General features: G+C 40.0%; 2 protein-coding genes across 7 annotated transcripts in view; one reads left to right on the top strand and one right to left on the bottom strand.

The window, feature by feature from the left end:
* The first annotated feature begins 45,610 nt into the window (after positions 1–45,610).
* fstl4 (follistatin-like 4) lies at positions 45,611–188,285 on the top strand. Of its 3 annotated transcripts, none has more exons than XM_026328733.1 (15): positions 45,611–45,760; positions 55,456–55,483; positions 98,129–98,371; positions 136,847–137,037; positions 140,794–140,914; positions 161,383–161,549; positions 165,282–165,402; positions 167,628–167,789; positions 171,164–171,298; positions 172,721–172,747; positions 173,970–174,088; positions 175,397–175,546; positions 180,384–180,491; positions 187,203–187,312; positions 187,515–188,285. In XM_026328733.1, the coding sequence occupies exons 1-15, from the start codon at positions 45,611–45,613 to the stop codon at positions 188,215–188,217; spliced, it is 2,535 nt and encodes an 844-aa protein (XP_026184518.1). In that variant the 3' UTR covers positions 188,218–188,285. The 3 variants fall into 3 exon arrangements, with proteins under 3 accessions (XP_026184518.1, XP_026184517.1, XP_026184516.1); XM_026328732.1 differs by having other exon boundaries at positions 55,453–55,483; XM_026328731.1 differs by having other exon boundaries at positions 55,450–55,483.
* Positions 188,286–267,314: 79,029 nt separating this feature from the next.
* rapgef6 (Rap guanine nucleotide exchange factor (GEF) 6) overlaps positions 267,315–288,358 on the bottom strand; it is a 117,338-nt gene continuing 96,294 nt past the window's right edge. For 3 of the 4 annotated variants that reach the window (XM_026328026.2, XM_026328027.2, XM_026328024.2), the window contains 14 exons: positions 285,769–286,009; positions 282,668–282,835; positions 282,318–282,533; positions 280,842–281,053; positions 280,040–280,163; positions 279,063–279,086; positions 277,513–277,733; positions 276,707–276,880; positions 276,406–276,552; positions 275,965–276,084; positions 274,414–274,675; positions 272,374–272,918; positions 270,892–271,242; positions 267,315–270,642 (listed from right to left, as the gene is read on the bottom strand). In XM_026328026.2, the coding sequence (XP_026183811.1) occupies positions 270,620–270,642; positions 270,892–271,242; positions 272,374–272,918; positions 274,414–274,675; positions 275,965–276,084; positions 276,406–276,552; positions 276,707–276,880; positions 277,513–277,733; positions 279,063–279,086; positions 280,040–280,163; positions 280,842–281,053; positions 282,318–282,533; positions 282,668–282,835; positions 285,769–286,009 (2,828 nt within the window). In that variant the 3' untranslated portion in view covers positions 267,315–270,619. The remainder of the gene's footprint in view (positions 270,643–270,891; positions 271,243–272,373; positions 272,919–274,413; positions 274,676–275,964; positions 276,085–276,405; positions 276,553–276,706; positions 276,881–277,512; positions 277,734–279,062; positions 279,087–280,039; positions 280,164–280,841; positions 281,054–282,317; positions 282,534–282,667; positions 282,836–285,768; positions 286,010–288,358) is intronic. The other variant, XM_026328025.2, reaches the window with a different exon arrangement.

Below are 288,358 nucleotides of genomic sequence, written 5' to 3'. Positions count from 1 at the left end.
AGGTTGGCTGATACCCCGCATTGAGCAGAGTCAGTTCAAGGGGGTGCAGAATCATGTAAAGGGTCCTAACTAACTCAGCTACTCAGGCCTGACCAACTGAGAGGAGACCTCCTAATTAAAAATTCAGCTGTGCTCGGTACCACCATGACCCTGATCCATGTACTGTCACTAGCAAGAAGAATTGATAGATGAGTGGATGAATTTATGCTCAGTAAAGTTTATACTAGGGTATTATTATTTAGAAGCATCTAGGAGCATTTAACATTTTCCACCACCAACCTCTAAAATTCCTTTGGAATTTGAATCTCTGTGAAGTTGTTCCAAAGACACATCGTTTTTATTTTTGAGTAAAACAGGTGCATTGCAATATCATTAAAAACCCAAATGTCTGCAGGGCTTTTATTTTGAAGAAGCTGCTTTCTGCTATGTATCTGAAACATTTACTCTGAATTTCATTGTATCATCCCGCTCCCTTCTAAGCACATAAGGCCAGATGCAACTATTTCATTGTTATATTACAATATGTTATTTCATTATATTTTCAAAACCACATGATGTAATAATATGTCGTAGGGCTTCTTATTTCATGCTGCCTATTGTGTGTGTGTGTGTGTGTGTGTGTGTGTGTGTGTGTGTGTGTGTGTGTGTGTATGTGGGGGGGCAGAGATTTGAGAAGCAGATGCAATACTGGTTTAAGGTTTAATAAAGTACACCATCCTCTTTAATGCCACTATCTCTGTATTCACATTAGTGGGGGATATTGCTCCTATATGACTTGGGAACTGAGTTTTGAATGTCATATGTGAAAATACTTTAACTGTTGAGTCACTGTCATTTATTATCGACCTGATCAGCCTCCACTTTTTACACTGGTCTTCTGTGGATCTTGGAGTATGAATTATGACACTTTAGCTGAGTTTAGCAGCTCCTAACGCCACACTGAGAAAGTAAAGTTAACGTTGACGTTACACAATGAATATGAAGGACACCAATGCGTTTTGAAGAAACTCACTCATAAAATTCAATGTATCTTACAACAATTTATTGAAAAAGCATGTAAAACCATCTGTACTCCAATTTAATTTTAAATGCCAGACTAGAAATGTATTAAAGATCCACTCTCTCCACTCTAATAAATTCCCATTTACTCCAGTGATGCTACCAACACAAACAGTAAACACATAGTGCACATATGCAAAATACATGGAAAAATAATAAGTGTAGTGTGACAGTGCAGCTTTGAAGGTTAAATAACAGTCCTGTTTCTGGCCGTCATCAAAAGGCTTTGCTTTAAGAAGAGTTTGGGACTACGCATGTTAGGATGCGCAGTTGCATCACCTCTGTAATAAAACATAAATTACTTGCAGCAGTGAATGTTATTGGTGCAACATGGCAGAAAATTGAAAGAAAACATGATTTTCTCATATGAAACTGTGGAGAAAACAACATTAGCCTGTACAGAGGGTCATGTTAACTATTAATTCAGTAAGTCAGCATTCACAGCCACAGCTGGCCTGTTTAATGCAGATGTTAAAAATGCAACATGTCAGAGGATGTGTAAATATATATCGGAGCAAACATGAAATACAAATACTTGTGGTTGAGCTGACATTTTGCTTTTTTTATTATCATTCATCATTTCTCTGTTGCAGTTACTGTCACCCCGGAAAAGCTTTCCCTTTGGTTATGGACTGCATTAAAATGTTCATTAAATCATAGGAGAAATTATTCAAGGACTTGAACAGAAATCCATTAAACAGTTTATTTAAGCTATATTTACTGAAAACAACGCAGCAAGTTGGTGTTATATAAAAGTTTGACGGGCTATATTAAAACTAAAGATTTGTCTTCAGCTTTCTTTAGCGTGCTCCAAAAACATGTACGGTCTCAAAATACATCTATTGTTTGTTTGATTCTCTGAAGGTTCATGGGTGAGAGGGAAAAAAAAGCCTGAGTTTTTTCTGAAACTTCTTCACAGAAAAGCCTGCAGGAGGTTGCACAGCCAGTGTCTCTGGCTGAGATCAGAGTCTCAGTGGCTGCAGCTGATCAATCCCACGGCAGCTGTGGTTGTTTTGAATAACATCTCCTCTTCAGACTGACCCTCTCTGTTTATAATATAAGCTAAATGCTGCTGCTCTCTATCCCTTGTTTTGTGGAAAATGCTATTAAGACTCCATCAAATAACTCCCATTTGCATTTTAGATATTCATGTTTGTGGAATAATTTTATGCCTATTAACTTGAGTGAAATGAGATGTTTCTGTTGTGTAGAGGTTTTTAGCCTAGCTTAGCATAGAGACTGGAAGCAGGAGGTAACAGCTATCTTGCCCTGGTGCAAAGGTCATAAGTACACCTGCAGACATCTCTAAAGTTATCAAATGTACCCAGTGTTTCTTATTTTAATATGTATATAAACATACAAACATAAAAATACAAACAAAAAAACAACAGATGACATATTTAGGGGAAGTTATGCAAACAAGTGCTTCTCTGCAGCTTGTCTGACTAAAATGAAGGTTGGTGCTGGTGCTTGTTTTCCAGGAAATAGTTCCTCTCTTCTAAGAAACAGAATTGTAGGTTTTTTTTACATTTATATTAATGTCCACATTAAAAATAAAAAACAATATGGTAATTAGTGAATGTTAGAGGTCTTGGTAGATTCCAGTCTTTGTGCTGTGCCAGACTAACCATAAACTGACCCCAGCTCCATACATAACATTTGGAAAGAACAGTAAAATAATGGGTGAAGCCTGTAGACAGGCTGCATTACAATATTTAATTAATATTTATCTTTCTCTATTACAAGCTGTGCTTACATTGGCAACAGCTCTAATAATGCAAGTTATGCATTGCCTGCTTATTTGCTAACTTCTTTAATAAACTGAAGATTTTTTTTGAAATAATGAACTTTGAGAATGAAAATGATTAGCAGCATTTTAACTTGGCAACAAAAATGTAAATGAGCCTTTTTAATGACCATGTATTATTCAGAGTATTGTTTATGTTAAAACATAAAGTGTCACTAGATTATTTAGCAAAATGTTGTAAATACATCCTGTTTTTAATAAACCCACAGTGGGGAATATGCTGGTGAAATACAACAAGAATCTCTCATGCTGCATGTTAACTTCTTCAGGCGTGTGTGTGCATTTGTTTGTATGTTAATGAGGCCTTTCTTCTTAGCGTGAATTTGTATGGGTTTGTGAACATATTCTGTGTGTGTGTGAGTGTGGTCATGCAGGCCTTAGTCAGCTTGTCTATACACCTCTGATTGAATTTTGAGTTTGTCCTGCCTGGAGTGGAAACCTTATTTAAGAGTGTGTTTGGAGAGACACGCTAAGAAAGCTGAGAGAGAAAACAGAGACGTGATGGAGGACTGGGACAAAGAGAGTAGAGATACAGAGCAAAGCCGCCATCTCTAATGAGAGTGAGTTGTACTCAAAGTTGTTCGTGTACTAAAAGCACCGTGCAGCTGGGGGGCTGACTGTGGACAGACTGAATGTGTTGAGCAACAGGGGTCTGGAAATAATTAGCTGAGACTGGTGGCTGAATGAAACAACCTCCTCTGTGGCTCGCTAAGAAACAGGCACAAGGGAAGTTACTATAACACGTGTTTACCACTCTGACTCGAGGCTCCTGTGTATGAAGACTACACAGACGCCATCAGGACAACACTAATTGTCATTTGCTGACAATTACCGACATCAGAGAGAGTGGGTGGGGGGTTAAGTGGGAGGATGGAAAAAGTATTTTTTAGACATTTTTAATGGAGGTCTTTCAAAGTATCTGGCCAGATGCTAGATACCGTCTTGCCTCCTTCCCAACAAAAATCTAACCTGAGAAATGACAGAACAAACAAAATAATCCATATGTTAAACCTATTCAGAACTTCTTTCACGTGGTCTTCATCCAAACCTCTTTAAAAAAAGATCCCCAGGTCCTGTTAAACTTTTTTTATGAGAACAGCAGATTTTCTCCAGATGCAGTAAGGAAGTCATGTCATCTAGTTGCTGCTGAAATATATCAGCAGAGCATCTTCACTCTCTTTACCATGTGGCAGACGTTCTGGGTTTAGGGTTTAAAGTGGCTTCAGTAATTCCTACAACAAAAATCTGTATCAGTTTTGATCCAGGAGTTTTCATTTTCTGCTGTGGTCTCCTGTGAGGTGCCACAAAGCTCCATCCCAAGCCCTACTTTATTTTCGCTCTATATGCATCTGCTGGAGCCTCTCGTTAGGAAATTGAGTATTCCCTTCCAGTGCAATGCAGATGAGATGCAGCTGTACTTTTCCTAAAAGTTTGGGTTCTGTGCCCTCAAATCTCCCACAAATCTCTGTCATCCTTGTCAAACAAGTAATTCCAGTCATTAACCGTAGCTTTTTCAATTTAAGCGCAACAGAAAAAATAAAACCTTTTCTTTCTTTTAGAGATCTGGGTATTTTGGGGGCAGTAATGTAATGATAATTCTTTTTTTATTAGGAAACACAGCCAGTTTTTGTCAAAACTAAAGGAAAAATTACATTTGCATGTATTTGCAAATGTGTGGAGAATGTCCTATTGATAGATAGACATGATATAGAGAGTTAAAGAGAATGACTGCGTTGGTCTTTTTCCTTTGTGTGCTGCATAACAAAGTGACAGTGATGTCAGGAGTGCTAGCTGTCTGAAGCATAATTATAACAGCGCAGCAAGGCACAAGAAACTGAGTGAGCTGATGCTGAGCCCAAATGAGCATTGAGGGTTTCAAGTGATATTCATATTGCTTTTGACTGTTATTCTGTAGATGAGAAATTCTGGTGAAGTCATATAGCTGTATCCAGAGGTATTTGTCTAGAAATGAATCACAGTTAAGCTTTTTGCCAACATCACTGTAGGTTTATGACTTTGAGTTGGTGTCCGCTGCAGAATATGTGTGATGATTTACTGAAATCTGCACAGTGGTGAAGTGGGACAAAAAGGAAAATGAAATAAAACAATGAAATGATTTTTTTTTTAAACCAATATGGATATGAATGGTAAAGATCATATTTCTTTCCTGCTGAATGTGCTATCACAGCTGGAGTAGATCTCTGAGCAATCGTCATCAAACTTTCTGGGCTGCAGTTATCCACGGAAGAATGCGACCTCCATTAAGGATAACGAATACTGATGCTTCATATCACCTTACTCCAAAATGTGATGAAAATGTTTGAAAGAATGAAAAGTCTGAGAAAACAATCAGTGGTTAAGTACAGGGTCAGTCAGAAACCACAGTAGAGCCACTGCAGCTGGTTAATGGCAAAAACTAAGAATAGAAATAACAGGACACTGCACAACTGAACAGAACAGTGAACAGTGTAAACAGTTGTTCCCAAAATATCTCTGGCAAATGAATCTGTCTTCTAAGAGCATTAAGCTTCACAGCCTGCAATGCTAAGAGGGTTTAACTAGAGGCAAGACAGGGCAAGTTTATTTATATAGCACAATTCATACACAGAGTAATTCAAAGTGCTTTACAGGACTAAAAGTCAAGTTAAAAGTACATAGGCAAAAATCAAAATAAGAAACAGCAAATAGTGGGAGATGAACTTGGAATAAAATTAAAGGAGACTGAGTGCAGAGCTGTTTTAACATAGAGGTGTAAAGTGTGTCAGTTCTACCAAGTGCATGGCTGCAGAGTTGGTATCTGCCTTGTGCCATTTATTGCTTGTTTAATACCCTGAATCTTGTCATTAAAAAATACTGCTGTTGTTGATGATTTCAGAAAAATACATTTCTCTCTTTGTATGTAGTGTTTCATTGAACACACACAACATCTGCTTATAAATGACATAATGAACCTGGAGCTTTGATTTACACTATTTTCGTTCGGCCTTCCAGCACTGCCTTTTCTGTGTCCTTACCGAGTCATCATTTCTCCACTGGTTTGCCTGTTCCTGATCAATTTGTCTTTAACAGGAGCAATCACATAGTCCTAGTTGCTAATAGCAGCATTGATGCTAGTCAGGGTCATTTTCCTGGGTGGCAAAAGGGGGTGGTGTTTGCTGAGGGGATGAATTCACTGGCGTTGATGATAATACCCGTGACCTTGCCAGGTTAGGAGTAAGAGGCTCCATTTTAATTCCTGATTTCACCAAGGTTTCTAAATGATTTGGAAATCCCATTGGTGAGGCTGGGGATGGGATGGACAATGATGAGTCTGCAGAGGATGTGGATGCAGCTGGGGGGGCCCAGGGCATTGGAAGGGGCACCAATGGAAGTGCTGTTGAGAGGGGATCCTTCGCTGATGAGGGGTCCGTTGCTGGTGAGGTATGAGTCTTTTCTTCACTCCTCTCTTCTCTCAGAGGAGCCTTTCAGACGACCATCCAGACCCAGTCTGGTGCCTCAGAGAGCGGAGGAGGTTATCCGTTAGCCGTCTCACTCCAGTCCTGCTCAGGTATGGGCCCTTTCCCTTGAACACATTGCCAAAACAGGTTGAAGTTATCAATGAAGTGCACTCCTCTTATCTCACAGGCCTTGGACAGCCATGTGTTCATTGCAAGCAGCCGACTGAATTTATGAATCCTCCAGTCGATGTTTGGGAGAGGTCCACTGACAAATGACTGGATTTTCAGTTTGTCAGGTTTCTCTAATAATTTAGAAAAGTCCTGTTTTAAAACCTCTGATTCTCCCTTTCTGGTCTCCACTGCACCCACATGCAGGATCAGCTGTTTGACTCCTTGGTGTTTTGAGATGACCTGGGGGAGGAGAGCTGCTCTATCATCATCTACCATGGCACTTGAGTAACTGCATGTAATAATTCTGCTGTTGTTTATGTCACTGATAGCAACGTCTCTAAGCAGCAGGATATCTCTGTCCTTCATATTTGTCACTGATTCTTTGTCTCTGTTTCTCTGATTAGCTCCATGGCTCCTGTTTTTAAAGTTATTGCTTTTTTGTGTCAGACATTTCTTGCTCAATAAAATTTTGTTCAGACGGTGGTTGAAACCTGTTACTGAGCTGTATGTTTGTTGATCCTACATATGCTCCTGGGGTGCCACCATTCTTCTTTCTAATTCCGTGACGCTTTGGCACCAGGTTTATTCCAGGTGGCTTCATTTTGATCAATTCCCACTTTTGAAAGTTTTGGGAAAGACACTGTATCGTCCAGGTTCAGAGTATCATTTTGGTCAACATAGCACTTATTATTGATAGTAGGTTTTGGCTTCTTACCACTGGGTCTGAACAGAAGCGTGTCGTTAAGTCCTTTATTCAGATTGCAGAGCAAGAATCTTCATTTGTAACACATTGATTTCCTGAAGATATATCCGGCAGTTTTGGCACAATGTGTTTTCTTTTCCAGACGTGTTGAAATATAAACAATCCATGGCTGTAGTCCCTCAATAGGTCAGATTAGTTGTTAAAAAGAAAAGTAAAATCCTCACTAAAATTCCAAGTCCAGTTAAAAAAGGGGTAAAATAATGTTAAAAAGTGTATCATAAAATCATTGGGTAAAAAAAAAAGAAAGGAAAAGGAATAGAAGCAAAGTAAAGCTGGCAGAAGCAGGAGCAAGCAGAAAAGTGTCTGCACTCCTCAGAAGCAGGAAGTAAACGAGTAGTCACACTGGTGTCAGGGAAAATGCTTAAACACACATACACATATCCATGCATGTCTGCATCACTGTATGTGAGTACTTGAATCCCTGCCAGGGAGTTTTACGCTGAGGGCTAAAAAATAGGATTTATCGTTGTGCATATCCTTAAAAACCCGACCCAGTTCTAAAGTACAGGGGTTACATGTAGTTCGCAAATTGTGGATAGTGAGTAATGAGACGGGTCGTTTAGAAATGGGTTTTCTGTTCAAGCCAAACTGGAAAGAACTGAGGGAAGTGCGTGTTTTGACCATTGCACAGTTTTAGGACTTTAGTGTCTTCACAAAAAGTTGGCTATATGTCACTTACAAACATGAATGTGAGCCATAAACACAAAAAGATCAAATCTGACATTAAACTGTGTAACATGAACAAAGCAAATTGTTTTAAACTTTTGACCAAGCCAGGCGGACTAGCTGTTTCACGTTTCTGCTCCATGCTAAACCACATTAATCGCCTCCATCAGTGATTTGTTGCCCTCTAAACATCTACAGCCTGGCCAGGATTTCAAAACACATTAAATGGATCAAAATGCACAATAATCCTTCTATGAATAAAATCTGTGTAGTTAATTCTTTTTTAAAAATTCATTAAAATTATACATATAGTGGATTTAAACCTACATTTTCCCTTCACATAAACCGACTGTTTTCTTCATCCTCACTGCCAGTTTAATATTCACTACAATCTTTTACTACACTTAAGGCTGCACAGGGAATCTTCTATCTTGCATACCACAGCAGGTAGTCATACTAGCTTGTCATCCCTGTACATTTGCTCTTCTCTTAAACAGCTGCAAGATAAAATGGACTTAGAGCTGATATACATCAGGGGACGGGACCTATGGTGACTTTACTAGAGACTGTGGGATCATTAGGCCCTTTAGACTTGATGGGATATTGTGTTTTTATGAGCTCTGTGCAGTAATCCATTAATAGGGCTGACACACCATTAGGCTTTATTGATGTCCAGTGCGTGGGCTCATATGAAAACACCATTATTTGTCATGATCAAAGTTTAAAGCTGACACACAGTGATTTAATAACACCACAGGCTGAGACCCCCATCTTAAACCGTCAAGGACATATAGGTCAATGAGATACACAAGTCGTACAGTTAAACTGACAAAACTCGAGGTTTTAGGGTTTTCTCTCTCAGCAATTTTCACTGATTATTCAACTTTTTTAGTTTTAGTGGGACACTAAAACACTTTTTCAATAACAAGACCTGTTTTTTCATAGCGAGTGGGTAAATGACACTTTTTTCCTACTGTAAATACTAAAAAACAGCACATTCGTACTCCTGCCTGAAGTACTGTTGCTGCCTTGAGTCTTTCTCAGGTTCCTCATTGCTGAAGACTCATTTATTAAAGGAGGGTACATCTCTTATTTGTTTAGCGTTTTCCTAATGCTGAGTTAATACATTTTTCACTGCACTATTTCTGCAGAATAACTTGCTTGTGCAGACTTTCTCTGTTGCCCTCTAGGGAAATTGAATATGTATTTGCCATTCTCTTAGGATTTTAAAAAGGTTTAGCAACATTAATAATTTCTAACAACATAAAAGTGGAAATGTGACTTTTTTATGTGTTGTAAGTACTTCTGCCAGATAAGCATTTGGATGAGTTTAGAAGTGGAAATGCTCACTAGAAAAGGTTGAAGAAAGGTAATTGGCTGGAGTGAAGACATCACGGCGGGTAACGGAGCCAAGCGTGTGATACTAGAGCGAGAGAGACAAGAGAAAATGACAGATATCCAAGTTATTTCTGATTATTAAAAATGAGAATCTCATTTACTGACCTTTAGCAGTGATACGCCCAAGATTTCTACTGGTCTTTCAGAAAGTACAAGGTTCTGATGCTCCTAAAAAACCTAAAAGTTTTTTCTTTGTAACACAGCTCAAATGACATGTCATTGACGACAAGGGCATGACTGGCAGGTCATATTTGATATATATCCCCTGCTCAGATTAATAGATCACTTGTGTTCTGGCAAATGTCTTTTTTATTTGGCTTTTTTCCTGTTATATTGCTCTAATCTATTTTGTCACCTGAAAAGATAATCACCGAGGAAACCTGGTATCAATCACTTGACTGCAGTCATGCCAGGTTGCTAAGGGCATCCAAATGACACTGAAGCATGCTGGGACTTGTATGCTGCTCTGTGTGGCTAAGCCCTGTTGGTCAGGGTTAACTTCCAGACACCCCGATGATGAATGGCAGTTATCTATTTTTGTGGCTTGATATAGCTCCATCAGCTTCCTCCTGAGAGTCCTCCTCAGCATCTCACTGCCCTTTTGAGGAAATTTTCCAGGTCACCAAGCCAAGGTGAAAAACAAAACAAATGCACGAGTGCTTACACATTACGGAGAAAACACACACTCACGGACGAACCTTGTCACACACTTCTCCCTCTTTTCTACTGGACATATGGAAATGTCAGCATCTCCCAAGAGATGTTTGCTAATGTCAGGACATGTGGCAGGCATGGACCTGGGCCACACGAACACTCTGTCCAGCTGTGTCGGGGACCATCGGCCAACCCTGTAGCCCCCCCACCCCGCCCACTCGTGTACCTCCCTCTGCCTCCACCCCCAGGAGGGAAACTAATTGTGAGCATTATTGATTGCAACGGCAGATCTGTGCTGTCCAGCGGGTAAATAAGATGGATGGAGTTGTCAGGTTGTCATCAGGCAAGGTTTTTTGACAGCATGCCTCAGGGCGAGCACAACCCAGTCCAGGTTAACTGAGGCATACAGAGCAGTGAGGCAGTGCGGTGCTACAGCTTTGACTTTGGACTGAAACACAGGGAATGAAAAACACACTACTTTAGGATACAACTTATGCACTAACAATTCAGAAATTGCAGATTCCATTAAGTGCAATTAGATCACAAAGCCAACACCTGAATCTGATGTCGACCCAATGTGACTTGAATTCTGAACCTCACAGAGATATCTCTTAATCGACCTTTTCCCCAGTTTATTAAACTTTTGTACTTCGTTTTTGTTTTTTGTTGAGTGTTATTAGGAAATGTGTCAGTAAATGAATTTAGGGTAAGTATTTTATATTTCTGTCTGCACACTTAGCGCTTAGAGGTTGAATTTATATTGAGCTTAAGCAGGTTTGACTCATTTCTTAACATTTTAACATAATTCAAATTGATATAGCTGCAACCCACAGGAGATATCATCACATTCAGGCCAATAGTTTTTCTCCAGTGAAAAGCTGTGCATGCATATGCACCCAAAAATGTTTATATGTGTTTTGTTGGGTTTTTTGTAACTATGAAAACTGAAGTACATCAGCCTCATCAAAACAAATGCCTGCTGTTACTTCTGTTGCTAAAAGAACACAAGACCATGAATTTCTGCAGTATCTCAGTATTACAGTGATGAAATAAAAGTATGCTAACCATGGCTCCCCATCTGTGATATTCATGTGCATCATATCTGCAGTTATACCGTAAATTATGCACTGTAGAGGGTCTATCCTCAACAGTTTGTTATATAGAGCTATTAACACCCTTTATTTACAGTTGTGTGGATCCAAACATACATTACCAGTCATGTTCCCACAGAAAATATATAGACCTGCTATATTAGGATTCATTATGCGCCTCCATAAGGCAGAAGAGAGAAGTGAATATGAAGCAGGCCCCTCAGTATTCCTGTGCCTCCTCTATGCTCACTAGACTTTCAGGATTGTGTGCAAAGTAAACACTGCTCTGAGCGAGGATTGCCTTCTAAATGCTGTTGAGGATTTGAGCGATTATAAAGGAAATTAATATAGAAGCACCAGAGATGCATTAGTTTACCCTCTCCTAATGCAAGTGTCCGCTCACCACAAAGCAGTTTTGCTGATGCGTTTAAATTATTCTAAGGATAATTTGCTTTTTCAGTAATGAGGTGAAGAGGGAACCAGTTATATAAACCATGATTGAGAGGCACAGCAATTAATGTCCAGCCTCACATGGACAGTCCCCTCTAAAGGTTTGGATTTTATGACTCCAACACTCATCACAGAGAGGAATTAGTGATAACTATCTGCCAAGTATTGTAGTTGATGCTCTATGTCTCTAATTTTCTATGACCAAATTTTTGCAATAACACAGCTTTATTTATTCAGTCTAGCAGCATTACACCGCTTCTCACTCATTCAATTACACTTCAGTTACAAATGCACCGGGCACGGGCACTATGGCTGCAGTTTGTTTTGTTTTTTTACTGCTGTTCACTAAGTGTCAGCTCAGTATGAGTATTGCCCAAGGACATCTCAGCTCACTGTTGTTTCACCATGAAGCACTAACAGAGAGACAAACCAGAGTATTTAACTAGAGCTTTCTGGCAGAGAAGTGTTTTAGCTGATAATTACTTGCAAAAGCAGAAGGCTTACAGAGCATTTGCTTCTATTTGGTTTTATTTTCTCAGATATGATCCCCAAATATTTGCAGATTATCAGTTGTCCATAAGGATGGACTGACTGCTTGCATGAGTGAAATTGTTTAATATCCAGTTTGGTTATAATAACTTTTCATCATTTTCATCATAATATTCTTAATGTCAATTCCTGTTGATTTCCCATCTTGTCTCATTTCACACCTGCCATTTCTTTTCTGTCCACCAGCTGTGCTCACTGGTTCCTGCCCTTATACCACTCACATGAGGCTCCACCTGCCTGCTCACCTGTTCCTGATTGCCCCATTAGTCCCAGAGTATATGACCTGCCCAGCAGCTTTATTATCTGAGAACCGTGTTAGTCCGATTCCTCCTTTGCACATTTAACTTGCTTATGTTTCCTAATTGGCTGCCTGTTGATACGAATATGATCTGAATTATGTGAAATCTGTCTCTGCAGAAAGCAGTAGGGGGCACAACCTGTAGCTGCATGATAGCAACAGCGTTAACAATTAACTCTTGCACTGACTTCAACCAGGCAGCATTATTCCATCTTTGCTGCTTATGTTATTTCAATGTGCATCTAAAAGGCAAAATATAAACAAACCTTTTTTTAGGAGAAAGAAACTCTGTTTTGCTATAAGAAGCCAATGATTTGAGCAAGATGCTTAATATTATTAGCACGTTGTTGGGATTGGGAACATCAGTGGTTCGCACATTTAGTTTTTCTAAACTTCACAATAATGTCATCAGAGGCAGCCTGTAATCTGGGGAACCCCCGGTATGCTGTGGAGCCGATTGCATACAAGATGTCTGCAAAGTGCTGCAGGTCCTGTCAGGTGGTTTTTAGACTTACAGCGACTCAGTGATCAACAGTAATGGAAAGCATGGAAGACAGTAGGCTTTTTTTTTTTTTCCAGGCTAGATGAGAAACAGCTGCAGACACTTGGGTGAGTCTGTCATCTAGAAAATGTTACGTAAAAAAAATAGTATTTACATGTTAAACTTGTCTTCCCCACCAGCTCCTATTTTCTTCAAGAGGTCCCACATTGCCTTGCTCCGCATGACAGCAGCTCATTTACAGCAGAATGCTTCATTCTGCCTCAGCTATCATTGGTGGTGTGACAAAAGAATTGAAAGTCAACAGATTATGTTTACTTCCAGAACAGAGCTTATCAAAGCATCATTAGGCCGCCGTGATGCTCCCTTTTATATTTGCAGCTAATGATCCGTGTAATATCTGTCCTTTCCCCCTGGATGTGCTGTTTTCCATCAAGGCAAGGCTATTTGGGATACTGTGTGTGGACTATGTGTGTGTGATTTATTTTTCAAATGATATGAATGACCCTTTCAACCAACTGTGCCATCTCGGGACAAAGGATACTACATCATTTTTTGCATTTTTGTAAAGCTTGAAACAGGGAAAACTTGCATATTTTCACTTTATCTGCATGTAGGGACAGAACATAGGCACAGGCTGTTGATAGATTAAGTTATTCACCCAAGTTTAAGTGAAAGGATCGAGTGAATAGATCATCTTTGTGTGGAAGGGAGAGATCAAGGCGAAAACTGTAACCGTGCCTTCACTGAATTTGTGTCTATAATGTGTGGGAGAGTTTTTAGCTTTAGCACAAAGGAGATGTTGAATGTGAAGTTAAACCGTTACATTTTCTTAAATTTTCTCAAGTCTGGGCATGTAAAACTGTTCTAAATGCATTTTGAGGTTTTATATTATCAAACCTGTGAGGCGTTTCTCAAACTTATTGTTTCTCTGCCCAGGTTTTATTATTTGATACTTGGCTACGTAGGAGAGCTACGACTTCACCATCCACACTCACCTAGATACTCTTCCCTGGTCTGTACCAACACAGACTGCTCCTCTGACAGGAGCAGCTGGGCCATGTGGGACGCAGCTTGGTGGGCTCATGCCCGTGTGGAGAGGTGGATTAACATGACGGCAGGCTGTACATATGGCAGAGATCAAACAATTAACCTGCTAGTGATTGGCCCTGCCATTAGGGTGCAGTAATTAGAGCTAAGTGGCCCCGAGACCAGAGTGGAGTAATAGGAAAAGCTTTCTGCAGCGTGGAGTCAGGCTCTCATCATCTGTGCGGGTCTGTGTGACCTCAGGCTTCTTAGACATCTTGACACTTTCTAACAGCGTTGTTTGGTGCTCACAATTTCATGTTTAATCATTGCTTTTGTACATTATCATTCCAGTTTATTACTCGACCTTTCTCTCTACTGCCATCATATTCTCTGCTCCACGCTGCTTGAATGCACATAGAAATGTTAAACATATTTCCATAGCTGCACAATTGCCTTCATATGATGTATGGTTTGCACTTTTGCACTCAATATGAGCATGTGCCCTCATCCTGGGTTTGTCCGTAAGTATTTATCTTATACGCTGTCAAAGTCTTCCTGCACTGATATTATGAAGAGAAATCCAACCCACTTTCCAGCACTCTGTGAATAAAGTGATCCTTCATCTGATTCAGTTATCGATCGTTTTTGCAGGAAGCTACAAGTGTAGCTGTTTTGTTTGAAATCCCAAATTAGAAAAGTCAGTGTGTTGTTTAATCTTATCTAACTGCTGGGCTTTTAAATGATGGAAGCCTGCTCTTAAAATTAACAGTGAATCAAACTAGTTCTGCACTGCCTGAAGGCTGCAAGCAATAAATCTTGTGAAATGTTAAGTAGACGAGATTCCTCCATCTGTAAATGCACATATTGATACATATTACCTGCCGAAAGTGTAAATGCTGTAGCTGCAAAGTCTATATGACTTTAAATATACTGTGAGGACTTCTATCAGTCTGTTTATGTCAAGACAAGTGTTTGTGCAGTTTATATGCTGTAATCTTTTAAATATTATTGTTCATAGGCCTCGTTGTAAATATTGTTTGGGTGCAATGATTTCCAGTGATGATTGTTTGTAGGTTTCAGTGGACCAGACACTGACACAGTGAAATCAACAGTATTTGCCACATAACTTTCATGTTTCCAGATTAATCTGGTAGTTTTTTTTCTGTAATATATTTCCATAATAGTGCACTGAAGTTTTTGCATGAATATTTTGTGAAGCCAGTTTCTTTTATTGTGCTGTTTACCTAATCTGTATTACATATGTGTGTTAGCAATGCCCTGGATTTACAGGGTCATATCTGGGACCACAGTGATACTGTGCTGTGAGCTCACACCAGAGCACCAAATATCCTGCAGCCGGGGGAGTTTCTTGTCATAGAAGCGTGAGTGCTTAAGGGCACCAGCTGAGCTTAGGTTCATGTAGAGGAAGTGATGCGATACCTCCCATCCCAAGGTCATCCCATGCTACAGTGATTCCCAGAAACAGCATCCAATACCCTTCTGCATGGAGACGTGAGGAGCTGGGTGATTTCACAGCCAGCAGGGGAAATCTCCGGCTATAATTTCATCATTTTGTGGTTGAGGTTAATGCAAATATGGTTGGATGGTAAATGGATATGTTAAAAATCCCTCATCACAATGTAGAATCACTGTCTACATAGATTACTTCCTACCTGAAGTCCGCATCTACAGTACATGCAGTGTACACTGAATTGCATCTCCACAGTACATGCTTTATTTGCCTCAGTCTCTCCTTAATCCTGCTCTCACCCTTTGGTTACAAACCTCCTTCATTTAGTCATTAAGAAACGGTCATTTTCATTTAATTCACCTGATGAGTTTAGAGCCTTAAAGCAGCAACTGTCCCTCTTGTACTCTCTACTAATGTAGATAGGGTCTCACTGTAGGCGAAAGTTGCTTTAATCTTGGTCTGCATGCACAAACACAGTGTCAGGCCAGAGGCACACAAAGTCCTTTCCCTGTACAGTGACTGTGTCTGTGTCCGTCCTGTGGGGTGTTTCATGTTCTGTAACCGCCCCTCCAACCTAAACACCCTGGACACAAAAACCCTTCACTGTCGTGGTTAAAATAATAAACATGTGGTGATACAACAGTGACCGTCAGCTTCAAGTAGACTCATCCATCCCAGCCTCCTCCCTAAGCCGACTGTATTTATAGTGTGTCCCCATCATAATTACAGCCAGCAGAGGTCGACTAACATTAAACTGTGGGCTGAAGAAACCTGCCTCTACTAAAGGCTCAGTTTTTAGCCCTCACTCCCTGTAAACCCGTTTTTTGTTATTTTTTTGCTATGAAATTTGGAAGACATTTATTGTCTGCAACAATTTTGTGGTTCTTCAAAGTTTCAGTTTGAGCAGAGCTGAAAAACTAAGGACTTTACCCTCAGCTCTGAGTAAATACAAGTCCTTAAATTTTAGTAACTTGAATCCTGACAGTCTTGCTGGAGTGAAAATGCTAATTATTGTTTACATGTGTTATTTTGTTCACATTGTGATTGTTTGCCTTGAAGTCCTTTATGTCCCCCAGGAGGGCCCTGCCCGAGTGTTTGATAAGGTGATTTATGAATTTGTTTATCAATTTCTCCGCAGCCAAATCTCGACCAAACTGGGTGCCACACTTTAGAGAATTAGAATTGAACGATCCATAAAATCACAGTGTAAATAGAGTGAAGCTTCATCAGTCATTATAAATTATACAGTCTCTGGAGGTGGTGACACAACAAAGATTGTGCAGTCCAATACCACAGCACATGGAGATGATGTGTTCACTATCATCTTTGTAGCTGCAGCAATACTCCAAACGCTCTCGTGTGCTGTCATTGTTTTGTCTCTGCTTCTTGTCTGTGTGGAGCTGAAGCTGACAATAGCCATGTGTACAGTATAGTCCACTAGTAGAAACTGCCTGAATGTCTTTGTCACCTTCTTAAATGTATTTACAGGTTTATGTTTCATTTATTTTCATTACACTGTTCAGAGTTTCACAAAAAACTGCTCTCATGGTTTTTAGCAGAAAGAGGAATTGCATTAGATATTTCACACAATCTCTATTTTAAGCTAAAATAAAATGTGAATAAATGAATTAATAATTGTTTTGTTGAGTTACACACCAGAGGTTGTCAAACTCAGAGGCGGGGTGTCACACTGAAGTAATTTAGGTAGCGTGCGCTTAAATCCCTTGGCACCCAATTACAGCAATTTGCTTCAGAATTTATTGTCTGTCTTTGAGTCCTAACTCAGACATGATGCACATATTTTTAAATTCAGTGGGACTTCTCAATATTATCATTATCTCTATAGAATCACAAATAAACTTCCACAAATCTGTTTATAAATTATAACACTATTTATAAATCCAGAATTGGCCTGAGACTCATCAGGTTTTAAGATCTGTTCAGTGTCAATGTCATGCAGTGATAAGGAGCTAGTGCTAGGAGCTAATTGGGTAATATTTTAAATCTGCCAGTTTCCCACCTATGTAAGCAAATACAAGTTAAAATAAATTCCTAAAGCAGGGGGGAGGCTGCCGTTGACTCATACAGTATTAATTGTTTTTCTTCCTCTTCCTCACTGTGACCTGGTCGCATCTCTCACAAATCTGTTTTCCTCCTTCTTTACCTTTTCGTTTTTGTCCTCTCCTTTATCCTTTAATGGATAATATAAATATCTTTCTTTGTGCCACGTCACCCTCTTTTTCTAACTTTTGTTGTCCTCCTCTCTTTTTCCCTACCCGAGGACATGAACAGCAGCTTTGTTACCTTCTCTCCTCTTATTCCCTGTGAGTCAGCTCAAAAACCAAGTCTCTGTGGATCTGTTGCTCACTGGTAATGCCTCACCTGTTGGACTTGTCACCGGTTCCCATTACCTCAAAGAGTGGCCACAGAGATTTATGTCAAGTCTGTAGCTGACACAAGTTTAGAATCATATCGAGAGAGCCAGCTGGCTGTTTTACTCTGCAAATAAACCCAACTACACTGGGGGGAATGAGTGTGAAAGGCAGGAGAGTTGGCACATGAACGCCTTTCACTGTGTTGTCATTTATCACAACTTAACAACTTTGGTTTTAATGTTATAGCCTTCTGGAGATGAGAGTTTCCTCTTCCACTCACATTATCCATCAGCAAAGTGACATTGATTGCTGTCATATAATTTTGTATAAAGCGATCATGATTCATGACCGTCTTAATGTGAGGTTCGTACAGTACGAGCGCTCGCATTTTCTTTCTTTCCACAAATAGTATTTAATCTGCAGTCAGAACAGTTCTCTGCCGTCCAGTCCAAACTCTGTATCACCGTACCAGTCTTTGTTTGGAATTAAGAAAACTGCAATTAATCCAATTCATTCACTGACAAAGCAGCAGGCAGCTGTTTCTGGTAAAAAGTTGGCGTAGATCCACTGTACAGTACACGCAAAGCAACGAGCAGAAGAGAGATTAAGAAGAAGTTGGATATGTCAGAATTATTTATCTCAGGAGTTGGTGAAAACAGAAGGGGGTCTTAAAGAAAGTTAACATTAGGTAAAGCAAAAAGTTAACTGGAGAGAAACATAAGCTCCAAATGAAAACGAATGTTTCTCCATGTCTGTGGAAGCTGGGAGACAAATTGAGGCTGCAGAGGTTAAATTAAAATAGTTTGAGTTGTCCAGCACTTAACCAGACCTTAACCAGACCTTAACCAGACCTTACCTATTGACTTTCCTTTGTGTAATAATTGCAGCTAACAGAGACTTTTACATACATGAGCAATAAAAATGGTATGTATGTTCCCAAATGACTCTTATTAGCAAATAAGAGGTATAGTTTCTTAATTCTGTCTTATTTTGGCGGTACATTTGGGACCTAGGTGTCTTTGTTTCCCTCATAGTTCAGTTTATTTTATTGGAAATATGATTTAATAAGCACATTATCTGTTTCTAAAAAATGTTCCTCCACTTTTTCTTTCCCTGTCTCTTTCAGGACAGTGTGAGAGTAATAACACACACATTCATCACTACCACAAAATGTGATAGAACTTCAGACCTCGTTGCAAAAGACCATTTCTCCTTGGCGCCGGCATTTTGTCACACTTTCAGACCTGTACCTTTTATGTGACACCTGCACCTTTTATATGATACTGCAGCACATGGTGTAACACAGTAGTGTCTGGAAAAACCCTCTCACACAGGCCTTTGTCCAATAAAGCCAACATAACTGGTGTTAGATTTAAAGAGCTGCCTTGTCTGTGTTGCCCTCTGCTTTTTCTTTACTCCCCAGATGTAAGAGAGAAGTGAGACATGTAGCTGAAATACAGGCGCTGCTGTGTGCGTTATAAAGCTGCAGCCCCTTAACCACCCCCCACATCCACCTCTTGATGGGATTGTACAATCTCAGTGATGGAGGGTGACACAACGCAATGGATGGCTTCTCATCTGTCTCTTTACTGTGAATACACTGCAGTTTGTTACCGCTTGGAGGGACAGCAGTGTGTGTTAGTGTGTGGGAGTGGGTGGAGTTGGGTGTCTGCAGGCACGCATGCTTGCAGATTTAAGGCAATTTCCACCCCATATATCTAAATTTCGAAAGAGAGGAGAATGATTTAAACTAACAAACAAGGTTTTTTTTTTTTGTTTTTTTTTCAGGCAATGACCACTCACTGCGATTGGATGAAATGGTTCATTTCACTGCACAGTGCAGCAACACCCTGGTGGCACACCTAATCCTTCCTTATAACAGTCTGACCGTTTCAATGTGAGTGAAAGTGCGGATCCTTTATTAAATTAACCTTTTTAATGAGCTTCATTAATGTAGGGATCCACATGAAGGCTTTTGCAAAAGACGCTGTGATTCGACATTTGCAGGAATTCTTCTGCATTTCACATTAAGTTAGAGGCTCAGAAGCTCAAGGACATGTTAGACAGGATGCCTGCTGCTGATGGACATGTAAGGTTAGATTTACTGATTGCTGCAGGGCCTGAAAGTGCCAACATAAAGTTAATGGGAGGGTCTCTTTAGCTTGCTTGAATCCTTGGGAAAGATTTCTAAAATGTCACACATAAAGTGAACCCTGGTCTTATTGCTTATCAGACATCAGTGTGAAATGATCATCATAAACAGTTTTCGAGGGTATGATGCTTCTTTGGCGGTTACTGAGAACGTATCATGGCGAGCAGTAAGAATGATAGAGGAGATGGGGCAGACATTGTGACATTATACCCAAACGTGACGACTGAAAGTGCTGGAGGCATTTTGAAAGCTCATGCATTCAAGGATAGCAGAGCTGAGACTAACACATAACCTTGTTCAAAAATTCAAGAGAAACACAAGTACATGTGCGAGTAGGGACGTAAAGGCATACATATGCAGAAACTCTCTGTCTCTCTCGCTTTCTCTTTCTATGTCACTTTCTCTTCTGCGTCTTTCATGGACGTCTGCCTTTGTTCCTGAAATAGCGACAGAGAACAGACAGAATGGTGAAACCAAAATCTGACAGAGATGATGACATCGAACTTGTTTACCTGTGCAAAATATTCCAGATAAAAGCAGATATCTGTTAAGGTGAAATTCAAAATGAGTTGTTTATATTCTTCTGGCTGCCCTAATCACAAACAGCATGAATGCATAACAAGATAATTCATTATTTACGATACTATCAGCAGTAAGCAGTGCGACATGTGTCACACACATATCTTAAATTTGCATATTTCATCTATGATGGATGTTTTGTGTAAGTTATGTAGATAGGATATTGTGTTTACATGCAGCTGTTAATGGTTATATTTGTTCGGCAGAGGAGAGAGTGGTGACAGTCAAGTAGACGCGGTGTGACAAACAAAAACAGTGTGTTACAGCTCTCGCAGTAGAAAGCCTTAAATTTAAAGCATAGTTTTCATTCATATATTTATATCAGGTTACTTGTGTAGTAGCTCAGGTGTAACTAATAGTGTGTTTCTCATTAAGCCAGGTCGGTAAGGCTAAATCCCAATTCACTTAATGACTTTAACATTTTAATAATTGCATTTTTCTTCCATGTAAGATACAAAGATAAGAAGCAATGATAAAAAGCAAACTGATTTCCACAAAGGATGCACTTGGTTATAGCAGCCTCCTCACTCCTCAGAGCAGAAATACCAGAACAACATCTGGGTCAACCAGGGAGCAAAGATCAATCAAATATAGAAACTGGGATGTACCCTGAGCCCCCGGCCTCCAAAAAAATGTTTCATTCAATTTATCCACAGGTGTCTGTTATGATGGAGGTAAATGACAGCCAACAGCTTCCAGCAGTAGAGTTCATAAAGACAGGCTGTCATTCATTCACTTTCTATAGGCTTGACTTGACCTGTAGGAAAATCTCAGAGGTTGTCCGTAACATTTATAATGACAGTGTGACACTGAGCCATTGAGCCAGGATCCTGGAACTGAAGCATCTCATTAAAGGTGAGGGTAAGGCAAGTTTATTTGTAAAGCATTTACACAGAGGCACCTCAAAGTGCTTCACATAAAGCAAGAAAGGAAACATCATAAGACAAACAGCATATTCTGTGCTTTTCCTACTGCGGCCTGTCAAAGTGTTGTCCATGAAAAAGGGCCACAAAACCAAGAGTGACTGGGACCCCTCTCTAATCCACACTTTATCAGCTGTGTTGTTTCCACAGACAGAAGAAAGTATCTGAAAAACACTCACTTTTTTGCATAAAAGGCTACTTGTTATATACTGCAGCTCACCATCTCAATCCCTGTTGAGTTACCTCGCCGCTTTTACACAGATTTCAATAAGTTTGACCTTATGAAACATCACTGCTGTCAAGTAGGCACCACCATTACTTTTGAACCGATAAAAGCAGTCACTTATGAGACTGTTATTTTGTTCACTTTGTACTTTTGAACTATCGTTTTAAAACCCTCTGCACAAAATAACAAATATCAGATCTATATTTTATGGCAGGTTAAATGGAACACACACACACACACACACACACACAGATATATAAAACAGCACTTCAGACCGAGTGTTTCCTTCCAGTGAAGAAATCAAATGTAATTTGGCTGATTTGATTGGCTTTTGCAAATGATATTGAAATGACAAGTGAACACAGAACAGTTGCCTTTCATTTTAGCATATTAATTACACTGAGGGAGTGACAACAACTAATGAGGATCATTGCAGAACCCAATCTCTCTGTGCCAAGCTGGCGCTCAGTCAACTATAATGACTTAGATTCACATCTACTGTATTGATCCGGCTCTGTGCTTTGGCGGGGCCACTAGTCATTTATAATCCCTCGCTGCTGCTGCAGCCCCTGACTTCTTGCTCCTCTGGGTTAAATTGTTTGGGTCTCTTCATGATCCGAGGGGGGAAAAATGAGATTATATACCAATAACTGTGATCAGAGTTAAAAGTATTGCATTTGCATATGATGGCTGTATTTGCAGCCAAATTACTGGTGTTTTGTTGAGAGTATATACAGTAAAGCCTCAGTGTCTGCAGGTGTGAAAACACAAACATCCACTTCCTTTTTATTCTTCTCTTAATATGTAGTTTACTGTGCAAAACAGAGTGTTGACCACATGACAGAAAGTACTGTTAGGAGCGAAATGTCCAGCATTAAGCAGCAGAGTGCTGTGGATAAACACCAGCCACAATTATTCTTTATTTACAATATTTATTTAGAATAAATGTAAAGTCTTGGGGTAAAAGCTCAGTGCTTTGGTTACAGTTTAGCTGTTCAACAGACGCAGATGATTTATTTAGATGATATAATTTATCTTTGTGTGTAAAGCAGCTGGAGCAAGAAATGTATATTTTTGCCTCTCAAAGCCTGAATTTGTTAAATATAATATTTAACAAAGCCCTTTCTCACAATATCTTGTATTTTTTGTTTGACAGGTCTGAAGTTATAGTCCATTAAAACACAGTTGGTGCCATCTGCTACTGTACATGCAGCAGTTCTGTCTTTATTTATAGCCTTTACAGTGAAAGTTAAAGTTTTCTTTCAGTCCCTAAAAGCCTTGATGCCAAGGTTGAAGCCTCCATGTGCTGCAGCTGGAGAACCTGGCTTTAAGCCTGATGTTGGCAGGAGTGCACTGGCTTTGAGCGGACCCTGGTGTCTGTTGCTGCAGTACAGTGAATACGATATATTAAGAACATTGAGAGGTTCGGATTTGATTTCATTCAAATAAACATCCTAAACACTGGACGTGTGTCAAAAAGAAGAGGCAGAACAATTTTAATCTGGACAAACTGGTTGGCTTTTGGTTTGAGAACTGATTTGAGCGATTTATTGACGTCTTTCAAGACTTTGTGTCGCTAGTTATCTGGCTGAACTTTTGATCCCTTATGAGCTTATGTTGACTCGTAGTCTTTATTAATTTCCATCCTGGTACTGTCAACTCTTTATTCTGTTTGTTGTAGCCTGTGGCAAACATTACTCATTTATTCTTCCCTGTTGTATTGATCATTAGCTCAATTTTATTTTCCCTACTGAGTGTTTTATTCTGAAAGGCACAAATTAGTTATCTGGAGGCTTAACAGCCTCCCAAGGCTTCACTCCTCCTCTTCCTTTCATGCTGCCATTATGAATGAAGCAGATTTGATAAGTGAAATAATTAAGAGATCACGGCTCACAGTTGGTTACATGGAAAAATTTGGTGTTTCGGGTGTTTTGTTTCTTCACACCAGTCAGCAGTGGGCTGTGTGTTCTGGTCAGAGCTCATTAGAGCTGATCTTGACCTGACACAAACCCAACAAAGTCACCGCTGGCAGACTGTGGGGCCACCAGGCACCGTCCGCTTTTCATCTGCTGCTCCAAAGAGCAAGAAGCTTGGTAGTTCACATGTCAAGGTGCTCAACTTTTTAACCCTTGCATGTATAGCGGTCACTGCAGTGCACAGCTATTCAAAAGACCTGATTTGGATGGACAACAGCGGTTCTTGAAAACGTCACAGTCAGCCATCTAGTGGCAGCTAAAAATTACAATCCTAGATGGCTGATTGAATATCTGCTCGGCCTTTCTATGAAAAGGATGCACCAGCATGTGCACATATGAAGCAAAGCCTGTTCGGGCAGCTCAGCTTGAGTCTGCACTGTAGTTAGTCCTGTTGATGTTTCCATGTGGGGAGCAAGGTCAAATCATTGTTACTATATATATTATTCATATTCATTTATATAATAATCTACTCTGTCTGACTGAAACATAGTATGTATGTGCATAGAGAGAGTGTGGGATAGTCTGGTATTTATTGTTTTTGATTTAGCTGACCTTTAAAATAGCTCCCAAACCTCATACGCTCATTTTTCCACACACTGACACTGTGGATTGGTTTCCCTTGTGCCTTGTCGCCTTGCCCTGTATATCTGTTATTTGTGTTTCACCCTCTGCCGCACTCTCCCCGTACTGTCTGGGATTACTTTCTAACTTTTTTTGTCATGTGCAAAATCCCTGCAGGCAGATTGTTCCTGTTGGGGAATTAATGCTGCTAAATGACAGGAGTGTCAGATGCCACTGGGACTCGTAAACCGAACAGTGACCCTGTTATGGCAGACGCCCATGAGGCCTGTGGTGCTTTTTCAAAATGTATTTTGCAGGGAAAACCATTTTATTAGTGAGGATGGGTGGTGATTTCTTAAAGCGACGTAATAGGTTTTACTACAGCACAATACATGTCGATTTTAGGTTTATTTGCTGTTGTTGCATAATGAGAATTTATTTTGTGGTGAGGGAATTGATACCATACGTAAAGGATAAAACCAATCTGTGGATCTAACGGATGAGGTAGAGGGCAGGTTGACTCCACCAATCTGCTGTCTGTGTCTCTACATTCATTTTAGTACCAGTCAGTACCAATATCAAGTCAAACCCATCAAATTCATACGTTTCTGTAGTTGTGAAATACTCCATCCATCTATCCATTATTTATCTGCCTTTTGTTTTGCCAGGATATTTTTTGCCTTTAATTGATGATATAAAGTTCAGAGGCAAACACGACTTGTGAGGAGATAAAGGGGACTATCACTGCAATAAGGCCATTCAAAACATGGATCCTGTGGTTATATGGTGTGTGTGACCTGTAGGCCTGCTGTACTTCCATTATATGGGTGGAAATTATCATTTAAAGTTTTTGTCAAAAACATGTTAATGCACGTTAGACAGTGCCGACTGTCTGATGACAGCAGAGGTGAAGTGCATTCGTGCTGCACTCACTAACATTGTTTTGAAAGATGGAACATTGCTGCCCTATTTTTTTTACATAATAAATCATATTTAATGCTGTTGAAAATGGGTTGTGTGTAGGTTAGTGAGGACATAATCTAGAAAGATTTGGTATTTAGCCATAGAAAGCAAATATATGCATTTAAGGCCTTTTTTCCAAGTGCAGGGAGCAGGCTAAGTTTGCAAACTGGACTAAACTATGGAAATTTGTAAAGAGAAAGAAATGCTTGGAAACAGAAGTGACACATGATGATTTATAGTGACAGAGAGAAGCAGAGAGATCATAACTCAATTTGTTTCTATTTGAGATTTGTTACTGCAAAGTCGTCTCAGTGATCCATGAATGTGTTTGAGTTGCATACTGTATTATGGCGTGCAGGCTCACATCAGTCTGACAGCCAGTCAAATATCAGATATCTGAACAGTATCTGAGAGACCGCTTTAGGAAGTGTCAGAAAATGGGTGGGGATTGGAGGGCTGAACTTTACGTGGCATGTTTTTAAAAAGTAAAATATAATATCTAAATGTTTTGATGTTATACTCTTATTTAAAACCTAATATGCTAATGGAACCATCATTTTCACAGAACCACCAAATCACACCTTAAAACTGCCACATATATGTTATACTGTACAAAGTGCATTGTGGGCCATTTACTGGACATCTCATGAGCCTGTTTTCTGCACATTAATATGTGTAAAGTCTGACTCTGATATCTTATTTGTGTTTAGTCTCACTGCAGCCTTGACTGTGGGGGTGCAGCAGGTCCGTCGGCCTTTGACTGTGCACAGTGAAGTATCTGCAAGTTGCAGTGGTTATGTTTGACTGTGAATATTAACGAATCATGTGAAATGTCAGCAACAATGGTGTACCACTGAATGGATATAAGGGAAAAGCTGGCAGATTATTTGGGAGAATGATATCAGATATCTGGACAATGGCTGAGTTACATAATCAGGCACACTGAGGACTCAGAGCATCAGAGCAGACAGTTTCATCTAAGCTGCTGTGCAAAACACTGCACCATTAAAGTCAACAGCAAATTAGTCACATTCGCTGATTTTGGACAGATTTCCACTACTCAACAATGTGCAGGAGTAGAAAGTCCTGCAAATTAAGTGAGAAATTGGAACATTATTTGTAATTGGCCTCTTGGGCAACACGTAAGAGTTTTCTGATCAGCAGGACAGCATCAAGTGTCAGCGCCTTTCAGAAGCACCACAACTGAAAAAATAAAGTCATTGGCTAATCTGACACTTGTGTGCTTAAGATTTGATTTGTTTTGAGCGACATAAATTAATCACTGAATGGGGTGTTTTGCATCTATTTAAGTTAGAATTTCAAGAACATGAATTAATAAATGAACTGGAGTGGATAAGCGATATGTCAGTGTGAGCATGTGTGCACGCATGTTCATGTTTCTCTTTATGTGCCCCTGCCTCTCTTATACTAACAACTCCTCCAAGCAGCTCACTCCTGCAGGTGTCAGGGGGAGGCAGGGCAGCCGAGCCATCAGGGAGAAATATGGGCTGTAAGCCGGAGCTGTAGCACCATTACCGCCAGCGTCTTACTGCTGCTTTCATCTGTTAGCTCTATCTCAATGGTCATCTGGGGAACCTGGCGGCTGTGCTGCCATCAAATTGGAGCTGGGCAGGAGGAGGAAACAAAGACCATTATACAAGGTGTGTGTGTGTGTGGGTGTGTGTGTGTGGACCAGGAGTAAGAAATATACTTCTGTCCATGTGCCTGGGCCTGTTTCTCTGTATGTGTGTGCACCCATGCATTTCTGTCTTTGTGTGCAATTTGAGAGAGAGAGAAAGAGACTGCATAACAAATCAAAAGCCCTGGTTTGTCCATGAGAAGCATTGTGGCTGGAAGCTACAAAGAGAAGCTAGCAGAACACTCTGTCTGCACTGCCTCTCTCTCCAGTGGCAGGTTGTTTCAGTGAACAGCAGTGCTGCAGCTGATACAGTACAGGTTTCTCTGACAGTCCCATTCAGTGGAGTACAGAATGAAGCAACTGTTATTTATATCTTATGTGTGTGAATGTGTGCGAGAGTTTTTAATCAGAGAATTGTCTATGTGGGTATGGTTGTGTCACAGCTGGTGGCATCTGTACATGCACACGGGCCTTGGCAGGAGGAAGAGGTTTTGGCAGCTAAGATCTTAATGTGGAGAAGCGTAGAGGAAAATTATTTTGCACATCTCTGAGGCCCCAGACTTATGTAACTCCTGCGCTACAGAGAAAATTCGTAAGCATCATAAAAGTATTAGAGAGGTTACCCAAGGTGACAAAATTGTTGTTGTGATTGTTTATATTTCAAGCTTTGCATACTAAATCACACAAACAGTTTGCCCTTGAACATTTGTTGTGAAACCATGATAATGCAACAAGATGTTGCTCTCAAAGTTTTCACAAATTAATAGAACGATCATGAAAGCGAAACATCGCGGGTGAGAGACAGAGAAATATATGTTGATGCTTCAGTCCAGCACTAAACCTGGACGCTCATATGCAGCTGATGAAGAGTTTTCTTATGGTAATTAGGTACATTTAAACTCATATCATCACAGATACTATATCAATTTCATGTTACTTCATTTGTGATACACTTCTCTCTTTCTAGCTGAACAACAGTGTTCACTCAGGAGGAGCCTGCTGTTTTGGTATCTCCTCCTGAATAAACACACTGGAATAAATGAAGTCTTTTCTGTAGTGAATTACTTTTCTTGTTAGCCACACCGGGACTATATTATCTATTCAGTGCATTCAAAATGTAATATTTCCTTCATAGTATAATATAATATCATACACTTTGGTTAATGTGATGTGTTTGGAGACTGATTTTCTGTATTAAGAATCAGAATCAGTCTTTTTTTTTATTACATTAGAGTCTGATCTTGTGTTGGAACCTAAAAATTATATTTATATTATTTGTTGTTTTAAGTCAGATACTTTAACATTCAACATTTTCTGCACTCAGAGTTTGTAGCCTACAGCCTTGATGGTTGCAGGATTCAGTGGTGCTGACTGTGGGGTAGCAATATTACCGAAATGAGAAATACTTAAACGTGTAGAGGAAACTAAGAAGAGCTCAGCTTTACTGTTTTAATGGGTGTAACTTCTGTGTAAATGCTATTTCTGAAACAGAGAGGGGACTAGTCAGTGTTGATGTGTGTTTAACCTTTACTGCAGCACCGAGTCGGCTCCCACCTCACTTCACTGGATCCGATGGCCAGTAACTGGTCTACAAGCTGCTCTGGACTTGGACCAAATGTCCAGATTATCAGTCCCCCTCTACTTCTGCAGTAAGTGATGGAGACGTGTGTGTATGTGTGTGAATCACATCAATACTTGTGGTGGTGAACTGGAGGAACAGGACATAAAGGAGAGTTATGGCTCTATCTCCTGGTGTTCCTGTCTCTGAGGGAGAAGCTGCATGAGAGAGACCTTTTAGTGCTGACACATGCTTGAGTGCCTTTAACGCTGGGAGGAGACGATATTGTGTTTCTGACATATGACTGCTAGTACAAACACTCCTGAGCAAATGATGGCAGAGATAATGATGACTGCCGTATCTGCTCAGTCCCACGTGCTAGTCTGAAACTCAAGGTGTAGCTGTGGGTAAAATGCACATGGTGTTCCTCTTGCAGTGCACGGACTGTTGTCTGTATGAGCCTCCTGAGGGTCGATTCATATTTGCACCATTTAGGTGTGATTGATTTGCCACTCAGGGTATGCCTATAGCAGTCTGAGAAGTCTCTGCATTGCCCAGAGAGCTGTTGGTTTTATGAATAGATCTGATATGCATTTGTCAATAATATGGATTTGAACATTCCCAACACAGTGGCCTGGAGACGTTCTAAGGAATGTGTGTTTCTGTGCACCTAACGTGTGTGTGTGTGTGTGTTCTCAGGTTATCCTTGAGAAAAGTAAGAAGGTGTCGTTAGGAAAATCGTGCATTAAAGCAGAGATGTCAACTTCAGGGTGGAAAATACATTCAGGAAGCTTATTAATTCAAAAGTTGCAAATTGTACACAATATATTCCAGCACAGCAAAGCTAAATAAAGAACAATGCATCAGTTTCAAATATTGAGATTAGTCAGTAGCTTTGCTGCTTTAGTAAACTTGGCATTTTGGGAAAAGTGCACTGATGTGAGCTAAGTGTTTGTGCAGCCAGAATTACGCCACCACAAGAAAATATGAAAGCAAAAGTTGTACAGATGAAATTTTATACAGAGGAGTTTTGCTTCTGTTTCTTTTGTTTCTGTGTCTTTTTCAAATGTTTCAAACAATGAAAACTTTTCTGAAAAGTTGAGAGGATTACAAGTTGACACCCTCAGAGGAGGCCACACAGAAACGACCGAGTGCTGCCACAGACAGTGGTCGCACAAGCGTCTAAATTAATATTGACAGAATTTTTCCAAACATTTTTGATTAACCTTAGGGCAGATACGATAAGTGAGATCTACTCTGATGTAGTACATCATCAGAACGTGTTAAAAGGGTTTGGTTTTTGTCACAGCCGCAGTATGTTCATGTGTTTAAAGTGAGTTTTATTTCATAAAAATGGTCAAATTGTTGTTGTGCCTGTTTGGCAACACACTTCTAATTGTCTTGCATAGATAATTTCATGAATACACTTCCATACAAGTTGTTTGCACTCCTGTAGTGCAAAAACAGTGCCAGTACTGCATGCACAATAAATCCAAAATTGTTATGACTCTTGACAGTAATGAAATAAGTAGTTTTTGTGTTATTCCTCAAAGGTTTTTCCAATGTTTTTAAAACACAGAGAATAATGGGGACAAAAAAAAGCAAAAATAGTGGTCAAGCCAAACTGTTTTAACAATATTGTCCTTCAGATTTATGTTTCCTTAAATGTACAGTCACAAAAGCTCTAAGTTAAATGATCTTTTTAAATATTTTACACATAAGATAAGCAAAAATTCAAATTTGCACTTTCCTGCTGATGTTTTTGCACCAACAAATTCACACTTGCAGGTATGTCTCTGGATGAATATCCCCTCCAAGCCCCACTCCACTCTTTTAATAGATTTCTGTCTCTCTTGGGAATTTGTCCAATTTGTTATAGAAGTCCCATACAAACATTTAAAAACAGCTAGAATTATTCAATTTGTCAGTAGATAATAAAACTATGTTTATTAAAAGTAAATGTGAAAAGAATGTTTTTAACAGTATAACTAGATTCATATTTATTTAGAGAGGCTCATAGTAAATGTGATGCTTTGGCACTACAAGGTCATTTCCCATCATTTCAGAAATCACCTGTTTCTCCAAACTGTGTTGATGTTAGGCTGAAATTTATGTCCTGGTGTTCTTTGTCTTTTCCTCTCTCTCTCTCTCTCTCTCTCTCTCTCTCTCTCAGCCTAAAGCGCTGTAAGGAATCAAGTATTGCAGCTTCATGAGGAAAGTTCCTTTCTTTACTTTTGTCTTATTCCCTTTCATTCCCCGTCCCTGTTCATTTCTTTTTCTTTGCTTCTTATTTTTCCAACTGGGTTTTTTCATTGTCTTGATAAATGTTACATCAAGTATAAATGTTTTATTGCCGTATGCAATTTTGATGTGGGCACCACCATTTTTGTGTTTTTTTAGGATACAGTATGTAGGCCTAATTGTGCTGTGTGCTGGTATTCTTCTTGCTCTTTTAATAACCGGGTAAGAAGAAACAAAATATATCATGACCATTTCTAGAGTGTTGAGTTACAGTTTCTAGGTTATGTGTACTTCCTAAATGAGTCAGTGCAATAAAACTGTACTGATGTACCACATTTTAGCAACATAGATATAACCAGGAGGGAGCACGGTGGTTAGCACAGTTGCCTCACATCAAGAAGGTTCCTGGTTTGAAACCCATCAGGGGCCTTTCTGTGTGGAGTCTGCATGTTCTCCCTGTGCTTGTGTGGGTTTTCTCCAGGTACTCTGGTTTCCTCCCACAGTCCAAAAACATGTATGTCAGGTTGATTGGTGACTCTAAATTGCCCATAGGAGTGAGTGTGAGTGTGTGAGGTTGTTTGTCTCTATGTGGCCCTGTGATGGACTGGGGACCTGTCCAGGGTGGACCCCTGCCTTTCACCCAAAGAGAGCTGGGATAGGCTCCAGCAGATCCCTGGGACCCTGGTTAGGGACCCTAAATAGGAATAAGCAGGTATAGATGATGGATGGTTGGATATAACCAGGCAATTCTAACATCACCTGTCCACATGTTTAGAACATCTGTAAGCATCATTACTGCCTTGTTTATTAGCCAATTGATGCTCATAGTGTTTGTCATATAGCCGACAGTCACTGCATGAGACAGCCCTACAGGGTCTGAGTGAAAAACAATCTGTGAAAAACAAAATAAAATATGCATATGATACTTTCAACAACATTGTCTGTTAGATATTTTCACTGGATGAACCCAGAAAACTGCAGCGACCTAATAATCTGTCACCACAGTCTTGTCTCTGATTCTTCTGATGACCTTCACCTTAATCCTGGTTTATATAACGTAAAACGTTCGATGTTAACAAGCAGATGAAAAATATTTTATAGAACAAATTAAAACATATTTTCCGTTGATGACCTGTGAAAATTGGTTTTTACAACAAACTGAATCTCCAAGTGTCTCTAAGACATAAAGTTATTCAGGGATCATTGTGCTGAATGAAAAAAACATTTGAATCTGGTAACAACTGATTTGCATTTTAAATAAAATAACGCTTGACATTTTGTATTTTAAGTCTCATTGGACACTTGTATGCACACACACACACACACACACACACACACACACACACACACTCATCATAACTTTAACCTTACTCTTTCTCTATCTTGACATTTAGGAATAAATCAACTAAACTCCCTTTGTCCCTGTCACAGCATTTGATTCCCACCAGAGACGAAACACGCACACACATAAACATGCGCGGCTGCACACACAGGTGTCGCTTTCCAATGCGATGTATCTGCAGATGCAGCCTCACCGCATTTGGCGTGCAGCGGCTGACGTCAGGAGGGGAGCGGAGTGAGAGGAGTTGAAATAGGGCAGAGCAGGAGCGGAGCGCGGAGAGGAAACCAGCCGGAGAAGCCGGAGGATGGTAATCCGCTGCTGAGAGTTGGGACGCGCTACCCGCCGCTACTGACACAGCTGCTGCTGACACACCAGCCCATAATTAATCTGAACCCTTGAAACCCCGCCGAGCAGGAGGAGACGAGTGGAACTAAACGCGCGCAGTTTAGAGGCGTCGCTGCGAGCAAAGCTGTGGCACATTTGCTCGTGTTTCCTTTCTTTCTGTCCTCTTGCCTCAGAATACCACAGGTAAGGTGGAATTTGTATTTACTAATGCTGGATTACGGCTCATAGGGTGATTAAAGGTTTATTGGTTGTTTTCTTACAAGTTTGGTTGTTTTGGGTGCATGGCACTGTTTGTTCCGTCACTATTTGCTTTGGGAGAGTGAGTGAGAGGAAACTGTAACGAGGATGGCACTGGCGGCTTAGATTTAGTTTTGGAGTGGCTCTGGAGAAATGCGCCAAAAATAGACAGTGAGCTTCAGAATTTGCAGCCCAACAGATATGTGTGAGGTGCTGCCTTATAGCGCAGGGCGATGCCAATGACAATCTGTGACACTGTTTAACTACATTGCCTGCTATGTCGCTTATTGTCTGGCGCAACACGGGGTGCGATTAATCATTCAGTATGAGCAGATGCCAGCTTTGATAACCTCATGTAACTATGCAGCGGCTCTACCTGCTCGAAAACAACACGGCAGTGCCTGATAAATGGCTTCAGCAGGACTCGTCTGCCCGGATGCGCCAGGTTTGCTTAAGCAGCAGAGGGACTGAAATGATAACACAGTGAGACACGCACGTCCCTCACTGGGCTCTCTGGCATGGCTTCCTGGTCCCAGAGCCCCCACTTCCTCCCCCAGTCCTTTTACCGTAATCCAGTTTCTTTGGCAGGACGCAGGAGACGGTCAGTGTCTTATAAAACACGCACTCCTGGTCTACTCATCATGCAAAAACTCTAAAGAATGAGGGCGAAGAAATTCATAAACAAGATGAGATTTTCTTGTCTGATTGTGTTAAATGAGCTGCTTCAGCGCTCTCTCATGGGAAAATCCTATCAGTGTCACCAGAGAGCTGGCACAGCGGCAGCAAAGCCTCCGTCACGGCCAGCGGAGTGGGAAATGAGGATCGGTCGTGGCGCACGCCGCTGTGATACAGCCTGTACTGCGCCGGAGCTCTCCGAGGTGCTGAAAACGCTCCAGCATCTCGCCTCTCCACTCCCTGCCTTCCCCTCGTGATGCAGACTCTTCTGGGTTTGTTGGATATCCTCTCAAACTGGAACCAGATATGGAGCCAACATCCAGCAGCAGCAGCACTATGACCATTCATCATGTGCTATCTGTGAAAAACTGGTTGTAAATCTTCGCCCTTCGGCTTAAAGCGCGCCAGCAGCCAATTCAGTTCTCCAGTCTCACGCACAAACACGCACCTACATGCAGCAAACGCACATGCAAGTACATGCATGTACCTGGATCAATATCTTTCCATCTCCTAAATGAGATTGTTAATGTTAGCAGTTCCCAGCTGGACGTGTTTGCACTGTGATCTACTGCCTGATCTCATAATTCAAAATAACAGGCAACCTTTGTTGTCATTCTGTGCAGGGGAAAGAATGACAACAAGCCTGGTCACTCTTTGCAGACGAACACCAGCAAGCAAACATGGAACTGCACCACATGCCATATGATTTGTAGTTGTAAAAGTTAGAATTTGTATTCATGGACTGACTGGCCTTGGATTCAACAGTTGATTTATTCTATTTTTCATAGCTGAGTCAGTAAAGCAGTGAAAGAAAATCATTCTGTTTAAAAAGGCAGGTGAACAGGGGTGAAGCCACATTTAATCGCTGCTGAATTTACGTGACTACAATTTAAATATGGTTAAATAAATTACTATAGTATTATCACAACACAATACTGATATATAAATATAAACAAGGGCTCTGCAGTCACATGTGAAGTTCCTTTGCAGCCCTTTCTAATTGACTCCTGCAGGGTTTTTTTGATGGGGGGGGGGGGCTACATCATGTCCTGAACCATTCAGAGCAGTTTGTGCAGCCCACCCTGGGGTCACAGTCAATGGGTTGAGAAATAATGATGTAACCAGGAATAGTGACTCAGTTGGGCTTATTGCAGTGTGCAATCTGGTGTGTAACTTATTAGCTGTCTCACAGACAGCCATTACAGCACAGTGTCCAGCAGATTATGGCTGGTTGTTGTGCTTCAGAGACAGCCTAATAGTGGGATGACTCACACACTTACAGATTGACACTGAAGGCACACTAACCTACACACACACACACACACACACACGCCTATCTACACTCTACGTTTCAAGTCATTCGAGTTGAATTAGGCTTCTGGAGTGTTCTTTCCCATCTCAGCACTTATACCTTGTAAATGCCAGAGCCAGACTGTGCATAAACGCAAGTGTGTAGTATATGTCATATGTGTTTTTTAGAATCGAGGATGCTGATAAAGGTCTAATCTGCTGTTGTATAACCAGGCTAAGCAAAACCTTTCACATGTTTCCACAGGTCTTGCATGATGGGCTAGTCTTGGTCTGGCAGTCTATTTGACCACGTCTCCAGACAGGATTTAAATATATCAACATAAGCATGTAATTGACTTTGTAAGTGGCAGTGGCAAAAAAATGAAGCTGTAGCCAACTTTCCCTCTCCAATAGGCTGTTGTCAATGCTGTTCAAGTGATAATTGGATTTTGAGTTGGCAGTAGTTTTTATTAGTTGTGTGCAGTGTTGATACTTAATTCTGAACATTATGAAACAAAACTACAGAACGTAATGCATGCACATATAAAGTAACCTTACCTCCCAATTTGGTGTGAAATCAATTTGATAATACGTTTAATGGGGTGCTTTATTGATCCAAGCAGAGAAATTCTCTTTACGCTGCTGGTTGAAGGTCAGAGGTCACGCTGAGTGGCAGAACAGCAGGTTGGAGTTCAGTGTCTTGCTTCAGCGATATGAGGCACTGAACACAGGTCGTTTTGGTAACCACATTCTCTCAGTTTCCGCGTGATTTTGTTGCCGCGGACATTTTGTAATCCCTAAAAAGAGCAAAGTGCAGCATATAGAGTCATAAAAACATTCACTGCCTACTGCCCCTCTTCAATGCAAAACAAGAGCCGTGCAGCTCATATATATGTAGCTATCAACAATATCCTGCATGCTGCCGCTTTTGTTAGTGCACAGTAGTGTTGGCAGAAATGAAATTGAATATTTTAAAGTTATTTTGCATTTTGTGTGTCCTGTAGATGAAAGATTAAAGTTTCATTTTACAGCGTGTTGATGTAGCTCTGTTAGAGAGGAAATAGGCTGCAGGACAAAATATCATTTCGATCATTTCCAAGTGCTGTTTCTGTACAAGCACTTCATAGCAAGGGGTGGCTGAGAAAACAGTTTGTTGTACCAGTTTCAAGTGAATCTTGTGTTTTGCACACATGGGGCAGATGTCAAACAAAAAAATTGCTTGTTGGTGAAATTTTTTATGCAAGAATGAAAAGAATGTTTGTTTTAAACACCAAGAACAGACACGCTCTGTGATATGTATTTGAAATTTTACCCATACAAGGGCTCTTTTTTCCTATATACACACATTTTATAAATTCAACATAGGGATGAAACAGTCCACACACACAGACCCTTGGATGAAAATTCCATGACATTTAATTATAATAAATTATTTCATATCAGTAATGATTTCCCACTTGCACGCATCCCCTGAACCTCATGCAGACTTTGTCCAATTAGGAGCAGGATGTACTTCCACACAACAAAGCTGTCCCCCTGGGTAAACCAAACCCACTTTTTATTTTTCTACTCCCTAGTGACTTACATTTGTTTGGCTTCGCAAATCTTCCAAAGAATCATGAGGAGCCATATTCCAAACCAAAGGTAAAACTGTGAACTCTTTCTGTTTTGGCTCCTACTCAGAGAAAAATACACGTATCCTTGATTAACATTAGGCATACAGCAATTAGAAGTATTTAATATGAATGAACATGAAACCCAGGAGGACCAGTAAGGTGCTCCATTAAATTCTGTCCCTTTTTATTCCACAGACACATTATTTTACCTACTTTACCCTGCAGCTCTACTGTGCTACCTGTGGAGTGCAGGGGTGGCAAAATGTGGGCAACACGAATTACTTGAAATTCTGATCACTAATGTTGAACCTCTAGAAATGACCTTTAGTGGTGCATCCCATATGAACACAGACGCTGAGCCCGGAGCATCAGTCGCACAGCTCTGTGTAAATAGTGGCCACTGTCTCCTCTGCCTAAATGGAAGAACCTGACGAAAGAGTCAGCAGAGAGAGAGAGAGAGAGAAATGCATAGTGGGGTTACAGAAAGGTCACGTGGCTTATCTGTTTTTTGCAGTGGATTTAGTCAGCCTGTCCTTTTTATGACTCTGCTGACTAACACCACCAGTAGTTCATTTGCTTTAAGTTTTTTTTTATTTTTTTTATGTTTTTGCATTTGGAAAGGTGGCAAAATCCAAGGCTGTGTTGATATGTACTGCTCATTGGAAACATGTCAAGTGGAGACAGCCTGAGGTTACGCAACAGTCATTAGTAATTAGTTTCTTATTTATAATGGTGGTTTTGTGAAAAAGCAGAGCAACAGATTCCATGAGAGGCAGGATGATAATTTAGTTTTATCTGACTTAGCAGATATGGTGTGGACTGCAACAGTGGTAGTAAGAGGAGGCTGAATTGAGATTATCTTGTCAGACATGCTGCCCCCAGGGTCAAGGATGGATGTCAATGAACTGCTCAAATCTGTCCTGATTTTTAAAAGAATACTCTACCTGTCAAGGTCTGTGTTACTCATATATTTCACTCAGAGCCAAGAAAATCTAACACTGACCATATGATTCTTGCTCATCCTGATCAAAATGACCAGATGCGTAGGAATTATATCCACAGCAGTCTTTAAAAATAATTATAGCAGTGATTGCTGTGAGTGAGCGAAACCCCTGTTTTTACACAATATGATACACTGTCTTTTACAGTTCAGTTGTTGAATTATTACTGTGACAGTGTTGGTTTGGAGAGAAATCCAATGGCACAAAACAGAAAGCAAACCGAGAAAAAACAATTTCTTTCTCTCTTCTGAATTGAAAAGTTGAAGTCGTGGTGCAGTAGAACACCCTCGGCCATCACCAATAAAGCAAACACACCTCTCTGTGCACCTTAATAACTGAATAACTGGTTGCTTATCACCTAAATGCTTATGAGAGGAATGATTCTGCAAAGGTAATTAGATGGTGTGTTAGTGGAGTTTTCTTGAAGCCAACAAACCAGTGAGCGTTTAGGGAAATTGTGACAAATGAAACCATGAATTTGACCGTGGTGCATTGAGGTGCATGATATTACAGATGACTCATTGATGATGTGTTGGAGGTTAATCCTTTTCCTCTTCACATGCATTGATTTCTGGCTGCTGCAGCCACGAGCGAGGTTTCAAACAAACAAAACTCAAGTATTTACGTGTGCTAGTGCTTCTTTGGTCAGTGAAAGTGCCTCTGGAAGGCTGTTTATTCTTTAGGAGAGATTTCTTTCTTCATTACCAGTGCAGGCCATTTTCGTGTTGTGTGCTAGCAGTCTATGGCTGCTCTATAATTAGCAGACACAGTTCTGTAAACCAGGCGGACCACCCTGTCATGGCAGATCCTGACTTCCTTTTTTTTTACTCCTTTTACAGCTATCTCATACGAGCTGCGGGGGATTTCTTGATTTAACAAGTCACTTGCTGTTTGTGTGTTTTTCAGCCACACCTGACAAGCAGGATGTGGACTTTCACACCCAAGGGCTAACAATCTGGTCACAGAAAAACTTGTTAAAGAAAAAGCCAAAAGTCAGTATCAGCGTTGAGTAAGAAAGGTAACGAGGGGAAAGGAAGAGAATAGAGTATGACACGTAGAAGGAGCCTCCTTCATTTTATTTCTCTCTGCAGTCTTAAGGTGCAGCCTTATTACTACCTAACAGCCTGAAGCTCTGTCTCTACTAAAGAGACAAAAAGTGACAGAGAGAGTGTTAGGCAATAATTAATTTGGAGCTAACAGAGAGGAAACCAAGCTGATAAGGATATGTGGTCTTTCTAAACCACCACAACTGGCATTGTGTTCTTTCTGAGGCCTCGTTTTATTTATTTATTATTATTATTATTATTATTATTATTAATATTGTTGTTTTGCAGGCCCACTCATTAATTTTCTCTCTAAGGGTATGTTTCAACCCAATCTGAAAAGGCACATGTGCACTTGTTTCTCTGCGAAGTGAATACATTAACTTTTCTATCATTGCTGCCATATGTTTTTGTCACATTTTAATTGCTTTAATGACGCCCTTATTGTTGCTCACATTATTTGCTCTGCTGTTTGCTGTTTCCTAGTCTTTGTGCATGTCCATCTGGCTTATGCCTGGTGTTACAGTTTTATTATGTCTTTCTCTTTTACAAATTACTAGACCTTCATACTTGCTTTTTAATTTTCCCCTTTTTACCCAATTTTTCACCATGTAAGGCAAATGTAGACACTAAAGGCACTGATCACTGTTTTGATTTAGTCCAAATCTGAGCATTTGACTCATCAGTGTGTTTTAGATGTTTTTGTAGGTGCCATCCCCAAGCTGCTGTTGGTTTCCATTCATTTCAAGAAGGTACAATTAGCAGACTCTTGAGGATAACTGGTGATATTCCTTTTTTTTTTTTTTTTTTTTTACACGAGAACCAAATCCATCATTAATTCATTAACAAGCTTTGTGAATCCAAAGCCTGATGTACAGTAGCTTATTCCCCTGTGCCATAGAACTCCATGTTTGTCCAACAAAACTGTTAAAAACACCTTAGTGAGCCCAAACAAACACACCATTTCCTCCTGTTTGAGGTGCTAAAACCTACAGTTCTCATCTGTTTTTAGAAATGACTGAGCTTTTTTCAAACCTGAAATATCAAGTGAAATTCTGTGAGTAAACTCAGGCACCCAAACCCCAGTCCACTGCTGCTCATGACGTGCTCCTCACACCGCACCACATATCCAACACACATATTAATCATAACAGTCCACTTCAGCTGTCGGTGCTTTTCAAATTCATTTGCTTTATGCTCACCTGAAAGCTGTGCCAGAGCCGTCAGCCGTCACCCCAGCGTGTTGTCAGACCCCAGAAGCCAAAACTAATGTTCTGCATGTTCTACATATGCATAATAATTTGTTCCATGCAAACTGGCTGACTGACGTATATTCATGACAAATGTCAGGAAGTACTGCGACTGACTAATGATTTGTTGTTTCTGTTAGTTTTTTTTTTTTTAACATAACAAAATGAGCCTTATCTTTCAACTTGTGTCATCAGAAACATCGGGCCACTACACAGGGCAAGTTTATTCATTTTCATACTGGCAATGAATGGAAATTATGGCTGCATGAAAAATGAGAAATGTTCACATACGTTTCTTTATTGTTTGTTTTGAGGCAGCAGAACACAAAAAGCTATTTGCTAGCAAACACTTGGCTATTAGTTGTCATATGTATTTTGGCTGACGGTGGCTCTAAGATCAACTAGTTTAAGCTTTTCAGCTTTTCAGGTAGTGAACAGGAGCCCTGGTGAAATAAGTTACACCTTACCAGCTTAATAAAAGCTGAAATATCTATTCCCTGTTCCCTTTTTTTTGTTCCAACTGCTAACAGTCACCATTAATTAGATCTTTTCTTTCTTAATTAGTTCCAGCTTGTCTGTCAGAGTGAAATCTTTATAACTGTGAGCTGTGTGGATCCCGGGCTGATAAAGGCTGTCAGCTTTTAACTGGTGTGCTGTCAACTCCCCATCTCCTTTCCAAGGGGCACTGCTTATGAGCCTTTTACATTACAGTGAATGACAGTTCATAACCTTATCTTTCCACACTACTGTGCTGTATAAATCCTCTTTGGAAACACCACTCCAAAGCAGCCCAAGTTTTTTTTAAAATTTTTTTTTATTTTTTATCGCATTTCGTGTCATAAAGAAATAAATAAAACTGAAAAAACCCCCTGAAGGATGAGTATCCTGTTCACCTGGATTGTCTGGTAGATAACTAAGGTTAGAACTAGTGATCCTGATGCATGGCTGACAGACAGATTGACACTGCTGGTGTCTTCGGGATCTTCTCCAACCATACAGAAAAATGAATGAGGTTAAGACAAGTGAGTTGCTGCCACATCTAAGCACCATGAAAACATTTTGGGCAGAGTCGATCCCCTTGGTGGTTCCATTTCATGCTACGTAGACGTTTGTCTGAGGAGGGGCTGTTTGAAGCCTGAGGAGAGGAGCAGGATGACAGCAGAGATTTGACTGAACACGAGCCTCAGTTTGAGGCAGCGCTCAGAGAAACTACACGGTTAGAGAGAGGTTTGTTCCAAAATGGGGCATGTATGGGGGAAAATGATGGGCTTTTACAAAATGACTGACAGCAAATATTTTGTAGAAGATAAGGGTGTTCGTTCATTAATCTAAAATGTAAATACAAAGAGAATACAAATTAAAATTTGTTTGTGCCAAGGTAGCAAAAGTAGTTCAATACAATGCTTCATGTGCAACGTATTTCATCTCACGAGTGGTAAATTAGCAGCTGTAATTTTATTCCTGTCCCTCCCTGCTCCTTTTAATGTTTTTAAATACTCAGCAACTTGCAGGGAGGAAGCATGCTGAGTAGGGACTGATTGTTGTACTGGAACTGCAAGTGTCATTTGTAACTATGACAGCAAACCTACCTGGAGTGCAGAGCTGGGACAGGGAGAAGAAGCAAGGAGAGCTCAGTCTGATCACTTCAATGTGTGTCAGACTCCAGCTAGAGGCCTGTAGCTGCTATTATTACAAAGAGACACATCGAGGCTGCAGAGCTGCATGCAGTGTTCATTTACATGCAGTACATTCACCTTAAGTGTTGTGAAAGCCTAAACAACCATAACAAAGTTTAATAAATGGTATCTCTGAACATTTTACTGATAGAATCAATCTCATCATATTTGTGACTTTCAACAGTTCCTCATTACTGTAATAGAAAACTCTGAGCGCTTGTTTTTGTAGTTTCTAATACTGCAGGAAAAAAAATATGTTTTGTGTTGTGTGTTTAGAAGGATTCATTAATAATCACCCAGTCATGGTATTTTTATTTTGTACTGGAAGAGAAACTAACCTCTTCCTGACTCAAGATCATAATTGGTTCTAATTTCTTCAAATTGGTTCTTTGATATCTGTTTTGCATGTGAGTAACTGTCTTTTCTTCAGAAGTACTAATTAACCAAATTGTCTATTGATTCTCGAGTTAATAGAAGTAATTTTTCAATTTTGCTAAAAGCAGTTTTCTAATTTTTATTTTTCAGATTGAGAAAACTGCTGGTTGCAGAAGTTCTACAAGTTGTACAACTGTGACAAGTGTAGGCAGAGGGAAGCGCACTTGGAGATTATGAATTTGGTTAGAAACCTCTTTAAAAAATTTTAAGGAAGCTCAAACACTTCATGAGGCCAGACTTTGTTCTTTGCAGTGATCCTCTAATATGTCTGTGTGCTTATTCTGTGTGTCCATCCATGCATTATTAAGCAGTGGGGTGAAAATAAATATTTTATATCGACCTAGAAAATAGCTGCTCATGGATGAATGAAGCCGACGTGTCTCAAAGCCACGTGAGATTTTGCCTTCCTGCAAATACCTTATTCAAAAATGTGATGGCTAACATATGACAGGCATTTACTGTAGCTGCCTAGTTCCTCCAGTGTTATAGTAGCAACAGCAAGAAAGCATCACTTCCTGAACTGCCGCCACGACAAAATCAAGTCCCATAGTTACGTCTTTCATTAATTTAACATTTCTAACAGTTGAAAACATAGATTCATATGTCTTCAGGGCTTAATAAAATGTTGTTTTTTTCCCTAGACAAAATCTAATAGATATTTTTCACTTTTTGTATCTTTCTTTTTTAAACCCACTATTACTCTTCTTCAACTAATAATTGGTCCAGTTCACAAAAAAACTCAGAAATGTATATAAAGAAAGTGAGTTTGCAATTGAGAAATGAGACGAGCCGAGCTGCGGGTGCCTGTACAAGACACTGAGTTTGTTTATGTAATGCAACAAGTCTGCCAAATGAGGAGGGGGGGGGTTCAAGAGTTTGTGTCTTTAAGCTTTTTAATATGCTGGTCAAATAGTGACTTCCTCGTAGACCTTCTCCCTCCTGATGAATTTCAAAATGGTCCATTCATTCCATACCACCGGGGCCCTGTTTGTGTATGTGTGTGCTCGTGTGTGTTCATCTATAGATGTGTGTGTGGGCCAGTGCCAGGGGGCCAGGCAGCACATTAAGACAGTGACTGGCAGATCTCATTTCGTGTTTAATTTCACAAGGGTGAGCTTTCATCTACAAGGCTTCATTAGCCCTGGGCTAGCTGGTTGAATGATGCTGGGGATTCCTTGTTAAACGATGTTTACACGGTCATGACGTGTGTGTGCTCAGCAGTGATGGAAAGTCATCAAATATATTAATCAGTTGCTTGAAATTAACAGTATTTCAATCGTACGCTACTTTACTTTGTACTCTTCTACCTGATCTTCTTGTTAGTGGTTACTAAAACTGACAATGAGCATTTGGGCATGAAGTTCATACTTGAAAAACAGTAAATGAGACAAAATAATCTTATGGTCTTGCACCGTTTTTTAACAAACTGTGATCTGTGTTTTTTTAACAAAAAATGATCATCGGATCATTAGCATAACATATATAATGTGTTTAAATTTGCCTCCTTCCTGATTTTTTTTTTTTTTTTTACATATTTGTCACACTTAAATGATTCAGATCATCAAACTAATTCTGAATATTACACAAAGATAACTGAAGTAAATACAAAATCCAGTTTTAAAGGATGATTTCATTTATTAAGGAAAAGAAAATCTGTCTGAACCTACCCGGCCCTATGTGAAAAAGTAATTCCCCCCCTTGTTAAATCATGAATGAGCTGTAATTAACCATTACCCTCTGTTACAATAACGTGAAGTACATTTTGCTGATAACCTTGAATTTTACTTAACAATGCTAAGATACTAATCAAAAATTTCATTATATTAATGAGCGTATGTAATGTAGAAGGGGTCACTGGCCTCTGATGAATATCACCTAACCCTGTGGTTACAACAAATGCTATAGTGTTTTGGACCAGTGTGTTATTTTCTGTCACATAACTTTCATCAATTATTTTGGGATGCTGCAGGCAGCTGTTTTCAGTGTAAACGTTATTATAAGCACACTGCATGCTACTTGCTTTGCACCAAGCAGAAATTGGACATAGTGCAACATTTATCAGCTCATTATCTACTGGTAGTTATTTTACTTTGTAAAAAAAAAAAACAGATGTCAAATGAGCACAAATCTAAATGCTGCTGTTTTATTTAACTGTTCCTGCTATGCAAAGATTGAAAAAAAAATCACTAAATGAATTTAAACTAGAGCATTAACATTTTCATGTTAATATTTATTTCAGTTAAAAATTTAAAATGTTCCAAAATATTTGTTCATTTATTGGAACAAACAAAAATAGACATATAAAATGAAAAATGTAATTTCACACAGCAGCATCAGGGCACAATGGGTCAAGGTGAATCATGCTACTGTTGAAGAACTGCTGCAAACACTTACTACCATAAGCAACTGTGAGAGATGCTTCATGTGTTTTCATGCCCTTGTTTTAGTTCAATCGCAAACTTTATGGCCCCCTAAGGGAAATTTGTTTTCAGACTGGTCCTGCAGTAAAACACACAATAAAGTTACATAATAAAGTGTAGGACCACAGTAAAAACAATAAACATATTACCTGCAAGTAAAAAACCCCACAAAACAATCTGCCGTGTCACACAGTACAACCATAAAGACTCGCTTCAGCTGATGAGGCCAGACAAGCAGTGAGTGCTTTGATGAAGCCAATAAATATTTCTCATCAGTGTAAAATGCCAAGTTCTTCTGGAAGGTGTTAAACACCACCCACAGGGGTGGACACCATGACAGAAACACTGGTGCCATGCAAAATAAAATAGCATGTCTGTTTGGGTCTGTAGTTTGTGTTCTTAGTCACATTTAATGTAAAGGTTTCCTATTATTACAGCATTTCTCCCTGTGAATGTCATTTACTAATCTTATTCCCATTTAAATGAATAGTTCTCTGGTTCATCCGCTAACCAGAATCATTAAATCCACATTTTAAAGTTTAATTACTAAATATCTGCTTGGCATTTTTATATAGTTTACCATAAGAACTATAGTATGTGATTTTTTTTATTCTCTGCTGTTGCACACAACAGTCTGTTTTTGTGGGTGTATGTGAGTGTATGCATCACAGCAGTGACACTGATCTTCTGAACATATATCTTAAGCTCCCATGCCACACTCTCACCATTTACGACTTCAGAGGCTTGTCTCTTTGTTGACATCAAAAGATTTTTTTTTCCTGTGTCCTTTGTAATACAGATAATTATCCCCATCACTAGAGCTTTGATGTTTACATAGCTGTGTTATGATGGTAGTGGTGTGTGTGTGTGTGTGTGTGTGTGTGTGTGTGTGTCTGCGTGTGCGTGATGATTGTGTCGGTCTACAATATTTGTTTGATTGTGTGTGTTTGTGTGCATGCATTAAAATCATTTCTGGTAATTGTCCCTACATGATGTGAATATGCTCTTGGAATATAAATATCTATAAAGAGCACAGGGTTTGCTGAGAGTATTGAAAGATGACACGATATTGATTAAAGATGATATAACCAGAAATGTATTGCATGGTTTCATATTTTAGCTCAGACTGTCCATATTTGCTTTGTAGAACTAGATGTCTTTCTTGTCATGTTATGCCTGCAAATGACAACTGAAATAAGGCTCTCTGAGCACAATGATTTGGGAAAATTGGCTTTCTTCTGTCTCGCTCAGGAAGACATTTTTGCAACAAATTGTTTATACTGCAATTGTTGCAATGGATATATACTCAACAATCAAATAATGGATTTATATGAATGTGATTTCAGCTCCTTTGTCTTTATCTCCGTTATGGAGAACACTAGGCTTTTGATTATGATGTTCTGTTAGAACCACAATTGAATCGAAGTAAATAAAGGCATGAAATGCATTTGCATGCAGTTGGGATTATGACAGATTAAATTCACAACTAAAGTGTGAAAGTTTACAGTTAAGTTGCATAATAATAAACAACAAGGCAACTTTGACATGGTTTATTTAACTGTATTGATAACAGAATTCATAGTAGGATTGTAACTCAGTTTCACAGTGTTCTGGTACAGTGTAGATAAGCTGTTTCGTTCCAGTGAAACATAAACATAAAGAGAACTACTGAGCCGTCAATTATGTTGTATTTCTGGAAATTTAAGGAGTTTGTGTGCATTGTGTTTCCACTCAGGTAGACACTCATGGGCAACCTGGGTGTTTGGGCTGTGGCTGTGGCCACTCTGCTGGGAACCTCAGGATGCTGGCTTGCTGAAGGACACAAGGGCAGCAGGCGAGGCAGCGTGGATACAGCCAGCACATCACGTACCTCCTATCTGGAACCACACTCCAAGGTAAATATCCTGTGCAATGCCCCCCACACCACACTGATATACACTATAGAGGTACTTACAGTATTGTTTACCTCAGATTACCACCTTCACTCTCTGTCACACAAGAGAAACATGTTTGGGGATATAAATCAGCCATATCAACTTTGACTTCATATTTCCTGTGTGCACTAGTTTATTATGTGAATATATTAAATATTATTTAATCCAATACAACACAGAAATTGGGATAATCAGTTGTCTTTTAACAAATACAGTGCATCAGTCCATAATATGGACAATTAGGCTGAAAGACACCAAATTTCACAATAAAACCCAGCAATGACTCAAATTAGATTAAAATGAATGCTGTGCAGATGCGCTATTGTGATTGGCTGACTGAATTTAAACAACGTAACGTCAGTCAATGTTGGCTGAGAAAAGATGCTGATTGGCTAATTTTGTCCTGAGGCGTCGACGATGTTCTGTGATTCTAAACGCCATTGGTCGAATCGTTTGTCAGGTGTCGCTTCACCTGTGAATAACGTAAATGAAAATACCGACACGCAGCTGACGTTAGTTAACGTGGAGAGTCTTCAGTCGTTTGTTCCAGGTGTTTTTCTTTTGCAGAGAGTAAATGTGAGTTGGATATAATCCGTAGGGACAAATATGCGCTCTTCAGCGGACATCTTTCGACTAGCTAACGCTAGCTTGCAGGAAAACAAGCTAACGGGTAGGTTGTCCGTTTCTACGTCATAGATGCTACAGTAACGTCAGATAAACTTCTTAGCTAGTTAGCTAAATATAAGCGATGCATCACTGGGCCTAGTGTTTTTGTACGTGTTTATGACTACAGGCAGCTTGAAAGAAGCTAAATAAGGGACATAAGTTACCCAAGTCTGCGTGGGAAGCATTGACGTTAACTCAGCTGCCTAGCAACTCTAAAAGTAGCTGCCTAGCAACTCTAAAAGTCACATGACCGCTTTTACTTCTACCTGAGAGGTAAATAGTTAGATTCACCTCTTATTCTCTCGTAGTATTAACCCATGTTTGCGAAGTATAACGGAAATAAACACTTATATTTGGTCATATTAAGCTGCTCAGCAGAATGTGACATTTATGCAGGGTCTTATCCTCAGTGCTCTTTCTGCTCACTCCATCCTGATCTCTGTCTCTGTGCTGTCAACCAAATAGTAAGCTTAGTTAGTACCCAGTTACAAATCTGTGATCTAAAAAGAGGTATAAACTGATCCATGTTGGTTTACATGTTATTGTAATTGAGTATTGGGTTGTTATGGACCAGACACTCAAGTAATGTGATTTTGATCTTACTATCTCACCTGAACCCGTTTTCTTTGAGAAAAAATAAAAACATATATCCATCTATGGAAGTACAGATTTCTTACTTTCTTGTGTAGTTGAATAGCGAATATGTGTCATTTGATCATAAAAAGTATATGGGACTTTGTAATGTTTTGGTAATTTGCAACGTGGAGCAAAGTTACTGTTATGTTTTATGTGAACATAAAAATGAGACTTCTTTCAGGTGTTAATGAAGAATAATTGCAATGCTTTATAATACTTCATGCTATTGCTGTTTCATCTCCACTTACACTAAAATATTAAGGTGCATCATCATTACCTGGCAGCTGTGCAACTAATGTTGTTCGACCATGTTCACAGCATGGAACTGTAACCACACACTTTCTAAGTCGCAGTTTTAAGAGCAAATTACTCCTTATTTGTTCTCACTCACGCCAAAGATCCCTCAGATCATCCTCAGATAATTTATTAGCCGTCACATTGTCTCGTTTGAAATCTAAAGGTGATAGAGCCTTTTCTGTATTAGCTCCTAAAATGGCACAAACGTTATCCTGCCATTGCCTAGTTTCCAACTTCCTTAAGCAAAAGTACCTTTTCATGTTTAATTCTTCTATGATGCTTCACCATCAGATAGGTCCCATTAAATTCCTGTCAGTGAGCAAAATTAAGGTGATGTTTTTTTTTTAAAATGTAAAATATGTTAAAACTGAAACAATCTTTGTGAACAATATCAATGGTAATATAATATGTTATGAACACAAACCACCTTTATATAATTTTATGAAGCCATGTTTGTGTTTACAAATAAAAATAATGACGATTAACCTTAACATCTTTCCCAGAGGGGAAGTTCACCAATCGATAACTCATACAAAAGTGTTGGAGGTTTTCACAAATTTGGTCCTCCTTCAGATATTAGCTTCTAATTTTGAACAATTAGAGTAAATTCAATGCTCTCTGCTTTGACAGATTTTATTGTAACTTTGCCAGTGTTGTTTGCTGACTCCTGTATTGGCTGAGCTGTATATTAAGATGTGCTGAAGGACTTCTCCTTTATCTACAAGACAGTCAAATGAATAGGGGTTGCTTTTCATGTGATGCAGAAATCTTTATCTTTCACTCCCTGTTTTTCTCTCTTCTCACTTTTGAAGAGAATAGGAAACTGACAGGAAGAGAAATGGGCAGAGTGCAAGGACTGGAGGTTAGTGATAACTTAACCAGGACTATGAGAATCTTCACAGATAGATTACTCTGAAAATCACAAGGACATTGTTCGTTCATATTAGCTGAAAGACAGAATCTGTTAGTACGCTGAATTCTTAATCCATGCCCAGACCTTTACTGTGCTTTCAGATTTAGTTTCTTTACAGCAGACTGCTGTAGACTGTGTGTTTGTTGTAGCTCAAACCTATGGGAACAAAAGCGCATAACGTGACAAGTACTGCAAATGTTGTTAGTAGGCAAGATTGTAATAGACAGGGTTAGTTGGCAATGTTGGAAAAGAGGTTTAGCTGTTTAACTTTGGAGGTGATTTCTAACTTCTAACCTTAGTTATATAGTCAAAACAGAATGAAAAGGCTTATTGAAACTTTTCTTATTCAGTAATATGTTCTACTGTTATTTTTGAGCTAATGGTCAAGTTCACTCAACCCTGTTGTTATTTTAAAGGTAGAATATCTTTGTAGAGCATCAGTAGAGAAAAGTTAAACATAGCTGAGTGAAAACAAAGCCTTTATTAATCTGGTTTCTTAAGTTTAATTAAACCTCAGCCAACGCATTCACTTTTATTCATGTACTTGAAAAAGTAACACCTCAGTTTGTGCTAAAATTCTCTGCACTATGATTTTCCACTGACTAGAGAGCCACCACAGAGCCATGTAATTATGTCACTCTGTACATCCCAATCTAACAAGCTCCACAGCCTGTCTCTTCTAAGTTAAAATAGCAGCACAGCAATTTTGATAGAATAGTTCTAGTGTTCTGTTTCTCCAACGTGGTACATGTGGCCATGTGACACACAGCCTGAGCAGAAAACACAATGTTTAGGTAAATGAGGTAACAACAAACACAACACAACAAAATAGTGTCATAGCCATGTAGTCTGTTTTACCTGGCTGTGTTTTCACTTACTGCTATCCCACTCCCCTCCCTCCTCTTGTGTTCCTGCACAGCACACAGAACAGAAACACTCACCACGCTCACAGACCGGCTATTTAATGTCTTTTTTTCTTCCCGAAAACAAATACTTTTAACAATTTGGCTTTTGGGTCAAGGTAATCCTGCCCACAGCTCCTGACACAAGCAGTTCTTATTTCCAGACCAGCAGGATGTTGTCAAGTTAGTCCCAGTGTTCCTGTCAGCCAGTTCTCTGGCTGTTGAAACGCAAAGAACTGGTTGAAAATTAGGTGCTGACATCAAACCAGTGGCTGTGTAGTGTGACAAAGTGAGGGGTAAGATGTCGTGAGGAACACTCGCAGTTACTTTCTGACAGTAACTGCTCAGTGTAAGCATTGACAATGATGTGTGTCTGCAGTGGTAGTCATAGCTAACAAATACGAGTCACCAGTAATGAGCTCCGGGAGTCTATGCTTGAAAGGCAAGCTGACCAGTGTTGTGTGTGTGTGTGTGTGTGTGTGTGTGTGTGTGTGTGTGTGTGTGTGTGTGTGTGTGTGTGTGTGCGTGCGTGCGCGTGTGTGTGTGTGTGCGTGCGCGCGCGCGTGTGTGTGTGCGCGCGCGTGCGTGCGTGTGTGCGTGTGTGTAATGCCAGTGGCCAGCGTGTCGTTTAAACTGTGCTGTTAATGTTACTCTTAGTTACGCCTAGATGTATTTTGAAATGCAGGATGGATCACTTCCCAGCATGCCTATGTGTTGTTTATGGCAATAAAGAATTGAATCTGTTGTCCATGTCTGAGGTGTCTTTGTGTTGTTCGTGATAGCTTGTCAGCATTACCTGCTATTTGTTCTGAGCCAGGCTAAGCAGAGGTGTCCCAGGCATGGTTAAAGGCACTGCTGGGAATTTAACAATGTAAAAGCCACTGAGAAACTAACCACCAATTTTTAAGGCTTCAGGCTGTAACTCTGTGTGAAGTGCATAGTGATCATCAGACTCCGTTTGTCTGTTTGCACTCATGTGTTTTAGTACAACTGATTTTGCACATAGTCGTGGATAAAATTGCATTGTTGTGATGAGTAATAATTGGATGTTTACTACTCAAAAGATGTTCGATATAGAATAAGCATTGAGATCAATTAAAGCACAATGGTAAATGAATCGGTACAGGCACATGTCTGCAATGTATCTGACATAGCAGACATCTGCCAACAAAGAGGCAGCCTACTGTTTTTTTGTGTGCACTTCAGTTTTAACTGGGCTTTTGTTTGTTCATCCATTTACAACAGTTTTGAGATAATTGCTTAAACACTCCTGGGCAAGTTTCTGAATGAGCTTGCCTGGTTGCATCAATCATGCTGGCACACAAGAGATTCACGAGTTAAAGGGAGGAAAGAATGACAAGCCCTGTGTGCAGGCTGGTCCTTGCCAGAAAGAATGAGCTCTTTTAACAAATTTTATCTGCATAACAGAAATATAAAGCCCTAACAAGTTGTCAAAAAGACATACGCACAGACAGACGCACACACCATACAGCCCCATAGTCATCCTAATTCTTTGTGAAATGAAGCATGTACACCCCCTGGTCTGTTCTAAGTCAGACTCACTTTGGGCTTTGCCAAGTTGGCAGCCGGCTGTAGAATGTCATTTTGCCCTGGTGGTTCTGTCCTCTGAAATCCCCTTATGCAAAAAAACAAAAAAAAAAAAACCTCCCCCTCCCAAAAAAAAAACAAATTCCCAAGCATTCCCCCCGTCATCTATCTGGCCAGATTTGGAACCTAAAAAGCTGTCTGTTGGCGCCAGAATTTAAAGTCGACCCTGGGGTGAATCATGCAAATCCGTGAATACAGATGATTTTGCATTCTAAAAGCCTTTGGGAATTAGTGGATAGTGCCAGATTTTCCCTTTTTTTTTCTGTGACTAAACCCCCCTTAAACAATACAAAACATGCAAATGCAGGAACAATGGAGTCTCTCCGGGGCGTAACAGACTCGAAAAGGAAAAAAATGAGTGAGAAAAGTTCAGATCAAGCCTTTAGACTTCTTTCCTGGGGCTGTGCTGAATAGCACATACACTGTTTTACCATCCAACTGAGTGGTGGAGCAGGTGAAGATGGGAGGATGTACTGTGTCTTAGGCTTCAATCTTGGTCCTGGATTATGCGTTAGAAAAATGTACAAATGCTAGCCCTCCATGATGGCAGGTTCTCCTCTTGTGTTTTTAATTTTCAGTAGTGAGGCTGCCTCACTACATTTACATTTTGATTATGACTTGTGCCCATAAAGCTTTACTTGTTATTTCATTGCAGTTCCCAGAGGGTTAGTTCACAATTTTTCAGACTGCCGCTTGATAATTTGTGCTCAAAGCTGAAGAAAACCTTTCAGGCAGAGAGAACATATGCAATGGGCACCATTATATGAAGCAATAATACTCAACTGTAATTGTTGTTCTGTGGAATACTTTTTGTACTCAGCTCGCCCATCTAGAACATTTCAGTACCGGGTTTGCCCAATAACTGAATATCATAGCAAGGAGCATCCGGCAATTTTTATATCTGTCTGTTTGGTGCAAGACACTGTAATGTGGGTGTGTAGTGTGCACTGAGTGTATATTAGGGCCAAAGGTGTGCCAGTTCCAGTGAAATTAAAGTGGAGACAGAAAGTTGTTGCTAAATGAACTTTGCCTACTTGTAGTAGGTGAAGCAGTGCTTTGTGTTTGATCTTGAGCTGTCACAAAATTCAGATATGTAGAAATATACAGGATCGATAAATAAGAACCAAAAACGCAGGGTAGTAAAAGTAGGATGCAGGGTCGGTGTTCAATCTTGGATTATATTTTAGCTGTTGTTTTATGTACTCCAACTGGCATGGCAAAAAGTAACTACTAAAATGTGTTTTCACATAGTGAAGTCTGCAGAATTTTAATGTGATTATATAAAGAAAATGTAAGTACAAATGAACAGTTAAGAAAACAATCTGAGCAAATTGGCTTTGTTGGACCCTGTACAAAGTCTTGACATTAGTTTTGTTTTCTGCTCTGTGGGGGTCAGCATTGTTGCTCTCAACTAAAAGAGGTGACTAGCACATTACTCAACAGGTGTAATATCACGCAGCATATAAAAAATGTAAAATGTTGTGAAGCTATTGTTTATCACATTATCTTTAGAAGCAAAGAAGAAGTTATGTTAAATGAAATGTACAGACTGTGCTAGGATCACTGTAGCATGAAACCACATCAGTTAATGATGTAGGACAGGTGTGTCCAACCCATGTTCCTCGAGAGCCACTGTCCTGTTTTGTTTTCCATTTGCCAGTTAATTTTGTTTTCCTCCCCCTTCCACCCTTATGTGAGATGGTATCTTCCAGCTTCTGATTGGTTGAACACACCTAGTTCAGGTAATCAGCAATGGCTAAGGCAGGGATAGTTGGAAAACAAACAGCGCAGTGGCCCTTGAGGACTGAAGTTGGGCACCGCTGATGTAGGAGAACAATTTGTTAGCATATAAGGGTATACTTGCATATACTGCCAGCTTTTTTTTCTTCTTTTGGCTCCTTTTCATTTAGTTCATTAAATAGCTTTAAGGTGCAGTAATGAATTACTTTTAGAGAAGACAGGTCCATTCTTCCTAAGCAACAGACATCAGAGAGTAACTATTCGGTGAGAGAGAAATTGGGCACATATAACCATGTGGGTCCTTGAATGAAGAGTGCCTATATAGCAGTTTGTACAAAAGATTGGAGAAAAGGCATATTCAAGCAGACTTTGTAACAGACACAGCTTGGCTTAAATTGTCCTGCTGTTCAAATAGCATCCCCACAAAATGTCAGTCTCCGTTGCAGCAATGTCATTCTTTTTTTGTGTGGGTGTTTTTTCAAGATGGAAGCATGTAGCACTCAGAGATTTGTTTGGACTAGTTTGTTGAGAGGCTGAAACAGTCTTACTGAGTACATGCACATAAACTCTGTTGCTAGCAGAAAACTCAATAAAGCAGTCAGTAACTTTACAGTACTATGACATTTGGAGGGTATTGTTATTTTAATTCATTAGAGGCACTAATCCAGAGTTTACTACTCTGGATTAGCGCCATAGAAAATATTCAGTTCTTATTGGCTGGTGTTTATCAGTAAAGACTGTGTATCAACACACCTTTTATTTTCGTTCTGCTGTTCTAAATGAAACTTTATAGGTGTAACAGTAGGCAGCCATAGCAACAGCTGTCCTGCTTCATTACAAGATGGGGACGTACCTGTCCGTTGAAACAACTTCAGAAAACTTTAAAAAATAGATTATAAGTTTTGCACACCTTCCCTTACCTCCTCTGGTAAGTGACCATGGCGTGATGGTAGCAATATGCTGTCACATTATCTTATACAGCAACACATTGGCTGAATAACAGTTGTATGTAAAAACACACTCAATTAAGCCATTATTACAGTGAGGGCACATGGTAGTAAGAAACATCAGGTTTGTCATTCTGATGGTAGTTATTTACATTACTCCACCCACTGCAAATGGCAATGCAACGCTTAAGACAAAGCATACAAAGTACATAGTCAGCTGTGTTTGATTTGTCTAATCAAGTGACATCGCAGTTGTTGTCATTTCAGTTACTGCTAAAATATTATAAGGGAAGTGACAAAGTGAATCCAGGAGAATCATAGTGAGGAGAAGACAGGACTTTCAGAAAGAAGCACAAATCCTTTCACCTCTAGGCTTAATTTGGTTCTCAAATCAATTGATCAGACAGCAGCCCTTGAAATGATTGAAGGTGGTACTGATGAGCACACTCAATTTTACCCTGCCACCAAGCACATCTGCCGTTAAGATGGACAGATGACAGAAAGAAAGACGGATAGAGATGGAGAGAGAGAGGAGCAAGTTGATGACAAGAAGCACTAAAATGGCTGTTTCTTGTGTGGTTCTCAGTCTCCTGGGAAGCCGAGAGGGCCTCAGACATACACTGTTTTATCACTGAGACTCATTATTGGTGACTTCCACACTGAGGGACAAGAATGCAAGATGACACAACACTTCAATAGCTGCCACACATTTACTTCTTCAGAAGCAGTGTTGCATTGGAAGACCCGGCTATTTTTAAACGTGTCAATCCTTTGCCTTTGCCCTTGTACATTAAACTTTAGGTTCAGAAACATTTATCTGGACTGACATCACTGATGCTGTAGCAAGTACAAGGATCAGCCACTAACCAGCACACAAGATTCTTAAAGCCTGTGCACACTTATACATACACAGGACAGCTGTATTCCTGCCTGAGGTAAAAAAACAAACTACAACTTAATGCCCATTGAGTCGAAATGAATTTTGCAGTTGTTGGGTCCAAGCATCCAACGGCTTCAATAACCAAACATCTTCTTTTCCAATTATTAATTTATGCTTATTATGTATGTATTTTTTTAACCCCAGTCGCTGTTACTTTTAAAAAATTTACGTTTCTGTCCTTGCTTTTGTAGTCTGCCATTTTAATGTCTTTATCTCCTGTGATATTTTAGTATGCAGAATATGGTATCACTTTCTGTTACTGGCCCATGTCACTGCTCAGTGGTGCTGGAGGACAGTCTCTTCACTTGTGACAACCTCAGCACTTTCTGTACGTCAAAAGTAAAAAATACTGCTTGGCTTTTTCTTTTTTAGGAGTATATAATGTAAAACGCTGATAGGTGTCTGCAACAGACCTGATTACACACTAAATTTGTTTTTGTTTAGCTCTAATTGTTCATAGTTGTATACCACACAGCTTGACACAACTATCCTCCATTTCATCATACAATCATCAGTTAAGTGAAGTATTTGAATTAGTCAATTAGTCAACGTGACACAAATTTAGATGCATATCAATATCAGGCTTACAGATAGAACTGACAAATCAGTCTGTCCTGTCCATACCAGGGGTATCAAGGGTTTGTCATCCTGATATACGTTGCAGTGCAATATGGTGCAATCTTGCAGCTGGTTGGCATGTGTGTTTCCAATTAGGGTGATTGAATTGACTCTGGGATCCACCTTCGTAAAGGTCTTCTCGTTTCTCTGCTGTCATCTACTATATATTGTCTCTTGCTCTTGTTGTCTCTTTTTGTTTTGTTTTTTTTTTTAAATTATCTTTGCATATATTCACCTTTGTTTTCTGTCGTCATCTTTCTCATCCCAGAAAAGAGGAAAAGGCACAGTAACGAATGGTTCGCGAAAAGCCACAGAAAGGACTGTTTTTGTCTCATTCCTCCAAGCCTGTAATAACCTCTTTTGTGTGTGCTCTGTGTTTGCAGGAGAAGGGGAAAGCAGACGGGAACATCGATCAATGTGAGTACACTTTCCGTGTTTAAACCAAACAGCATTTTTCAAAATATGCTATACTGTGCTCCATGACAAAATCTTTTTTTTTTTTTTTTTCCTTCTGCTGTTATTCTGGCATACACTGTGGCTTTCTGATTGCTGGGAAGGGTTTTTGGGAAGTAATTCATTTCTAAGTGGCTTCCATTAAATGGTCCATGCAGCCTGTTATGGAGGAGACCTCAGATTATGATATAACTGTGACAATCTGAGAAATCTTACTTGTTACTGCATCACATCTATGGCTCTTGCCCACAAATGAAGTGTCAGATTTATATTTTGAAAGGAATTCAGTTATCGGTGGATGCCAAGAGATAATCTAACAACCAGCTGTGCCACTGGAAGCATTTATTTGCTTATTCAGCAGCACTGACATAGTCTGAGAGGTAATAGTAGCGTAGTTAAAAAAACAAAAAAGGAGGATTTTTTTTTTTTCTCAATGTAAAACTAACCATTTGAGGTGACAGCCTGTCTATAAGTTGAAAAATATATTAGTCATGTAGTAGTTCTTCAGCTGTCAACCATCTTCAGTCCCCTGTCAAAAATGAGTAAGTAGTTTTTATATGACATGATCTTTGTAGCCTGTTTTACACTTCACTGATTGCTCAGACAGTTGATGTCTTATAAATAAGATCATTCATATTCTTGACTGTACCCAAATATAACAGCATGCCTAGAGAAAGCAGTTCAGCTGCGGTTTTCAGTCTGTTTTACATGTCTAATGGAACATTGGCTTCTGTCTTAAACAATCTGTCTACACAGACCACCTAATGACTCAGGCTCTGCACTATATCCCCATAATCTCCACCAAGAGTGTATTTTTTTTTAATCCTTAAAATTTATTTTCCTGTGTTTTGTACATGTAACTACAGTGATACAGTGTGTAGTGGTCTCCCGCTGTGAAGTCTGTGTAGGCACAATGTAATGTTCTGCCTTGCAGAAGTAGCAGTTATAGTCAGATGCTCAGGGATATCTTTGTTTTCTCTCTGAGCAACCCTTGTTTAGTACCTTGCAGATGTTTTATCAAATATGCGTCTCTCCTGCAGTCCGCTGCCAAAGAGCTGTGTGCTTTCAGTTGTGTTTTTATATGTGCCAGTTGTATGTAAACACCGACTACAGGTGATAATGAAGCTGAATAGTCACATGTTGTTGCAGAGGAGGCGGTTTTAAGTGTTTCTGACAACCAGCACTGGTGTTTCGCTTCTGGCAGTTTTCCGTCTAGCAATTCAGTTTGTTTTATGTAAGTTTGAATGACTGGCTAAGTTGTTGTGAGAGTGTTGTCATGTAGCTGTATTGGCACCACTCACGATGGTGAAGTGTTTTTTGCGTATGTGTTGTGTGGCCTAGTCATTGACATATGTTTTTCATAGCCTCCTGTTTTGTGTATTTTGCGATACTCTAGTGCATGACAGTGAGATTGAGTGGTTTGGGTGTGAGTTATTGAAACAGCAGTATTTCCTGTGCTGACTGCTTCCTATTTGACAAGTGACTTCCTCTGTAGTATTAGGTCAATTATAATGCGTTTTCTTCATCTTCAGACTAAAGCTGTTTCTCTGCTCACAGTGTGAATTCTCTGTGCTTGCTTGTATTTGACCTACACACAACCTAAGGCCTTTTTTTCACCCAGTGCATAGTATTATGTATGTAGTTTCCTAAGTGATGCTTTTCTGGTTGAGTTCTCTTTATTCACCTGATTCTTTCAGCTTTTGCTACAGTAGCACACATTATTTTAGGAAACACACCGAGTCCTATTTCTGTGATACTTCCATTATGCTTTGGCAGTACTATTATACTCTACCTTTCTGCAGGTATAAAAGAGGAAACAGAAGTAGTAGCTTAGAAATTTTAAGTATGCAGTGCCAAGAAGCTGATGGGAACACCCAGAAAGCCATGGATGTAAGATAGTGTTAGCAGCTGTTTTTAAGAACTTAAAACCCAAATGACTTCTTGCCATTTTGTTCTTACTTTTTAAGACATAGCAATTACTGGATGCTCAAATAAAGTCGTTCTGTGCTTAGTTTTTAAGTTTAATGTGAAGGCTGGTCCACATGTGGACAAACATTCTTACTGATGACCACTGGACATCAGTAATCCTGGCCTCTGGAACTCTTCATGCAGTTTATTTCCAAAAAGCAGCACTTTGGGTATTCAAACCAGCAACTTCCCAGGTCTTTTCTTCTCTGTTAGGATTCTGTTTGCATCGTCATTTATCTGGTTCACTGGATCACGTCCTGCTCACTGATGTGAGTCACTTCTTGCAGTGAATCATTACAATGGACAGGGTGATAACAGGACATGTGGCTGACTTCTTTACATCAGCACTGTGTTAATGACGTGCATGGTGATTGTGTTAGAGGCATCAGAAGGAAACAACAGCCAGTGTTTTTCACTTGATTGTGAAGTATTCAGTAAATTATATTTGCGGTAATATTATGGTCCAAAACGGTTAGGTCGCAATAGCCTTTCTCACGGTTAGAAGTATTTATTTATATTTCCCATGACCACATCACCTGGACCAATCACACACAAGTATTACAGTTGTATTGCTTATGAGCATTTAGAGAAAGATTTAGATGGTTGACTGGTGATATTATTGCTGGATCTTTCTCATTCTTTGTTACAAAAACACAGATGATATTTAATTCTAATGTTTCACCCACAGCAGGGTTAATGTGTCATACAATTTTATACAGTATATGTCAGCATGCTGCCAGAATCTTTGCAGTCTGACTTGTTTTTGTGTCTAATTCTCGGTGGACTGCAGATTAATTTAATTAATAAATTTAGTTAATACAAGTTATTTTCAATCTTAATGTTCTTAAACATTGATTTTCTTGCACAAGATTGGTGCTTTTTTCTCTCTGCATATTTGTGTAGTTTAATGATTTTTGCCTTCCAGTGTAACTACAATAATCAGATAAAAGTCAGGAAATGCCAAAGCATGGGAACGGTAAAAACCTCCACCAGCCTAAAGTTAGGCCTGTAATATGTCTGCCCTGTCATTTGAGGACAGCTGCTTTTAATATTGTGAGCTTTTTTCCCCACTTAGTGTGTGCTGATTTTCCTCTTGAGACTAATTATCCACCGCCTGTTTATATGCTAAACTAGATCACTGTCAAAATCAGGCAAATGCATTTCATTTTCTTGTTTTGCTCCCCTTTTCTTTGGATGATGATCAGTGTAACTCTTGTCTCTTGAATGTTTCTCTTTTTTTCACCTCACTGGCTGGTTCGTCCTTCCACTTTCAGTGGTTCAGTACTTTAGTCTCCCTTCACTTACCATGCTTTTTAATTCTTCCTATGTAACATCTTTTGCTCTACTTGAAGCAACTCTCCTGACTTTTTCTATGTTTTTCCTTTACCAATCAGGCTCTCCTCCTTTGGCAAACCCTTTTTGTGGCTTCTGTGCTCCTCACATTGAGATGATGATAGTAATTAAATTGGCCCAGTTTTACCTCTGGAACACAGATGCTACTAGAGAAAATGGCTTTAGTGCAAACATTGCATGTGAAGCTTTTAAGCTAGCTCAGACAGGAATTCTATGTAAATTACATTTATTGGTTGGTGATGTGCAAACAACCCTTGATCTAAACTTCTCTGTCTGGAAAATGTGCTTGGTAGCATTGTTGGTGAGTGTTTTTCTTTCCACAGTTGTTATTGTTGTCAGTAGGATCCATGGATCCATATGCAAAAATTGAATATTGCCTATTTATCTTCCCAGGGAATAATGATTCATTTGGCCTTGACTGCTTAAACCTTCGGGGAGGCCTAATCGGAGTTTGTTACCATCACAAATTAAACAATGTGAAGAGGCAAAGCAAGTTAAGTAGTCCTGTGGTTCATTTAGATTGTAATTGGGTGAGAATTAGATAGGACAAGGTTGACAAAGAGACTCTTTTAATAAGTTGAAAATGACCGTGGAGCAAGAAAAGCAGAGGAGGAAGGAGACAAGAACCCAGAGCAGCAGGGATATGATAGGTGCAGGAGGAAAAAATGATTTCTTGAAAATCATTTTGAAGCTTAAGGGTTAATGAAATAAGCCGTTTCCATTACATATGCTTTGGCATGTTGTCATTTGTCCCCGGTCTGCTTTACTGTCAATGCAAAACAATAAGACCATATTTGTGGCTTTGTAATGGTAAATGAATTCAATAAATGGTCTTGGCATCTATGCTTTTTTGTTTCCTCAGTGTGTTTAGATTAGAAAAGGAGAGGTGAGAGGAAAAAGTAGTTAATCATGAAACAACATTGGAGGTAAAGGAAATAACTGTTTCAGGCCACAAATCTGTATTTTAATATTTGGAATATATATATATATATGTTCACCTATACACCTTGGCCAAGCTCAGTGAGATGCTTTAACTTTGTGGGTGCACTGACTGAGAGCATCCTGGCCAGAAATTGCTGATGCCTATAGAGTCTGTTTCACTTGTCACACAATAACCTAGAAGAAGAATAGGAGGGGGTGGCAGTGCTTAGCAGAAAGTGGCTAAGCACAAGAACTTTGTTGTTGTTCTCGCCAGGACATTTCATACTCCACGAGAAACTCAACTGCTGAACTCCTGGGAGGTCCCTCCCACTGCAGCTTACGTCACGTGCGCTAAGCATTGTGGGAATCTGACAGAAACTACAATACAGCAGATTAGATATCGGATATCACCATGTTTGACGACAGACGCGCTCCTCCGTACACAACGTATCCTCTATCCAGAGAGAGAACAAATTTCTGGCTTCTCGTGGAGTATGTACAGGTCTTTAGTGGTGCCAAAAAGGCTTGTTGTTAAAAGGCTTGTTGCTGCTTAAACTTTCCCCCTGCTACTGTACCACCCTACAGATATTTACCTGCCATTTTCCAAGTAAACTCAAACAGTAGAAGAACAAACCTGGTGTGAACATTAAAATTTAGTAGGAGCAAGTAATTAATGGCTTGACAAGTAAATAGTGAGGGAAATTCTCACTTGACAGGCATGATGAAGACAGCTTTGCTGTTGCACAGTTACAAATAAAGTAGAAAGATGTCTTCATCAGCAGGTAACTGTCGTATGACAGCTGTTGAACAAAGTGTGATTATGTTTAGCAGTGTCGAACTAATGGAACAGAGAGGTTGCATGTGTTACAGTCAGTCACTGTGAGACAGAATTATGAAAATCTGCAAGTTTATTTTCATAGCATCTTTTCACCAGAAACAAATTCAAATTTATGTGACACGTAAGACAAGATATAAAAAACAAAAGTTTGATACTATATTAAAATAAGGATAAAATGTAATAAGAGCTGGAGGAAGTGTCCAGGGGAAAGGAAGTCTGGGCGTCCCCGCTTAGGCTGCTGCCCCTGTGACCCGTCCCCAGATAAGCGGAAGAAGATGGATGTAATTATAAAACTCTATATATATATATCTATATATATAGATATATATAGATATTTTAAAGAGAAATCATTCTAAAACTGAAAAATTAACACAATTACAGATTTGCATGCAAAGATGGTTCATTTCAAGTGTAATTCAACAAGAACCTCATCAGGCACATGGATTGAGCAGTAAACCTCTAATGTGATCACAAACCTTTTGGGTTATGCAAATAAGTGCTGGAAATCTTCTTGCATTAGCATTATAGCTGCACTAATCTTTGAGAAAGTTCTTGCCAGGTTGGCAAGTGGCCCGATGGTCAAACATGTTGGATTTCTGTGATAGTTGAGCAGATGATACTGTGTCATGCATGGAGGAGGTGGAAAACCTCTGTGTATTTGAGATTGTGAATGATCATTAAATATTGGGGGAGAAACAAAACCCACCCGTGTTTATGTTTTCTCAATCATGGAACTCACAGAAGCAACATAAATTAAAAGGGCATGGCTGGAATGTAAAGTGAGATATTATACTCTAATGTAGGTCTAAATGTTAACTTTAATTTCTACATTTAAAATAGTTTTGCTCGCTAAGTTAATTAGCACAGGGCTACGTGCTTATGCATGTTCCTCACTGTATACTCACACTTTATACAAACAAGGTCTTGAATCACATCCACTTTAGGGAGCTTTGATATGTAGATTATTCTCCCAGAGACCTCCTGCATAATTAGAATAAAATTTCACTGCTGAAAGTTGTAAGTCACTATCTCAGTCACATCATAAATCTCTGTGAAATGTGATTTCATTAAACTCTAGAGCAATAAAGATTACCAAGCAAAAAGTTCAGTGAGTCATTGAGGGCTTAATCAAAACAGTGAAACGAAGCAGGCTTTTCTAAAATCAGACCCAACTTTATAGAGCATGGTTACAAAATTAGAATATCATTCTTGCCTAAAAGTCTGAAAGTCAAAGACAAAAGGGGATTGTAGCTGCAGTGTGAGCTCCATGTTGAGCGTGCCTACAGACATTGCTGAAGGGCTTAAGGAGGGCATACTGTCCCTCCAGGGACTGAGAGTGACACTCCAAATAACACTTTACTGTGACTTGGTAACACTGCACCAGTAGGCCTCCTTGGACACACACACATGCTGGAGTGAAGATACAGAAACTGAAAACAGGCAAATGTTGTGGAGAAAGACATAATGAGAATCAGCAGGCAAAGGTGGTGATTTATTTAGAGGTGGGAGAGCATCCTCACAGCTTCCTTTTGATCTTTTAATAAGCCTGAGATCTGTCATTGCATTGTAATGCTTTCCTGTTTGGCAAAGGAAAACAGCTAATGTGGCAGCTATTGTGAGATAATTTAATGTGAGATATTGTAATGTGAGAAAATGCTCCACAAGTTGATTTCTCTCACTTTTCTGACCAAGATTTTTTTTCTTTAACACTTTTCTATATTTAAAGTGTGATGATATATTTTTAGGTTTTCACTCAATTGGTGGTTAAAATTTATTGTCTCTAAAATGTTGAAAACTTGAGCGAAGTACAATTTATTTTGGTTTTTAAATCCAAAGGTGACAACTTCATTTTCTTGTTTTATGATTCATTTTCTGTTGAATAATTAATTAACTCATTGAGTACTGCTAATTGCACTTGTGTCTAAAATCAAGTCTAATTATTCAGTTAATTATTTTTGGTAAGCTAAAATTAAATTATTGTACTTATGATTTTGTGTAAGCTAATAATTGTGATTCTGCTTCGTGTGTCACTTACTGGAGGTCAACTCGTGGATGATACTAGCTACCACTGTGACTGCAAGAATCACTGCAAATCCATTCTGTACTTTCATCCCCCTGATTTTTATTGCCTTGCCCATCAGTGGCAGACGGCTTTATGAGCTGAGAACAAAAATGATTGCTTTTGAATTCAGATTATATGCTTCTGTGCTCAGCTCCTTCTTTTCCTGTCACCCTGTCTCTCTGCTCCAGCTCCTGCCCTCTTAAGGTCCTCAGCAGCACTTTGCAGAGGACAAGGTGTATTTGCATACCCCTGGGAAGTAGAAATACTAAGAAGCCACTGTTGGGCCACATTTCTGTAAACACATCAATTCTTAGATATTTTCCTATAATTCAGATGTCATCAGTTTTTTTTTTTAATCTGTTACGTGATAGTTATTTGTCAAACATGCTGTTGAGCTGGCAAAAATCCCTAACTTTGTTGCTGCAGACTAGTTGCTTTTTATGGAGCAGTAACAAATATGTTCAAGTTTCTCTCCTACATGATGAGGGCATGTATACTGGGGATTGTCTTTCACAATCCTGGCCAAAGTAGTTGATCAAATCTTTTTTTTTAAGGCGGTAGAACGAGTGAATGCTGTCATTACTTCAAGGCAGGGTCATTATTGCCGTCAACCTGGGCAAGTAGAAGAAACAGCCCTTTGTCCTAAAATCTGAGAAGGTTTATTAGTGTATCACAGTGCCCTTTATACCCCATCTATAAGCTAGAGTCCGTTAGTGAACTGTATTCTCATTGTCCTTTCCAGCACCTTGTAAGAGGTGAGATAACTGCTTCTGAAATGGATGATTTGTCACTTTGGAAGAAAGAACTTCAGAGACATAAATTGAATATGAGGTTGGGCAGCTTGGAGGCTTAGATGAAATACTGTAAATGAGACAACATTAAAAGCAGCAAATCAGTAAGTTACTGAGATGGTGATCACACCAGTGCGTTTTGCCAGCATAGGAGATGGAAATGAATCAAATGAGCTTGAATAGATTTTAAAAAAGGTTTTAATATGGCATTTGTATTTCCTACAGAATTTCCTAAATATGACAAGCAATTACCATTGTCTGGGTTTTGGCAGCCTGAGTGAGCAGGCACTGCCAGGATTCTTCCTTTGAGGGTGTGCTTTTAGAATTCAATATGCAATTTGAGATTTCTCTGGAGCTCTTTGTCCACATCCACTCCTTTTTTGTCAGTGACAAGATAGCACATAAAAGCACCACAGCTGCTGTGACAGACATTGTGATTTTACCTAAATACTGTATACCCATAACCACTGGAGCAGTGTCCAGAAATAACTTCATAAACTCACCGGATTGTCTGGTCTTTGCCATAGCATATATACAGGAATCTATTTTTAACATTTGTTATGATCCCTGAAGCCTTTTGAACTGAAGATTAATGAGAATCCTGTTGTGGGTGTAAATTAAAAACAACTCGGTGAGGGAATGGCACCTGTGGCTAGACAGGTGGGTTGCTTGTCCTCAGAAAATTTGTCACTTTCTTTGGAATTAATTTACAGAATAATTTATTATTCAGCAATTTCAGATGCAAAATAGCTTTGGCGGTAGAAACCAAAGGAAAGAGAGTACAGCAGCTGTAGAAAATATAACAGCCAGTATGTTTGTTTTTTTTGTTTGTTTTTTTTCCCCAGGTGTTTTTCTCATAGTGTCCAAAAATCTGGAATCATGCATATGTGATGTGATAAGGTCATTGACTCTGCTGGAGTATAGGTCAAATTTAGGTATATTGCCAGTTTTACTGGATTAATTATTATGTGAGATAGTTTAATCATCACATATCATCAGATTTTTTTTTTCTTCTCATAATTAAAATTCTCACCCCACTGGACTTGAGAGATCGGAATTCTTCCAAAATATCTGGCATGAGTCCTCCTGTTTGGCTGATAAGTGATGATTTGACCAAATACATTATTAAGCAGATGATTAACACACTCATAGCTCAGGTTCCTGGGCCTGACAGAGCTACGCTGTTTAAGCTTGACATTGGTGAAAATGTTTTTGGGCCTTCAGGTTGGGCTGGTTATTAATTTGAATTTAGAGTCATCCTTATTAACGGTCACATTCTGACAGTTTCTTTCAGCACACAGGCGTTTAGTTGCTGGTAAGGGCTTTTGTTTTATAATATATACTTATTTAAAAGTAATATACAGTAGCTTAAATCATGACCAACTAGTAAAATTAACCCCTTTTGAATATGAGTTCAATGAAGAAGCAAACTTGAATGTCGTCATGTTGAGACTTTAAATTATATTGTTATCAATTTATTTATAATTTTCATTTTGGATCTAATCAGAAAAGTGTTGCATTCCAAAGTCCACGATGGGATTTGAATAGGATGTTTTAGTTTTGCTCTTCTTGCCCTCCTTTACCTTTCACTGTGTACACTATCATATCTTGGTCTTACTATCATCAATCTGACAGTACCTGGCTGTAATCAATCCACCACTCTGTCAACCTTGAGGGATTATAAATCTTCTTGAATTTGCTTTATGTTTTGAGCAGTGATGTTGTGATGTAGTGCCGAGGCTTGTGATTAATAAAGTACTAGTGTAATTACTTTGAGTGTTGATTTGCCCGAACAACAGATTTTTGGATGACGTGTATTCCCCTTGTGTGTGACTGCACTTCAGACAAGATAGCATGCATGTTCAATATTAACGCATCTGCCTACAGGTAGGCAGGTGTAGATGTTATAGATCACGATGAAACAAATAGATGTTAAAAATTTAATCACAGTCTGTCAAATACAAACCACAGTAGCAGCTGTAAACAGTGAAAACATGTATGTACAGATGTATTTACAGTATCCAGCTATTTGTGTAATTCCAGTTAAAAACAACAGCAGCAGCAGCAAACACTACAGTGCAAACAGGCAAAAGAGACCCTTAACAACCCTTAACGCCCTAAGGCACTTTCCACGCAGTTTAGTGTGTACTGATGGTGCTTAAGCAAATGTAGAGAGCAAAGACCAGGACTGGAATATTACTGGGTAGACTCTATTGTAAGTCAGTTAACTAGTCCTAGGCTTTAACAGTCTCTATTTATTCTTGTTTTGTGTTATTAGGATTTTGTGAAGGTTTTTGAGAACTAAGATGTTTCCAGTATTGAGCTGATATAAATGATATACAATGGATAGCTAACATAATCCGACTTAATCGCCTCTAAATATATATGCTACTATTACACTTACTATTGCATATACATGTAAGTAAGCAAAATCTGATTTAAGAGCAGGCTCACCAATCTTGGCTTAAGTATTTGTTGAGTTGAAAATAAATACAGCAGTTGTAAATGTTAATTTGAGTGTTCTGTGTGCTTGTTCACAGTATTTAGGGATTATTTTGCCCTGTGACGTCACACGAGATCAATTGAAATCCACTTGACAATAACAATCTGGAATCAGCAGTTGCTGGGGTTTTGGTTTTCCATACACAGGAAATTCCTCAAACTTCCCTTACAGCTAATGACAAACTAGAGATGAAAAGGCAATCTCACTGAGGAATAAAATATCCCTCATATCTGAACTGTTCCCTCAGGGAATAAATACGGTCTCCAGTCATATTCAGGAAATGCATTTCATATTCAAACACAAATGGAGCAATTTGTGCAAATAGCATGTGTAATAGTGGAACAGACTCCCAGGTGTGTGAACGACAGCCGGGCCCTAGAAGAGAGGCTCTCCAACTTAAATGCATCAACGGGACCACAGGAAGAGGGCAGTGAATGAATTAGGATGCCACTGGTTAAGGACATCAGTGAGTAGAGAGGGAGACAGAGAGCTAGATTTGTAATGAAATTGCTCCTTGCCATACTAAACAGGAGCAGCAAGTGTGGTGTGAAATCAGATAGAGCTGGCTGTGGCTTGCATGGTTATTTTGACATGTCAGAAAGCTGTCTCTCAGTGAGCTAAGCGATAATTCAGCTGTCAGTCTGAGAAGGTGGGGATAACAAATTTGTTGATTGTTGAAACAGGGCAGGGATCAGAGTAATCATCACAACCTCGTTTCCTGATAAACCTAATTAAACACCAGGCATGTACGTGCAGGCTAGCTCCTTGCATGTTTTATTGTTCCTGAAAACATCTGGGTCTCCTTAAAATTCGGTTCATTAAACATTAAAATTATGTTTTTACAAGTGGAAGCTTTTTCTTTTTGACCATGAAGCTGTAACATGACCTGGCAGCTCTTCAGTCTTCAGTCCTTGGCATAAATTCTGAAACTGAATTATATTAAATGATTAATTCTATTCTTCCAAAAAAATACTCCTTCATTTGATGATTTAATGATGGTGGTGGAGAGTGCTGTCTAAAGTGTTGGGCCAAAGTCGCCCACAGGTGTTCATCTGGATCGAGATCTGATGACTGAAGGTCGTGGCATATGATTAACATTATTTTCACCACTGAATGATTATTGAGTGATTTTTTTTGTTTGTTTGTTTGTTTGTTTGTTTTGTTTTTTGTGTGTTTTGTTTATTTTTTTACATCTTTACTTTTGTTTGGTTTTTTTTTTTTTTTTCACTCAGTGTTTTTATCACCCTCAAGGACAGTGTACACACTGTTTTATTGAAATTTTCTGTGGAAATAACATTATATAAATATTCTAGGTTCTAATTTAACTATTGGCTGACGCCATTTTAAACAAATATAAATTAGTAGTACAGAGTATTTTTAAAAGAGGCCTTAGCAGTGGGACATTAGATGGATAAAAGTCCCCAGAAATCCATTTTCCATCCTTGCAGTGTGAGAAAGATGCAATGTGAGAGCCACATTTTTTTTTTTTTTTTTCTGTGCACAATCCAGCGAACAACCAAAATTATCATTAGGCATATATCAAATGCTCTAATTTTGTCATGTAGTCTATTTCTTCCTTTTCTCGTTTCTGATTTCCATTCTGTGAATGAGAGAGGCAAATCTATATACAGGGGCACAGTTAAGTCTGATGCCAATAAAGAGATTTTAGGTAGATATGAAATATTTATACTCCTGTCTCAATAGATCCAGTGTTGCTTCTAATCTTTTTATAGGAGGTGTAATTAACCATGCATAAAAATGTTATGTGCCTTTGTGTAGGTTCAGCACATGTATGCTGGAGGTTGAACCAATTAAAGGCAGAGGTATCGCCTATGCTCAACGCGGATATGCCGAACTGTGTCAAAAATAATAATGATAGATTAGGCTGGAAAGCTGTGGCCACGATATGTCTGTTACATAATTTGTCATCTCACAGTTTTTTTTCCCTTTTGTCCTTAATGTACTTGTGGCACAAATATCCACAATGGCTTGTTAAACCTTTTTTTCTGTTGCAGTATAATCATGTCATGCATATTCCTAGGCACGTGGAGTCACAAGCTCCACCGACATGTAGCTGTGTAGATGAACTAGTTACCTTCCAACATCATGAATGCTGTTTATGCAGCCCCTCATTGATATATGTGGGTGATGCAGAGATAATAAATGTTTTAAAAGAAGATATTTCAAAATTCACATAATTTTTGTTGATCAAGTTTTATTGGAAGAAGCATTTGCGAGGTTGTGTTTGATGCAGTTACACCTGACCTTGGTGTGAGCCTGCAGTGTGGACAAAACTCTTCCAAGTAAATCTATTGCACTCAGTGAATATTATAGTTCTTCAGTGTTATCACATAATGTAAGCCTATGTGATTTATGATTCCCATTTAATTAGGATGTTTGAAAATTGGATAGTTAGTTAGGTTTCACTGTACTGGTCATTGTGATTTAATTCTTCATTACAGTGGAAAGAAGAAGATTACTTTAATATCAATTTTAAGCAAGTGTTGTACATCGATAACCATTTCTCAGTGTAGAGCTATGTTTCAACACTTGATGATTACCAAGTACTGTTAATTTTGTTAGCTTTTTTTTTCTTTTAAGAGTCTTTCAGTCAGTCCTGAGATTGAAAGGTAAATGTTGGTCATTTTTATTTGTTGAGTAAAACCGAACATCTTAGTCATTGTTATGATTAGTTGTTAAACATATTGTAAACATTTTAGTCTAGTTTTAGTTTAGACCAAGCATGAATATTTCTATCAAATGTCTGAAAACTGCTTTCATTAAACATTTAATATAGTTGAAAGATTAAAAAGAGTCACATACTGAGACGCTGTATGATTAAGAATGTCTCTTTCCAGTGAGAGTGTGGGGTGTGATGTTATTTATTTAAAATGGAACTATGCCCTCTTTTTTTTTTTTTTTTTTTTTTTTTCTCCCAGCATATTTAAAACATGCAACAGAGGGGTGAGGGACCAATGACACATGGGGCATGCAGGGATAGGGACCAACAGTGTAGCATGGACAGAGTCAGAGCTAACCTGAGAAGCTACCGTCAGTGTGTGTTTGTGTTTTTGTGTGTGTGTGGGGGGGGGGGACAGTGTCAGTATGTAACCATAGCACTGCTGTTTATCACGGTTAACGTTGGTGTTCATCATCCGAAATATCTTGTTAGCCTCTGAATATAGTAGTTATTGGCAGGCCCATGTGCTGCTTTTACTGCCTCTGCTGAGGAATAAATCTAGGCCATATACAATGTTGACGTTTGCATCCTGTCAGTCTAGCCTTGCTAATGCTAACAGATCTTGGAGACTTGACTATTATATCACAATCAGGGAAGGGTGAAACAAAAACTAGCTTGAGCAGAAAAAGATGGTTTTGCACAAAGTATGAATTTTGTTGAAACAATGTCTGCATCAGCATTACATGCCAACAAAAGTCTATGTGACTGTGTACAGCGCAAATAAAAGAGAGAACTTTCTGTTTAAGCAGAACATTCAAACATGAAAGAGGCTACACCAACACCAATGAAGCCTGGAACAATGCAAAACTTTCTTTTCACTATATGTTGTATGAAAATGCATATAACAACTAGAAGTGTGGAAAAAATATGTCCATGTCTCCTGTTACTTTGTAAATCTTATCAACAAACCTTTAAAGATTTTGTTAGTTGTTAGTTTTGGCCTTTCTTCATGAGAAGAAAACTCGCTGACAAATATATTTCATTAACAGAATTAACACCTGCCCTTTTTACTTTCTGCAGGCATCTTTGTCACACCGTGACAGAGTTAAATGATTTATTTGCCTACAGTGGGAAGACACATCATATTCTGACCTATTATATCAGAGCTGAAATGCATTTGAAGTCATTTATTTGCACCTTTCTGAGCTTGCATCAACTTGAAGCAATAACATTACCTCTGCAAAATGGGAAAGTCTTTTTCTCATAGATGAGACTAATTAACGCCTGCTGTGTTTTCATCATTCTCTTCTATTCATTTGGCATAATAGGCAAAACGCTCTGATGCTGGATGTAATTACATTCATGTATCATTAATAGCATATCTCAGTGTTATTTAGATGGGGTGCTGAGAATTATGGACTTGTGCCCCACTGTTTCATCGATAGATACTCATGACTTACACACATAATCTTTCAATAAAGTTATAAATACTTTAAATATTTGCCCAGAGGAAGAAGATATGAATGTATTAAGCTGTGGAGGATGATGGAATAACATTTGTCATCCTCCATTATTTGCATTAAAAAAAGAAAACCTTTTCTTCCAGCAAAGCCATTCTTATCAAGGATTATAGGATATGTCTGCATTCAGATCTTTGCAGATTTTTTGCTTAGTATTCTTGTGGCTTTATGCCTGGTATCAGTTTTTCATAGATTTATAAATTACTACGCAAGCAGTAACCTGTGATTGTTAGTATAGAATAAAACATGTCTGCTGTCTCTGTTGTGACTTTTCATTTTTTATCTTTAGAATAACAATGTACTGAAGAAGGACCTTGTAAAATATTTCTGTTTGGCCTCAAACACATTTTTAAGATGGCACATAAAGCTAAACGTCTATTTATTGTCACACTGAACATGAACCATATTTGAAAACTTAATGCAGTGTAGCACTCGCTAGAAAAATGGCTGTTTCATTTGGTGAAGTGTTTCCTTGGTGTGCCAGCCTAGTTCAAGTTTTATGTCATCCACATAAAATAGCAACAGGCCTTCCTGGCAGGTTCAGTAGAACAGCACGTAACCTGAACTGACTAAGTAGATTTGATAGTACCTAAGATGGCAAAAGGTATTCAGCCGCCTGACAATCTGTTCCTGATCATCCCAAAGCTATTAAATAGTTATTTCCAACTATTCCTGTAACAACCCAAGTGGAAGCCCACTAATATCTAAAATATCATTTAATCTTTGGAAAATTAGACCCAAACCAAACATAAACATGAGGTAAAAGGCATGCTTCTTGGTACAGATTTTTCCCACGAATGTAAGAATGATGTAGGCTTTATTTTGCATTGCTTCAGTCTGAGCACCTGAAAAATCCCTGCTTAGTTTGGAGATGATTGTGCCACAGGTGAAAAAATAGGAACAGCTCATTGCTTGCTTCAGCTCTTTCGCCAGGCTGTATTGATCTCTATTGGATTTGGTCCACAACATGCTCTCACCTAACTCAGAGGTTAACCCCTAAAGGCACCTTAAAGACTCCGAAGTTTATTGTGACTCTGCCAGGCAAGGAGAATGAATGAGGCATGGCTCATTCAGTGCCCAAAGGTAACTTCAGCCTAGCTAAATCTAAACGCAGTACTTCGATAATACTGTCTCACATTTTCTATTTCTCTTCATGAGATGACTTCTGTGGAGGCTTTAAAGGTTATAAAAACCCATAAACCAGATATCGGGTTAAATGCAATGAAAATGTGAGAAAACAGCAATGAGAACACAGCAATAACATTCATGGCAGATCCTCTCAAGATCTGTCAGATTAGAAGCATCTGGGCACTTCCATCTTAAGGTTTCTCCACAGATGTTCTGTGGGGTTTAAGTCCAGGCTTTGGCTTGGCCACAGTCAGAGTCCTGTCCTGAAGCCACTCTGGCATTCTCTGGGGTCATTATCCTGGTGAAAGGCAAACCACTGCCCCAGTTTCAGGTCTCATGCACTTTGGAGCTGGTTTTATTCAAGGATCTCTCTGTATTTGGATGAATTCAGCCTTCTCTCATTTCTGTCTGTCTCTGCCACTGGAAAACCGCCCAATATCATAATGCTGCCACCACCATACTTCATTGTAGGGATGGTATTAGCCAAGTTATGAACAATGCCTTGTGTTCACCAGAAAAAGTGGTTGGAGTTCAACCCAAAGAGTTCTTCAGGTCATCTTTAGGTTTTAGGCACTAAGCAATCTTTCTAAAGTTGCAGTTTCTAAAATGCTCCTTCTGAAATGCAGTTTGCCACAGGTGGGCCTTAATGTAAATGTAGACTGTTTCTAGGATAATTAGGGCAAACAGGATGCACTGAAGCACAATTTGAAGTGCTTGAAAATTTAAAAATATATGAACAGAGTAAACTGCAGTGCACCACCAGCAGGACATAAAAGCAGTTCTATATATTTTATGCTACAAAGATGAGGTGGACAGTTACAGAAGGGGGGAGGTAGAACCATACATGGAGCTCAGTCCCCCACTGATGGCCAACTGGGATGCAGAGGCTAAAGCCAGGTTTACAGCTGGACTCATGCAGATGCATGCTTGCCCTTAGGGCTTAGCAGTATTTCCAGGTCTTGAGGTTTAGTACTGAGCCGTGTTGTGTAGGCCAATGTGTATGTACAGTTGCAAGAAAAAGTATGTGAACCCTTTGGGATTACTTGGATTTCTGCATAAATTGGTCATAAAATGTGTTCTGATCTTCATCTAAGTCACATCAATAGAAAAACAAAGTCTGCTTAAATGTGCACAAACATGTTTTCATGTTTTTATTGAACACAACATGTAAACATTCACAGTGCAGGGTGGAAAAAGTATGTGAACCTCTAAGCTAATGACTTCTCCAAGAGCTAATTGGAGCCAGGAGTCAGCCAACCTGGAGTCCAATCAATGTGATGAGATTGGATGTGTTGGTTAAAGCTGCCCTGCCCCATAAAAAACACACACCAGTTTTGAGTTTACTGATCTCAAGAAGCATTGCCTGATGTGAACCATGCCTCGCACAAAAGAGCTCTCAGAAGACCAATCAAGAATTGTTGACTTGCATGAAGCTGGAAAGGGTTCCAAAAGTATCTCTAAAAGCCTAGATGTTCATGTATCCATGGTAAGGCAGACTGTCTACAAATGGAGAAAGTTCAGCACTGTTGCTACTCTCCCTAGGCGTGGTCGTCCTGTAAAGATGACTGCAAGAGCACAGAGCAGAGTGCTCATTGAGGGGGAAGAAGAATCCTAGAGTGTCATCTAAAGACTTACAGAAATCTCTGGCACATGCTAACATTTTTGACAAATCTACAATAAGTAAAACATTAAACAAGAATGGAGTTCATGGGAGGACACCACAGAGGAAGCCACTGCTGTCCAACAAAACCATTGCAGCATGTTTGAAGTTTGCAAGAGAGCACAATATTCTGTGGACAGATGAAACCAAAATTGAGTTGTTTGGAAAGAACACACAATGCTACGTGTGGAGAAAAAAAGGCACAGCACACCAACATCAAAACCTCATCCCAACTGTGAAGTATGGTGGAGGGGGCATCATGGTTTGGGGCTGCTTTGCTGCCTCAGGGCCTGGACAGATTGCTGTCATCGACGGAAACATCGACATTTTGCAGGAAAACTTAAGACCATCTGTCCGCCAACTGAAGATCAACAGAGGATGGGTGATGCAACAGGACAACAACCCAAAGCATAGAAGTAAATCGACAACAGAATGGCTTCAACAGAAGAAAATACGCCTTCTGGAGTGGCCCAGTCAGAGTCCTGACCTCAGCCCGATTGAGATGCTGTGGCATGACCTCAAGAGAGCGATTCACACCAGACATCCCAAGAATATTGCTGCTCTGAAACAGTGTTGTAAAGAGGAATGGTCCAAAATTCCTCCTGACCATTGTGCAGATCTGATCTGCAACTACAGGAAACGTTTGGTTGAGGTTATTGCCGCCAAAGGAGGGTCAACCAGTTATTAAACCCAAAGGTTCACATACTCTTTCCACCCTGCACTGAGAATGTTTACATGTTGTGTTCAATAAAAACATATGTTTGTGCGGTATTAGTTTAAGCAGACTGTGTTTTTCTATTGTTGTGACTTAGATGAAGATCAGAACACATTTTATGACCAATTTATGCAGAAATCCAAGTAATCCCCAAGGGTTCACATACTTTTTCTTGCAACTATAAGTGATTGAATAATTGAGTCACACACCACACAAGATGTCCTGCCCTTACTGAATGTCTGTGCAAGCATCCTCTTACTGTGTGTGTCTGTTGAAAGGCAAGGCTTCAGTCACACACATTAATACATACAGTATATGCCTCTGGCTTTGACCAGTCCCATTGATCAACACAGCAAGGGCTCTGCTACCCAGCAAAATCATCAATGTTAATTTAACTTTAGAGTGTTAAAATCAACACACTGCCAGTGTTTATATAATTCCACATCTGTCAGATCTGTATAAGTGTTGTTGAGTTTAGCAAACTTCTTTAGTGGGTAGACAGTGTTCCACTCAACTTTGGTCAGCTACAGCAGAAGCGATTGTTGAAAAAATAACACTTTAATAATGCTGTGAAATCTGCTGTTGTGCAGAATCTGAGATGGTGGTTGGAAGCCTTCAGAGCACATATGACCAAACTAGATCACATATGGTCTTCCTCCTTCCCTTCATGTGTCTGTATGACTGGAGGCCAATTGTGGATGAATGTATAGGTCTGTTAAAGTTGATTGATGCCATTTGTCTTGGCAAGCAATCATACCTGCACCAGTATTCCTGCTTCTCAGTCTTTGTCCCTCTCCCTTTCTCCCTCTCTGTCTCTGTTAGTGTGATAAGTGATATTTATAGCCATGATGGCTGCTGGGGGAGGCCATGTACAGCATAGCAACGCAGGAACATATCAGGAGAGTGGATGATCCAAAGGCGTTGGGGAATTGGGGCTTTATTTCCATTAATTGCTTATGTTGTCACTGTGAGTCTTTTTCTCATTCTTTGCCTCAGTCGTACCTTGAAGGACAAATATCTAGCTGACTGCTGTTATCATTTTTTGAAAAATCCTGTCTGTGGAAAATAGAAGAAAGGTGTTTTCACTGCAAGTATGGTATCTTATTTGGGAGTTAAGAGGGTGAATATTTTTAAGTTCAAAGGAGGAAAATTCCATGGCTACCTTGATTTCTGAGAGCAGCTGATTGGCTGACTCACCTCTAATCATCAGTAATCACAAGACTTGATTGAAGATAATGGATCGCCTATGATTGTGGTCAAATCCACATGATACAAGGTCTAGTAATGAAAATGGCTGAGGGCTTCTATGGTGCTGCAGCACTTTTGGCTTAACTGTGATCACCTTGAAATACTTGAAGGCACCAAATGATTGTAAATGTTTTTCCATGTTTCATTTCAGCCAATAGAACCTGAAGCCACAGAGAATGAGGGTTTTTCAAAGAGAACTGTATGTTGCAATGACATGAAGTATTATATCATAGAAGTTCAGCCGATTTGTGCTAAGTCTGTGGTTTATTAGCGGTGCTCTCAGGCAGAGATTGTATGTAAGTGATCAAGGGACACTTTGCATTTGCAGTAGTCTCTAAGTAGTGCTGTGTACTGTGTCAGGGTTCCAGTGTTTGGTGTGAGCTGTCATTTAGTCATGAGCCTGTATTTTCCTTTGCCATCCACTGCTGAAATTTTTACTCAGTTACAGTCTCGGGCCTTGTCAATAATTTAGCTTAATAATGTTGGCAGTGTTTGCCTTCACTGGTGCCTGAGACTGGTCCTTTTCCCATGTGTAATCGCTTTCACTGCTGGTCATATTTGTATTTCCAGCTCTTCTTTATCTGCTTACACAGCATTAGTTATTGCTGGATTTCATTATCAGGTGTGCAGGTAGCCATGGTGGTGAATGAGTAGAGAAATGTTGGCTAAAACAAACAATCAGAAAACCACTTGAAGGCCTTTCCATTTAATGAGTGTATAATAAAGAAAGATAAATATTCGCTTTCATTGTTGATATGCAGTATAAAGCAAAGGTTTACATATATTTATTTTTACATATATTTGCATTAGTGGCACACTATGTAAGCTTGTCTTGCCAATTAAATCGCTGTATGTTTTATTACTGCATAATGCAGTATAGTGCTTGAACTGCCTCAGATGTCTTCTCTTTCTTACTGACTGCCACGCTTTCCTCTGATTACAGTGATTCATGTTCTGTTCTTGCAGTTGGGTTACAGTTTTGGCCATGATCTCACTTTTTTGTAGAAAGTAACAAAACAGAAAAAAATATTAGTCCATTAGATCCAATCCATTTGTGGCAGATGGAAAAATGTGGCATTTATATTTGTAAAGATACATAAAAAAAATTCATTGAGCTCAAGCTTTTTGTTTGTGCTAACAGATTGAATGTTACACCCAATTCTTCTTTCCAGTGGTGTTTTTTTTGTGTTTTTATTGACCCGTGACTGTTTGTTATATGAGAACCAAGGTGGAATGTGGGAAAAAGAGTATTGAAAAGTCAGTTTCTTAAGAATTTTTTATTTTTTTTAATCAGTAATGGAGTTGTCCTTGAGTAACACACTGAAGTCTACCTGCCTTAGGCTTACTGCTCCTGGTTGCCCTCAGTTCTTTCATTCCTGCAGTAACATATGTGAATATAAAGTTATAAAAATCCCATTTCCCTCTGAAAAGCTAATCACACTGAATGTAATATGCCAATTGATTTCATTCATTTTAGCATGTTCATCTGTATTCTAATCAGTTTGCCGAATCCAGACTGTTTCTTACATACAGCAGTAAAATATCTGCTCATTTGCAGTTTCACGTATGCTTTGTTTTCCAGCTGACTTACATGTCAGAGAGCTAAATCAAACATGATTCATTGTGTATAAATCAGAATTTATGCATATTCAACGGCTTTCCAAATGGCATTGGCTAAACTACAGTAATTCTTAGTATTAATGGATTTTGAAAACACGAGAAACTAAAGGTTTGAGATATTAATGACAGCCACGCAAATTAAATTAAAGTGGAATGATATGAATTTAAGTCACCAAAACAAATTACAAATTACACAAATTTTCTCTTTACCAACTTCAGCCCAGGAGATTAGTAAGGATGGAACTGGTACAGAAGTGGGTGAGCATGGCTTCACAACATATTTCTCTCAGAAGGGCACTTACCATTGTGCTAACCTCAACAAGAAAATAAACTGTGTGCTATGAGCTTACAGCATTGCAAACAGTGGACACTAGTAAACACTTTGTCATATGGCTTAGTAAGTGGACTCAGATGGAGAAGGTTTTGTACTTATTTGCCAAAATTAAAAGATGTCCAAAGATCAGAGTTAATTTGGCCTGAATGGCCCGAGTGGTTCCATATGGCCTAACGGAGCGAATGCCTAATACTGTATGTTTCCTGTCTCAGCACAACAAATAGAGGGTCATAACCAAAACCTCAACTGCACCACCTGCTGTAGTCTGATTCTTACCTATGTTGAATTCAGTTAAAAAGATAATTTCATCCCAGTGTCCACAGGTGCACAGCTACTAACAGTTGAAGAAGTGCTTGTGACCCAAGAAGTACAACACAGATTTTTCACATGACATCAGGACATTTTGATTGGCAGATGGTGTGAAATTGGCCTAATTTTTTCTAGGTGTGGGTAAAGTCACTACTTTATATTGCATTGCAAGAAACAGACTCCGCTTTCCCCTTTGACATTTTACAGATGTCGTCATCATTCAAGACAGTATTGCTGTGGAGAGCAGTGAGTTTTTATGGTATATAAAAAGCAGATTGAGGTGGTCTTTGGATGTGAAAGAGAAGTCAGTGCAATGAAGCTTCACCCAGGGGAAAAGTCTGGAGGTGGTAACATGGGCTTTTATCACTAGTTGTATGGTTGACTGCATCCTATATTGTTGAGGGACAGACAGACCGATCCATCTCCATTGGCTTTCATACAGTAGGCAGCTCTATGGATCAGGGAAGAAGTATCAGCATGAAATGTCACGGTGATTTGGTTGGCCATTTACACTTTTTGAGAATTCCTGCTGTTATTGTAGCTTCTCTCACTGTTCCCATTTGTCTGCCGTGGAACTGTTAAAATACCACAGGTGAACTTTTCCCTTTACACTAAGAAAAACGTATTAGTAAGGTAAAAAGATGGCAACAAAGAGCTGGTGTTCATTTTGCACACCATCTTGGCTCAATGTCTGCATTGTTTTTTCATGATAGTGTCATTAAACAATATCTTAAAAGTGCATTATATAAAAACACTCCAATCTTATAGTGATAAAAATTTTATGCCCCCGCTAAGTTTAAACCTGTACATTTTGCCTCTATGTGATTAATGCATTTGTTAGGTTGGTCAACCAATTAAACCAAAATAAAATAAATAAAAAACACCAATTAAAGGATCTGCATTGTTGTAATCCTCCCATGGCTCCAGTAATTGTAAAACTAAGTCAGCCTTAGCATTATGTGCTACAAGGATAGAGGACAGCATGAAAATCTATACGTCCCGGGAGGCACACACTGTTTAAATCGATAACAATCAAGGAGTTCAAAGGTAAATTGGCATTGTGAATTTTAATTCATGAAAACCCAATAATTGGCGGTTTATTCTGTTTTATCCTGTCACAAGTCAAATCATCACAACACAATTTTCATGTAAGACAAAAGCTTTAATTTAAAAAAAAAACGTGCTGCATCATACATAATAGAAAAGCATCTGTTTCACACCTGCTTCTGCGTTGTAAACACTCATATGACATTTGTTAAAGGTCTTCTGAGTCTTACCAACTCTTAATATACGCTGTTAGGACATTCACAACTTACTCAGTACAACTACAATACAAGGGAATCGTCTAAAGAAATGGAAGAGCAGTACTTTAGAGATATGTCCCCACCATGGGAAGGAAAGTTGTTTTCCTTCGTGTGGCTGAAAATCAGCCCTGAGGTTTCATAATGTGCCAGTGATGATGGCTAACCACGACATGAAAGCAATTTCATCCGTGAGTGAGACCCTTGACTGGCGGAAATCACACACATGCCGCCTGTAACCAGCGAGCCTGCATGGACACATGCATGGGGGCACTTCGGTATCAATCACGATCCAGTCGGCGTTTTTAATAGGAAACACAACAGTATAATAACGTACACAAGTCAAGCGTATACTGTTACTAATGATCTTTAGATTAGCCATTATGAGGAGCAAAAGTGCTGGGAGTCACTTAATTATTCTCTGTGGATGTCTGGGCCATTATATCACAAAATACAAGTCAACCAGCAAAAGAAATTATACTACTGGAGAGAAAGATGTTATGAGCACTGTGTGTGTGTGTACTTATATTTCTAACTTAGTGAGGACCATTTTGAGCATAATTATATCAGAGTGAGTTTAAATCAGTGAGTTTAAGACACTTTGCATGTTTAGTGTTCATAAGTGGATGAATTTGTGTATAAATGATGTATATTATGCTGTTTGTATAATTACCCAGAGTAGAGAGAGTGGGGAGACGGTCTGGGTATCTTATTTGTTAAGCATACTGATCACATTGATCGTTCAGATTGTGTGTTGGTCTGTGGTTTCACAGGGCAGCCTGGGATATGTCTGCCACCCTATGTGCCCTTTTGATTAATGGGGGTGGCGTGGTCACCGAGGGCAGAGATTGTCCTGTGACTGAAAGGTTACAGGTTTAGTCTCTGCCATAGCCAAAAAGCAACAATCAATAATCATGTGTCCTTCAGCAAGACAATGAACCCTACTCAGTCACCCATTTTAAGTCACTTTGAATAGGAACATCACTTAATTCCCATATTGTAAATTGTGCAGATTTACAGAAAAAAGAAATCTGCCTTTTCATGTGTTTTGATGAAAGTTTCAATCGCTCAGCAGCAGGATGAAGCGAAGTGAAGCGATTCAAGGTTATTTTGTTTTATTTAGCACCATCCCTTGTCTGAATTTTAAAAAGTGCTAAATGAATTACAGTTCATGTTGGCTTATTTGTAACAGTAAGGGGATGATGTCCATAATTCTTCAACTTTAAAGGCAGCCAGTGTGATTTCACGTGTCCATCAGCAGCCCTTTTTAGAGCAGTTGGTGCTAACCTCCTCTGCTGCTCTGAGTAACGCCCAAATATCACCATCACTACTGTTTTAACACTGTCCCACTCAAAGCAGAGTGGTTGACACTGTGGTGGTTGATTGTATCTGTACACAACGAGCAGAATATTGACTTAGCTCTGTCATAGGGCATACTGCTTAAAGCAAAGTGGTTGACACTGGCTGATTGTGTCTGTACACAACGAGTAGCTGAAGGAGAATTACATGCAAAGTAAATTTGAGAATGGCGTTCACTGAAATCCTTTGTTAAATAAAGACAATCTAAAAAGTGTTCTTCTTTTTTAATCTGTTGCTCTGTGTGAAAGTGAGTGAATTAAACTGTCACCATCAGTTAACAGCTATGATTTTTTTTTTTTTTTTTTTTTTTTACCCCCTGATTTCAGTTGAATATTGTTATTGTGTCACTTTGATTTCATTTTAAGCACTGAGTCATCTCTCACCTCAATGAGTGATCTCCCTCTCATGCTGTTTGTGTTGTCAACTGATGACGAACAGAGAAAACAATTAGGGTCTTTATGCATGCATGAGTATATTCCGCTGTATTCCACAGGCAGTGATTGTGTCTTTTTGTGGGGCCAATTAAAAGAGGAAAAGACAAAGTGAAAAGGGAAAGCACTAACTGATGGGGAGTGAAACGTACAAAAACAAAGGGACGTAAGTTGAGAAGGAGATTCTAGATTGTGAGATCGAGTGTGAAAAGGGACGTTATTAAAGTGTCACGTGATGGTTGTGTTTACTCCTGTAATCCTCTTTTGTCTCCGTCACTGCTGTCCTTTGGGACCCATCTCTCTCTGCCAGAGGCCCAGGGACTCAGGAGTTATTTGGGTGCATGATAGTCTTTGTGTATTTCTGTTTCTTCTGTAGGCTGTGTGTCATTGTTTTAGTTTGTGTGTAGTATAGTTCATACATGTATGTACAGGATCTGGATGCCAAATTGCATTTTCATTTGACATGCAGGAGAGTGTGGAAATGATCATCATCTGACTGCATCTATGAAAATTAAATGCTTTTCTAAATCGCTGCCTTCAGACTGTCCTCTGATTAGTTTGCATTGTTATTCAAGATTTTCTTTGAGGACCTCTTCATTCTCCTGCTGAAAAAACACTGACCTATAAAAATGACAATGAATGTTGGTCAAAAGCACAGTCAGTCTTCACAACATCGAATTAGCAAAAGAGAGATTGTTTTATAGGTATCGAAGACTTTTATCAAACAGGGCTATTATTTGGATCTATTTCATAATTCAAGGTGTAATATTAATTACTATGTTTAGCCTTTTTCAGAAATAAGAAATTGTGCTTCTGTGTTACAACAGTTTGCGGTATTGGTCTTATGTCAGAAGGAAAAGGAGTGAGTGTAAGCCCACTGGGTGATCTTTTACATGCTATAAAAGCTGCATTAAATTTCCATTCAGCCAACATCAGTCTTTGCATTATGATGCTAAGAGACAACCCTGACCTTGAAGTATGACCCTATTTTTTTGATCACCAGACAAAAAATGGATTATGTAAATGAAATTACATTTTGAATGTATTGTTGTGAAATGAAACCATATTTTGTCAATGTAATTGTTGGGTTTATTTTGTTGTTTCATTAGATAACACTGTTTTCAGCATTCTCCTCCATACTTTTTCCCACCATCATGTCCATAATTCAATTAAAACCTATCTGGGATAATACAATGAAGCCATTGAGATCATTCCCATTGTGGTCCTTGTGGTCCATAATTAACATCACTATCTCCTGCCTTGCCCGTTCAAAGAGACTTAAGGGCAAAAGAAGGCCATGGGAACTTCATAAAAATGCAAATCTCACTCACCTGTTAAATGCAAATCGCCACAGAGGTGAACCTAAATAGAAAAATCTTCATTAAAGTTGTGCAACTGCCCTAGAGTGATGTTACTACAACAGTAAATCTGAAGTCACTTGTCAGCCTGTCACTCAGCTGAGACAGCACAGGCCCTAACAATGACTATTCCACAATAGCTACAGTCTACCCAGGTTTAATTGTGGCAGTACCACCAATCCAGTTAAATGTGTTTGACTGACTAAATTCCACCCAACAAATTTTCAGACTGCATAAAGCCACAGTCGGCAATTAAAAAATTGAACTAAAATGCCTTTTATGTTAAACTGTGGCGTCACCCTGCAGCCTCTCTGCTGGGCAGACGCTGCTGCTAGAGGAGCTGCTCGGTCTCAGCCTCCAGGTCCACATGAATTCAGCTAACTTTCAGTAACTCATTAGCATCAAACTTTGTCATAAAATTAGCATTTGTTTCTTTCTCATTTACAGTGATTCACTTGCTGTAGCATGAAGAGCACTGTATGGGTTTAATGGGTGAAGGGGACTGGGTGAGTTGACCAGGGAGAATGAATATCCTGTATTTCTCTAGTTCTACTTCTTCAACTGGTGATGAAGAGCTTACACTCTCTGTTACTGGTGGATTTTATTGCACACATTGAGCGTTGTCGTCTTGAGTAAAATATGACCTTGCCTATACTCTGCTATGTGTGTGCATGTACCTGGTATTACCCACACTGTGGAGATTGAAACCTGTTTACACACTCATTGTGGGGACTTGGCATTCCTCATAGGGACCAGATGCTGGCCCTCACTATATAAATCTCCATTGCTCTCAGACTTATCTGTCCTCAGTGCCCCCATTCACTTTAAGGTCTAAAGTTTGGCTCCCTGCTGATATGGCTGATGGTGTTTCCAGCAGGCCAGCAGGCCAGTTAGTGAGGTCGTCTGCCAGTCAATGATGGCCTCCTGTACCCACTATGGTGGTGTCCAGCTCCATTATCTTCATGCCAGGTGGATCTCAGTGGAGACCCAGAATGGTTAATGAGTTACCAACCACTTTCTCTACCCATTCTCCTCCCATCATCCTTTCTTTTTTCAACGTAATGGAGCTAATGTTTAGGCTTGTGGGCTGCTAACGGAGGGGTTTGGGCCTTATGCAAACTTAATGACGACGGAGACCGTCATCGCTTCTGCACACTGTATAAATGATGTGTCGTTCGACTCTGCACTTATTCTAACCCTGATTTCTGCTGAATTATTGATGCTCAACAGGGTCAGGGTTTGCTTTTAGTGCTCCCCTGTGGGGCGTTGCAGGGCTTAGCGCAGCGTGTGCACTCATAATATCATCACCATCCAGACTGCACAGAAAAGACTCAAAGCAGCCAGACTTTTATGTTTGTACCTGAATAGTGTGTACTCTGGGAGACTCTGCATGTGTCTTTGTTTCTAGATTTTGAGTTTATTGTCGACATTTTAATTAACTTTTTTTGTTATGGCCATTTTTCATTTGCTATTTAAGGCATTTGTCATTTTTGTTTTATCTTCTGCTACACTGTTTTAGAAAATTGATGAAGACATTAGGTGTTATTGAGATATCTTTTACTTTTGTGTGTTTAGACCATTGTGTCTAAAAAATGTTAAACTAGATGTCCGTTTGTAAAACTCTGAGTCCTCCTCGCACCACAGCTGCCTCAATAACTGTGAACAGAAGTTTGGAACCTTTTAGGACTTGTCCCAGACTTGGCCGTCCAGTGAGACGGAGTAACGAGGCAAAACAGGCCTCGGCAGAGATAGGAGCTCTAGTATGGTGAAGACTAGACACTGCTCATCACCTGCCTAGTGCTGACCCTACCTCAAAGCATTGTGGTGTGGGGCTGCTTCTTAGCAGCAGGTTATTTTCTGATGCCACTGCATTTAAGAAATATCTTAAATTATTTTCAATGTTGGTGCAGGATCTTATATTACCATTAATTCAAAGACATCCATAGTGTTTTATATGTATGTTTTTAGTAAAGGTTCTTAGACTATAGAAAACTAACAGATTATCTAACTTTTAAGTTTGAAATGGCTGTTTTTTGCCAAGTAGTTGGCAGTTATTTGTAGAGTAATGTTAGTGCAGTTGGAAGAACACGAGTGTTCGCCTACGCAGTGTTACACAGTTTGCTGTGTTCACACTAGATTATTTCATTGTTGTATTGCCAGTGATATTTACTTTTTAAATATCAATGCTGGTACAGTAAGACCCAGTGGATTTTTGTTATATATGTATTTTTCATTTTAGCTGGAAAATCACAAGTGAACTTGGATCTTCTACAAACAGTTCATGGAGTCCATAGAGAACACTAGCAAAAACAAGAAAGCATTCACACTAAGGTCCATTAAGATAGTCCATGAATATTAGATAAATACACTCATTACATTGTTTTCTTGCATGACAGTGAAAGGTGTATGCTGTGTGTGGTTTGACTGACTGTGCTTGTGGTCCTCAGTGTGTGTATGTGTATGTTCCTGAGTCATTTTCTCCATGGCTGTCCTTCATAAGATATTTACATGTCTATCTATTATGGATTGTGATCTGATTGAAGCTGAGTGTTCCCATCATGCCCCTTGTCTGAACTCCCAGAGCACCACATTTTAAAGAAACCAGGTTCACCCTTATTTTTGTCTCCATAACTTTGCAAACAAAACAGTTTTTAAACAGCTCCTTCATTTTTATCTGCCGTTATTCCACCACAGATAATGCCCTCTGCATTTTGACTGCTGCTTATGTTATCCTTATTCCCGCATTTTAATATAACTCTTGAGTTTAAATCTAACTTGGAATCACAGAATATCCAAATCACAAGGCAAGAGGCACATTTCTGGCCTCATCTAAACACACTGGCTGTTCCAGCAAGCCCTAAATCCCTAATCCTCAGCACACTGGGTCAGAGCCACCTCACCCTCTCTGTTTGCCTCTCTTTTCATATTTCTCCTCTCTTTCATAAACACACTCTTTTCCCCACTCACTATCTCTCTCTGTGACCACATTATGCATCATGCACGCAAACACAGTCACAACTCCCACACAAACACACACGGTGACCGCTCAGTGCTGGTCCCTCAGACGCTTGGCTTCCATTCTTTCACCAGCTGCCCTGCCCTGCCGTCACCCATTCCCCATTCCACTTCCTCCCTCTCTGATTTCTCCATCCATTTTCTTTTAGTTCTCACTCCTCCTCTTTGTTTCTCCCATCTTTCACACTTTCCCTCTTCTTGTCTGCCACCCTCTTGTCTCTCATCATTTTTTTCCCCCCCTCTGTCCTCACGTCTTTGTCTCTAACGCTTTACAGTGGTGATGGGCGTTCCAAGCTAAAATGCAATTTGAAAATCTCTGGGAAGTATTCGATTTAATTATTCTAAAAACAGATGTAGTAAAATGATGTGCTGATGAGGTGCCAGTAAAAGCAAGGGAGAACCTTGGCTCTTTGTTTTTAAAGACAAAATCATAGACGCACAAAATGTTCAATTTCTTTTTCATATAATTATATACATCTCCTCCTCATCCACCCGCTGCCCTTTATCCTCTTTCCATTTTGCTTTTTCTTGTCTTTTTAAAACCATATCTAATATTCAGTATTTTTAATGTCTATTTAATAAGCACTTTATCATGGTTATCAAATTCAATGTACAAGCAAAAATGTTTATGTAAACACATTAACATGAGTAAAATCATTTGAGGTGCAGCAAATTAACATTTCCACAATTCAGTGTAAATTAGTTTCTAAAAGGTGCTAACGCAAAACCATTTGAGCTTACAGTATGCCTCGACCTAGGTTTTTACATTGCTCTGCATATATTAAAATTCTAATTCTTTATTCTCAGCCCAGTTGTATTTCAAAATACACAGTGATCAGAGGCAACCACATTCATTCAAGTGTGTAAAATATCAGATAATATTAATCTTTTAAAAGAATCTCATCTGCAACTGCAAAATTAATTTTTTTTAAATCTCCAGTAAATCCAGTAAATAAGACAAGCCACGTGCAATATTTTGTGTTACAGAGAGGAACATTAAGGGAAACTGACAGTATCAGCCAAACCCACTTCAAGTAGCAGGGAATTAGGCTACTGGCCCAAATCCATCAAGGTCAAGAGGTCATGTTACTTTTCCCTCTAGTCCACCCACCTCTCCCTCTCCATTTCAAGCATTTCTCTCTTTTCATCCCCGTCTCTCGTTGCTCTTCTCCCGCCTCCCTGCTCCCTTGCTTTGTTCGCTGTCTGACTTTCTCCTGTCCCGCTGTTTCCCTTCACTTCTGGAGTAATGACAGCCAGCTGTCAACACGGCACTAGCTCTCCTGACCACAGAGCAGACCCGACAGCGGCACTGATGAGATCGCTCACTAAACGCCTCTCTCCGGTCACAGCTCCTTCAGGGCTTTTTTAGATGGCAGTTGTTCTGTCTTATTTATTTATTAGCTGCCATTTTTTTCATTGTTGTGCCTGAGTTTTTCACATATTTATTTATCCGTGCGTGCCTGAGTCCTTGATGATCTAAATCTTAAAAAAAAAATAATAAAAAAATATGTTTGACTGTATTTCTCCATGATGCCTCCTGGGTACCTTGAGGGAAATCATCATTTAAACATTAGACCTGTCAGTTGTATAAGAGGGAAAAAGTGTTAATGTTTTATTCAGTACTTCTAATTCTGGGCTGTTCCGTTTATAGCTCTGTCTTTACCTGTGTGGTTTGGCGTTGTCTGTATCAGCGAGTGTAGGTTACTGCTATTCCCAGATATGATTGTTCACTTAGGTGTAAATTGAATACCACTTTAATGGCAGTGATGGTGCGGTCAAGTGTATCATTTTAAAAAGTCTGCTTTTGTAGATAATAAGCTGGAGACACTTTGACATGTCCTAGCAGGATAATCACAGGTGTGATCACAAAATGAGTGATGGCTAAACTCCGTCTGTCTGCTGAGTTTCAGGCTCCTGCTATTGTACTTGCTGATTATTTTTAGCAACACTTGTGTTTTTCCAAGTGTGACACACCAGAATATTGGCTGTGTTAAAGACCTATTTTCCATTGTTAATAATTTTGCTGTAAAAGGTCTTTCTTTATTATTTGACATTGTGTTGGCTTTCCCCACGGTTCCATAAAATGACAAGCTGTTCTATAACAAACCGTGATTCAATACGCTGAAGCCAGTGCCCTCTCCAGACCCTCAGTGCTGTAAGTCTTGGAGAAGTTTGCTTTTAAAGCTGAGCACTCTGTGGCAGATTTCAGTCAGGCTTTTAGCTTTTAGCGCTGTGGTCAGTGTATTTTTTAACGTTATTGTATGAATCACAAAGATGGACCATAAGGCTATAAAGGACTGAACACCCCTCCAGATTCCTCCTAGCTTTCTGAGGGGCTTCCATTTCCAAGTCCAGTCCTCTCTCTCTGTGGTTTTATCTTCATCATCTCTTCTCCTCTCCTCTCTCCCTCTCTTATTCCATCTTTTATTCTTCTTCCTGGAAATAGTCTGTGTACCATCTCCAGTGTCACCAGAACCACAAAAGCACATCTCAGTGGTTGTTAATTATTTCTGAGGAAACCCTCTCCACAGGCTCTTTCATAACCCAACACAATTTAATAATATTCTAGTGTTGTGTTTTTTTATATTTTGGGGCTCTGTGTAAAGGCAATGGAAGAAGTCTTTGTCACTCTGTAACATCTTCACCTCTGTTTTAGAGGGATAAATTCATCTCTGCTTAATGGGATCAGTCTGATTAACTCTCCTTGTGGTATTCTGTCTGACTCATCGTTCATGTAATTGGATTTTCCTCCCTTTCCTTTTCTATGCCATTAAAATCAGCACAAGGAGCAGGCAGATATGTAACAATCTATAAGACTGCAACAAACGTAGTTAACTGTAGTTATCATATTGCTGAATCATATTACTGCTCGCGCATCTTGGAGAATAACACAGTTACATCCTCTTGTGTTTTTCTGATTGAACGTTACAACATGGCTGCTGGTAGAGATATATGGGTCCACACATGCTGTTTCTGCTTGAGGCCTTGAGTGTAAAGTTGAAAGCAATTTAATGTTCTTTGTCACAGCCCTGTTAACATATTTGTAACAATCCATTAGCAATTTAAGTGCAAACGAGCAAACAAGTCCCACTTGTTTTATATACTGTCAGGTATATTGTGACTGTAGTCCAATACCATTACCATCAGAATATTGCTGCCTCAGTAAAAGTATTAACTTGCACCAGGACTTTCAGGTGCTCCTTCCCAGTAGTTTCTGTTTTATCGCTTCTCTTTAGTGTCTAGACAAGGTGTTCGTGTATAAGCAGCACGATCTACACGCGCTGACAACAGTGGTGCTGTAAATTGATATTCCTTCACTGTATTACAACCATGCTGTACTGCAATAGCTATATATATATATATATATATATATATATATATATATTATATATGTGTATAGAAGCACAAAGGCATAAAAAATCAATATGATGTACTGCATTTTTGTTTCCTCACTTTGTCACATAGTGCTTCAACATATGGATGTTGACAGTCTGTAAGTGCAGAGCTTGAGATGAGGTGAAGTGAAAAGCTCCATTCACACACAACTAAAATTACCTGGGGGGGGTGCACAGAGATTTGTAATAATGGGGTAAATCATCTGGGATTTTAATCTGGTGTGTCTGCCGAGACAGAAGTCTCCTTGATAATATTGATGTTATGGAAATGGTGGTCTCAAACATGATGTATTTTTTCAGCAGGTTTCTGTAGCTTTTTCATTCTGAGATGTAAAATGTATTTTTTTTTTTTTTTTCTTGTCTGAAAGCTTTTGAAAAACATTCAGTGGTAACTCCCAGCCCAGTGTCCCTGGGAAGTGCAGCCATATTGGTTATTTGTCATATACATCTTGTATCAACTCTCATGCCAATGCAGGAAAAACACACCAGCAGCATGCAATATACTTCTGCACTGCCCCCTGTTGTTTCCCGTGTAGGCCCACTCTGGACTAGTGACATTTGCATCATTCAAAGCTGATTGCACTGTCAGGACATGTCATTATCCTATTTCATGTCATTAACAACCAGCAGTGCTTCAAAGGTAATAGTAATTTTGTCATATTTATTTGTTGTGAAGGTAATTCCTGGATACTATACCTTATTTAATTATTATTGCATATTCTACCTTTTGTGCTGCTGTATGCACATCTGGTGTGATCCACAGACATCAAATGCCACGTCATATCACACATCAATATGCCATGCTGCCAGTGTGTTCACCTTTGAGAGTGTGAAGGTCAGGCTGGTGGAGTGTGTAATGTATTTTTACCTTACAGATGAGTCGGATCAAATACGGACCAATCTAGCTCTATGTTGAACTAAGCAGCTGTGGTTGCCTAAACCTTCTGGTCTTGTTGATGTGCAGATGTTACATAAATCTTTATAATTAGATTAAACATCATTTTTGCACCTCTGAATTTTGCAGAGTTTGCTTACGTCAACATTGTATGTGACAACTCAGGGTTGATTTATTAAGTATATTCCCTTTCTTTCCAATTTGTGTGCCAGGCTACAGGAAACAAAACCACTCCTTTGTCACCTAGACTGTAAGCACAGTGTTTACCATTAGCACACATTACAGCAGTGCATTTGATGTGCAGGTCATCCATCACTTCCTAAATTGTTTAATTATGATCAACTTATGATTGTATTTATTTTAAATCAGTCCCACACACTATCCTGCCACAGCGAAATGCTTCATTCACTCCTGCTTGATGAATGTTTGTTAAAGACTACAGTTCCCAGCTGTTTTAGGATATTACTGTGCCTTTTTACAATCAGACTATATGCTATGTTTATCACCTGTTCTGTCCTCATGCAGGACAGAAAAAGACAATGTTAGTTTTGGTCTTTTAGTTGGAAAAATTAGAAAAATCATCAACTTTATTCACTAAACAATGTGCTGTATTTGAATTTTAGGATTTATAGCTGCTGAGTATTTTCTTTTTAGTGTAAAGTCGGGGCATTGCTACTAAACGGAACCATCCATAGAACTATGCTGCAATGCTTTAAACACAGTACAGAGAATTATTGTTCTCCAAATGATGAATCCTGTTGTGGCATGAATATTCTGCCTCTAAATGGCCAGAGGAGGTTTATTTCACAGCACTATCAGTGTGTGAACGGAGCATTAAGCAGCCGAAGCCCACCCGGCAGAGCAAGCTTTTACAAGCCGTGTGACGGCATAGCCTCTTGATCTTCTGCCTCACCTTTGCGCTCTCACCCCTGCAGCCTCTCACCTCGTGGGGGCTATTAGTCATCTCAGCTGTGGGAGTAAGGCCATTGGGGGTGCTTAGTCGCTGTTCTCTCAGAGCCTAGCAGAGAGGGGGGTGCTGCTGTGGCATCAGCAGAAATCCAGTATATGCTGAAATAAAAAGCGAGAGGTGAAAGCAAGATGATGCTAAAGATAGATGGAAGGTATTAAGATGCTGTTTATCATAAACAGTCATGGAGTGTACTGGGAGCGTGTTGCACATAAGGGAAGCTCTTATAGCTATAGAAAATCTTTTTTTAATAAGGGAAGACAAACATTTTTCCAGAGGCTGGCGCGCACAAGAGAATACACCACACACTTTTGTTCTCAAACACACATGTATGCTTACAGACAGAAATAAATTTAATTTAGGCCTTGAAGATTGAGATGCTATGGCTGTAAATATTTGTGTACAGAAGAAGTGTTTCTTTATTTCAAACACTTCACATTTGTTTTTTCATTTTGTTTCATTGCACTACAGACTCTTGAAATGTGAAGGGAGTTTTTTTTTTTTTTTTTTTTTTTTTTGAGCAGTGATTATATTCCCCCAACTCACATGTTCAAACCTGCTGCAGTAAAATACATTTGAGAGCTTATTTCATCTTTGGCCGTGCTGGCATTAATGCAAAAATATGACTGTGGCAATATGAAGTGGACTGATGCTCTATATTTCAGCCGACTTAGTTGTAGCTCCAGCAACGTTGAAGTTGTAGGAGTTATAGTAGATAGAGTGAACCAGCATTACTATATTGAAGATCAATCATAGGCAGGCATGTGGGCCTATTTAATTGTACTTTTCTACTACTGGTATATGCCGATGTACGTACTTTACACAAAGTAAGAAATGGCAGCATGCTATGAAACTTTTATGCCTCTGCAGTAGAAGCAGTTGTTTGTTTTTGCGAATAAAGCGTCACTTTGTCAGTGGGATGAAATAAGTAAGGTACATCATAGTGTAGGTAGATTTATATATTTTTATGTAAAACAGCTGAAAACTATATTACCCAATGCATAGAAGTGCAGTGATGACAATTAAGTGAAATCCTCCTTAGGGTGATCACTTGCCAAACTTGTGAGTACCCCTGACTTGAGCTCAGTTTGTCAAACTGTTACATTAAACAGTAATTATTTCTTCCCCTTTTCCAGCTTTTCTTCATAGTTAATTATTGGGGAAAGCCCAGAGGCTGCATCAGAAATTCGTTATTCACAAGCAGAAACACTGCTACCCTCCCAAATCATTTTGTGTCCCTTGGGGCGGTGGCAGCCAAGCAGAGTGAGAAACAGATACCTGTCATACTCTAACCGATGTGACCATGTGACTGAACACTGTCTAGTGTGAATTCCAGGTCACTCTGTTCTCACAGTTTCTACGTTTGTCAAAGAATCATACTCCCTGATGGTTCTTCAGCTCCTCTTTGCTGTGTAACTCTCTCCATCTTCCTTGGCATTTATTTTTCGACTCTTACGTTTCTGCTCTGTATGCGTTCGCTCTCCGATTTGCACAAACAAAACATTTTGATGTTGTGATGAAACTCCCGACATCAAATTTAGCTGTTGTGAATAAACAATCTTAAATCGTATGAATATGATTGATAATCTGCCTGCAGTCTGTAGTTTACACTATTTTTACACATCTTTTTTGTGTGTGCAGCTCAGAGAGTGCTTGGATCAGCTGCAGCCCACACTATGACCCTGAAATAGACTCAGTAGATTGAAATACATGGATGAATATTTGTCTAAGATTTGATGGCACTCATGGTCATTGCAGCATCTCATCTGTCACTTCAGAGTTGTCAGGTTACGCGCTTCATATTACACTTCAGCTTGCTAATAATAAAGAAAACAACCTTGAGCTTTACAGTAGGAGAAAGTCTTATAAGACAAGACGAGTGAGGAGCTGGAGAGAGCTGGTTTAGTGAAACTGGGAGCAGTATCCAGCGCATCATCACGTTTCATCTTCTGATCAGTCACAAGCATAATACAAAAAAATTACCCACAAACCTCTAAAGAATTCCCCAGCTGTCTTCAGTGTAGGGGATCATGTGGGAGTCCGATGTAGCATCAGCTGCAGTCCCACTTTCTCAAGTCATTCGTTCAAGAGAGCTGAGTGGCTGCAGATACACAGGGATCAGAAGATCAATATGGGCCAATCAGTTGAATCTGGCAGATGAGCCCAGTGACATTTTGTCTGAGGCACAGACTGAATATCCCTGTGTGGAGGCAGAGTGAGCCCATTTCTCTGAACCTGTTCTCTCTGATAGAAATATATTCTGCTCACTTTGAATTTATTGTGTCAGTATTGTTTATCTCTTTTTTTTTTTTTTTACATTTACTCTTAATTCATAATTTTTATTCTCCGTTTTCAGATTACTACTGTTGACTATCATTGCTTATTCCTTTTTTGCTTTATTACTTGAATCTCTTCAAACACACATGATGAATTTGGTCTGACACAGCTAAAGTAATGAGAGTCTGAAAGGGGTCATGATAACAACATGCATAGTAAGTAAGTTTTATTTTGTACTCTTTGTTCCTGAAGAAGTATAGTCACCACATTGTGCGTCCCAACACACAGTAGGACATCACCAGCGGCAGTGACAAACTCGTCATTTCACTTGATCGGTTTAACATTTGTATCCTTTCCAATCAATAATCGGGAGAGGAGGGGTAGAACAAAACTAAACATCAAGACAGATTGAGCATGTGTTAATAAGGGATTTAGCAATTACCCTTAATCAGTATGAGTATTTCGTTTAGTTTGACCATCAACCATGCCTCTTCAAAAATCTCTCCACTGCCTGTGTTTTGTGATTCCATCATCTTTAACTCATCTAAAGATATTGATTGTTTTCTGGAACCAAAATTAAATAAAATTGGCAATAACCAATTATAAGTTGGCTGCAAGGAATGATGTGAAATGACTGGACTTAAGGTGCTGGCTGGCCTGCCATTGAGAAAAGGGGTCACAGAGGTAAAAGGTTTGCAGCACTTAATGGAGAAAAATGGCTCTAGTAGGAAATTAATATTAAGTGTAATTATCTTTTCAATGTGCTTCGTGTTGTGATGTTGCTGAAGTCATCTCTGCTGTTATGGTGCCTGTGTTTGTGTCAGCTGGTCCACCACTTCAGTCCAGACAGAAATATCTCAACCAGCATCCAATGAATTGGCTTTTACAATTTGTACAGAAAGTCCCCCTCAGGATGAATTATAATCACTGCACTAATCACATTGCTTTTGTGTTAGCACCATGATGTGGTCTCAGTTTCCATGTGTCCACTGTTCTGTTTTGTGACTAAACACCTAACTGACAATCCCAGCATCCTCAGCTGTACTTTGTGTTGATATTGATGTGTGTTCACTGCTAATGAGCGGTGTTAGCATGCTAAATGTCAGCATTTCTGTAAACATGGGAAACATCACATCTGCTAAACATAAGCATGTTACTGTTGTCAACTGTGAGCATGTTGGCATGCATGTTAGCCTCGCAGAGCTGCTGGCGTGGCTCCAGCAGTCAGTAATTTGATCAACAATGTTTAAGCAGATTAACATATTTCATCATTACCTGACAGTAAGCAACCACTGGTAATCTACCTGAAGCTGTAAATGTTAACACACTTAATGGAAATGCCGTCCTGCTAATGATTTTTGAGGGAATATTTAAATTAGATCGAGGTGAGTTTATGCAACAGATTATGCATATGACAACACAGCTAATCTGACCAATTCCATTTCAGTCTGAGTTAGTTAGGGATGAGGTGAAATGATATCGAATGTACTGTAAAGTACTCATTAGCAATTCGTACTATGTGGACAATCTAAGGAGGTTTTCCTATCTGATAAGGCCACTGTCCTTATGGTTCAGTCAGTTTTCTCTGTCCATTGTGTGTGTTTTCCAATGAAGCCTTAAAAATCTAAAATGTTTGCTGTGTTTATTATTTTTTTTCTCTGACAAGCTGATTTTACAAAGATAAAGTGGATTCTTTGTATAAATAAATAAATTCATTTATTTTATTTTGAGGTGTTTAATTTAGAATTAAAGTAACTTGTTTATTTAGTCATACACTGATTTTGCAGGAAAATAGGCCACATCAGTGGTTAACAGCTGAACGGTTTTGTTATGGAAAGGAAATTGCTTAGAATTTACATCTTTTACTGTGTCACTGACAGTGGTATCTTCTTCGATCACTGATCTCTGTCATTAATGGCAGACCAAAGGATGCAGGGGGGCAAAGGTTGTGTCAAGTTCTGTTTCTTTGTGTGTTTATTTAAATAAGACATCAGTCACTTTAACTGAAGGATGCTCTGGAAAAAGTACTTGGAGAACATTATAAAACAGTATCAATTATTTATTAAAAAAGCAGAGTACGAGAAGAAGTTTGTCTCAGATAGTCTGGTAACTAGAAAAAAATATCTCCAGTACATTGCTTCCCTGATCATTTGTTATCCAGTTTCCATCGTCTGTTTGCTCACACGTAGTAACATCATTTTGGGTACAATGCAGCAAAATGTACAGTTTGTTCTTATTTGTGTGTGCACCACGGCATATCTCACCTAGCACCAAGGACTTCTATTGGCCATTGATATTCCAGCTCAGTGTGCATGTCAGGAGCGTTTTGTCTGACTGTGCGGCACAGGGGAGACAGTGTTTGACGGCGCGTCTCTGAATTTAATTATCTGCAGCTGCTTCAGAGCAAATAGAATGATCTGTAGGATCAGCAGATGTGACAGCTTTTTTTTTTTTTTTTTTTTTTGGGCTACACACACAACACACGTGAATAAGTTCATCCACATGCACACTATGTGTGCATATATCTGCTACACAATTGTAGATGAGATGACACTTTTGTCTATCACATTGCCTGTCTAGCAAAATCTGACTGCTGGCTAATGGTGTCCACTCTTTCTGTAAATGTCACATACTGGTATCTTGCAGGGTTTGTGAGTGCAGCCTCTGTGTTTTCCATGAATCAGGGTGGTTTATACTCTGGTAGTGCTGCAGGCAGTGAGTCCCTCATCAGCAGGGCAAATGTTCTTCTAGTCTAATTAGTAAGAAGCTCTCAAGTGTCCGCTTGCCTCTCTGAGGAGAACATATTGAAAACAACAAACTCCTCTCTGTGGAGCTGAATTAAATACAAAATAAATAAAGTTTGCTGAGATTCCTTTTAAATGTCTCAGGGATTTAAAGAGCATGAGAGTCTAGCCTCTGGTATGCATGCATGGAGACATATTTTAGTTGCTAAATGGTGTGAGGGTCTGGATGTAAGTAGTTTTGTATCCAGACTGAAGTGACATATTGTGACACTCTCTGGCTGTGTGTGTGTGTGCTGTGTTATTTTAGAAAGTGTTCTGTGCAGTTCAAATGATTGTATGCATAGACGGTGCATGCCTTGCTCTGGATTCACATTACCATTGGCGTCATCACAATGACACAGCAAGAGCTGAAACTGACAAGACTGAAGCCTTTTCTGACAAATGAAAAGCAGTCAGTCAGGCAGACAGTTGTGCTCTGCCTCCAGTTATGCTCTCATCCACTTAAGCTTGCATAAAAGTGAATGAAAGGGGAATCTTATCTTTGTCTGTCAAAAAAATGTCAGAAAGATAAGGCAAAATGGTCTTAACACTTTGTCCAAATCCCTCATGTTCCCGTGCAATTATCAGCACTTTTTTGCAAAACAGTAGCTGCTTTTAGGTTCCCTGACCACAGAACCAGATGGATATCGAAAGAGAATAGAGACATGCACAGCAAAATAAAGACGACAGACAGATGACCTAAGTAAGACCTAGTGAAAAGACGTGAGGCCTGACACCAGATGTCCAGCCTGGCATTGTCTTGGCACTGCAGAGCATCTGAACTTGTAAGAGCTATTTCTATGCTCTGTGCCAGCAGCTTAGACAAGGAGGATTATCAAATGACACTTAGCCTCTTAAGCAAGCCACAACTGCAACTAACATGGTCCAAGTGAGCATGGGACAAAGGACTTAGCGCGAGGATGAACGCAAGCGCAAGGACTTAACTAAATGTCAGACAGCTTCTGTATTGTTAACGTAACTTTTATGTGCAATTGTTTCTGCTGCTGCTCATGTACTCTTTTCTCTGAGCAAAATGAGAAAGGTCGAGGGGGTTGACGGAGTAAAAGAAGAGGCAGGGAGGGAGAAAACAAGGAGGAAGAAGAAGAAAGCCACCGGTGGGTTACTGCCGCTGGACGTTTGTAGCTAAGCGTTTAATCTCCCACGCCTGGAGAATACAAACGATCTTGTAATTGTCCCCGACCTTGACATGAACAGCAAGGTCGCAAGGGAGCCGGACTATTTTGCATTTCCCACAGATGCTTTGCCGAGACACGCAGAACAATTAGCCAACTGGATAAAAAGGAACTGGGTCTGACTTGCTTCCCCCCTCCCTCCCCACCTCACCATGCTTCCCACAGGGTATTTACCTGGCACGCTCCACAGCCCCAGGGCTTCCTTTCATAGATTACTAATACTTAATTATGATAAGAGTAGTCAATGCTTCCAAGGCAGGTCAGACTACATGTAGTGCTGAAACTATATTGTTGATTATTTATTAATTCCTTAAAAGTGTAGTTTCTAAAATGTCAATTAGACAAAAGTGAATAAAGTGGCAAATTCCCCAGATGTTTAGTCTGATCTAAAATCCAAAGTTTACAGAAGAGCAGAATAAATTAACGGCAGTAGAAACAAATGTATGGTGTTGTATTAACATCTGTCATTTTATCATGTGATGTTAATTGATAACACAATGGATGGATCATTTCAGTGTGTCTGTGTGTTGTGTTACTTGACATGATGTGACCATGTTTGCAAGCACAGCTGTTGTGTATTAATCAGTAACTGAACACAAGTATTTGTTTGCCTCCGTAGTGACACCTCAAAGTTAAGAGGGTGTGTGTTGTTTTTGTGGATGTGTGTACATCTGTATGCCTCTGTGCGTTGGCCCTACAATCGCCTTTATGTAATTAAGGGACTTTTGTCCTCTGGCAACAGTGCATTACCTCTATTATTGAATATGCTGAGAGTTGAGATATGATTATACTCGAGGCAAATTCAATTTCTGTTTTCAGCAGTTTGATTATAAAGGCCTGGACTGAGCTCTTTAAAGTTAAGCCACTATGGTTTTTAGCCTTATTCCACAGAGGGATAATAGATTTGACCCTTTCTCAGCATCTCAACTGACTCAACTTCCAAATAGCGTCAACACAATGGCCACTAGAGCCCTCTGGGATGGGTATTCATTTCCTTGTAATTGTGAAACGGCCTGTACAGTTTTCTTTAACTGAAACATAAACACTACAAGCAGCAACTTTAGGTTTTGTTTAACTTGGTTAATTGTTTAGATTCTGGCGTGTGCATGTGTCTGTGTGGAGGAGGAGCTTGCACAAGCAGTGGAGATGGTGAACTGTGTGTGTGTGTTTGTGTTAATGGGGATGAGCAGGTAAGGTGGAAGGTGTGAGCTCTGTTTTGACTACACCTACGCTCCCAGGTATGTGTGTTTTTTCTGTATTTGTATACGACTTTGCACATGCATGTGAGAACAGCTGATGAGAGGTGTTGATAAGGACACTTAGCTGTTTTATTTGTAGGGAGTTAGTTTATATTTGTATAAAAAGATTTGCCTTGTTAGCACTGTCATGTAACTGTGATCAGGACTGGAAGTGTTTTGCTTGAGTTTACGCTTTTTCTATTTCTGGTGTGTATTGTGACATTCATCTTGTTGTAATTGATAGTTTCCTTTGTTTTATTGTGCTGGTGCATCAAATACAGTGTTTGTTTAAATCAAGGTAGAAACAGTTTTCATGTTCGGGAGTTTGGAAGACTTTATTACCCATATGTGACAAAAAGGGCCCTCTGGTTGCTGCTTAGGGGACAGTTTTATGATTTATTTTAAGCTGTGGCATGGTGCTTTCCGTGCACAGAGACATTTCTTTCTTTTTGAGAGATTTGCTGCCAACGACTATACCAAAACCAGACACCATCATATAGTGTTCGAATGGGTTGGATGTGCTGTATATGAATCAGCAGATGCAATGCTGTTGTCTGTCTCAGCCTGAAATGAGACAGGTGTATTTTACTTTTGCATTGTGCAGCTTCAGCTTAATAAATAAAGAGGTGTTGATACAAATTATTATTTCTTTCTCCCCTATAAGATTGAATTTTACATAACTTCTATGTAAGGGCTTATTTACTCTTTATCCTTTCCTAAATAAAACCTTTTCTGTTGCTCTTCCAGCTCTCTCCAACGCAGATGAAAGTCCCTGTCGGAGGACCTACTGTGGACGGGGTCGGCAGTGCGTGCTGATGGCGGAGACCGGACGAGCTGAGTGCGTTTGCCAGGAAAAATGTCGTCCCTCCTTTGTGCCTGTGTGTGGCTCTGATGGCAGGTTCTACGAGAACCATTGTGAGGTGTACCGTACTGCCTGTTTGGAGAGGAGACGGATTTATGTGGTGCACAGCAAAGACTGCTTCTTCAAAGGTACCTGATTTGATAGCACGAGCAACAACTCAGCAGGTTTATAAAGTCCAATTTACTGGAATACTTTATTGACATGGTTTGTTAGACACTTCCTTTGGTCATATATCAAATCAGTTTTAATCCAAGTAGTTGCAAAAACATGATGTTAATTCATATTAATTAATTCATATTTCAATGATACATGCTCTTTTTTTTAAGGAAAATGTTGCATGTGGTTAAAGAAAGTTACTGTTTTTGACATGAAGACGTATCAAGTGAAATTATTTAACAATCAAAACTTGCAATGCTGGGAACATTTGGACTTGTGGTCTTGTGGTGCTGCACAGTGGCTGTCTGTCTGTGACGTCTGACTGCCTCACTAAAACTTTGCTGCTCTTTGTCAGTGAAAGTTGTCCATAGATTATGTAGGGCTTTAACTTTAGCTTGATGCCGACACATTTAAACAGAAATTGAGTTGTACCAGATGTCAGAAATAAACAATTGTTTTTGTAACAAGTTCCTCCAGTCACAAGCATAGATGATGGTGGAATTTATGCAGATTGCAAACCACCTATTCAGTTAAGATGAAAGAAGGAAGTTATTTGTAGTTTGGCAGTGAAGCCTGCGGCTCAGGGTCAAGTTTGTCAGGGTAATTATAGCCAAGCATTGACACTGGCACTCAGACAGAAAGCGTTTTTATCAAATGCTGTATTTGTTGCCTTTATGTTCTCTGGTGCTGTAATCACGCTCCTTTCAGTTAAAGTCAGCATGCTTAAGTTGGCAGTTGGTCCTAATCACATCTAAATCATTTATAGTGATCAACCTAATTGTGAAATTTTAATGGTGAGTTTTCATTTAGAACGTAAACATTGTTGGAGTAGTGTGCAGATCTCATTAACAGCCTTGTCTTGCTGTGTGTGGCAAGAATTAAAACATCTGTGTCAGAAACCAGTTCTTTATTCAGCGCTTATACAAATATTTATACGTATAAATTCATCCAGTGTGTCCACATGCACCGTCTAACCTCTGTGTTACCTCTGCTACGTCAATATCACTCAGAAATCACCACTACATTACTGTGGATCACCAGTTTGTTTATAGTAAATCATTAAAATGGTCACTCCTTGACTACTCAGCAAAAAGGCACTCTGAACATGAACAGTCAGCATTATCATCATCGAACAAATAGTCCAGTTGTGTCATCAAGACTTTGATTTAAGGTTAATGTGGCTAGGTAGGATTTAAGTAAACATATTTAAACAGTGCACACACACAGACATTATTTTACATATTTTTTTTCAATGGCTAGAAGTGGTTGAGAGTCACTTTTAAATACACAGACCACACATGCACAGCTGCTGTGTACCTGCTAGCATTTCCACCTCTTTAAATTCTGTTTTCCAGGTTGCACTAGCATTAAATGTCTTTTCTAATTTCTGAGGGTGTGGATGTTAAAATGGAAAATAAAGCTATAGTTATGCGTGGTTTCACTTCACACGTAAAAACACAGACACACATATACTCACCCAAACAAACATGGCACATAGCACTTTAGTCATATCACATTAGGGAGGGAGGGATTCCTGGCAGACACCACCATGCATGGCTAATCCACATTAGGGATGTTCAGTCGGCACATTTGGCTTAAACTTGAGATGTCTGAATGCAAAGCAGCAGGAGATGGAAAATGCTGGAAATCAGTCAAATGTCATGGGAACTGTGTGTGTATGTCTGTGCAAGAGGAAGAAATGTGTGTAAGAAATCATTGCACCTGAAAGACAAAAACATCACTGGTGGTAGGCATATCTCACAATCCTGAGCTAGTCGTTATTCATAATTACTGCTTTTTGGTAGTAGTAACTGGAGAAATGGGGCAGTGAATGTCTGTAAATGTGAAGACTGCTGCTTGAGTCTTGGTAGCGTTATTCTAGTGTTACTGCCTTTTTCACCCTTATTTTTTATTCTCCTTTTTCTGACATTTATTTTTTGATTATATATTCTGGTACCAATGTTTTGCAAGCTTAGAGCTATTAAATGCTAGATGGCTATACAAGGAACTTGATTACAAAAAATAGTCGAGGCAAATCCTCTGTCTCAAGGATTCATTTAATTACTATCACTTGCGTTATCGGACCTGCTCCGCCTTGGGATCATTGTTCCAGGCGGACCTTAACCCTAAGGCGTCGACGAACGCGCTCATAATAACAACAAAACGCTGTGTAAAATAAAGAAAGCAGACAGGGTGCGCTCTGTCTCCTCTGTCTCTGTCATCTCTCTTCACAGACACGTAAATAAAACAATTCAAGTCGAAAACAAATCATCACTTTTTATTTAATCCGTATGAACGTAAGGAGACGTACGTTTTCTCCTGTCTCACCTCATTACAGCTAATCTGATCCCGCCTCACACTGAGCGCTGTTCATATGGAAATAATCTCAGGTGAGTCAGGTAATTCTGTACCCAGAGAAATGACATAAAACATCAAACTTCATCATAGAATTTACTCACTTTTTTCTGCGCGTTTGGATGATGGCGTGGGTGAAGAAGCGCTTCTTATGTTCCAGACAGAGACGAATAGTTTGGCTCCGCATTGTTTTTTATTGTGCTGCACTAATCCCCTCTCAGCTACATTGACTGAAAGGCTCATTATGTGTGTCTTTGTCTGGTCCTTGAGTGCGTCTTTTGTCTTCTCAGGTAAATCACATGACTATTCATCGTGAGACACACCTTCCTGCATATGGCCTTTCTAAACAAAAAGTGTCTTAGAAAATTTAAATCAGTGTATTGTTTACTGTGAATGTGTGAACAAGATGACTTTTTCATCATTGTGAAGTAAACACTTTACACTACAAGATGCATTTCTTAAGTCTTGTGAACCAATGTTCTGTTTGTGTTTTATGGTCTGAGAGCGAAACCGTCTGTAAAAGGCAGAAAATGTTCAACGTTTGGGATCATTTCAAACTTAAAAAAGATGACAACACGGTGCAATGCGTGTATTGTAAAGTAGAACTGGTACACATATATATTCTTCTGCTCAGTCTGACACCATGACCCACACAGACAAAACTGGATCTCTGGGGTCCCTACAGCTATGTGTTAAGCTGAAAAACTTTGTCTTTTTTTGGTCATTTTGCTTTCAACTTGATCAACTATAAGCTCCGCTGTGAAAGCCAATTCTCTCCAGCTTAGGGCTACGGCCAAAGTCACACTATCAAATTTGGCACGTACTTAAGCAGGCTTAGGTCTCATCATATCTAGATTATTGTGATTCACTATGCACAGTCAGTTGAAAACTCTCCACTGTTAAGCTGACCCCCATTCACTAACACCCACTTAGTCTATTTAAGGTTTTATTTATTCTTAAATCTCTGACATTCCCAACCACCCAGGTCACTGTTCCACTACCGGGGTCGCTCAGGATTTCTGACCAAATCTGGTTTTAGAAAAGGTGACCTTGCCCGTGATCTCCTGGTTGAACTTACACTATTGGTCTTACCTGTTGTGGGCCTATTCTCAAAATTTAAAAAAAATTGTTGATTTAAGAAGTCGAGTCATACAGTTTTATTTTGCATCCTTGTGGAAGGTTGTGTTTATATATATATTTTTATATCTGTATTATATGCTGCAGCAGCACTTGGTTTTATATGACCTTTAAGCAAAAGGTTGACTTTTTTCAAGGAGCGAGGGAAGTTCTCCTTTGGTTTAATATTTTTAATTAATTTTTTAATGTATTTTTTCCTAGGGCAATGCAGAGAAACAAGGGAGAAGGTTGGTTAATTTAAACTACTGGAGACCTGTTCAGACAAACAGTTTCATGGGCCAAGGAATCTGCTGCTCACATGTTTGTGGTTACCCAGATTTTCTGTTTGGTGCAGCTTGAAGGAGGCTGTAACCTGCTCCTGACTTGATAGGACTGCTGCACACTGAAGTATGGCAATGGATTTGTGGTTTGTGACATCCAGGAGGCTGATAACATATAAGGTACAATGGATAACTATAAACCCCTGGACGGGGTTCTTTGTTCTGCCCTGACACTGATGTCTTTGTATTTACACTCCAGCTGTTTTGCTGATATTTTAATTCATATTGGCTTAACACTGACTGCACATAGTATAATAACATTAAAATAACAAAAGAAATACACATTCACAAGTAAATGGATAACTATTTCCTAAGACACAGAAGTCTTAGAGTAGAAACATTTTCTTTACTGCACCTTTTCAATAATCAGAAATCAGTTTTCATTGCAGCGCCTCTAAAATGACTCTGTGCTCTCTTAAGTTGTCTACTGCCCAGAGACTCTATGCTAAAAAATTAGCACAGAAGCCCCAAATGTCTTAACACAAATTAAGCTCACCACATTGTATCTAGAAAGACAAATTGATAAATAGCTTCAAAGTTAAGTTATTTGACCCCAAATGGCTCAGAAGGGGCACATTGTCAATAAAAAAGACGGATAGGCCAGCTGCACTCAAACCTAATAACCCATTTAGATTGTAACTGCCAAAAGTCATAAAATGGGTTTTCCTTGAGGGTGTCGCCTTCTTTTTCTCACCATGTGAAAAATGACATCCCCTCTCACCAAATAACTGACGCCATAAAATGATAATACCTTTTAATGGAGAGGCTGTGTCGGCCATTAACTGATTTTTGACCATAACCATACGTGATGATTTATGTATCATATTTATTCCCTATTTGTGTTTTCTTGAAAAGGCAGGACAAATGATATTACTGGGCAAGGGAAATATGTTGAAACCTCCGATGGTATGAGCTGATTTATTAAAATGAAATTGTCTTTTGACAGCATTGTACATTTTTTATAACCTTGTAAATCAAACTATAACGTTAAATTCCAAAGCAGGTGTTGAAGTGGGTGTGGTGGACGAGTTGCTGTGTCTGAAACTGGGATTTTAAACTGAAACTGAGGAGAGTGAGATGCACGTACAAACACATATTGTAACGATGTTGTTGTGCAAACGGTTTATAAATTGACACGTTATGGAAAATCCGTAAAGTCCATAACTAGTCGATGCTAATTTGTTAAATCACCATAACATGTGCAGATGTTTTCTCCATTTTCTTGGTGAACAATTTGGTTACAGCCTCATCTCTAAAACCTTTTGAAAAACACCAGAGTTTATTAGTCACTTTTATCTTTCTGTTGAGTAGGACGCACACAGCGAAGGCAGTGCATGGAGGCACATATGTTTCCGCTGAGGCGTGTAAGCCGCTCAGCAGGGAGGTGTTTAGTGCATCCTGCTGTGACCACTTCATTAGGGACAACTGCTGAACTAGTGATTCTTGGTTGTGATGCTGTTGACTACCAGATCAGATGGGTGATGTATTGTCACTCCCGAGAAAGAAGTGTTAACTCCCCACGGTCAGCTTAGCCCAGGCGGATATATTGGGCCTGGGTCAAGCTGCCGAGTCATTCACTCATTGCATGGGTGAGAGTAAGTGTTAAAGCAGCTTGAAAGTACATGAGGTCAGTTTAAAGATACTGTAAATTAGAGCTAGAGAATGGTGTCACCTGTCGTGGGGCCCAGCAGATTTATGAAGGCACGACCAGACACCCACTGCATTAACATCAACATCATTGACTTTGATAACAGGACAGGGCACTCATCCATCCATTCATCCATCCATTTATCCATCCATCCTTCCATTCATACATTAGTCTGTTAAGCCTATTATGCCCAAACCTTTTGCCTTTATAATCCTGTAAATGAAAGCATCGTTGCGGTCTTTTCAATAGGAGACATGTCTAGTGTGAGTGACCCGTTCATGCAAAGAGGGCTTTTGTTTTTCAGCTTTCCTACGCTGGTAATAATCTCAGATTTGTCTTGTGACCCCGTGTGGGGATTCCTGACTAGACTTCAACAAACATGCCAGTTAGTGTTCAGAAGTTTGTGAATTTGTATTTTCCGTCCTTTATAATCATCGATCAGCACACCATGTTTGCCCGACAGTTCTGATCACTCTTTATCACCCTCTCTCTATCAAGGGCGGATGTGGTTATTGCATTAGTCATCAAAGCTTCCTGTCTCCCTCTGCCTGTCGTTTGTCTGCCCTCTCTGCAGCCTGTGGCAGCGCTCTCTCTCAGCCGTCCATCTTTTTGCTCACTAACCCTCTGCCCCCTCCTGTGACTGAGGCTATTAACTCGGTCACACAAGCAGGCAACTTTTATAAGGAGGATCAACTCTGGCACGAGCAAGAAGCTTTAGGTTATGTACACAGCAAGGTGTATTTATATTGGATGCAGGATGTTCATAAGATCAGTGTTTTCTGTTTTATGCTCCTGTCTTTGCCAGTACCTTGTACTAAGGTGTTCTTTCACACACATATATACATTTAAAATGTGATCTGTTTTTCTCAAAACTGACCAAGATGTGCGAACTGATGTAAAACACTTTTTTTTTTTTTTACATTCTGTCTGTCTGTTTTATATCTACTTATATACACAATTATTTAAAATTTAGCTTTTAGGACTCAGATACAGTTCAGACTTGTGTATAATCCCTTCGATGAACAGCAGTGACTCAGCTGTCCACAGTATCCACCTTTCATAGTTTTTAATTGTAAAATGGCTAAACTCATTGTTTGATGCGTGTGTGATTAAAGCCTGATCAGCTTCACTTGTCAATTCATGTAGCATCACCTTGCTTCATTTGGCTCCAACCTGTGAAGCGTCTCAGTGCGGTCTACATCAGGATGACATGTTGTATAAATAATTTAATTAAACTGTTTCAGCTGGAGTGTAACGTTGTCCATGTCACACAACACGCCATTAGATCAGAAGTTGTTGTCCAACTCTGTTAGGTTAATAAGGACTAAATCCGGCCTGGGCTACCAGGTGTGACACATCCACAGACACACACCTAGCGCCCTCCAGGCGTCCCCTGACAGCCCTTTATTTGTTACAGTGGGCTTATTAACGAGCAGTCCGACTATCCCCATCTTTCTTTTCATGTTTTTATTTTTTCTTCAAACACCTTTCTCTTCACGTGGGTGCTACCTCATTAAGTTGATTTCCTCCCCACAGATTCATTATGCTGAAAGTATTTGCTGTGTGAAATGGATGCCCTGTCCCAGATAGAGATATCCCCTGGTCCGGCTCTGGTCCCCTGCCTCATAAACATCAGTCTCTCCTATGAAAATAGAAAGCTCTCTTTGGCTGTGCGTCCCCGACTGTTGTGGTTAGTGGGACACTGTCAAGGATACTGCACCAAAAGCAGCGTGCTTTCTTATCCACCACGGATAAAGCAACAGCTGGCATGCTGAATCAGGCTACACCTGGTGTGGTATTTAAACGTAATGAAGAGCAGGTAAACAATTTTCTGAAGCCTGTCCTAGTGTCAGTGGGGATGGATTGTATGGAATTGTTTTGTTTGTTTGTTTTTTTTAAAGAGAAGTAAAAAAGAGAAGCCGAAGCGTTCAATCCTCCCAGAACTAACTGAAGTAATGTCTGTGAAGATTCTCCATCGTGAGTCATGGTAACTGGACTTCTAGTAGTTAAGTATTAATACTAATCCAAGTGGTCCAAGACTGTCCACAGTATCCACCCTTCATTCACTAATTCAGTCTTCAGTGTTTAGACTTAACCACTAGAAGTCCAGTTGCCATGACTTAGCTTCTAGATAACTGAAGCAATAATGTTGTTTCTGTATATTCTGCTCCTAATATGTTTAATTCCTTTTTTTTTTTTTTTTACTTTAAGCTTTGCACTACAAAAATGAACTATTGTCTCACTAAGATGTTTAAGTTTTTACTGTACATGCTACATCTTCAGTGTTTTATATAATTCAATTTGCAGAAGCTTTTAGCTTCTTTGGTCTTGATCCATTTTCAAATTCAAGTCAGTTTCTTCTCTTTTACTGCACACTGTGCTTTTGTTCTATTATCGTCATCTCACTAACATAGTCTGCCCTGCTCATCCTGTTCTGGGTTCACACACACACACACACACACACACACACACACACACACACACACACACACACACAGGCACAGCAAATTACTCACACTCACACAAATGAAGACACACAGCTTCTGTCATGAGAAAACAAAATAATCTCTTCTGAAAGAGAGTGTTTATTCATGCCTAAGAGATTTTGACATGCTTGTCACAACACTGGCATTGCCTATCACTTTGCCTTTCAGTGGTGAACTCCTCAGCACCACAATGGGTCCTTTGGATCGACTGCTTGGGTTTAGCTTTTGATGCATGTTGCCCAGCTTTGTGCGTACGGCTTTACTGATAATTAAAATGTGGGACAGGAGTGAATAAATTGAAATTTCAGTGGTTTTTGGAGTTCAGCTTTTGTATTTCTCATATCTTTCTAAGACACACACGCTCCCTGTTTCTCCCTATTTTAGAAGTAAATAACAGATCCCCAATGTTGACTTTGTTCGGGGGAAGCCATTTTGGCATTCTGTCTCATCTCTTTTTTAGTTAACAGGTGGTCCTGCATAATTACGGGAGTCCTTCGTATGCATGGTCTGCTTTTATTGCCGTTCATAACACCAGTTTTAAAAATTTGTTGGCAAATGCCGCAGAACAACGGAGAAATTAGAAAGTGACGAATGCATTCATTAGGCTTATCCCCTTCATTTCACAATTCTTTAATCAGTTTAATGGCTCCGTAAAATAAAAATACATATGGCTGCCAGCCCTTCTGGACCCAAATTTGAAAACCTTGCTTATGAAATGGGTTTTTATCAAAGCTGGAATCTAATTACTAACAAGCGAGATTATTCGCATCTCTCTCTGCTATTGCATTTTAGGCAGCAGTCAAGTAATGTATACTTTTGCTTAGTGGCAAACTGCCTTTTACACAAGGTGGAAACACATTCCTCTCTCTCTGTCTCCATGCAGATCTATTTCTTTCCCCCTTCACTGCCCCCAATAGACCACTTTCCTCTCCTCTATCGTTCACCCTCATTTTTCTCTCACTGTGCCCCCAATATGGTGCTGACGGGGATTTGAGTGACTCTGTCAAGCTTCTCTCTACATTCCTCAGCCTGTGGTAAATTGGTTCAGAGCTTAAGTAGAGTGAGCCTGGAAAAATAAAAAAATAAAAACACAAGCGTCACCTCAAGGCAAAGTGACCCTGTGAAGACAAAAAAAAAAAAAAGAAAAGAAAAGTGTACATACTGTATGTCCCTGACAAACACAAACACTCAGAGACACACACGGGCTCTGAGTCTGTCTTTACTCCTCATCCATCACACCATCTTCAGAGATCTTTTGCTATCACAGTTTTTCATATCAACTATAGTTGCATTTTTATTGCCTGTGTGTTGTTTTGTGTGCAGTGTACTCTTCCCACTTTGTGGATGGAAAAGGTATTTTTCAGCTTACTTGGATCTTGACATTGCTATATACTGCATTATGAAAATAACTGCCTGGGGCCCAAGCTTAGATGGCCCTGTTAGCTTAAGATATGTTTCTATCCTAATTTGTGTAAATACTCAGTGAAATATCTTGAGAATGACTAAAACGTATTCAAAGTGCATTTTTTTAATATCAAAGACTGTAGCTGTTGAAAAATCTAAACCTCTAATGTGAATTTTAGTAAAGAGAAGAAATACTTTTCACTTGGTGTGACTGTGGCCCCGCCCACCAGATGAACTGAAGCAGAAATGAGAGTGGTCACTTTGATGTGCAGCACCACATCTTACATTTCAATTCTTATCTAACCATTTAAACATTTAAATTACACCTGTACACAAAAACCAATCCCAAGAATATTCCACTGAGTAATAATTTGGCCAGAGCCCTAGAAATAAAAATACTTCAGTTGCACTAGGAAGTGGACAGAACTACCCTGAAAAAAGTAGAATAATACCAGGAGTATTGAATAATCAGCACATCATTTTAATAATCAGTCCCAAAGATGTGACTTCAGACAGCCTTGCAGCTTCTTATGCACTTACTAATGATCGACTGATGTGATATCAGTAACTATCAGAAAGTCACTTTTGGCACTTTTAATGCGTAGTGTGAATCTTTTGCATATATTCCTTTCTTCTTGGCTGTAGGTGATCATACAGGGAGTGACGTTAAATGATAATCACACTATCACAGTTTTTCTAAACGGGGTACATTTTTCATGTGTCCTGGCTCACAGTCATTTCTTCCCGTCTTTTTTCCTCTGCTTCTCAGTTTCTTCCCTGATCTTGCTGGGAATAGATAGCTGAACAGTAACTTCAGTGTCCTGTGTAATGTGAGCTGTCAGATTATATATTTCCACTCCGCCGGCCTGACAGTTTGACCAGAGGGCAAAGAACAGGCCCACGCTGACAACTTGTGCAGCTCGGTGTACTGTAACAGCTGATCTGCCAACTCTCAGGCTGACTGAATGATCAGCTGAACGACTGCCCACTTCTCACATTTGACCAAAGCACTTGAGCTGCTTAAACTTTAAATGCCCCTTCAACAAAGAAAGTGAAGTTCTGAAATATCTTGTTTCTGACATTTTCAAGAAAAAGTCAGAAACAAGGTAATTTAACAAGATGTTTTTAGAATTGTTTCCATACTAGTGACCTACAGAAACTTACGGAATGTATTAACTGGGTGTTAATATTAAATGCCTCTAAAATCAGAGGCCATCTGTAATGACTTTTTTTTTTTTTTTGCTGGCATGTTGCTATTTGAACAATTTAGCTGAGTTTTACAACAACGGTCCAGAAAATTCATAGTGTATAGAAAAGCAAGGCGGCATTCACACTGTATGCTCTTTTTTAAGGAGCAAGCATTTTCTCCCCCCCCCCCTCATATTTTACAGTCATTTCATACCATCAATAACAGAAGCGACTATAGCTCCAATATATTGAGTGACACGGTGCCCTTGGGGCTCATTATTAGCAAGTACAGCATCTCAGTGCCACCGGGCCTATTTGCATCATCGAGTCACCATTCTACCGTAAGTCGCTGACTATGTAGAGTGCTCTGATTCTACGTCCCAGAGGGAGTAACGACCCCAACTGCAGCCTAAGGGAAGTTATCAGTCCGTGTTATTGTTTTCAAGCTCATCCCACGTGATTTCCTCAGAGAACAGGAGCAGGATGGGATGGATGTTACTGACCTTTTTGTTTTAACACCTATGTTACAGGTGTCACTGATGCTCGCAGGGACCGGTAGGTTTCTCTTGTGGTGTGACTCCATCTGGTTACATTGGTACTGCGGGTCCCATACCTGCTGGCATGAGTCATAGCAATGCTACTGTAATTTACAATTCGCCTTTTAATTAGATTGAGTGTTTGTACCTGACAGCTTAGTTCTTTTAGGTACGGTGTTATATTGATGCGTTATATTTTATGCGTCTTGCAATGATAGAACACATTAAAATAAACATCTACCTGTTCTTACTACACTAACTACCAACATCTGATAATAGCTAGACCGGCAAAGCCATTAAAGCATTTTAGGGAAATTCTGAGAAGACTTGATGGTGACAACTAGATAATTGTATCTGAGCTGCCAATATATTAATATTTCTCTTTGTTACAAACCTATAGTAGGCTACGCCAGATGGTGGGAACACTCCACTGGTGTGAATATGAGGCACACACATTGAACTTTTCATCGCATTTCCATATCTATTATGGAAACTAAAAAATACATTCTCAAATAAAATAATACTGCGTGTTCTGCATAAGGTGGAGGTGGAATAAAAACACCCTCCTCTTGTTGAGAATACCTACTTGAGACTTGACTTTAGTAATTACATTCACCCCATACAGGCCAAATGTTTCCATTTAGATATTTAGTTTGTGGGGATTGAAGTGTGATCCCTGGCCTTGCTCATTTTCATGCAAAACAGTTGCATTGTTGAATTGCACTCCATGGCGAGGTAAGAACCTTTCAGTGACGGATACTACTTTATATGAGTTAGTCACTTCACTTCAAGTGAACTACTTTCAGCGGGGCGGCAGGCGAAACTTGCTTATTTCTCATGATAATGCTGTAATTTGTTTGCTTCACTCTGTTTGCTGCTCACTCATTTACATTCATTTTCTGCGTTTTAAGCATTTGTTTCAGCAAACGATTAGAGGCTCTATGTCTCACTAAAGGCCATATTATAGAGCATTTATCTGCTCAAGTGGTCAAACACGTGACCTTATTGTGACAAATGAATCCTGAATCAGTAAACGAGTACTAGTGCTCCACACAATTCACTGCAAAACAGTTTAAGAGTTAACACAAGCTTATCTCTCTGTGTGTGTGTGTGTGTAATTAATAGCTAAACTGCTAATTGGCATCATTATCATTTCTTGTGGTCTGCTACTAGTGCAAGAAGGCAACCAGTTGTAATCTTTAATTTTAATGAGGAATGCCTGTGGTATCACAGACCAGGCCAACAAAGCTTTTTTCCCCCCCTTTAACCCAGAAACATCTAGTAAACAAAGTGCTGCATCACTTTCTTACTTTAATAGATTTTTTTTTATACAATTTAAAATATTATTAATGGTTGTTATAATAGAATTCAGTCTATAGCAGGGTATTTACGTTATCATATATCTGAGGTCTAGATTCTTAACACTCAACAGCAGCTTCTCCAAGGTGCTGCAAAGTACCAGGAGAAAATCGCCCAAAATGTGCTTTAAAATCTGTTTCGGATAAGGAAAATTAAAAAATAAACAAGACTGAAAAGTTTACAGAGTTTTGTTCCAAAACATCAGCTTTAATTGTCAGCTTCCAAAAATATCTTCAGACCAGAAAATATAATTATCAGCATGAAAGTTTCTTTGACTCTTTAAGGTGGTTTATAGAACTACATATGCAGCGTCAAACTGTCTGATATAATCTACCAAACTTCCTTTTGTTGTTTTTTTTAAATAATTTTTTCCAGTAGTTGTTGTTAACACAGACATTAAAGGCAGCTCCCCATGTAGATTATGACGGCAACTCTTGTTGGACAATTAGGATCTGAACTGACTGTGGAGCCTTTGAGTGTTTTAATGGTCTCGTTTTATCTAGTTAGACGTAGTCAACATCCAGTGTAGCGATGGCTGATGTGCCTTATCTGATTTGATTCTTTTTGCTGTCTCTGTTTCTAAATGTGCTTTCACAGGCAGAGAGAATGATAATTAAAATCCTGAATTGCCCGGTCACTCTTATAGTAAACAAACACTGCATACTTGAGTTTCAGTAATTGCTTTTGAAGAGCAGCTGCAGCCCTAGTCTGGGACAAATGCAAACATTAGCCACGTATGCAAAAAAACCCCAAAGGAAACTCTTTCCTGCAGGGGCTTTTTTAATGGAACACTGCACTAGTGGTTGGTCTGGGAGCTTCAGTGATAGAGCAGATACACTTTTCATCCTGTGACTGACACACATGCACAGACCACACTGGGGTCTAGGCCCCAGAACTCAGTGACTTCCATCTCTGCTTTCTTTTCTAGTACAAACAGAGCAATGGAGCAACCATCCCTGCAGCTACAGCCGTGTCTTTCTCAACCTCCTCACTTGTGTCCCCGGAGCCTCAGCCTAGCTTTCCAAGCCCTTTACTTGTTCCTCTGCTTTCCCTCTGCTCCTCTCCTTTATCCTCCTCTCTTCCACGCTCTTCCGTCCTCATGTCCTCATCTAGTTATTCACTCATCCACTTCATGCTCCGTCCCTGAGGTCCCATTCTGCTTGTCCATGTGCTCCTCTTTTCTCTTCTCCTCTATAGCCACTCTTTCAGTCTCAAGCCTTCTTCTGCCATTGCTTTTTATTTTATTAGACAAAACCTTACTGGTCTTGGATCACAAACAGGCCGACGTGAATGTTAAAGTTGGTGACTAAAAGTGGCAATAACTTGTTAATCAGGTTTCATTCTGGAATGGCTTAATCAGCAAAACTGAATTTCCCGCTGTAACCGTTGAGATTCCTTCTGCCCTTAGAGCAGCTTTACCTTCGAGAAATATGTGTAATACTAATACTTAAACCTGTGTCTGTTCGCCCTCTCACATTCACTCTTTTGTAGGTTTCTTCCTCTGTAATTCCTTGACTAACTCTCTTATCCTACAGTATTTCATCAGTATACTTTAATGCTTCCAGGACATTCCTCTTCCCTTTTCTTTCTTTTTCCTCACTTCATTGTTTCCTTTCCCTCACTTGCCCTTTTCCTCTCTCCTCACACCCTGAAGGTTGGCTCACTGTAGAGAGCTACTGCATTGACTGCTCCCTCTTTTCTCCAGCTTGTGTTACATCCCAATCAGTCATCCAATAAGCCTCCACTGATCCAACACAGAGAGTCACTTTCTGTCTCCTGAGCTTTGTGATGGTGATTCATGCTACTGCGTTGTCTCACTACATGGTCCACAGCTGCAGACACCCCAGTGCCAACATCAACCTCAAATATCTCTATTGTTGTTATCGTGTTAAACTCAATTCAAATATGCTCGTGGATTTGTAGAAAAGCAAAGCTGTTAACTTAAATTTTGGAAAGTGGCCGTGTTTTGTATGTGTGTGTTTGTTTGCTGACCTGAAAGTTGACCTGAGAAGCATTTTGAACCGGGCTGTGATACAGTATGCTGTGGTTCAAAGCTGTTTTGAAGGATTACTTGAATTGCTCTTGATGCATTAAAATGCATTAATCTTTGCAGCATTTAGTTTTACTTTTCTGTCAGTAGCAGGCAACTTTTTAGCTGGTACTTAGGGAGAATTTCTTCAATTAAATGCTGCTGCATCATGAGCAGGGTTTTATTTACCCTGGTTTCTCATTGGCTTAATATGACTTTGCTTTGTGAACGGGCTTTAAACCTGCTTCTTGCTGTAAACAAAACCGCTAATGGCTTCAGTAATTGCAGTCAACCAGGTTGAAGTAGTTTGGGGCCAGTCAGCTGCTTACGTTAGCTCTTCTGATGATCTCCAAGTTGGAAATTTTACTGAGCACATCAGTGCCTTGTTAAATTAGCAGTAAGGTTTGTGTTGTCACAGGCATATTTTATACCACTGCATCATCTTGTGATAATGCAAATTAATTTAATATCTTTTATTTACTTGACAGGCACAGTGCTCATTAATTAAATATGAGGCAGTGTCAGCGATGCTGTAGGGTTTTCTTAGGAAGACGTTTTCTCCTAGCTGGTATGTGAGTACAACATAATTAGCAAGACCTGGAGCAGGACACTTTTACCTGTGCCTCACCATCGATTGCACATTGAATTTGGATTGTGGTTGTGCATTAATTTAGCTGTATTTCTAACTCTGAAATTGATTTCATTATTTATTGAAGCATTAACATGCGAATGGTTTATCTTTAATCTCCTCCCATTAGGTTAACGCAGAGTGGATTGTGACTGACTCCACAAAAGCCCTACTTTTTTTTTTTTTTAGGACTACATCTTCTTGGTATTATGTTTTTCTGCAAAAAGTTGTACTACAACTTTCGCTGTATACAGGAGCTGTGAGCCTGTAACTATACAAGGTGCTTAATTACTCAAACAGGTGCTTGCCACTGAGGCAGGATTGATGCTTCAAGAGCACTCAATTAATTGAAGCCTATTATCAATAACAGGCTGTGAATCATCCCTTAGATCTTCTCTTATTTAATTTGCCAACACACAAGGATCAACAGTGTTAATTAGAGATTTACAAGACGGTAGGGGCATCAGAAATAAATGTGAGCATCTGTTATGATTAATTTTATCATATACTTACTGAACTACGACTCCATATGCTTTTACTCACTTCCTAGTCTGTGGCTGAGGCTTAAATGAGCGTTTCATGTCTAATTAACAGGTAATATATTTCATAGCTCTCTTGAGTGAGCACACGATAGGCAAGACCAAGCAAAAATGCTGCGATGGTGCACGCTGCCCTACAGCTGACTGCATGTTTGCACTGACCTTGTGTGATGTGGGTTCATCTAAATCTGATGCTGTACATAGAGAAGAACCTGCATCTAGCAGAGACACATTTACATACATATCTACTGGTCGTATCAAGGGCGGCACACGTGCCCAAATACACAAACGTGTCAAATGTGAAAGCCGTGGCAGACATTTATAGACTAACAAGTGTGGTGCACTATTCCATATGTTTGTGTTTAACTCCAATTAAACCTGGGCTGTGGACAAACCCATTGTCTAATCCAATTATATTGGAAGGAGATAAAATACACAAACAACCTTTGAACATCCCTTTTTCTCCCTGAACTATCTAACCATCCAGCAGTAGTCATGAAATGCATTACAGATGTTCTAGGTTTTGCAAACAGAAAATTAATTTGTAATCAGTATATCATTTTCAATTGATATTTCTCTAATAAATTTGTGTTTCTCCAATACAAATGTATTGATTGCCTTAATCCTCTCATAGTATTTTCAGCATATTTATATTTAGACAGCCACAGTATCGCTGAGAATCCTGTATCCTGTACCAGGACCAGTGTTCAAAAAGCAGTTTCATGAGAAAAGTCTCTGCTTTCATTCCAGAGACTTAAAGACACTCTAAATCTTTTCTGATTAAGACCTTGAAACCAGCCCAAAATTGAAATCTCCCAACTTATCAACACTTCCGTAGATGCCCGCAGAGCCCCTTTTGCTCCAGGTCTTTGATCAGCCAAGCCAAGAGCATCCTAAGCCCCTGCCTTTGACTGCTTATTGGACCCCCTTCTAGAGAGCATGGCCTCATAGTGCAGCTTCCCTGCTGGTGTGAACCAGAACGCTGCTGGCAGGCAGATCCACAGCTTTCACCTCGTAGGATAAACGTGGGTATTAATGTGGGCATGAGTTGTTGACATGTGGGCTTTGTGTTTTTAAAACAGTACTGTATTTCACCTGTGTGAAACATGCAGGGTTGTGAAAGTGACTTTGACCTTTAGGCAGAAATGTGCTGTAATTCAGATACTGATGCAGTTTAAAGGGAAAGGCATGGCAGCAGGGCAGGACACCTCTGCGACAACTGTATAACAAGGGGTGGCATATATTTAAAAATGATAGTTTGCTTTATAGCAATTATAGTGCACTACAGAAGCCTAGGAGCAGGTGGCAAACTAAGTTATGGAATTTAAAACTTGTATAATACTTCAGGGCTCCATTCTGCTTAATTGATTTTATGTTTGCTAAATGGAAGGAAACACAGATTGACTTTTGCTTCGAGGTCAGCGTAATGCAGTCAGTATCATAGCATCATAATAGGATAATCAAAACCTTCACTATAGTCGGCCCTCCCTTATTATACTGGAGCCAATAACATAGGAAACGTAGCATTTAGGATATTATTTCTACCACTACATCTTTAAATATTTACATTTTTTAAAGATAAAAGTCTAGATGTTCTTTCTGAACATCCCCATAATTTCTTTACACCTCCAATACTCTCCCCAAAGGTCTCGTCATTATGTAAGGAGTGTTCATGTCCCATATGAAGTAGTAAATTATCGTATGAAACATTGCATTTAAAGCCCAGATTTATTAATGAGACGAAAGGAAGGGAAAGGTGGACAGAAGAGCAGCAGGCTTAGTGTGCAGACCTTTTGAGACACCCAAAGATTTCTTCAGCGTAGATCAAGTAGACTGTATTTAAAATCTGCAACATCAGCAATTTCTAGAGGCACACAGAATTTTCAAAAAAAAAAGGGGGGGAAAGGTGGTGGATGGAAGATAAATGAAGAACTGATCAAATTAAATTTATAAGGTAACTTTATGATCGCATTAACTTGTCTACCATGCACTTTTGCTTTCAGCCAACTTCATGGGTCTAAAATTAGACCAAGACTTTTTCATATCTGGCGTTGGCATAATCTTATTCAGTCTATCGCTGCAGGAGCCCTGATATATCGGGTTTATATTTGCATCTGCTGCTATGTGTTGAATGTTACTGTGGAGGGTTTACACCGAGTGCCACATACAAAAGAAAACTTTTGGTAACCACTCTCTAATCTTTTTAATCCTATATGTGACTTTTATCTCTGGCAAAACTCTTTAAAGCTCAGAGAAAGGAAAATAGATTTAAAAATCCAATAGTGTTGAAAATATTTTCTATCAAAAATGTTAGGGCCCTAGAGGTTCAGGTCTGCTCCATACAGAGAATAGCATCTCACCATCAGCCATGCTGTGCTACTGTATCTGTGTCTCCTCTGGCTGCGAGGGGGGTTGAGGAGTCCTATTGCAGAGTGGACTGTGACCTACTCCACAAAGGCCCCGAGCGCCACATGTGGAGCTCGGCTTGACGCACGAAACCTATGTGGGAATAGTGACTTCAGGTTTCACAGCGTGAAGGGCCACTGTTTGAAGAGCAATGTCCTGACTGAATAATATGAAATCTCTGGAGGATTGTTATCTTCTTTATGACTTTTCTGTGAGGTTTTTTTTTTTCTTCTCCCGTATTGCCGTAGGCTGCTTTTCTAACCTTTTCTTTTGTGTGTTTTCACATCTTTTCTGACTTTTCTTTGGATCTAAGGAAATATTTGATTGCATTTAATTTGCGTTTCTCCATTTGTTTTCCTACATCCTGTACAGACGGGCATAATTTAAAATGATTCATCTTTCGCTAATTCACAATTTAACCATCTTGTCTTCAGGTTTGAATCTTGCTGCAGTCCTGTGTGAATAAGAAGTAGGTTCAGAACAGTCCACTGGTCTTAAAAAAAAAAGCTATAATTTTCTGTCATTTCTTTTACATTTCATTGCACCAGCCTTTATGGTTATGTTGTTAAGGGTACGCTCAGTTTGAATAGTGCAGTAACACACACAGCTGTCTCATGCATTATTAGGCCCAATATAAAAAGAGGCAGAAGGTGTCAACAGTCTTCACTGTGCATGTTGTGTGGTGCCCTTTACTCTTAATTTGTTGTTGGATAGAAAAAAGCTTCGCTAGTGTGCAGATAGATAGATAGATAGTTAATAACATACAACATAAATAGCATAACTAACATATCAACAATTACTATTAAACAGTCTAATGGCTGTGGGGACAAAGGATCTCCTCAACCTCTCAGTTCTGCAGCGCAGTGAGATGAGCCTCCCACTGCAGCTGCTACTCTGTTTAGTCAGTATATTGTAGAGGTGGTGTTTATTATTGTTCAATATCGAGAGCAGCTTCCTCCACATCTGCTGCTCCACCACAGTTCTGAGAGGGTCCAGCCCCCTGCCAAGCACAGAGCTATATATATATATATATATATATATATATATATATATATATACACTGCATATAGGAGCAATATGGATATTTAATGGATGTGTGTTATGTTTAAGCCTGTGTGCTCACTACAGCAGCCTGAACTAGCTCTGGATGCATGGACGTTTCATTGTCTTTCCAGTCCAATCCATGCTCAAATCAAGTAAGATTAGATTTGAAATCTAAAGATAATATTCTTACACTTCCGTAAGACGTAATTTTTGCATTGCAGACAAAGCCCAAAAATAGCTTGTTCAGACCTTGGAAGCTTCTTGTTTAATTTCCCCACACCATAAAACAAAATTTCATAAGGACACAGTGAAGCATGGAAATCTGTGTGTCTGCAGAATGCAAAGCTGCCAGCTGTGCCCAGTGATTCTTAGCCAAAAGCCATATTGATTGTCCACCCAGTGGAAAATGTCTTGTTCTTACACTGTGTAGAAAATTAATGAACTAGGCATTTGACTTAAACCATGTTCTTAGCCATGTCCTGCTACCTTGTCCCTTGTCTCTTTAGCGCTTGTTGGTGTGTATGCATACCTACCCATGCCTGTGTGTGTGTGTGTGTGTGTGTGTGTGTGGACTGTTCCACATGTACCGTAGGCAGGGCAGTGCCGTGAGCTCATTACAGCAGCTGATGAATGGATTTCCACTTGAGTGGAAGAGGAGGCAGTGGTGGCTACCGCCCAAGGATGTTCCTCCCAAAGAGCAGGTGGGGCTCCAGGACACAGCCTCTCACATCTCTGAACACTTCCCCGGGAAGCTGATGATGGCCTCCAACTAGGCAAACACTGTTCATCACAAAACACCTGCTGGCAAGCTGCGCACTGGGACAATATTTGGAAAAGGTTATTCTGGATAGTCTTTGCTTGTGTGTGTGAATGCTCGTTTCTGCATGCATGTTGGGGGCTGCTGCTTTCTTCAGGCGCCCTGTGGGTGTGTGTGTGTGTGTGTGTGTGTACGCGTTGGTGTGATTTGTGTTGTTTGGCCAGTAGCTCGTCCTCGGTTGAGACGATGCAGCAGTGATTTTACATTCGCCCCATTGGTGTCCAGAGTTTTTGGATTTCTATAAACTGTGATGCAAAGACAAAAAGATATAGTCATTTTACACACATTGGTAACACCCCAGTTTAGTACACTGAGGTACTGTCCATGCATCTATTGTTTTATGTGCAATTAGAATCCCATGTTAGAAAGCAGGCTTGTCATAGAAAGTAAATACATACAATAGTTATTGCCACAAAAACTGTTGGAGTTAATGAAAATCTTAAGGATTGTAATTTGCAAGATAAAACCATGATTATTTCATTAATAGTCGAGTGCAGGCTCGATGCACATGCTCATACACCAAAGCACACAATTAATCCCACATCAATCCCACATCAATCCCACATTATATTATATTATATTATCGATAAAAGAACCTGAGATGTTTTGTCTCAGAAGGTTGAATTGCAAATGTGAAATGGATTTTGCCAAAAATTAGACAGACGTTGAAAGTTTGAGAAAAGTAAAATTAAAAACTTGAAATCTTATTAAAGTGATAAAAATAATGAGGAAAAACAAATTTCAGACCAATATCTTGGACTAAATTATCAGTCATCCAGGGTCTACCATCTTATTTTTAATATTGGTGGCTTCTCTATCTTCTTGCTCCCAGCGAACTTTGATTTTTTTTTTTTTTTTTTTTTTTGTTCTGGTCCCAGATCTGAGGGTTTCTCTCCATGTCACTTCAAACTGTTCATCCATTAGAACAAGTTACTGATTTAAATATTCAGTATTTAAGTTTCTGACAGATATGGCTTTCATTTTTTCTGGTCTCAACAGGACAATTACCCAGTTTCAATAATGATTTTCATGTGTGTTTGTGTTCAGGTCAATAAAACGGGGAAGATTAAATAAATAGGGAAATGTTTTTTCAGAGAAATGTTCTGAACCACTCGACCCTCTTGACTTGTCGAGATGAATATTTTTTAAAGGATACTGTCTTAATTTTTCTCTTCCCTATCTCAGCTCTGTGCTTTTGGCGAACAAAGAACAGTGGTGGTGTTAAAGGATAGCAGCTAGCTCTCCAGATTATGACAACACTGGGATTTGGCTTTAATGTTCTAAGCTTTTGTTTCTGTGTGGTTCTGATGTGTGTAGGCGTGTGTTTGTGTGTTCAGCATGTACTGTCTTGCCTTATTGTTGTCTTGCCATATTCTCTGATCCTTTTTGCATTAACGAACATGGCTCACTTCACATTAGACATTTCTTTAATAATATGTGTCTATATTCTTTCCCGTCTCTCTCTCTCTCTCTCCATCTTCATCTCCTGCAGTTTTGATTTCTGGCGTATAAATTTGAGAAAAAAACAGTATAACCAAAGTGACATTTGAAGGACTTTTATTATAATTACTGTTTGAGGACAGTCGTTATGCAGTGACAGGATGTTGTAACAGTTTTGGCTCAGTATAAATTAGAGTTGTATTTTCTTTGCAGTGTAATATTTTAAAAGTGAAGCTCATTTTTCAAAGTTATTATCACACTCATCTAAAGTGTGGCAGCTCTTACAAACCAATTTGACTTTGTCCTTCTTTGTCCCAGTTGCAGGTAAAGATGCATAAGCAAACTTTAACTTTGGCCAGACTCTTATTCTTGTATGATGAACTAGACTGTGCTCTTTGGTTTAATGGCATGAAGCTGCAAAGATGAATAGCATCACTTCTTAATTGTGTACTTGCTGTCACAGTTCGTTTCGTTATGTGCTGTGGGGCTGTTTGCTGTAGTTGGTTGCAGTTTTTGGTCATTCAGTGCAGTCATTTGATGTCGTCCAAGTTAAACAGCGTTAACTTTCTAAATCGGCCATAAAATGTGACCTTTAAGTCAGTCAGTAAAAGCAAATAGCCTTTCTTGGTAATGATTATTGGTGATGTGTTGCCACCCTCTAATTTTAATTCTGTTATCACTGGCAGTTTGGCCCTCCCATCAGTACAAAGGCCGTCTGTCACACCAACCAGTCCCCAAAGTTGAAATGACCTTCCAGCTCAAGTAAAGCTGCAGAGTCACACCAGTCACACACACAATCCTGCACTGGAGACTGAAAACTTCTCAAAAAGCAGCTGGTCAGAACCAGCACTACCTCAAGCTGCATACTGTGTTATCTCGCCTCTAATGACATGGCCTTTGGTGAGACGATGCAGAGTAACCACAAAATTAAAATAAGTGTTTTCAGTCGTAACCTCTTCGACTCCCCTGAGTCAGTTATGACTGTGACCGTGAGTGGACACTGATTATGTTCTACAGATGGCTGTTTAAGAAATGCATTAACCTGTCAAAAAAATTATTCCAAAATACTTCATGTGGGAGTTGGGACACACACTCATTATCACTACCATCTTTTCAGAGTAACCACTATCTGAACATTCCTCCTGGGCCAAAAGGAACCTCGTTTTCTTTAATAGCTGACAATCTTGAGTCTGTGCATGGAAAATGAGCTTGAAAGCACCATTTGACGACATTTAGTATTAATGTTTCTGTGGAAGATGTTAGATCTGTGATTCTCGGCCAGATCAATCTGCATATATTCTTCGCAATTATATGGTAATTTAAGAGGGGAAGTCTTGCATTCATGAATACTGCTCATCAATCACAATGCCACATTTAAAATTCAGATTTTTGCACTGTAGACGAACATGTGATGCAGATGGTCTAATTACAAGGTGTAGGGCAGCCCGGGAATGGATGAGAACTGTGACGCTATGGCAGGTATGTAGGTTTTACTCAAGATAAAGACACATTTATTTTGTGGTGCTTGTCATAAGTACTGTTTGTTTTACATTTTAATTATTAATATAAGATGTATCTGAACTGTCCAGTTGTGGAGCGGTAAATTATCTCACCCTAGAAAAAAAAAGGACTTCCCTCAAACACCGACTGACAAGATTAATAGTTTTATGTCAATTTCTTTGTCTTTTCTCTCTAAAAATAATGTTATTGTCAAAATTACAAAGACAATAAATCCATTTAAATATATTTTCATCAATCATCTGTGATTACATCATCCTTTGCTTCACTCTTTTACTGAGTGAAATAAAAAAAAAATCAATAAAAATTGGGTCACAAACAGACATGAGCATTTAATTGAAGACAAAGGAACTAGAGTCAATAGGAGTTTGCAAAAAGTCTTTTTTTTCTCACATATATTTCAAACCTAATTGGCATTTAATTTTATAGATATATTAAAGGTTCTCATTTTCTTAAGTTTAGGTCAATGCTTTTTTTTAATCAGCGTTTCTTTTTGTTTGTTTTAAGCAAGACAGAGAAAATCAAATTGCTGTTTTGCTTTGCGTCATTATTCATTGACATCCTCTTGATTTGTGGTTGGACGGGAAGGTTATCTTGCTCTAATTAATCAGTGGTGAGAAACACATTCATCCAGTGTGGTCTCTGTGGTAGAGGAGGGAAGTATCAAAGACATACACAGATTTAAGAGTTTATTTTTGTAAGTCTTTAAACAAGCAGTACACCTGCAGCAAACATGTCTGACAAGCACAGATGTTTTACAGATGATGCCACAGTCTTTCTCCATGTACTTCAGAGCGATGTAAAGCAGAAATAGTGAGTACGTGTTTTGTGGTTTGAGAGTTGTCATTGCAAGCTGAGTGATATTTCTGGCTTCCTCTGTCACACTGTCGTGTTTAAGCACTAAACCTGACACTGCCCTACTTGTTTGGGAAAGAACAAACAATTAACCCAAGATTGATGTTATTTCCCCCAACAAAGTGAGATTGAAACTATTTACCCAGGCTGTAAATTTAATCCTGGACATGACAACTGGCAGCCGTTTGAATGGATCACCAGGTGCCCAGACATCTGCGTGACTCCCTTAAGGGTTAGAGCAGTGTGTTTGAATGTGTATGTTGGTGTATCTGTATGCATAAAAATTTGCAACTGTGTGTGCGTGCATGCAGTTTTTTTTTTTATAGAGATACGTAAGCGGGTGACCTGAATTATTTACAGAAACCTACTGTGAATGGATCTGGCAGCAGCCACAATACTAAAGCACACAGATGGAAAAGATGGTGAGGTGTGAGAGGATGAAGAAATAGTAGAGGAAGGTAGGAGTCAAGGAGGGAGGTGCAGGAAGGAAACCAGCAGGAGAGGACCACACAGAAACAGCAACAGAGTCAAAGAGTTTCTCGTCTGATTAAATGAAGTGGCTGCAGCAGCAGCAGTCGTAGGCATCTGCCCAATCACAGATGAGCACTGCAGCAATCTGTGAAGAAAGAAATCACACACACCTTAGCAGTGGATCCTGAACAGAGACTGCTGTGAGAAGAACATAATATGTGTGTGTATATCTGTTTGTTTATATAGGTCTGCTTTGTACCATCTTCAGTCTGTCAGCTGTTTAAGTAGCACTCCATCAAAAAGCAAACAAAAGCTGATTTTATGTATCTCATCTCCCAGAAATGCCAAAACTGTGAACACATTTTTATGTTGTCCTCCATTCATGTAATTAAAACCTTTACTGTCTGTTGCAAAAATTGAATAATGCAGTTTAGAAGACGGAGTAATAATGTGGTAGTTGGGCTTAACACTGTGAATATGACTTTTTAACAGTTTGGCATAGCAGAAATTGATGTGGTGTGACCGTGCGGACAAAGAACAGGGAGGGTGCACTGCTAATGTAATGTTTGCATCTTTAATAGCTCACATTGCTGCACTTTGTGGCCTTTTGAACATGGATAATTTTTCATTTTAACCTTTATTTATCATTACACTCCCCCCAGGGAAGTGCTGGGTACAATCTCAGTCGAATCCACTAAACAGCTCCAGTGGAACAGGTGGGTGGTTAAGCACCTTCCACAAGGACACCTTGACAGCACTGTTTGAAGAACGAGGGGATATTACTCATTATGTCCTGCAAGCAACCAATTTTCTCTGCTCTGTCCGGGGAATTTAAACTGAAAAACCTTCTCGTCACGATCTTGTGTCTCATTTGCTCGCCTGCTTAGATTTTGGCAGCCAGTTTAGGGATTCGCACCTTCAGCCTTTTTGACACGAGCTTCAGTCTCCTGCCTCCACTTATCATCAGAGCAATATGGCATATGTCCCTTACTTGTAACAAATACTAACTAGATGTAAAGTGCAGAAAATTTCAACAGGTATTTAAAGGTCCAGTCCTTGATCGTGTTGATAACAAATGGTTCTTGGTGGCAGAATCAAGGACACAATGGACTTTGGGTGTATTATAGTTGGTCTGTTGTGTTTGATTCTTGTGTTGTCAGTTTGCTGATGTCCTTGAATGCATCAACTGTGGCGTTTCCCTGCAACAGTCCCTGGTTGCAGCAGTTTTACTAGATAACTTGAAAAAGCATGCAGGCAACAGGGGCAGTTTGAGGTTAGTGGGAAAGTATGCTGAAAAGCATTTGATGCAGTTTCTCTCTGTGTCAGTCAAGTCGGTCAGTGCAGGTTGTTGCTCCCAGTCCGTTTATTCTACACCAGTTCCTCAACAATATAGATGTAATCTTTTAAAGATGCACGTAATTCTGTGCATTAGAGCTGCCAACATGTTACAGATGTGTCCTGTGTTTTCCATTCCAGCATTAGATCTTACAGCATGTTTTACAGACAGCTGCTCCAGAAGCACTTAATAAATGACCCACAGCAGGGATGGCCAGCAGCACAGTCAGGTTGACATGCAGGTCTTACCCTGAACAGCTGGAGTCCTCAATCGTTGGTCCCATCTGTTTTTCTAAGATGCTTTTTGTGCCCACTTTATATGATACAAATCAGTTTGCTTTTGTCCTGTTGGATTCAGCTCAGGAGATGCAGAAGATGCTTTCCAGCTCCTGCAGTGCTGAATAATCTTCTTTTGCTTTTTTCACTTAGATGGCATCAACCAGATGTTTTCAATTTTATTTCACCACAGTTTACAATGAGCTATTAGTATGGGTTGCATTACTGATTAACCCAGCATTGTTGGAGTGTACTTTCCAAATATTACTTGTAAGGCCATTATTTGTGTAGATCAGTAGAACAACACGGTGTTTTTCTGTTCATTGAGATCTCCTGTCTCACTTTTCGTCATCCTAGCCCTGACCACTCGATCTGCTCCTGCCAGCAACCACTTGTTTTGCATGTTTTCCAAACAAAACACTGCAGAATGCAATCAAATGCAATTCTTCCTGTGGCAGAAGATTATTTCCAGGAGAGTGCACAGAAATAAAAGTAAAATGCATGATGGCTGGTTGGAGGTTTAATAACTGTTGTTTCAGTGGGCGATCATTGCTCCATTTAGATACAATAACAGGGAATCTGATGTTTATTGACATAAAATGTTACAGACACTTATTGTAAGAGGTCTTTTGTTTCATTAGTCTCCTGTGGTCACCTTTTGTTGGGCTCTGGTCTCTTCCTGTTCTGAAACATCTGTTCCCTGGCACAGACGATATTACCTTCTTTTGATCTGAGCCCTGGCCATGTCTGTGTTCGACACCTGCGTCTGTCATTCCTAATGTGGTTCGACTACAGTTTCTGCAGCGTTGTTACTGTGCGTTCCTTTAGCTGCAACTGTTAGCATATCCACTCATTTAGCAGGATGAGAGGCATCTCAGCAGGAAGCTACTTTGATATGCAATTAAAATACACATTTGACTTTGCAACCCATGTAAAATATGGTTCAGGAGGCAGAGTACTGCCAATTAAGTTTTAACCGGTATCAGCAAGATTTTTACTTAGGCAGTTAGATTATCTCACTTTGTTGAACTTTTTTATTTCTCACTTCCTTTGCCTCATCTAACAAGTCTTTTGCTCTACTCTTAAAATATTAAGTTTCTTCAACTGTGAACTTCACTTCTTTGATTTATTGAGCATAGTAAAATACGATACACTCTCTGCTAAGCCATTTTAAATCTGATGGAAGAAAATTAAAGACTTCTCTGAACCTCACTCAGTATTAATGTGATTAACCACAGATTGGATAAAAAGTAGAAAAATGTAGTCTGTCACTGAGTACATCAGTCTGTTCAGTTGAGTGCAATAATGAAAAATATTATTTTGAGGAAGTATATCATGGTTGCTAAGCTAAATACCGTAAGTAGACTTTCTTGACACCAGCCACTAAAGCCCGATTAAAGGTCTATATTGATTAGAGCTGCTAAAAACACCCGAGTATTGAAAGGGAGTGTTGTTATAATCTGTCAACGTCTTTCTGTGTAGGAAATTAGATCAAATCTGACTTTGCACTTTATCACAATTTTAGGTTCTTAAAGCAGTTTTAAGATGGATCCTACTCAAAAAGTCAGTGTGGTTCTTAACAAAACTTAACAAAATCTACAAAACATTTACTCATTCTCTCTTTTTCAGGAAATGATCCTGTAGAACAGTGTGTGTAAGATAAGATGACAGCGTGAAATGTGATGTACAGCACGATAGTGAAGGTGTTGATTGCTTCTTCATGCCATAAATTATATTTTTACACCATGTAACATGGATATGATGCAGGATGCAGTGTTGTGTAGATGTGCAAATGAAAATGTTTTAACTCTAAAATAACATATCATACTTCTCTTATTGATGCTTCAACCACATCCATTTTTGGGTCTGTATTTCTGTCTTCCACCCCTAGAGATTATGATTCTTAATCCACTCTTTGGAATAGAAATTGCTGGGATTTTCTTCTTTTCATTATTCAATAATTGCTCCCAGTTGATTAATTATTCCAGATGATGTAAAATCTCTAGAGAGTTTTCAGTGAACGCACATTGTGCCTTTGTAAACTGGCACCAAATCAGCTTCAAAAACAAAAACAGCTCCCTGCTGCTGCAGAGTGAGCTACTGTACATTACTTTTACTGATATATCTCAAAATAAGCACTAAAATAACTAACCCTGCAGTGTAAAGCCATATAAATAGTACAGATGTGCATGAGAGCTGAATTTTCATCCAAATGAAAAGTTCAGTCTTCATTTAAAATTGTCTTTATGGGATGTGTGTTTTAATTAGTCTGTGATCTATGTCTGTGCTCGGTAGCTATATTAGGTCTGTATCCTTTTTTGTGGCACAGTGTAGTTTTAAGATGTTCTTATATGTACTTATTGTATATATCCATTGGGGTTAAGCTGTTTGTGCATCATCATCTACTGTAAACACTTACCGTCCTTTGACTCCCTCCACATACGTGTGTTCAAGGTACTTGAACTTAAATTGGCTCCTTCGGTAAAGACGATAAATCATGTGCAAATATTAAATCACAAGAATCTTGAAATGACCGAATCTGTCTCTGACACAAGCTTTGGTAATTAAAGCAAGTGCAGTGATGAACTGTGTTTCCCTAATGCTCTAAAATTAGTCACTGCTACAAGATGGTGTACTCCAGGGCACGCAGTAATACACCTACTGTACTGTACATGTGACCGACTGGCCTAAATCTGCTGCACCGCTTCCCCATATTTTCATACGTTCTACTAGTTAAGTCTCCTTTTTCTGTTTCACTTTCTTTGGCTGTTTGTCTGAAATATATGCAGCCAGGGGAATTTACTTTACACATGAAGCACTTCAAAGATGCTGCAAAGCACTCGCTCACATACTAGCACATGAAACTATCATGAAATTCCCTCATTCAGTCACATTCAGCCATTAAGTCCACTTCAATTACTCAAACTGGACCATCTGTTGTTTCCTAATCAGTGTGAAAATCAAGAGGCTGCTAGTAGAGATTACATTTTTACATTTCTGATGTGAGCAGGACTAGAACTAGGACTAAACAGCCTACATTAAGAAAAGTCTTCTGTCTCAAATATCTTAGCATATATACTGTGAAACTTTACTAGACTAGAGTAGCCAGTTCATTTGAAAACTCTGTCATAATGTAAATCAACACAACTGATCTCAGAGACAGATCGTCTTGGGTTTACACGAACAGTCTTTGGCATGAGCGAAAGGATACGGAGGCTTAGACCTGCATCCTGAAGGGCCAGAAAGGCAATGGATATTTAAATAGCTCTAGATCCCAGGCTTTGAAAATTGCCATTCCAGTTGACAAGCTGCTGTCTGAAGGACTGGGTTCCCACTGTTATTAAATTGCTATGTCGGAAAGCCCCTCATCTCCCATAGTCTGTTATACTGTATGAATTCATGAAGAGCACAGCTTTGAAAGGGCTCGGTGGGAAAAAGAAACAGTTCACTACCAGACTGAAAGTAACCAATTTTATTTCAGAAGCAATCCTCTGAAGGGACACGTAGTTGAAGTGGTGTACATGTTTTTATCATTGCCCAGCTGCAATGATAAATTCACCCAGTTTGTGTTTGCACTGTGGTCATTTTTAGGAATAGTCTGGAGGCAAAGGGGTCTGAATAAGTCCCATTTCATCCAGGTCACGTCATCATGAACGGAAAACCACAACTTTGACAAAACCGTTTCTTGTATTTCTGCATTTTTGTTTTGGTGTGTGTGACCCAGATAGCTTCACAGAATGAATGAAGGAGGTGACCTGCAAACAGAGGAACCATATCAACAGAGACCAGGCAGGGCGTTCAGAAATACAGTGTTATTTGTTTGCGTTTTGTTAATTTCCCCCTTCATTTATTCTGTTTTCTGGTTAATGGCCTTTTCTGCTACCGTCTCTACATGCTGGCAGAGAGAAGGACTCCGCTTGTAAACCTCTAATGAGTCGATATCAGTCCACTGCATCACAGTTGGGCATGCAGTGCAGTCAGATGTAATCTGACTCCTTGTCCTGTTTGATTTATTTATTCCATTTTTATCTTAAAAAAAATAGGACACAATAAACACATTATAGTCAGGACAGTAATAATGACTGGGAGATCAGTGTCCGGCCCTTTTTTTTACGGGTATGTAACTGTTGTCTGGATTACTTTGATTATCAACATTTTAATAATCCAGGATTATGACATACAGGTGGTTCATGTTCAGCGCCCTGTGTGTTAGTGGGAACTGAGACACTTAAGGTTAAGGAATGATCATGGTTTTGGTGCTTCTACTCAATACTGAGCACAGGGTCTGAATACTTATGACCATGTGATATTTCAGTTTTTCTTTTGTAATAAATTTGCAAAAATTTCTACATTTCTGTTTGTTTCTGTCAAGATGGGGTGCTGAGTGTACATTGATGAGAAATAAAATGACCTTTTTTGATTTTGGCAAATGGCTGCAAGGACACAAAGAGTGAAAAATTTAAAGGGGTCTGAATACTTTCCGTACCCACTGTATCTGAAAGGTTAGTGTGTCATCGCTGGAGCATCAGGTTTCCAGTGTTTCACCAAAAATCCTTTTATGAAGACTATAACATTAGCCCTGTTGAAGAAACTGTATGTTTCAGTAAAAACGTTTTGGTTTTAGCAATATTCAGTTTGAAAATACAGAATTGAATAAAGCAGGAGACATTTGATTAACTCTAAAATCAGCTGCTAATTCATATTAATTACATTAGAACATGGTCTTCAGATGGTTCTCCAATCTGCCAAAGCCATAGAAACAACAGTTTGCTCCAAAAGTGAACATACTACCAAGTATAATATGATAACAAATCAAAACGTATTCATTTGGCAACACTGACCTGGAAAAACTGAACGACATCTGATCTACAACATTTACTTCTCAATTAGAGCTGCAGTCAACTGCCCCCAGTGACCGAGTAATGAACTTAAAGAATGAAAGAGGAAAGAGAATATCTTCACCTCTGATGTACCAACAAGCAAATGACTGTGCTGTAATTATTGGGAGGGTAATAAATGACCACATTATCAGCTGATTGCATTGTTTCTCATTAGCTCAGGGGGAAACATACTCATTATAATTGAGGGTTGTCATCAAATTTGAAATCAGCTCCCTATGTCTGCCTCATCTGTGGGTAATGAAAACACCATTGCTATTGCATGATCGTAGAGACTCAAATATAACTAACCAATTCATCTTGCCTCTTGTGAAAACATAACAAAATTAATTTCCTTTATATGCAATAGGTTTACGCTTGGAATGATTTCTAATACAATGAATAGTCTGAGTAAATATAAAGTCACATACTTCCTGCATGCAGCAGAATGAAATATTTGATAGCATTATTTAATTCCCATTTTAATTCAAATGATGATTTCAAGCAGTTTGACAGTTTTTTTTCAGCACCAGATGTTCAAACTGCTACATATGTGTGAAAATGAAATATAATTCAGCCTTCGCCACTGAAGCAAAGTTGTAACCAGACGAGAAGAATAAGAATGAAGGTTGGAGTGTTTTGAAGGCAAACCTTCACCGAGTTTACATGAAGGATAAACCTTTTTTTCTGATTGAGGAGAGCGAATGTAAACTGTGGTCTCATTGTGCATGTCTGCCTTCCTCTTGGTCCTGTTTTGTTTGTTGTTTTGCAAGTGTCAGTATTCTGTAACACTGATCTGCACATACATATATGAGGAAGTTCAGATGCCATCAATCTTCTGTTTCCCCTGGTGATTGCTGTTTGAGGACTTTATATTGGCTGCTGTGTTTTGGAGCTCGATTATCCTTACATTTCTGTGGAAGTGGAAAGTTTTCTGCAGCATCATCTGCTTGCACCACTGACTGGACTCTATCTTATGTACGGTTATTTCTGATTACTTTTATGAATAGTCTAGGACATGTTATGAAGGCTTCACTTTTAATGGCTACATTTTGCACTGGTGTCTGCAGATTTCAGTGTCCAATTAGTATCATTGAAGATTTGACTTGCTTGCTGTGTTTGCTATGGAATTTGCAACACTTGTGTACCAGGCAGGCCTTTCGTTACCAGCCATTTGTGTTGCCATGTCTTGTAGAGGACCTCAGCCGAAATCGAATTCAGTTTCCCTTGTGCCACTCAGGAGACATGCTGCTAACAGAGACTTGAAGAGAACTCGGTTGTAACAGAACAAAAAATGTGGAGTCAGATGCTTCACAGCAAATTGCCTGAAGTTCTGTCACAGGTTAATCTGGCCATGCATTGAATTACACAGGATGTTCTTTTTAATGACCCCAAACAAAAGCATAACTAAAAAAACATTAGAGATGTACCAAAGGGTTCCCTTATGCCGCTTTTTGTCTCGGTCTACCTTCCACTTTAAAATCAGGCGTTCTTTCTGTGCCTCTGCAACTTTCCCCACAAGGTCACTGCAGCATTTTGGCAAGGTAATGTTGGATATTTGTCCAGGGTTTTCTGTTGTCAGTAGGGTTCAGTTAGGCCACATACAGCCAGAGGCGGCCATCCCCTCCATTTGGCACATCCAGGCAATTTAAAAGCTGTATACTCATGGGAACACCAGGCAGCAGCTCACAGGCCCCAGCAAGGGCTGTGAAAGGCCTTGAGATTACTGTAACTTACACTGCAGGTGCCGGGGAGAAAAGTGGAGGGATGCTAAAAATGTAATCAACGCCCGAGCTTGTTCCCAGTTTCAATTTGTTATCAGGAGCAGGAGCTTGGTAATTATTTTCTTTAGCTAAATCCACTTCACTGTGACTGAAGGTGCAAGTGCAACTGTATTTATATTCTCTCTGTGCCATTTAAAATCTGATTGCGCTTTGTGTTGTTTGTTGTTGACCCTCTATAGAACAACTCTCCTCTTTGCTATTATTTGCTTTATTGGTCGTACAGGTCATCATGTAATTCATGACTCTGAAAACCACTTGAGTCTCCATTAGGCAGTAGCCTGTCGGCAGTACAGCTAAGACTGCATGCAGGTAGGTGGTGATGTCTTGTTTGACTGGGCTGCAATTTGCAACAAACCACATATTGTGTTATTGACCATGAAAAAAATGTAGTTCAGGTGATAATAAATTGCAGAAACTGTTACAATATATTGTACTTCTTTTAAAAACTGCTTGCAAAATGTCTAGGGAGAATGCCTCTCTTTCAGCAGTAACTTCAGCAAAATCAAAAAAGCTAAACTTAAGAAAACAAAAAGTACATTATAATATATCATAGTTAATGTTCAAAGAAAAAAATAAAAATGTAAAAATTACTGGCCCTGTAGACAATATCATTACTAATGACAGTAGCAGTGTCAACAATAACAGTGATATCACCAGTGTTTACTTGATTCAGATGGTCACTAAAAACCAAAGATGGCCACAGGGCGGTTGCCGGAGCTCGTGCAGCTCCTCGGCTCTGCTTTTCACGAGACTGACAGGACCCGATGAGTAAAGGGAGTCGGACCCGGAGGGGTAGAGAGGAAGAGATATAGGACTGATGTGTATAGTGCTGATGTGCAGTTCTAGACGATAGGCTTCCAGACAGACGGTGTGTGAATGCTACTGTACTATTTCTCCTTCACTGCTTTGCCAGTAACTTTGGTGTTGCGATGGGGTCCTCATTTAGTCAGTGCCAAGCTGCACACACTCTGATAAGGCTTCCTGAGCACACACTGATCCACTCTGCTGAATGTATGGTGAGGCAAACTGGCAGACAGCTTGCCTGTACTCAGGAAATCTAGAGGGAACATTTTAAATCACTGGGGGTTATGTAGTAACGGAGAAATACTGGAGTCACTTTAAACTAAGAATCATCACTTTTTACTGCTTTGATGTGGAATTATCGCTCACACTATCAATAAGAGGTTCCCAAGAGCAGTCCCACACAGGATATTAACTCAGAAAGACAAATTGTTGTTTAACCCACGACTCTGATAATGATATTTTCATTAATCTTTAGCCGTGACAGCTCACAGCTGACCCTATCAGCGGACTCTTGCAGCCCTTGAATCAAATTCAAACAGTCGGTGAGGTCTTTATAACTCCACAGCCCATACACTTGCTCCGCTGATTGTTCATGCTGCTGTTGTTGACCAAGCTTGCTGCAGGTTCCCTCCACCTCCCTGGCCTCCTCCTGCTGCTCTTTGTAGATGGGTGCTGTGCAAGCTGTTTTTGAATAATGGCTGGGCTTGTGCCACGGTTTTATGGAAATATACTGTATGTCTATTGAGCTTTTATTGCATGTCCTGCAAAATGCTGCTTGAATTCATCTGGGGGAGTGTCTTCAAGAGCTGAATCCTTCATTTTTGTGGTCTTGTACCTTTATTTGATAGATCAAAGTCTGACAGTTCAGTGACTCAGGAAACAAGGGCATAGAGAGAGATATGACAAAAGTCCCTGGCCAGGAATTAAGGTGTGAATGTTGGGGTTATGTGGTATATTCTTAAACTATAAGGCTCCTAGATGTTCCCGAGCTCAATCCCAACTAATTTTTTGTGATAAATGCTTCATCATTCTGTAATGTATACATGATGGATCCAGACAGCAAACAATGAAAATGTATTAGGTCGATTACTTATTTAATGCATCGGTTGATAAAGTAACTTTTCATCTAACAAACAGTTCAAAATCCAAAGATATTCCCTTTCTGATTATATAAAACCTCACACCTGAAAATCTGCTCCATGAAAATGTTTGGCTTTTTTTTTTTTTTTTTTTTTGATAAATAATTTTAATCAGCAGCATTTTCTTCCTCTTGACCAGTAGTTTCTCCCTTTCCTGAATTCACCCTTTTCCTCCAAACATTGCAGACCCTGAGCCACGTTATGCTCCATGGAAGTATTTTTCACAAACCTATTGTTTTTCAACCTGAAAAATAATTTTCCTTACCTTCGCCTCATGCTGAAAATATATTATGGTGAATATGAAAGTGGTGAAAGTTAAAGGCTTTAGTGTTTTCAGTCACAAAAGAAATGCTGGGTGGTCCATGAAGCTTATAGTAAGCCGATTTTAAACAGCTGCCATCGGTGATTATACAATATGAGGCTCTTCTGTGACTGTCACCCATCCAAGATTGGCTCAGCTCACTTAGACCTTGCTGCCCTCAGAAGCAAAGAGTGTCCATCATGTTCATAATTACCTGGAAGGGAGGTCCATCATCATCACGTATTAGCAGCACACAGACAGCATTGCAGTAAATAATCCCATCATTTCAGCCAGAGGAGGTCAGTGAGACATAAATTTAGCACTGAGCACTCTTCCATCCTGGAGGGCATTGAAGGGAGTTTCCATCATCTGAAGGATTGATGTCTTGAATTTCCCTCCCTCCATTTTTTATCCGTAACCAAGAACTCGTCCAATAAGGACAGGTGACATTTTTAGATTTTGATGAGTGACTGCTTTCCACTTTTAAATTTCTCCACTGGAATTCTGAACAATTTGTCCTGATGAGCTAAACTTGCAAAGTCATGCTTCGCTAATAATTGATCTGTTATTCACGCAGACTTAACGTTCAGTTGTTTTCCTCTTTTTTTTTAGATTTAACATCAAAATCACCACGTTAACGTATTAGAGCACAACTTCCTACTCATCCCCCTTGAACCACATTTTGTGCATTGTGTTCTTGTCCATTCCCTTGAGCATGACAGGGACTTCAGTCTTTGGTTCTCTATTTGTTTTCTGCTGCATGACATTTACAAAATGTGAGCTTGGAGGATGCTCTGAGCGATGCAGAGGAGCTCTGTCTCTGGGACATTGGATGTCCATGGAGCGAGCAGCTTCAGATCACTCACTTAAGCAGCTAACATTTCAAACAGGCAATAAAGAGAGTCCTAGTCCCTCTAGAACAATAAAGCAGTGTTAGAGTCAGGGGTGGATGCACTGTAATACAGACAGATATTTCTCTGTCACTGCTGCAGCTGCTGCACTCAGCAGAACGAGAAAGACGGAATCAAAGGACATTTACTTCAGCACAGAAAGAGAGCATGATTCACTGTAACCTCCAGGTGTAGCACTGACTTTGTCACCACGAACAGAAGCTAGAAGGTGTACCTGGTGAGGTAAGGAGGTCATTAGGGCATTAAAGTAATTTATGACCTTAATCAGCCCATGTAGGTGCAGCATTGGTGGAACCATGTCTCCAATTTCACAAGGCTTTGACGTACTGTGCCTTTAAAATGTCATGTTTTATATGTGAAACAGAAGGATATCCTTTGAAATATCTTTTCACAATATTGTCCCTGTGTATTTGATAGGACAGAGTAAGTCTGAGCAAAGAGAGGATTTTTCACTATACATACATATATGTGTGTGTATATATATATATATATATATATATATATGACAAGATGTGAATCAGCATGGGGCTGTTAATTTATTTCTGCCCTTCCAGAGCAGGGACAGGGATGACAGTTAGGTGATGATCCCTCGTGTCTTATCCTTCTCACGCTTCATTCCCCTCGCAGGAATAACATCAAACAGGGATTTATTCAAGACCTTGACTTGACACTTATTGTAGAGAAGAGTCCACATTGTCTTTGTCATGTGGGTGTGTGAGGCTTCATGTTTTAATAAGAAGATTCATTGGATTGATGGCTTCCTTTAATTACTTGCTTTTTTGTCCTCATTGACCTCGACCACCAAGCAAACCATTCCAACACTTTGATAGATGTAGTTAATTATCCAGTCTCACTACTGCAAGTTTAAGTTCCAGTCTCATAATTTCGTACATGCTGTCACTTTCTGCTGTTTGTAATTTATCAAAGCAGGATGCTCACACTTCGACCTTATGTTTGACCCTTATGGAGCAATGGTGAGCTGATGTAAAGCTCTAACAATGTCTTTCTCACACAATTCTCCAGAAAAGTCATAATTCACTCCTGTTTGACCACATTGCTTAAAGAAATCTTTTAGCCCACATTAAATATTAAACTACATCTGTAACCCTTTTTAAAATATTTATATTCTTATTGAAATTTTTTTTTTTTAATATTTCTTTTTTAGGACAAATGTGCTTGAGACTGAGCATTGCAGATGTTAGGAAAGTAAAACAATATAAACTTTATGCTTTATGATATTTCTATTTCTATTTGATACTTGCTAAGGAAGTTGGTTGCAGAACTCACACCTAAACGACAAAGTAGGTCATCTGTCACTACCGTACCTTTCAAAACAACCCACATGAGTTTCTAATCTTCCATCCCTGAGGTTAAAGTCTGGTGAAGTTCACACAAACAAAACCTCTTTGACAAGGTTAGCGAATGATTACACCCATGGCAACGTGTATTATCACTGTTCTGGTGGCTTGTGCTGTCCCAACACTTATGTTGTGTTTTCCTTTAATTTGTCACACATCTGAAAGTTTCAAACTGAATGAACCATCAATCCCTTTGTGTCTCGGGAAAATAGAACTGGGATTTGAGCAGAACTGATACTGGAGGGGACATTTGTTTTATTTCTTGTGTGTGTAATGTTGTGAAGGATTTCTGAAATATGTGATGTTACTTTGTTTTTTTTTTTCTGGTTAAAAAAATATATAATGCTACAAAAAAAGTGCATCTTTGTTTGTTTGTCCATGTGTGTATATGCATTAGTACAAAAATCTTTAACATCTTTAATATGTAATTAAATAAAGTACCACAGCAGGAGATGTCGTCTCTGCTATGGCCTTGACAAACCCTTATTGACTTTGCTGCAGTGACTGTTTTGCTAACAGCTGTAGATACTGTACACTTGGCAGCACTCCCCACTGCTATGGGTTTAGAACCAAAAGGAGATGCTGGGGCTAAACTTCTGGAGTCGGTCTTTCAGGTTTGCTGTCTCTTCTCAGTTTGCATTCATTAGCTTTGATAGTTGCTGAGCTGTTGGTGCAGATTAGGCAATGCGATCCATTCCCATGTACTCTCAGAGGGGGGTCTCCTGCTCTGCAGTGATCATGTAGGGACGTCGCCTAATGATTTATTCATATGAGAGTTTCTTCATATTTGTTCTCTAATCAGCATTCTTCTGACGTGCACATATGCCTCACTCCCTCCCCCCACGAGCATCTCTCATGCTGTCATCAGGCTCAGGTCATATAAGCAAAGGGAGAACGTAAGCGAAAAGGAAATAACATATTTGTCCTCTCCCTCTCTGTAGATTGTGTTTATTTGCAGGCAGCTCTCTATTAGTATTAAGTTACTCACAAATGTGTTTTACATAATTAACGATTTCAAGTGTGAAGAATAGATGGTGAATGCTGGCCATGATTAATTTTGGGTTCTCTCGTTTCCTCTGCATGTCGTCATCAGTCAGAGCTTTTGAAGAGAACCAAGTGCAAGACAGCCTGTCAGGTTTGAAACAGGAGTTTTAATCCCATTGGAGGATAAGAAGCTTTTGAGGGGTCTAATTGAGAATGTTTACCTTTGGTTTTTTATGTGAATTCAAGTATTACTTGTAGTTAATTGGACTCTGCACAGAAAAGCTGTCAAACAAGTTATGCAAACATAATTTTAAATGAGTAAACATTCAAGAAGATACAAATGCAGATATTCTGTCCATCTTGATCTCTTTTTCTTTTCCCTTTATAAAACACAAGTGCACATTAAATCCAATTTACAGCTACAATCCGAAGGCTATGGCTTGTATAACTGAGAATAATCAAATGTGTTTTCTTCTGTCTGTGTGGTTTCTCCTGTAGGCAATGCTTGCACCATGTCAGAGTACAACAGACTGAAGAGCATGCTGCTGGACATGCAGCCTAAAGTGCTGAAGACTGGAAAGCAGAGCCAGCAGAGAGACATGGAGGAGAAGAGAGCACTGGTGGACACTATGTTCAAATACCTAGATGTGAACCAGGACACACGGCTGGTCAGCGACGAGCTGGAAAAGGTGGGTATCGAGTACAGAAGTTCCAAGATGCAAGATTTGACTGACCTGCTCAGTAAAGCTGAGCATAAACAGTCTATCTCATAGCAAAGTGTGGTCACACCAAGTATTGATTTGATTTAGGTTGTTGCTGTTCACTTCACTGAAAAACGGCCATTGATTTTCATAGTTTCATGAATGAATAATTTGTATTCGTATCATTTTTGAAAGCATCATCACTTTTCTTTTAGTTTCTGAAACTATTGTCTGTAAGGTAGCTCCTAGGTAGCTCCCTGTTTTCTGAATTTTGGAGTATTCATTGCCTCAACTCTGCTGATGGGGAGTGTGTGAAGAGATCCAGTGTGGCACCAACAAAAAAACAAAAAAAGCTTTCAGCTTCATCGAAGACATTTGCCATTTAGGTGTAAAAATGTCATCTTTGTTTTTATGAGACCCTAAAAATGGGAGCCTCTCCCAGTGGACTCTGCATGACAATCAGTCCATTTTATTTGACTTTTCTTTGTCTCTCCATCTGAGTTTTCACTGTACGTTGAAGGCCTTGTGGTGAAACTGCAAAGAGGAGTGAATGACATCTAATAGTCTTGTTCGACAATGAAACATGCTCACTGAAATGATCTTGATGGTAGCGGGACCATGGAAAAGATTGGCATTTACATTTGCAAGATTAGGGAATAAAATTATTTGGGCATCATCTGGTATCAGGAAATGAGCATCAGAGCTCAGTGTGTAATTAGACTCCTCCCAGCCAATGCTATGATCTCAGCGACTGCTGCCAGAAAGCATTGAGCCATGTTGGAGTCATTGTAGGCTCTAATGGGAAGAGTAAATTGTCACATTCTATACAGCCATAATATCTAACATTTACATTTAATATTAAACTTATTTAGAGAATAGTTGTGAGATATTAAAGGAAAACAAGGCTGTAAAATGTGACAGTAATGAATCTTTTGTGATCTGGCTGTGGTTGCAAATGATGACACGCTTTGTCCCCTTTCAAAATTAAAAAGAGTTATTTTTGGCCTAGTTCTAATAGCAGAAATATATAATAAAATCCCTTTCTGGCAGAGAGCTGCATTAAAGATCCAACAAATATTTTGATCAATCACAGCTGGCATTTTCTAATGCTGACATGTTGCCAGGAAGTCTTTGGATAATCCTGTAAGAATTCATAAATTCAGCGAAATAACGCTTTTAAGGATCAAAGGCGTTTTAAGATGAATACCACTCATCCATCCAGACTGTTTCCAGTTTGGGATCAGTCTATTGTCAGAGATGGTCTTGGAGGGTGAAGTCATATACTTTGGGTTTGAAGTATTCAAATGCCCGAGGACAGAAGAGTCTGTCAGTAAACACATGGCTGCAGTTTGTCATATAAGTTTGTCACATCCTTTAATCTGCTGTATCACATGTATAGCTCCATATAAAATCAATTAGGGGAGTTGAACAAGCTCAGGGGTTATATTTTTAGGCTTGGACATTATAGCTGAAGGACTTAAACATGGAATATTTCATCTAAAAATACTCTTTCCTGAATTACTTAAAAATAATCACGTAGTCTTTATTAAAATTAAAGCGCCCTGACACAGACAACAACTTTTTCACAAGGATAAATGTGGTTTAAAAAAAGGAAAGAGAGTCAGGAGCTTCTGTGCCTAAAACATGCCATTTAAAAGCTTTGAAACCACAGTTATATCAAATGATTTCACTTCTTAGATGAGGCTTTTTGATGACTGAGTGTCCATTTACTGGAAAATATCCTTCAAATTTCCTTGAAAGTTGATTGTTCTGTGTTTTCCTACAGTATTTCTTATCTTTTCCTTTTCTATGTGTATATAAACCTTGTATTATTTTTTATTTTTACTATGGTCAGGATTATTTTATGATTGCAAATTACCACAGAGATATGGGTGCTAAATAAAATAATGAGGTAAAGCATCCTGTTGAGATGCTTCTCAAGCACTTAAACTCAGAATCCAGCACAGTCAATCTTTTGACAAAAACTGGCTTTAGTTTTACATTTCTTTTAGTTATCACTATGCTTTTGAGCAGTACATAGTGCACCTGGAGTTTTTAAACAAAAGTTGAGCCTTCCTTTTATCGCAGTAAAACTGCTTAACATCACCTATTCAGAGATGGCTCCCCTGAGAAAGATGCACCGCTAAACTGGAAGAGAGGGCTCATAAATGACAAACAGTTGAGGAGAAAGTGGTGCATCTCCCTGGGGGAGTATCTTTGAATTACCTTGGCTTCAGTATGCACAAGTATAAGATGCAGAGCAGCGATACAATACCAGTCAACTGTCTGGACACATTTTCCCATTGAATTAAATGAAAAAATGTGTCCAGGCTTTTGACTGGTACTGTGTTCTTGAAATTGAAAGCAATCACAAACAGCACTTAACCTGACAGACTGTCAGACTGAGTCTGTGTCTTTAACCCGGGTGTTGTTTATTTATGTACATGAGCTCCAGGAGTGTGTCCATTTCTGCTAGAGAAAAAACTCTTATTGGTCACTTCTGGTTGAACAGCAAAATAGAACGTTGTCATTGTTGTAGATTTCAACACTGTTAGCCAAAGAGGAGGTTCTTGGATGTAGTGAAGGAGGACATGAGGATAGTTGGTGTGGGTGAGGAGGATACAGAGGATAGGGTTAAATGGAGGCAGATGATTCGCTGTGGTGACCCCTGAAGGGAGCAGCCCAAAGGAGAAGAAGTATCTCACAGTACATCTTGCTGCCATATGAACCATCTTGGACAATAAGGATGAGGAGATCCTGGTCCAGCTTGGACTCTGAGACCATCAGAGACAGGCCTTCTGCTCATGCCCAGAGTCAGGACTAAACATGGAGAAGCGGAATAATCTTCCTAATGATGCTAGACAAGACTCATCTCTGGCAATGTTTAGGTCCAAGCTAAAAACTTTTCTTTTTAGGTCAGCATGTGACAACTGAAAGTGTTTTATCTAAAGTATTTTATCTGCACTCAGTCTCCTTTAATTTTATTTCAAATTTTACTGATTGCTGTTTCCTGTTTTGATTTTTGCCTATGTACTTTTAACTTGTCTCTCATTTCTGCAAAGCACTTTGAATTACTCTGTGTATGAATTGTGCTATACAGATAAACTTGCCTCGTCTACTTCACTTCGGTGGATGTCACATTTCTAATTATACTAATTATAGTCTAAATTAGCCTATGAAGAATGTAGGCTACACGTAACAACAGAAGTGCATTACAATATTCATTCATCTGTGTCAAGTAACGTTAAACAACTGCGCCAAAGTCGGGGGTGTGGGGGTGGGGGAGTGAATTGGCGTGTCCTCCTCTATAAGGTTGTCTGAATGTCAGGGCTCAGTCCAAACTTTGTTTCAGCTGCAGACTTTACCTGCACTTTGAAGTCTGCAATATAGCAGCATTTTCACTTGTGTTAAGCTAGTAGTTTAGCTTGAACATAAGCGTTTTTACTTTTTTACATTTTTTATGAAGCAGAGTTTAAGCCCAGCTGTTCATATTCATAGAAATACCGAAAATAGATATAAGAATGTGTTAAATACGTGCCGTGTATCCCATAACAGAACGTTAGCTGATAGTTTACATTAAAAAGAGATGAAGGCAAAAGAGAAATAATAAGCAGCTGTGATACGGTATGATCATTTTGTATGTGTGTGATAATTGCCTTCAGCACAATATTTTCACACACATTTTTTCTTAATAATTAGTTTTTGTTCTTTTATAGGATTTAACACATTGTGTGTTTGTGTTAGATCTCCATGAAGGAGCACCTGGAAGACAGCCTGCTGGAGTGCACCATGCAGGATCTGCTGCGTTATGACGACTACAACAATGACGGACACCTCAGCCTGCATGAGTTCTACACGGCTTTCCGTAAGTCTGTTTTCTGTCTGTTTATCTCCTCGTCCTTATTGTCTCCCTGTTCCCTGTGTATTGTCAGAAAACAAACATTTCTCTCAGAGGTGATATTATTCTGTACAAAGCCTGGTTATGGTCTTGCTGCTTTTATAATGTAAACCAATCTGCCTATATATTTTAGGTAATTGGATGGACTGTGTAATAAATATCTCCATGCTTTATAAAGCTACAGACACATTTTACTGTTGCCACTGTTTAGAATCTGCTTTAAGCCTCTCCACATCAAGATAAGTGTTTCATCCACAAATAAAATGATAATTGCCCACTAGCCCATGTACCAGACGCAGCCATGATTATAGGATTTGGAACAGCCATAAAAGCCTTTGGCGTTTAGGCTGAGTGGCAGCTGAGAGCACAAGCAGGTTCCACCTTATTAAGACCAATAATCAATTCTACCACTAATCTTACTGTAGCATCTAAATTGCTGGGCACTATGACAGCCTTGTACAACTCTTGCTTTCAAACTTTCTCCCGTCCATCTCTCGCTTAAAACTATATAGAGATCATCTAGATCTGACTCCGAAACAGTGATTAACTTGAATAAGCTTGGTGTATCCTGCAGTTGGATTTGGCAGGTGGCAATTTCTAAGGCTTTACCTTCAAACTGTGCAGGTACATTAAACCTCACCACTAATTTAGCCTTCTAATGACTGGTTTAAGTGGAAGCCTCTGTGGTATTATTCAGTTACCCTCCCTCACTTCCCAGATGGGCAGTGAGCAGACAATGCATGGTATTTCTCTACCTACCTGCCTGCAGCTTTTAGGCTGTGTTCATCAATGCATTTTATGTTTGACAAGCAGCTGAAGGAGTGGGTTGGGACCAATAAACCAAGCTATTGATTAGATGACGCTCAAGGTTAACTGTTGGACTGCAGAAAGGAAACACCAAGGGGGAGAAATTAATTTTGAGTGGCACATCTGGTGTTCTGGATCATGCTGATGGTGTTGAATTGTGTAGGTTTGCATGTAAATGTGTGTAGAACTGCAGGTGAGTCTGTGTGTATTTGTGTGTTTTCCTGGGATCCAGTCAGTGCTCTCCACAATGAGCGGTCTGGGAAGCGGAGCAGCCAGGAATCACAGGTGTGTTTAGCAGGGTGGAAACTTACAATATGGTCATAACCTTGGAAAACAGAATACAAAAATAGATCCAAATGATGTGATATAGTGTTTTACCCTGGTTTGTATGCTCCTGTTAGTTATTTGTGTGTTCTCAGCCAAATCTGAAATTCAAGCTTTAGTCATGTTCCAGGGGTTCAAAGTGTACTCAGCAGTTGTTAATGACTTTTTCTTTCTGTTCTGAAGTTCATATAACATATAAACCTTGACAAGCCCACAGCTTTACAAGCTCTGTCCTGTTGCCACTCAGATCTGTTTTTTTTTTTTATTATTTTTACCACAAATGGCATAGATGGAATATGCTCCTGAAATAATAGTATTCTTATTGATTTGTTTTTCCTTATTCTACCTTTACAAGCCCAGCAGGTAGTTTTATGTACTATTTTGCTTTTCTCAGCTGCCTTCTTGGCACCTCTGTTCAGCAGACTCTACTTTAGCACATATTTCTTTCTGTGGCTTGTTAATTGTAATTAAAGAATAATTCTTTAAGTTAATGTCACTGATCTAGTCTCAAAGATACCTCCATTCAGATACTCAGACATTCAGATGTGCTTTTAATCCAAACAGCACAAACCCTGTATAATTTTAATTCCTGTATAATCATGTTTATACGTAAACAGCAGTATATAGTGTAGGGTATTAGTCGAATAGATGAGGAAAGAGAAACTGCAGGTATCTCTTTAGAGCCACATAAATGACAGAGGAGAGTGTTTTAAATACATTTTATCCAGTAGTATTGGCAGAGGTAGCTGTTTTCCTTTGCAGAAAATCGCAGTGGAGCCCAACTGTGGGTGAGCAGCCCTTCACAACCGTAATCTGTCACAGTGTGATAGTTACTAGGGCTATCTGACTAGGTCTTATGGCTGCTTAGGTGTACACTGTAGAAAAAACTATTGATCCCGAAACGCCATATTTGCTGTTAAGAGTGTGGATCAGAAAAGCACTGTAGACTCACATTACTAAATTGTGTTTATAGTGATTGTCAAAACTCTGAATTCACAGCTGCATTTACAGTATGAAGCTCTAAAAACATCATGATTTATTGTATATATTGTCATGTTCATATAGTGTTCAGTTCACAGTGATAAAATATCTACGATCTAGTTGCAGCAAACATTTGGCATTTTTGGTGATAAATGACTTAGATAACTGATCATTTACATAATTTTCTATTTTTATTATCAGGTACATATTAACTGAATTGTTTCAGCACTAAACTCTTCTTTTGTGCTGTTGCATATTGTAATTCACACAAAACACTGAGTGGGTTTAGTTCAGTAAAGTCAGAAAAAGTATGACCTCCTGTTCTGTGAAACAGCAGAACTGAACAATCAGCCTTCTCTTTGCCATAGAGCATATTGGAGAACAGAGATAACAACATAATGGCTTTAAATTAGCTCTGTAGTTTCCTAATGTTGTGTGCTTTCACTGGGTTCTGTCTCCTAACATTTACTGCATTGTCAACATAGTGTAGGAGTGGAGGGCTTGTTCTGGACATGTCCTCTCGTTTCCAAATTAGAGCCACCGTAATTACGCAAATATAAATGTGCAGGAATTTGCCTCACGGACATTGGCACTGATGCCGGGGCCACGACGGTTCACATTAACACTTCGGTAAAAGACACAGGTCGTTAGCAGTGAAGCTGATACGTCAGAAGGCCTGTGGAGTGAGATATCTGTAGCCTGCAAATGCAATATATAACGTACGGGTTTGACTGGTACAAGGTCACACATAGTCAAAGCTCCTTTGTGGATACATGCGTCGCATAAGACGCTGTCCTTCAGGTAAATGAGATAAAAGCCATTGCTGTAGGTGGAATCCCTAACGTGTCATTGGTTGTTACCCTCATATTTACTGCAATTAAACTCGAGGCCTTAACGTGACCGTGATCAGAAACAGAAGAATTGTCTGTGAGTTAAATGTAGAAACTTTGGACCTCCTGGAGACGCTCCCAGCCCTGCAGAGAGCAGCATGAAAGCAGCAGTACAAAGATAAGCGATGACAGTCATGAAGTCAAACTAATGCCCTCGGGCCCTGCTCCAGTGTTAGCCTGCCGGCTTATTTATTTCACTAAATCTTCATGACTGACTCTGGGTCATTCAAGCCTGCAAACTGTGAGAGGAAAGGCAGAAAATAGCAGAAGAAAAATGACCTTAGAAAAAAAACAACAGGGCAGCAGCAGAAAGACAGCTGGAAGGGAGTGGGAAGTTTTTAAGGGAGAGTAATTATCCTTTCTGTTGTGTCATTGCTGGCCATTGTTGTGTTGCTGTCTAAAAAGTTGGTGGGTATAATCTTTATGTTGTACCTTAAAATTATTGATCTATGTGTATGAGCAGCAATATAGCAAGATATCTAGTTTCCTTTCTAATCCACGTTCTGTGGCATGTTGACTTTTGACCTAAGTTGGATAAAATGAATGAATGTGTGATGCAGCATCTGCTCTGAGTGATGCCAAACACCAGCACCACCAGACAGTGTACGCAAACAAAACTTGGCGACAGCGTATACGTACAGTATTTTCATTCCTCTTATTTCCATACTTGATCAGTGATGTAAATCTTGATGTCACTTGATGTATCCTGAGCTGTGATTTACTCTATAAGGCAGGGCATAAGTCTGAGTTTGATGGAAACGGCGCAATCCAGGGTATGACTGTAATATTTTTATCTTACATAAAGCTTTATTATCCCTAAGGGCAGAATTTGTTTCCAGCGTGTGCTCTAGCTATACATCTTGAAAATAGATGCATCTATTAGTAGAAAGTGAAAACATTAATGTACGTCCACACAGAAACAAAAATAGACAAATGGGTGAAAGCAATCCTGTAATTAGCAGGGTATTACTCTAGAAGCACAGCTGAAGCTGAAACACGCCTTTTTCTATCAAACCAATAAATCAACTAAAAATTTCAGACAAACACAATCTGACCTCTAAATAATCGAATAACAGGCATGATGTACAACAGAAATGCAGCTGGTGCAAGTTAAGACATTTTTCTTACTGGGCTCTGTATCCAGTAAACCAATATGCCTAAGTATCAAATGAAGCTTCCAGTCCTGGTGCCTCAGCTGCAAGATAATATCTTTGTGTTGCTGCCCTGCAGATTCCGACAAGGTTTGATCTTTCATGTTACTCAAGTTTGCCCTTAATCTGCACAAGTGATCTTGCTGAGATCAGATATCACTTTTACAAGAGGAGCTTGTTGTTGTCTGACAGCCAAGTGGGCGAGAGACCTCCAGCTAAGCTCTTAACAACAAAGTCACTTTGAACTGGAAGTCTTGGCGTTTCCATCTGCACCCACACTATAACTTCCCCTCCACCATTTCTGCTTTCCTGTCCATGCTAATGTCAACCGTCAAACGTCTCCAGCCCTTCCTGCTTTCTTTTTTCCTCTCACCTGTTTTCACCATTTTTGTATTTATCACTACTGGTATGTTCCTTTCCTTCCCTGCCCCTTTCCCACTCTCCCTTAGCTAGTGTCTGATGCCTCATTACCGTTCAGTGGACCTTTACGGCTAATTGCTGGTGTGTATAAGGGGCTTACTGGCACCTTCAAGTGTCGTTTCTATTCCTGGGTAATTAGCCGCTGTCAGGTAGCTGCAGTAACAGGTAAGGGACTGTTGAGACTTTGGTCACACTCCTTCTGTGTTGCTCAGGGAGAGGCTCCATATTTTTTTTTTTTTTTCCAATGATGTTCATCTGATGAGCTGTGAAAGAGTTGTTGCAATGAATCTAAAATAAGTGACGATTGCTGGAAAATTATTTGACTTATAATGAAACAGCATCTTAAATGTTCAACTAGATGTCTTACCTGTGAGAGTGAGATATCTTGATGGCACATCAACCAAGAAGGATTTGTTCCAAACTGCAAACCATCATCATACCAGTTAGGGGAGAGGGTCTGTCCAGGGTGTGTCCCGTCTCTCCCCGGGTTAAATGATAGATGGCTGGAAAGTGAAACACGATATAATATAATATGATGTAGTCTGGATTAATCTTAGGTAACATCACTCTGCACCAGTGGCAGACATAATGGATTCATAAATGGGATTAAATAAAATTGCAAAGAAGTATTCTCATATATCCAGTTTTTAAAATCTATTTTAGGTCATGTCCTCTTAAACACATCTTACCAACACATAACCATGTGACCAGCAGTCAATCAGTTTTCAGTTTTGCATAATTACCTTACACATCCAGCCACTTGTGTGCACATGCATATGCATTTCACAGTCACACCTAACAGTTCCCACCTAACACTGTACAGCCAGTGGTCTTCCAGCAGTCTGTTCTCAGCACAACAGTGAGAAATGCCCAGAGAGTCGTCATGGCAACTGTGGCTGTCTGTTTAATCTATGAATCATTTATTTAGTACAACACCTAGCTGATGCAGGTAATCCCCGGAGTAGAGGAGAGGGAAGGAGAGGAGATAGAGAAGCAGTGAGGGGTGCGGTGAAGTGAGCGATATGTATTTATACTACATTATACTACATTACTGTATGTTGTGGATTAATAATAAAGAAACAAATGGCTGGGATTGAGAATTGGTCTTGGGTAAGCTTGTGATGGATTATCAAAGCATAGACAGCTGCTCAGGCAGTAACATTATTCTCCTTATATCCATCAGATATTTGGAATTGATGTTTTATTTTTCTTGTTTGCTGTAAATATTTTAGCAAAAACCGAAGGAGAGAGGAGTCTGAGTTTTCATTCTTTTCATGCTTAGTGTCAACAAATGTCTCGTTCATACCCTAGCATTGAAATTTGTACCATTCAGCTGCAGTTCTTAGCTACTGGAAAGGTTGTGATTTTACGTCTTGCTCAGAATAATAGTATACTGATAATAGTACTGTAGTAGGAAAGAGTAACAGCTGCTGGACACACATCAGCCAAACCTGTATCTCAAATCCTACTACCAGGCTTCCTGTGCCAAAATACATGCCCTTGTCAGTGCAGGTGCAGATATGTAAATTAGCCTGAAATAAAAGAGGTAGCTGTTTTATTTCCCACTGGCCAATTACCCAGAAACTGAAGATGCTGATTGCACTGGAAATGCAAAAATCCTAAAATATCTTTGTAAGACATAAAACACTTTGCTAATTAATCCCTTTGCCCTGTTACTTCAGTGGTCACACAGGCAAACTTTAATAATGTCATATATCAGTAACATAGAGGTTCTTCAGACTTACGTTGACAAGTCAGAGCAAAATCTCAACATTTCAAATCAGCAAAACCTAAACAAAAATCTATTATATATATTTTAAATCTAGTATATATTTTTGTACAGTCAAGCACCTAAATTGGGACTGTCTCAGCAGGATGTCTCTGCTGAGTTGGAACAAAGAGAGGGGTTAGACTAATGTCTGCTTCAGTTATGTTAAACATAGTGCAATGGAGAACAAATTGCACTGTAGTTGAGTAATCCGGGCCTTGTGCCGTTTCACATCATGTTCTAATGGGGTAAAAACACACTTGTTAAATCTCACAGTACATCTGGAACATCATATAAGGATCATTAAGACATGACTTCTCATTAGTAACACACTCACTGTTCTACCAGACACCTAATATTTCTCATAATTACACATGCTGAATAATCTCATCTAACGCTGCCCCCACCCCAGCCTTGCATCTCCATTTCCCTCATCTGTCTGTCCTTCTTTCATTTCCACCACTTTAATTTCATCTTTACGTCTGTAATTAGCCATGGAGATGTACATCCATGCTTCACAGAGACTCTAGGCACTTTGCTTTGACCTGTTACCCTTTCTGACACCCCCCCCCCCCTCCCCTCAGCCCCACCCATATCTCTTTTTAGCTTTCTTATTTCTATTTTTCTGCCTTTCTCTTTCCTTTGCAACCAATGGGTCCCAAGGGCAGCAAGTGTGTTCCAATGTGCCATAATTCACAGGCAGTAGCCCCCAGGCTGTTAGTGGCGCAGCATGTGGTCTGCTTTTATCTCTCTCCTCTAACTCCCTCTCTGGCAAGGAAATAATTCATTATCATGCCTCCATTGATTTGCTCTTTCTCTTGCCTCTTTGGTGGAACAATCCCCCTTTTTTTTTTTTTTTTTTTATTTTAACACCCTTCTGCAATTTCAAACAAGTGTGTGTCCATATTGATGTGGTTGCTTCTCCAGTTATCTCCAGTTGTGTGTGCTCACATGAGTCGTACTCTTCCTCCTTTTTCTCCTCTCATCTCTTCAACGAAATCCCCTCGAGCGTCCACCTTCGTCAGCTTTGAAAACGTTCTCTCAGAACAAAGGAGATAAACACAGCAGAAAATGGGCAAGACTTTTCACAGAGAAAAGGAATATGGCAGCAAATTTACAGAACACAAGATAATCCAACAAGGATGGAGTACAACCACATGATCCGTCATGGCTGGATAACCTCAGCTTCTGGGTGCTGTGCTGTAACAACATTCCCGTGAGAGAAAGTATTTCCTATAGATGCACTCAGAGAGAATGTTGTTTTCTTTGGGCAAACAACTGTTGTGTGTAAATCATCAATGAGTTGGTCCAGATGGCTTGGTTATAGCGATAAGGTTATATTTTAATGAAAGAGTTGTTTGCTCCTCTTTGTGCACACAACACAACAGAGGCCAGCGCCGACTTCACTAAGCCAAACTCTACAAAAATGACAACCACCTGTCCAGATCTTATAAAGGAATAGACGAGTAGGAACAGGATAAAGGAAGGAGGGAATGAGGGTAGAAGTTGTGGTGGTTTCCAGCTAAAATGCACACATACAAAACCCAAACAAACACCGTAGGGGCTGTTCATTTTAGTTGCTCCATATTCAAAAGGAAAGTAAGGACTACCAAGCAGAGGAGCTGCAAAAAGACGTTAATAGCAACCTGGTGATGCTGACTATTTACACGTTTACCTGAGAAGAAGGTGAGAATAGAATTTGGGAGGAGGCCAGTAGTGTCAGGGAAGGAGAAGGACAGAGGGAGATGGAGAGGATTTAGAGGAGTGGGTGATGCATAATTGTATGGTTCCACGTTTGTCAAGGTGTAGAGGAGCATAGCAGTGGGCCAAGGGAGCAGTAGGGTAAGGAGTACTGAGAGACTATGAGTAGGAGAAAAGAGGAGGGGAGAGAAACTGAGAAAACAAGAGTAGGTAAGACACAATTACATGTTTACAGGAGTCTGGGGCAGAGGTAAAGACTGAGACAAGATGTGGAAGGAATGAGAGATTAGAGACAAGCTTAGGAACGTGAGATGAGGATAGAGGAAGAAAGGAGGGTGAAGAAAAGGGCAAGTAAGGCAGCACCACAAAGCTGGGACTGGTGGCTGAAGAGGAAAGATGAAGGGCAGATGTAATAGACACAGAGGATCACATAAACACCTTTTTCCAGTCTTTACGCACATTCTGGGCAACATTAACTGAAGAAAGTGAATGAGTCACACTCCCTCTCGACTCTGTGAATAAGAAGTGTCAAGTTGTGCTTCAGTGATGCTTTGTGAGTAATAGTAGAAGGATTTGGCAGCACTGAGCTGTTTGCAGTTGTGGATTTGTGTCATTTGGCACCCCAACAAGGCAGCAGGCCTGCTCAGTCAAGCTTATCTTGATGAATAAGGCTCCAGATGTAATAAAGGAAGCCAATAATTTATATTTGCATCTGTGGCACAATGCACATTCAAATGTGTCATTTGCAGGAAAGAAAATCAACAAAAACAGCTGTGCTTTGTTTTGTGCATTCTCTGTTGATGCAGTAAAATCAGGTGAAGTTTACCTGGAGGATTTCAGAGCAGTCTGACACTCAAATTAGGGCTGCCCCCTCGACGCTGGTGATTTGAATCATTTGTTGAGATGCCCCAGATATTTTGGACTCTTTTGTTTGGTCCATTAGAAAGACTTAAATTATCTCGCTATAAGCACTCCCACCAAACAGCCAGTATTATCTAATGGCCTTTAAACAATTTCCAAACCCTTAGTTTTTCTTTGGTAGATCTTGAAAAAGCAACTTTCCAAAGTTGAAACAGTCAAACGTTTTGAAGTGCAAGTGTTAGGAGAAAAAGAGTGCTGATGATAGAGAGGTAATCCCACATCTCCAAAGTCTTTTTTTTCCTCAGGACTGAGGTCTGATTCTCTGACTCAGCTCAGTGTTACACACTCCCAGCTGAGTGTTAGTACACAGTGTCTCCTGTGGCCACCTCCTCCATTCAACCCAGGCTTCAAAACCAACATGTGCTGAGCTGGCTTGAGGGTTAAAGTTTCCCCCACATGATGAAGTGCTTTTTTTTTTTTTTTTTTTTGGTTTGCCCAGATAAATCCTAGTTACAAGCTACACACATGTAGAACACCTTGATGTGATGTAGTACACCTCAGAAATCCAGAAAGAAATCCTGAAGCTTTTGATCTTGATGCCTTGATGGCACAGACGCAGCTATATACATAGTTCCTGCACTGATTGGATGCTTTAACCAACTTGGAGTTAACACTCACACCTACTTCTTGCATGAATATAAAATATGTCTGAGGTAAATCCTCCATTATTCCTCACATGACACTAATATTCATATCTAACCTAATGCTGTTCTGTAAGTCAGTTCTGGGTGAGGTGAGTTCAGCCAATCAGAAACTGGAAGGGCAGGGATAATTGGAAAACCTGCAGGACAGTAGTGGTCAGGGACCAGGGTTGGAGACCCCTGATCTAGACAAATTTAGACGTTGTTTACCAAATGATTTGGTGAGGTTGCTCGCACCCACATCGTCAGTACTAAAGTCACTCTCTGTGGAAAAATGTTGGCATCCTGTCTTCTATAAAGATCAGACCATGAAACCCACATACTTTTCAATTTGAGCTGGCAGTCCTCTAGCCTCTTTGCTGCCCTTATACAGTTTAATGACTAAACAGAAATTTAGCCTGAAAGTTTCAGAATCATTTCACAAAACTCTTGTCAGGCTTGGAGGATCCATAATAATTCAGTGGTGCATGCACGGTGCAGACACACTGTACTCTCCCAGAGTCATTGTGCAGTAGAGGGAGAGGGAGAGAGAGTGTACTCCAGGGGAAAATATGGAGCAATTAATCAACTTCATCAACTCATCTGCAGCTTTTTAAAACCCCTGTTAGTGGTTATAATGGCATCATGTTACACTGCCTGTTTAGTTCATTAATCAGGCCACATTTTACCAAGGTGTACGGGAAGGAAGACATGATATTTCATACTAGTTAGTTAAAACTGTGAGAGGTTTGGCATAAAAAATGAATATTTATTGCTGATCACGCATTGTACAGAACATGCTAATGTATGCACATGTTTTAACATGAGCTACTTGTGTTTAATACAAAATAATTAATTTTTAATTAATAATTAATTAATTTCTAGATATCTTCTGCATCTAGTATAAAATTAACTGAGCCTGGGTTCCTGGAGCTCACAAAACTTTGCAAGAATTATCCTGATGGTAAATGAGATAACTTAGCAAACACTCAGCTATATTAATCTACATGTTACTCCCTTGTCATTAGATGATAAAGAGTTCCCAAACCTGAGCCAGGTAGGTAATCTTTTTTGTCCTATTAATATTTATTTCAGAGACACACTCTGGAGGGCATTTCTTCTCTCGTCTTTATTCTGACTCTTTTAATGTTGCCGGTACCTTGTATGTAGTGTTTTATATTTATAATTGTCTGGTTGGATTGCTGGTTTAATGTTGTCCAGACAAAGTGTTTTCACTTTTCTCCAACATCTTATCTCTCTTGTAACTTTGTAATGTAGAAAATTATTTTCATCATGTGCCATTTTAGCTGTGTTGGGATTCCAGGTTTGTAGTTTTCTATTGTAGGCTACTTCTAATACCTGTTGAAACACACTCTTGGTTTTACACTCAGGTTATAAAAATAATGGTGTTTTAAGTCTTTTTTCTGAGGAAACTCATAAGTCAACTGATATAACTTGGACATTAAACACAAAACAAACAGGTTTTCTTAAGCCCTGATCCTTTTCTTCTAACAAACTGTTTATACCAGCTGTTGTTCTGTTTCATGTCTTGTGTATCTTCTCTGTGATGTCTGAGAACTGATGCTGAAGCCTGAGGATGTTCTGAGGTGAACACACGCTGTTTTTAAAAACGGCGAGGTAGAGTTAGGAAAGTCAGCTGCAATTTCTAAGTATTTACCCTCCTGTATTTAACGTGCAGGAATATTTGTCTTAAAAAGTCCATCATACTGTAAAATGTCAGTCTTTAGTTTTGACAGCATACTAAGTTATGTTGTTAGAACAAAAACAGAGCATAGGATCTGCTCCGACGCTTCACTTTAGATTAAGTAAAAGAGAAACAGTAGTGCCCTGTGCTCTCACACTCTGTCTAAACCTGTCCAAAGCTGTATTGTAACAAATCATATTCAGAATATTGTTGTATCCAGTGTCTAGTCAGACTCTTACTTGTTGACATGTGTCTACATCAGAATATAGATGTTGTTTTTCTCCACACAGAACTCAAGATGCCTGCATGCACACTGAAGACACACAAGACACATAGAACTCGGTCAGAATATTTTCACCCAGATACACACATTCAGCTCGTACTGTATCTCATTGTGCATTCAGTTTCTATCACCGAGGACCCTCAGGTCAGGTCAAGCTGTGGCTCCTGCAGTGCAGAGTTGGGTTACAGGCCACTAATCTCTCTTACTCCTCCTCCACAAGGCTGAATGGGCTGTAAAATGAGAAAGGCCATTTAACCAACTCTGTCAGTTCACGGTGGAAGGCATAGCTGGGGAGGGTGGGGGAGGTTGAGAGGTCCTTTTTTCTTACCATAAAGATGAAAGATTATCCAGATTGTCAAGAGATCTTATGCTTCTATCAGATGAGAGTATTGGTTTAATGAATTGGGTCTCATCCGGCCAAATGAAGTATGGGAGATTAGCTCCAAACTGTCAGCTTGTTTCCATTAAGCCGTTCAGAGCAGGATGACTATTTTAGCCTTTTGAGATTTAAAGTCTCCTGAGTTTTATCAAACCAGAGGGACGATAACATGTTCCTCAAGTAAAACTTAATTTCTCCTAATGGTGCATATCTGCTCTTTTCCTTTTACATTTTTTTCAGACCGTATTTTTAAATGGATCGTGAAATAAGATGGTGACATTAAACAAGACACTTCAATATTTACCTTTTGATATTTTAGGCTTAAATAAAACAACATGTAAAACCTGCACATACAATAATTAGTTTGGAGCAAGTACAAGCTTGTTGCCACAAGTTAATATAGTTTAAAATGAAAGAAAAATCATTTAGCTTCTGAGTTACAGCATGTGAAATTACACTAATAAGAGATTTGGAAATTGAATGTAGAAAGTAGAGAAAGAAAAGCACAGACATTTTTCTGAAGCTCTATGAAAAGAAAAATGTCATGAATAGTATGATGGTCTACTAGCTCTTTCATCTCAGTGCGATTTGATAATGCCAGAGGGTCACAATATGTTTGACCTTCAGAAGTCATAACACAAGAAATATTGGAAAAGCTGTGGAAAGATGACTTGCAGTGTGACAAGCTTAAAAGCCAATATTGGTGTAACTTTCCTTGTTGCTGTATTAGCGCGTGGCATGTGGCGATTTACAGGCTTGGCATTAAAGGGACTTTACAGCAAAGGTTAGTGATTCTGTTTCAAATAACACACCCAACAGTAAAGCCACAAAAAAACTAAACGTGTATTAGGAAGATTAAAGTTACTATCTGTGGAGTTTGGAGGTCTCCCACTTTGGTAAACATGTCTGTGAACCATCCAGGCAATTAATCTATTCATTTTCCCAGCAGCTCATTCCCGCCCTTAGGGACTGAATGACACAGTAAAGAGTGCTCTGTCCTGCCATTACAAAAGTGATGCCAGTTAATTATTGAGACTCTTCCACTGTAAATCCACTGTCACCTTGAAATGCACCCAGGTGCTTAGCAGTAACACCCACCTCAAAAATGGGCTCTGTGGTGAGCAGCCTGCTCCTGTGAAATTGGTCATTAAATAATGCAGGGGAGACAATTGTTCCCTTTAAATGGTCTGGGCAGCATGCAGCTCCAGTAGGACCCTGGTAGATATCTTGACTAATACATATTGTTGACAACAGAAGGGTTATTTTTAGTGCTTTCTTTGTGAGCATTAACCTCAGGTGTGACATATTATATTCTTATGAAGGTGTTTTTTTGTTTGTTTTTTTTAATTGACTAATTTAACTCTTCTCTCTGGGAAATAAAACCATTTTTTTCATAAAACAACAGGTAGCAATTTTGTCAAATTATCATGCGCTTTACTATAAACTAACACCTTATTATTTAGTTTTAATTAAGTGGTATAACAGCAGAAGTGACTCAACTTCACACCAACACAGCACACCTGTAGTTTAACAAAGCATCCTGCTGCTGAGAAGTGAAAATATCATCAGCCTTGTTTTTTTAAATGCTTATGTAGCTGCAGAGGGAGGAATCAAACAGAGCCAGGTTTCCTGCCAAACTGCTGCTCCTGCTTTATTTATACAGCTCGCAAAAGATGCTTTAAAATACTCCTTCCTGTACACACACCTTCACTGTACATTTCCTCCACTGGCTCACTCTTGGTCTTCTCTTTGTGATCCTAACAAGGCTTGTTCGCTGCCTAGTTAAAGGGCCCGACCACAGAAGAAGGACCAGAGTGACTTTTTTTGCAAGAAAGCTAGGTAAGGAAGCACTTTTAGCAAAACAGGGGATAGACAGAGATATTAAGAAGGTGAGAGCCTCTGTAGGACAAGGAGGAAAATATCGAAGGATGCGAACAGAGCATGATGAGAAAATGAGTTGGTGGGTGGAAGACAGGAGGTAGAATAAGATAGAGGATGCTGGAGAAGCAGTGAGGAGTGACAACAGAGGGTTCCTCCATACCTGTGGAAGAGATTAAGGGTCTGCATCCAGTGTGATTAATGAGCTGGCCACTGATTGCTCATCCCCATCTCCCTCCCATGAATAATCACCTCCTCAGCACTCTCAAAGAGAGAGCTTGAGTTTCTGTCTGTGCGCATTAGTGAGAATAAGTGATTGTGTGTATATAAGAGATGAAGTAAAAAGAGTATGTGGGTGAGAGCAGTAAATGAGCCGTTTATATGTACAAATGTGATGTGATATACAATGTATGCATAGAACGAGCTTACTGAGAGCGCATAGTTATTGACTGACTGGGAAAGCAGGTGTGGATGCACAGTGTGATTCACAACATGACAATAATTTGGTGTCAGTGTATTTGAATCATGGACTGTATGTTTTATGATTGCTCTAGCCCCCTGCAGTGAGCATAGCTAAGAATGAATTAGTGACACACCAAGATCATTTGTACATACTGTGAGTCCTCAATGGGAGTCCCGCTCCTTAGGCCCGTGACATAGCAAGCTGAAGGTGTCTCGCTGCCAGGCTGATTCCCTACTTTTTGCAGTATGCCCTCCACCCTCGGCACTTTTTGCCGTCCTGTTGGCAGATGTTTGGCCGATTTAGCGCGTTGAATCAGCGGCTTATCCATCAGAAAGAGTGACCGCTCTGATTGGCTGTTCAGCTTAGCAAACTGAATTAGTATCCTTAATTTCACTCATTTAGCATGGTTTCTCAAACATGCCCGCTGGTTGTTGGCTATAGTCTGTGCGATGTGTTTGAGAAAGCAACACAACAGTCGCCCCTCTTCACCGCTAGTTTTTGCTGGTGGCTTGGTTGGTTCTGTCCAGGTCAAAATGTCCTTTGTTCAGACTCTTAGCTCCCATGAGTGTGTGTGTGTGTGTGTGTGTGTGTGTGTGTGTGTGTGTGTGTGTGTGTGTGTGTGTGTGTGTGTGTGTGTGTGTGTGCGTGTGCGTGTGCGTGTGCGCACATGTCTATGTGTTGATGGGTAAATGGGTGAAATGAGAGGCAAATCACTTTATCCATTAAGTTAGAAAAGCACCATAGGCAGTAAGTGCAGTCCATTTACCATAATGTTTTCATCCTTAATACTCACTGACTTTTTGTATGCATCTACACAACTGCGTCGTTCTTTATGTTTTGCACGTCAAGGGGTGTGTGTATATTTTTATGAGCAGACCTTGATGCACAAGCAGACCACATTTTTAAGCACCACAGAGTATCCCTGTATACTACTTTGTTGCATTTATTGCTAATGGCTTCCAATCATGGTTGTGTTGTAGCTCAATTAAAAATGATAACAGGTGGCAGCATGTGCCCCTTTGATGGGAACCATATTCTGAACCTGTGTTTAACTGCATGACTATTGTGTTGCATTATGGGCTATGATTGCCTGTTGTCATGACTTTTATGGTGGTTGCATAGCAACAATCAATGAGAAAATCCATTTTTATTGCACATTTTTTTAAAAAAACACAGTTTTAGTTGAGGGCTTACCCAAGTGTAAGCATGAAAGCAGCTTGAGGTTTCTTTAAATCCTACAAGTCTCCATCGCTCAGTAGCTTGGCAGCTTTGCAGGAACATGTAGGAAGCGTGACGGCTGGCAAATCAAGCCCACTTATTGTAGCAGCTGCTTTTCGCTTAGTGATGAGCTTAATCATTAATGCCTGAATCTTAATTTATCAAATGAGACCAAATGAGGGTCAAATATGAATAATCGAGAATGCCGTGCATATATTTGCATACATGACACATGAAGGGAGGAAGATGTACTTGTCATATGAGTGACACATTATCCTCGACCAAAATCATATTCAGTGTGTGTGTGTGCGTGTGTTTGTGTGAGTGTGAGAGAGACATTTAGGCAGACAGACTTTGGTTTTCTAATGCAGAGGTATCTGAGGTGTCACTGGCTCCAGCCCAAATTAATGAGGGAGCTGTGTATGTGAGTTTGCTGCTCTTCCTATGTGCGTGCGTGAGTGAGTGAGGGAAGGTGTAGGTGTGTGTGTGTGTGTGTGTGTGTGTGTGTGTGTTAGTTTAAGGATAAGGTTGGAGTTAGACTGAGATTAGAGTACGGTTTAGAATTAGGTAAGTACGGGTTATGGTTAAGGTCAATGTATGTATGTTAATGAATATAAGTCCCTCTAAGGAATGAAAACAACCATGTGTGTGTGCATGCTGAAACGCAGTCACTGAAATACTATTGAAACAAGAGCCATAAATAATAAAATAGTTTAACCTGGTTAAAATTGTCTGTGATAGATACAACTACATTTATCTTGATGTGCAGATCACCACAGTGCACAGAATCCACCAGCCAAGATGGGACTCGTTTATAGTTTCATGTGTTTATATGTAATGAGACAACATTTTAAGCAAAAAGGATCCTTTAAGTAAAGAAATGGTGCCACGTATTGTGTTGTGATAATTTGGTCTACTATTAAGACTGGGTTTGTCGTTGTCGTAGAGCCTTCTGCCCATTTTAATGTTGTTGAAGACAATGGTTGTATGACAGCTGATGCCTGGACATTGTTTCATGCCCAAACAGTCCTACAGTATGTTTCCTGGACCCACTTTCATGGCTCCTCAAATCCCCCTCCTTCACCTGTACCCTCTTTCCATCTGTCTCTGGTCCTTGCTGTCTGCCCCTCACCACCTCTCTATTTCCCTTTTCTAGTCCACAGTCAGGATTATACCCATGTTACCCTGTAAAAACCTCATGGTGTTCTGCTGCTCTGCTGTGTGGCTTGATGTCTTACTCTACCTCACAAGGGGTTGGTCTCATAAAAGTGGAAAACACAACTCTGAGCCGCAGTCTTACATTAGTTATTCCCTGGGAGATAATGTACATGTTCTGAATCCGATTTGTCTGTCTTCCTGTCTCTCTAACACACACACACACACACACACACACACACACACACACTTATACTACATCTCTATGCCCCTGTATCATTTAGTGTGCCTTTTTCTTGTTTGCTTGTCCTCTTTTCTGTATTTTTGTTCATATTTGAGCTCATTTCCACCCTTTGTGTTCTTTACACTTTTCTGTTGTTTCTTTGTCTTTACACTTGTTTTGTTTACCCAATTTTTACTGTAATTTATTAGATGAGGCCTGTGATGTCCTATATTTTTCTTATTTTCCACATCTCATACAGAGACTAAAGCCAACAATGATTGTGATGTACTCACCGTAATGTCGGTGAATCCAGCGCTGAAATCAGCTAAAGTCACACCAGTGATCTACACCACAGCACTAGGTGGCATGTTTTGTGTAAGTTAGGTAAAACACAAACTAACTATAACACTACCCCCAAAGGTTCAATCATAACATTTAAAATGTCCTAGAACTAGTTTCTCTAGAACAGCAACATCTAAATCAGTCAGCACATTTTAACTAATGCTGCATGTTTGGTTTTTGCCAAATAAAAAGGGTGCAACCTTTGGTGTATTTGTGGTCTCAGAGCTGTAAGCTCAGTGGGGCGAGTTAGGATGGCATAAGAATTCATTTCATGGTGTCAGGATTCATTTCTGCGTGGTTTTAAAAAGTTTGTTTCTTTTTAAATTATGGCTTTTCAGTCAGTCATTTTAAGTGAGGTCCAACACATCAGCCAAAGCTTTGAAAGTTTAGACCGAGCTCATATGTGGGGTTGGCTGGCTGCTGCCGGAAATATCCAAACACAGCTGCCCATTTTGAATTGATGGAGCATCTCCTATTTGATTTGGTATGTAGACAGCAGTGTTACAGCCTCACATTAGGGGCTCTGAGCCGACGGTTAGTTTTTCACTGCTGTCAGTACTGCTTCACAGCAGAATAAAATGAAGGTGTTTGTTTCAGATCAGATCAACAAAGTGCTGTTTGAGACTCGCCAGCCAAAGCTATTAGGTCAAAATAACCATAATAGTAACCTGCTCTCTTCTTCTTTCTTCAGTGCAAACTAGTTCTGTCATTAAACGTCAGTGTCTTTTTATTTTTTAAGTTTTTTTTTCCATCATGATATCAAATCAGTGATCAATGTCCCGTCTTCACTGCACCGGCGTTGTACCTGTTGTAGATATTATTAGAAGTACCACCATCCTTCATTGTAGGCAAATAAATCTGCCAGACTCTATTAAATAGTTTGCACTTCTGCCCTGACTGACCTTTGTAGAGACAGGCCTCACCAGCACACTTGTAAAGCTGCACCTCCTCTTCTCCACATTAAAAAGTGAACTTGATGTCCACCTGAATGGTCAACTGTTGCATGAACACATAGCAAACCACACAGGCCTTATTTCCATGCGCTGTATTAAATTCAAAGGGAGCAGTGGTCTAGTTGAAATTCATAGTACTGCCCTTTAAGCCATGTAAGATCAATGCTCTTCATCGTTCATCTGTCCACATGGCACTCAAAGCCTTTCTGCCACCCAAATTACTGCTCTGCTGAATTATAACTTTGTTGGACCTGGCAGTGCACCGTACCCAAGGCATTCTGAAATATCACTGACAGACCAGGCTGTCGGCCCAGATATATCTGTCACCTGGAGACCTACGTGAGACAGACAGCTAATATCCAGAGGTCTTTTCCTACAGCGTTGGATCAGGACAGAAAGTTCCCCACAAACATTTCAAGTCCTTTAGCCATCTGTGTGAAGTCTGGACCATGAAATATTGTCCTGTGTAAGATTTTCGTGACACTGGTGTTTAGATAGTATTTTTTAATATGAATTGATGTGCAAACGTTTTGGCAATGGATAATTTGCTCATTTCAGAAGCTGAGGAATAAACAGCACCTGCTTTATAAGGGACAATAACAAGACAATTGGTTATTGTAGCTTGTTTGCGAAATAGGCTTAAATGAATACGATGATGCCTGAAGGTGCAATGTGTAAAATGTGAAATATTTAGCGGCATATAGTGGTGAGATTGCAGAATGTTTCATGGCATTAAAAAATATAAAGTGGCTGTGACTTTACAAACAAAACACGGAGCAGCGTAATGGTATTTTCTGGTGATTGCACTCTAATGACAACATGTTTATGAACACTTTGTTCCATTTCTGATAATAGATTGTACTAAATATTACACATTGAACCTTTCAGTAAATAGGGGAATATTGTTTATTTGCTGAGAAGATGCGATTTATATAACTGTGCTTACTGTGTTGTATCTTCAGTTATACCTAGTGTTTTGGTGTGTTAGGGTATTTCTCGCCAGCTTGATGAATTAGCCTGCATGACCAATTTCTCTTGCAGCACAATTTCTCTTTGTGTTGAATGTATTAGGAGTTATTTTGTTATTTTCATTGCACTTCCATCATCTATGGCTGTTCAATTTCCAAACATCATAACAGATTTCAATTTCCCTTCTTTTTCTTCCTTTGATTAGATCCTTTCTTTAAATATTCAGCACTAAAAGGTCATGCAGCAAGGGCACTTATTAGTATCAGGCCAGTAAATGCAATGTGTAAATGTGTGATTTGCCCAGTGTCATGCTTGGTTGGCTCCATTTAGATTTCCATCAGGTGTGTCTGTGCTTCTTCATTTATTGAACCAAGTGTGTCCTGTGCCTGAGCCAGTGTTGACCCAGGGTCACTCTGTGACATATATCATGTCAGTGCTGGCGTTGCCTGAGCTCCGCAGTGACACACCTCACTGTCATTGGTGTGTACGTATGCTTCTCACTTAATTCTATACCCAACAACAAAACAGAGAAATTCAAAGGATTTGATGGTGATACAATAAATGTCTTGAAAAAGCTTTAGTTGATGACAAGATAGAAGATAAAATAAGATGAGCTTTATTAATCTCCAATGGTAAATTCGTTTTTTTTTTCCAGGATATTATTGAAATTCATAGTACATGCTGTATCCTGTGTATTACGTAGTATTGCTGTAAAGTTTGGATGATGAGTTAAGACTTTGGGCCCAGTGTAAGTTCAAATATGATGATATAAAGGAAAAGGTTCAGTAGATGACAAAGTTTTCAGACTGTAACTGTGACTCAGTAGATATGGTGCCTGGCCACACAGCTTGGCGACAGATACTATTTATGATGCCAAAGGGAACCAGTGACGGATAATTCCTAATTTCCCATAAAGGTGAATTGAATTGGATGGCCATTTCAATGAACATAAATTTCCCTTAATGAGAAGAGTGATATTTGGCTAGCTCTGCGTCCTCTGACACGTGATCTTTTTTCATACTGGATATCCTTCACTCCCGGACAGCTGTTTATCCTTTCCGGTCCACCAGTAATGAGATAGATTCTTAGAAATGTATTAAGCCTGGCTACACTTCCACTACATCAGCACACTCATTCTGATTTGTGATTTCCTCTATCGCCTTTTTTCTCATTCTTTCTCCATCTTCTCATTTTTCTCCATCTTTTCTTCTTGCCGTCATCTTTTCTCTGCTCGTCTGTCATCTAATATACCAATCACCTCCTTTCATCCTCTCATTCTAACAGAGGTTGTCCAGCTGAGCCTGCCCGAGGACCAGCGCATCAGCGTCTCCACGGTAACAGTAGGCCTCAGCGCTGTCCTCACCTGTGCCATCCAGGGGACGCTGCGCCCACCAATCATCTGGAAGAGGAACGGCATCGTATTAAACTTCTTGGACCTGGAGGATATTAACGTAAGTGCTAGTTTTTTTGCATTTGTTCTACTTACACAGAGCAACGTTATCATGTGATTTTTCTTAGGGTTTGTGTCCATCTGATTAAAGATGGATCTGGTTTTCACTTGCCCCTCTATTGTTTTGTTTCCACTAACCCCTGAGAAAATATCTTATTTTTCAGTCGTTAGACGTCCAACACGTCCCACACACACCAGACAGACTCTAACTGCGCGTGATGTGACTAAACCATATAATAAATGAAAGACAATTATCAGTGGGTTTGTCATTATGAGCATCTCATTTAACATCACACTGTCAATGAGTCAGTATTTAAATACGTATTAACAGATTTAGTCGGCTGTGATCCTGAGTTGAACTTCTTTGTTTTTTTAAATGTATAATCCCATAACAACAGTTTTCAACATATTACTACTTTAGAGTGTGTGTATGTGGATGTGTGTTGTTTTTTTTTTTTTTTAGAAATGTAATTGTGCCACCTGATTAATATTTGATAAACTTCGGCTGTAAGAGGGCACAGCAGGGGGCTCTTCACATTGTCTGAAAACGAATAGTCCATTAGCACCTTTTTAAAATTAGAAATTCACATTTCTGCTCTAAACGTGTTAAGAGCTTGGGGAGTTTATCAGCTAATTTCTAATCATGAGCACATTGTTTCTTGTTTGTATTTGCACTCTGTTTGCAGTACTTACAAAATGCTGTTAGGGTTATGAGATCTTTGGAGATGTGCCGGGAATCCTACTCCCCTGAATTCAAAAAAAAAAAGCTCTTACCATGTACGGTCTGATGATCAACCATGAACAAATAAGGGAAGAAAGAAGGAAGGGTGGTAGAAGGACAGTAGCAGGAAAAAAAGAACATATAAGGAAGGACACATTTACTCCCTAGCATGCTCCATGAAACAGAGTTATAGCTTTCTCAGTGTTTAATGAACTATGTGGCCATGGATCTTTTTAGACACATCTGTACACTTGACAGCACAGTGCCGGCCTTGCTTTACCCACCGCCAGATCACAATTCACTAATTGCATGTTAATGAGCGGCCTTGTTGGTCTGCTGTGATGATGAGCCGATAAACAATGTCAAGTGTTATGGTGGAGACTGGAGAGGTGATGGCAACAGAGGTCCCACAGGCTCCTGCCTGTGCATAATGAATTTCCACAGAGCACAGTGATCTGTATGGGGGGGGGGGGGGCACTGGCTGTGTTTGGCTTGTTTTTCATTCAGTCAGATCAAAGATGAAACCAAATCCCTAAAGTAATGATTGAGATAACCTCTGTACTTTGTTCTGTGATGGATTTCCTTATAATTTGGAGTGATTTCTGTGTAGGCTCCACACAGCTGGCAATTTAGCTGGATAAAGAAATGATAAATAATCAATTCGATTAAGGGAATTTTGAAAGATTATCCAAAGTGCCCATAGTGCAGAAGATAAACAGCTGAGCTGATGTATGTATTTGTATTTCACATACTTGTAGTGCATTTATAAATATGCAAAAGTATTTCATATATGCAGTACAGTACTAAGTAGTAAGTATTTTTCTGTCTCTAAGCATATCCTATGTGTTAGTGTGATGTATTTGATTTACAGCACATTTCTTGAAATACATTCTGCTAATAATACGTAATTTCCCTCTGTTGAACTGTGTTAAATGGAAGCAGAAGTTTCATATGACAGTGATTGAAAATCTTTCTGCACTCTCGAGTATAATCCCTAAACCTGAAGGCTCACTCTCCTTTACAATCGCTCTCATTTGTCGACTTTCTCTTAGTCTCTTTTGGCTCTTTGTTCTCTGTCTTCATTTGCCTGCTTCCTCACCACTTTACCATTTTCACTGTTCTTTTTCCTCTATTTTCTCTTCTTAATCAGGGGAATTTACATTTTGAGTAGAGATTTTTTTCCCTCTATAAAGTAACTGCACTGTGAATGTTGGAGGACTCAGACCACTTTCTCCAGGTTTGAAAGTAAAGGCACAGCTGCAAACAGGAACAGATGAAATGGCTTCATATACTGTAGGTGCTGCAGTACATCCAAGCACGACGTATATACAGATTCATTCATAAATATAATGAATAATGCAGTTTATTTTATTAAAAACTATTTTACGTCCCTGTTTTTATTTGTAACTGCATTGGAACCACTTGGTAAACATAACATGGATGTGGCTCTTAAGTACATTCAGATGTTTCATCAGTGCGATTCTGTCTATTATGAAAAAGCAAAGATGGTTACTATTGAAAAAATAGGGCACAGGAGACATCAATGTGGTTTTGCATCTGAAAAAAACCTCAATGACTGACTTAAGTTTTAATGATTTGAATGTGGCCACAACCTCTTCCACCGCTCTTTCCATTACTGAAAGATATAATTTTCCTTGGATGAAAATTAAAGCATGTCATTTTCTCCTAAGAGTTTTTCTTCTGTCTGGGTGCCATCAGTACATTTTGTGAGCTCTAAGGATAACAATGATAGCCTTTTATGTTTTGAGCAGCTTTACAAGTCAGAATCTCCAAATTACATTAGGGTAATTTCTCTTCTACATTTCAGACAGACAATGCAGGCTTAGTGATCAGAGTGAAAGGCAACTTTGAGGCTTTTGTCAAATTTATCAAAAACGTAAAATTAAGACTTGTTTGGCCTGGATACCAGGGCTGCACCAACATCAGAACTTCCCAAGGTGCCCAGTTTTAGATGAAAAAGTGTGTTTGAAATGTTTTTTTCAAAAATAGATTATATGACTCGTGGCCTCTGCACAGTTACACCACAATCGACTTTTTCATGCTTTTTCATGTGAGCTGAAAACATTTGCACATAACTAAAGAAATGAAATTTAATGTAAATGACAGTTTTGTTTGAAGTTTAGAGTCACTGAGGTCAGGTCAGTCCGTCGTTACAATGAGGTTAGATACTGTTAGTCTCAACAAATGATTCATCATCATGGTTTTCATCTTTTTTTTTTTTTGTTGTATCTGGTATAGTTGTCTCACCCTAATTGTTAATTTTTAAACCTTTAACTCCCCATTTATCTCACGAGGAAATCATTCCTCATTTTTCCCGTCACAGACCTTGATAGTGTTATGTGTTAGTGTGTCAGACACATTCTTGACCACAGTTTTCAGAAAGAAAACAGCCGTTTGTGGTTTTCGATGTCACAACAGAGCTGCATCAGGACATCTGCTCTGCCACATGGTGGGACAGCAAACTATTTAATGCCTTAATCCACCCTAAGCTGTGGCTGGAACCCCCTGGTGACTGCCGGATGCTGCACCAACAACAACCAGCTCCATTCATCAACCTAATGGGCTTTATATTTTTAACCCTTGCCATTTATCAGACTGAGGCAGCGTGATGAGAGGAGAGAGGAGGATCAAATTCCCCAACGCCTGCTTCAGCTCAACAGGGAGACCGTTGATTCATGGTCTCTCTTCCTATTCACATCACTCTTTTTCTCTCTTGTCTTGTCCCATCACTCCCTGCTGTTTTGTGCCTCCTTTTCTGGCTCTCTCCTAGCATTCTTATATTTTCTATCAAGCTACTTTCATTTCTCCCTCACTCCCTGTGGCTCCTACCTGCGCCCCATTTTTCACCACTCTTTCCTCTCCTACACCTCCTGTTCTTCTTCTCCTGTCTTCACTTTTCCTCCCTCCTCCTCTTCCTTCTTTCTTTCCTCACCCCCTCGGCCTCTTCATTTTTTTACTTAATGTTCCTCTTCCATTTCTCTTCTGTTACAGGACTTTGGGGACGATGGCTCCCTGTACATTACCAAAGTGACAACCATCCACATGGGGAACTACAGTTGCCATGCCTATGGCTACGAAGACCTCTATCAGACACATGTGCTGCAGGTGAATGGTCAGTAGTGGCTCATTTCTTACTTACAGTGGTGGGAGGAGTGTGGACAGAACGCTTTCATTTTGTGTTTGCTACTCTATGGTTCCCCCATGAACAGATGTTTCTTATTGCCTGACCTGTTTACAGTGAAGAACATGTCCAGTGATAGGGCTGGTAAGGCAACTAGACAATTAAACCTCGGGCTTTGTGGTTAAAGAATAGTCTCAAGGTCACTTACGTCAACTTGCTCTTAGAAGACCTGGAAGCAGTAAGTGCAGCGTTGTCATGTCATAGTGGTTCTCAGCCTTTTCCATACTCTCACAGATGTTTGAGAAGGGCCAAGTACTCCTGATCGTGCTCCTTCCATTTATTGGATGTACTGCAGAAGATCCATCCTAGACTCTTGATTCTTGTAAATTAAAAGAGACAAGACAGTCATTGTACAGCTGGCAGTGTTGAGGCTTGTTGTTTTTAAAACAATAAAAGCATAGAATATGTGGATAAAAACCAGCTTCAGATATGCCTGACTGATTCCTACAGAGAGCTGCAAGTCAAGGCAAGATAAAAACAACGCATGAACTATGATCTCTAAGGGTCACAGATGTAAAATAATCCCTGTAAAGGAGGAGAGAGGAGAACAGAGGGTTGTGATGAAGAGAGTGTGCATGCAGCATATTCACTTGATTCTATGCAGTGGATAAAAGCTACTTAGGCTAAAACACATCTGAAAACCAGGAGGCACTCACTGATTCTGGCAGACTGAACTTTTCAAAGCACTAGCTCGCTCATATTAATCATATGCACAGGGGCCTTCATCTCCCCTACCTTTTAGTTTTTAGTACTAGGCATCTCTCCAAAGAAAATCTATGGAAGAAGAAATTTAAAAGCTCCCTCCCTCCCAAATGTAACAACAAAGATACAGCACTCCTGATATCTGTACTTTTGTCTCAGACTGACAGGCAGAAAGGGGGAAATGTATTCATTTAAGTCTCTTTGAATTAAGAGACACAATAGGTGTGACTGTTTTTTGTTTTAGATGTTAATTGAAAAGAATCGCTGTAGCATTTTCATGGAGCTAAAGTGGGAGAGGGAATTATAGTGGGGGGGAGTCACAGAGGCTGAGTAGGGTCTTGACGGGTGAGTTATCAGGAGAGGGCAATTACCAAATGTTTGTGTTGGGGATTCAAGGTATTTCAAGTGAGATAGCACAAGGTGAGATAAGGTGAAATGGAAGGGAGCCAAGCAGCACATTAAACTAAGTGGGCGGTTTGCAACCTGTTGTGCTTTCAAAGCAATAACACCCATGTGTCCTTCTGTGCTGCAACTTCACTATTAGTAAAGAAACCATCTAGTTTTCCTACTTTGGTTATGCAGTACTCTGTACTATAGTATCAGTGCTGTTCAGGATGTTTTCGCAATGTCACGTGCACATGTTTAATAAAAAAGAGAGAAAGGAAGAAGTGCTGCACCATTTCATACTGCGAGACACAGATTAAATTACATGGATCTTCAGACAGGATGAGGGTCCAGTGTAACTTCATGTGTGGGTGTAGTGTGATTGTGGGTAGTGGTCAAGAAAGAAATGATCAGTGGTGGAAGAAGTACTAAGAAAGAGAAGTGCCAGTACTAGGATATAAAAAGATAAAATGGGAAGTGTTTCAAAATTGGATTCAAGTGTAATTTTTGAGTAAATATATTGAACTACTGTGTGTTCCACCACCACATTAACCTATTAAAAAACACAAAACCAAATTATGCAAACTTAGCATTGCATTAGTGGGGCAAGGTTATAAGTTGAGTGCAAGAATTGATTGAACTCCTGAGAGGAGGTGGGATCAGGATTTGGCAGCAGCCTCAAGGTTGAGAAAGTGCATCAGCATCGTAACCAGAAAATGACATTTTATCTGCTCATGTAAACTATTACCTCATATTTCATTTTCCTCCTGGATTTCTCCACATTCATTTGCGGTCTTCTCCCTGGAGGTGGTGGTAGATACATCTAACATCTATTTCATGTAGGAGACGAGCTTTAATAAAGCAGCCCGGGAGCTCTTAGATTCTTGTTATGTGTGAATATATTCCATGCCGGGGTGAGACGTATTCCTCTATGCCTGCTGCATGTGTGAATGTTTGTGCTATATTCCTCCAGGAATTACGGTCTACCATGAAACAGTGTGTAATTATGCTTTCACTCGTCCCCTCTACTCCCTCCCTGTTTGTGTGTTCGGTTTTGTTTGTGCATCCAGTCCCTCCAGTGATCCTGGTCTATCCAGAGACGCAGGCCCAGGAGCCGGGCGTATCTGCCAGCCTCCACTGCCACGCCGACGGCATCCCAAATCCCAAACTCCTCTGGCTGAAGAACGGCATGGACCTGCAGCCTAGATCCTCCAAACAGCTTTCGCTCATAGGTGAGGAGTTTTAAAAAATTCTTTTAGTGCTGTCAGCATGCTGTGCATATTATTGTTGGTGCAGTGTTTTTGAATGTACATACAAGCAGTGTGGCAGTATGCTGAAACAAATCTTTAAAAACCAAAGCTATGCCACTGGATAAACAAAGCCTGACGATCTGACAAAGTCGGTGTCCTGTCAAACTAAGTTCTGTGCCACTTGCCTGCAGTAATATCTTGTTGTTCCTTTCATGTATTATGTATCGGTAATGAAACTAAGATTGTGGCCACCCTCGTCAGCTGTCTTCATTTTGGCAAAATAAACACTTATTCTTTAGAAGTGAAAGAAGAGGGGAGTTCAAAGAGTGAGAATAAAATGAGATACACTGTGTGTCGGGAGAGAAGGTTTTTTTTAGAGACACACTCTCAATATCAGAGAGAAGGAGCAGAATGGAACATGGCCTCTCTTTTTATGGCCTAGTTCTCATTAGGGGAGAGTTTATTGGCTGCGTGTGGGTCATTACCTGTGGTAATAGCCCGTTATCAACCCTCAGACACTCAAACAAGGGAGGTTCTGCAAGGTTCACCAACACATAAACACTGTGGTGGCAACGGTTTGAGATTTACCAACTAATGTAGGAATTGACAAGGAGCAGGAATGATCATTTCTGTGTTTTCCATTAAAAACAAGAATAGGGTGAAATGTAGATTAAGTAGTGTAGATTATCATTTTCACTTAGCCATCATTTAAAAAATGATCAAAACAGATGAGGCGTGATTTACTATTTCATTTGCACGTCAGGAGTGTAATGAAGATGCTGTAAAAGTGTTGCCTCTGTCCTCACTTACTGCTGAATTCTCTAAAACCTGAACTAAACCACGTTTGAACAGTAAAGACAGAAACTGCTTTGTGTTGCAGAATGAATGAATTCGTGTCCACAGCACTGAAACCACTCGAGTCTGTTGTAGATCTCGGCCAGACGGTCCCTGCTGCTTAGTTTGTTATAAAGCGAACCATTTAACACATCTACAGGGATATGTTGACGTGACAATTTTTGTGACCCAGATTCATTTTGGCAACGGGGCTTAGGAACTTTTTTCCAACCCAGTTTCAAAAAAATGACAATAGTCACATCCTCATGAAGGATGACTGCAAACTGCATTGGTGGCTGATGAGTGAGCTACATCTCTATACTTTTGTATATTTAGCAGTAACAATGAGAGGCTCATCAGAAGGCAGTTAACAAAACATCAAGTAGGAGAGTGGACAGACGCACCTTCACAGATACATACAAGCAACAATTCTCGAAAACTTTTGGGTGTATAGTGTCAGAGTAAAGTAACCTAACCACACCATGTATAATGTTGTTATTATGTTTATTTTATTAGAGTATTACTTTGCTGACAGGTGAGAATCTGTGTGGAAATCCTGACTGTAATGCAAAATCCAGCTTTGTTTCAGTTGCTCTGATGGACAATGATGGTCCTGTCCTCTGCTCTTATGAAATGTATCAGATCCTGATTCTTTTAAACTCTGGTCTTCACCAAACCACTAGAAATGTGTTTTCACATGTTTGACATATGACATAGTTTTCTTCATTTCCATTTAGTCTTAGTTTATTTATTTAGTTTATTTGGATACTTTTTACAAACACCCAAACATGTAGGTTTATAGAAACTGACCTCACTGACATATGTGCGTTTCTACTCTCTTAGCATTTGAAGGAAGTTACAGATATATAAGTTTTTATATAACTTTGATAAGTTTTGCCACTGAAGCCGTTTATAGTGAGGATTATCTAGAGTCATGGTCAGAATCAGTCTGTAAAGCAGGTTTGCTGTTTAGGTTTGTCACAGGAAATTATGTTTCTGGCCACTAGCTATAAATCCAACAATGATGTATTAGAACAGTACACAGCTGTTGTACTGGACCTGTTTGTATTGTGGATTCTTCAGTTCCAGAGCAACATTAACATTTGGAGTTCAGTTTCAGGACATCTAATATTCAGTTTCAGTTCTGTTTGGCTCCTGACACAACTATCTGGTTATTGAGCTGCTAAATACTGCACTGAATTCACCAGCTAGTTCCTAAATTTGTCTCTGACATTTGTTGCAAAATAAAATTATAAAGACTAATTTAATGAGTGGTTGATTCAGTGGTTTTCAATAAGAATTGATCTGAGCATAATTATAGGAATTAGAAATAATTAAAGTGGTGTCTCATTTGATGAAGACCTTGAAGGCAGTTTTCACTTCAAAGCATGACATATTTTCCCCCTGATAAAAGAGAATTATTTTCAGAATCCAAAAAGACATTTCACTAATGTGAGAAGCTTTGCATCAACTTCTGTAATGTCTTATTTTACAACCCAGCAGGCAGAAATTAGAAGGTGTAGATCAGGTTTAGTGTACAAACAAGCACAGCTTGCCCTTGCTGGGCACCTCAAGTAGCTTTATGTTTTAACGGACAGTGGATGTGAAGTGAAAAGAAGAAATCTAACAGGAGAGAGAGAGAGTGTGTGTGAATGTTTGAAGTTCTAGACATTCACAGATGCTACAGATACTTCAAAAGATGTAGAGAGAGATGAAAACTGAAACTTCATCTAAATGTTCTTATACAACATACTCTGCAAGAGCTCCACTTTCCACGTCATTCACTCCTGCCATGCAGTAAAGTGTGTGTGATCACTGTAGTGCTACAGTACGTACAGGAAGAACCAGACAGCAGCTGTACATCACACACCTTAATGGTACAGCAGATCAGAGTCTGCTTCTGATAAGCACCTCTGTGTCTTAACTTCACCTGTGCACCAGCATCACCTGTGACCTCCATCTGATGTCACTGCTGCAACTTGAGGCAAACAATGCAGCATTGTACCATATATCAGGGGAAATATGCATTAGAGTAGAGCTCATAAATGCATAAATAAATAAGTGCAACGCTATATCCTGTATGGTTGCTTTTTTACATTTCTTGTGGAAAAGAGCAACAGAAGTTTGATGTGGGCTGTGTGCATCTAAGGTTGATAATTAGTCTCAACTGAACTGCAGTCTAGAGTCTGGAATAAACCACATCAGACCTGCTTAACATGAATCCTTGTGTTTCTGAGGCATTTCTTTCACTTTAATTTATATGTAACGCACTCCATTAAAGGTGCATTGTGTAAAATGCGAAAGATTTTGTGGCATCTAATAGTGAGACTGCAGGATGGAGACCGTCACCTTTGAATAAAATGTGATTCCCTTCTCTAGAGCCAATGTCTGGTTTGTCCCTTCTGGGCTACTGTGGAAACATGGTGGCAGAACATGGCTTTAAATCACTCTAAATAGTACACACTGAACCTTCAAGTAACAGGAACACGTTCTTTTTCTGTTTGTTTTCTTTCTCCTTGTAGCCAATGGTAGCGAGCTCTTCATTGGCAGCGTCCGCTACGAAGACACTGGTGCCTACACATGCATCGCCAAGAACGAAGTGGGAGTGGATGAAGATATCTCCTCTCTGTTTGTGGAAGACTCGGCCAAGAAGACCCGTAAGTCACACCCTGTCAACCTTCACCCTGTATACTGTAAAGAATATAAAGAAACAGCACAGTAAGTGAATAACATCTAAATAACATTTCCATCTTGTCAAATACAAAACCAAGTATGACCTCCGACCCCAAACACGTTTGCACAGATTTTTTTTTAGATGTTTACAACATAAACCCTAATGACGTCATTTTAAGTAGAATGTAAGTTACATAAACATATAATGTTTTAAGATAATGAAAGCAAAGATTCAACTTTTTTTTTAATACTATTACCATTATCTGGCATCAGGGCTCAGAGTGGTAGTAGCTGTCTTAGAAAGGGCTTCATATCAAATGATCTGCTGTCAGATGGTTCCTCAGCAGATATCAAATGGCTGAAAAACATGGTGGGGAACGGAATAATGGTGAAGCAGCAGTGCAATGACATTTACAGAGAGTCGAACTTCTGTATTAACTGCACCCAAAAGCCTGGCATCTTTCATCCTAATTTTGAGATCAGACTAGATAGTATCAGCCAAATAATGTCCGTACCTGACAGACGTCGGGCGTCAGGAACAAAAAGTGAGCGTCAGGGGTGACATTTGTTCTTTTTATCTCGTCTAGTGTCTCAAAGTGGAAGAAAACTAATGCAGCACCTGGGACTCCTCTTGTCCGACATAAAGAATAGTGTATTAGAACTTTTTAGTTTCCCTCAGTTTGACTGCTGCTTTGACATGTTTGGCCCTCAGCAAAGAGCATTCTTCAGTAAACATGGCAAAGTTACGTTGCATTTCAGTCGACCTCTAATCATTTAATTATCACTCCCAGAAGCACGAAACCAAATCAGTGACTACATCTGTGGATGGGATGTGGGTCTTAAAACCATATTTAAACATCCATCCCTGTTACTGTCCACTGAGGGGAACGTTATGAGAACAGAACACAGACATGCAAGAGCTGAAGAGACCTTTTCATTCTTTACGTGGTGTGAACAAAAACACTGTTTATTGTGACTGTGTAAGAGGGTTTACTCCGATTTATGGAGCAATCTCATTGAAATAGTTTTAAACAATCTAGTCACAGATTTTATCTCTTCTCTGATATTTTCTCTTTCGTTAGATTGCATCATTTTGACAAGTTAACCACGGATACCTAGAAAGAGCTAATCAGGCCAGTTGAAATTAAAGAGAATAATCGATGACTTGTCTCCTCTCGAGACAAGAGTGATGTCTTGATTTAGGCGCGGGAAATATGGTCCTGTCACCAGTAGTGAGGAACATTTTGTAGCTGTCAAATATGTTTTGTTTTGACATGGCACTAGAGAAATCACCTCCTGTGTTTCTTGGACATGCTGTCTCTTTTTCTTTTTTCTTCAAGTGAATTAATGTTTTTCCTCTCTTCCCCCCCCTTTGCCTTTCCGTTGCTTGACGGCTGATTCTGCAGTTGCAAACATTCTTTGGAGAGAAGAAGGTAATCTATTAGAGTTCTCCAAACGCCTTTGTATTCTTGTGAATAAAAAAAGGTGCCGAAAGTGTTTTTATTGCTCTTCGGCGTCTGCAGCCACATACATGTTTACATATCTGCCACATTGTCCATAAGAATCACTAAAGTTTTTTCCTCTCCACGAAAACTTTTGCTTTCTCTCTTACATGCCCACGGTGTTCTACCCTTCCCCTTGTTTGCTTTCTAATCTGTTTTTCAATTCACCTGGGGGAGGGCACTTACACACAAGTGGGAATTTATGTGTTTCGCAAATAACACCACAGAGCCAATGTTCTAGCTACAAGAAAAACAACTTTGTGGGTTTCAGCAGTATACAAATCCATCCTGTCTTTATAGGGTATGTATTATTACCATATGAACATGGCCACAAGTACATTTTTACAACTGCACAAGAAAATCCACTGTGGTTTAGAGTGTGATAAAAACACAGTCTGTTTTATACATACATATATCTATATCATAACCACATCATGCTCACCACAGAACCAGAAGAAGCCAGTCTGGTACAGAACAATGTGATTATTTGTGAGCATTGTAACCTCTATGAGTTAATACACTGTGTTTTTGTTGTCAGTGTCAGTTCTGCATGTCTGTTTCACCTTTGCTGACACTGTGTTTCAGACTGTTAAGGAGTGTTTATTCTGGGATGTGCTGTGTCGTAGCTGATAGTGTCAGAGTGTGAAAATGACATCAATCACCATCATAGTTTTTGTCAAGAAATGCATTTTCTACATGTTTATGTGCGATGGGTACAAATGCTTATGCTCTCTGCTCATGTGACATGCTCCTGACAGCACTAATGCCTTCTTCATCCAAACACCTCAACATTACCCTGTGATCCTTGGTAACTAATCAGCAGTTGTTTACACCAGGCAGACAGGATTTGAAATGTTTCCTCATAGAGACACTTCCTTTAATTTGATGTCTGTTGTATGTTTTGGACATGTTGCTGACAGGACCCTTTGTACGCATTGTCAAAGTAGCTGTCAGCCACCCATTGCCCATCCCTGCTAACAAGATAGCATGCTAACAGGAGTCTTGCTGTGTCTCCTCCGGCAGGGAAATTGAAATGCCCATCACAAATGTCAGATAAGACACGAGTAGGATTTTCTGCCATTTTAATTTGTATTTGTTGCATTTTAAAAATAATTTTTATGAGCAGGTTCTGCCTTTCTGTCATGTCTTCCAGGACTGAGTGTCGGAAACATGTTCTACGTGTTTTCTGATGAGGGCATCACAGTTCTCCAGCCCAGTGAATGTGAGATACGCAGACACATGAAGCGGACAGAAAGGATTGTTGCTACTTATGTAAGTGCCTGTTATGTCATTTCTACATATAAGTTTTAATAGTGCAAAAATACAATAGAAACGATCTATAAATAGGTGCATGCTGGTTTCACACTTTAGTAGTGATGTTTGTGACCGATGAGTAGGTGGTTTTAAAAATCTAAATATGCATAATGCAGAAAGATGCTACTTAGTGTCCGATATATTTTGCATTAACTGTGACTTGTACCCATCACATTAGATACACCGTTAAAGAGTGTCTTGCTCCCAGTTAGGAATAGGTCCTCATTAGGTCATTGTATGTGTGAAATCACAATTACAATGGTAATGTGAAAAGAAATTACAACCTAAATGAAGGCCATACTTCCTCCTGTTCCTGTGTCAGACTCTTCACCTCACTAAATGTAATAGGATTACTGGTGTCCATTAGTCAACAGCTGGCACCAATAGACTCTATACAGTCTATTCTACACACCCTGAGGTTTTTAATCCAGTGGAGAACATCCTTCTCCCAGAGCAATGGGCTTTAGATGGTAAAAGTTGCTTGTTCTTCTGAGGGATTTGGGTTTTAAAGGAGCCTGTAATTGTATTAGAGATCAATACAAACTCAATAAGCCATGTGTTAGGCCATTCCTGCTGTAAACAGCAGTTTCTCTGCTTTGGTGAAGTGTAGAGGTGGAATCTCTTGAAACACAACCTTTGCAGGTGTCTGCATTAGTGATTACTTATCAATACTTGTGATATGTGGGAGGGAGTGCGTGCATAAGTATTTTGTCAGCAAAGATGGCAGAGCGCAGGGCCTGTACAGTGGTGATATGGCTGAAATCATGATTACTGTATTTATAGCATTTTAAAATCAAGGCTTACACTTTTCCTTCCTTCAATCAACTAATCTTGTGTTAATTCCTTTTATGTCTTTGGACACTAAAGCACTTTGAATTGCCTTTCAGTTGTGTCTGTGTATATGACAACTTGTGTTTCAGTTAGTAATCAAATGAGCAGATTTGATTAATTGCGTTTGTATTGTTATCATCTTAAAAAAATGAAATACTTGCTGGCTGTTGCTCCTCAGGTTTCTGCAATAATGTTTTGACAAAAGCATTTTAACGACGATAACTTGAAATTTCCATTTTCTGACATTTTGAAGAAATAATTTGAGGATATAATCATATAATTATAATTTTAAAGTGAAACTTTGAATTTTCACCCATTCCCACTCATTGTTGATGGTTGTTAGAACCATGCTGCTCATCTGTGATGCACTAGTGAATCCTGCCAGCCTGTTCCTCCTCCCATCCTCCTCTCTGTTCTGTCGTGGCCCTTCCACAGGAGGAGATGTGCCCTAAAGGTGAGGGGGTGTCACCTCAGCACTGCGTGTGGTCTTCAGCAGTCAACATCAGGGACAAGTACATCTACGTGACCCAGCCCCTGCAGAGCCGACTGCTGGTTGTCGATATTCAGGCACAGAAGGTGGTACAGGTGGGTGGAGCAGGTATCAGGCTTGTCACAACACACAGAAAGTCTGAGAACATCTCAGAAAGTCTTCAGCTGTATTTAATGATTGACATTGTAAAGCCTCTGTAGAAAACTTGCATAATGGCATTGGTAAGTTCAACACTCAGTATGACATTGAATGGGAAAAGTAAACTGGAAAAAGAAGTGAATGAAGTTTTTTTTTTTTTTTTTCAAACATAGTGTACAGTTAGTGCTATTTAGAAGACTTTTCATTTCACGTCTGTTATTCTGGGCGGCTGTGGCTAGGGGTGCAGACCTGGGTGTCCACAGGGCCGGTGGTTCTATCTATTCCCAGTTTCTCTGTCCTAGAAGTGTCTCTGGACAGTCCACTGGACCCTGACTTTCTCCTGGTAGTCAGGCCAGCACCTTCTATGGCAGCTTGTCACTATCAGTTTTAGTCCGTGTGTGATAATGATAGGCAAACTTTAAAGTGTCTTGAATAAAAGTGCCAAATAATTGCAGTCGATTGACCATTTAACAGTGATTGCCCAATCTTAGCTTGATGACATGACTTAGGCATTATAGGCCTGTCAAGCTCTGATTCCTCAGCATGATGAAGCAGGTGTTGCTCAACATTTGCAGAGTTTGGAGTGTGGTGGAGTTTCTTCTTTAGCCTTTCCAAAAACACAGGCATGTTCACCGTAAGCTGCAAGTGCTGTCTTGCTATATAACAGTCCTAACCGGGGCGCTAGATGAGCTAAGCAGTGGATCATTAACTACATTATTTGATTAGATTATAGGTTATGTTACAAGTCCACTGTCTAGCACTTCCTTTCTGTGTGGCCGCTGTTCCTAGGTGTTACTATATGAGAGTTTACAGTTATGGTGAGACCTCTATTCTGCTCTTTATTGGTTACTCCTCATCCCCCAACATCCTTTCATTCAAATGTAATACTATATAATTGTATTGCAGTAGTATAATAGTATAGTCTAGTCTAGTCAATATACATCCATGCAACCAACGTTCAGCTATGTGTTAGAACAGCGTTGCCGACATGAGGTGTGTGCGATTCAACTTGCCATGCTAAAAAACAAAGTGCTACTGAACAGCCACAGATGTAAGAAGACCACATGCAAGGTAAAATGAATCAAACGCACCTCAAGCGCTAGAAACAATATGGTGCCCAGGTGGGTGCTGGCTGCCTCGCCATTCATCTTGCCTGTAACGGCTGTTTAGAGACTGAATCCCTCAGGGGTTCTTCCCGGGGTCAGCATCATTTATACTGAGGTACAGGCTAAAAGGAAATAGGCCTAACTCAAGGAGAAGGAGGTGGGAGAGTAGAGAGAATGAGATTAGACAGAAAACAGAGCAGATACAGTAGCAGTGCAAAAATGTCATTATAAACCTGTAACTTAACCTTAAAAAACAGTTAAATGTTTAAAACATAGAACTACAGCTTGGATATTCATACACAATTTTGCTGAGACCTTTGTAAAAACCAGTGCAACTGTTTACTATCTTCATCATTAATGTCACTACTCTGGCGTTAAAGTCACAAGTAAAGTCGTCTCATATTATTCAAAGTGGTGCCTGACCTCTGCTGTGCTGCAGTCACCAACAGCTCCCCCTTTTCTCCATGAGGACTCTCTTTCTTTCCCATGATCACTCTGTCCTTGTCTTGTCTTTTCTGAAGACCCTCTCTGGCCTCTGGTGCAGGAGTTTAATACACCATCTCATTTTTCTTTCTTTTCTTTCTCTTGTTATCTCAACACTTTTCTTCACAAACCACGTTTGTGGTTCTTTTCCACTATGGATTTCAGAAAAACAAAGAAGATGGCCAACTACAGTGAATGTGCTTCATCCACTGACAAGGACGACTGTAAAGCAAAACAATGGCCTCAATTTTTCTAAGTCAGTATCGTGAATCAATTATCCTCTGAAAAAGGAGATCGAGACAGTGATCGGTGAAAATGGGGCAAGTACAGTGACTTATTTAAAAAACAAAAGCAAACAACACTTTAATAAGTTAAAAATAATAATAATAAGCTGAAATATTTCTCACATAAATAAGATTTATCATTGTGGCAAGAAAGGCAGCACTGTTTTTTCTCAACTCCAAATTTTTAAGTACCGTATTTTCCGGACTATAAGTCACACTTCTTTTTTTTACTCCTCTGGGTTGTCCTGCGACTTCCATAGAGAAGCGACTTATATATGTTTTTTTCTGTTCAACAAGGCTGTTTTTGCTAAAAGTGACTAATATTCAGGTGCAATTTATAGTCCGGAAAATACAGTCAAACCCCATTAATGTGTCAATAGCAGTTCCATTGAAAGAAAAATAATGTTTGAAATGAATAAAAATATTATTAGGACCTTTTCCACTGCACTAGTGAAAAGTTGTCTTATGCACCTTTTTGAAAACCAGTTTGAAAAAGTCTTCCAACATAACCACAATTCTCAGCAGACTAGAGATAAGGTTTGTTAAGCTGCACCATCATAGGCTTTCATTGTTATTCACATGCAAGAAAATGTCACCTTTATCATTCAGTGATCTAACCTTGACGCTGACGTGTCAGAGCTGTTGCCACCTAAGCCTCCCACTGGGCCTGAAAACAAATGATACATCAGCTAATTAAAAACAAACTGAGACCGTTGAACATTGGTCTCGGTCTTCTGGTTGTGCAGCCACTTTGTTTTAGTAGCGTAGTTTCTTTTGAGCTGCAGTAAATCAGTGGCAGGCGTCATACTGTCAGCCAGGTTTCCTTCATGCTTATTCTTTTCTCTGAGCCCGATCGAGCATCTTTTTTCTAACCAGGTTGAAAAATGTTTCATGTTTTTTGTGAAGTAAAAAAGATATTATGCTTTCCTGATGGATAAACTTTTCATTTCTCTTTTGGCAAAAACGTCTTTCTCAGCTGTGGGTTTTCTGCTCTGGAAATCCCCCGATTCTTCAGTGCTCCCTGACTGTATTGTAGCCTCATTAAGGTTAGCATTTGGTATTTTCAGTGTTTCAAATGCAACTGAAGTTAAATGCTCCCCAGTTGGTATCGCGGCAGTGACACCCATGGGCCATTACTAATTCCCAGGCATAGCAGCAGAATGAAATCTCAAGCTACTGTAGCTTATTTCTGTACAGAGGAATCACCAGTCTGTCGGTGTCAAACAGTAGTGGTTGTGAAGTCTATTCGTGGTTGTGGTGTTAGCAGGTGGTGTGCCTGCAAAGTGAGCAACTACCCAGAAATGACTCTCAAGTCTTTACAGACCTATTTTGTTACAGCCCATATAATCTGCTGCTGATATTTGTCAATTTAACAGGCAAAGGTCAGCACTGGTGCAAATGAGAGGTTGTTACATGTTCAACATGATCTTCAATAATAAATTGAAATGGGATATTCAGTGAAACAAACATAAATTTAGCTGTTTTTTTTTTTTTTCTTTTCAAAATGCTGTTTATGGTCTTTGTCATCACACAAAGACTCCTTTGTAAAAATAGATCCTTAAACCATTGTAGTGTTAGAGTTTAGGAGCAAGACACAGAAGCTGCTATGTTTCCTCCCGGTGCTCTGAATACCCTGACCTTAGCTTTTCCACCAGTCCCATCATGTAAGAAGCTAAATACGAGCAAAGGCAAGTTCACACATGCAGTCCACGATCTCCACGTTCGGTAGATACTTGCTGAGTTGACATTTGCCTGACCAGTGGAGAGCAGAGGGCTGGACCTCCCATTACTGAACACAGAGCTTGTGGTCTCGCTCCACTGGTGAGGGTGTCAGCAGCTCCCTGTCCACCCAGCCAGAAGCAGGGTAATGGATTGTGTTATTCCTTGTTGTTGACATTGCAGCAGACCCGAGGTTGAATACACCCCACGCCCTCCATCTCTCTTTTTCCTGTCTGTTCTCTTTTTTCCTTCTCTCTCCGTTGTCTCTGCTGGTTGTTTTCTATTTATTCTTTTTTGACCTGATGTGTGTCAGATGTCTCCTTTCAGGCATTTACCCCCCGTTAGTCCTCTATCACTGCCCTGATGTGACAACTTGATAATATTTGATAGTTAAAGATCATTAGGTGCAAAAGTATCCTGGTCTGTTACACAGCCATGTTTTAATGTGTATATCCAGGGCCCCAGGTTTGGGTCAGATAATCCTATTTGCAGATCATCCAATGGTGACCTCTCTTTTATTGCTGTGGTAGTAGGAGAGCAAAGCATTTAGGGTTTTGCTAAAGGATTTTTACTGGTGGTGTAGTCCACCATTCAGGCCCGGGTGTCCCTGTTGCCTTTGCTTGCATTTAGCTTCCTAACGAATATTTCTCGTTTGTCAAGAAAGCACATGTATCTGCCTTACATGCTGTATATTATTATTTTGTTATTGTTAGGGGATGGCTGTGGTTCAGCCTCAGGAGGTAGAGCAGGTCATCCACTAAACAAAAGGGTCCCCAGTTCGACCCCCAGATTATCTAGTTCCACATGTTGAAGTGTCTGTGAATAAGACACTGAGCCCCAAGTTGCTGGTGGTTCTTCCATCAGTGTATGAGTGTGGGAATGATTGTTGGTCCCGATGGCCGTGGCAGCACCACCAACTGTGTGTGAGAATTGGTGAATGGGCAAACAGAGCACACTGAGTGCTGAAAAGTGCTATTTTATTATTATTTTAATTTATTATTTACCAGTAGAGATGTTTGTTTTTCTTCTGTGGTTTGTTTTGTTCTGGCCACTGTGCCTCTGGTGTTAATCACTGTCCCTTCATTAAAGGGACATTTCTCTTGTTTTTCCATAAATGTGAGCTTTGGTGAGTTTTCAGCACCACTGAGAGAAGTTTAATTCCTGTCATTAAGTCTGTCCTCTCCCCACTCTGTGTCTTCTAGGCAGTAACAACTGACCCTTTTCCAGTAAAGATGCTCTATGACAAATCCCATGACCAGGTGTGGGTTCTAACATGGGGAGATTTGGACAGAACGCACCCAACACTTCAGGTAAGTGTCACACTAAAAGGCTGTAGTTCCATTCAGTGGTTCTCCTACGATATCGAGCCAACTAGCTGACCTAAAAGTTGTACTAGATGATTTATTTGATAGTTTGGGGGCAGCACAATCACGTTGTGACCATAATGCTAATATACTGTGTGGCCACCTTTTAGGTTAGCATGATGAAGTTGCTTATTTATAGATCCAGCAGTTGTGGAGCAAAACGATGATTCATCTAGAGGTGTCTGGCCACCAATATTCACCTTACTTTATCTCTGGTTTCTACTAACCCCTGAAGAAAATATCAAGCTCTTCAGCTGCTAAATACTCCATTAGCTGTGCTATATGTTTTTAGGTTCAGACTGGGTTGCAGACAGTGGGTTTTTAGAGCTTTCTTTGCTGAAAAGAACAGCCTGTCACAGCTGAAAATGGCACCATGAGAGTGAAATAAACAGTTATACAGTGAATTAAGTTGCAGACCAGACAGATAAACAATGAGCTGTAGTTTGATATAAAGCTCCATACGCCAACAACAGTGGCAGATTAAGGGAATAAATCTCCATAGGTTTATCACCATGTTATGATTTTCACATTGTCATTTGATGCATTGTTATGTATCGGCTCTAGAGCTGCAACAGACAGCAAAATGGCAGCACTAGCTGCACTGCAACTCCCAGAGATCATGTAACGTGCTGTCAGTAAAGTGGACAGTTCCTGATCATGTAAGTGGGAATGCATTAACATTATTCTCCATGGGGGGAGCACAGGCTGGTTACTGACACGTTTGCATTTTGGCCTGTGTCATTTTATGATGTTAGTGTGTGTATCCACTGAGTCTAATTTGGGACTTTGTGATGAAGCTGTTAAGACAGTTGTTGATCTTTGCTGCAGCCCTATTTTTCAGATCTGGCTGGTCTTTATTTACATAGAATCAAGCCAATGAATATTTAAAAGTACAAAAGAGACGCTATGTATTGTTGTCTTATGCTTATGTCACCCTACATTTACTTGTGCTTGTGATATCTATATGAGCTATATAAGCTGTAGTGAGGAAACGCTACCTCATAACTAACTGAGCTTAGTTGTGTATGTGCGGTCCTGTTTTTGCATCACAGTTTCTAATCTATATATGTTCTAGAGCATTTACCAAGTCACACAAACAGTGATTCAGAGCTGCAGTGCTTCCGGCTTGTGCATGGTCTCCCTTTGGACCACTGGTGTTGGAGGCTTCACAAATGAGAAATGATCACAGGTGTGGTTGTATTTAATCCACCTCGGGGATAGGCTGGGATAAGTGAGGCAAGAGGAGGATGCGGAGTAGGTCGGGAAGGGCTTTGGAAATAGGAGCAAAGCTGACACCCCTGGGACAGCTATGATGCTGTTTTCATAGAGCGTAGTACTTGTGTGGGTGTTTGCCTGTGGAGGACACTGCCATGGGTAAAGCCACCAGGGGGATCCCATTGTAGTCTCTGTAATAGACACAAACATGTTTATTGTTCTGTTCTGTCCCATCAGAGGGAAGGATCCCATTATGGTCGCGTTAGGTGTTGTGTTCGGTCTTTACTGTTTGGGGAGATGCCGTGTCTGTTCATTGTGGGGGATTGCAGTGGGACGACAGCACTCTCTAATTTACGATTCTTCAGAGGATCTTTGTAGTGAAATGACTAATTTTATAACAAGAGAATCTCTAATCTCTAAAAAATGCATAAATGATATTTTTCTGTGCTGCTACGGGTTTATTAATTTTTAATAGTTAATGAATTCCAGCCATTTGTCAAGTGGGCTTTATAACTAAGACTGTTTACACTATTATTCCCCGATTTGTTTTCCGAAATGTTTGCTGTAATTGTAGATTGTTTTGGATCTTAAAAGGTGCCACTACATCCTGGCAGCAATAACCAGTGAACAGACAACCACCTGTGTGTGGGCTTTAACAGTTTTCTACTGACTTACAGCAGGCACACATTTCCCTGTGCTTTAGTTTTTGCACCTTTTCTTTGTAGTGTAGGTGTGTTAGCAGAGGATTTGTGTATGTGTTGTTGTCTCAGTTTATGTGCACACAATGTGATGTTTATATTGGAGTTGTTTTTCAATTACTGCCCAAGGCTATAGTTTTAATTCAAGTGGAAAATTCTGTGGAAAGATGTTTTTCATCACAGACAAAACAGTTTTCTTCTCATGTAATTTGAAACAATCAGGAGTACAGAAAGGAGCTTTGCATAACATTTCCCCCTTTTGCTGCCTGAACTGCAGAAAACATATTTGTGTTTTTTCATTTTATTCATCTCCCCTTTTCCTGCAGTCGTTCAGGAGTAATGAATAATTAGAGAGCCGGGCATGAATCACTCAAAAATGCAATTGCAGGGAAACCGCATAATTGATTGGAGGCCACATGGATCACACCACAAATAAATGGTCTGATAATATCATTATCATTTGGACTGAAAGTAATTGACCTGTTCAGCAGCAGCCTGTCAGTACCAGAGGCAGCACTTTGCTTCAGTGGATCATACATGTGTATGAGTGCGTCTGTCTTTGTGGACCTTAATTTGTGCACACATGATGTGCATGAAGCGTGAGGTTGTGTGTGCGTTCAGCTCAGTGTGTGTGTGGTGTTTTTAAGCAGCCAGGTTTTAGGATGGCTCAATATCTCTGTGTAAACATCAGAGGGAGTGTGATTGTCAATTCATTAGTGAAGACAAATGGAGGAATTGCTGGTGGGCAGAGAGACACGGCCTTTCAGACTGTCAGTCCAGTGTGTGTGTGTGTGTGTGTGTGCATGCATCTGTGCATGTGTGTCTACGTGCCAAGAAGACATTCAACTCATGGGCACATTGTTTTTCTCTGAACAAACACATTTGTCTGCTGGTACTACACAGTATTTGCCATCTGTTATCTTCCCATTTATCTCTCTCTTAGGTTTGCCAAATGTGTTTGAGCTGCACGGTGGTGCAGTGGGTAGCTCTGCTGTCTCACAGCGAGTAGGTTCTGGGTTTGAGCTCACCGCTGACAGCGGACTTTCTGTGTGCGTGACACGCAGGTTCGGTTTGTTTGGTGTCTCTGAATGAATCATAATGTCTGAGTGTGAGTGGGGACTCCAGCCTTTGTCGCACGTCTCTCCCTCCCCCTTGTTTCCCGTTATTCCTTTGCTGTTAGTCTTTTGAAGAAGCCATTTCATTTGTGTAGCAGTGATTTATAACAGTTTTGGAAGGCAGACACAAGTAATGTTCTGCTGACAGAGCGTATATCAGAAAATGCATGTGTCCTTCTGGAGGGCAGCTACCGAAGATGGATTTTGTTGTTTAATTTTAATGACCTGTTGATTAACTGCTATCACTCAATTAACTCTTTGACACTTTCTATACTTAGTGAGGTTTTTTTGGCCCATCCCCATGACTTCAGACTGCTGTGAGCTATAGCAACATGCATATGTTTAGATTTATCTATGATATATGCCTCCTGAGAGGTAAAACACAAAATATGAATTTATGTTTTAAAATTCTTATCTTTCACATCAAGCTTGGAGGGAATCCATAATAAGCTTTATCACTCCCCAGGAAGAATAACACAAATTCTGACAGTATATTAAAAAAAAATAAAAAATTTCTCTAGCCAATAGCATCCACTGCATGTGCTTATGTTAAAGTGCTTTGTAAGATTTACTGCAATTCCTGAACAAATACACTGGAGAATTTGAGGAATTAATACCAAAAACACATGCAAGAGAGAAATGCTGCATATTCACGGAGGGATGCAACGAGCAAAGTTTGGCTAGCTTTTAGAGAGGTGACATTAAAAAAAAAAAAAAAGGTACCGTTCAGGGTCCCCCTAGAGGCCTGGCACACTTCCGTTCCGTAATTATGCAGCATTTTTCTCTCGCATGTGTTTTTGGTATTTATGGAGTTTCTGCATTTGCAGCGTTTGGCTGTTGCAGCGCGTTTTCCCTTGTCAGCCACCGTAGCTCTCGCTCTCGCTCACTCAGCGTGTCACGCCACAAAACCGACCAATCAGAGAACTGGAGAAAGTTCATTGTGATTGGCTGGCAAACTAAATTATTTTTTGCTCCAATATAATTTCTTTAGTAAGTGGCAAAAAAATAACGCTACAATTCAACACAAAAGCTAGTTAGTCAAACCAAATCCCCCTCAGGTATTATGGCAGCCAGTGAGGAAGGTACAGAGTAAAAGTCAATTGGGCCTCATTGCTGAGTGTGTGGATGTGAAATTAAAGGATGATCAATGAAAAAGAAAAGTTGAGAACACCTGCAGCCCTGGAGCCCACAGCAGCTGCCTAATAATACATAAGTGATACTACAAACCTCATTAACTTCTGTCATTGTATTTTGCATGACTGTTTTTAATGAGGAGTCTTTCTACGTCTTGCTATCAGTAAGACACAGACTGATCTATTCAAAATGGATAAAATATTCAGAAGGGTTGAGAGAGAGAGAACTTTTGAGGAGTACTGCAGCAGTATAGCAAAGATAAAAGCGTTGCAACTTAAACTGCTATTTTTATTTCCTTGCATTTGATAGTTCTGAGGAAAGATTGTGGAGTCTGGCCTCCCACTGGGCATCAGGTAGAGGTTCAGCTTTAGTGGCGTAGGCGTAGACATCAAAATAGATTTTACACTCACTTCTTTCCTTTTAAAAATATTCTCTATGCTCTCTAGCAGCATTTGCCTAGGTGTCTAAACCTAGAACTGCTTCAGTGAGGCAGGTTTGTCTAAGGACAGAAAGTGAAGAAGAACTGGTTTTAACCCTGGATGTAGCATTACAAAGCAGAGCATGACTAGTTGCCTTAAATAGATGCACACGTGCAGGTTCCATAAACCATCTCATTCGTCCTTGACTGTGACTCGGTGTAGACATATATGATGAAGCATGTGTCACTGTCAAGGCAGTGCCCATCAAAAGTGGACGCCCTCCTCCCTGCACTTAGCAAACATGCTGATTCAGGGGCGGGTGTGTGAGATGAGAAATGGGGCTTTTACTGTTGTGAGATAACCAATACTGAATAACACACTTTATCAGAGACGTAACATGAGGTCATGTGTCCCCAGCCCACCTCATATACTGTAGATGTTTGTTTTTTGTTTAAGATCATGTGACCTGGACAAGCTCCGGCTGACCTCAGACATGAGCCTGTCACTGAAACTAGCAGCCACTCCATGAAGCTAAAACATCACAGGTTTGACTATATAGGAGCAAGAGGTAGACATTAGTGTTTCCTTTTAAAACAAACTGTTTAGTTTTTAGCGCGACTATCCAGGTGAAATTAGACAAAAGAGCAGAACAATAAACTATAGCTGCACAAATCCTGCATCATTTTTTAGCTACGAGTTAGAAAACACATTTAATAAAGCACTTAATTTCTTTTATTTATATACCTTATGTACTGAGCAGAACATTTCACAGTTGAAAAATGAACTTGTCAGTTCTCTGGTGTCTAAATAGTAATTTAGACAGCAACTCATAATTAACATTTCTTTGACATTTCTGCACTGCAATTTCTTCTTACTTATTGGCATATTCACCAATACCAATTCATCTGGGATAAGCTAATGTCGGCCTGAATTTATCAGCCTAGTGCTACAGAAACGCTTAGTGGTTTCTGACAGAAATCAGATCATTTCAATTGTGTATATAATATAAATATAGTTAATCCACACTGACCACTTTAAAGTTAAGACTCCAACATGCACATATTAATTGTTTCTGGAACACAAACGTGTGGTAAATTTACTTCAGCCAGGTGGATATAATGTTAAGTCATTGAGAAAGGTGTGCTTTGAGCCAGTGGGTTGTCTCTGTACAGTTTTTAAGCTCGTACCTTTAGGTTTGTACCTGTATGCTTGTTAGTTTAGGCCTGGCTGTGGAGCAGGAGGTAGAGCAGGTTGATCATAGTTGAAGGGTTGGTGGTTCAATCCCTGGCTCCTCCCAACACTTGCTCCTGGTTGGGTTCCCTGTGTGTGAGAGTAGGAAAACTAGAAGAGAGCTGAATAAGTCAGTTAAATGGCACATTATTTGGTTTAAACCTCTAAATGTATTTTAGAAAGCTGTGGCACAGGGGTTAGCACCACTGCCTTTTAGTGAGAAGGTTCTGGGTTCAAAACCAAGAAACTTTCATTGTGAACTGTGCATGTATTTTAGATTATTTGGCGACTGAATAGTAGTTGATTCAAGTGTGACTGGTTGTCTGGTTTTCACATAACACCACTTTTGTGGGCAGAGTTTCATAAAGGAACCACATGTTCTATATAAATAGAAAAGGCAGGACTTCACCACCTTTTGGAGCCGCTGCAACCCCGACAATTGGCTGCTTTGAGATTAATATGTCAGGTGTTGAAATAGCTGATTGGCTGAAGTGTCTAAGCCAATGGCGTGGGCTTGAGTGGCTCCAAGGATGCTTAAATTGAATTTCCTGCCCTCTCCTTTTATGGACTGGGTGGTTCTTTTATGAAGTTCTGCCATCCTTTAAGCACTGTAGGTGGGATAGCCTGGTTAGCACATCAAAACAGACAAGCCGAGTTACCATTTAACCCCAACACTCCAACCACTACGCTGTGTGTCATCCTGGCTTCATAGCCTATGAAAAGTTAGTAAGCCTTGAAGTCTATGAGCAAACCTGTGAAACGGAATTTGCAGTCACATAACTTGCAAAATTGCGTTTACAAGTCAGCAACATGCCAAGGATAAGCTGTCCTCTGCATCACTTACAGGTAATTCCTCAGGCCAGTGTGGGCGAAGTTCATCATGCCATCCGCACCACTTTCCAGAGGGTCAATGACTTCTTCATTCCCCCAACCAACCTCATCATCACTCACGTGAGGTAAAGCAGCACCCACCTCAATTCAGTCACCTCTGACTTTAAAACACAGGTGACCTCATTGCGCGCCCATCACGGCTGTCGTTCTGAAGTAAAAGAGAAAAGAGCAAATTAAAATTCTAATGACAGTCTCGATGTGTATTAATCACTGCCCACAGAAATCTAGAAAGGCTATTAACCTTTCCTCTGAACTTTGTCAATTTAGGTTTGCCTTTGTGTTCCTCAAAAACGAACCTGCAGTACACAAGATTGACCTGGAGACCTTCCACCGCGTCAAGACCATCAGTCTGAAGAACTACAGCTGCATACCAGTCAGCATGGCCTACACACACCTGAGCGGCTTCTATTTTATTCAGTGCCAGCACACGACCAACCAGCAAGTCCCACCGCAGCTCCTCGTTGACAGTGTAACAGACGCTGTGATTGGTCCCAACCTCAATGTCACAGGACAGCCCTTTGTGTCACCGGACGGTCGCTACATTGTGACACCCGACCCACAGAGCTTAAAGCTGATAGTTCAGACAGTGTCGTTCCAGGGGAAGCTGGGCCTGAACCAGGAAATGGACAAGCTTGTAGCTGTTTCTGATCTGGTTTTCCAGCCCTCGTTCACAGAGTCCAACCAGCACGTGGTGGTGGCCACCTCAGGCTCAGGCACGGACCTGCTATTTGCCGATCTGTCTTCGGGCCGTACTGAGGTTCTCCAGAGTCTCAAGAGTCCCCTGACCCCACAAGCCTGGCCCTGGGGAGGCCCCAACAGAGTGGTGGTCTCCAGTGGGCTGTTCGGACAGTATCTGGTGACACCATCAGCCGAGTCCCTCTTTGTCCTGAACGGCAAACAGAGAACGCCACACTGTGAGGTGTCAGACATCAAGAGGGGGAACACAGTTGTCTGGGTTGGTGAGGTATGAGTAAAAAAAACAAAAAGAAAGCGTGAGATGCAGAGTTAGAGAAGATGTGAGTGAAAAGGAAGGAAACATCAGGCCAAATTACCTAATATAAAGATATGTGTCAACTTCAGTTGTGGACTCAATCCCGGGACTGAGCAAGAGGGAACCATGCCTGGGTTTATTGTAACAAAAGTACACTAAAAATAGAGTAATTGAGAAAACATTAAGAAATCCTGTTGTGATATTTCTATTGGGAGAAAGTGTCAATGCCGTTCAGTGCAACAGTGATCTATGTGCACTTAACTAAACAGAATTGTACATTATTGCACTTCCTTCCATATTATCACAGCAAATAGGTACCAGACGAGGGGTTATTAAACTATGAACTATGCACAATGCTCACTTTTTTTAGAGTACAAAGCTTTCCAATTTTGTTTATCTCAACAATGTTTGTTGTTTTCACCAGTGCTGCATATAATCACCACAAACTAACTGTCTGTCCTGTCTGCCTTTAGTGTATGTGTGTTCTGAGTCCTTTAAACGCTACCAACCTGTTTATTCACCTTTGTCATGGTATTGTACTGTGTCCTCCCTCTGAAGCTTTCATTCTCCTCATGCCAGCAGAAGTTGGCTTTATGCACATGTGTAATACCCTCTAGTTACATCATCTATCCAAAGAGCCCGAATGGTCCATTAGCCGTCAACAATGGATGTTTCGCTCACAGAGGAAGCCTAACCAGAAATGAACAATACATCTTGTGGTGCAATGGTATAATCTGTCCCTTGCTGTCTCTCAGTTATTCTGTACCTGCAGCACAACTCTGCTGTGCAGCCTGTAAATGCCACTTAGCAGAGTCCCTCAGGGTAATAATTCCAGTTTACGCTGACCCACATGCAGAGGCCATGCCAAAGTAGCATCAACTCCATTATCTGACTGGCTGTGAGCATTTGTACATCATCCCAGAGAGCATCAAACTCCAAGACAGGTAGACCTATAAAACTGTAACACAAAGAAAATATATTTTTTATCAGTTACTGTTTCAAAAGTAGGGGTACATTTTTATAGACATTAACAATACATGCTATATTAAACAATTTTCCTGTTCCAGGGATACTTAATTATTACAGATAGTTAAATCCATTATCATTATTATTCCAAACTTGTATACTGACTTTTGAAAAACCTTGTATTATCTATCTTGAGGCAGTAACTAAATGAACACCAGCAACTCTTCATCTATCAAAACAGCTGTACATTTCTCTGTGGTTGAACTTCGTCATCATCATCTGTGTAATTTTCCTTGGCCATTTGCACTAATCATCGTGATGATGATGATCCATTAGAAGAAAAACAGCACTGCTGCTGCTTCTCTGCAGATTTAATGATGTTATCAGAAATTACTGGGGCCACAGTGTCTCTTAAGCATTTCTGCCTCTTGATAGTAGTGCCAAGGTCTAAACATGAATACTTAGTATGAACAACTCATTTGATGACCCTTACAGATCAGTGCCCATTAGTGGATTTTTCTCTTTTTTTTTTTTTCCCTCTTAATCCTGTTCTTTGTCTCAAACTAGAGCTGAAACCTGAATGTCCTCAGGATTTTTAGATGTCAATATCATCTAATGTCCTCCACTTGTTGTTTTGGTTTTGCCACAATGTAAATGACAAAGTAAATCAGGAACTTTTTCCATATTTTTTATATTATATTATTCTTTAAATGTGAGCATATTAACAATTTCCAAATCTGCTTGGCATTATCTGGGTGAAGGTTACTGCTCATGTACAAAATGTGCTGAAAAAAAAAAAAAAAAACAGCTTCATCTAAAACCAAACAGCTAGAATTAAAAACTAGAGCCTGAATTAAATTAAAAAGTCATGTCTTACAGACTTAGTTGGACTTAGGTACACCAAGCTGAAACAAATGATCAGGGATATATCATGGACTTATTACAGACTTCTTGTAATAAGAAATTAATAGACTGTGTTAGCTTTAACTAAGTGCACATAAGACACTGCAGAAACAGTAGCACCAATGTTCACAACATGACAGCAGGAAATATTTTTCTTTCTGAAATTTTAAGCAGATGCTAAAAATGAATATAAAATAGGGTTGGTCCTTAAATTATTCCTGCCACAGTGGCACAACTGGCATGAAAATTGCTGTAAGTAGTAGGCTTTTGTTTGGCAGTCTAAAAGATGAGACCATACTAGTATATGTAGCTTAGCTAATGCCTGCAGCTATTCTGAACAGGTACAACAAGCTAAGACAATTACTGGCACAAAAGACGTAATAACTTTGTCCAGAGGTGCATCTCTAGGCATGAAGATCATCAGCCACATGTAAAACTAAACAACACAGCAACCTTACGGTTCCAAAAAACAGAGGAAAGACAGACGTTCGACATGAATCATCACTGCTCCTGGTAGAACGGAGATGTAAGCACTGCCAAAGGTTTAAACATTCTCTGAACATTTTACCAAAACTGGGACTCATATAAAATAAATGCAATCAAAACCTTTTGCAGTGTAGCTCTCCTTTCTGACAGCCAGACTCTCCACAGCAGCTGAAAATAAAAGGTCTTTGGTCACACGGATGATGTATAAGGCTACAGCTCTTATTTCTACACAGTAAGACACAAACAAGAGAGATCAGACTTGTTATCTGTGCTACTCAATATTAAACGACTGGGGTTAACTCAGGACATCCTTCACTTCCTTGAGCTGAAATGTGATTGAAAACCATCTTTGGACGCACCTTTCTACATCCACTACGAACCTACTGCACAAATACTCACAGCCTATGGGATATTGCAGTTGTTGATCATTTTTGGCAGGTCAAAAAATGTTTGAAATAGAAGTGATATTAAACTCATCTTTATCTCTGAAGGCCAAAGCTGTCTACAGACTGAGAAAGTCAAAGTCCAGCTTTACCATGAAGAAAGAAAAAAAATAAAAATCTGCCAGAGTTAAAGAAAAATGTACCACTGTAAAAAAAAAAAAAAAAAAAAAAAAAAGAAGAAACAGCTGGAGTCTTGTGAATGGAGTAAACAGCATCTGCTCTTATGTTTTCCCCACAAACAAACAACAACCCAGATTGAATATTAATCATCTTCTCCTAATACGTAGTTGTGCCTGTAACTCCCCGATGCAATGCAGTGTGTAGGGTAGAAACCAATCTGTGTAAGAAAATCAAGAGTAAACGCAGGTGTGAAGCAGATTTGTTGTTCTTGTTTGTGATTTAGGTATTTGCTGCTAATCTGCCATGAAAAACTTTTTAAAAGGCAATGACATAATGATGCCGATCATGTTTCCTAGACCACTGTTGCACTGAGGAGAGAAATCTAATATCTGACAAACATTAATGTTATCTGAGTGAAAATTTGTCCAATTGGTAGCCCAGTTTTCTCACCATGGAAATGGAAAAAAATACTAAAAGGCTCTGATGCTTCCTAAAGTCTCCATCTGTCCAACGTTACTCCCCAATGGCTCTAAATGAGTAACTACAGGATTCAACATGCATGTAACGAAAACAGATCTGCAACATGATCACCATTGACCTCTCAGTGATCTCTCACAGTCACATACAGTTTACAGTCGCTTGTGAAAAAGTCACATTTCCGCCCTGTCATTGTCACAACTGTCAGCTTCTCTCTTAAGGTCGATTCAGCAGTATGACTTCGCTACTAGTGCCAAGGAGACTGCACCTGCACTTGCTGATATAACTATAATATTGGCTAGCTCATGTTGTTTGTTTGGATCTACCTTCAGTGTCAAATGACCATTTCTGTACCTCTCCTTTAACCCTCCAGTAAGGGGCTGCAGAGCTGAACCGCTTGGTGTGATAGACATTGATAGGAACCACTGTTGTAGATAACACTGTTCATGTTTAGACATGATATGCTCATGTTCAGACATGACATAACTGACTGTACAGTTTTCTTTATGCATTTTGTGTGTTCTGGTTTATGAGGGAATTGTTTTGTAAGAAAAAAATCAAATTAAATATATTCTAAAAATCAGTTGTTTTGCTGTGTCTTTAAAAAAAAAACTATAATTTGTTTTTAATATACTGATTAAAAATACACTGATTACATTCTCAATTTAAAATTTTTAGTTTTCTAAAAGGTAAAAAAACTAACCTGAGAGCTGTTACTCATCACAACCAACAGTCCAAAACTAAAATTTTAACATAAACTGACATCAAGGCCAAAGGAAATCAGCAAACCCTGATGACTGAGAAAGCTTGACACCAAATATTTGGCTTTTTTGTTTGAAAAATGACAATTTATCCATCATCAAAGTGCTTTTAGATTAAATTTGTGTCAATCAATTAAACAACTAATCATTTCAGCTAAATGCCAGAGGGTGACATACAGTCTATGGAAACTGAGCTGATAATTCATCGACACGTCAGTCACACAATTTAGATAATTCAATCAACAATCAAGAGAAAATGCTGAATCTTTTCAATAATGTGAGCGATTGCTATTTTAAACCATTAAAAACTATCTTTTCAAAATATGTAGTTCCAAGATGTAGATATTATGGCACTTTCTGCATGACTTCTGTCTTTTCACTTCAAAAGTAAACCATACATGTAATCTACCCAGGGTTTCAAACTTTGATATAAATTCATGTTAAGTGTAACATGTTTCCAGAAATGTTCCACAAGCTAAAAGTCGTGATATTTAATCACACACTTCAAACAAGACCTCCAAAAGCACACAGCTACCACTTTGTCAGTCCACCTTGAAAGCGTTACGGGTGACAAGGTGAGACAGGATGACAATTTTGTATCAGGAAAATTACCAGATATTTGCGACAAGCCCCTGCCTGTGATGTGACATCCATCCCACATCCCTGCCCACGCTGCACCCATTGTCATTTATGGTCTGAGACCACTGATGAGCTGGCAGCGAGCTGGCCTTCACTCCCGTGTAAGTTCACAAAATCTATTGTCTTTCTTCACTCAAAATGCTCCAACGGCCCATTGCCATTACTTACAGCACTGTCCCACCAAGGGACACTGTCAATACACTCTCCATCAGTGTCAGAGTGGGTGAAACAGGGAACACAAGACTTCCTGGAGCCAAACATCAGCGAAGTAGACAATCTGATCACACACACACACACACACACACACGATTGCCTGCTTCAGTGGTCTATGAATCAGAACAGAGAAAGACAGACACCGTCCATTCAGTCGTCAAAACCCATTGAAATAAACACACTTCAAATCATATACGCTTCTGAATTGCTGGAAATAAAGATATTACTCAATATAATACGAACACGAGCCGACAGCATTGCTGAGAAAATGCCAAAGCTGTTCCTGTACCCACAGGACCTAACTCATTTCAATCTCATTTCAATAATCGTGAGCAAATATGAGAAGTGACTGAATTAAGATGCTTCCCAAAATACCAACAAGTTGGTGACTGCTTTTCATTGCAGTGTTGTTTCAAAGCCTCACCCAGCTCCAATGTAGAGGGAAGTATTCACATTGTGTGGTGTGAATTCCATGGAGCCGTTTTCTGCTAAAGGTTTATGACAGAACAAATGTCAGTTAAACCATCATCCAACAGGACAGACTGCAGGCAGACTGCTTACTGACGCCATAAAGACATGTATCATATCCCATATGTATCTCTGAGAAACTGACACATTTTCCAATTCAATTCAATTTATTTGTATAGCGCTGAATCACAGTACAATCATCTCAGTGCACCGAGAGAGAGTCCTCAGGCAGTCTGGGCCTATAGCTGCATAACTAAGGGATGGTTCAGGGTCACCTGAGCCAGACTGGGAGCTGGTTCCACAGCAGAGGAGCTTGATAGCTAAAGGCTCTGCCTCCCATTCTACTTCTGGAAACTCTGGGAAGCACAAGTAGACCTGCACTCTGAGAGCAAAGTGCTCTGTTGGGATGGTACTATGAGGTCTTTAAGATATGGAGGAGCTTGATCATGAAGGGATTTGTATGCGAAGAGAAGGATTTTAAATTCTATTCTGGATTTTACAGGGAGCCAATAAAGAGAAGCTGATATAGGAGAAGTATGAGCTAATCTCCTCTGATTCAGAGGGGCCACAGTATCAAGAGTTTCACACAGTGAGGCTACAGCACTGTCAACAACATAATCAACTTGGTAGGGAGTAGGATTGAAGCAGCTGCCCTCCACTGTGTTGGCACATGGCATAGAAATAAATAAAGAAGAAACAGATTTATTAACAGCGTCATCAGACAAACATCTGCTCTGGTGGAATTTTCTCCCAAACGCTGCATGATCCAATATTTTAAATTTAAAAGTTATTAAAAAACGGTCAGACAAGAGAGGATTTTGGGGAAAAACTGTTCAATGTTCAATTTCAATGCAATATGATACCAGACCCTTCCACTTATTCCAGGTGTCATTGGGACTAAAGGAGGCAGAGGAACAACTAAACATTATGGCACACTGAGCAGGAGAGACAGGGAGCGGCCATGCTAGCAGCTAACTAAGCTAACTGATAGGCTAACGAGCCGGAAGTAACGAGCTAAGTCTGGAAATAAGAAGTACTGAACAGAAAAGACGGTACTTGACTAGTACAGGAATATGTAACAGTTTATGAGTCATTGTACAGAGGATCTAGTTAGTTTTTAGGTGAGTTAGACTGGAGCTAATCTGCAAACGAGCTGTACAGAAACACAGCATGTTAGCAACAGGAAGTGACTTCGCTTACCCGGAAACACGTCACCAAATATATGGAGAGATGGCGAAACTACTGCAGTACATCCGAATTTAGTAGTATTACTGCAGATGAAAATTAGCCACTAGCTAAACCTAGTACAACACATCTCTTTGTATTAAATTATTGTCACACTCAGTAAAGTTCAGTTTGCAAGTAGGTCAAGTTAAAAACATGTGGAATTAAATTACTAACATTTGGGTCCTCTGAAGTCTGAAAGTCACCTGAGAGCCTTGATAATCACCCTGTGGAATAAGAACAGCACTGGGGCCTGTAGTGACTGAGTGGAGTAATCTGGGAAACTGTCCATGCTGGGATGGGAAAACTCTTCAGCACAAAGGAACATCTGTTAGAATCAGGTTTTATTGTTTCATTTGAGCCACAGGAAGAACCACATTTCCTTTAGCCATGCTCAAACAGGAGAAAAATAGTAATTAAATCATTTTAATTCTATTCATGTACAATCCAAAAAGCTGAAATGTAAATCAGCCTTTAAATAGCACTTTCCTTTTCAGTAGAAAAGCATCATTATGGTATTGGAAAGTGAATAATTGCTGGGACAGAAAGACTTTATAGTTAATAGCAGAAACAAACAATGCACAAAATAACACTGGCTGGAAAGTAAATTCTGAAAAGCCACAAATCACTGTGAGCCAGTGAAATTACACACTGTCACTTTGACTCTGGAGTATTTCAAATTAAACCTCAGCCGTTTTCTTCTTCTTCTGTTTGAAATAGGATAAATCTACTGAGTTCCCTCAGAAAACTCTGAAGTGCCTGTTGCTGGACAAGGACCCAGAAACACTTATATTTTTAGTAGTAGCTCAAAATGAAGTAACTCTCAGTATTAATTATCATTAATAAGCAAATCTGATTAGTTTTAACCACATTTAGCAACTATCTGAAAATGAACTGAGCTGCAGAAAACATGAAATATTTTTACACCTGATTTTTCACAAACTACTTCAACTATACAATGAAGGTCCGAACTCTGAGCTCTTAATTTGAAATGTAAAAACATTTAACTGAGACCCTTCTGTATTTAAAATGTCACCACAAGACACCACACACACAGTACGACGCTCACTGCAGGTCATACAGTGATGTTCCAGATATTTGATATTGAAGGGTTAAAGGTTAGAAAAGAAATCACCAGCTTAGTCTCAGTCGTATTTAATGATGAAGGAAACTAAAGTGAAAAAGTCAGATGTATCACCATAGTCAGTCAAATCATCTGAGAACTGAGAGCCTGTACAAATCACGTTTCCATCGAAGATGACGACGCAACATTTCACAGGAAATAAAAAGAATTGATTAAAAGTCAGGGGATCACCAGAGCCATCAGGATTTATCAATATCTCTACTAACTAGTATGTGATCAATCTAAACGCAGATATACTTGATATAGTCTGGGTAAAAGTGGTGAATCAAATGCCCCCAAAACTCAGAGGAATTGTTTCAGTAGGTGCAGGACAAGGTGTTCTCAGCAAAAAGTCTTACACCTCAGGCTGACTGCGGTAAACACAGCACCAGAACATCCCATCATGTATCATTCACTGCCTCCAAAAAAAAATTTTTAAAAATCCCACAGAACAGTAACAAGACACGAGAAGCTGTTTTACAGTCAGTTTCTGTGCATTGTTACTGCGGTGGAGTGATGTTTTGATCATTAGAGCTGCTTCTCTCAGTGCAGAGTGCCAGAAATCAAAGTGTATTCTGCTCACTCTGTCATCAATGCATCATTCACTGCAACTAAACAAACAGGAGTGATGAATACGTGACATGAGGACACCTACTGGATCATCGTCTGCTCTGGTTTGATAAAACGTCCTGTACAAAACAGCATCGATTAGTGAAGCAACAAAAACGCCTACATCACAAGGCGCTGATTTACCAAAGTGTGTCAAATCCTCAGGTCCAGCAACATAAAAATAGAGAAAGTGCTCGTCACAACAATACAACACCAATCCTGCACCGTACAGACCTTAACAGATCTGTGAGGCTAAAACTATATTTTTTATATATATATATATATATATATATATATATATATATATATATATATATATATATATATATATATATATATATATGTGGGAAGTTGTTAAGAACATGTGAACCATTACAGCTGAAGTAAAAAATGGTATAAAGCTGAAACACCACAGGAAAATCTACAGTGCAGTCTGTGTGTGGTTGACTGATTTGGCCAAATCACCATCATTACAGCAGAGTAATAATGACAGGTGAGACAGGTCATGATGATGATGATGATGATGATGATGATGATGAAGAGAGTGCCAGAAATCAAAACTGTGTTTTGCCACAAAAGTGCTACTACATACATCATCCATACTACTGGGAGAAAACAGCATTTAAACTAGAGAACTGCATATTTTTTGTTTCCATTTTTAGTTCCGTCTTAACGTTTGGTTGCTATGGCCGTATAAAACGTCAAAAGGCTTTAGCCCGATCAGTCCAAACATCCATCCATCCATCATCTACCACTTACTCTGGCACATCCAGGGTTGTAGAGTTTGTAGCCGTACGTTAGATTTATGTTTCCACTGATGCTAACTTATCAGATTCACAATATTGTTTATAATTTATTAACATTTGTGGGTCTGGGAGTAAAATCGATCAATATAATTCTAGGTTATAGTTATAGTTATTAAAACATATCAAAACATTGGGTAAGCATTCCAATAGAAGCCCAATAATCAAGTTGAATGATGCTTTGACCTCTCACTGGGCCTCACTAGGGTTGATTTCAGGCTGTGCCATCATGAATCTGCTGAGCCCCCTAACAAGTGACACCATTCATGTAAACTGACATGCTACACTGAGTCTATGCTAATTTTAAAAAAGCTTAATGTTAATTTCAGTTCAGCTTTGCAGGCGACTACAGGCGACTTGTTTCTCCTTCAGTCGGACACAAACCCCTCATCCTCTTCTAAGATTTTTATGTGTCTAATATTAGTGTTGCACGGGGATAATTAGTATGTTTTGTACGTCGCCGTGTGCGTGTGTGTCTCAGTGTGGAGACATGGATCACTTGAGTTCAGTTAGAAGTCATTCGGCAGCAGCAGGCAGGAGCCGACCTCCTCATGCTGAGCCTCTGAGCCGACTGAAGGGAATATGGATGAAATTTGCACCAATGAACTTGTGCAACCACTGAGACTGCGATCCTGCTTCTCTACATGATAACACAGGTTTTTATGGACTGGAGGAGCACAGTGTTTATCTTTTGGTCTGTCTTCAGAGGCAAGGATAAGTAATAGCTGTTAGATCGCAGGAAAAACACCAAGCAGCACCTTTGTTTATGTTTCACAATGGCACCGATGATTCAGTGAAATATTTCAGCACTTACAGCTTATGTGAGGTTATGAGGAAAACGCTATATTTACTTTTTAGGCATGCACTTAATGGGCTTGTCATTTACAATAATTGCAGCCTAAATTGCATCCATTATCCCTCACAGTCAACAAATATTTTCCATTAAGGCAACAGCTAGTGGGACACTATCACTGTGATACAATTTAAATATAGTGGAAGCAAGGCTCTATCACTGATTTACTGTGTGAGCATAAAATCATTAAGCCAACGGATACCTGCACACATTATAACACATGCATAATTCATTATAAGAGGAGTTGTAATCCTTAATTGTGACGCACTGTGATATCAAACATAAATCAGAAAAGTTTTTCTGCTTAGAACTGCTCTCACTGTTTTAACCAAAACATTATGGAGGCAGTGTAATGAACATTATGCAGCTTCCTGCAGCAGTAATGGAGATGTAGACTGGAGGTGGCAATTACAAATGATTTTGCTAATTTAATTTATTTTCTTCGGTTCCATTTGAAGATTCCTCATCAATCGCTGTGCAATTTGTTCCCCCTTTCAAAGTAATAAGCAATTGCAAGACTATACAAACGCACTTCACTAAAGCTGGACTCAAAAATTCTACTACTCTCTCTCCGAGTAGGTGCAGAAATATACACCATCGCAGGTGCCCGACGTCGTCCTCACAGCAGTGAATGTCACAATTCTGGTTAAAGAGAAGGCAAAATGCTGCGTCACAACTAGCCTGTCTGACGGTATAAAAACTACATACAATCTTAGCAATTTAGCTCAGCTACTGTCTGTTGTCCAGTGTTATGATGTGAAAGAATAACAACATATGAAAAACGTGCACTTACTTTGAAGGTATTCGCAACTGATCCGAAAGGTTAAAATAAAAGATAAGAAATATGAGGAAATATCTGGGACTAAGGCAATTATTGGCATAAGGAAACACATCCACCATAAATAAAACAACACAGAAGGGCCTATAGTTCAAAACCAGTAGAAAGAGAAATGAAAGAGAAACATAATTCGGGTCAGCCACAACCACATGACTCCACATACAAGAGTTAAGTAATCATTTGCTGCAGAGTTATCACATCGGTTTCTCAGCCTTTAACATCCCCTTAACAAGGAAACATCATCCTTTGTATCAGGACCCAGCTGAAAACAGAGCTCTCAGTCACCAGAGCCTGATGCATTTCTATTTGATTTATTTATTGATGTTGTATTTTCTGCTTTGACTAAACAGAGCACAGTAGAGAGGTGCAAGAAAAAAAAAAAGTTTGTAAGCTGGTCTCAAACCAGAAACATTGCAATTATATGATCAGGGTCTTCAAACTCACAGGCCCCAGGGACACATAAAACACAGACAGCCATTTATTGAAGGCCAAACATTCAGTGATGGGGTTTCCTTTTGCTGTAGACAACCTCATCAAGACAAATTTAAAACTGTAAGGCCTTGTTTTTTGTTTTCCTGAGCTACAAAGGTGTCCCCCCTCTATGTGTCCCGCACATGATGCAAAACAGCTCATACACACTATCTTCCAGTTATGGTAAAACTCAAAAATAGCAGTAACAGTACTCTGTAAACAGACTCCTGCAAACACAGAAATGTACTTTGCTGTGGCATTGGCCCAAACCTATTTGGAACTCCTGAGGCTCCTGGCTTATCCCACTTCAGCAGGCAGCCATCCAGAAAGAGAGCGTCTTTATACACAGCAGTCTACGGTGCTTCGTAGGCGGGAAAGAGCAGACACGTTGGGTTTAATACATACACACAAAGCTACTGCTAGAGCCACAAGAAGCATCCTAAAACCCAGAATAGATGAATATAGTTTCAAAGAAGAGGGAAGGAAGAGGATTTTGAGTTTAGTCTGTATATCTGTTTTTTTAAATTTAATAAATAAATGAGATATATGTGGACTTCACAAGTGTTGGTAACACTGTTTTAAAGCTGTGTTGAAAAAGCCTCAAATGTTCTCCCATAATGTTTCCTTCGATCAATGAAGCAACATTAAGGCAATTTCCTGTGCTGTTTATCCAAGAAGTGCCAGTGTTGGAGTGCACTTGCTAGGGCTCTTTGTTCTGTTCCAGTTTTGCAAAGTCTGAAATTAGAGTAGACAATCTGCTGACATGATTCTCTCACCACCTGGCAGCCAAACTAAGAAGCACAGTAATGAGTGTCAGATAATATTGGTCTGTCGATACACGGTTCTGTCTGACATATATCTGGAAAAACTAAGGCCATGATATTTTTTTTTAGGGTTCTAAAGATTCCTGTTTGGTGTCGTAAAATGCTTGTCCATGATCCCCAATAATGAACTAATATATGAATCTGTAATTCATCTGATTCTGATTGGCTTAATTTGTTGTGATTGCTTTTCTGCAGAACAGTGACTAAAACGATGTGTCAAGTAGAAGTAAAGTCATTTTGAATGCACTACAAAAAGACATACTGACATTTTAGCGTCTCCTAGTGGATCTGTAATCAAATGAAAAAGTACCTCCATCTTCCCCTTCCCTCTTTCTCTGTTTACTTTAGCTAATCAACTTGGAGCTTGTTTTCTTCCACATCCCAATAAATGACATGCTAATCCTGCTGGGACAGCCGGGTGGGAATGAGTATTGAAAGGAATTAGCAAATGACATTTTAACAAGGAAGTCTGTGGTGCTATAATGGGGCATAATGGAAGTAATGTTTTCTCTGATGTGCTGACAGCATGGCATTCTCCCAGCTGTAACCCAGGCTTGGCCGCGTGGGACGGCTAAAAGTGAAAACACCAGACGTGAAATGAGACATGAAGACATGGACTGACGGGAAAATCTAAAGTTGAACGAAACTGAACGATGATACGCTTTAGGCAATCCCTATTACTTGGATGAAGTTTCACTAAGGGGGAGGTATTGGCCTAAAAACACCAACATAAACAACACAGTTAATGCAGCTTTTTCCATTTGTAACTCCGTGACTACATGAAAGTTCAAGGCTTCTGAACAAACAATGAAGGACGAGCAGCTGTGGGTTCATGAACCTGAAGGAACATCGTCTTAACTGTGGTTGTTATACAGTAAATATGGAGAAGTTAGCCCCTTTTTTTCTATGCGGTCAACTCACAGACCTCTGTGATGGCACCAGACATGTGTTGGATAATGAAGGAAGGAGAGGGCACCAAGCAAAGAAGCTGAGCATGTCAGAACTGATCAGTGTCAGACCAGCTGTCAGTGATATAGATTTGTTTCAAGTGTTTCTTTCTTCGCTAATATGACACGACAGATACTGCCCAAGAAGTTGCAAAATGCGTCTTCAAATCCAATCTCACCAGTTTTGAGAGAGGAACAAATCACAACAGCAAAAGAGTGGGCAGCTGAGGAGATTGAGGCGAAGGACGGTGGTGCCCTGTAATGATTTTGTGAAAAGAAATGCATTTTGTGCTTCTGTGAGACGAACCCCCAACACCTGCGCACGGTGATGCAGGTAAAAAGAAAAAAAAACCTTGACCTGCTCAGACTTTCTGCTAAGGCCTGAGAATTTGAGTCATTTGAGACTCAATAAGCAAAATGAAAGAACACTGGGGTTAAATGTACAGACGAGTCTGAAAGCCACTTGAGGATCATCATCATCATCATCATCATCATCATCTACATGTGGCATCAGAGAAATCAGACCCAAATGGGGATGTAATGAAGCTTTGTTAAATAAGTTAAAGAGGTGTAATTAATCCAATTTTATATTAACTATGTGGGGAAAAGGAATTAGAAGCCAAGCACTTAACTGGGCTCAAATCAGTGGAGGAGATTTAATAAAACTCCACGACATTTCTAAACAGTCTGGTTCTCCGCACCCTGTACTGGGATGCTCAAAGGGATATACTGTGTGTTATGGTAAATCCTAAATAAGAAATGAGAAGCCAAAGCACCAATTACCCGGAGACCTTCCTGCACTTTAACGTTTTTCAGGACAATTACTGAAAAAAAAAAAAAAACCTGTAGACGACGATAATGTCTCTAGACAGAAACTGTCCTCAGCAGCTGGAACAACAGTTTCTGAAAAGTGAGGATAAAGTGGTACTTCAGCATCCTTGAATTTGTCAGAAGCTCTCAAACAAAAGCACTCAAATCTGCCAAACAAAAAAAAATGTTCCATGTCCTCAGTTCTGCTGTGCAGCAGCCAAGAAAAGCTGCGGCACGTTTGCCTGTCAAGATCATCTCATTGACATGTTTCAGCTCAGACAACTCAGCACGGGCAGGTATAATCTTCAAAGTGAATCCTGCTGCAATTACACCCCAGAACCTTTTCACACATTAGCTAGATACAGAACATGAAAAAGCTAAAACCTTCAGCATTGCCTGAACTGTTCTCCGATGCATATTTTTAGCAAGTGAGCAAACTAATTACACTTCATTTTTAAACCTTCTACTCTATACAAAGGTGTGAAAGCTATATATCAGCTTTAAAGAATCAGTATCACAAGAGCCAGATGGTTTTTGATAATTTCATTTAATGAATCCGACACTAGCTGAACACATCTACGTGCCAGAAATAGACGTCAGACGTTGGAAATGATAATTTCTTTATTAGTCTGCTGCTAACAGATATAAGAAGTAGATTGGGCATCACTTCATGGACCAGATAGCAAAGCGCTCACATGCCAGCAAGCGGCTCTGGTATTTAAAGACTTCCCCAGCTAAACTGTAAGCTGTATTATCACCGTGTAAAAACCGATTTACCAGTCTGGCATTTTCAGGATGTTCCCACAGATTGCATTTGTCAAAATCTACTGACAACAAATGTGGATTGACAGGGGTAGAACATGCATGGTTCCTGTTCTATGCTGCTGTGTTTGCTCAGTGATGACAGAACCAAAATGAAAGTAGTCTCCTTTCCCTATTGCTCAGTGTTGACTTTGTCCAGCACACGTGAGCTATCGCTGGCAGCTGATGTTAATTCAATAAGCCTTTCTCTTGCCTACTCTGTGCCGCTGACAATTAATTAGTCTTGAGTGTATTTGCATGATGTGCTGAAGAGGGAAATGTGTCGGTACATTAACCAGTTCTTCAACAGTTCGACAGGTAGCAGTCATATCAAAGGCAACTGGATTTTTATGTAGTTATTTCCTTCTTCCTGAACCTCTGTGTGGCATTTTCCTTGTTTTGTTCAGCTGTGGTCAGTTTGTTTAATTGTACTGTATTTTTCCTTTTTTCTTCTTAGCACTTATCAATTTCTTACACTCGCTCTCAACTACAGATCCACCCTTGTATAAATGCCTGAGGACGTGTGTGTGGAACTGAAAGGGAGCTGAGAAAGCGAGGGAGGACACACCAGGCCAGAGCCGACCCTGAATACCACGGGCCTAAGACGACGGGCGAGCCACAATCATTGAGCATGACAGTAACAGCAACTGTAGCCACAGAAAATTGGGATGAGACTGTCGACCTTGAGGAGAAGGTGTGAGAGGGGGAGACAGAACTATTTACAGTACGAAGTGAGTCCGCGAAGGAAGAAAGGTGTGCCACAAGACGAAAAGACAGCAAAGACTGGTGGTGTGCCAGGATGGTGCTGTGAGGACAGGTTGGATCTGTCAGTAGCCGAGGTGTCCAGGCAGGTGTCCTGAAGAGAAGCCAGTGGCAATGTGCTCTAAGAGCTAAGTCAAGAAGTCACACTGGCTGTGTGCATTATTCAACATGAACAGTGACAGCTGGATTTGTGTCTCTCTCCAGTTTTACTTCTTTACTCAGTGATCCAGACCAGGACAATACATCAAAAACAGACAATACATCTGGGAAACACGGGTGACATACCCTTCATAAACAGACCAGACACACGATCCCGCTGTCAACCTGGGCTGGTTGGACAATGCAAATACTTCCTGCCAGTCAGTCACTGACTGAAAAATACTGGATGGATTGACAGAAAGTTTGCACAGACAGAAATATTTCTCAGAGGATGAAGCCCTGGATCTGCACTTCACTACAACTAAAGCTTGGGTGATAAGGAAAAGCTAATGGCTCTTTATTATTATTGGTGTAAAGACAGGCAGTCAAAAAATGCTCAGTGACAAGGAGCAAAAAGACAATGGACCCTAAAAAAATCCAGAAGCACCAAGATCACAAAAGCCATTGAGTCGACTACAAAGGAGTGTGTGTCCTGTTCACTGCAGCTTTTCTTCAGATTTGACCTCTGTAATTTAATCAGAGCAAAGACAATCCATGTTTTCCGACCTGTCTTCTAATTACAAGAGCTTATAATCCTTTCCGGTGAAAGGATGTGTCAGCTTATACGGGTCTGAATACAGCAGTCAATAACTCATCAGCAGTATGAACACAGGCAGACACTCATCTGTGAACAGGACGACTGCACATCCTTTCACACCGACATGCTCCTCAACCCCGAACACAATTACACACTCGCACACACAAACGTCCACAGGTACTGTAAAGAGGAAATACACAAAAGTACACAGGAGTGAGATGTATAAACTCAAAATTCTGCAAATATTTGAGAGCACATAACAGAGGAGCCAAAACAACCAATGGCCACATTATCCAAAAAAACCAGCAGATCCTCGAAAGAGTTTACCAAGAAAATCCAAACACTGCCAAATGTGTCTGCAAAGTTTACCTAGAGTAAACCCTTTCAGCTAGCACACCTCAGCAGCTTACACACAGCGCTGTGCAAAAAGACCACAGATCTACTTTGCTAGAATAAGTTAGTAAATACATGCCCAAAAAAATCTTTATATGAAACTCACATATTACAAACTAAAGTGAAAACAAAAGCCGTGTTCATATATATTGTTAAATATTCTGACTTTTTCTCATTAAACCGAAATGTGAAACTGTGATTCGCTAACGGAGCGGAGGTTAAATGTGTTATATTTGTTCTCCCCACCAAGACGTGACATTTCTTCACTTTCTGTGCTCTTTTCTCAATCACACCCACTTTATCAGCTTTTCAATATGGCCGTAAAGCTACAAGATTCAGTATTTTGGTTTCAAAGACGATGCTTTACACCTCTGTGTGATGACAGGAAGGAAACACCTTCGTGATCATGGTGTAAATAATGTAAAAGGGGAAAGAAATGAAACACTTTAGAACTTTTCCAAATATTTATAATATTTCCAGCTTTCTAAAATGTGAGAATCCCTCTGCTTATTTGTGTTTCAAAATATTCTGAGACATAACTTCGCATTGTGCACTGTTTTTCCAACAAAACTCGTGATATATAGATGGCACTTTGAACAATTTCACAATACATTGGCAAAAATATTAATTGATCATATGGATATCAATTATTATTAGTTTACATGCGAGCCCTTTAATTAGTGGCTATACCAAACACTGCAACAGCATAATGTGGTGAAATTTAAATTCGCGATCTCCTTGACTCTATCCAAACTGATCTGAGAACACCTCTCGGTCGCTGATCAAACTCTCTGTCGGCCCCACATCCTTTTCCGGAAACAGCTAAACCTTCTTTAAGTAAGTCTCTTTATCCTGTTTGACAACAGAACAGCCAGGCAGGGACACAGTCAGCTCTCAGCCAATAGATGATCCTTTTCTAACATGACCAGTGGACGAACAGAGTCCTAACACTTCCAGGGGCTTATGTGGGTAAATGCTTGTAATATGGATGACAAAACTATAAATTTAAATTCTAATGGAGCAAAATGCAGCAAACTAAAATAGTTCACAGACAAAATTACATCTGTTTGCATAACTGGGGACAGTAGTTTTTGTTCTTACATTGAATATGAGTCACATATTAATGAGGAAGGAACAGATGACCGTTTTGTGGCTCTTAACGGACCTTTGTCATAAATTAGCAGCGGCTATTTGTGTGGCCGCTTGTCCATGTCACACGTTAGTTAATGAATCGCTTTAATTGATTAGCCTATTGACCCGCTGATGACGTGTTCACCATTAGAATCTACAGGGGTCATCAATGACAGGACATAGTGATGAATGCATTTAAATTCACATTTAACACAGTAGGTTATTAGCTGACCTCTGACCCAGAACCTCAATAGTCAAATCAGCTTTAGATCAAAATTACAGACGACAGAGAAAATCAATGTTGGTGCCTGCAATTAGCAATAAGGCAGCATATCTACCTAGTTGGGTTTATGAAAAATAATTTCTAAAAAAAAAAAAATCATCTGTTAAAGAAAAAAGTGCAAAAACATCCCTACCACTAAGCAGTCAAGATGTTCATCTCAGGGTGCAAGCAAAATAATTGAACACTGAATGTATTCATTCCAGGTGGAGCTAAAGACAGTCGCTGCCGACAACACCAGAGTAAAGTGATAATCACCCAGAGCAGTAGCAAAAAACAAAAAACTATTGCCCCAAGACTGAATTACTTTTCTGAAGTAGAAGATATAAAGTAAAATGCTACATTACATTTTACTTCCTGCAATGTTTAGAGAAAAACCAGGAGGAATCTCAAGCAAACAAAGCATTTGTAGTTTTTAGATTACATTATAAGAAAAAAAATTAGATTATGAGACATAAAGCTTTAAAAACGGTCACAGACGAAGTGTAAGGGCTAAATAATTTCATACAACAGCTGAGCACTGCAGTTTTTAAATAAATCAGCAGCGTCTTGTGGATTTGCTGGGGACTGTTTTCAGCCATGGATTAATACACCTGATGTAAAAGTATTTTTGGCAGCAGAATGGTTTACGTGGAATTGCTGAAAAAGAAATTGTCCATGATAATGGTAATGGAGAAACATGTAATCAGGTACAATAATGTGGCTCATTCATGTGTTTTTAATGGCTTTTGCATAGAGGAGCTGCAGAATATTTCCAGACACGTCCTTTACCAAACATGGGGTCACTTTATTAAAAAACATGGAAACTGTTACGAAGATTCTCAGTTTAAAGTCTTAAAAATCATCATCTTAAAGCAAAGATTGGTGCCTCAAACACTTTGAACAGTGTGACATCAACTCATGACTCTTGCCTCTCAAAACTTCCTCTCCTTTGATATCTTCACACTAATATGACTGGAAAATCATTACAACAGAGAATAAATACAGCGGCATCTGCTTTGTCTCAGGGGTGAATGATGAACACAGCCCGCTGCCTATTATCTGAGGCTTCTTTGGGCCTTTAACAGGTTTTATTGAATGACGAATGTCACGACTGTGTCACAACAATCCCTGCCGCTGCTGAGTGTTGTCAAAACCAGCTAATGTTGCAAGAACTTAGAGAAAGATGTTTAGATATCACAATGCAAAGGCAATGGAAAAGAAAAAAGAGATGAAGGTATAAATATTATAAAACACAAACAGAGACAAAGATGGATGGAACCGTGTCAATGCAAATATACATTATCTTCACAAGCACAGATGTTGGATATCATTTACCAGAATGGGAAAATGTCAGCTCTGTGCTGAAATGAAAGGTATAAACGTTTTACCTCAAGGTCATGTAGAGCCCACAGTTTACTTGATAATTCTCTCATCTGACTCGCTATTTCTATTTTCTGCTTTTTCTGTATGTTTCTCAGGCTGGATATCTAAAAAGTCAGGAGGGAATGCAGCGAAGAAGGGCAGGAAACAGACAGTCTTTGAATTACTAAAGCACCTCAGTCCCATTTTACACAGATGCACAGTCCAGAACAAGAACATACCATTAGATTTACTCTACCATCAAAACATTATGTATAAGAGCCACTATAGTCCCAGAGACTTTACTTAGAACAATGCAAATGTCACAAAAACTCTTCCACCTGAAGAGTTAGATCCTGCAGCATGTTTCGCTCACTAATTAAAATGATCAGAATTAAGAGAATTAATCAACTAATTAAAAAAACAAAACAGATCTAGTAATGATTTCAGCTCCTAAACAAAAAAAAAGAGGCTGGAGACCGTCTGGCGTAGGTGTTGCCAGACTGGAGATCTGTCATTTTCCAAGATGAAGATATCTAAGAATATCAACACACATATACACAAACGTAATCACATGTAACACATAGTCATAACACGTCTATAACACACATGCTGCGGAAGGAGTTAAGTGTAAAAGCTACATACACAGTTAGACTCTCGAAGCTGAATATCATTGATTCATTTCATTGAAGAGCGTGCACACAAAAGCTGCTAATTGCTAACAATCAGCCTTCAACAATACCCATTATATAACTACAGGTGAGGACTATCAATCGTTAATGAGCATATTTCCTAAAAAAAGGCAAATAATGTTTCTTTGGAGTCACAGGACGTAAAGTAACAATGCAGGCAAGTAAAAGAACAAGATGGATTGATTGGGATGCTTTTCTTTTCCATCACAAGATACCTGTGTGATGCCCCGAGGGCAGATCTTTTGGATTAACACATCAGAGTTTTAAAGAAGCTGTCTTCCCGATCGTTATCACTAGCATCCTCTGAAGCTCAGCCTTAATTGGCATACTGCGTTTACAGACAGGGTTCCACTGTATAAATTTAGATACCAATTCAAAGTCTCAGGTCTCCTGAGGCACAGAACTACTTCCTGCATGCATTTTAAGGATGTGACACGCACAGGCGAAAATCAAATCTCTGCACATTTTCCGGATCGGTTTATTTTCTAAATAAATCTGTCAGCAGCAGAGTGACAGAGCGGTCTGTGAGGGACCATCCATGCACTGTGGCCAAATCCTCTGCATCTCCCCAAAACTCTAAACGCCTCATCCATCTCCCATCAAGCCAAGAAAATGGACAGTTTTCCCTCCTCACAATCTCCTCTCTTTTTCTGTTTAATCCATTTTCTCTGTTTCAGATACTTCTCATCTTTCACTTCCCCTGTTAAGGTTAATTTTGTCTTTCCTCTCTGTCCCTCTTTCTCTCCAGGGGCCTGGCTGCATGGTGGAGAGATTTAGAGAGCATGCCAAGAGTAAGAGTTAAAAAAAAAAAAAAAGAGAGAGAGAGAGAAACTCTCAGTCACACAGTAAGCCTCTCTCGGTGGCAGGACCATGCTTTATGCCAGGCTTTGTGAGTGTGTGTGTGTGTGTGTGTGTGTTTGTGTGTTTGTGGGTCTTGGCCATTGTACTGAGCCGCAGGGCCAAGTCTGTGCAGACCTCTGCATCGGTGCAGACCTCTGCATGGGTCTCTTTAATGGTTCCCAACCTTTTTTTGGCAGGTGATCCTGAGCTGACGGAGAAAAACTACCACCATGCTTAAATATTCATGAGACTGTACATTGACAGTGTATTTCACAGCCAGCTGTAGTTGCTCTCCTAACTTATTGATAATATTAATTATGTGATCAGCACATTTAGGTTTAAGTGTCTGCAACAGAGCACAACACAACACAAGGATGAAATTAAACACCTACTACAGCAAACAGAGTCAAAATGAGAAAATCCTTTGTACTGCTACGTTTTGGTGAATCCAAATTCACACCAACACCTCTGCCACAATACATAATTCAATTTTTTCTTATTCTTGTATATTTTAAACATATAAATGTATTTTTCTCATCGCTGTGGTTTGCAGCATTGGGTATGCAACACAGCACATTTATAACCACACCACATGTGCAGTTGACGCTTTAACCAGTAAACTGGGGATTTTAGCCTGGAGTTAGGATCCTTCTTAAATCTTTTTTTTTTTTTTTGATGTTCTGTTTCTGCAAGAAATCTCTAAAGGTGGTGAAACAAACCAGTAACTTATTTTCAGATTCCGAATGAACCTTTTCCACGTCTTCTAACGTTACATTCTGCTTCACAACTCTAACAGTCGCAGTTTCTCCCTTAGCACCGCTCCACTCGACTCACTCTCTCAGTCCTCCACACGCTAATCCACAAGCGCAAACACACTCCAAAGGAGCCAAGGTCAATACACACTCACAGATGTGCATCTGTAGATAGTGGCTGATCTGAAAACCAAACGAAAATTACAGACTGGTGGATTTGAAGGTACTGGTATAAAAATCAACAAAGCTGCAGTGGTTAATCTTTGCTTAGATCTTAAATAGAGCTCTGTCGTGCTGTTTTGTTTTTTGGGACCTAGTTGCTTATTATAGAACAAATCGTAGTCTCTGAGATTAGAGCTGATGGAATTGAGAAAATTGAATGAAATCTCTGTGGGTTGCATATGTTTATATACCTTCCCCACTGAGCAAGAAAACACTTCCAGTGTAATGAAAATCAGTGTTTACCAGAATCGTGCATGTTCTTTTGCAAATACATTCGCTCCCTGATTGGACTACTGAAAGTGAGAAATCTGTTTTTTTTAGCACGCCGTCTCCTTTCATGAACTCATTGTGCTTTATTCAGCAAAGATATTATATTAACTAATTCAATGGTTCATTTTGAACTCTAAGCCAGTGTGAGGATACAACAGAACTGCCAATAAACCGATTAACTTAGTGCATGTCCAATCCATCTGAGCTTTCTTTTCTTTGTGAATTGATTCCTCATGCAGGCATGTCATATTCAAAGTATCAGCCTATTTAGCACTGTCATCTAAAAAAAATCTGTTTGCTTCGTAAACTAGAACACGAACTGATCTACTGCGGCCTGGCTCCCAGTATGGCAAGGCTCATTACTCTTTGTACAGCAGCATCTTCCTGAACCCAGTCTGCAAACACATGATCTATCTGTGCCCTTTTAGGAGGAAATGTCAAATCAGCACGTAGGATAAGGTCGAGGTGAGACGAGTCGATGGGGCATCACTTCACACAAGTGCATCAGTGTTCTCTACACCACACTGAAATGTCCATCATCAGTCATTCAGTCTGCTATTGATTCTTAAAATTGTTTTTGAGTCAGCAGATGATAGCTGGAAAGATTATAAATGGGTCCACTGGTATCAAGATAATGTCACCAAGGAACTTCGAGAAAACACTGAACTACACAAAGAAAAGCTTAAATGGACTGATGATAGTGGGAAAAATACTCTGCATAGAAAAATAACACTTACAACTAAACTAATTGAAATTAATTATATTTCACTTGGCTGTAAGAACATGTATATTTGAAAGAATCATTACAGCTCAAGTAATTAACCTAAAGCTAAAATAACTCAGGGTGTTAATATGAAGGGTAATAAAAACTTATTTTAAAGAAGAACTGACATTTTGATTGACACTGTGTGTAAAAAAAAAAACATACACAATATAATAATAATGCAAACATTGTACACATTTTTATTTTTCAAGCTAGGAAGAAAGTGGTTTTTGGAAATATTTCTGGAAACAGAGTGAGCGATAAGGAGCGCTGAAACAAATGAAGAGGCTAAGCGACAGTTAATGCTGCTGGTTACTTGCCTGAGTGGCTATTGGAGCTGAAGTGATACACCACATTTTAAATGCCCATTCACACTGATATTGCACCATTGACCTTTTCGGCTCCAAACATTCACAGCCCTTGAATTTAAGGCACTGTCACTGCAGACAAATAAATAAAACCACAAGTCAAAACAGCAGCTATACAGAATAGAGTCGCTCAGCAAAGCATTAGACCCCTTCACCTCCTGCACATTATGAATTGAATCTTAAAGGGATGAAATTTTCATTTTTGCCCATCAATCTCCAATCAATATTCTACAACCATCAACCCTTCTTAAACTGTCTTTGAGGAGCCCTGGAGGGACATATATTTTAGACAGAGAGAAAAGACACTGCTGCTGGTCCAACAGACACACTAAATCATATTCCCCATTTTGCTCCATACTCCTGCCTGTATATTTTCTGTCCCTCTCTCTCCATCTGTCTCTCCCGCTCTCATTTTTGTGGCCACACTTCTGTGTGGCTGCACATTCAAATATACTATTCAAATAACAGGTCCGACAGCCTGGAGTTGTGGGGCTTTCTCTTGAATTATGCTATTTGTTTTTCTCAATCCTAAAGGCCTGGTGGGCCCACTTTCAACAGTTTCACACATGTCCTGCAAAGTGAAGAAGAGTGGAAAGAAAAGAGGGGCTGACGATGGTGTGAGGGGAAGAGTGTGTACTGTGTTCCTACTTCACTTCTGCAAAGGACGAGGCCAAGTCCATAAGCTAGGGTAAGACAGACAGAAGGAAGCAAACGGGTTACCTGGAGAAATCAGGCTGCGTAGATAATGTAACATTTTTTAAATCATCATGGAAAACTTCAGCACATTACTTGATGTTATACCTCATCAATTTTATTCATTGTTCAAAATAAACACTCATTTCAATTCTGAAGCCTGAAACACATTTAAAAAAAAAAAAAAAAAAAAAAAAAAAAAAAACTGGGACAGTGAAGCATTTCGGCTACTACAGTGTGACATTTCTTTTCACAACACCTAAAAGGGACTGAGGACACCAAGTGACCATTTCTATGATATGTGTTTTTGTATCTGTAGTCATGTTTCAATAAAATGCAAACATACTAATAGAAATAGGAATAAACAATGTTGTTTTACAGTATGCAGAGAACATGCAAATTTGTGTGTGTGTGTGTGTGTGTGTGTGTGTGCGCTAGTCCCCACTCCGTATGCAGTGCTGCAACCCCGACTCACAGCGAGACACATATTTCATGGCTTGATGGTTTCCCTGTGTGATGCCACAGCCTGATAGCTTATCTGTGGAATCCTCTTCACTTGTCTGGAGTTAGGTTCAATAAAATGTGTGGAAGAACAGCCACTGACAAAGAAAACCCGGGCAGGGGAGAAGATCAGATACAGGAGCCTGATACACCGCTCAAGGCTGGGAGGCTCGGGTCAAAGCAGGACAAGAAAGTGAGAAATGACCATAGTAGCCATGATCATGTGAGGAGTACACAAAGCATATAGGCAGTCTTCCTTTATGAATCTGTTGAGAACTGAGGCAACCAAAAAGTAAAAGAGTGCGTTCATTTCTGGACTACAGTTCTTTACTTTGGACCAAGAAACCACCCAGTGGTGACATTCAGCCGCTGAACACCAGTCATATGATGTGAAGTGCTAAAGAGCAAACAGCATGGCAGCAGGACAGTAAATAGCAGCGACCAGTTTCAGCGAAGTTCTCCGCAGAGTGTGTGAACAAACAACCAGTCACGCCGACGATATCACATTAAGCAGATGTCACTAGTTCTGTGATACGTGACAAAAAAAAAAAAAAAAAAAGCTTACAGGTGAAAGTTGGCACCGTTTGTCTCGATGCCTATTTGATTTAACACTACAGGGCTGTGGTGGAGGCTAAACGCTACTCACCTCTTAAATTTTAAAAAGGTGTTTGAGGACTTTCCAACTTTTACTCTATCCTGTTACCACAGAGGAACCATCAATTTACTTTTGCAGCACAGCACTTAAAGAAGAACTGCATACAAAGCTCGCAGGCAGGCTGTGAACCCTGCAGGAGCCGTAGAGCATGAATCTGAGTTCAGCAGAAAAACACAGCATACCTTAATAAAAAAATAGCAACCTGTCAAATGAAAGACTAGGGAGTAAATGCTAAGCAGCAGTCTTTAATTGGACCTAGAGTTATTTTTACATAAAAGTTCTTTTAACCGTTGCCCCTGTATGCTATAGTTCAAGTTGGCGTCCAAGTAACTTCACAGCTCAAAGCCTCTTATTCCTACAAGAGGTTGTTGATCCACAAGTGCTGTAATTAACACTGCAAGTCTGAGTGTTGCTCAAACATGAGTGCACAATAGAAAGGAGATGGAAGCCACTGTAGTGTCCACATGACCATGTCAAAATCCCCTCCACAGCTCTGGGACTGCAACCAAGGACTAATGGTTATTGTCTGCATACTATTAATAAGAGGAGTAAAAAAGAAAAAGACTGTAAAGACCGAGACACAGGAAGGAAAAGCAGAGGGGTAGTACAGATCCTGTTTTAAGCGCAGATGAGGTTATATAGTTGTGAAAGTTCTTGCTTACATAGAAAACAAGCTGGTAATGTGTTGTTCATTCTCCCAGTGGCATCTACTTGTAGGGGTCCTTCAGGTTAACCTCATCGGTCTGCACAACCACTGCTGAATCAAAACTCTACCGAAGCGCACACACACACACACACACAAGCCAAAAGTCAATATCACTGCTTCAGGTGCTGCTAGTTGCCTTCCCCCCCCCCCCCCCCCACACACACACACACACAAGCCAAAAGTCAATATCACTGCCAACTTCTCACGGCAGCGTTGTTCAAATACACAGCTGGCCCAGCTCTGATTGCAGGGCAAGGCCCAGTATGCTGCATGTATGTGTATGTGTGTGTGTGTGTGTGTGTGTGTGTGTGTGTGTGTGTGTGCTATTAGTCTCGTTGAAGGAATCAAAACCTGTTTACACAACTACATTGCGGGGACTTGGCCTTCCTGATGGGGACTAGATCCTGGCCTCACCATGTAAATCACAGAATTTAGGGTAAGTCTCCAGGAAATAAATGCAAGTCAGTCTAAAGTGCCCATGAGGAACACACTTTGTGTTTGTGTTGTGTGGACGCACAACATGAAGGGAGAGAGTGAGTCAGTGCACACATGCAGAGGTGAAAAAAATGAGTGTGGTACTGAAAGCAGAGCACACCAGAGAGAGAGGGGGCATGTTGGGTTTGGATTATTAGTGCTCCCTAGTGGTCAGTGGGTGGATTTAGTCGCATGATGTATTACATCGTCCCTGCTCTGGGATTTTGTGTTTGTTCGCACTCACGACCCTCTCATTTCCTATTTATCATGTGTGTCACTTTGAAATTGCCGTTGCCATTGACTTTGAGCCTCTTAAGCAGGCTTGACATATACTTCCACACAACACCCCTCCATATATCCTCACCCCCACCAGCAACCACACATACAAACAACCCAACAATGAATTGTAAGAGGCAGACTAATAAAGGCAATTGTGTTGATGTATGTAGCTCTTAGCCAGGGTTACTGTGTGCCAATGGACGATGTTTTACTGAGTTCTGTCCCCATTGTTCTATTTGAAACACAGTTAGAAAAATACTCCATTTATCGCCCGTCAAACAACGGACTCATGTTTCCATATAAATGTTAATGCTGCCTCCCTGAGTGCACAGTTCAGTCCTGGGTCTCTCTGAATACAGGGAAAAACGAGCTGCAGCCAATGGAAGAAAAACTACAAGGAGGCTGAAAAATAAGAAAGCAATCCAGCTTTTCACCAAAATCCTGTTTTTCAAAATGTCACACTGGATTAACAAAGACCTAACATGGTCAGTGTGAAGTTTTTATTTTGCCCAGTTAAACAAGACTTATGAGAGGACTGAAGACCTGGCTGTCTCAAACATAAAGCTTCTATGTAAATAAATGAATAAAAATACCATAATATTACCAGCATAAGTTACATTCAAAGTATTGTTCAGAAATTTAGATGATTGTTTAAGATGACGCCATCGTTTTTCTACCTTTTCTCTTATTTTCCTGAACATTTCTCCTCAACCAACAACATTCAAACCTTCTTCATACCGAGAGAGATGAGAGAAGCCTGCTCTGTTTTCATCTGTTTCTGTCACACATCGTAAATAACCATGTGTGAGTGTAACAACTACCAACACCTCCCAAGTCAGACCGTCTGAAAATGTGCACAATTTTCCCCATAGTTGGCCACAACATGTTTGACTTCTGAAGTGGCCTAACAACACACTGAAGGTTCTGCATGAACAAGGTCCTGCAATTTTGTCGGTTTAGACTCATTCAGCGTGGGCTACGGGGATCAAACCACAAAATGCAACTGTTGTGCACTTAGGTGTAAAGCCTCGCCTCTACGGGTTTCAAATATTGATCTGTTGCTCTGGATTTTAAAGCTTTTTACAGATGTGAAAGTGTATTTACTATCAATGACTTGCTCTTACAAAATCATTACCTATTCTATATGTATATTTTATCATTCAGCAACAAAGCCACACAAATCAAAAGTGTAAAATAACTTTAAAATAAGAAGTTGCAACCCAACTCCATAGTGAGAGCAGAACCAGTGCATGTTTCTACACCCAAAGATCAAGATGAACTTAAAGCTAAAAACAAGCAGCCAGTCCACAGGGAGACCCGTCTGTCCGTCTCCTCCTGTGATCTATTCCCTTTACTCTCCGATCCATCCCTCCATCAGTCCTTCTTCCCTCTGTGCCTCTTAAAGGCAAGTTCAACTTTTCTCTTCTGCACCTTCATGACAGTCAGACTTGCTAAAACAAACATTTCATGGTGGAATCATTGATTTGCCATGGGTGTTTTTCTACAGGCAGAAGCCTTCTCAAGGTGACGCTGATGAATAAATGAAGGCTTTATTTATTTCTTTTGTTTAGTCAATGAAAGCTGGGAAAGAGGTGATCTCACCAACAAAACGCAAACTTACAACTAAAGCTCTAAAACATGATTTACCGTCCCAAGATCTGCTGCAAACGAGGAATATTTCCGAGAGCAGGGGCAAAGTGAGTTATATTAAATATGTCATGCTGTTCAGGTGCATCTGTGCATTTTAACTTCTTTTTCTTTTCAAAAAGTGTATTTCACAAATTCAACAAAATGACACAAAGTACTTATTTTGCAGTTTGTACACATTAGCGTGTTAAAAGGGGGCTGATTGTGAAACAGCGTAAATTACAGTTTACCAGTAAAACTGATTTTAACAGTTTCTTTAAACGCTCTGAAGTCATTATTCTGATGTAGTTCATCAGGTCATCACCTCGGCTAAAAGTGTGGGGAGCTGCTTAACAGGAATGAAGAAAATTAACTATCAAGTAATTACACCAAAAAAATGTTTGTCTAAAAACAACCATAATAGGCACAAAGGAAAGGTTTGTCTAATAGTGAATGTATGTCTATGTTCCTGTGAGTTTGGAAGCTGAACTTATGGTCCCTGGCACCCACTGTCCTGTAATATCATCCTCATGTAAACAGAGCAGCAAGAAAGGCGATAAGCAAACACTTCAAACAGCAACATGAGACAGACAGGATGGAAATGTGACGCATCATTAATAACATGCTAAATAAGGCAACACAGGGACAAGTATTCAACCTTTTATATGATTATATTGATGATATTGTTTATGCAACAAAGCATTTTCTGAATTACATTTACTACAAGTAGTTACAGCTTAAAATCCTCAAAGCTTAAGAAATTGCTTTACACCTTGCCCTGATCTATGCCTAACCACTGTTTTATTGCAGAGGTCTACAGAGAGCTCTTGGACTCCATGGTTTAGTTTTGCAGTATGAATTGTAAGATCTTAAGTATACAGGCATACGTCCTTCTGAACTACATCCTCAATTTGTCATGTGAAGGATAATTAAAGCAAAGAGAGCAGACCTGACGACAGTCTGCAGGCCACAGCAAAGGGACTGAACAGAGCTTTTATTTGTCGTCACTGTCTTTATAGGTTATTCAGGCAAGATTAAACAATGCAAATGGAATCGATTTCAATTAAATCCACAACACAGTGCAAAGCCTAAAGAGCTCCGAAACATTTCTGAAGCCACTGTTTACCTTTAGGCAGGTAGAGTGTATGCCCACTCCACATATCTGGCTGGATGAACATCAATAGCATCTTCGTCATTAGTTTGTACTGAGAGCTGAGCTTTATTATACGTCGATGATGCCTGCAACTCAGACACAGAAGAAGATCCAGAGATCTCAAGTGGCTTGAGAGGCTACTTTAAAGCCTGGACTGGAAGATGAAAAATGAGGACAGAGGGTCTGAATTCATTTCATCTTTCTCTCACTCTCACACACACTGACTTCAGAAATTTTCTCCCACTGAATGTCCCCATCTATTGTACGTTTCTCTCCATCTTGAACACTGTCTCCTTTTTCTTTTTCACTTTTCCTCTTTCTCTTCATCATTCTCCAGCTCTGTACTTTGATTCTTCCCTTTGCTTCACCTCTATCTCTATTACTGAGTGTAGTTTCACAGGCTCTAAGGGTGCTTTGTATCCCCCAGACACAATGCCATCCATTCATATTACATCAAGAGACCCTGACACCAATTATTTGAAGGGTACATAAGGCTGCACAACAACATGATCCAGAAGACGAAGGGGGAATTGAGACGGATTGACAGAGTGTTGGGAGAACCATGGAGACAGAGAGAGATGAGGCAGTTTTGCAGTGAAACTATATGTAGAAGTTCTGTTAAAGTTTTGTGAGAGAATAATTTTTACAAAGCTGAGACATGAAGCTGAAAATGGAAGTTCATTTCAAGCACGATAAGCCTAATTTCTGTTTTTCTGCCGTTCGAGGTGAAACATTCACTTATACCAGGTACTGTTGTCTAAAAAAAAAAAAACTTTTTGTCGTACTTATTTTGCCTCCAGTGGTTTCAGGTGAACATGCTGTTGCTATAGCAACCCCTACTGCCACAGGTCACTGTCAGCTTCTCATCCGTCCTTTTATCAGATCTGTGAGCAAACAAACAGACAAGTATTTTTTATTAACTCTGCAAACACCCACGCTGGAGCATCATCTGCAGGTGCCATCACTTTAAGTTATAAGGCTGCATTAAGCCTATCAACCAAGTAGGACTGGGTAATAAAAAGATAAAAGTATCTCAAAATTAACTTTTCCTCAGTAAAAATATAACTAAGACATAGTGGATACAGCGTGAAAACAACTCAATCCATCCGTGTTTTGACAGACAACCAGCCCAACAATCAAGCAGAAGCAACCGGCCCAAAAGGCTGTTTCTGCCGACATAATCTGGAAAGTACAGTTTCAACTACGGCAAAATGTCTCCATTTTGTATTTCTGGTCATGAGGAAGGACCCAATGTCAAAATCAAGTTTTAAAATCTTAACTGTTGTACATTATAATAAAGACATTTGTTGTGTGACTGGTAGTTAACACATCAGAAATCAACAATGAAGATGATGATGATGATGATGATGATGATGAGTGCTTTCTGATGGCAATGACCATTAGCAGAGTAAAAGAGATCCTGTAAGTGGCGTTTCTGCTGTAGGTGTCTTGAACATCTGACAAACTACTGAAAAACTAAGAAAAAGATTTCACATCACATCATCTCAAAGAGCAGCCTCCCTCCTCTCCTGCATTCATTCATGGCACATTCATCTCTCAAAATTAGTTCTACCTCTCTTGGCTTGCTGCTCCATTTCTCCCCGTTTTTGTGTGGGCACTAATGCCTCCTCTGAGGCGAATGTCAATTGTTTTCCATTTGGGATGACTCGAGGCTCTTCAGGCATCCCAAGGCAGGGGAAGACGTGGAGAGGGACAGAGAACCAGGGCCGAGGCTGGAAGCCAAGGATTTGTAGTCAATCTACCATGGTGCTTCGCTCTGCAGTCCTGGGAGTGAAGTCAATCTCCCGTTTCATAATTTCGTTACACACATTGAAGATGAGATGTGCACAGACACACGCAGCCACTGCAGAAGCCCTACTCTTCTATACATGAGTGCATGCACCCTCAAACCCAACTTTTCAAGTAAAAAAAAAACAAAACTCTTTTTTTCTACGGAGGGTAGGCATTTGGGTCTGGTAAAGAGGTGGTTGAAAGATGTAAGAGTTCTTCCATCATCAATGTAACAATTTCCTGTTGGTTCCTGATTGGTTGAAGAGCATCAAGATGAGTGATAGCAATCAAGTAATCAAAAAAAAAAAAAGCCTCACTCTCACACAAAAACTCATACTGACAACCACACACCAACGTACATGTGGCACGAGCCAACACCTGCAGGGCCCACGCAGTCACACAGATATAAAGGAAACACTTCTGAAGCACATGTGCACATCCACGAATGCAGCTGTTCTACAGTAGGTGACATGTAGCGTATGGTGAGAGTTGTGTCATCTGGCAGACACATAAATGACTGCACCGTGCTGCAGCATCATTGAATTATAGTGCAGACTGGCTGCGAGCTGTTCCATCTCTTTTCTCTTTTGCATCCAGGAAAGGTTCAACAGCCCCCGTCAGATATTCAGAGTTCTGTCTAACAAGCCATTCGTTTTCAGTTGCCAGAAGTTTTTTGACATCCCAGAAAGTTCAGCATGAGGACTTCTGATACAGCATCTCCCACTGTTTTGGGTCAAGTTTGATTTAACCCAGCTAGTTTGCAAAACACTCACCCAGTCAGCAGATGCAACAGATAAAAATGATAGATCAAACACAGATGGTGTGCCCCCCTGCAAACACACAACCTAGAAAACCCAATAATAGCCTATTTAATGGGTCAGCTTTATGATGGGGTTTGTGATGTATTGGGCAATCTTCTGTTCACACCCTGCAGCGCTCCAGCCCTTTTCCCTGCATTCACACCATTCATAAGGACCAACTCAAAGTGAGACACAGCAGACTAGATGCAGTGATGAAGGCAGAAGTAAGATGGGAAAGAAGAATACAAAGGGAATGAAAGAAAAAAAACAGAAGGTAAATAAAAAAAAAAATCTATATTAGACTAGTACTGGCATGTGTTGTCTCTCTTCACTCGGATTCTCTATAATTGCTTTCTGGAGTAACGAAAACATCAATTCTTGGAAGCCACCAATTTTGACCCCACCCTCAGTTGGTTTCATGAATTAAAGGAGCATTATGTAATATATAAGATCGATTACCTTCCCAGAAGTGGTTGGAATTAGAAAAGTATAGTCGCCTCTGGTACAGACCCCCGGCTGCTCAAGCCTTTGGCAAAGTATTTATTTGCTCAGTGATTGGTATCGACCAAAAACATTATCAACCCCCTGGGAAGGCAGGTTTGACAGGGGTGAGATAGTTATTTATGCTGTCAGAAAGCAAAAACCCATTCTCACTGAAAATCCTTCTTTCGCTTCATCCAGACGAAGTTCGCCTCAGGCTAAATATTCTGCTGTTTATTTGCAAAGCACTGATCCAACTTTTTTTTTTTTTTTTTTTTTTTTTTTTTAAAAACATGCAATACCAATTCTTGTACCCAAACTTTAAGGGTACACAACAAATCTTATCGCAGTGTTTGTTTTTAACCATATCCAACTCTTCCTGCTTGAACTCCACGGGCTGTAACTTTTCCAGTTACTAAAATATTTCTCAGCCATTACCCATCTGGACAAGAAGCACATTAAACATAAGCCTCCTTAAGGAAAAACTAAATGAGTGACCAGTGACAGTCACATCACAGGGCCACATAGAGACAAACACTGTGCTGTCCCCAATGCCCAGGCAATAAAATAAATTTGTTGTGAGCAGCAAATGAACTGAGAAGATCCAAAATTATGTAAACACACATGCCTTGACAGCACGCAATCCTCTTTTCTAAGGTTTGTATCACCACTAATACCCAATCACACTATTCAGATCCTTGCTATTGAATCCCTGTTATTTATGCCAACTCAGCAGCAGATGGAAATAAGAATCTGGAAGCCGTATTTGGTTCAATCTAAGTTTTAAACTGAGAAGTAAAATATAAATATTGACAGTACAAAAACATGAAACTGAACGCTGCGAGCAAGAGCCAGAATATAGACTATACTAAAATGCCTGTGCCAAATTACCACTAAATTAGAGCATATAACACTGAGCAAACAGGTTTAAGGAAACTTTGCCTTATGATTTGTGTAAGTTCAGTTCAATAGAGAATAGAAGGTGTTTCCACAGTCTGACAGACACTTGGAAAAGTCACATATGCAGCCTGCAGAAGTTGCAGTATCATTGCCTCATGGTCTCATTGGAATTCCTCATGTATAAAACATACAATCTTCATCCTAAAAGCAAATCAGTTATTGATCATTAATTTAAACCCTGAGAAGAATTTTTTAAAAAACAGCACTGGATTTTCAACTTTCACTCTCACCCTGCTCAACTTTTTGCCGGACCACACTTTTTTCTCTTAATCCAACTTTCACATCAACACATTTCAGACAGTCTCAGTAAAGATGATGCAAGGACAGTAAAGCTGAGATCACTCACTCACTCACTCACTCACACACACACACACACACACACACACACACACACACACACACACACACACACACACACACACACACACACACACACACACACACACTCTCTCACACACACACACACACACTCTCTCACACACACACACACACACACTCAGACACACACACACACACACTCAGACACACACACACACACACTTTCCTGTCTGTGCTTACTCAGACATTGGCCACTCAGTGATGTATGGGAGGTCAGTGGACTAAACATTTTCTCTCTGTGGGCTGCAGGCATCTGCTTGGTCAGCACACAACTGCTCACGCTTATCAACTGATAGGGAATACCTGCAAGACTGCCTCAGTTTGAAAGTCATGGTGAGTGTGTGTGTGTGTGTGTGTGTGTGTGTAAATACTAAAGTGCGTTTATGTGTGTTCCTCTACCTCCAGGACAAAACTCTGATAGATACTCGAGTGCATGTGTGGGCTGCTGTTTATCCGAGGATTATATGGAAAGACTTTCTTCCGCCAACCTGCAGCTTGTTTGGTCACACGGCAAAAACACTGAATAAAAGCAAGTCGGCTTTGCTATCAAGAAGAGCTGACAAGGGATTGAAGTTAACTAACATTTTTCTGGTTATCAAGAGGTATAGCATAACAAATCCTATCCCTGGCATATAAACAGCTATTGCAGCATCCATGTCAGATACCATCAGGATTTACACAGCATCTTTTCTAAAGCTTTGTAATAAGATAGAAACAAATCCCATTTCTAGTAACCTCTAAGGATATGAACATTTCATCTCACATGTTCAGCTTTTACTTAAATTGTTTGACAAATATCCTGCTGAAGACCAGGAAGACCAAGTGCAGCACCAGGTAAATAGCTGGAAAATTCAAGTCAACAATTCATTAATTGTCAATTGTCAACATTTTAGTGTCTGCACCATCATGGGCTTATATTTAGAACTAGGTACAGTACCGTATGGGTATGTATTATCCTTTTATGAAGTAGTTTAAAGTCTTATTCAAGCCCCACCATGAGGGAACAAGCTGTGACTGACTTTGCATTTGGGAAAATATAATTTATGTAAAGGTCCAAACAGATGACATCGTCAAAAAGCGATTTCAAGATTAGTATCACGCGCGGCTTAAAATAACATCGGTTGAAAGAGAATATGTGGGTGATGTTCTGCCTTCTAGCTGTGCCCTTCTTTCTTTGTCCTCCTACAGAAGCTGCCATTTGCTGGCTGGAGGAGTTCATTTACATGACAGAAAATGTGACAATTTCATCTCTCTGTGGTGCATCTACATCAAGTTTACGGCTGTGTGAGCAATTAGTCCCATGTGGTTTCATTGTGATTAGATTGCCTAGTCTGTCTCATAATATTTTGTGAAACAATGAGTGTGATCTTAACATGCAAATATTATGCAGAAGCAGCGGGAGGAAAATTATTCCTCACGTAAAAACAGGTTTTTTTTGAGGAGACATCCAGAAAAAGGTTGTTGTGTCAAATACCATAGCGGAAAGTAATGGAGGAGAAGAGTGGATTGGCAGACAAGTGCATCTGCTGGTGTTAGTTATGGCAGTAATTCCCCTATAAGCAATCATCAGCACCACTGCTGAAATTTCACAGCACTAATATTCACAATGAGCTCCCGCCCTCCACCTCAAATACTTAATTTTTACTTATTAATACACTAGAACGACATTTCAGTTTCTTCTACAAATTCTAGGATCATTTGTGTCTGAAAAACATCAAATCCCCACTTCAGGGCCACAGTATGCTGTTAACTCGGAGCCACCATTAATCCAACACCCACTTGTGCAACGTGGGATTAAAACGCAGATCCCTTCATGCTGAAGCTAATACAGACTGCAAACATCGCAGAAGCTACTGTTAAACCGGAACTCTGATAATTAACACTGTGCAAGTCTTAGTGCTCCTGCTCAGGATGAGGCTTTTTCTGAGTGAGCACTGCTGCTCCATTAGAAATACATCTCATATAAGAGACCATAAACAGACAACTGTTAGCAAACCTGTTAGCAATAACAATTTTATAAGGTGATATATTAATTTTGTTTGTGTGTGTCAGTTTTTCTACCCCCAGTGGGCAAAATGCTGCAGCTTTTAAAAAACATGTTTACTCTCGGTATGTTAACTTTTCAGTTCATAGTCTTTGTAAAAAAGAAAAGTCTTAGAAGTGACACCAAAAACTTTGATGTTAATAATTCTGCTATATATGATCAGGCCACATTGAGCTTATATGCATTTTTTTTGAACCAAGTTCAAGAAAAGAAAGAAGCAAGAAAGAAACCACAACCTGATATAATCGCATATGGATCAATCAGCATATGGATCAATCAGCATATGGAGCATTTCTGAACTGACCTGAGGGTTTCCAGCCCAACAGGATCAACACACTGCTCAATTAGCTAGCTTACTTTTTGTTTCCTTTTTTGTTTCACCATCCTATGAACATTAGCAGGAGATCCCTTTTATTGATCCAACAGCAACGAAATGACTTTAGAAACTAAAGTCGATATGTCACTGAATGCCACCTGCAAGGTGATGGTTTATAGCTGCACTCGCTCTTCCTTTTCTACGATGGATATACAGGTCTAATGAGGGCCACTGAGACCAATCAGCACGAGAAAAACTTTTCTCCAACGTACGATTTAAAAAAAATGTTAAAACGTGTTAAACAAAAGTCATTCAAAACTTCAGGTGTTAGAGTTCGGGATTTGTTTTCCCTTATTCCCAACTGGTTAGAGCTCTCATAGGCAGAAAACTTTATCCTGTGGACGCAATTATCATTTATCATACCATCACCACCCCCATCATGTTAATCAGCAAAATTAATCAGACAGGAGGAAAAGGGTGAGTGCTGTGAGATGACAAAGGTGAAAATAGCGTTAGGTGATGTGGAGCGAGGATGGCAGGAAGGGGCAAGCAAGACTCATTATTGAGTAACACCTCTTCTGGCCGTTTTCGTATGTGTTGACAGCAGCACAGAGCCGAGGGAGAGAGAGAGAGCAGAGAGAAAAGAGACTCATGGGGAAAATAAGAGGGTGGGATGGACAGTCAGACCACACATGGGGAGGAAAGGGAATACATTTCTATTTCTGGTTTATTTAACCTAAACTTATTTCCTCCTATAAATCTTTGATTATATTGATGTTCAGTACTGTGCAAAAGTTGCAGGCACTAAAAGAATGAGAGAGAAAGTGAGAATGCTTTCAAAAATAAATGTCATGGGGGGCGCTGGTGGTGTAGCGGTAACGCACCCGTCCATATACGAGCTGGCCGTTATACAACCTGCATGTCTTCCCTCACTCTCTCCCCTAATTTCCTCTCTCTCCACTGTCCTATCAAAATAAAGGCAGCAACTGCCCAATAAATAAATGTCGTGGACAGTTTTAACAAATTAATTAAGTTTATACAATAAGTCTAGATTTAGTCTCTGTGTCTCCGTCTCCTCACATGATCCCAGACTATTGTGCTTTATGACTCTGGCTGTATGTTTGGGTTTTTGCCATGCCACAGAGTAAAAGTGAACGCAGTGAGAAACCTTCCTGATGTGATCACAGGACAGATTTTAAAATTCTAAAATAGTGTTTTAGGTTGTGTGTAGTTATTTGGTGTGAGCAGTATGTCACTCCCAGACAACAAGTTGCTAGTTTTGTGATCCTGGTAAGAAGATCAGAAGAGGTGGTAGCAAAGATATGACAACTTGGTGTGATACTGGTTTGAATTCTAACAGGTAATGTAGGTAATGCCAGGTTTTAATTAGCAATAACTTAGTACAGCTCTGATACAGTGCAAAGAGAGAGAGAGATCAACAATAAGGCTGATATCAATTAAATGAAATTACAAACATTAATGCTGCAATATTTCCTGCAAATCCTTTGTGTGTGTGTGTGTGTGTGTGTGTGTACACGCTATTTGAATTCTGCACAGGAATGGCAGGATGAATTAATTCTTTAACAATGAAAACTAATACAGTGCTGGTAAATAAAAAATAGACAATGGATTTAAAAAAACATTTTTAAAAATCTAATAATCTCTATATAAGACTTTTTTGCAAATAAATATTTTACTGTACAAGACGCAGATTTGCCCGTTAGTAAGTAAAACTTAACACTTCCTACCTTTTCCTCTCACTGTTTAAAACAAATGACAAATGAAGCAACACCAATAAAAGAGAGGATGACACGCAACATCTTTGCACCATGAGGAACAGCAGTAGGTGCCAGCGGAAGAACCGTTGAAGGCAAAAGGAGAGATAAGAGAAAAGGAAGGGAGAGGAGAGGTGAGAAGCATATCAAAGGTATGTGTCCAGAAGAGAGGAGGTGGTAATGTCATGAAAGAACAAAGAAAAAGAGACAGAAGAAGGCTGAGACTTTTCTCCTGTCTGGTTCTGCACATAGCAAAGGACTTCAATTATCCCCCATCAGACCACATTCTATAGGCTCTACTTTAGCAGGTCTTTTTATTGCTCTTCTTCAAATGAAACTGACATAAATTGATGTATAGAGTCATATCAGCCAAATAGTAACAGTAGGTACATTACTGCATTTGCATTTAAAACAAGGTGACAGATCAGGAGTATATTGGGCACTGAAAGAAAAGCAGGAATGCTGCTTCCTTTAAAATGAACCACTTATTGTGGGTCATTAAAACCTCTGAACACGTGGCGATGTGTTCAATCATCCCTTTGCTTTATCAATATATGGCAAAACAGGAAACGTTTTTGTGAAAATGTGACAGATTACTATATTTACGGGCTTGGTTGCTCAAACTTCCAAACAATACAGTCGTCAAAGTGCCACCGAGTGACACAGATTGTTGCACAAACCAATTATATGCTGACATCAACAAAACACAGCGTTTGCAGCACGATGAAATCCATCTGAGGTCTCTAGAGAAACAGCACAGACAGACAGAGCACTAGTGTAAATCAGTTTTGTCAAGTTCACATCAGATCCATGACTGAGGCAGAAAGACTGATGGGGTCTAAAGATGGGTGCCATAAGTCCAGAGCTGCAGAGCAAATTAAGTGCCTTTCAAAGTCCAGGACTGCAATAAAACTGAACCCGTCTTCAGATTACGTGCTAACTTTCTGTCAGCTGGGTCAGTCTTCCAGATGCACTGAAGACAGATTGATTGGAAATATCTATCTGGGAATCATCAGTGTTATAATATGTGACAATGCACTGAAAATCCCGGTAAATCACTGAATAGAAGCATAATAAACTAAGAGCAAACTTTACTGAAGGGGAATAAAACCCCTTTAAGACGGTTATGTGGAACAACATATGGTACTCGACTGAACACTACACAACATGTAACAACAATCTGTTCAGGTATCTCCCAGTGGGTCTTTCAGAGACTGAAACTTCAACAATTCAGAGACCAAGACACTATTTAGTAGAACATTTACACTAGAACGTAACAGGAAAGAAACAAGCATGAAAAGCAACAGGGAAAGAACAAAAAGTCTCAAAAGCTACAGTAAATCAAATATTAACACGGTGGATCTTCGTATTGGGCAGGTAAAGGATTGATTTATTTGTATTGATTAAATCTGTGTGTTGTTCTAGATTAGCCAGTTGCTTATTAAATGTCAAAAAACACAAATGCACATATCCTGTGTATTTGCAGGTGTATTAAGCCACTGTAACATACAGGCATTTTAACAGAACTGTTCTCCCTGCTTGAATAGAACCTCAAACAATTCTGACCCTGCCAGGAATGTTCTCCATCATTAAAACAAAGCAGGCGTTTTCTAGCACCTCTTACGTGATTACACACAAGGAGGGAACGGTATACTGCATTTCTCTAGTATACCTTTGAATAGTAATGCTCAAGCTTAGTTGAACAAGTCGTTTTTTTGTGATGCTATTAAAAAACCCTCAAATATCCAGCAGCCATCTCCGGCTCACATGTTGTAGGGCTCAGCTGCAGAGGAAGTTTTTCTTAATTAATGTTCAGCCATGACCATCATCATTAAGATTGAGGGGTGCTAATTGCCAGAATCTGTTTTCTGGCTCAGACTGCTTCAGAATCAGCAGGGGTGTCATGAGACCTGGGAATCAGGTGAACAGGGGAGACAGGTAGATCTGTGTAATCTGTCTTTAGCACGATAATAGCTTTCATATGAACTTCTAGCTGCATGCTAGAAATTCTGCAAAGATGATCTTTTGTGTAGATATGTGCATTTGGTGATGATAGGAACAAAGGAGCAGCTCAGCGCAGCAGCCAGAGGACATGAACTCCTGAACCCTGGATTCAGACGCATCTCTGCCACAGGGAGGAGGACCAGGAGGAGGAGAGTGTCCTTGAAATGGCTTTTCCATGCTGGCTGCACAATATGATGTCCACACACTCAAAATCTCCCCCTCTCTCCATGTGTGTCATATTATTCTCTATTACTTTATATTAATCCATCACTCCTTTTTCATCTGTCTTTAATAGGTTTTGGGGATTTGTTGCTCACCCTCTCACAAGATTCAGTCCACATCTCAGTTCTTTCCCATGTCCTCCCCCTCCTGGATCTGTCCCTCTCCATTAACAGCCATTGACTAAGTAACTTCACTAACTGTGAGTGAATAGACAGGTCAGCTATCAAGGTAAAACCACTGGTACATACACAAACACAATCAGACAAAAAAAAAAAAAAAACTCAGACACTTTGTGTAACATGCAGAAACTTAAGCCTAATATAGGCTCCACAGACACATGTTGCTCATGCACTCAAGACATTCAGGCTCTGCATCATTTGGAAACACTGTTTACATGTGTGAACACATTGCCAGATGCCATAGCAGAGGAACTCAGTCCTCAGTCCTCAGTCCTCCCTCAGCAGATCATGTCATTGATTTGAAGAAGTGGAGCAGAAAGGAACCAAAGGTAAAAAATGCTGAGGTGATACTAAAACATGCCTCCCTTCATTGTTATCCACAGAGTTTCTTTACACCAATGTATTTTATCCCCTCAGCCTGCAAGTGGTGCACTGCTGCTCTCCTTTACGACAGTCAGGCTCCACAGTGCAAGCACTTCACTGGATATGTGAGTCAAAATTAGTGTGTGTGTGTGGGAAAATTTGTTTGGGTGCACTGGTGAGTGACGGGCTGACAAAATGAACGGCTTTACTAAACCCCAACTAAACTGATCATTACCAAAGAGCACAGCACAAATCAGTCAGATAGCACCTTGTCTCTTTAGTGACAACTCACATTTGTTTTTCATCAGTTAAAATGTGTCCAGATCCAACCGGATTATTTTCTCTACTCAGCTGCGAATGACGTTTGTGTTTCTAGCTTGATCTTCTTTCTAAAAGGGTCAACTCACATGATGCAACAAAAATGTTATGACACGACAGTGTGTGAATTGTAAAGTACAAAAAAAAAAAAAAAAAAATCGTGTATGTCTTCCTTTTCGTTCTGTCTTCCTTTTTGTTTGGTTTTATCTGGTTCCCCTGTATTTGGGTCTGGATCTAATTTACCCTGTGGTCTATTTCAGGTGGGGTCTGTCTTTCTTTGGTTCCTTTTAACATCTCATTTCTTAATAAATGTTCTTCAAAAATAAACTTCAGAAAGTGTCATTACAGAGAAAAAAGGAAAAGAGGTATTCCATGTTACTACTAAAAAAAAAAAAACACTTGTAGGGTTTACTGGGATATATTTCTGTGCGATATGCTGCCATCGTCTCTGCCGAGCATTATTCTACATTATCAGTGCACAGTTTCTGCTTCACAGATCTGCATTCCTTTGACCTCAAAAGCATTAGTCTCCATCTCCCCCGTCACAGGATCTGAAAGCGCTGCTATACTCGTGGGAGAGGGCTTTGCATTCCTGTGGGAACGTTGTGTTTTCGTCTTGGCATGAGGCAAATCTTTTTCTACACATGACATGGCCATGAAGTATAACACACAGAAGCTGGTGCCTGTAAGATAGACAGAATACAGAACACGGTTTTACAAGAGAAAGCGTTCTGACGGGAAGGAGCTGCTGGCCGTCACAGTTGCTGCCGACATGCGAGGAAAGGGTGCCATTTCTGTCACGCCACACTACATGTAATTGACAGCTCACGTCAGTCAGGCATGGGAAGTTAAAGAGAGCGAGTAAAACGAGGAGTGAGAGTATAGAGACAGGAAGAGGGGGAGCACTGACACACTGGTCAGTGCATTTTAATGTCAATTAAAAACCAACAGCATGACAGGAAACTCACCATAAAGCCAAAGAGCTGTGACACAGTGACTAATAGCAAGGACAGGCAGAGATGCCTGCCCACATCTCTTCCTTCTTGTGTTTATGCTCTTATTCCTCTTTGTCTCTCATTTTCCTTCCAAATCTTTCTCATTCTCTCTCTCTCTCCTTTAGTCTGCATCTCGGTACTCTCAATTTCTTTCCTTCAGCAACTCCTTGACCCCTTTGTGGTCTCTAATTTCTCTCCTTCTTCATGTGAGTCATGATAATGGCTGCTCCTCCTCTTGACCCCCTCACCTCACCTTTCAGGTCCACCAGATCCAAATGCCAAGTCTAATTTGCATAGAGCCCATTAGCTTTCCTCCAGTAACTCGAAAAAGGGGAAAGAGGCTCTGAATCACTTTGCTGCTCACAGAGTAATTGGGAATTTGTTTTTTCCACATCTATAGATGGGCTTTACACCTCCAGCAAAGTGAAGGGTCTCAGTTTTTGGGCTCAGATCACTGCATTTGTAAACCATCAACTTTGCTGTTTCAGTAATAGGGAGCACATTTATTTCTAAATTAACGAACAGCCACATCACAGCACATTTCAGCTCATTTTCCATCTACTTTAAATTATAGTTGTTAGTGTCTATGTTGTTGCTCTAAAAGGATGAGTTCTCACGCATTTCCACTTGACATGGCACCAAACATAATGATCTACAGTGCAAGTGCCAGCCACCGAGGGCACATGTAAGCTCATGAATTTTGCTCAAGGGTATGCCAACAACACACAGGACAGTCACTCTCCGTCCCACCATGAAATATGTAGGAGCTGACAGGTGCTTTCAGTGGTGCTTTATGAGACCTGAAACATAACTGTGCTCCTTTGTGCAGTTTGACACAGAAGTCTTAACTCCATGTAGCCCACGTGCTACATTTAGCCTCGTAAATCAATCTGGCTTCCTCTTGAAAGCTTTGTCTTTCCAGCCATAAAAATTACTGATGTACTCCTCAACTGGCTGCCACTGATTTATCCATAGCCATAAATGTTTCATTAGCGCATCAACGTTTTCAATGTGGTGCATCTTTTTTTTTTTTTTTTTTTTTAAGACAAGCTATGGGTTTGATTTCCGTTTCTTAAGTGTGACAACTAACTGTGTTATTTTAAATGAATGAATGATGCCTTTTTATATGGTAGTTAAATGTCCTTGAACTTGGACGCAGCTGTGGATGAGTTCAGTTTTTACACCCCTGCAGTAAAATCACATCACTTTAGAACATCAGTAGTTTATCTTAAAATGCAATTTAACAAGGTTTATATAAATGAATAACACAACAAGCATTAAATTCAGTTGTGATTAAAAATTGTCGCGCTACTTGCAATCGGGATAGAACATGTATTATGTCTGGCTAACGTGCAGAAACAGAAAGAAACTGCATCTCTTTTTGTTTGATAATCTCGTCTTGAAATATGAATCTGGCTCTCAAAAAGGAAAGAGGCCACAGATGAACCTTGATACTGCTGATTATATTATTTAACAGCAACTGTCAGTAATCCCAAAGTTTAAAATGTTTTTTTTTTTTTTATATATCAGGATGAGAAACTAAAGATATTCTTTCCTTTCTCAACATGTTTTCATGTCCTGCTACTGCTTCCTTTTCTCAACTCCCACTATGCCTGCCAGGCATTTCCATCAATAAGAACTCTCTGGTAGGTGCATCGTGCCCGTATGTGAGGAAATTGAGAAAAAAGCTCAGGCTCTCAACACTGTAGAAAACAGTCAGGAACAGCATTTTACCCATTAAAATACAGTTTTGCAGTCAAGATGCAAGCTCAAGCAGAACAGCTACAGTTACTGTTACAGGGGACTATGAGGCTGCATCTACATACTGGAAGAAAGGACGGCACATATAGCACATTTTGAGAGCACGGTTCTCTAAGTGAAGGAACCCTAACTGGCCTAAAGCTTGTGGAGCCTACGTCCTTTACTTATGAAGTTTATTAGTGTTGATGAATTGATTGAGGGTCTAATTGTTGCTCAGGTTTATGTTGTGTGTCCCAACCCTTTAACTAGTGTTTGAATAAGGGAACCAGCCTGACTGAAGGGTTGGGTGGTTTATATTTCATTTGTTTGGCTTCACCTTATAATCGTGTGACTCTCCTCCTACAGACTTAGTGTGAAGACACCTGGAAACTAAAGTTAGATGCTAGAAGACACGAGACACATTCAGAGGACTGTAAAAGCTTCACATTATGTGGCAGAGAAACAAACTTTGAATGTATATTTGTTTGAAAATGCAAATGTGTGGGTTTTGCAACGCTTCACGCCAGCCACACACTCAGCCGTGGCCAGATCAAACTCAAAGCGTTATCTCAAAGACGAGTGTGGCCATTTGTTACAGATCAGTGTCAGTTAACCAGAAGAACTCTGCTGTTCACACTTGGAAACTCTGCTTACTTCAGAAAGCATGACAGCAAAATAAAGAGACACAATCTTGGAGAGATAATCAACAAAAGAGCCCAAAGTGTTTCACAAGTGTTGCTCTCAGAGCTGGGCATCTATCAGGCCAAGGCTAAACAAATTTTATGCCTTTATCTCCTTCAGTGCAGTGGGATATATGACAACAGGTCAGCGTGGAGGGAGCTCAAACTGAATATTCCCCACCCACACTGATAATGGAGGCAATCAAAATAAAAAGATGATGGTCTCTCTGGAAAGCTACAAGATAGTTATTTCCAGTTTTCAAGTGAATATTGGATTAATTCTGAGAATTCTGGAAAGGTTTTCAAAATGAATGTTTTTCATAATTTGTCAATTTGTCTCTATATTTATATTAGTCAAGTATCTTTCGTTGTAGCTGACAGGAGGAGGAAGCTGCTGTAGAAAGTAACTGGGATGAGCATTCAAAGCTGAGTGACCAAACGCACAATCTACAATAATTGGGTGCACATTAAAGCAGTCCTTAGCTCAAATGAATAAGAAATAGCCTGCACATGTCCTGATCAATCACGTCACAGGCAGACAAAGACAGACACACTGAGCTGAGCAGGGCTGCACATAGATTTCTTACATTACAAGGGTCTAGACATTAGATTTTAATTAGACTTTATGTATTTTTATATCAGTCAGTGTCCAAAATCTTGTTCAGTCCAAAATCCTTTATGCCTCAACAGATTCCGATCAGGCATAGTATAAAGCACTACACAAAATACAAATTGTAAAAAACCATCAAAGATGTAGTGGATGCATCATTTCTTATCAAAGAACTATTCACCCATCAAACATTTTGAAACTGCTCTACTAATTTTAATGTAGGCCAGGTTTAAATGTGCACCAGGCAGCTGCATTATGTAGAAACAGCAACACAAACACACCTGTTGTTTGTAGACACTGATAGAGTTTGATGAGATTAGGAGAGTAAGACAAACCATCCATGTGCTACAAATGGTGTTCAGTAAAAAGTTGGGTATACTAAAACAACGACCGGGGACAGCATTTGGCTGCTATCACCGACTTTTGGTTTATTGGACAAATTGAGAATCAGAAGCCAAAATACGCAGTTTTGACATAGTGGCATTTTCTTATAGGATGCATTAACAGACGCTTATGCAGCGGGTGAATAGTCAGCATGGACTGCTAAAAGAGGTTTCTGTGCACCAGTCTGTCTTTTGGCAACCAGCATTAACAGGAGTCATTTCCACCTGCAGAGAGAAGGAAAGTGTAGAAATGTCTGCCAATGACCTGGTGGAAGAGATTTGTATGGGACTGGGCTCCCCCTGTTGGAGCACCCATGGAAATAAAGCCTTATTGTTCCGTGTCTCTGCTGAGTACACCTGTCTACACATGTTATCTGCAGGGACTGTTCAGGTAGTGGTTCTCAGCATTCAAAGGTGAAATGGCTTTTATCCATCATGCTGCTCACTGCTGGAACCTCCTTCCACTGTAACTCAGACTTAGCATTTTTAAGCTAAAGACTGATCTTTTTTCTATTCCTTTGAACCAATTACCCATTTTTAATAATTCTGTAGATTGTGGCGTGGACTTGTCTGTGATTTTATCTATGCTTGGACGTGTCTGTACTTTTTATTTGACATTTTATCTCTCATTTATCCTTTATCTCGTAATGTTTTAACGCTGTATTTTCTCTTTCTTTTGCATTATGCAAAGCACTTAATTGCCTTGTGTATGAAGATGAGCTATACGAATAAACTTGCTTTCACTTCCCTGTTTACGACATAATTACATTGGATTTATGGCGATTTCCGTGGTGTTGGGTGTCCTAGCAGGAGTGCCTGTTGCTGCACACCTAGCACTTCAGGATAAAGATTAAGTTGGTATCTGCAGCAGTTAATGGATGACCTTTGCAAATGTCTATTTAGGGATGGGCTGTAAAACAGTGAAGCAATCTAGTCACACACGATTCGCTCAAAATTGCGCACATTTAATAGAACAACTCCCGTCAGTGTATTTTCTCTGTGTGGAGATGTGCTGAGTTGAATTTCGGGTGTGCCAGTTATCACAGGAGTAAGAGCTGAGCCGTTCTCCCAGCATGTGCACGTTCAACAGCACAGAAATGGCCCAAAGAAACAGATTCTTACATAGCCACCTTTATCTCATTTCCTCACATTAATCATCCAAACCCCTCTGTCCCTCTATCATGTACTTGTAGCTGAAGCTGAAGCTGAAGCTGAAGCTGAAGCGTGCCAAGAGCTTCAGTTGGTGTTACGAGTAAACACAAAGGTTGCCAAGAGCATTCACAGGGGAGCTCCTGTTAATGGAGAGCAGAGTAGTGAGGGCGACGGAGAAGAAAGATTCAGAATCAAGAGTGTAGTGACTCCAGGACAACAACAACAATAAATAAATCCTGCCTTTCAATTCTTCCACCTTTTTCAACATGCAGTGCTCTCATCATCCCTTGCAATTAGCATCTCTGTCCCAGTCAGTTTATTAAGACTAAAATTTGATATAACATTCTCCTCGATACAGACGGACCAGACACTATTCAGGTTTAGAAATAAAATAAATAAATCACACAGCCAATAGCACAGCAGAACATGTTGGCATATGTCACCCAAATGTCACCTGCTTTAAACCTTTCCAAAGCATGCCATAACCTTCGCATATATATATATCTCTGGCTATACCCCCCCCCCCCAAACTGAGAAAGTATGGTGACACAAAGCTGAAAAGAAATCAGGCCAAAATGCCTTTAGCCATCTAATAGTACAGCCATCTGAGCCACTAAGCTGCCATATGCAGCCACAAATCTAAGCTATCTGTCCTCATCAAGAGTAATAGCCTTTTTCTTAAGCTGCCGTATGGCCCCGATGTTTTCCACTATACTGACTGTGAAAATTATTCTTGATTGTGTAGCCTGCAAAATGTTCTCTTTTCTGCTCTCGCAAATACGAAAATGTACTGCAACACACCAAAGCCCCAGTCAATTCCAGAGCTGCCGAGTCATACATCATATTCTGAGTGTATGGATTTCTAATATCTCGCTACAGCAGTCAAGATGATGTAACAGATATGGACTATGAGCACATATCAAATCTATTCCTTAAAGATATTCAATATGGCTGCCAAGAGACATTTGATCATATTATTAAAATAGATAACCTCTTATAGCTTAAATTATACTGTGAAATATCAAAAGTACTGCTGGAGGTAATTAGAAATGGGACGACATCTGTACACCAACTATTTAAAAAAAAGAAATGAATAGGAATAAGGTGTTCCTGTCATTCAATGGGATGTTCCAGCTGCTGCCATTTTGCATCCCCAGCTGAGCCAAACACTTGGCCTTCAATCTTAAGGATAAAAAGCAGCTTCCTTGGAAAACAACAGCAGTATGAGGTACACGCCGGTTGTAACATTACACCATTAAAGTATCTTCTGGCTTAAAGAAGTTCAGGATTTTAAGTGCTGCAGGCGACTTGCCAAAAACATGCCACGACTCAGCATTAAAAAACCCTTTCAACCCATTAGACAAAATGTAATAAGATGCAAAAACAACACATAAGGCTTGTATTATGTTTTCATGCTGAGCCCAACCAGATCTCATGCTAACAGTCCCAGCCACAGCGGGGACGGGGGGGAGGTGGGGTGCTCAGCTTCCCCACTTCTTGGTGAGATGGATTTTCTTCATCTGGACAATTTATAATGGGCCTTGAATCGGTCTCAGTCTGGGCCCTTGTCTGGGATCAATTTGCTTTTAGAGATTTTACCAGGAGCTATTGCCCATGACAACACAACTCTCAGGGTCCAAGGACATGGAAGCGCCCCCCCCCCATTCACACACACAATAAGGAGGAAACTGGACAAAGGGAATATGCATATAACCCCTTTGAAAACCAGATGATTCATCTCAAGTGGTTTATACCAACATAGTAAATTTCAGAGACTGTGGTGCACGTCTGCAACTGTAACCCTCCAGACAGCGACTCTAAAATACATTGCAGCCGAATAAAGCCATCAGCTGACAAGTGACTAGTGACTCGACAGGTTTTCCCAAATTCCATCAGCATGTCTTCAGCCCCACTCTGGGAAACAACACACTGGACCATGTTTTCAAAAATGATTTGTAAGCTGCAGAATGTTTCACCACCTTGGCCACATTTCTCCGCTTTTCCTGCCAATTTAGACCCTGCTGATCCAAAGACTCAAGCCATCAGGAAAAAATTGACTGATGGAGTTGCAGCAACTCTCCAGGAACACACAGGCTGGCACATGTCCAGCAGCACAAAACAACGTAGAGGCATGATGGTGTGTTTGAGGAAGTACCAACAATGCTTAGGGGAAAAAAAAAAAAAAAGCGTAAGAGCGTAAAGCCAGAATTGGTGATGGTGTTGCTGGATGTGGTGCAGCGTTCCTGACGCCATGGGAGGATGCACCACTGAGACATATGAATAGGAAATGCGTTGGTATGCTGAGTCAGTAACACAGCACTGGGGCTCGAGGTAAATGGAAAGCACTGGTTGTAAAGTGCATACTCACACTTTTTTTGTTTTGTTTGCTGAATTAGTTTATTAGGAGTTAGAAATGTGTGAAAACGTCTTTAAAGATAATTTTATCTAATATCCTTTAGAGTTTTACACTTTTAACTACCTCTTTTCAGTGTATGTATGTGTATATATTTTTTACTAAAAATACTAAATACCAAAAATAATTCTGGTTCTTGGGAAACAGCCTCTTTCTATGACAAATAGCAGCAGTACATCTCCACTGTATTCCACAATGCAGGGTGACACACACATGAACTACAAGTCAAAGACTTTCACAGCAAGAACTCTGCCAAACAAGTTTGGGTCAGATGAGGATGTGAAGCAAAGAAAAAAAAATCCAACTTTATGTCTTTTTGAGGCAGAAGTGCTGGTGTTAACCTGCTTTTCCTACTTTTTTTTGGGTCCCCTGACATTCTTCTTTGATGCTTTTATAGTTTTCCTGACAGTCTGTCTTCTCCGCTCCCCACCCGGTCTAATCCATGTACAGTCTTGTCTGACGGCTCAACTTGGAGCAGAGCAGGGGATGTTTGGGTGTGGGGGGGCTGCTCTCAGTGCACTTTTCTAACACAAGCTTTTCACTTCTCTTATCGGCTTCTAGCTACAGCCAGCACACCAGCTGGTTGAGAGACAGATGTGAGAGACAGAGAGAAAGAAAGGGAGTGTTGGTGGGAGGGTGGGAAACAACCAGACGCAGCAGGAGGCCCTTTACTATGGCAGAGTGGCAGTGGATGAAGAGGCAGGTTACAACATCCAGTTATGCTAAAAAAAAAAAAAACATCTCCTGACTGTGTTTCTATTCATAGAAAAGTCTGGGTAAAATGCGTGGGGCAGGGGAGTGTCCTTGGCTAGTGCAAACTCAAAATGTTCAGCTCACCTGTCATCCCTCGACTCATTTACTTTCACTCTAAATAGCCACTTCAGCATTTAATGTATTGCCCTGGGGTGACTCTGACTGCTGCTGAGTGCAATATTGTGTTTGCTTTTTAAAAGCCCAGAGAGCTGGGCCACTCCTTTTCCAGTACATAATTGCTGCCTAAGGATGGGTAAGGTTAAAAAAAAAAAAGATAGATTAGGGTAGATTTCATGAAGTTATAGAGATGTTTAGAGAACAGGGGGAAGGAGTAACCCAGACTCAATCTCCAAACTCCCACTGGGTGCTTATGTTAGCAGGAACACCATTAGCAACGATTAAAAAGCCATCACACTAACAGCTTGTGAACCTAAATAATCACAGGGTCCTTTTTCATTGACGCCTCCCTCCCATTTTCTGATGAGCCTGGAGTGCTGGTGCTTTCACCTTGTGGTACCAGAGGGACCCCATAATCGCTGTTATGTGTGTAGAGTACTTACAGTAGGAGGGCACCTATGGAATATTATAGTACTCAAAAAGACGTTCTTGAAAATAGAGCTTTGTATCTGTAATTTTAAATTTGGTACGCTTGTGCATTTAGGTTTATAACCTTAACTTGTGAGGTTAATTTGTTTAGATTTTATTTTGGGTTAAAAATGACAGTATTAATAAACTATTCAGACACATGATGCCATTGTCTTTAAATAAAAAATATTCTGTATAGTCTAAGTATTAGTTTCAAGATTTTCCATAACAATCTGAGTTCGTGATAATAGACATGAGCTTGCAGTTGATAACTTGTGTCTGTTTAGGTCTGCAGGTTTACATCTACTTCTCATTAATATAGCAGCAGTGCCATAGGTTAAACAGGGTAATACAACAGTAATCAACCTGTGAAAGGATGACTACTGTATGCAGACTGAAGTTTATCTGTCTTGTTATCCAAGGTTGGATGGCCCAACAGAAATAGACTGATTTTCTAACCCTTTTTGGACTCCTACAAACTACGTCACCGCACTAAAGCAAAAGGAGAATCTCCATCCTGATGTGATTTAGTTCAGCTCTGCCAATATTTGATAATGTTGCCCCCTCAGTTTGTAGAGTTTGAGGCACTGTATGTTTAATGTGACAAAAGCAAGGAAAAGCTGATCTATGTGTAGAAATTTAGGAAAGTGGAGTTACACATCTTTCAAACTCCCCTAAGCACAGATCAACCTGAACACTTCGGATACGCCATTTGTTCTCACTGCAGCACCAGGGATAGAGAGAGAGACAGAAGAGATAGAGAGAGAGAGACAGCTGTAGATAAGCAGATCCTAAAATTATAGCTGAATCCATTTAGTATGGACACATAAGCACAACAGTTTAAAACAAATATTTCACAAGTGACAAAACATTATCATTCAATGATGCTGTGCTTCACTTCTACAGTCTAATAAGTGGTTAAATTACAGATATTCTTGAAGATGTCTCCAAACTACGGGCCCTGAAGCACAGCTGGGCCTCAGAGCATTTTTTTACTGGACCGAAAGGAGCAAACAGAAAAAAATGATAATAAAAAAAATTGCTCCTATAAACTCTTTTTGTGGTATTTAACTGAACACTCCACATCTTACCTCCAACAATATTTTACTGCTTATGAACTACATTAGTTCAACAGGACAAATAACCATCTAGCTGTACTTATCTGTAATCAATATTAAACCACCCTAGCATCACTGAAATACCAAATTCAGAAGGATGATACCAGCCCAGGAACAGAGCGATACCCAGTCACCATCATTTCAGCTAAAGATTCATCCTCCTTGGGGACTGGCCTAAATATCACCCAGTAAATCACACTTCTTATTTACTAACACCAGTATGGCAGGATAGCTGCCTAGGGCACTTCTTATTCAATATTTGATTAAAAGTAGAAGTAAATAATTATTGAAAAAGTAAGAATATCACATTCTAATAATAAAAATAAAATTGCAGAGTTTCATAGTAGAGCAATGGGCCATTAATGTAGATGATATATATATATTTGAGAGCCAAAAAACAGATGTCAAACTAAATTAAACAGGTTTGTGAGCTGATGGAGTGAATGAAGCTCTCTCAATACTGTGCATTTCATGTTAGTAACAGTAACTTCAATACGTTACATACACAGTAGTATCTGGCCAAAGTATCTGATCAGTATCAGTATCTGATCAAACACAGATTCAACTTACGACATTGGTGTGTCTATAAAGGCTCAGTCGTACATAATGAAATTCAAATTTGTGAGATATGCCAGTCAAAGTGTCCATGCATGAAAACGGAGCCATTATCTGAGATGGGAAACTGGACTTCATGTTCTGGTGAGGGTTGGAAATGCTGTCTGTTCACTTTACTCATCTTCACATCGCCCCTGTGTAAGCTGCATCCACATCAGACTATTAGACGCCCCCCTCTTTCTTTTTAGCTCAATATTGATCTTAGATGCCAATCCAGAGACTCTGAGTAATTGAGTCTTATCTTGATGGTTGTAAGTTTAATGAGGTTGGCTGCAGCTGTAGATCTCTGCAGGCTGGTGAAGGGGACGGATGAAAGGGACGCCAACAGGGAGGGAGGGAAGCATCAAGGGACAGAACATAAGGTTTGTTGAAAGAAACTGGCCTAATAAGTGACTCTGACTAACTCACATGCTGGCAAATCACCTGCCAGACTTATAAACAACCCAGCCACTGTGTCACATTTCTGATGTCATCTGTATTGGGCTGTCAAACGCAGCACAGAAAAGTACCAGATAGGCAATCTTCCTGTCCAAAAACACAGACAAATGTAAAGATGCAATGTAATAGAATTGTAAGAAGCAACAATACTGAAGGGCACTGTGCATGTGCACCTGCTCACATGAAAGATAGCGTACATCTTGCAGCAGCATCTGAAACTCCAAGCTATTGTAAATTGTCTCTCAGTTTTCCTTGCAAGTGATGGGAAATATTATATCAAAAGCCTGGCCTTCATTTTCATCATAAATATTCCTTTGTTGTTTTCTCTTGCTTACAGCTTGCCATAAAAACATGTATATAGCCCCATTTTCATAGAATATACCTACATAGCGAATGTATCTTGAGCGATGTGTACTACATCATGGCTACTACATCCTGCACAGTCCCCCTAGATCTTTATGGGTCGTGTTATTTGGTTCCCCCGTAGTTGTGTCTGCACCAGCGATGAAAAATTCATGTGCACTTATTGTCAAATAAAGATATTATCATTTTAATACAGTAAACACTCAATCCACATTGAGCGGTTCATTGGTTTACATTGAACAACACGGCCAGAGAGAGGGTCAATACCTGTTTTCATTTAGGTTATGCACAAAATCAATTGCTCACAAGGAGAACGGATTTAATGAGTTGCAGTAACAAGTGCAATCAATTTTCTCTTGATCTGTCACAAGTCGACCAGACACATGATAAATATCGACTAAAGAAATGAAAACACTTTTTCTCCACACACATCTGTATCAGAATGAAGCAGCAACCAACATAAACAGGGCACCCTAAACAGGAGGTTTATGTCACTGTCTCACTGACTGACTGCTGGTCAGCCTGCCAACATGTTTTTGACCCCTCCACCTCGACCCTCCAACTCTCCTAGCTGGACCGAGGACAGCCAGTATAGACACAATGAGGGGATGCATGACAATGTACAAAAATGTCTAACTCATTTAATAATAATCCATCTCCTCCTCGTGCTTCCTGTGGACAGCCACTAAGGGGCTCACTGTCATTTAGAGGTGAGAGCCGCATGAGCCAACTACAGAAAATATTACTTTTATGCAGCGGCTGTGATATGACTGACAGCCTTGAATTGCTTTGCTCATGACCTTGGACAACGGGTGCTCACACTGACGTTTTCATTTTGAGTGTGTGTGAAATAGTGGCCCTGAAATCAAGCCTCACATCGATGGCGTTTTCCTCTGCTTTGTATTTTTAGACTGAATACAATATTCATATTCACATTCTGGCTTCAAGTATTACTATTTGTCTTTACTGTATTTTTTTTGTTCATAGAATACTTTTGAAAAGGGTGGTATTTTAAATTTATTTATGTCAGGAAGCAAAAGATTTATTTTCTGCCTGCCAGCTAATGGATATTATCAACTAATTGCTAAAGTGTGGAAATGTAAATGATGTGTAAAAACTGCTGTTAAAAATGAAATCTCACGTAACACTTTTTCTGACACTCGTTAGCAAGAGCGTGTGTCTGTTCACTTGGTAATAAGCTGAACTTCACAAAGAACAAGAACAAGAATTTGTGTTTTTATCCTCATAAATGTAGGTTTTCAGGAGCGATGCCAACAAACCTCCATTGACAAATCTAAGTCAATTTAGTTTTTTCATAAACAGTAAACTCTAATCAGGCCTGTGTGGGCCCAGCTCTTCGCTTTGTAGCTGTGGGCTGAGATCAGAGGTACCCTGAGAGCAAATCTATCCTTAAGAGGATAAAGCAAAGCCAATTTGTCTAATTCATTAAAATTTTCCTGAAAAACTGTTATCTGTTGTGTTTATTTTGCTGTTATGTTTTAGAGATGGACTTATTTGATACATTCTCAACAACTTCAGTGCTGAAGGTATTGTGTATTTGTTTTGGACAGTGTGATCAGCACCTCCTTCAAGCTGTTTCTCTTCATCGGTCAGAGAAAGTAAATAGTGACAAATGTTTTGTGGTCACATTGTTTCATCTATTTCTTTGAGGCACTGCCATCTCTCCTCATCCTCGCTGCCCTTTTCTTCTTCTTCTTTTCTTCCTGTCTCCTCATCTCCACACATACAGAAAACATTCACACACACACGCGCGCACACACGTGTGGTGCAATGAAAACATCAATCCTCAGGAGAGCATGTCCCTATGGCCTCAGCCAAGTGTGTGTGGGCTGATGAGGTGAAAATAATCTAAATGGTGTTCTGAGCGGCAGAAGTGGTGCACGACACACATACACACTCGCTGTAAATCGTATCATCACACCCTCATTGTGGCGTATGGGCCTTTCCAGAGCATGCCATTGCTCCAAAGGGGGTGAAAATATCGAAAATGAGTTGAACCTCTACTGAGATGGGGGGGGGGGGGGGGTCACTGCTTTTCTTTGCAATTTTCCATCCTTTTCTCTCATGGGTCAGTAATTGAGTGGTGGAAATTGGAGAAATTGCCACAAGTTGAAACAAAGTCACAAAACAGCTTTATTTTCTCACTTATATACGAACAGGGAAATAGCCAACTGGGAACAGATGAGAGGGACAGAAGGTGGTTTTATGTCTTTCCATGTTTGCACAAAACACAACACAAGTATGTGTGCACATGATTGTTGTATGTGTGTAGTCTGGCAGTCATTCAGTGGCAGTAATTTCCCTTGTCATATATAGTTGTGTTAGTAAAGATGCTCTCACTGGTCCCTAAGCTTGTTTCCAAATGTAGAGCAAAGTATCTCCTGACACACGACTGCACCTTGGCTGCTGGATGCAACTTGTTTTTATCTTCAAGGACAAGGTGACCTCTCATCATCGACTCTCGAAAGGGGAAAATTCAGAGCGTCTGAGCTACTGTGGCTGCTAAACAACACAAACAGACACTGTCCCATCAGCAGGGGGTGTGAGTATGAAGGAAAACCTGCAGCTGTTCACAGCGGCACTGAATGATAACTGTGGTCAGGTCTGTATGGCGGACACACAGACTTCCAAATAATAACAGATTCCTAACTGCACCGTGTTTGTATGCACAGTGGAAAATTAAAGTACAAAACAAGTCTGAGTGCTAAATGTGTAGTAACAAGAAAACACTTTACACAAAAACTTTCAAATCACAAATAAAAGTTAGTAGGCACGATAATTTATACAAACTCCCACATGAAATCAGTAATAAAATTCTGTATTCTAGTGGAGGGAAAAACACTCTGATCATAGTATTAAACAATTTATCACCCTAAAATCAAACAATAAAAGTTCAAAAGTAGATTTAGAATCTACTTTTAATCTTGGCAGAAAAATATATATTTTAAGATTTACTATTTTCACTTATCCCTTTGTAGAGGAACTACTTTGATTTTTGCTTTATCCATCCCTGGACTGATATATTCATAGAAAACAATAAGCATTCATCCACATGCATACAATCTGAATCTTGGCAATTTCTTTCCTCTGGCTTTGCAGTATCTACAGAAATGTAATCTGTGTGTCTGTATTAAAATTCATGAGGACAGATAAGAAGGGATTTTCATTAATGTGGGATTCAGAAGCTGGTAGTTTGGGGGGGGGGGGGGGGGTAAAAGCCAAAGCACTTTCAGCAGCACCTTCTAGGTCAGAACAGTGAGGTCAGGGAGGTTTAAGTTGCTGTGACAAGATTTACACATGTAATGTAATCACACTATTTACAGCAACGGAAAGTTTAATTCACTTTTGACTAATGTAACGTTTGTTAGTGTTACTGCATATTTCTGCTTCCCTACACCGCAGACATTTTCAGAATCCACTTGTGTTTGTGCACACGGCATTGACAATGTATTTGTATTCCACACATACACCGTATCACAGGGCTTTGCTATAAATCAAAAAGTTTCTGAAACCAACTTTATAACTGAATAACATATTTCTGTCATGCCAAAATATTCAACAATTTAATTCCTTCATACAGGTGCTGCCTGCTTGTGTAACATATTACAACAAATCTAACAGCCAGTCCGACTTTGCTGTATGGGTTTGTTTCATAAGAGAAGTCAGCATTGCTCCACCTGATAGTCTGAGGGCCATGTAATTAATGTTGGAGGAGGGTTCACAGGAGAAAGCTGATCTTGATGACAATATGTTGGCTGTGTGGGCACAGTCTGTCATCAGTCAATGTCACACAGGATAAAACAAAGCTAAATCTCAATATAGCTGCAGCGGTGCAGCTGGGAGCACGCCATGCATTTTGTATGGCAACAGGTGTGCAGGAGAGAGAGAGAAGCATGAGACAGGTAGGTGCGTGGCTCATGGGACAGGCAGGTTTTGTCGGAGGCAAGTGAGGTATATATATATCAAGTGACAGCTTGTCCAAAAATAAGCCAAGCACAGTTTGAGCTGTGTTAACCAGCAGCTCAGTGTAGTGACAGGGGTTATCCCCAACATCAGTGACTTGGTGTAGGAGTCTCCTCAGTCTATTACATAAACAGAAAATAATGGTTCTACTTCCCCTGAAACACCTGGCTGACGGAATAATGAGGGAACCAAGACCGTAAGGGCATTATTCCAGGTGTCAAATTTAAAACCAATCTTTAATCAGATTTAGAGGTTGCCAGATTTTCTTGTTTTAACAAACAGACATGTAAAAGTGTTCTTAAACACTAATATCACTCCTTGTGTCAACTTTGAGTGACAGCGCCCAAATATTCAGTAGCTGGTACGTACTACAGTTTTGCAACAGTTGGTATAAATCTACAACAACACACCTACAACAGTACAGTGTACCAGAGAAGCCAATGCACAAAGCAACAACATGAAAACATCACAGATATCAGCAGCTTGGGACCAACCCTGGTTTGATATAGAAAACAACATTCAACATTTGCTCAACTGACTGAGCACACAATATTAAAAACACACACACACACACACACACACACACACACACACACACACACACACACAAGGCTAATAACATATTTCCTCTTAAATGAAAAAGAAGTGAAACGAATCCAAAGATGTTGAATTGGATTGAAAGAAACGTTAGGAGGGACGCTGCTATTATTATTGACACTTCTTACTCTCACGACAAACTAATACAGAGCAGGTGCCAACAGTCTTTGTCAACAGTCTGCACTTCTGGCTCACACACACACACTGTTAATGAATAAGGAGGACAGAAGAAGAGTGCCACAACGCACTTTGTTTTAAGCATATGTCATGCTGTCTCCAGAAATTTGTTTGGTAGCAGGGTCTAGTCTGTGACTGCAGGCTTCCTGACAAGGCTTCAGGCACTTTCTAAGCACCACCTGGTCACTTATTAGCTCTGGCATGCATTGGAAGTGCTATTGATGCACAGCTAATGGAGAAAAACAGTCTCCACACTTGAGCCTATTTTCTCTATAGCCAGAGCTGGCAGAGAGACCCAACTACAGTCCTACTACACTGGTTAAACTGTGAAATGTACGTGGAAGGCATTATAAATTCAGACCATCTAATTAAAGCAAAAATGTAATCATCTGATTAACAAATCATCTATTAAAGAGCACCTCATTATACCTTACTAAGTTTGATTGGAAAACCTAGCCTCTCATTAAAACCATGTAGATTTAAGCCTTAAGCACAGAGTGGAGACAATGTCAGAAACAGTAATATCCTTGGAAAATTGAAACTTCACATCTACAAAACAGCCACTCAAGGCTCCAACTATACCTATGTGAATATCAGTATATCCACCATCTTATCCAGAACTGACGATTAAAAAAAATATCATGTTGGGTATTAGCATTGGTGGCAATTGTTGGCGTATGGTTACACACTTTTGGCTGTGACTGGAACAATGATTTCAGAAACAAGCAGTTGAGATTTTAATTTTCCCACATGGTGGCTGATCGCACTCCACATTATAGAATGAGCTAAGCGATGAGCTTTAAAATCAAGGTACTGCTCCTTTATATTGAGAGGGAGTCAGGTGAACTGAGGTAAACGATGCACATGCCCCTTGGCTGCCTGCCTTTGGGGGTGTTCAGGAAAATAACACACACAGAGGGAGAACCGAGACAACACTCAATTCCCTGATGACGTGAAAGTGCATGGAGGAAGACTTGGGAGAAGTTTCTCAAAAAGTTAAGCAGCTGTGCTCACACATTTGCCACTGCACCGATGACCACTACCAGATACTAAAAAATGAATAGGGACGGGTGGATTGACAGTTCTAGCTGTTAGCAATGAGGGCTGGATATTTCAGTGTAAGTATGCATCCAGTCAAAGTCACACAAGCATAACATTTAATTGCATCATGTGTAACGCAGGTAGAAAGATTTGACAAGGAAGAAGAATGTGTAGAAAAACAGTCTATAAGTCTAATGGATTTTTTTTTATATATAAAAAGTCTTTACCGGTGGAAGTGACCTCATCAGGGATGAGGGAAAAATATCAATTTGATGTGAGGGCATAAGTCAAACAAGAGGGAAATGAGTTGGTCTGTATTCGCTGCCTGACAATATTAAGACATGATGACACAGTCTCTGCTGTTATTTCTCTGTTACATGGACAGAAACAGGCTGAAATAAAGTGAACTGGCTTTGTGCACAAAACCTGGTGCGATAGTGCTGATTACAAATATTAGAAAAGTAAACCAGGTCGCATAAATCAAGCAGCTTGGCCAGCAGCATAAAACTAGCAAGATATATCGAATCATGAAGTGGCTGCTGTTAATTTTGCCAATAGTGAAATTTCCCACACTCTGACCTTTCAACTATATAACTTTCCAAATGTCTGCAGGATATAAACCTGCACAGTCTCACATCACATTTACATTTTTATAATTTAGCATCTCTTACGATCTAACTTGATTTATATACCAAGGTCTTGAATTTTCAGGGGAGTTAACAGACATTTTGGCTTTTTTTTTTTTAGATCTAACCTGACTTTAAACTAGACCGGTGTAGGGACAATTCTCAGAAATTTCAGACTAAACAGAACCAGCACTTCACCCAAAACACAGAGGAGTGCTGCAAGAGAGCCCAAAATAAAACTGACAGACACCCAGTCACACACAAATGTAATATTAAAATACAAGTAGTTGTTTATATTTCAGCTTCAAATTCTAGCTTTCCAAAAACAGCCCATCAGTGCAACACCAGACTGCACCCCAGGATCCACGCAAGTATTTTCACAAGCTCTCCTGTTCTTGTATCTCAGTCACTTAAGCTGCACCTTGCGAACAATAAATAGTTCAAGAGACTTGCTTTCATAAAATAAAATCTAAAAAAGATTAATAACAATAATAAATCCAACTGACCTCTTTTGATTGGCTAAGGGAAGGTTATTCCCTATTATTACTAGCATCATCTTACTGGATGAATAATTTCATAGCTAAGTTATGTACCATAATATTTCACAATTCCCCTTTTAGAATCCTAATATACCTCCTACATTTTTTGGGTCAATCATCTGGACATATGTGTAAACCGTTTTATGAGCAAAATCTGCTGTTTAATGTTCCGATGTGTTTGCCAAACCCCTACACCTGCCTGCTACGCCTATTCCAGTTATGGTTAATGAACTAGCCTCCACTGCTGACCTCCATACAGTTGACCTCTACCTCTCCATCGCCTCCTATAGCACACAGAGTGACAAAAGTTCTGCAGGAGCACACCCCACTGAGATGAAGTACGAGCATGACAATAGAGCGGAGGTCTCAGGTGTGTCTTGCATTCTGGTGTTGGTGAAAAATGTCACAGAGATGAATAGCAGAGAGAAAAACCAGGAATGTGTATGAGGGAGAATATTGGTGAGTTTATGTGAGTAAGAAAAAAAAGAGGTGGCGACAATAGAAAATCATTCAAATCACAAACTGTATGTGAACGGAGGTCAGCCAAAGTGAAGACAGCTCTATTCCTCCTCAGCGTCTCTGCATGTCTCCACCACATGTTCTGTCTTTACTGTCCTGTCCTTTCATCGGGGGCTTTACACAACCTTTAAAGTGCTAATCAGGAAAATCTGCATTTTTTTTTTAAGGCCTTAGATTATCATTGCTCTTTACCATCAGCTGCTTACAATAGAGAAAAAACTCCCACTAGGTGAGCCTAAGTTATTATTAACTGAACAAAGGCACCAGCATTGGTAGTGCATTATCATTTTTTCACCTTTCCCTGCAACATTACTTCTGCCTCTATTTATGCCTCTCAGTGCTGCTATCCTTCTTCACTGCCTTGCCTCTCCACATAAAAGTCAACCTAACTTTGCATTTCTCATTCTTGCTCAATGACTTGCCTCCTGCCATATTTTCTTTTCTTTCCAAACACCTTTCTATCATCTTTGCTGTCCCGCCCTCTCACCTTCTCCCCCGTGTGCAATAAAAGCTGTCTAGCAGTGGAACAACTGTGTTCACCTGCCAGGTTGAAAACAAAGCGACAGTTCTGTCACTATCCAGGTGCATAACAAGAAAAGGGGGGTTGGTCTCACATTCTCGATTCATCTTTTCGTTGTGTCATCACATTTCAGTTTTGCTATGACTGCAACTGAAAACACAGAAAACTTAAGATATAGTCAACATATTCACTGAACAACATTGTGAAAATAATTCTACTGTTCATCTAAACTGAGCAACACACGTCTGGCCACATATATGTATGAGTGGGGTGGAAATATGGGTTTATAAATTCTTTCTGTCCCTTTTTAGAACAGAAGAGGTTGATTTTCAGTCTAAGTGTCACAAAAAAACATCTGTCCATATATTTTGCAACTCAAGATTCTGATGAACTGTTTCTTTAAAAGGAACAGAAAATAAAAATCTAACTTTATCCCGACCGTTGGCAGAAAGTCATTTTCACAGCCCTGCTGTGAACTACAGTAGGTCTTTCTAGTTCAGCAGGACCTCCCTCTGTCTCTGTCATACTGACTGCCATTTGATCTGGGCCTGGCCCCCCTACTTTGGCAGTGCCAGACATATTTCAATAATTCAAGTGGTACAGGGTGTGGAGGCACTGCAGAGGATAGTGAACTAGTATGTGTGTGCGTGTGCGTGTGTGCGTGTGCGTGCATGTGTGTGTGTGTGTGAGGGGACATGTCAGAATAGTCACAGCTTTGTTCTACTTTATTAAAAGGAGAGAGAGGCCCTCTTTTGTTGACTAATGCAAAAAAGATGCAAGGCTAAATAAAAATGCTATTTCTGTTCATTCATGATATTTCTCATCTATCCATGACAGTGGTGACTTATTACCCCTAAAAAAAGAAACCTCCTTCCAATATCCTGCACCTACCCTCACCTCACTTTCTCCCTCCAATGTCTGTCCTCTTCTTTCCTTTTCGTCAAACATTCAAGTCCTCACTTTCATTTTCTCCTAAGTGGCAGAACAAAAGTGCTCCAACCCTGAGCAGAACAGTCTGAGCAGACCACCACAGGTTCACACACACTGGCACAGCGCATACACACACACACACCACAGAGTCATTAATCAAGACAGCATTACCACTGACTGACAGTAGCTCCAATAGCCTCATTTGTGATGAGATTTGGTATTTTCCTATGAAGGTCAAGGAGCATCACTTTTCTGCATGGACAGGGAGTACACACACACACACACACACACACACACACACACACACACACACACACACACACACACACACACACACACACACACACACACACACACACACACACACACACACACACACACACACACACACACACACACACACACACACACACACACACACACACACACACACACACACACACAAAATCATACGATTTGAAAAGGAGCTTCTCCCTCTAACAAAGCAGAATAAATGCCAGTCTCTTCAATCTGGCATGATTCATAACCTGCGAGTTAAGATACAGTACAATTAGGCAAAGTCTGGGAAAGATGAAACCCTGCTGTGTTTTCTCTGTACTAAGAAGTGCACTGGCAGTGCAATTATTCCATGAAACATTAGGAACTATTTATAATGATATGTATAGAAAGACATAATTCATTTGAATTATTCAAAACATTTTGATTAACATCCTGGTGATTATAATAAACTCTGGAAAAGCAGCTCCTTTGCTGTGACAGGGCTCGGATTGACGCCAAGAGTCAAGCATAGAAGAAGAGTAAAGATTTTAAAAACAAGAGAGGTGGATATGACTGTCAGAGCTTAATTAAAAAGTTTGCCATTATCCTCAGTGCTGTGTAACTTTCTGCACTATCTGTATCAGGCGGCATCATGCCCATTTTAGGGTTGATGGCTTTTAAGCAGCTGAAGCCAATATTTGTTTTCTTTCTCTTACTGATATTTCACCACACAAAAATACAAGTTTGCATTAACATATTTATTACTTCTCAAATATGGGAAAACAGAAACAATAATCATTAAACATTGGATTCACCATATGAAAACTCTTTTTAAAGAGTGCAACTATGCCACAGCTGAGAAGGTTGTCTAACATAGTAGAGACAGACATACACAGCATCAGAAATAGCATCTAAATCTGTTGACCACCCTTGTATGGATCTCAGAAGCTACTGTGGAAAGGTACATGAAAAACAATATGCCATGTGCACGTTTTCCATGTCTTTACTTTTGAAAAAAAAACAAAAAAAACAAAATGCATGTAACTACTTAGTATATTTCATTTTGATCCATCCATCATCTATACCAGCTTATTCCTATTTAGGCTGGAGCCTATCCCAGCTCTCTTTGGGTGAAAGGCAGGGGTCCACCCTGGACAGGTCCCCGGTCCATCACAGGGCCACATAGAGACAAACAACCTCACACACTCACACTCACTCCTATGGGCAATTTAGAGTCACCAATCAACCTGACATACATGTTTTTGGACTGTGGGAGGAAACCAGAGTACCTGGAGAAAACCCACACAAGCACGGGGAGAACATGCAGACTCCACACAGAAAGGCCCCTGATGGGTTTCGAACCAATAACCTTGCCCAGTATGAGGCTTATTGTGAGTAAATTTAGTATCTGTGGTTAATACATGTTGTACTAACATTTAGTGTTAGTGTTTTGTCCATAACCCTATTTAGCGTCAACCTACAGTGTTAAGCAGTGAATGCCCCCAGTCACACATCATTGGTAAGAACTGTAGCATCAGGTAGCATCATGTTGTAAATATACTGATTTTAGCCAAGTAATAAACTAACAGCATTTTCCTGTTCACTATTGCAACTCAAGCATCAAAATGTCATTTATGAGTACAGACAGCTCTCGACGGGGATGAGGTCTGATAATAAATGTAGTAGCTAAAGCAGCTGGTATTACTGCAACAAGTTGGCTTGATGTGAACATTAACATATGTGAAGCAGCTAGACACATGGCGTATTTTCTACTAATTGCCAGATTTTAATATAACTATCCTTCGTAGTCGCAGCAGCAGGACAAAGACAGCAGGAGACGAACTAAGAAGAAATCTTGCCTTCATTAAATATAATAATAATAATAACAATAGTGGCTTCAGTTCTGTTAGAGCTTTACCTTTAGAAGCCACAGGAAAGAGGAGACATGATAATGATTTTCAAGACGAGGCTAATGGTTCATGTTAAGTTCTGAAACTATGCCCCCTTGAAAATGTGATATATTTGCCTTCACTGTCTCTTCAATTACCTTCCCGTTTCTTGCAACTGCATCTCCCAATAACAGAATATGACAACCTCAACAAAATAAGGGCAACAAAATGTCACTGTTGTCAACTCTTTCTAGCAAAATTTAAGTAAAAAGGATTTTCTTACAGCAGTGAAATCCAGCAGCTACCAGGAAGGTAGTGGATTTACTTTAAAATAAATCCCTTTCAAATGTAATAAGCCCATCTCTGTAGTAAGTGCTCTTTGATGCCAGAAGGTTAAGTCAATCAGTTCATAAAAGCATCGTATGATTGGCAGAAATAACAGATGGCCACTGCATGAAATCATACACCCTCTCATCCACCCTCTCTCGAACATCCAATCTAGATTTCTAATAAAGACATCTCCCCATGTAGCAAAAGGATTGATTTTATCAGATCCTGTGTACCAATAAATAAGACTGTCAGCTCCCTGCAATAACACCACAAACCTGACAATGTCTCCACCTTCACAACTCAAGGTCATGGATTAATTTCCTTTTCCACAGCCCCATGAGCATTTTGGTATTTGCTTCATGGCTCCATCTTAAAAGGCTGCAAAGATTTCTTGGAAACAAACAGAAACACAACTACACATAGTGTGTAATCAGCACGTGTCATCTAGAGATTTCTACAGTCTGGATCACTGGTTCAACCTCCTCTTGTACACTCTGGTCAAAACCATTAAATCTGCAGCCATACCAAATTATGAACTGCTTGCAAATGTCACACACAAGCAAAATATTGATTGCCTGGAAATGTCACATAAGACCTTACATCAGTAGACAAGAGGGTCAGTAAAGTGCACAGAAGTTGCTTTAACTTATGGCATCTTATGCACCACAAAACAGCAATTTGTTTCTACATTTCAGCGAAACTTTCAATAAAAAAAACATCTAAGCAAAGATTTAATGGTGGAGCTAAACAAATAAATCAACTAAGCACCTGAACATATAACCTTTTAGGACCTTTATTAATCTGACGCAGGTCGCTTGAAGTTAAACCCATAAGAGATAACCCTTAATAGTGCTGAGAGGCAGAGTCAGTTCAGGCCTGGCAGCTGGAAAAAGTGGGAATGTAGCAGAATCTACGTTTGATCCCACAGTTCAAAATGTCACAGCACATCTTTGAGCGAAGAAAAACAAAACATTACAGTAATAACAGCAACTGGAGGAGACTGACAGGAGGGCCAAAACCATAAAGGTAAAGGATAGAAAAAAGTCTTTTAAACAGGGCCAGGAAAGCTTTGCAGAGTGGGTAGCAACTCCTGCTGAAGTGCCCTTGAGACAAGTTATGCTCGTACTGGGCAACTTGCTGTTGAAAACAGCATTCCCAAGTAAATTGTGCAGATTAAGAATGGCTGAGTAGCAGATCGATGACTAAACAAACTAATTTCAAACACTAGATCACATTAATTATAGTCTAATCTCAAGGTAGAATTAAATCCAGCCATCCAGAGTTGTGCTGGACTTCAGAGTATGTAGTCTGGGGTTCTCCATCTACCACCAAGTCACTGTAGCAGCACAGACAGAGCAGGACTCCCACAGGATCCTGGGTAATTTAGCAGGTAATGAGCACTCACACAGGACTGCTCATATTTGGCAGTGTAAAAATAAAGCACATGCATACACACACATATTTTCATAATTCATGTTTTCATACAGCTATAAACACACCTCTCTGCGGTATCTTACAACCGCTGCGGTCTTTTCCATGCGCCGACCAGCTGACAGAGACACACACACTAAACTCCCACAGAATGAAAACTGGTCTTTTTCATAGCAGCCACTTTGATTTGTAATAAAAATAAAGCACAGACAATATTAATAATGGCTCCTTTATATTTAAGTGTTCCACCACAGTTGGCACAATACCTTCATTCATTTCATTATGCACCTCTGTGCTTTGCCGACTCTGACGTGTTGTCAATGAAAAAGGTCTACGAACAAATTCAACTTGTACTGAGTCAAAATAATTATACGATAATAATTTTGCTGAATTCTTTTTTGTCAATAAAATTGATCTCTTCCTTTCCTTTACCATTTGTTCCTCTACACCAGTGGTGGAAACGTTCCAAAGATCTCACACCTGTTCCAAAAATACTTTAAATTTGACAACCAAGAGAAAAAGTATAAACAGGGTCACTGCCATGAAATAGAGAGAATGAAGCTGAAAGACTTAGGAACAGAGTTGGATCACCAAATCTATCAATCAGAAGTGGAGCATGAGAGACTTCAGACTGCAGAAAATTATACATGCCCTTGGGCAGATCAGGAGCCTTTGTCCCTCTGCAAGAAAATGACTGTTGCATTGAAATGACTCCAAATGGCTGAATGCTATACACGGGTCATTGATGGGCTACGGGTGTTTGGATGTGTGTGTATGTGCTGGTAGAGAGCGCCGCTCTAGCCACAGGCACACAGTCTCCATCCGATTAAACAGAGCAGGACGAGGTGATCATTCACCTCCACTTGCCCTTCTGAGGTCTCATATACAAGCACACACAAGCCAATAGAAGAGCAAATAGGAGGAGGTGCACGTGACGGCCACAGCTTGGAAAACAAGCACTAAAAACAGCTACTTGCCGTTGCTGCAGGCTTTATATATGTATTATGCCAGTATTTGATGTACGCCGTTTAATCGTACTGTATGTTTTTAACGACTTATGCATATTGTGTTTAGGTATTTGGTTGTTCTATCTGCCTGCAAGACAAATTTCCTCTTAGAAGTCCAAAGTCAAAGTAGTTTTAATACAGATGCCACCAAGATCGGAACAGCAGAGTGTGTGTCCAGGAAAGTTTCAGAAACGCAGGAATTTGCATCATGTTCTGTTCAAAGCTTGTATGTACTTCAACACATACAGTATCTGCAGCACCAACACAGTTTGCCCCCTTTATCACAGACTGTGCTACTGCAACTAAAGGTTTCAATTTCAATCAATGACTTTGTTTGTTTGGGTTGAGCGTAGAACAATGCACATCACGTGTCCTCAGAAAGGACTAAATGTAGCTTTTCTTTGTCCAACCAACAGTTTAAAATCCAAAAACATCCAGTTTATAATGATTCTTGACAAAAAAAAAAAAGCAGCGACCCCTAAAATCAAAGAAGCTTTTAAAAGGATGTTTGATTAGTCCTTAAAACTGTCCATTCAGTTTCCTTGATGAATTAACTGATTCAGAACTAATCAATTCAAAGTTAAACACAAGGTCATACCTGTTGTCAATGCCACCACCTGTGTCATGTCACATACACACTGCAGAGATCAAACCCTGGCAAGAGTTAGAGACTAAGCTTTCTTTTAATTAAGGTTTTTGGTCTTTTCTCGTCAAAGACGGCCTCAGACAGGAAAGCTTCAAGCCGGGCTGGTGTGGGCGGGGGTGAGGATGAAGAAAAGGACAACAAGGAAGACACTGATGAGGAGGAAACAGAAGCGAGGGAACAGTTGATCCGTTGTGGCGGGGAGCTCTGAGATCCAGAGTGTACACAGCAACATCAATCACAACAGTAATCTGGACCTACAGTCAGAGCATACTAACAATAGCTGATTGACTGATACACACACACACACACACACACACACACACACACACACACACACACACACACACACACACACACACACACACACACACACACGAGATGCTATACGAAGCCCACATGCAGTTTCACAGACAGATCCAATCAAACGGACACATAGACATAAGTAGAACCAGCCACAACCACCGTCTTGCACATGGGCGGTTTAAGTACAAGCAGCACACTAGAATCACAGTCTCCCTGCTAACGAGGGCCGACATATTATTCCCTCCCCTGCAACACTAAGGGATGGCACAGAAGCAGCGTGCATCTTAACAACACAGGCCAAGTTCGGCTGAAAAGATAATTCTTTCCTGGTGAGCGGAGCGTGTATGAGTCAAATTAAGTTAGATATACACACACACACCCACACACACACACACACACATACCCATCCTAACAGGCTCAGTGCATCTCTAGGAGGTCCAGTCAAAGCAGAGTGGTGGTGAAAACTAACGATAAAACCAAGGTTTAAGTCTAGCAGCTCCACTGAGTGTGTGGGCATGTGTATACATATGAGTGTCTTCTTCTAAATGACATGAAAGCTGGTTTGAAAACAGAGACAGGCTTGTAAGTTGAAATAGTTGCCTCTGGGCACTGTAGTCATCCATCAATCCAAAAAAAAAAAAAAAAAAAAAAAAAAAAAAAAATCACACATAACGATTATTCAGCTCTGAGGAGAAAGAGTGGGAACAAGTCAGAAGAGTTGAGTGGATAGAAAAAAAGAAAAAAAAAAGATTTGAGAACTAATCTAAGAACTTTATGTAAGAAATACTTAAACATGAATACGTATGTGATATACAGCATCTCCTAGTGACTGCGAGTATTTTTTGGTCGGTCATAATAATGAACCGAAATCCAGTCAGCAAATTCACATGAACAGTTCTGACCTTGCCACATGCACCAAGCAAACCTCAGCCTCCTCACAGCAGGGACTGACGAGTGACCTTCACAAACATACCAGCCAAAACTTCATTAGATCCACAGAAAGATCTCGGTTACTGTGGCTTTACTTTACAGCCGCTCCCACCACTGCAGGAAATATTCTAAACACTACATGTTTGAACTTAATAGTCCATAATCTTCCTTTCTATCTATTATGAAGATTATAATGAAGGAAATGGATCAACCTAAACCCAGTAGCCCATCAGATAAACATGTTAGCTATGATTCAAAATTACAAATTCCTTTCTCTAAAAACGTAATGACGTACTGAGTGTGGCAGCAGCATAAACAATAGAACAAGATTATACAGATTCGACAGGCCTGAATCTACAAAGAATAAAGGAAGGCATCTTATCCAGCAAGTTGTTCTGAGTGATATAACATCTGGACTGACAGGTGCCAAAAACTAGATAATGTGACTAAAGTGGAGGAATTGGTTAGATCCTTTAAATAAAAGGGTTTTTAACTTGCTGTATTTCCACTAAAAACACACGTATGGCGACTCTATAGCCAGTACTATGGTTGTCTGAGAGAGTGGTCAGAGTAAACACGATTACAGTCACTTATCTGTGAGTCAGAAGACATAGTCGGCTGGAGGAACCGTTAGAATTAACTACTGCACAGGAACATTTGTTTTCTTAATTTAGTGATTTAGCTCTGCCTCTGTTTTACAGTGAGCTGCGAACAGTTGGACGGGAAACAGAGACGGGAAGAAGTAGAGCTAAAGCCTTATTCAAACTGCCAACATCGCACATCAAGCCAACAATTCATTTCTTTACTAACACAGACTGTGTGGACAATGTCAGAATATACTTAAATATACGCATCATTACTGCCTGAAGCTCATTCGCATTTAAAAAACCGGTACCTGTGGATTTTTGGCATTTGGACTTCGAAATTCAATATTGCCTCAAATTAATTTGCTCCCAATCGATCCTGATCAACTAATTAATACTTTCTGCTTTAGGGGATCATTCCTGGATCTCTGGGGAAATAATGAAGCTGTGACATATTGTTGGAGTCAACACGGGACCAACAATTATTTTTTTTGCCCCAAGCCACCTAGAAGGTTCATCCGGCCCCAAATCGAAGTACAAGTACTTCAAATGTGTACTTGAGTAAATATTTATAGTTACACTCCACCACTAGGAACAAGTGTATGAATAAATAATGTCAACAGTGATGTTTACATCCCCAAAGAGCCAGAGGAAACACACTAAACAACAAGGTACCTAGTGCAGACCAGTATAAGGCCCAGAGCAGTCCACGTTCAACCACACTGAATATTAGCAACATGAAAACATCACAACACATCTGCAAACACCAGCCAGAGGAAAAACAGTCCTGCCCTTCAACAAAGTAACACAACCACATACAACACACAGCCAACAGGTACCAGGACATGACAAAACAGCTCACAATGAGCCAGGACTTACAGAGTCCGTGTGGAGAGGAGTCGACATCCCGGATTCCTCAGGTGGAAACAAATCCCCCAGGTGAGCAGGACCCTCGGGATCTGGGCTGAGGTTGTGTTTAAGGCCGACGAAATCATTTGGCATCAATTCCTCCACAAAGCAGCTGTCGGGGATCAAACTGTCTGTATGACTGTTTATATCGAGGTCCTGCCAACAATAACGGAACATCCAGAGGTTTCAGGTCCGCGTTTAGTTTGTGGCGCGTCTGTCCGCCATTATTTCACTGGAGAAGCTGTTTGGCTGCTGCTGTGCTTTTCTTCATTTAAGAAGTGATTTGACCTGTTTCACTGATGAAGCTTCGCTCCCGGTGACACCGGCTCTTTCTTTGGTTTGTCTTTAGAAAGAAATTAGCAGCAGAAAAACCCTGGAGCGTTTGAGGACGAGCAGCACACCTGTTCAGCACACCTGTTCAGAAGGAGTGGGCGGAGACAGGTTAAAGGTTAAAGGTTAACTTCCTGAAGAGGACTCCAGGTCATCTGAATAAAAAAAAAAATTAAAAAACATATATATTTTTATATTCTGGTTTGTTTGTTTGTTTGTTTGTTTGTTTTTGCTAGTAAACCATTGTCATTTACTAATAAAGTTTTATCAATTTGTTCTCTTTGATAATGTGAGGAAGGCAGAACTGCACCTAAAGATTATTCTCATTATCAATCAGTTTTATTTATTTTAATTCATTATTCTTTAGTATATAAAGTTCCAACACTTTAAAATAAAAATGGAGGATGAAGATGAGGAAGAGGAGTCTCTGAGATCCAGACACATGCTACAACATGTATTAGAAGAAAGCCCAGTGTTGTTAACTGCAGTGTTTTAAGTAAATAAGCTGATGCACTACAGACAATACTGATGACTGAAAGAGGCAGAAGAGGCTGCTGGTCAGTCAGAACTGCACCACAGTTCAACAAGACGTAAACACTCATTGGTCATCAATCAATTGTTGATTACAAATGTTTTCAACAGTACCAGGTAAATCTGAACAGCTATTTCAAATTCCACAGCAGCTGGGCACAAAATGAAACTGCTGAGGGAGACAGATTCACTCCAGGATGAATCTAACCAATATTTTCTTCTTCTTCTTCTTCTTCTTCTTCTTCCAGGAATCAGCATAAGAAGAAAAGAGACGATTCTCTGTCGTTAATGAAAACAGCACTGGCAGAGCTAAAAGGCAAAAATAACTTTTATGTCGGCTGCTTTGTGCACTCAATTAAACATGCAAAAAGAAAGCTTTTCATGCCTGATCACTGAACATCACTGTAATTAAAAAAAAAAAAAAACACAGTCTCTACTGTGTAACAGCCAGAATGTGATTTAAATGAAGGGCATGTGCTCACATGCTAAGGTGCTTTTGTACAGTAGTACAGTACAGTAGTACAGTACAGTAGTACAGTACAGTAGTACAGTACAGTAGTACAGTGTGTACTGCCTTCTGACCTTGAGCCATACTAGATAAAAAATACCAGATAAGACACAGGAGGATAATCTGTAACTTAAAGGAGGCCTTCAGGAGACTGAAGTGTCTTACCTTAAATCCAGCATAGCATAAAAGCTGCATTGTTACGTCATTGTTAAATTTGACCTAACAACACGCACAATTCATCTAAAGATCTGCAGGAGGCTTTATGACCCAGATCAGAGAATTAGACGTATTTAAAAGCTCAAAAGAGAAAAAACAGAGGAAAATACTGCAGTGACTGTAGCAGATCACAGAGTTTACTGAGGTGAATGAGAGCTACGAGGAGGAGGGATTTTTTCAGTGAGACGACCTGTTCAGGAGAGTAGAATTTGCTTTAAAGCTGAGGTATGTTTTGACATCCTTGATGTTTTTTTGCAGGGAAGCTCAAGAATCAATTTGCTAGCTTCAAAGCAATGGCCAGACTCTTAAAAGTCAACTCAAGAGAAAAATGCTGGATTTTGCACCCCTCTTAAGAGCCAGGGAAGCTGGGAAGACGCTGAACTTCTTGCACATTGTGACCTTCATTTACCAAGAAAACAACCCAGCCACAGATCGGACACCTGCTGCTTTCAGTACCAGTCAAAAGATCATAAGTCAGTGTTGATTAATTTTATTTAAAGTTTGTCCTGCTGCACTGTGGATGAAGATGCCACATGCAAAGCTGTAAAATGAGATACGTGTGAATTTTAACTCCTCGTAATCTGTGTGAATAATAATTTATACAACAAATAAACTTTGGAATGGGCCTTTAATCCCGTGTATCAGACTGGGAGGTTCCTGTGCAGTGGAGCTGCAGCTCAGAGGAGCTTAGACCTTCAGCATCCTGTTTCGTCTTATCATCACTACTGTTGCACTATTCTGTCTGCACATTTCTCTTGTCTCCTAAACTCTGTTGTGATCTCTCCATCTTTCTCTCTTGCTCTCTATTTCTTTCTCTTGACATCCAGTTCAAAGGATGGGCCTCCTGCTAAGTCTCCCCTCTCCCCTCACCTTTCTCATCCACTTCCCTGCAGCTCTTCCCCAGTTTCCTCAGTAGGGGGTACTTAGGTTTCCCTGTGCCACTTCTTGGTCTCTCTTTTTCTGTCTTCATCTCTCTTTCCCTTCATCCTTTCACTTTCTCTCTCACTGCTGCTGCTCCTTCCTCCTCTCTTCTTCCTCTCCCCATTTCTCCTTATGCTGCATCCATGTTTCTGCAAAGGCAGAAAGACAGAAATGAAATGTTAAAAAAAAAACACACAGTCCAGTGAGAAAATATTGTCTCAGCCTCTACACAACCTAAAATCTAAAAGTGCTGCTTATGTGGGAAACTCACTTTCAGCTGTTTTAATAGTTGATCTTTGACTGAAATGGCAAACACAGTGAAACGTGGAAGTGAACTTGAAGAGAAAACCTTTTGTTGTCGGAGATCAGCAACGTTTTAAATGTGCAAACAGCTGATCACAGTCTTCCTGTGTGGTTTTTAGCTGTCAAGATGCTGAACTGGTGTGTACAGAGCAGCAATATGTGTGTACACATCTTTCTATGGTTGTGCTGACACATTTTGCTTGGATACCATTCTTGTGAGGACATTTTGGCCGGTTTTCAAAACTTCAAGTGGTTTTTTGAGGGTTAAGACTTGGCTTTAGGGTTAGGGTCTGAATTAGGTTCAGGTTAGGGTTAAGGTCTAGGGAATGCATCATGACTATGCGTGTCCTCACAACTATAATGAGACATGACTGTGTGTGTGTGTGTGAAGTCAACGGCTGATCTGGTCAATCGACTTTCTTCTTCTTCTCCTCTAAATCATTTGACTTGACTCATTATTGAAAGGACCATCCAGATACTTTACTCTGTCAACAGACGCCTGGTGTTACTTCTTAAATACACACACACATTTGTAATCCTATATTTGTGAGAACATTCACACACATATTGCCCCTAACACTAACACTAACCTAAACCTGATTCTAACCTTGAACCTGAAAACCACGTCTGAACCTGGAAACAGTCTGTTGTGTCAGAAAGTGAGAATTTGCTTTGCCACACACATACCTGCTTACTCAAAAACCCAAGTACACACACACACACACACAGAGCCAGCCTTAGCATTGGCTGGTGAGGATAAACACACACTTAGTGACTCCTGTGAAGCTCAGAAACACACCAGAAAACATGGTTTTGGAGTGATCCCTTGCCAAGCTTGCTTAAGAAGGACAAGAGAGGATATGAACTGCAGCTAACCTCTGGTTTTGCACTAATAATGTGTGTAGGTGTGTAGACTGGGGATGATAGGAACACACACATTTTTATATGTGATGGATGGATGGATGGATGGATGGATGGATGGATGGATGGATGGATGGATGGATGGATGGATGGATGGATGGATGGATGGATAGATAGATAGATAGATAGATAGATAGATAGATAGATAGATAGATAGATAGATAGATAGATAGATAGATACTGGTTAAGATATTGATAAACAGATAATGATGATGATGATGATCACACATACACATATTCATTAACATAATACTTTCCGATCCTAACCCTAACCATCACAGCTAAATGAGCATCCCTAACCCTAACCTGAACCTCATTTACCCTGAATCCTCACGACAATGGTTTTCAAATACAATGCGCCCACGCAACTACAAAGAGACATGCAAACAGACATGCACAGAGTGAGGTAGCTACCCATTAAAAACAACAATTAAATCCCATTATTGAGGAGTGGAAGCTGTAGCCAACATGTTGAGGGATGAGAGGAGACCTTTGCACACAGGCCAAAGACAAAATATAACCATTACACCAACAAAAGCAGGACTGGATTGTTCCAACATGGACAACGTGTTAGTAATTTTCACCTTACTAGGACAGTCGGTCTCTGCAGGGACATATGCTTTCCAAATACTCTTTTGTCAGTAATCTTGCCTGTGGGTACAGAGACGCAGAGGCTAAGCTTTTCTACAATGCAGCACTGCCCCCTCCTGGTAGCCAGAGGAACAGCAGTAGAGCAAATTCAATCAAGATCAATCCTTTCACTTTTTATACATATAGACACATGCATATAAATGATAGTAAAAAAATCTACATTTTAAATGACAGCAGTTTGGATTTCCTGGAAGAAATGTAAGGACTTTGTGGATTTGACAAGAAGGTCAAAACTAGATATTTAAAAACTCCTCTGGTTAAAATATAATGATTGATCTGTATTGGAGGTGATTTATTGGTGAAATGTGCAAAAACATATAAATGAATATATTTCTGGCATCAATCTGAAACCAGCACAACTGAAGTTTAAAACAGAAATGCAGTCAGGTGGTTATGAACAGCGACCAGTGTGTAAACCTGTTGCAGGGGACAAAGGCAAACACATTTTCAATGCATAGAAAATGAAAGGGAACAAATTCAAAACTTCACTGACAAACACACTGCGTCTAAAAATTCAGTGGACGCAGAAGCTTGAAGGTTGACCTGTGGGCTTTTGAGCATTCGTTTACATTCTGCGAGCTTGTCAGGTCATTTATCTGCGCTGCACTGCTGACATTGCTGAGGACAGTGAGATGCAAGGACGCTGACCTCAACCAACAACAACCAACAAACTGCTTGAAGCCCTGAGGACACGTGACAAATTACCAGAAAGTCCCCTGAGGGTGTCACCTCAATATGTGGCTCTGTGACCCTCAACTAGTCCAGACTGGCGGACCTGAGGTTGAGGAAAGTCAGTAAAAAGAAAAATAAAAGCTTTTATTTATTTCTTCATGCATATGGAATACAACATACAAAACCTTTGATTTCCTGTTGCTCCTCTGTCATGACAATTCAAAGTTTTCCAGCAATCAATACTTTCATGAGCTGTGACAAATGGCTGGCAACGAACCATACACCCACATCCAAAAAACATTTTAAATTAGATGTTTTGCTTCCACTTTTTTATTTGTATACACTTACAGCCTTTCAAAACCAATACGAAACATTTCCTACATGTTATTCTCACAAGTGTCAGTGTTAAAAATGGAATTCTGGCACCAGGCTGACATTCACAAACATTGCTAACAAGCTAACAGGAGAAGTGCCAGATTCTCAAAAACACATACAAAGCTCCTGCTATGAGACCTCACTGACATTTTCAAGATAAGATGTGAAATGTGATCAACAGGCGAAAGCTGCTAATTAACCTGAATCTTCCAGAAACCTGGAATTAAAACGGGTATGTGAGCTGATAGTTTGTTTGAGTAAACTTAACTTGAATTAGTCATTGCAATCTCAAAAAGTTACAGTACAAAGACCTTAGCATCCTTACCCTGACCCTGCACTACGGGTTTTGTGAAACATGGGTGCGGAGACTCTGTGTGACACGTGGCAGAGCAGGTTCAGGACAAGAAGATGAACTGTAGACTTGACCCTGTTGCACATCACCTGTCCTCAGACAGAGCAGCTGATCACTGGACACAGTGGTCAAACTTAGAGTCACGTTGTCCTTCATCTAATACAACAGCGTCACTGACCCAAAAACACTGCATGGATGAAACATAAATCCCACGACTAGTTTGCTGTAAAGCAGGTATGTTTAAACTCACACTAGATAAGACATCAAATGCCGAAGAGAAACAACTACTTGCATATATAGGATTTGCATGACTTTGGATTCATGGGAAACACTGTGAGCTGATTATTTACTGAACCTCAGTAAATAACTGAAGTGGCATTACCCACATATGTTAGACAGGTGTGAAGAGTGCAAATATTTTAAAGGAAGGGTTAATTACTTTCATTAATAAAAAAAACCTTTCAGCGTCTCTAACTGTAGCTTATTGATATATAGTGAATTATTGTTTCGATCCTTATACAAGCAGAAATATAAAAGCAACATGTTGTTTGTTGTTGCCATTTTTACATTTCTTAGTGTAGAGATTGTACTGAAAGGTGCTAATTAGTGAGTCTTAGTACAAACACTGAATGCAAAGAAACGTGTTGCTTGTTGACAAGACGACTCCACAGGGCACCTTTAAGTATTTTTACATTTTTCTTTCTTGCTATCAGAGTCACACACACACACACACACTTTTAAGCTTAGTGAATGATACTAAACCCATTCAGATAATAAAGACAATAAAAAGTTTGAAACACAAAGAGCCTTTTACATGACGATGCAGAAGGTCAACCCAAACTAACTTATTTTTCATTTATGTATATGAGAACAACAGGCACAAGGGCAGCACAGACTGTACAAATGACAGAATATTTTCCAAACTGTTTTGCCTCACAAATTTTCATTTAGACAGGACTGTGTGAAAAGCCAATTCCCATGTGTGTGTGCAGCCCTCAGGTGATAAAGTTTCCGTTTTCCCACCTCCTGCTCGTGGCTTCTCCTGACAAAGTCACAACTTCAAAGTCAAAACAGTGGGGAGGTGTAATGCACACACACACACACACACACACACAACACACACACAACACACAACACACAACACACAACACACAACACACACACACACACACACACACTTTGTCATGCAGGACACAGATACAGCATAAAACCTGAGCGTGTCATCCAGTGAGGCTCTTTCACCCTTTGTGATGTATAATTGAAGCTGTGGTTAATTTCACCAACTTGTTTCAAGCCGAATCCCACTCGGAGCTGAACTTTCACTTTGTTGTGGAATATTCTCTCTGAAGTTGGAGAGACCAGTTCTTTGAATGTGCTGGATAACACGCTTCCCCCTTTTCAACACACCACCACCCTGACCCGTCTCCATTACACTTCGTTTTATCACAGAAAAAGTCTTTAAGAAGTAGCTCAGAGAATCCCAAAGTCAGATAGAGCAAAAGTTTCCTAAATGTCTTTTAAATTAGTCAGACTTCTGCTACTTATGCTTTGCTGTTTGGCTACTTCAGTGGACAAGAAGAAGCAGCTACTTGTTTTAATTTAAGAAAATACTAAACACATAAACAGACTAACTGTGAACATGTTCATTAGAACAACTTTATATGGTCCCAGTAATATCAGCTTCACAGTGTTGTCTGTGGATTATATAGAGTTATAATAACATTGTTAGTGGAAACACATATTGCTGTTTAATTTTTTAAATGTAATTGTTGGATCTTAAGTTGAAATCATTTTGATACTATTTCACACTTTTGCTGCTAATTTGTTTCAGCTCCAGTAGCTGCAAAGTTGTCTGGTGCAGTTTGGTATATCACACATTTGGCTGGCGTTTACTGCCTGCTCGTGATGACAAGTAGGTCCAGTGCATAAACACTGACAGGCTGATTATCATGAAATGTATTCTCAGCTGAGCCTGCACACATGCACCTGCAGTAGAACTGCACCACACAGCATTTAGCATACAGGGATAAACACACACACAGACCAGTATATTCTTCTTTTCGTCCTCCCGCACGCACACACACACGCCTCAACCAGCATGACTTCCTGGCCTTCTGTGTGACAGTAAACCTTTAATGAGTAATAAAAGGGACCTGACCTTGAGCACGGCGTGATATTCTCCGGCTCTGATTCGAGCTGAAATGCGGCTGATTGCAGCAGAAGGCAGTGAGACAGTGAGGACAGAACCAAGGACATTTGAACAACACGAGGTGAGAAGATTTACTGGTTAAAAGAGAAATTACAGTAACAAATTGTGGCTGCATTGGCCTCTGCATAAAGTATCCTGTCCAGCCTTTCCAGACTGAAACCACTCAAATATTACTATGAATTCAATTTATTCATATAGCACCAAAACATAAGAAAACAAATCATCTCAAGGCATAAATTAACATACTGAGGAGAGGAGAGGAGAGGAGAGGAGAGGAGAGGAGAGGAGAGGAGAGGAGAGGAGAGGAGAGGAGAGGAGAGGAGAGGAGAGGAGAGAGGAAAGGAGAGGGGAGAGGAGAGGAGAGGAGAGGAGAGGAGAGGAGAGGAGAGGAGAGGAGAGGAGAGGAGAGGAGAGGAGAGGAGAGGAGAGGAGAGGGGAGAGGAGAGGAGAGGAGAGGCTACTATGATACAGAAGTATATCAAAGCCAAAAGGTTTGAGGGCACACAAACCCAGTTTCAGGAGCTACTCAGTCTGCAGGTCAGCATTTGAGAGTGAGCAGGTCTTTAAGGTATAAAGGAGCATGATCATTAAGGGCTTTGTATTTAAGGACAATAATTTTAAATTCTATTCTGGATTTTACAGGGAGCCAATGAAGAGAAGTTAATACAGGATAGATACGATCTCTATTGGTAGTTTGTGTCAATACTCTGGATGCAACACTTTGGATTAACTGGAGGTTTTTTATGGCGTTAATGGGACGTCCTGAGAATGAAACAATAACAGTAATTTAGCCTTGAAGAAACAAATGCATGGATTAGTTTTTCTACATCATTTTCCAGACAGGATTTTCCTCATTTTAACCCATTATCTCCAAAATATATGACTCCTATAAGCCTCAGCTGTACTTGGTGTATAGACATAAACAGACATGCTGCTCTTAGGAGGTCAAACAACACCCAAAAATAAAGACACAAAATTCTTTCCGCTTAACATTTTATTCATTGTCCAAATTCATATCAGTAGACTTGGAGAAATAAAAGGTATTTTTTCCTTTTTAAACATTCTCTTCAACAAAAATATAACAACTATTTACAAACACTCGTAAAAAATACATAGAGCGTATGAGCAAAATCATCTTGTCTTTCTAAAAGACATAAGTTACATCAGCTATGAGAAGTGAGACAAAAGCAAACTTTAAGCTACAGACCAAATTAATACCTCTTTGTACAGATTGTGCAGCACACTCACCACATTTAAGCTTATAGTTGTGCATTTCTGCTCTAATGCCAAAAGATGTCTACATAAAACACATTCACATCTCTCTTATTGCATTCCAGGTAAACACGGCAGGACACGGGGGCTAAATCGCACTCGAGCAGAAGCTGTGATGGAGGTGAAACTTGTCTTCTCTAGTTTACGACATTAAAAACACAGACATGTTGTGTTCACAGTGCCAAGAGCCGATCACTACCAGATCCTCCATGAAACTGTATGTAGAGTGGGAAAAGAGGGAATTACTACTAAATAAATCCAGCTCTAAAGAAAAAACTAAACAACATTAAAACAAAGGAGCATTTAGAGTGTTTACAAAGAAATATGACAAAAAATTCCTTCACTGGGAAACAACATTGATGTGTGCAGAGAGTTTAAGAGTTTCACCTTAAAAACTCTGAACAATCATTTTATGGAAAAGAAAACTGTTGACTGGTGCAGCTATTTTTGCTAAAGCTATGCAAAAATTAATACTGATCTGTGGTGCAAAAGAAGAGGAGCTGTCGGTTTCTGACTCAGTCTGTTTTAAAGTTTCTACTAAAAGGATTGTTTAGAAATGGAAGAAGAAATGAGGGCAAAGGTCACAGTGGATACTCAGGATTCATAAAATCTCTGAAGCAATAGATGTGAAAATCCCTGCGGAGAAAGGCGGGGAGGGGAACTGGGGGACGACACTAGACACGGCATTTGGAGCAAACCTTGTTCTGTTCAATCAAACAGACAAGGACATACAAGCACCCAAAAACTCCTTTCAATCATCCAGCCTGAGTTTGACTGAGCTCTCCTTGTGCCATGAAACCAATGACAAGACACCTACAAGGGGCTCAACGTCTTGCAGACGAGAGCTGCAAAATAAACAGGGCTTTTATTGGAAATGACTTCTGAGACTTTCCTTATGTGCTGTACAGCCAGACTGAACCTCCGTGGGAGTTTTAAAAACGCTATGATGAACCCAACCTCGCACATATAATTGCACAACAAGCAAACACAGTCACATCCCAAAACACAGCAGCAATCACACTTATAGACAGATCAGAAATGGCACAAACAACATTGTGAGAGCAAAATCAGAAAACAGAAAGACATCTACCCAAAAAGGCAGAAACAGGGCGATCACAACCTCTGATTCTTTGATATAACAAAATATTCAAAAATAGTCTTTATAGAAGACTCTCTTTCTCTCAGCTATACACGATCAGTTAACATTAATTTACGGAAACAAAACAAAAATATATATGTATAAATTCATACATATGCCATGTATATATATATATATATATATATTAGCATTAATCATTTCAAGTCTTTGTGTGGCAAAACAAACAAAAGAAGCATCACAGAGAGTGAGACAGACAGCAGAAGGAGAAAAACATCCAATTCCAGTTACACCCCCACTGCACGACAAACACAAATAAAAATTATTGTCTATTTCCAAAACATTACTCAGAATGTACAAATTTGTCTGTTTTCAATACAAATAAAGAATTTTCAAGCTCATCCTTTAAATATTCTACAAAAAGTAATATGAACATGGAATGGAGATGCACGCAGGGTGTTAAAATACATTATCTGTTGACTTGATTTGTTGCTCGTTCTTTTAAATAAGAGAGAAAAACCGAGATGAGCAGTGTGAGCACACAGTCAACATTTATGCTCCATCTGCATATTCCTTCTGCATTATAAACAAATTTACAAGGTCAAATGAACCTGCAGCTTTATACTTTAACATTTCAGCTTGTAATTCAATAGACAGCTAGTCTAATAAACACTGTAAACAAAATGTATAAGCGTCCGTGTAAACACTGTCCTTTAAGCACACCAAGATTTTGGTGTGTGTGAGTGTATATGCATGCACGTTGTGTGCCCACATGTTGTGTGCTAATTTGCTTTTTTATAATAGCTGCTGCAATAAAATGACGACATGCGTTTTACTCTACAGGAAGCAGTGAGGCATTTGTTCTTCAGCTCATTAAAAACAAGTTATAATACAGTTTTTATAGAACATCCAGGAGGCAGCATGCCGCTAAAGTACCTCGTGCCAGACTGAACGAGCAGTAAGACAGGCGGTGGAGAGCGTGACATAAACACACAAAACTGCCCGAGAGACGCTGCTTGTCTTTTTTCTGTAAAGCTCGACAAAGAACAATGAGTGCTAAACACAAACAGACATGCTCTCTGTTAGTTCAGGAGTTCGTTTCTCTTCCTGAGAGGAGAACAACATACCACAGGGCTCTCTCTCTGGCTCCTGAGGGTTTTTCTGACCTCACATCAGCCAAACATGTCCGTATCAGGATAAAAAAGTTGGTTTTGTTGCTGTTTGAACTGAAGTTATTTATGTAAATTTACATCATCAGTGCCAGAACTTCAGAGGCCAATAAAGATGTCTAAAAAAAAATAATAATAATAATAAAATCTCCGAATCTGTTTTTCTTTTTCTCTCATTCATCTACATTCATCTTCTTTTGAGCTGACAGCAAACTACGAACAAAAAAAAAAAAAAAAATCAAGCCAATGTTTGTTCAGTCCAGTCTCTCTTTGCTGGCTCCTCCTCACTGTTCTCACATAAAAACTATGCAAAGCTCAGAGATTCAAATGAAAAGAAGAAAACACACTTTACAAAAAAACATCACTGTACAATGCTAAAACTGTAAAAAGCAAAGCAGAAAGCTGAAGCGCAGAACGGAGGTACATGGTGGTCTGTTTCCAAGGAGGCTGACGTCGTCTCACGATGCACCTTTACTGTCACTCGTTCCTTCTTTGTCTTTTTCATGACGCCGTTCTTATCTTCTTTTTTTGTGGCATGGTTTTAAAAAGAGACGACTGTATGAATCTGGGGAAGTGGAGATAGGTCACATCCCCCACTGGTGCGTTATGGTCGGTGGTGTCACACAGGGTGGTGCGCTGGGTTTGGAAAATGTGCTCTGACACGTGGTGACGGCGGGCTGCTCGCTAAGTCCAACGCCTCGTCAACACGACTTGGTCCGTGTGTAAGAATGTGTGTGTGCGTCCTTACACCGCTGACACCTGTTCATCTGTGAAGAGAAGACAGGACAGTGTTTGACAGGGAGTCTGCACATTGACGACATTTTACAGGGTTCATGCAGGTTCCACACACGTCACAATTTAAATACCCATTTCACAATCATACCAACCACAGCACGGTAATAATTAATGTAGTAGACATGAGTTGTTGACATGAGGGAACCTAATGGTATATTCTTTCAAATACAAGAGTGAAGATTCAGTCAGCTTTATCATTTCAGTATCCTATGGGGACGTACCATCGTCACTGTCAGCCAGCTCCTGTGGCGGGAGGCAGACACTGGGGGGTCTGGAGTGTGTGGAGACAACCGTCCGGGCTGCCTGGTGGTGGAGGTGATGGTTCCCAGCCAGCCTCCGTGCCTCAGCCAACCCCCCTGCTGCTCCCGGGCTCTGCAGGAGTTTGCTTCTCTGCAGGGCCACGCTGTAGTCTGGAGGTCTGAGGTGAGGAGGCCTGGGGAGGAGACCTCCAGGCCCACCTACTACTCCGTCTGTAAGGCCGAGATCCCCCAGAGCCAGACCCTGGTAGCCTGGAGGGGTGGGAGGGGGAGCTCGGTAACGCTCATCCTTGGTGGGGGAGGTGACACAGTACACTGGATGGAGGTGTACATCAAAAGAAAGAGGAAATGGAGCAAAGATGGAGGGGAATGAGGGATGAGGAGTGAGTGGGTGGGAGGGTGAAGAAGATTGGGTAGGGATTTAGTGCAAGGAGGGGGGAAAGAAAAAAATAAACAAATAATGAAAAATGAAATCAATGTGATGTTTCACTAACACGATACACAACTACACATGCAGCAAAATGTGTCAAAAACTAAAAGAAAAACATACAACAATCAGATGGACGGCTGCAGACACAGCCAGAACTAAAGCAGCAAATAACTGAGTCATCAGTTATTCGCCAGATTAATCGATTATTCGTTTGGTTCTTGAACGACGGGAAATAATGAAAAATGCTGGTCACAGGGGTATTGTTTTGTTTCACCAACAGAGCCAAACCTAAAGATATTACATGTGAGAATCTAGAAATATTTCAGAGAACGTCTGACAAACGATTAATCGATTATCAAAACCTGCGGCTGTTTTCTGGCCATGTATTAATATGTTAACTGATCTGGCAGTTCAGATTTGGCAACTGATCTAATACTGTCAGAACTCATCCTCAACATCCTTTACAACTTCAAGGTCCAGAATTATCAAAAAAAAAAGAGGAAATGTTAATTGCTATAAACTAGCAAACAGCATAGTCTGCACAGTCAGCAGGAGAAGCAGAAGAGAAATTTCTGATCTGGCTGATGAGGAAGCTCCATTACTCCTGTCAGACGCAGAGCCAACAGTGACAACGACGAGACCTGTTTAGGATCTCAGCCCAAGAACTAACAAAGGTGCAGCTACAGTGCAGCATTTACCAGCTGTTCACTAGAGCACAGCAAGCAAGAGGAAGCAGCAGTAATTCACCAAAACAAACAGTACGCTTCATTTACTGCATGTCTGTGTGATAGAAAATATGGGCAGCCTTTTGAAATCAGTATCTTAAGAAAGCTTAAGCTAAAGCTGGTGTCTTACAGCATGCCTTGTGAAACTCTATCTAGCAAAGCCTTGAACAGGGAAACCTGTTATACACTGTAACTACCTCGACACCTGCACAGCCCCCAGCAGACGCTCGCACAGGCAGCGAGAGCCACACCGTGTTCACAGGGAATCAAACTCACAACCTGAGCCCTCACCTATCAGGCCTTTCTCTGTGCTTGATGTCACCGTTTTGTAGGCAGGGTCTGTGCTTTGCCCTCCTTCCTCGTTGGATGGCGAGGAGGGGTGCTCTGATGTGTTCCGCCGCTTTATCGTCCCATAATTCCCCTCGTAGTTGTCTGACAGTGAGCTGGAGGACGCCCAGCTCTGCCGTGACTGATTGGACAGCTCCGAGCTGGAGTCTCTGAAGTGTTGTTTGGAGCCGCCCTCATTCGGCCACGCGTGACCGGCGGCCTCAGCCTCCGCTATGGGCCCGGCCAGTTGAGTGTGCTTGAAGCCGGCCAGATGCGTGTGTTGGAGAGAAAGCGGGTGCCCGTGGATGCCGTGGTCCCAAGGCCGGCAGGAGGAGGCGGGGAGGCTCTGGAAGGAATCATGGGAGTTGGAGGAGCAGGACGTCCAGCTGCCGCGGCCACTGTCGGCCACGGAGTCCAGAGAGGTGTGGTCTGGGGTCAGCTCCTCTGTTGAGACGGAGGACGTGAAGGTGGAACCTCGCATAACGTGTCCTCGCGCTAACGATGAAGAACTAGTGCAAATAGAAGAGACATCGAGAATATGAGACTTTAGAAGAGATTCATAATCAGCAGTGAAGTAAAAACAACGTGAAAGGACAGGAGGCAAAAAACTTGTGTTCATGTAACAGGCTAAAACCTGTAAAAGAAAGAAGAGAATGAGGGGAGGTTTATAAGATTATATCAAAGTATTGAGTGGTGTGAAGCAGCAGAGGTTCAATAACTAGAAAAAGCAGTTGGCATGCAGAGAGCCACACGCTAACACAACAACAACAAAACAAAAGATGACGAATGACAACGAGATCAAGTTCAGCGTTAACGCAGATGATCCATGTTGTCTACACACAGCGCTCAACTTCCCGCTGCAATGAAGTATTGCTCATGTCTAGATGAGTTATTTTATGTTTCGTGTTGCTCCACCTGTTGCCGTGAATGTCCAGCAGTACAGCTGCTCCTTTCAAAATCACAAAACAAAACTTTTCACAGTTTTTCACACATGATCGATCGCTACGTCTGGGTTTAAAAGCAACAACCAGCACTATGATTCACTGACGCAGTATCACTGGACAAACAAGCCACTTAATGTAAACAAGCCATATTTCATAAAAGTGGTCGGAGTTATAGAGCTGAGGTCATATAACATTAGACAGACTGACAGATGATGGGTGATGTTTTACAGTCTCCTCTTGATGAGACAGAATGGTCTGATCATGGAGGAACAATAAACAAACAGAAAGCCATAAAAAGGCGTATTGTTTACTCGGTCAGATTAAAAAGCCGCCTGTGTGAAAACCGATATGTTGTTAACTGAGAAAAGAAGGAAAAGCAGGGCAGTAAATGTAGGATGCTAATAAAAACCTGGTGTGTTTATGACTTCCTGCTCTCTGAGTTTTAATGAGGAAAGTACAGAATTGGATCCAGCTGGGAGAAGAAATAGAAGAGCAGCTTAAGGTAGCACCTTTTCACTCATGAGGATCTGATGATTATGTGTTTGTGCACTGGCTGTTTGATGTTTAAGGAAAATATATTTGCAGTTAAGTATCTGGATCACATGATGGAAAATATCCTTGAGCCAAGCTGAACCTCACTCAGATTAAATTCTTATGACTCTTGTGTTAGAAATCCCACAGCAATTATGTTATAGTGAAGGTAGAGGTCAGATATGTGCCAAATTAATTCTTTCTCTCCACTAAAACTTTACGAGTTTAAAAATGCTTGTGTTTTTCTTTAGAGTCCATCATCCGGACTTAATCTGGCATCTCACGAGGAGAATATATAGAGGTCTTGTAAAGAAATAAAGGGATTGAATGCATCAGTATCTTTACATGCATTAAAGAAACTAGAATTAAAGTTATGCAGGTAATCTGACCGAGAGAACAGTGTCCTCCAGGTGAAACAGAGCTGGGGGAACAAGGTTCTCACATAGTGACCCTGTTAAATGCCCCTTTTCCCCGTTAATTAATTTAACCAAACAGATTAGATCAAGTGAACTGAATTAATGTTGATTACCTTGTGCTGGGCTGGTTGTAATCAGCATTTAAGTGTGTGTGTGTTGCTGCTGTGATCCCAGCAGCTGCAGCAGTTGTTGTACTAGTAGATGTAGTAGTAATAGTGGCAGTAGTAGTACAGGCCCTGTTACTGCTGTTACAGCGCTCATCGGCCCCAGGTGCCGACACAGAGTCGACCGAACAGATACTGGAGCGTGAGGAGATCTCGCTGTGACTCGAGTCCGACAGGTTGTCTGCTTTACCAGCTGGGAGGAGGGTGTGACCTGCAGACAGGAAAAGGTGCATTTTTAACATTCATATTTGAGGATGAAGTAAGACACAGGTCTTACCAAGAGCAGAACATATATAGGAAGATGACTGGTTGGCAGCGTTTGACTCTACAGCTGTTTTACCTAAAACAGCTTCCTGTGGCACGACTGCAGCTAATTTTAGCTTGGACGGCCATGACGACCATTTTAACCAAACCCTGCAGATCCACCCAGCTGGTCATCGCTCTAACATTTTTATAAACAAATCCATCTCAGCCTTGACTCCATAATATGGAGAGGCAACATGAAGCGTCAGTTCCTTTTAATAGCAAATAGCTGATACTCATCATTGTGTCTATGTTATATCTTTAGTATGTTTTACCAGTGTTTAGAATTGTATAGAAAAAACAGTTAAAATGACATTACAAAAATTCATATCACATGCTGAACCAAATCAACTGTGGCTGCAGGGAAACTAAATGAACGTGGCAATAAAACACATTTTACAACAAAACTCATTAAACAAACTCAGAACACATCATAATGGTTTTCTTGCTGCTGCCTCAGACAAAATCAACTTTTTGCCTCTCAAATATCAATTGACAAAAAACGCTGAAGGATTCTCACTAAATCGATCATCAACAAAATGTCTCTACGAAAAACAACTAGGTCAATCAGTCAGAGGGTCTTTCTCCTGGTGTGTCTGTCCCTGCAGAGCCAAAGGAACGGGTTTGGGCTGACCGACCTCCTGGCTCTCTGCTCTGCCTGTCCTTGTCTCTCGTGCTGAGGTGAGGAGGACACAACGTCACCTGTTCCCTCCCTACCGTTCATGTGTGGCCTGACTGCCATCTGCCTCTCCCTGGACTCACTCCTGTCCCTCAAAATCCTGAATGGGGACATCAGTCTCATCCTGATGGGGGACTGTTGGGGATTGGGTCCCATTAATGGTGTCAGGGTTTTGGATCCTAGCTCTTGGGACCCACTATGGGTGATAGGATGCACCCCATGCATCCCTGTCCTTTTCTGTGTAGGGCGTCCAGCTCTTCCCCTCAACAGCATTAGCCCTGCATCTGTCTGTGCACCCTGGTTGTCCAGCTGCCTGGATCTCCCTCTCCTTAGCTCTGAAGGAAACAAATCTCTCTGAAGTGCCTGTGTCATCTCCTCTTTTCCCTTCTCATCATCACTTCTTTTCTCCTCCTCCTCCTCCTCCTCCACCTCCTCTATCTGATCCTCTCTCTTCCTGCTACTATCTTGGCTGTTCTGCCTCGTCATCAGTAGGATCCTCTTGTGGAGGAGAGCCCCACCTATGCCGTAGCTGCGCAGGCTGACAGTGCCGGCTTTTGTGCTGGCGTCACTCGTCAACGATGACGAAGATCCCGACAAATTCATCTGGCTGGAGTTCTGGGACTTGGCCACACCTCCCACTGAAAGAGGGAAAGGAAAACCAAAATAAACGATAAAAATAAGGACTTTAACCTTAGCCTGAATATGAGGACCTTCAATACAAAGTAACACTCTCAGTTATTATTTACAACAGAAATCATGTAAAAAATACATCAGAGGTCAGAGATATTCTGTGGCAGAGCTAAATGTTATGAAGGAATGAAAAGTGTGGACCATTAAATGACTTCTAGACGTCTATGCATGAGTAATTAACACTATTAGAACATCATTAATGTTGCAGATGTTGCTCCACCTTCTTTGGATAGAAACATAAAGGGTGAAAATCACTCTGTGTTGCAGACCTTTGCGTGGAGAGCCCTGCGGCGACACTGTGGGGCTGGAGTGAAGGGAGGAGATGGTGGAGACGGTGTCGTCAGACGGTCTCTTGGTGCTCCACTCCTCTGATGAGCTCACTGGAGGTTTCTTCACCACCTGGGGAGAATTGCAGTCTGGAGACGAAAAGAAAAAAAGAAAAACACAAGGTTAAAGAAAATCAAAGTCGCCTTTAATAATACAGAACCAGCAACTGTGGGTTCATTGGATTTTTCAAATAATTATTCCAGGTGATAATCATGATGCATAGTATAGAGAGGGTGTTCTCACTAGAGATGCCTATGTCCTTAGCAGTGCTCTTCTTTCGTAGAGGGTTCAGGGGAACCTGGACCTGAAGGACTTGTGACACCCTGTTTTGTGTTTTCCCAGAGGGCAGAGCCGACCGCAGAGACACTGGAGACATGTCTGACTTTGTGGATCTTCTCTCACTGAAGTTCTTAGACACTAAAACCACAGATGACAAATGTATAAAAAATCTATTACTTCAATTTTCCTTAAAGCTCCTACTGCTTCTACACCTCATGTTCAGTTATGAGGAGGTATTTTAGTGACTTGGACCATAACACACTGACATACTTTGCTATTATTACAATGTGTTCAATACTACGGGAAAATGATGCCCTTTAAAAGCTTTTATTTTATAAAATAAATAATTATCTGTATACTTTGTTCACAGGGAGAATTACAGCATCTCACTTGTTTGATCAGCTCCCTCATGTTATTTGTTGTAGGACACTTGAACATGCACTAGGTGGCAGTGTAGGTCAATAATGTTAACCTATAATAATAACCAATAATCTAACCAGGGTGCAGTGGATGCTGTCAGATGAGTTTTCATTCAGTGAAATCAGAGATTTTGAGTTTTAAAAAAATATATAAGTGTTTAAGTTTGATTTAGCCTGTTAAGTCTCCTACAGTTAAATGGAAAATATATAAAAGTACAGACTGAGGGTCAAAGGTTTTGCACATTATGGTAATGCAAATTCTATTTCTGTCTCATTAACAAATACTAATGTCATAAAAAATATATTGAAAACTAAGGAACTAATAAAAGTTTGACTGACTGTGTTACTCACAGGTGCTGTAGGCCGGTTCACACTGCAGGGACATAACTTGGTGTTTCTCCTCGTCCGTCTCCACCGTCAGATTGGACAGGTACTGCTTCACCTTTCTGGCCATCTGAGCATCCTCGTACAGCTTCTTTGCGTTAAGAAGCGAGCTGCGGCGTACTCGCTTCTTATGGGCGCCGCCCTGCACGTCCAGCATGTTGGAGTTGGTGCTGCCCTGACTCAAAGACCTAATGAGGGAAAGAGAGAGCAAGGAAGAAGAGGGAAAGAAAGAATAAAAGGATAATAAAGACAGAAGGTGATGAGATGAAGAAAGCGAAGGAGAAGAAAGAAGTAAACAGCATGTTGGAAAATGTGGAGGTTTGGAGAAGTGAGATAGAGGGAGATAAATGAAAAGCATAAGACAGAAAAAGAAGAAATGTACATGGAAGTATAAAGGTAGAAAACAAGGCAGATGGAGAACGAGAAGGAAAAAAACAGTAAACAACAATCAGAACAATCATCAATAAAAGTACTTTCTTATCAAATACCTCTTCTAGAATAAAACCTCTACATCTGTCTTTGTGTTGGAGCATAGCATTTTAAAACAGGACCATGCAAACTGGGAGGGAGGCAGCTCTTGCTGGTGTGCCATGCTATCACAGTATGAACAGCAGAACATTCTGTCAGATGGAGGCAAAAAGGGTTAGCAAACAATGATGCGCAAGATTCAATATGGGAATGAACAAAACTGAAATCTGAGTCAAATAGCATCTGTTTGTTTTACTGTGCCTTGATCTGGACGATAAGCGAGGTTTGTAATACAGAACTTCAGCTCTTGTTTAAAGTGCATTCTTGAGTTTTCAGTCAAACCACATGAGCTTCGTCTGCAGACTGAGTTTGCATGCTTGCTGTGGAAATGTAAAATACGATATAATTCCTTTGAGTCCTTCAAGAACTTTTTGTCCATGTTGGCTTAAAAGTTGAGGTTCAATGTCCATTTGGCTGAAGTTCTGGCTGTGAAAACTTGATCTGCTCAACTGCTGTTTCCAAGATCAAGACTGAACATTTAACCTCTACCTCTTTAATGAATGGGAAACTCCATCTGCTCTAATACAGGCACTAAATAGACCTTAAGGTGATATTATTTAATCAGGGGCTTTTAGCTCCTTTATATATTATACAGACGGTTTGTTAGTTTTTCTCTTTTCTCTTTGTATTTAAATGGATGAAAATCCAAACTCCTGCTTTTATTCTTTACTATCACTGTGTGAACATGTTTAAAACCTCTTGATCAGAACAAACAGGAGGTATTTCAAGCTACTATATGACTCAAACATACATCTTTATGAACAGGGCAAAATGATTAATGGGTCAGTGATGAACTTCAGCATGGTTCAGGTGAATGGGAACTGCAAATGGAAGGGTTAATCACACACAAGCACAGGCAGACACGAACATACACTCAGATATAGTAAAGGGGGGACATGCAGAGTTTATGGTGGAATGGATGCAGGGTGCATTGACTTTCTGCTGGTCCAGACTGAAACGGGATAAAACTGGTACCAGGACAAACTTACCCTAAACTCTTCCACCTCTTCTTCCTGCAAGCAAGAGGCGTGAAGATTGAAGTGTGACTTAAAGACAAGTTCAAGGGTCAAGGGGAGGGAAGAGGAAGAGACAAGACTATGTAGAGATCATGCCACCGCACACAAAGAGGAATGATTGGAGATGGGAAGACACCAGACATAGGACATCTCCCCATATAAACCTGAACAGTGTGTGTTATCAGGCACAAACAGGGTCCTTGTGCCAACTTGTGTTGTTTTTGAAAAACTTATATAGATACATATTATTTTTATAGCTGAAAAATTTCCTCTGAGGTCTTGAGCTTGTAGTTTGAAGGGAGTGTCTGCAGGGGGCAGTCATGCACTGCAGCAGTGACAGACTGTGATAAACACACACGAACAGTGATATAAACTACACACTGCGGTTGGCATCAATTCTACCTCATTCCCAGTCGATCCATGCCTTGTGTACTTGTGCTGTTACATTCCAGGTGAGGAATGCAATCAAAATACCAAGAGCCATGAACTGGACAGGAGGTGAATGGGAATTGATCGAACCAGACCTTGAGTGTGTGCCTGATCCTGCTGGTGTAGGATCCAGGCTGGTTGGTGGAGGTATGGTGTGGTGGTTCCCTTTTTGCCCACATTTGTAACCTTCTGTACTAAAGGTGTCTTTTCTAAAACCAGGAATCTACCTTGTTCGCATGCCTCTTTCTGAGAAATATCAGTTTTGCTACAGTCAGGCTGACAGGAAACAGGAAGAGCTGATTTCAAAGGTGAACACATTTATAAAAAAAAAAAAATCACTTCTGTAGAAAAACCCATGACAATTACCCATCACTTAAAAATCGACCTTAATTTTATCACCAGCAAATGAAAACAGTTTTATGTGACTCGTCTCTAAGACCAACAGCAGAACTGAGTTAAAGCAAATATAGTAACTCTTAAAAAGAGAAAGTTTCAGGAGTTGTTTTATCAGCACAGCTAACCTCTGTCTGAACATGAGAGCAGGGTCCATGTTGGCTGAGGTCATCCGCACTACGTGTCTGATCTCCTTGGCGATCATCCTCAGCTTCTCAAAATTCACAAGACCGTCCACATTGGAGTCATTGCCTGGGAGGGTGAACACAAGTAGAGACACACACACACACACACACACACACACACACACACACACACACACACACACACACACACACACACACACACACACACACACACACACACACACACACACACAGACACGTGCACAGATGTTAAGTGTGAAGTCAGCAGTCTGCACTGTGAAAGAGAAACGGTTTATGGTTTGGGAGTCTTGTGAGATGCAATCAGCAACAACATTTCTATGACGCTCAAAGTAAAACTCGCTTTGTTCTGGTCTTTCTCCTTTGGTGTTTTTCACCATTTCACCATTTTGCAGCTTGCACATTTAAGGAAACTTCTTTCAATTCTAGCAAGGCCAGAAATAGGTTTATAAAAACAAAACCTTAATGGAGAAGTCAACTGGTTTAGTTTTGACCTGAGTCGGTGAGAGATATTAAAAACGCAAGATGGGGAAGTCTTTAGCAGAAGTAAACCCCCTGAATGAGCCTGAAATTGACCTTCCGCTCAACACAGAGGAAGTAGAGAGCATCAAACTGTACAGAATGACATGTCAACCTTCAAAAATTGCCTGTCTTGCTTTTCAGTCTCCGTGTGACACGTAAAGGAAATGTAGCAACGTGAAGCTAATAAGCCAAAAAAAAAAAAAAAAAAAAAAAAAAGGCTCATTCTCTTTACAAAGCCATTTACCTTCATGTAAGAAAGTCAGGTCCTTCTTGACCACTGGGAAAAGTGGGATGATGGGTGGCTGCATGCTCTGGCTGCTCAGGACGTTGCGGTACTTTGCCATGTTTCTGGATGGGTCAAAGATGTCCTGCAGGTCCCCAAACAGCTTCTCGTATTTACTGGGCAGTTTTTCCCATGAACTCCGTAGCCGAGCCACCGGTGCAAGGTTCAGACCACTACGTGGGAGAAGAACAGGTGCACGGGGGAATCAGGGACACAGCGATAAATAGGTTATGGTGGAAAGAGGAGGGGAAATGATAGAGGTAGAAATGGTAAAGCAGGGTTGGCTAACTGTGGTCCTCGAGGGCCACTGCCCTGCTTGTTTTCCAGCTACCCCTGCCCTCCCATCTTCTGACTGATCACCATCTGGGTAATCAGCAGTGATAGCAGGAAAACAAACAGGGCAGTGTCCCTTGAGGACTCGGGTCACCTACCCCTGGTGGAGATAATCCGCTTGGACTCTTTATATAGTAAATTGAAATGAGCACACTTCAAAATAAAACATTAACATATCTGTACAACTGTAACCAGGCTACACTACAGACAGCATGAGGTGGTGTTCCTGAATAATTACTCTCATGACCAGGGACTGTGGATGCACTAAACAGGGTAAGAAGTACAAGTTGTCAGGGGGCATTATCTGCAGGCCCCATGTGCATAGTCTGATTCAGCAGCTTTTAAACAGCTGGGGCCATCTTCCACTCCAGCTGTCATAAAGACCTGAGCAGAATTCAGTAACGTCTTAAATCAGGTCTTAAAATGATGGCAATAATGTAAGTTTCCCTACTACTGACTACTTATATGTTGGACTTAAAAAGTTTTGTGGGCCTTCCTCAACATGTAATTCATGCTGATACAGTATTTACTGGAAATCACATTGACATTTTGTGCAGTGCTTGTTTTTTTTTTCTCTAATGCTCCTTTATTCTTTGTCACATGATACCAGGCCGAGATCAGGAAGAACGACCTCTATCACCTGGAAATCTGCTTGTAGATTTGTTGTTGGTAAAGATCAGAAAGGTGCTACTGTAAAAAAGTGCCATCTGCATTAAAATGAAACTCAGAGTGTTTCAGGATGTCTCCCCTCATGAGGGTTCTACCTGTTCTCACAAGGCCACAGTTATTTACAGCCTTGGTCAGTGTAACACCCATCTAGAGCCAAACCTCAGAGGCCTGAGGGGATGACAGTAGCCAACAGAAAGTGTAACTGTTGCTAAGGGACCTTTGCTTTAAAAGCCACAGGACTGAAATGTCTGTGTGGTTTGGGAGGATCAGGGCTGAGTCAGCGGATGAGGATGTGAAGAAGGACACATGTGGAGTAAACGCTCGCTGAACTAACAATTCTGGCTGTGATGTTTCTCCATTACACCATGTGAGTCAAAATGAGGTAAATGATGAAACAATGTGTCATCACATTTTATTTAGGAAGCGAGTTCCCACCTGATGATGGCGAACATGGAGTTGAAGTTCTTGCATTCCCTGCAGTGCAGGGCGATCTTGATGAAGTGTTTGATGGTCTTCATCCTCTTCAGGGCGTTGGGCTCCTTCAGGATCTCTGTGGCGACCCAGAATGTCTCCTGGTTTATCACCTCCTCAAACTGTTTCAGGTTGCCACTTCCTGCTGTGGAGTCCAGCTTGAACAAGTCGTCCACGTACCTGGGAGCCACGACAAACAGGTTAAAATAGTGCACAGGGATGTTTTTCAAAGCAAAACAACAAACATTCTGTGATGCTCATGATATCCCCAGTACTTTTACTGCCTCTACTTAAAATGGAAAATAACCACATACTCTGTGGACTCGATGTTCCTGAAGAGCTCAAAGTCTCTCATGGAGAGCTGGGCGGCGACCTCCATGGTGCTGAGCTGCAGCAGAGAGATCTGACTCTCTCTCAGAAGGTCCTGGGCGTCCTCGTCTGAACACAATGTCTCTGTCTCCATGTTGTTCTTCAGGTAGTACCTACAGGACAGACAGCACAGGGGGAGATCAGATGTAGAAGGTGGAATATAGCTATCAACTAAAAGATCTGCATCACAGACTTAACAGACCTCTGTTGTCACTTTATCAAAAAACTAAAAATGAAAGAGGAACTATTAAGTTTAATAAACACTGAGTCTAAAGACTGGGAGGGAGATTATCTGACTAATTATAAAGTATACAATATATCATGATACTGCGAAATCATTTGTGTGACGGCACAAAGTTTACTTTTAGAGATGCATAACTACAGCAGATAAATCTGCAATATCCTCTGTTGCTTTAATAGAGGCTGCAGAGGCAGCAGGTGGGTGGTCAAGATGCAGTTTATCAGCAAGATGAGCACATAAATCCAGATAATTCTCTTAAATGTTCCTCTCATTCACATTTCATTTTAAGTGGACACACTTAAAATGAAATGTGATTAGTTTGAGCAAAGGGAAAGATGTCTGATGGAGTACATCCATATTTTAGTTTGGTGTAAAGAAGGAGGGAGGGCCATTTCTCTTTAGGCCTGATCGCCAACAGTTTTTCCAGGAGAGCTTCCAGCAACAGGCTCTTTCTTACCTCGTTATGTGCTACTGTGTTTATAAATCTAAAACCCCCGCTCCCCACTTCCATGCTAATGGAGCAGTAATGTGGTCATCTAGGAATGCAGCACCTGAGAGCACTAGGACCCTCAGGGGCAAAGCATTGGCATGGACACGACTCTAAATTGCCCTCTGTTAGACTCCCAGAAGAGCCGGAGAGAAGAAGAGCTGACAAGAGGAGATCAGAGGTAAGAAAATGAAGCTGAATTTAGATTCAGGATAAAGTACAAGATGTACAGTACTTCGCATTCAGAAAGATGTAGAGGAATTTCTGAGAGCTCAAAGGCAAACCCAAATATGTCAAAGGCTGTGTTTATAGATTTAGATTTAAGAGATGTCAGGACTTTAAAAGAAAACTCCAGACAGCAAAAACATAGACGCCCGAAAGAGATAAAAACAAGAGTTTTGCAACCCCAGGAAAAAGGAGGCAGTGGGTTAAGCCGAGATGTGAGATTAGAATAAATATGCAAAAATGAAAGAAAAAAGGGGGAAGACAGAAGTTGAGAGGCAGGAAAGGAGGAGTCAAAAGGAGAGGACACAAGATGAAATGAGAAAAAAAGCAAAGAGGAGAGGAGAGGGGAGGAAAGGTGGCGACTGAAAAAAGAAAAACAGGGAAGGAGAAGGAGCAGAGTAAAGAGAAGAGGTGATGTGAGAAGTGAGGAGAACATATGAGAGGACACAACAGGTGAGGAGACAAGACAAGGGAAGAGCAAAGGAGACAAGACGAGAGGACACAACACGTAAGAAGCTGAGAGGAGACAAAGAAAAATCAAGATGAGACCACAAAACAACAGAAGAGGAGAGGAGGTGAGAGGAGACGAGATGGGAGAGGAAGAGAAGAGGAGATTAATGATGGACAAAGTGGTGCTAAGTAGAACTGGGTGAGGCGAAGTCATTGGAACCAAGCCACTGTAAATAGCCTTTAGTGGTTTGTGGGTGTGTGTATCGGTGTGTGTGCGGAGCTAACTGCATCGATATGTATTCTGGCAGTGTGAAGGAGGCCTGCTATTGGCTCGGCCCGTCCCGTTAGATCTTCTGTCTGTCATCAGCTGCAGCGAGGGCCAGAGATAGGAGGTGAGAAACAAAGAAAGATTCCCTACTGCTGCTGATGAAGACATCAAATGCTAAGTGTGCTTACCGCATGTGCACACTGCATATATGCATATATGCAATTACTGCCAAACATGACAGCATGGAAGTATGTCAGGATAAACTATACTTTATTTTAAATAAAAATGAACACAGGACGTATATAAAAAAGAAGAGAAATATATAGTAAAGCAGCATCTATACGCTGCTGCTACAGCTAAACCAAATATTCTCTACAAATATCTCACATTAAGACTATTATTTCTGTGCAGCTCAGCCATTCATCAAAGCCAAATTGTGTGTGTACACACATTGTGTGCATGTTTATTTGTATGTATTGTAATACTGTCAGATGAATTGATTGTGTATTATGGAGGTGACTATCTGTATGGACATCTATGCCTGTGTGTGCATGAATAATTCCAGAGGTGCTGTGATGTCGGCCGAGGTCTCCACCCCTGACAGAGGATGAAATATTCATGCTAACCTAGTTGGGAGGGGACTGATGAGGGGCCACAGGAGATGAGGGGAGAGGGAGAAAACTGTGAAAAACCTACAGGGAAGTTGTTTTAAAGCAGACTTCATGGCCTCTGTCCAATTATCCCTCACGTCCTGGAAACTTTCATCTTACAAGACAAAGTGTGTGGGATCAGGAAGACAGCGTGAAATGCAACAAATTGGGAGATTTGATTCTGGCAAAGATGATGTCATCTATAACCTGAAAGTTTTTGTTTATTTTCTTCACAGGAGAAACTGCAGCTTGTTTATTACTACTCAGAATATAAACAACTAATGTTTCCCTGCACTTTAACTTGCAGTACCACCGGATTTATTATTCCACTCAACTAGAACAGTGGTTCAGAATCCTGCTCCTCAGGACTTGGAGCCCTGCTGGTCTTTATTTGAGCAGTTTACTCAGTAAATAATTAAGAATTTTGCAAATTAAAGTTCTTGCACAGTGCAGGGCTAGAAATTGATTTACTGAATAAAGCTCACTGTGTCGCCTTGTGTGGAGAGAAGAAAGAAGACTCCCATGTCTTTAGATTCAAAACACCGTGGGTAGTTATATGTCTATTTGTGTACTTTGACTTACAAAGACAGAAACATTTGGAGGAAGAGCTACTGATAAACGCTATCTAAGGTTAAGGCACGAGTATCTTACAAAACAGTCTGATCATCCTTAAAGTGTGAGATTTTCTAAAATATAACATCTGACACCAGTGCAGCTCTTCATACCTGCCGTTGAGCTGAATCCGATCAGCCAGTTTGGAGAGCTGGTCAGGCAGACGCCGCTGCTTTATGACTCCCTCAGGACTGACTGATACCTCACACAGGGAGTAGGTCTCAGGTGCTGCAAGGAGGCCAAACTCATTGACAGTGTGTGCGACCACATCCTTGGCTGTAGTGTCCTTACTGATGATGATGTAGCAGCTTTGCTGGTCGGCCTTGAACACCCGAATCACCTGGTCTGGGATGTCTGAGAGCGGAAGAGAAAGTAAAGGGGAGAGCCGTAAGCAGCTAATTAGGGCTGGATGAGTTGATGGTTGTGATATGAGAAGGGAAAATGCCAACAATGCAATAAAACAAACAAAAACCATAAACAAATGAAGCCTCACAGCAGCATTGAAATGAAATTTTAAATGAACTCTCTCTGTATGTGCCAATAGTGTAATCATTATGAAACATGGGATGTCTCAGTAAAGGCAAGAAGCCTGTGAAGGTGTAATTAGGATATTTGATTTCTTCATTATTATGGGATGTCACGTGTCTTCGACTGAAAATTCTCCTACTAAAGCGTTGTGATGTACAACTAAATGAACAGAGGGTCAAAGACGCAACAGGTTCCAGTGTTACAATAAACTAAATTTAAAATGAACATCAGAAAAAGTTAAAGCACATCATCTTTATTCAGTAATCAATTATTTAAACCAAAATAATTTACTCAACCGTATTAAGTAATATACTACTTAAAGCTACGAGTCCAAAAATGAATAATTCATAAAAACAATAAAACCACATCATTTCCCACACTGAGTCCTTTTTATTAACAGACATATTGTGTTTAAGTGATGTAAAGCAATAATCAATGGCAAGAGGCCAAAATAAAGGTTTGAATGTTAGACAGGACTAGTGTTTTGTTTCCTGGGACAGCAGATACACACGACACACACGGTGCAACGCATATAAAGTAATGAAAATGTGCTCCCGGGTGAAATAGTGCATTAAAGATCCCTGTGTTTGAGTAAGAGGGTACGGCCCATTAACCACAGGCAACCAAAGAGCTTTAAAGGAAAGAGTTACGAACACTGCATGGTGACAAGTGCACAAGGAGTTCGACAAACCAGATGAAGCTGTCACACAGCCACAACGTGTGTGTGTGTGTGTGTGTGTGTGTGTGTGTTTTCCATGCAGTTTAGTTCAATCATGTAAACTGGATGGAAGAAAATAAAAGAAGAAGAGATGGCACCTGGAAAAAAGAAAAGGTATGACTGATGACAGACACAACGTCATTACCTTCACTCTTATTAACATGGATTTCTGACATGTCGGCGAGTGTGTGGGTCTTTAGGTGTGTGTGCGTTTAAACGGCTCTAGCTGTGGCACCTTTATAATCACCATTACAGCAGCAGCACAATAAGCAGAAACAAATTGCTGAAAGCGAATCCAATAACAATAAGGTTAGAATGACTGCTGAAAATCAGATGCTGCATAGAGGATTGTACGTATCTCTGATGTATGAATGAAAGTGAGGATTTTTAAGAGGAAAATAGTATCACAAAATAGTATAAAACAAGATACACATATAATATCACTATTATATGTGTATCTTAGACATATAATTGTAGTCTTTCATCAACTTATTGCTTCGCTCCATTTGACAACAAGCATCTAGATGTTTTTGTGCTTTGTGGAACGACAGATTTTTACTCAGCTTTGTTGTAGTTTTTAGTTACTGGTTCCTATAATACGCACATATTGATGTTTTGATGCTGGCAGCCTTTCTTGGTGATGAATGACCTCTTTATGGACTGTGAGCTGTGAGCTTATTGATTTCAAACACTTGACATACGCACTTAAGCTGACTGAACATTTTACTTTTACAGAATGAGATATGTACAGAAACACTGATTATTAGAATCAAAAACAGAAAGATGGCATCAGGATTAGAAGTACGCAGCTTTCCATCCCTGTTTTCTGCTTTGCTGCAATAGCACAGCTCATCTCTGTTTATGTGCAGCAAGGTGGTGAGGGTGGGCAGAGTGGGACCTAATGTTTTGTGTCTCATTAGCTGTGATTTGTGATTAGAGCGTGGGAAGCTCTTGGCTAAATGGCTGGCTGTCGTGTCCGGGGGACCTAATCATGTTTAATCCTCTGGATGAGTTGCGACCTGACCTGCACACAGGGGGACGATAGCTGCCCACCTCGCCAAACATCCAATCAATTATCATCTTTAATAAGGTTTCATTTATTTTCATCCACACCAGAGAATTTATTTCTAATCTGAAGCCAAAGATGATTTCTACACAGGCAATATAAGTCCAGTGCTGCGTTTTTGCAAACGCAGCACTAAAAGAGGCCTCACACTTCCCACAAGCCTCAGCATCCTCCTCCTCTCTTCTAGTATTTGCCAAAGCATTTCCCAGTCACTCCATCATGCAGGTGGAAGGTATAAATCACATGGTAAAGCAGCCGCAGCACAGGAGCACAGGGCATGATGGCTCAGGGCGCTCAGAGGACAGTGGAGTGGAAATACCACAAAAAGACTATCGGCCAAAGATGTGTCTCAATTAATCTTTATCATATTAATAAGCATTAATAAGTCTGA

Source organism: Mastacembelus armatus, chromosome 14 (assembly GCF_900324485.2).
Source record: "Mastacembelus armatus chromosome 14, fMasArm1.2, whole genome shotgun sequence".
NCBI classification, from domain to species: domain Eukaryota; kingdom Metazoa; phylum Chordata; class Actinopteri; order Synbranchiformes; family Mastacembelidae; genus Mastacembelus; species Mastacembelus armatus.
Note: the sequence above shows the minus strand (reverse complement) of the source record. Positions and strands in the feature narration are given on the sequence as shown.

Coding starts and splice junctions, on each gene's coding strand:
- fstl4 (XM_026328731.1), top strand. CDS start 45,611: ATGGGCAACCTGGGTGTTTGGGCTGTGGCTGTGGCCACTCTGCTGGGA. Junction 161,550..165,281: donor TGGACCTGGAGGATATTAAC/GTAAGTGCTAGT, acceptor CTTCTGTTACAG/GACTTTGGGGACGATGGCTC. Junction 175,547..180,383: donor AGGCACAGAAGGTGGTACAG/GTGGGTGGAGCA, acceptor TGTGTCTTCTAG/GCAGTAACAACTGACCCTTT.